General features: G+C 38.9%; 1 protein-coding gene across 2 annotated transcripts; it reads left to right on the top strand.

Annotated features, from left to right (window-relative positions):
- The first annotated feature begins 122,675 nt into the window (after positions 1–122,675).
- Positions 122,676–282,456, top strand: kirrel3a (kirre like nephrin family adhesion molecule 3a). 2 transcript variants are annotated; one of them, XM_036524507.1, is made up of 16 exons: positions 122,676–122,976; positions 225,607–225,756; positions 229,891–230,040; positions 242,496–242,653; positions 252,003–252,153; positions 258,669–258,774; positions 267,026–267,174; positions 267,391–267,518; positions 269,812–269,938; positions 274,725–274,825; positions 275,645–275,855; positions 276,680–276,787; positions 277,049–277,132; positions 277,382–277,491; positions 277,979–278,056; positions 281,656–282,456. In XM_036524507.1, the coding sequence occupies exons 1-16, from the start codon at positions 122,934–122,936 to the stop codon at positions 282,121–282,123; spliced, it is 2,322 nt and encodes a 773-aa protein (XP_036380400.1). In that variant the 5' UTR covers positions 122,676–122,933; the 3' UTR covers positions 282,124–282,456. The 2 variants fall into 2 exon arrangements, with proteins under 2 accessions (XP_036380400.1, XP_036380399.1); XM_036524506.1 differs by having other exon boundaries at positions 242,496–242,665.
- The last annotated feature ends 5,902 nt before the right edge of the window (positions 282,457–288,358 follow it).

Genomic DNA, 288,358 nt, shown 5'->3' with positions numbered 1-288,358 from the left:
GCTCTCACACACTGTTCCCTTCAGAATAAGACTTGGCACTTTCTTTTCTAACCAGATAGCAACAGTAATGTAACGCATCTGTTATAAAATCAATATGCTTTTCATAGGTGCCTAATTTTTAGTTCAGTGATAACATAAGCATCGCAGAGCTGCATTACTGCATGATCAAAGCATTGTAAAGAGTTTACACCTTTTTTGTCTAATTTGTGAGTGGTGTTGAAGACAAACAAAATAAGACACACTAATTTCAGCTTCCCCTAACTGAGCAGTAGGAAGAGGGTAATTACAAGGAGAGGTAATTAAAGAGTTTTGAAAAATTAATTGCAATCAGAATTCATTAGCTGTAAGGGACTTACAGACAGCCAGACACAGATTTTACTCTTTGATGAAGCAGCATCAATAGAAATAAAGATTACATTCCAGCATTGCTTATAAACAAAGCTGTACTGAAACAATAGCATTTACATTCTAAGTCTGGAAAAGTACTTCATTCGCTGAATAATTGGCCCAGTCAGGGTGGGCTTAGGTAAGGGAAAATTAAGCACATCAAACCTGGTTATGCCAAAGCTGTATTGCTTAGCATGATTATCACTGACCTCTGAAAGGCAGTCCAGGTGGATGCTGTGCTTAGAATGGGAAACGGCTTTGAGGATTACCTTTAAATACCAGAAATCCAGTACAACACAGGGCCACATTGAAATAATTTGATGGGAAAAAATTACCAGGTATCTGTATGTCCTTGTGGACAATTTCTTCCCAATGTACAATGAGAATGTATGTATACAATGTATACATACATTATATAAATATATATGTATACATTTGAATACTCCATCCCAATTCATTTGTGTTATCAGGTTCAGATGGCACTTATCACTCTTTTTCTGTAAATATACTTTTTTATTTTCAGATTTGGATAATGGAGGCTTTTTTTAATATGTGATGATTGGTATTCAATGAAATGCACATATTGATGCCAAATAGCCATTAATGTTAATAGAGCTCTATTCAGCCACTTCAGATGTTAAACTGTGTAACTAGCAGCATAATGACTGTGAATCACTGACTGAGTTATCTCTACCTGCACAGAAAGTGTTTTCCAAGGATAGGTTCTGGGCTGAGAAGCCTAAGCTTTTTGCCTATAGAAAATTCTAGGAAGTTCTAAAGCATGCAACAGAATCTTTGGTAAAGATAAAGTGTTGAATGTGTGGGTCAAGATGAATCCACTGGGTTACAAAGATAAGGTTTAAAAAATGCAGGTCAAGATGAGTTCACTGGGTTGCTATAGAAATGATCATATGTGAAATATGTGTTTGATTCAGTATATGCCTCTTTGTGGGAACAGAGATACATTCCTGTCTTGGACATGTGGTATGTGACGATACATGGCAAATGAGAACTATGGGTTGGTTCTGAAATTTCTTAAAGGGGTTCAGGGCAGTAATTGAGTAGTTAATTGCTAAAGATGTAGTATGTTGTCAGAAAATGTGTATGACTATGAGACATGTGATATTAATGAAGCTTGAAATATAGTGCCCATTAAACTTTAAATACAGGTTGGAATAAGAGCTCCTACTGACTATAATAAAATCTGGAACAAGTGTCTACATCCATTTGCCTGTCTGCATGATAAATAGTACTTAAAATGATATGTTAAAACCAAAAATATTCCTCTCCATGGATTTGTGTTGCTTTTTCCCCTCAAATGATATGCAAAAGTAACAATCCTTGGAATCAACTCAGGTCAGCGTCAACATTAGTGCTTGTCTTTATATAATGATAAAAGAAGATGTGATTTGATTACAATAGTTAGTTTTAGGATTTGAAACACTGTTATGTTGTGGGTAGGATGTCACTAAGCCTTATGTTGCGTGGTGTTGTGAAGCTGCTGAATAAAGTGTCAATGAAATTATAACGCTCTGACATTGTGGCAATTGAAAGGTCAATGTCATATTTCTTGTGCTGGCCCTTTTTGCATGAAATGTGAAGAGACGGTACATAGACATAAGAAGATTAGAAGTTATCCTTAGAAATACTCTTTGTGACATCTTCACTATTGAGTGAGACAGTTCAGGAACATAGGGAGTTACTTTATGCCCAGCAGCACTCATAAAAATTCTCTGTCTATATTATGTCTGAGATGGACCGCCCCATTGAAGCATTGCTGAGTTCTGCTGTAAGGTTGTGCATAGATTTGCACAAATAATGAATTACATAGGCGACTTTAGTCCTATCGTACCTAACTTATTTTATGCCATATAGCGCGTGTGTTGCTTTACATGGTTTGTTACGTTTTCATTAGCGTTATTAAGCTTCTTATAGTTTCCACTGCCGCATTTGCTATACTATGTAATGTTAAATCACTGTTTCATCAAAGCTAACATTAGCTAGAGTTTTTCCAATCCAGTGTTCTGATCACACTGGTTTGACCATATGCGCAATAGAGCTAATCACACCGGTGTGACCCTACGTGCGAAAGAGTTAATCCTTCAACAATTTGATAATGAGAATGGAATGCCTGTTGTCAGACCTATGATTGCCAGTTTCCTAAGACCAGTACCAACCAAAAGAGGGATGATTATGTATTGTGATAACCCATTGTTTAGTACTGTAATAATGTACAGAGCTGCGTAGTCTGAGGTAATCAGTGCAGGATAGAAGTGGGCCTGCCTTGTCTTAAAGGATGCAAAAAACATTGTACTGGTCACTGGATATGGGACGTTTCAGGTGTGTGTGTGTCTGCCTGGATGTGTTGGTGGGTTAATTGTTAATGCAGGCTTGTGAGCGTATTGGGGGGCAGGGGGGCAATCTCTGAAATGTCAGAGCTTGGTGAATCATAAAGGATTAGACATCAGAGCAAACAGGAGAAAAAATATGCCTAATATAATTTCTGATCACATCTTTGCTTGCTTGAAATATCAATTGTGAAATCATACAATGCATAAAAATGCATTTGCTTTTTATATTCAGTTCATCGCCCCATTCACACTGGGAAGATGACGCAGGTGATGTAAGTATGGATAAGGGTGTGGATGTTCCAATATGGAAATGTGATTTACATATTGGAGGACATGCCACTTTGGGTGGCTGCATTGTGAATGTACAATACCTAAACTACAAAATCGAAAGAATACTTCAACAAAAGATGGATCTGAAGACATGATACTCAATCCTTGTCACCTGTCTGCATATGGGAGTGTTAGCCTGCATTTGGGAGTGGAACACATGCTATGCAAAAAGCAAATGCATCCAAAACCATGATTAGTGCCATTCAAGTTGTGATCTAGAAACTGCCTTTCCTGCACAACTAAAACATAATCCTTATCTGATGAGTCTCAACACAGTATTTAGGATCATCTTTTTTTCCAATGTTGTTTATCCATTGCAGCAATAATAGTGTCATAAAGACCACTACATAAATGCATATGCTAAGTGAGGTAAACACAAAAATAAATTAACATTGCACAGCAACATATATAAATAACCATGTGCAGCATATAGAAAACATACAGTGGAGAAGGCCTTTTTCATTCATAATGGCCATGCACATACAAAAGGATTGGTTTCCATACCCATTCACAAATAATATGTTTTCTGGTCATCCCCTACCCTTCTCTCGTCCTTAATTCAACATTCCTGTGTTTGTTACTGTTTCTGACTTGGTTAGCACAAAATAATAAACTAAGCAATATTACTTGGAATTCCCTTAATGGAAATGGTATTTCAGCTGTCAAAGATCCTTAAATTTGATTACTGGTGAGTCTACCGTAAAAACATTTCAGCAGACAGGAACTGGGTCACCTGCTCCAAATTAAATCTGCAGTGAAAGATGGCCTGATTAAAAAGAGCCTTTGTGGCAGATCACCTGTGTCCTGTGTTTTTTTTTCTTTGCAGTAACAGCTTGTTTCATGCTTAAGTTCCTCCGAAACAACAGATTGAGGAGACAGAAAAACGGGAAGAATGCAATACTTGCGGCATTTGCAAACTGGCCTTGCATGTATTTGCCTTTCAAAGGCTGATACCAGCTCTCTGAGTGCTTAAATTAGCGTATTTATGATGTCTATGAAAACTCTTCTGATTGCTCTGTTTGAACAGATGTCTATCAGCAGCTTGTGCAGATCAGCCACAGTACCACGATAGTGTCAATCTCAGCATGTTACAAGAGGTCTAATTTAGTACTATTCAACCGTCTCACGTCCCCATCTTCCACATGTCTCCAATTACACTTTACAAGTAAGCCTGGAAAGGTGTCTCCTAGATTACTATACCTATACCAATACCTATACCATTACCACCACATACAGTATAATGTTAAGTCAGCAGGCTCATTAATTTGCAGTTATCTCTTCCTAAATGATGTCAAGTACCAGACTTGGTTAATGCTCGGATAGGAAGTCTCCTTGGATAAGTTAGAAAGTGGCTTTGGTAGGCCTGTAGGAATCACAGAGGTCTTCAATAGTCCAAATTATTACACCTAACCCAAACCAGAACTAAGTATTACTTACCCAGTCTACACCAATAGATGCAACCCAATATATGTTCCTTTTAGGTAGTGCTAATTAGGTAGTGATCTGCAGCACCATTTTGACACCTAGAACTAATCCATATGCTAGGAATGTTAGCTGAGCTAGCTAGATAAATAATTTCTTATAATAATCTGGTATCTTTAATCAATCAACCTATTCATCAAATCAGAAAGAAAGAACATTTATGTGCAGTGATAATGTGTGTGATAAAGTGATAAAAATTGATCAAAAGCAGTAGTCTTCTAATTACAATAACTAAATAAGTTGTGCAACAGAGAAATGGTGTTGTAGTTGTAAGTAATGAAACAATATCCCAGTGCTGGCTGAATGAAAAGCAAACAGGTTTCCACATTAAATAAAATTTTGCAGCAGCAAACTTTTGTTATGTTGCTTGGTTCTGTCAACAATGATTGTAAGGATTAAATTTCACATCCAGACTAACTAGATAAACCTATTACAGTTTTGCACCTGCTCTCTCAGTTTTGCACTTGTTCTCAGGTTCTGCAAATATCTCTGCTCTGGACCAATGAATCCAGGAGATGTCTTTCAGATGAACACTGAAGTCCTGACTCACTGGGATCTTTAGAGACATTTTACGCAAAGAGTGCTTGGGGTTCCACATTGTCCCGGCCAAATTTTCCATCTGGCTCTCTCAGCCTGGCCCTGTAATCAACCCTAAGTTTAACTGATTAAATGAATCCTTCTCCTCTCCATTGCCAGATTACCTGTGTGCTAGATAATCCCAGTAGAATTAATAAAACATCCATAATCTCTTTGAAGTCACTTGGTTTCATGTGTTAAACTTCAGATGAATTACAGTTACACGTTCAGAGCGCAACTGCTTCCATCAATCATTCAGTTACAGGGTTAATATAGCACAGTGTACAGGTAAACCACAAATACTTCAGTCATTCCCTTGTTATTGCGTAGAATGAGGAAAAAATACAAATAAAGACCTGGAGACTTTACAGTTTAGGAAAGATGTTGGCAAACAAGACACAGCAGAAAATTATAGAGAAAAGTCTGCATTTAAGGTTTCATGAGGTAAGCATCATGAATATAAAAAGAGAAAGCTCTTCCCTTGTGTCATTATCACTGCTGTACTTTCCATTACATAAAGCTCAGATAGTACTACAGCCAGTCATCTGAGATTCATCACTATCCTATCCATGCAAAGTCATTCTGAGAGGCCCTGCAGCATTATCCCTGAATGTTATGACCAAGGACTCTTCCCAAAGTGTTTAGAAAGCTATGCAACAAACAGCAATTTACACTATTGAAAGGTTACAGAGTTACTGTTTTTTCAGAAGTGATTCTGTGGCCTTGTTGTTAGGGTCCCTAATCATTAAAAAAGTAGGCTTACAAACTTGTCGGCTTTGTCCTTGGCTAATCAAAACTGAGACAATGCTGAAATAAAATATTTGATGAAGGTACAATGTGAACTAGACCCAAAGCTTTTGTGAGACACTTCTTGATCTTGTGAAGTCTGTTACCTCCGTATATTAGATCTGAAACAAACAGAGCTCTGTCCTCATATGGAATATGGAATATTCATATGGAATGGATTCGGAAGCTTAGGGTGCTCTATCATTTGAACTTGCAACGAACTTGCAACAAAGTCCAGACAGCAGGAAAAAGTCACTGAGGTAGGACAAATAATTTATATAATTATTTATATACAAATAATTTATATATATACAAACAATTCATGTAATTTTAAGGGTGTGCTCTCTCTCACATAATCTCCTAGCTTTGTCCAATCATACATGTGGTTGTTGACAAACTTCTCTTTGCCACAAATCACCATTTGCAAATATGCTTTTGTTCTCAAAACTCAGGCAGGAGTCCAGATAGATGTTTCATCAATCAAAACCTGAGAAAAAAATGTTTTTACACAAAAAGCTGGAGATGCCATTTTGCGGAGGACGCCATTTAGGACATAGATATTTCATACATAGGTATTTCATAAATAAATTTGTATACAAAGGCAATTGGGAAAAAATGGAGCTGCATGATTTAGTGGAGGCTGTAACCTTTCAACTAAGCTCTCATTGGTCAATATGGGCCAAGTGACTGCAGAGTTATATGTCTGACAATCAGTTGACTGCTGACAGGAAGAAGCAGCTGGAGATTTTAAAGGACAGTGCAAATGCTTTATATAGAAAATGCAGAGAAATAAAAAAAGCAAAAAACAAAACCTATTGCATGTGGCAACTGGCTTTTGAATTTATTTTTTTTGAATATGAGAGAGTTTACTACTAGAGTTACTAAACTATAGTTTTACATCTCACTTTTCAAATAAATAAAATAACTTTATGTTCTTTATTTAACAGGTTGGTAATCAGACATCAATTTAACCTCCTAGGTAACTTATTCAATGACAAATTAAACACACTTCTGGTGCTGATTTTCAGGATCAAGTAAATACCATTGCCATTATTTTTATTACTAGTCTGCCAACAAGCAAGATGATGGTTTCTTGCTGAAACTCCTTTAGCTGCTACGGAGGAAATCATTACAAGCCAAGAATGATGGAATTCTGGGGATTATTGGCAAATTTAATTTTTGATAGATTAAAATTTGCTGAGCTGTAATTTTGCTGGCACTGGCAGCAATGCCACTAGGGGGCTGAGTGGAAGAGTCTTAGATAACTACATCCCTAAATTACACAACACATCATTTTTTCACATGGTATAACAGGTTTGATCAACTTAGCAGGAGAAAAAGAGGCAGGGTCACACTGAACAAAGAAAGTGCATACACATGTATGCAGGCACACACTCACACACACGAACAGGCTGTGTGGGGGGAAAGAATATTATCAACCAAGAGGCCACTGTTTCATTTCCCACAGTACCCCAAGGTCTTAATTAGTTTAGGTTATTCATGCACCGCTGTAATTGACTGCTGTTGTTTCTCTGTTTCATCTATCCGTTTACTGCCAGGAACCAACCACAGTGGAGACCTCATTTTAAATAGTAATTACAAGGAAGCCCAATTCCCTGATTTGATTTTTTTCCCATCCCGCCAATGTTGGTGCTATGTGTCAAGACAACTGCAACATCAAACAGTCCGCTGACTTAAATCACAATTTCATTTTCATATTGTTTTCTGACCTGCGATCTACACTGTGGATATGCACAATTATACACAAAGTGTTAGAAGCAGTGAAAAGGTCATTTGTCCAACTTTTAATGGATAGCATTCTTGTTTATGAGATCTGTCCTTACAATATGAATTAGAGTTTTGGATGAGTTACTGTAATTGCTGTAATCAGGCAGAACTTACAGACATTCAGTTCTGAGATGTCTCCTTTAAGCCCTCTTGGCCTTGATGGAGAATGTAGTCTGCTTTAATATGCTCATGTTTAGAACATCTAATCTGCTACGTACTCAACTGCTTAAAATGCTCATTTCATTTACTTTATATATCATACATGTTTGAATGCCAGTTCGTAATGTGCATTTATAGGTAATATTTAGCATAATCTTTGTTGTTTTTGTGATATTGTGGTTATGCAGGTGAGGTATAAACCAATGTGATATTTTAGAATCAGTAGACAAACCAGGGACTCATTTCACTGAAGTTTTGCAGCCATGGAGCTTAATGGCACTTTGGTCAACATTTGATATGTTGTATAAGATGGGTGTATCCAATGGCACAAAAGGAGCACGGGTTTCACTGCTATCCTGGCTAATTTCCTAATCAGGCTCTTTTTACTTGGCCATATAATAATCCCCCAGTTTAATATAAATGTGATATGATAAATAATTCCCTCCCTCTCTACCTAATCTGCTGAGTGGTGAGTGTTCTGGCATAAAATGGCTACCATGCGGTATCCAGATGGGTGCTACATGATAATGGTGGTTGATGTGAATCCCCCCTTCACTGTAAAGCATGTTGAGGTCCTTGAAAGGCACTGTATAAATCTAATCCATCCTTCTTCTTCTTCTTCTTATAATTATTATTATTATTGTTATTATTATTATTATTATTATTATCATCATTATCATCACTTACTTTCTTAACAGTCAATGAATCAAACATGAAACAAGTTATCCCTGCCATGAATCTGTAGCATGCATGATAGAATAGATTTCAGATGTGTGGATGTGAAGGCGAACAACATTCAGTCATGGATTGGCCACCCCATTAACATGAACCAAACAGAGCACCCACTGCATATTCTTTTTAGGCATGGAACCTGATTTCTGAGTGTGTAATGCTGATGCCACATTAGGTGCCAGTATTGCTAGCACAAACTGGAGGAATATAACCCCTTAGTATTTCATTCCCTTTGGTTTTAATAATGATTTATGACTGAATGTGTCTACAGATTATGTGTAGTCCCTTTTTCTGCCAAAAAATATGTATACATTAGATACTACATTCACGCCATAAAACATGCATAAAGCATTGCAAGTAGACAGATAAATAAAGAGAAAATCTTTAAAAACAAATTCAAAACCAGCATATTTCCCAAGTTCAATCACAGCCATAAACAGCCATGGAGACAGAAATGTGTTTGATTATGTAGATTCGCAGGCAAAGTGACTTTCTTAATTACAAGTTTCCACTTCAGTCGCGATTTTATTCACAAGTGAGCATACAGGAGATCACACAATTCCCTGAGTGTTCATGACAAGTCAGTCGGTGTTAATGTTAAGAAACAGACAAACACATAAAAATCATTTCACACTAAAAAAGCATATCAAAATGTATTTGTTTTGTCTCATTTCAGTGCAGTTGTCACCTCAGAGGAAATCCTGCTAGGTGACACATTCTTCTTGATTAAGCACATCCTTTGGTGTGCACGTCTGATATACAGAACTTGCAGGCTGAATCAGCAATTGTGTGCTAGTGAGACAACTTCCTCTTCCTCTTCGGCTCATCTTATTGTAGGCTTCCTGTCCGCTGTCCATATTAGATCACATTTTATCAATTCATTGTAAAGACCCAATCCTGAACTGGGCAAGACTGAGACAATAGTAGACTGAGGACATAGAACACAGTCAATATCCTGCCTGGTTTTTCTTGATGATATTATAGAAATATAGGATCTATGCCTTTGGTACCATGCGAGGAACCATCCTCAATGGTAAACACATCCATTTGTTTCTATTTTTTAAAAAGTAAGGGCCAGGGAATACATTGACAGTCTAGTTTTGTATGTTTCTTTGTAGTATCTGTGTATAATAAATTGTTATTCCTTGTACCTCTGTGTCAGTATCTTTTTTTTGGCATATAAAACAACAGTCTCAGTAAGGAAGAACACTAGAGTCTTGTCTGGGGGTATTATTTTCTATATCTGTAAGATATAGTTAAAATACAGTTCTTCAGTCTCCTGCAAGGAAGCATCACTGGAATATATTGGGACACTGTTAAATCACACTCAGATTGATATTGCATGCATTTGTTCTACATATTATATGGGTCACACTGTGTGCGTACATATTTGTATGTGTGTGTGTAACTCCATAAGTATATAATTCTATATTTAATAAAATAATATACAGTTGTTTACCTAGATCCTGCATAGTTGCTTTTGTATTCATAAGACAGAGAGCTCATTAGGTTTGTAAGGTGGTACCCTCTGCAGAAAATAATCTTTTCCTCTTGTGTTTTGTGTATATTCCCAGGGGAGAAATACAAAGGAACACTCTAGGGGAAGTAATAAAGACTGCTCCCACAGCATACATTTACTTTGAGTGTGTCAGAAAAGCTTTCTGAGTCACATCTTGGTAAGAAAATCACTTTCTGATCGTGTTAAGACAGAAAAAAACACCCTCCTAATTAGAACCTTCCCTAGTCTCTCCCCCTCATATCAGAAACAAAGAAGCATTTGCATGTTGCAGGTAGGCACAAACAAGAATGCAGCACATGTTACAGCATGTGAATTTTGGATCTCAAATTTGCTGGTACAACTGAAAGAATATTTGTCCTGGATATTGCATAATACTCTTAAGCCTAGGACTCTGGCATCCAACAGTCATAGTTATTGTTTTCCTGCTGGTCTCTCTTGCCTCAACACAAAATTACTTTTTTTTCTTTAATTTTAATTTTTTAATGAAAAAAAGACAAAAGCACTAAAATAAGCTGTTATGAATGCTTCAGTAGACTAGGACCAAACTTGAAAAACCCAAACTATCTCTTCATACGCCTGTTCATGGTGCCAATCAGCTCTACATTTTTTGCAATCTGAAATAAGGACTAGATTTGTTGATGACTGACAAGTGACGTTTCACTACACACCCCACAGAAAGATAACCAGTTATATTTCATCCTTAAATTGTGAAATAGAATATGAGGTCTTGTCATCTCTTACTTGATCTTTATATTTTCTGAAGGTTTGTGAGAATTTTCTGTCAAAAATGGTCTGCTTGACAAGTCTGCGTGAGAAACACATCAATCAATCGCTCATGATATACATGGGAGATGCTATGCCTTTCTTCCATTTTTTCCTCAATTCCTTTTGCACGCTCCGACTTGTGAATATGTCCTTATTATGTCACTTTCAATTAACAAAATGTCAAGCACAAATATAAACAACTCTGACAGATCATCGAAGGACGTCTTTAGCAAATGCTGGAGCTTGCATATGGTTTTTGACAGCAGCACACAATGTTTCCTTTCTTCTTGTATCCAGAGCAGAAAAACTGAAGGGAAAAACACTGAGGACAAGTGACTAAGATTAAAAAAAAACAGACACGATGCTCACATGGAGATATTTAAAAAAAGTTCAGTTTCATCATAATGAACACAGACACACACGTATACATGTATACACATATAACATAAGACATCACAATATCAAAAAAGGATATCTTTAAATGAGCTTTACCATATGTAGTGTGAAGGATTGCACTAAAGGGTACGTTGCAGTGTTAATTATTGATTAGCCTCTTTTTGATGGACTGATCTTCAAAATGCAAAATGGACACTTTGTGCTTATTTGCTAGTCCTGGCTACATGAAAAATGTAAAAATGTAGAATTTGATTATCTGCTACATGAAATCGTACAATGCACATATTCACCTTAGACCATATTCACCATATCAGACCTTAGACATTAACTACTGGATAAGTTTTTTTTGTGAGATAAACAACATTGTACTTACACTGGAACCACCACTTTTTCTTTTTCTTTTTTTGTACAATACAGGAGGTGAAACAATGTCCTATCTGACCGGGTAAAGAGTTCCATGTTTTCTCTCCATTAGCATTTCAATCGATTACGAGAAGTGCACATAGTCCACAGTCCCCAGTAGACAATGCGTTGCTTTTCATAGTCGTGGATCACAGAGCATATGTTGGCCTCTTCTGTATATCACAAGTAATTGTCCAGTCCAGAGTAACGTCCAGCATCGTCGTCCTACATGGAGTGACCGCACAGTAAAAACTCACCTGTGGCTTCACTTGCAACCTCAGTATATCACCAACCCCTGTCACACAGCAGTAAACATTTCAGTGGTAGTCATGACTCAGCCTCTGTCCTGAGTGACCTCCAAGCCAGCATGGTTGTGGAAAGACTGATGAGTGACAAGGAGGAGAAGAAGGCCACGAAGGAAGATTGTCAAGCCACTCACTGTGGAGAAGCTGAATGAAAAAGCACAGCATAAGCATGCCTCTGCTCAGGTTGTTTGCAGCTCTGTACATCTTATGGAGAAGACCTCTGCTGTGGCTTTGCCTGGATTCTCACTGTTACACTGAATTTGTTTTCTTTATCTGCCACAACAGTCATAGTCTGGTTCCAGTCTGCTTATGTTATTGTAGGGGATATGGACTGAAGCCATCTGGTAAGGTGGGGAGGGATTAATTGTGCTGTGATTGAATTGTGCTTAATTTAAAGAAACCAAAAACATCCTGTTAGTCAGCAATCAATGTGTAGCACTGAACCTCTGCTGCACCTGCTACCTCAAAAGGGTAACTCCAGCACTGGTTACCAAGAGGTTATTGCAGGATTATCATGTCCTTTGTCACACAACACAAACCGAGGCTTCCACTGTACAATCAGATTGTGTGGCAATTAGAAGCATGTGTTTTCTGCCAGTGACTGAATGGTGGAGTACCTAGCCTTTGATGTTGTGCTACAGAGGTGCAGCAAGAACAACAGAACATTGCTCTAAAAGAGGACTCTCCGTGTCTCTTACACAGGGGTTCCTCCCAAAACAGAGTGCCCACATTTTATTTCAACCAACTCTGAAGAAGAAAACCTTCCCTGATAACAGATGCACTCAGATCTAAATACTGTTCTGGAAAGTGAATCCCTCATCAACAACAGTCATGCCAATGGAGACAAAAGGACCTAATGCAAAGCTGGAAGCTGCTTATAGAAGCAGCTCTTGAAGATTGAATGTGCATATAACTGGATCTTGGATTGTTGCCCTTGATGTTGACTACATTTCTACCTAGCAAGAAAGTCAGAGGATGCAGCTGTAACTAAATGCAACTCTATTTTCACTTGAGCATGAGCACTGGGCTGGAAGCTGTATGGAAACAGAGCCCTTAAAAATTGAATGCAATACGACTGCAAAACGTCAATGACATTTGTGCCTGAAAGGAAAGCCAGAAGGCCTCCAGAGATGGTCTTGGATGGTGTGTCTGTTTCCTTGGACCTACATCCCACACTGTCTGCAACTGAAACTTATTTTCAAATGATGGTCAGGCAATTGATCTGCCTTTCACACCTCTTTCTCCTGAAATGAACCCAGAGGCCTCAGGTGGAGACTGCAACCTTCCCCGGACAACTATTGATGAACTTTAAGCTACATATTCAACATACTTGATACCTTAATAAAGTGGCCCAGCCGCAGCCTATAAATTCATTCCCCATTACTGTTTGATATTATATACCTCCAGTTGATGAACCACCAGATTTCAGTGTGATGGACCTCTTCAGAGCTTCATCTCATGGTACCCCACCTTCATACCAAAGCCCACCTGGGCTTTTTCCCTCTTCATTGGAGAGCTTGCCCATTTGCTTCATGCACCATGGCATCCCTCACGCATTCCCCTACCATACTTCTCCCATCCCAGGGTGCCCCACTCACTAGTGCTTCACCCATCTCTGGGGTCCCTCACACACCGGGGTCAACCAAACCTGGGGGTCCTTCGTACGGCTCACACACTGGGCACACCTCCGATGGCCTCGCAGCCAGAGATCCCACTAATTGCTATTGTGTTTCATATGAAGAAAAAACACAAGAAGAAACTTTTTTGTCATGTATGCACTATGCAGACATGTTCAAGGCCACAGTAGCGGAAAATAAGATGTCCTCAAATCTGTCTTACAGTCATTCTGTGTTAATGACTGCCACTCAAACTTTGCCCCAGGAAGCACAGAGAATCATATATTGTATAAGATGTGACCCCTTCTTGCTGATGGTGAATTTGGTATTGGATAATAGATAAGTAACTTTCCAATTTCCAGTGCACACCTCCCTGCAGAAGCTAAATCTCAACAGGGCAAGCTGTGGCTCTCTAGAATCATTGATGACCCTCAGGAACTTACCTATAGCCTCCAAAGTCAAACTGGCTTGTTTTCTACCCAGAAGCTATGAAGAGCATCCATAAACTTCTTACTAACTAATATAACCTTGTAGGATACTTTATTCCTTTCACCAATCAACTGAAAACCCTTATGCAAGATCTAAAGGAACACAGCAGAGGCTGGGATGAACCTATACATGAAAACAACCTGCTTACGGAATTGCAAACATGGAATATAGAACTCCAAACCTTTTCAGACACATATCTGCCTTGCTGCACACCTTATTTTAATTTGTGGTGTCTGTGAGAGTAAAAGTGGTGGTGTGTGGGGTCCCCTTTTGCTGTGCCTTGGGGACAGAAGTAAGGAAGGAGAGGTGTGTTGCTGTGTGGAAGGTGTCTGTCAGGGGTGGGGTGGGGTAGGTGGGTTCTAAGTGTGGGTTGATCTGAGTTGAGAGTATGAATTGAGAATATATTTATGTGCTTAGCAATACCAGAGTGAGTGTAGGGGGAAAATCCCTGAGATGTGTGCAGTGTGTACAGTTTAGGGTGGGGGCATTGGCATTAACATGTTTGGAGAACTGTTTATTTAAGGCATGCACTACTTGCTTGAAATTCATAGTGCCAGCCACATTCATTCCATTCATTAGGATGCAGCTCCTATTAATGGCATTATCTTTATCTTCATTTTTGCATGTAATGGCTTTGATAACCTTGCTGTATTTAAATTTAGTTTGTATGGAATTATGATTGCTTGGCTGAGTATGCAGAGTTACAATCATTATTTCCATTTCCATGCATTGAATCCTACTTGAAATACGTATGTTCATTATATCATTGCTTTATATCATGGTCATTATAGCATTGCATTATTACTGCATGCTCTGTCATGGTTCCAGAGAATACCGCCTTACCCCAATACAGTAACGAGTCTCAACAGCAACAAATAATTCAGTAGTGGAAACAACCACTTTGATATTGGTTATTTTAGCTGCCTTAGAAGGAATTTGTTATAACATCTTTTAAAGCTTAAGGCATTCACTTGTGTTAATTGCTCTGACGTGAACAGCCACACAAACTGTATTGCCTTCATATTTGATTAACATTAAAATTGTGTGATTTATGAACTTTATTGTAGTTTAAGAAAATTTGCACACATATTGAATAATGATTCAGATACACCCATGATGAACTGTCAATGAGCTCTTTTTGCAGGTTTTTGAAAATGCTTTGTGTGATTGATATTTAGCAAAGAATCATTTTGTAAGCTAGATACAGCTTCTACTTTAGTTTAGTAAAGAACATTCAAAACAGTAGAGTACTTTTGTACTGCATTGTCTTTTTACAAGCACACAGGAGTGCTCGTAAAATTATAGTAAAGCGATTTAACACTCTTCAGTTTAAATTTCAGTTTCAACATAAAGACATTAAACCCCTTCATGCAAGAAGTGTATTCAGATCATATTCTAAAATCCAAATTCAGTTTCAGTAATGAAAAAGTCATAAAATTCAGGAGTGTTTCTTTTTCCTTGCTGTAGAGACTATAGGGTTGAAGAGGCAGTGCTATATTTTACATTTACCGTAACTAATTACACAGTGGAGAGACATCAGCCTAATTCAATGTGTGCAAATCTCACTGGAGGAGAGACGGAAGAGGGAACTCCACATTAATTTATTAGCTATGTGAACACTATGCAACTGTGTGAGCAGAAATATAAAAATGAATATGATTTAACATTTTGATTTTATCTGTGTTCTCAGTGCACATTTTGTATGAAAAGGCAACAATACAACAATTACATAGCTAGAAGCATAATTCAACAGCAGTACCAAAGTCCTCTCTCTGTCATCCTGCTGTAATCCCATTCTGAAAAGCTAAATTAACTACTTTAGAATGCTTTGCCTAAAGGACCTTTAATGAAATTATTGCAATTTATTCTTTTTTGAGAGTGCACACGGTGACACCTCCTACCTATTTATTTGGCATGAAAAGAAAAAAAAGGTGCATGGATTATCAAAGGGCCTTGTGTTGTGCATTAGCAGGCTGCTTGCAATCAAGGTTGAAATCAGAGGAGGTTTTGTTATCATTACTATTATTGCTTAGGGCCATGTGTTTCAAGATGACACATAAGTACAGCCAGTACTAATTCAGAAGCATAGCATTCACAGATGAGCATATGCCTTAAAGCAGTGCAATAGACATAGCTGAGGAAAAAATGAATCAATGGCTCTTTTTGCAGTAAATATTTAATTTTAGTAGTTTTATTTTATTTGGCAGGATATTTTATGATCCAGTTCACTCTACCAAAGCATGTTTAACCATACTGATTCCTAAGATAAATTAGCCAATTTCTTATGCACAACATTCTGTTGTAATGTACACAAAAGGTTAATGCACCCACACATGCACACACACACTCACACACACACATGCACACACACATAAACACATAGTGTCCAGCTTCATAATGCTTTCATAGGTCAATTAAATTGGTTTCCTTTTCCTACCACTTGCACTGAAGCCAAAAAAAAAAAAAAAACTGTGGCATCTGGATATTCACCTGAGAATTTTATGCATTTATCCCAACACTGCACTGCTTGATGGACCCTGGGCCCTGCTACCTGAATCTAGGTAGCCAGAAGACCATCCCTAGAGAGCAGATCAGCATTTATTAAAGTCTAACCCTTCAACAGCGTGAGGATCTCCCATGTGGGATCAATCCATGTCAGAGTTCTTATGTGTCATGAGATATTATGAGACTGTGCATAATATCCATATCCACATTTTTTTCTTCTGTTTGTGTTGTGAATGTGAAAAGTGCCCAAAAAAAACTTAATTTGGAAATGAGACAGGCTGTGTGCTGTTCTGCCAGTTCCTGTGTCTCGGTGTGCATCTGTTTGTTTTCGATTAAATCCATGGCTGACTCCAAACACAGTCAAATTGGGAGAACAGGAAAACATCACTCAGAGAGTGGCAGTGGCTCTGTATTAAAGGGAAGTCCATCTGCTTGATTTTGGCAGGAACTGTTGGGTATTTTCCCCTGCAGCCATAAAAGAAAGGCACGTAAAACAGGGCTAAACACTACCATTCACACAAAGAAATGCAGTTTGTTGAAGTTAACATGAGGCGTATGCACGAAGACATAAATAAGCATGAACCTTTCTTTGTTTTGTTTTAAGAAGAAATGTGGCCTCCCATGTGAACAAAAAACACCAATTTTCCAAAATTTCCATAAACTCAGCCAAACATGATTTTGCAATTAAGAAAAACTGTGGTCTTAATGAATGAATGAATTAAATTAGTGATGTCTCGTGTGTATGGCCTGGAGTTTTTCTCCACCACTTATCCTTGTTACTTGAGTTTCAACCTGTATTTCAGTCGTGATCCTCCAGGCATCCCTGCAGGCACTCCAATCTGAGAAATATTGGCACATACATTGTTATAAAACTATCAATGTCATAATGCTAACAATTAGAAGATCATTTGGTGCAAAAGTTAAAAATTGACACAGCTAACAAAAACACATACACACAGAAAGAAAGCCTGGCATTGATGCGGACAATGGGGAATCCTCTATCAAAAACACTGGGGAAAAAAAAGGAAGCTATTTATGATTTCACAGATAGTGCATGTTCATCTGCACAAGCATTCCCCTGGAAAAAATGGGGAAAAATTAGATGCAGACAAAATGAGATGCATTTCTACACAAGCATGTAATAAACAGGAGGGCAACTCTAGCAACCAGTCGACTTCACAAGGTGTATCTGCCATAGGCTGCTGATTTGCATGCAGTCAAAAACAGGATCTGATCAAAACATCTGACAGCATAAATGTAATAACTGGCAAATCAACAAATGTGAAAGATCATTATGTTTTTTGCATATTTCATTTGCTTTGTAAGGACGATTCATCATGGCTGATTTTAGAGCTATCCTGGCTACACAGTGTATCTAAACTCAGTGAATTATTCCTCAGTGGCAGATGGCATTGTGAAGTGTTTAAATGCATTTGAAGTTGGATTTAAAAAACATGACTGTGTTTGTGTCTAATAGTGCAATTTATAAGTTCAATGTTTACAGATTTCAAGGGTTGTTGCCAAAATGATGTAAGAATCCATGAAACCTTCAACAAACTGACAAATGAATGTTAAACACTGGCACAGCAGATGCATGATATAGACAGAACAACAAATACCAATATGTTGCAACATTCAAAAAGGTTGGCAAATCAATCTAAGAAAACACGTTTAATTAACCAGCTCAATTTCCTAACAATTGCATCTCTTAAAAACTGCAGTTCAGATGCAGAAACTCTCCAATTAGATCTGTTTTTATAAGGACTATAAATCTGAAATCAGATCCAAAATCTGATGTCGTCAGGTGTCATTCCAATTTCGCTTTCCCTGTAATTTGCATTTCAATTGTACAGTAAATAGTTTTTGTTATGTTATTCACATTTACTCATAGTAATTAAAAGCCATGTTTTAAGAGTCTCTTTTTGGAGCTCTCAGCTTCAGTTGGTACCTTCAAAAAGCATCCAACAGGCATTACTTAATGGAATAAATCCAGCCAGCACCAAATGTCTGTCCACATGGGAAAAAATGCAATTATAGATCACAGCTTGTACATGTTTGACCAACCTGTTGAATCAAACTCACAAGCATAAATCTAGACAAATAATTATCATCTATTCAAATGAGAGTTATTCTTACAAAGACATAATCTTCCTTTTTTGTGTTCATACCATTCATAAATATTTCCAGTTCTTCAGGGTTCTAACTTACAGAAATGCAGATTTCTGTATAAGATGTGAGAAAAGTGCCCTAATATTTGAACAAGCAGAGCGGAGGTTTGCATGTAAAACATCACTCATTCTTGCTATACAAGCCAAATGAATATCCTCCTTTGGAACTGCATGCCTGCAGATGGGAATAAAACAGATCATGTGGCTGTCTCCTAGTTGGATACCACAGGGCCTTGGGGTTAAATTTTGGAATCATAGCAGATCATATGTTCAAAACATGTGAGCTGTTGGAAACCTCTAGTATTCTTTCTGCTTTATGGGCTTTCATGTACATCAAATCCCAAGTGACCCACACAGAATGAAAATTACCTCTCCATCAAGCTGAAGGCTTAGGATATGTCTCTTCCGTCATTGTTACCCCCAGGGAAGTCAAAGCTATTGTCCTTGCACAAATGAAGCGGTTAAAGAACCACTTGTGTTTATTAGAGCAAGGAATCTACAGATTTAGAAACAGTTTGTCATCATCACATCAAAAATGCCTGCAGTAGATTCTGTGGCTTTTTCTGCTTTCTTTAATGGTGCCATCTGGTAACATACAGCAACCACTGTATCCTAAAAAAAATATGTGCAGAGGTATAGGCATTAGCAGGTTTTTTTCCACAGGGAATCTTTTGCTGATATGGTAATCCGGATATATTTCTCTATCTTCTGTCATTTTTCCTTAATAATTTGGCTTTTACTCCTTTGGCTTTGCAGGTCTAATCTAGCTTTGATTCCTACTGCATGTTAGACAAGCAGTAGTCTCTCTCCTCTTTGTGTTTCCCTGTAACATTTCCCACTCTCTAATCCAACAGTGCTCACTATTCGACTGTGTGCTCACCCTACCTGCCGTTCCTTGTTATCTAAGAGAGCCACATTGCGCTGGTTCCCAGCCACCCTGCCAATGTTTCCCCCTCGTGATTGCAATCTCCGGCTCCAGCGCCGGCCCGTAGGAAGAGCCGCTCAGCCCGTTTGTACGGGGGTCAGTGTGTCATGTGCTCACAACAGAGGCTCTCATTACCTCACCAATATGAGCTAATAAATCACTGTCTAATCTTTAGAGAAGCATGAGTGGGCCAATACATCTATAAGACTTTTAACGAGGATGATATAAAAAATTGTCATGCTTTATAGCTTTTAATATGCTTGTAAATTGTTGGTGGATGGGAGTAGCTGATGCGCTTTGATACTAAATGAGAGCCACCAAAGGTGTTTTTTTCCCATGGTGGGAAAAGCACATCACAGACCATCCCCAGTACCATTAAAAATGTGAATGCATTGTAAAGATCAGTGTATTCTATTGATCCCTATGGATATTTTAACCTGTGTGAGGAGCATCTGTAAACTAATATTCCTGGTATAATCTTTTAAACACTGTGGCTCCTTTGTTTCTCCTGGAATGTAAGAATTGTCCTGGGCAGTCATGCTGCTTATTTGGAAAAATCCATTTGAATTCAGCATCATTCTCAGGGATGGCTGACCTATGAAAGACAGACACACAATATGAACATTTTCCAGAATACCTCACAGCAGCACCCATTAACGCCTCTATGCTTATGTAGCAGATTAGGTTTTTCTTTTCTCTCTCTGCTCACTTAATTGTCTCCATGCTGGATTTGCTAATTGTCCCCGTGCGGAATGTGCCAATTTACGGGCACCTTAATTACTGGGTGGTCCCCTATTCAGCGTTATATCTAGGCAGGTGACTGTTTCCTGGGTGTGCGTCTGTTCCCACTCCCCTCCTATTTCTGGGAACTTGGCTTCCATGTTGGTGGCGTGTCTACAGTTTGGCTTGGCTGGTCGAGTTGCCGTGTCTCTTTGCGATTTGTTTTTCCAACAGCTTTAAGGTATGCATTCTTACCGTTTTCCTTTCCTGTACGGTGTGTTCATAGCGTGAGACACTGGCGTTACATCTGCCCCTGCGTCTTTGCTTTGTAGCGTAGTTGGCTCGTCTCTGGGCCTGGTATACTGTGCTGTGCTGGGGTAGGGTGGCTGGAAGGCAACGCCGGTGTTCCTCCTGGCTTGAAAAGATAAGTGGCCTCTGTATTAAATAAGGAACTGGCTATTATCCCTCATCCGCTTGCCCCTTACACTGCCTGATTTTGCTAAATGTTGTTCCTTTTGTTGCTTTCTTCTCTCTCTTTCACTGGACAGGAGCTGTTGGGCCTAAGCAGGTGGCAGGCTGTCTTCATAGGTGGTGGAGTCCCTTCACTGGTCCCATCCTGTGGAGCACTCAGGGTGTTATTTGGATTGTGGTGTGTAGCATTAGGACCTTTCTCCTTCAGCTAGTCTCTTCTTCCTCAGTAAGCTCCAGCCTTGCTGCTGGCCTCCTCTGTTTTCATTAATAGGCTACTGGGCCTACAGGGTACTGTGCAATATTGTACGTGCAGCTAACTGGTTGCGGTGTTCCGTTTGTATGTTAATGTTGTCTATGTCTGCCTAAGCTGTTACCAGTGTACCGCCCGATCAATTGTGGGTTGCCTGCTTGTGATATTAAATAGAATTGCTGGGTTTTAAATAGAATTATTAAATTGTTGGGGTTGCCTGTCTGTCGATTTTAAATAGAACTGTTAATAAAATTTTGTACATTATCTGTGAAATCATGTCTCTGGTCTTAAGTGTTTTTTGAACCTGTGTGATCTTTTTGGGCCCAAACTGGGTAAACTTCTTAATTTTCTTGGGGTGAAATTCCCCTAGGTGGTGTAGTTGACACTACAAACCCCCCCTCACCGCTCCTGCCACAATCAGAATGCTTTCCTCTTCATTGAAAGTAAGAAGCAAGTGTTAACAAAATCCATGTTACTTATTTTAATGTATTCTGAATGCAACACAACAAAAAAGAACACCTTTCTTGACACAAAATACATAAGAGAAAGGATGCAATGTAATTAGGTATTCAAGACTTGGTTAAAATGCTCACATGTTCCTTTTGGATGATGACCATCTGTTTATTTTTAATTTTTATTTTTCATTCCATGTAAATCTAGTCAGGTAGATTTTGGAGGATCCAAGGTGCTCAATTATCAGGTCGTTTATGATATTTCATCTGTAGAGTGTCAACAGTAGTATTAATGGGAGTACATGGAGATTAACTCAATTGTGCTAACATAATAGTCAGACAAATGTCCTGTAAGAAAACCTCAATTTTCAGCATGAATTGGTAATTTTATTTCTCTCTCATACTCTCTGGCATATCTGTCAAGGTCAAATTGGTATCCCTGCTTGGATGATGGACTAAATGTTGATTAATATGCTGGTTCAAAGAGCAATTCCACTGTGATTCCATTGGTAAAAAAACAACTTCTAGGTCTGTCGAAATTGTGTAGACCTTTACCACTATGGGCATCTCTGAAGTTTATTTTGTATTTTTTGTCTAGTAATGAATTCTGCAGTAGTTTTTTTTCAAATCGGTGTTGACTATGTATAGTGTATTGAACATATCATGTATTCCAGGACCATGAGGACCACAAGAGAAAAATGGAGGTCGGGCTCCTGATTGTTATGATGGGGACAAGGTCAAACACAGGGTGAATGTTAGATACAGTTTAGGAGAAATCAGAACAAAATAAAGGAAGATATTCCTATGATAGAGGTTTGCCACTATATTTAATAGTGTTCATAAATATCTATCTATCTATGCAGAGGGAAACAGATAGATACATACAGTATGTCCACAGACCATCTCAGGGCTTCTTATTAATGCAGTCATACTGTGACTCCATCAAGTCTCTTTCTTGTCTCAGACAATGTAAACAGGAGAGCCCAAGAAACTCAGAATCTCTTAATTCTCTATTTGTTCAGCAAAATACTTCTCAGTACAAACAAAATGATATGAACTTTTGCATTTATGTACTACATAGACCTCTTTAAAAAAGTCCCTTGCAAAGTGACATTGGTAGTAAGTATGCAACTTTGACTCCTGACATATATTGAACAATGAATTGTTAGAGGTGTTGAAAAAGACTTGATCCGATCCAGTTCATGGATTAAAGGAGAAGTATAAGTCTACAATAGAATATAAATGGAAAATACAAGCCAGCGCTGAGATGCTGTATCTGATATAAGCTTTACAGTCAGGTTTCACCCCAATCTCCAATCACTAATGAGGATGCAGACTGTTCAAATTACCACATTCAGAGTCAATTTACACCAGGGAGGAAAAGATCAAATTTCTTTTTTTTTTCCCCAATCTCTCTGATTGGTTAGAATCACATCATGTGGATGCACTCCTCCTGATGTACATATCCTTGGTTTGTCCTTCTACAATTGTCTGACACATGATAAAAAGAAAATTATTTTTAACAGAGTTATCCCTTACCAATTCAGTGTACCTGTGCTCAGATGAGTCTTGAGGCTGTTTAATGGTTTGTTCACACATGCACTTTGTGGCTGTGCTCATATTCTGTGCATTCTGTATGTTTTTATCTCTATGGTTCATGAGGACAAGCACAACATCAATTGGGATGTAGTCAGGGTGATGTGTGATGATTTCCATACTTTTTGTCACAGTCAAAGTGTTAGTGAACTGGAAGGGAAGCGGAGGCACTTCCAATCAAGGATGTGAAGGCCAGTTTTAAAGTGTAAAGTATTCTGTTTTGTACACATCTTCCAGTAAAATGTCCCTGCATTTCACTGCACATCAATGTATAAAGACAGATGATGAAAGACAAAATAAATCTGTGCTATTGAATATCTTGATTTGTTGAAGTGTATTAAAAACAATAATTAAGTGCAATTCTATAAATGGTAGGTTGTGTGATAGCAGTGTGCAGAGGAATAAAGGACTGACAGGAGTTATGTAAAGTCTTGAAAAGGAACACTGATTATAATTCTGTGGTCTCTCCTTGGTGTTACTCAAGTTGAATTATTTGAGCTGTGGAGACCATGTTCACTCTGACTATACAAAGAAACATTGACCCTGAACTTTAATTTCAAAATCTAAATTGATACACTCTCAATTGCCTTCCTAGACTTTTTTTTTTACAGTCTGTTAACAGAAGAAAAAGCATGCATTAACCACATATTGACACATAGCATATAGGCATGCTGGGTGTGTCCACCAGCTTTAGCTATGTTGGCTTTGCCTGAGCTTTGCATTCTTGTAGACTTCTACCTGTAACAGTCCTTCACATAGATAAGGATGAGAGAAAGGTATGACAGTAAGACAAGACGAGTTATCTGATACTTTGTGTGCTCTGTTTCATTTTTCTTCCCCAGATGGAGACATCTCTCCCTCAATGGTTATTTTTTCTTTGTTGAAATAATGCAGTGAGATAACTGTTGCGCTATCATAGACAAAGGATGGAGGGGTATGTTAAAGAAGACAGAGGGGGCTTCAGAGAGAAATTGAACAACACATTGGCATGCTGACTGAAGTTTACAATAAGAAAAAAAAAGCCCGTAATGCTGGCGAGGTTGATGAATAATGAATAGCAATGTGCTCATGGGTATCAGGTTGCCGTGGAAACCTTATTGACCACAGTGCAGGGACTTGATGTCTGAAAGCATGATTGTGCAAACCACTCAATATGGCTGCATCTCACCTAGCCCTACACAGACCCTTCCAAGGTGCAAAAAAACAACAGAAAGCGGCACTCCTTGACCTTTAAAGACCTTTCGCCGGGTTCATTTGAAGGGAGAGATTGTTGTGACCTCGCATTGAGTCGTTTGTTTCTTCTGCCACCTAATCGATGCCTCTGGCGTTACAGATAAACTGCAAGGCTGTTGCTTAAAAGCCGAATTAAAGACCAGCATAGCTCAGGAAAAAAGCCCATTTTTTCCTCTATATTTGGTGTCTACATAGTGACCTTGCCTTCAAGGACCTCTTTGTTCCAGACACCTACTTTGCAAATATTAAGATGGACACACTAATTGTGCTTAAGAAATGTGACATGCAATCCATTGAATCCTATCAAATTATTTCCCTGGCACAACAGGCTCATGATACAAGATATACCATTTATTAAAATTTAATAAAAGTACTCCGTACTTTTAATAATCCTACAGACAGAAATTAATTTGATTCAGCGCTATAATACCATCGCACGACGTGATTGACCACATTCAATTTGAGAATGTGACTTCCTTAGGGAAGCTGAGAGTGTATAGTTGAGAGAACTATTTTTAAAATACATAATACTGCTTCAAATCATTTTAATATGTTGAAAACAAAACCACAAAGTTTTAATAAAAATGACAGATAAGCACCTTTCATTAAGAGAGGTATCAATCCCTGTTTGTGCATTAAGGCAGTATTTGTTTATGTCTGTACTGAATATATCAATAAAGTTTGTGGGAGACCAAAATCTCATGCAATCCTCCTAATCCCAATCTCATCAATAAGAAATCAATGAGAAATTGATTAAGTGGTAGTTCTGTTGCTCTTGTATTAACCTCCCCCCCCCCCCCATACATAAGTTAGTTAAAGTGACAATAGTGACTGACAAACAAATGAAAAACTGAAACAAAGCTGTACATTACAGGCAGAACCCCTCATATTCAGTTACCCAACATGATGTATCAGATGGTGATTTGGGGATTTTTATTCAGTAAGAGGGGATCAGTAATGTCTGCTGACACTGTAACATTTTTTCCAAACAATTATCTCGTATTATGGAGTACAAAAAAAGAAAGAAAAAAAAGAAAGAAAACTATGAATAAAAATGTATAAAAAACAACCGAGGAGTAAGTGTCACTTACAGTGAAAAATTGAGAACATGTCAGTGCATTAAATTTGGCTATTAACTGTAAAGCATTGTCACATGAACAACCCAGTCTCCTGTCATGAATTTTATAATGCTGCCAAAACCTGCCATACAACCACTTCTCTTAGCATTACAATGGCTTAGCAGACACTCTTAGCCAGAGTGAGTTACATAGTTTACATTTTTTACACATCATGCATTTAAATATTTGGCTGTTTTCTAAGGCAATTTGAGCTACATACTGTATCTTGCCCATAGTATAACTGCAATGCCCCTCCTGGCAATCAAATCAGAATCCTTCTGGGCTATACGCCATGTACCTTACTATTGCACCACACAACTGCCTGCATCAGCCTGCTTCATTGAAATTCATTCAAAGTAATTCCTCTGCCATGTTCCATTGTATAGACTTTGTAGCTGTCTGTTTCTGATTTACAGATCAGCATCAAGTTCTGGAATCAAATATAATGAGAGAGTGTCTCTGTCTTGCCTGTTTCCATAAAGTGTATGAATATTTGTATTGCTTTCAGAACACTGTGAACTGGTTGGAAAAAAAAAAAAAAAAGTTTGTTTATGCCTCGATCAGAATTAGAGTAGAATGCTAGTTTTTTGTGAATGCCCCTCATGTTTAGTTTCTTTACAGTCAATCCTGGCCTCTGCTCTGTAATGTTTTTTTAACCTCCATCTTGTCACTGTTAAACTCATGATTCATGAGATTCATGATTTGTATCATGATTTTTATCCAAAATTATCATTTATTCCCAATTTCCACTCAAAGACCGGAGAAAATATTACATATATGTTGTATCTAGTTGTATAGGCTGCACCAGCAGGATATCACTGCAAGTGGTTGTTCAAGGAAAGATTTTTAAATTGCTTATTTCATTTTCAGAATTCTCTTGTCTAATCACTTCAAAAAATGTATCTCAGCAAACCTGTTATCAATGTTCTCTCTACCTAATCAGTTGTTACTCAGTTTCAGTCAATGGTGTTATGTGATCAACTAGAATAGTTATATTGACACATAATGCATTTTAACAGAATTGCAGGGTACAATACAATAGTCGCCAAAAACTTAGGCATGCATTATATGTATGCATGTATTTTTTTAGTTCAAAACAAGATACAAACCAAAGAAGGTACACCTAAAACACTGTGCAATAAACTATGCCTATAATGTGAAATGTTAGATGTGTTTGCGAAGGATCGGGGATGGCCACACTGTCAGGGCAGACTGTGGTAGAGCTGCCCTGTTTACAGCAATGTCAGCATCATTAATGCAGGTTGGAAAAGGAGCAGCTGAAAAACATCACTCAGGGCCTGTCAGTCCTGGCACTGTCCCCTCTCTCAGTCAGCCGGGGAGAAAATCAGAAAATCAGCCCATCAGTCTCCAGGTTTGAGCAGCAGATCTGAGTTCCAGTCTCTGGATTTACAGCCTATGGTAAGCATTTCTCCAACAGAACTCAGGGATGGGGTCTGAGGAGAGTCTGGGAGAATGACATGTGGAGGGCGAGAGAGATAACAACTAAGAACAACATGAACTTAAAGAAAATGGTTTTACAACTTTTTTTACCAAGCACATTCTATATAGTTGAAAGATGAATGAATTAGAAAGTTGGGGTGAGACAAACAAAATGACTGAATATATATTGAAGCTAGTGAACTAATTAGCTAACTCTCCTAATTTAATTCAATGGCAGGACATGGGCACACATGATGAATTGGCAAAGTCTGACTTTATAGTACTTGCATTTATTGTCCCGAAATGAATTAAAAAAGCTAGATTTGCAATTCATCCGTGTGTTAATGTATTTTAATATGAGCAAACACTGGCAAGCTTCGGCTCTCATTTCTTTCGTCAAGAAATACAAAAACCCATTTTTGTAGACCTGGGGCAAAACACAAACTAATATCATCTGCATCTTGTTTTGCAGGTGCAATAAAGTAGTTTGTGTTTAATCTTACAATTCATATGAGAGTCATCATGCATATGGAATAGGTCTAATTTCTGTGTAAAGTTATAAGAAACAAAAAATATAATACATACACAGCCTTAATGTACATCTTTACCAACTGCATATAGTATCATTATCACTGCAAACCATGAAAGTTCTGTTACATTATTCATACACTGCATGTATAATGACTTAAAGAAACACTTATGGCAATGATAAAAAAAAATATATCTTCATTATTTATAGTAATGGTTTTAGTTTTATCTTCATTATTCATTAATCAGTCTTTACAAAGGAAACAGCCATTAACAATTTTATTGTCTTACAGCATGGAACATTGGACATTGCTAAATGGTTAATGTATGAACTGCATATCCCTGAAGATTCTGAATATTATGATCACAGATCACAATTTTATGGTAAGAAATCAAAATCTTTAATCTTTAACTAGACTTTTGTCATTATAGTTGCACAAATAAACTGAAGTAAACTAAATCTCAGAATATTGAAAAAATGGAGGTCATTTGAGAAAAAAAGTTCTTAGGGAACCAGACTGAGGGTATATGCCCATCCTTCTTAGCTACCTGTTACAGAGTCCAGTTTCAATGATATCTGGTCAAGAACCATCATGATTATGCGTTCCCATGAGAGATTGTCAGAAGGGCACCCCAAACTGGGTTGGTTTCTGCAGGAAATAAGTTTCTTCCCATAGAATTTATGATGAATCTGGCCCTTCCTCACCAACCAGCTCTGTCCAGCTCCTGGTCCAAGCCATGGTCCTCTCCCGTCTGGACTACTGTAACTCCCTGCTTGCTGATTCCCTGGCTGGTCCCTTGCTGCTCAGTTGGTGCACAATTTCCCCCCATTCTCCTTTGTTTCACCCATCCTTATCTTCCTCTGCTGACTACCAGCAACCATTTCAAAGTGCTGGTATTAGCCTACCGTGCAGCCAGGCCAGTGTGCTCAACCTGTTCAGGACCTGTTCAGTCCCCACTTGCAATTGCACATATCGGCCACATCTTCTGTCCATCTTAGCCCCTATGAGGTGGAATGAGCTCTCATTTGGGATCAGAACTGCAGATTCAGCAGCCACATTAGACCCACCCCTCAGACTGCACCTCATTTCCCCTGCCACAGTATGATTTCTTGTTCCCCTTATATGTCATTTGTTCTATGTGGTAGTTTTGCTACTTGGTATATTGTAGTCATTGTGTAAAACGTAAAGCTATATTCATGAAGGTAATAGAGGAGATACTGCATTTCACTTGTTGAACAATGAATGCACATGTTATCTCAGCACTGACACATTTTTGAATATGCACGATTCTGTCCTTGTTTGTACAACACTTCATGCATGTTTTGTTAAATGCACTTTAGAAGAGTTTGGAAGTATGTCTGGATAAGAGAGTCTGCTAAATGGCAAAAGGGAAATATGTATGTACGTATGTGTGTGTGTGTGTGTGTTTGTGTAAGCGATATGCAGTAGGCTTTAGATGGTTAATACTTTTTCAGTTGTCCAAAAATCCCTAGATGTCCATAAGATTCTTGCCACTTTGCTGAGTATGAGGCTTGATACTTAACAGATTTTCACAAATGTGTCTAAATTTGCCATCCTTCAACAAAGATCTTGGACACAGATATGCATTGACATACTCTGAGCCAAATGTACAATTTAAAATGCAACTATTGGAGGACTGACAGCACAATACATTGCACCATGTGCTTTATGTTTTGAAATGATATTGTAGGCTTTTTTTGTCATGCTTCTTGTCAAACTAGCAGCTGAGCTGAACTGTCATGATTCTGTCCCTCTAGCTCTTGCAAATCATCTGTTCTTTCAATTTCTAAAGAATGAACAAAGAACTGAGGAATTTCAGTGAAATAAGAGCAAGGGAAAAACATTACAGATATTCATAAAAATGATCCATTTCACCACTCTTCTTTTAACAATCAACTGCTTATAAGAATCAAATTGTCATGGATAGGTGGAATTCTTATGAGCAGAGTACACTGCTCATACATCCTCATAAGTCCTCATACATCATCATTATTAGCCTATTGAATGGGTGTAAATGGGTGTAAATCATTGTAATGATACTTGTTGTCAAAGCGGTGTGCAGGATGGCTTCCCTCATTGTGAAGTGGATTTGTGACATGCTATTGTGTTTGTTGGAGGAGAAATATGGGATTTTTTTTTTTGTTAACATTGCAGAAGTCCAAAGGGTCATATCCATTTCAGATAACTGGCATTAGATTACCCTGCACATGTATGGTGTATAAAACTGCATCTTGTTTCAAAGCAACATCTTGAATCTCACTGGCATAAACCACCACTGCCTAACGGTTTGAACATTCAGATGATGGATCTGAATTTAGTCAGTGGTGCTCCTTCACTAATAATGATTGTCTCCATAAATGCCCTAGTCAGGGCACACAGAACTGCAATGAATGAGGCCTCTCAGGACATATATTTGAAATCTCGTCAAATCAATTTCTCGCATACATTCTCCGCATTACCTAACACTGTAGTGTTCCTCACATGAAACCTCATTGGAGGTTGCGCCGGTCTCACGTGAGCACATTGCTGTGTCTTAATTAAACCTGCTAATCTCCATGACGAATTTATTTTAAAAGGCATTGTAAAAATTGCAATATAATATGTACATGTCCGCTAGATGATTTTGAGCATGCTGTCTGCTTGCGTGCCCCAGGAGAGTGGAGGCTGGCAGTGACCCCCTAAGAAAATCTATTGTGCTCCAAGCAACAGCTGTAAAATGCGAGGTTCCAGCACATTCAGAGACATGGCCTGAGTTCTGCAGTAAAAAATCTAATCTTGAGATTAGAACGAGCAAGACAAGAATTAGGATTTTTTTTTGGACAGGATTTAGGCAGAGGAAAGATAAGGAACCCCTAACAACTTTATCACAATGCTTCCGTGTTCGGGAGCTGAAACATAGAAAAAAAACAGTAATCCTAGAACAAACATACAGCAGAATTTTAAAACAGAAAGTAAAAATGGTTAAAGCAAATAAACTATCAGCGTTTGCACAGCCTGCTCAATGTTGCCTTCGAACTGATGAGGTCTGAGCTGAGCCGGTCAAAGCCCTTGGCTAAGGGAACTAATGAGTCATTATGGCGGAGGGGCTCTGGTTGGAGAGTGAACGTACTTACATGTGTCGTGGGAGATTAAGACAAGCACAAACCTCCTTCTGTGTTGTAAATAGATTATGCCCCCACCCAAACCAAAGGCATTACATCTGTAACAGAATGAATGTGCATTACATACAGGTGGAAGGGAGATTTCATTGTTGTTCCTCAAGACCTGAAATTGTTTGAAGAGGTAGCAAACAAGGAAAAATTATGAGTGAAAACTGAGAATGAAAACTCCTGCCATTGCATTCAGAATTTGGACAGTTATCTGTGATAACCCATACCCTTAAAGACAGAAACAGTCTGTTTAATACCCACACACAGCCCTCCCAACACACACACTCACCTAAGAGACTTTCAGCTCCCTTTAAACAGACTTACCCACACACAAATCACGTTCCCATTTTAAGGACTGTTTCACTTGTTCTCATCTGGGCAACTTATATCGTGTTCACGTACACAGATTTACTTTTAAGGTGACTCCGATGAGTCTCTTGTCTTAAAACTCAGTGGTGAATGTGAATGACAGCTGTGGTTTGCTTTGAAGAGGAAATAGGATTAATTGCTTTCATTCAAAAAGGTGGTTTACAATTCAAATGCAATCAAGCTAAATCCCCCTCCCCATCCTGTCTGGGTAAAGCATTGATAGCCTGTAGTCCCATGATAAATCAGCTGAGCATGTGAGCTTTGCATTGGTTTGTGTTGTAATGAGAAGAAGGAATTATGCTGGAACTGTATACTTTATTTCCGTCAACCATTGAGAGAGTAAAATATCTTAAGAATCCACTTCATCATATTGAGCATCGTGCTACAGAATATGAGAAGTATATCAAAAACAACGGCTGCAATCATATTTGCTTTCTGTTGTATTTTGTGCACAGGAGAACATTCAAAGGAAAAAAAAATACCTCTAGGAGTTACCTTTGTGTTAGAAGGCAACTTTGAACTGTACATGCGAATACACCCCGAATCATTGCATGAACGAGTATTCAAAGCAGGAGGGTAAACATGTTTCAGAACATCTCACAAGGTTTAATAAAGTCAGCAGAGATTAGTACAGTCAGCAGAAGTGACATAGGAAAGTATTTTTAAGGGGATTTTTTTTTCTGGCAGGATCTTCATAAAAACAAAACGGCACTACCCCATACAACCCTCCCCCAACCCCAGGATATAACTGTATTGGTAGCCACCCATAATTCTGGGGCAGATAACCTGTATTTTGTGCATATTAAGTTTCCTTATTTCTCTTCTCAGCCCTGTGTGCAACAGTGGGGGTCTGCTCAATATCCTTCCAACCTACAGTTTCCCTCAGGGTGTCATGAGTGTAGGCAAAGGTCTGTAGAAGAATGGGACAGCCTGCTCCTATCCCCTGTTGTATCCTTTATAGGAACTGAGGTATATATGGGCACAAGGCTCTGGGGGAACAGAGCTCTTCTGGAGCAATGAAGCAGATACAAGCTTTAGCTGCACAGAAATAGCCATCAAACTTCCACACTCTCTACCATCCAATCCATACTCATATCTCCTGTTCTATTTTAGTTTTTACTTTCATTCTTCAAATCCAAACTAAAAGTTTGTGTTGTTCGTGATGTTTTTATTTTCAGGCCTCTCACAGCCTTGCTGTTCTGCAAGGCACAGTACTGCTATGGTCCTTAGAGGCAACACTTTAATTCATTCAGCCCCACACTAAACGTTTCAGTCATCTGATTGATAAAACTGTTTAGGATGTAGTGGCTTTAACAACAGTATTTCCAGGGCTTAGTGGCTGAGGCAATTGCAAGCTGAGCTCTACAGGTCGGGTTCCATTCCATCCAATCATCAGCAGATGATGACCGGGATCCCACAGTGGCAGAATGGATCGTCTCACCACTCTCAGGGACACGCAATTCATCAGGCACATACTGGGATGATGTGAGCAGAGTAGGGATTATCCTACAATGAGGACCCACTTTGCTGCAGTGTGCTGGGTGAATTGTCATGTATAATAGCCGTTGGCTGCATGAGAGTGTATTGAAGAATTGCATTTATCTCACCTCAGTTCTCATGTGCCAGGCTGTCACAAGTTTACTATCGCATACAATTGGTGATTCCAGAGAAGGGTAAAGTAAGGGGGAAAAAAGGAATTTTAAAAATGAAGTACAGTTTTGCACTACTCAATTTGTCTGGTCAATAAGGGGGAAAATGAGACTACATCAGGTCAAAAGGTCAGTTTTAAAGGGGAAAAAGCATAAAAAACAATAGCATTTCCAGTGCTCATTACAACCATTGAAATGCCTGTGCTATCTTGAGTCAATTGCAAATGATTCAGACCAAAAAGCAATGGCAAACCACTGACAATGTGACAACACAGGGCAGCTCACATCCATCCACCATTTACAGAGGCTAAAGTGATATAGTGTTGGTATAAATTCAAATATTCAGACAGTGTGTAAAGTCTGCCATCCTGCCTAACAAAATGACTGCTGTGCTTTGTTTCTTTATATTGTGCTGATCCTGATGAGCTACCTCTCTGCATCATCCTCATCTGGCCAGGCGTGGGCCTGTTATATGCCTCTGAAGTGGCTTAAGGCTCAGGGCTCAGGGCTACAACACTCTGATTTGAAATATTTAATAGGCTTGACTGAAGAGTTCATTATCCAATGCTGCTTTGTATTTAACTGAGTCAGTCAAATAATTTGGCAAGTACCGCTTGTGTGCTTTTTTAAAGCCAAGGTTTGTGTAGGCTTATTGTCTGTGTCTGTGTGTGTGTGTGTGTGTGTGTGTGTGTGTGTGTGTGTATGTGTCGGGGGGTAGGACTGGGGTGGTGCAACTGATGAAAGTTTCCAGAAATATTATTCATTCTGAAGCTTATAAATAACACATTGGACATGTCTTCGGCCTACACTTATTATTTTGGGATTTAACATGGGTGCAGCCTGTAATCGTCCCCATGGACACTGAGTTCTAATCCACACGGATCAATAGCACGCTCAAACCAGGCTTTTAGCCCCACTCTGCCTCATTCCACACAGTAATGTCAGGCCTGTTGTTTCACTCTTCACGGCTCATATTCTCATTTTTTTGAAAGGAGGTTAATAACTGGGGTAATCAGAGCGCATTAAGGTCAAGCTTTGACCTCAAACAGGGTCAGCACGTGCAAATGGAGATGGTTGCATATGGGCAAATATTGAACTTGAAACCTAATAGTGCTTTCATGGGACTGAGGCATCCAATTATACTTGATGCTTTGAAGTTTTACCATGCTGTCCTCTTTTTATTTATTTAATTATCTATTTTTTCTGCTTTTGCAAAAGCACTGTGTGTGCAAAAGCATGCTTTTAACATGTCACTGCTTTTGGGATGTTCTCCCACAGTGTTTTCAGATTATGATACCTCAGGAATGACACAGAGGACAATGTTGGCAGAGATCTTATGGCTAAAACGAGAGGAAGTGATTGTGATGCTAAAACATGTAAGTCTAAGACTTTTTGCTTTGTAAAAAACAGGTGTCCCAACCTGCATTGCCCGGTTTATAATCACACATTAGGTACACATCTGAAAATCTACAGCACCATCCTTGAGGACCTCACAACCGCTTGGCCCCTTCTGCCTACAATCACACTTTTGCAAGGGCAGTGCAAGTGCACCACATCAGTCTAAAATGAGAAATAAATGTGAAGAAAACAGCTCAGACCTCCCCCCCCCACCAACTCTCTCTCTCTCTCACACACACACACACACACACACACACAAACACGCACCCATCCTTTCATTTCAGCCTGCTCTCTGGCCAGTCCTCACAGGAGATCAGATTAGCTCAGAGTGAGGGATGGGTCTTGAGGATCGTTTATCAGTGGCCAGAAGCAGTGGATGCTGGCACACACCACTGCAGCAGGCATTCATCTCCCACACCGACACGGGATATCAGGACGGCTGCCACCACCAACCCCGTGGATGGATCCACTGGGAAATCCCTTCCTGCCTACGGCTCTGACGATAATGTCACTGCAGCCTGGAAACTTCTCCTTGCCCCAATGGAGCCCATGTCTGTATGACTGTCCTTACAGGCCCAGCAGCACTGGACCATAAAAGGCTACCATCAGTGATATTGTGGTTTACATTTTTGTGCACTACTGACTTCACCTCTGCTGCTTTTTGAATGCTCTAAATCATCTCATCCAGCAAATTGAATATATGTGGGAAATGAAGAAATTATTATATTATTCTGTCAGGTCTGTGCTGAAATGTCATTGCCATTGGCAGTGTTTTGGGTTCAAATATGCCTTAAACCTTAACCCACTGAAATACGTTGGGAGTTAATTTTGAAATTAATGGACAAATCCAAATCAACCTTGGCTCAAAATCCATGCAACGGATTGAGACAGTGATTCAGATGAGTGGCGCTACTAATAGATTCAAGTTTATTAAATTAATATGGGTCCACTAAGACTTTTATTTAAAGAGTTTATTTTCCTCTGCATTTGTTTTGATTTTTAAATCAATCAATCAATTAAAGTGCAAAAACAAAATGCTAGTGGTAGTCAAAAACAAAATGCTAGTGGTAGTCAAATTTTCATAAAGAGCATAATGGTGTTTTATAGCGGTCTCTTTGCATTGGTTAGGCAGCACTGTTATGCACACCAACTATTGATACAATGTTTGTGGAAACTGTTAATTAATTTACTTATATGTAAGTTTATAATATATTTGAATTAGAATTTCAAGCATGTTCTAATAACGGAATTGATGTTATTAAAGCCACTATTCCACCTTGGGTGCTGTATGGTGTAGAGGAGTTACGTTCTTGAAGGTTGGCCTTAACAGTAGGGATAATAACCATTGCACTGCAGGTGAGACCGCTCCCCAAAGACTGTGTTAACGATGCAAATGTATGTGAAGTCGAACTGCATGTTTTCCAGAGGCCAGCTTAGAAGCTAAGAGAAAGTAATTATCCAATGGACAGTGACCTGAAATACACAAAGTTATATAAGGTCTTAAGCATAGGATCACCTCTTAGTCAGGAAGCACTTATAATGCAAAAGCTTTTACTGAGTTCAAGACACCGGTCTGAACAAATCCGTGCGGTATTGACCCCACCCTTCCGGGGAACTGCTAGCATGAAAGAATAATAACCTGCATATTTGCATGGTGGCACTTAAGGGCAGGGGGTCTTTGCTCTACTGGATTACACTTCAAGAGTAACGTTTGTAAGAATGCATTTTCAGAGGTGATGAGTCCTGATTCTGTTGTAGAAGTAGCTGCACACTACTGTCAGAGTCATGTAAATGTCATGTGACTGGAATTGTGTGTAGTTCCATCCAAGCATGAACATCCAAGGTATGCACGGACAGATTTATATAGTGAAAGTTTTCCAGTCCCTGTCAGAGTGTTGAGGGAGGGTTCTGAGTATACCCTTTCTATCAGGCAAAATGAAGGCCCACTCCATGATGTGGCATGCACTAGCCACCATATGTTTGTGTGGTAATTGGAAAAATAATTTCTCATAATGCCGTATCTTTTCACAGCAATATGAAACATCTGCAGAAAACACAAAATGGGAGCATCTGTAGCACCCACTTCTGGCATCTGTTTACTCTGTGCAATACCAGGGGGTGAGGAGGGGATCTGAAGCTGAGCTGGTAATGCATTAGGAGTTGGCTAATGTGTTGAATATATGCCACAAACAAGCATCCTTCTGATGTAGATAAGTCTGGGCTTCTGCCAAAAGAAAGCTGTAGAAGGCAATCGAGTAGAAGTGGTGAGGGAGTAATTGTCATTAAACAAAAGTGGCAGACTTTCCTGGGAAAACCTGAGAAATCGTTGCAGCGAAATGATACAGAATTATTAACATTCACTAAAGCAAGTTTAGAGAAAATCCACTCTCATAATGTAATCCTACATGCTCATCTTCATAACGAAGATGATGGGGGCAACATCGGCATCCCACACCACACCAAACAGAGGCTGCCTAATGGGTCTACTGTTGTGTTTAAATTTCTACAGACTTAGGTAGAAAGATGAAAGAGAAGTGAAAACAGAAAAAAAACATTTAGAAATATTGGGTAGGAATACTTTTGCAAATATGACTGCATTATTATTATTAGGGGTCCAAGCACGTAACCCTATTGCGTTTGTTCTGATTTTTATTATTTTTATTTTTTTTCTTCCCTAAAAGTGTTTGCGCAGCAAAAACTATAGATACTAGAGCTACCAAACTTGGTAGATAGGTTCCTATGGTCACCCACTACTCAGGTAAAAAAAATTACCCCGATTGGCCACATGGTGCATAGGAAGCAACAACGTGTTTTGGCTTGTAACTGTTGAACCGTTTGGCCTAGAGTCAAAAAACCTCTTGGACCAAAATGATGTGCCATATTGGATTTCCGCCATTTTGAATTTTTTGACCTTTAACCTTTAAAATCTATCTCCTCCTAGAGGGTGTGCCCAATTTGCACGAGATTTGGTACACAGCATCTTCAGACCAAGATCTTTAATCCCAGTATAAAGAAAGTTGCTATGTTAAAAGATGTGGACGCAGTGAACCAATGAGGTATGTGGGCATGGCCTGTATTTACATAATGAGTAATAACTCCTGAATGTAATGGCCAATCATCACCAAACTTGAGATCCCTCATCTACAGTCCATTAGACTCAATCCTACCAAATTTGGTGTAAATCTGTCCATAGGTGGTGCTATAGCAAACAAATGGTCATAACTCCTAAAACAATTGTTTGATCAACTTGAAATGTTGATTGCTGTGTCTTGGTCAAAGGTCCTCATAAAGTCTTTAAGTACAAGTTGATAGTGCAAACAAGATGGCCACCATCAGCCAATCAAATTTCAGCAGCACTTAAACTGACTCAACTATGACTATCATCATGGAACTTTGCAGGATTGTTTTGGATTTGTCAAATAGCAATCTGTATGAAAATTACATGGCAAACTCACTTTCCACCACTCCCCCAGTCAAAAACAACACATTGCTACATTCCAGACGGCTACACCTAGATCAACATTTATTGACCCAGACACCTAGACTCAGGTCAACTTTCACTGAACTGACATGGCTTCTTCTAATGGTTTCTTCTTCTTGCATATAATACATATATTTCACAATGGCAAAAATTTACCTATTTAACATTTACTGGCCATACCCCCTAAACCAATTCCCTAATAAAGTTAGAATTTTGTATAATGCATCTTGGTCAAAGGTCCTGATAAAGTCTTCAAGAACAAGTTGATGACTGATGATGAAACAATGGCAGCCATCACCCATTAAAACTTCAACTGATGTGCTTGGACCCTGTAATCACTGCTTGCGGCTATATTTATTATTATTATTATTATTATTATTATTATGCTGTCTACAATAGTGTTATTTACAAACTTGTTTGATGATTATATTTGAAAATGATTTCATTACAAGATGTCTGAAGATGTCTTAAGGGCACAGAACATTTTCCTCAAAATAAACATGGTCACACTGTCCACAACCATATTTTGAAATGTCCTGCTACTTCAAATTAAACATCTGTGTCAATACATGAAACATAGAACTGGCATAGTGAAAACATTATTTAAGTAGCTGCCCAGGAAAAACAAAGACCAAATTCACTGCATATTACTAGTTATTATGAATTACATTTTTTATATTCTTGTACATACAACATGATTATTATTGTGATGCAGAAACAATGTCCATGTAACAATGAAATAAGTGGACAATAATGAATGGGTAATATGTATATTTTGTTGGAGAACAAGATTTTTCATGGACCATAAGCTCCCCACAGTCTGAGGCAATGATGTATTTGCACATCCCTCTGAGACGAATCACTCTAATATCTTCTGACAGGCCTCATTCCGCTGGTGAGAGAGGCCAAACAGGAGGACAGCTTCGCCCAAACACTTGCTGCTGGGCATCTTCCCTACTGACTCAGATTATACAAAAGAGGGGCTGAAGATAATGGAATGGGTAGGTAGAGAACTTCACAGATGAAGTACACAGATAGCGGAAAGGGAGAGGGCCAGTCTAGGTCAGTTCACAATCTACTTCATCAGTCCGCAGTTGTCTTTACACTCCCCTTCATTTCCTCATATTTCCTCTGACTTTGTTTTATATATTTTTATGTCATTTGCAATACATACATAAAATTCAAACTATAAAACATGCTGTACATCAAATCTGTGATCCTCTGAAAAGGGAAGATGTAGGTTTAAAGATGTATAATAAATAAAGCTAAAAATAATCTTCTTTTTTTGGTAAATGTCCCCACATATACAGTATGGATATATAATACGTTAATTAAAATTTAGACATAATTAAAATGTATATTCACAGATTGATTCACAGATGTAGATTGCTATGGTGGTACATACATTGGTATGCATTCATATTGAAATGTGGGGAATTAGTTTCATGGTGGAGAAATCTCCATTTCCTTCCACAATTTTTGGCAACCCGGTAACATCAAAATGTGACATTTCCCTACAAATAATGAATGGATCCTTGGCTTATAACTACCTGCAATTTTGATTTTCTCAAGTCTCCATATGAGCCTTCCAAGCATTTACAGAAGGTTATCCTAAAACATCTAAATCATTTATCTTTTTGTTTAAATGTTGACATTTCTTCAAATTGTAGTTGAAACGAAGTGCTCATCATCAGACAATGCGTTCTCAGCTTCATTAAATATTTGGAGATTTTTGTACACATCGAAAATGGAGCATGGGGCAGAGAGCTTTCATAACTCTAAAGGAAGAGAAATGAAGTTTGCTTGTGTGACAGATATCATGCATACTATGACATGGGAGTGACTTTGGAGCTGCAGGATGTGATGGTGGCGCCAAGACTAAGGCCAACGGCCTCCCAGAGCAAGACACCATGCTTCCTTTATGTGCTTTGTGTTGTGTCTGCATGGTGTCTGTTGTTCTGCCCTTTGTGATAAGTGACTTTATTGAAGAGGGCTTCCCTTGGGATTAGTGCACAGGTAGAGGACCTTTGTGAAATGAACCCTTAAAGTGAGTGTGGAGCACTACAAGTAGGTATGTGTGTGCTGCAACAGTGGGTAATGGACACAAGCCTAAAAAATATAGTGTATTGCATAAAATGTGGATTGGTGTGCCTACTTGTAGTAAGTGCTTAGGGTGGGAGTGGGCCCTGAGGGAGGTGGGGGGGGGGGGGGGGGGGGTTGACAGGACAGGAGTGGTGGCTGCAAGGGGAAGATAACATCTGTGAACTCCAGAGCAACTTTAACACTTGTCATGTACATTTAATGAATAAAGATAAATAATTTGCTGCTTACATCTGTGTCCAGGAACAGTATGACAAGGCTGATAGTCAATTCTTGTAAGGCGTGGACAAGGTCGTTGATGGGGCATCCCACAGCTCCTGACAGGGGCACTGAGTTTACCCTAGTCTGTCTGGGCCTTTCCATTGTGCCAAACCATTAAAAAGTGTAAAATGTAAAACTGGGATATTTAGCCAGATATTTAAACTACTGAGTATAATCAACAGACATTTAGTTAAAACTATATTATGCGTTCATCAGACAACATAAAGTAGAAAGGAAGTCCTGGGACTAGCTCCAGGCAAAACACAAGAAGAACACAGAGGCTCTCGCTAGATGACAGAGAAGAGCAACAAGACTGGCTCTGAGTACCAAATGTTTAGCTACAAAGAAAGACTTGGGACGCTTAATCTCTTTAGTCTCAGGAAAAGGGTCAGGAGGGCTTTGAAGTTTTTAAATTTTAAAGTATTCATGAAGTGGATTATAGAGACGTATCTTAACAGGGACTGTGACTTTTGGAGCATTAAAGAGAAAGCTTTTATTTTAAATTTAAGGTGAAGCCATCCTTTGAGGCAACAACAGTCACTGTAAGATTGCATGGTAATCTCGTTCATTCTCTACCAATAATTTGTAATGGTGTACACTTGACATTTTATAGTCAAACAATCCTATAAATATTTAATTAACTTAGTGTTTGAAATAGATATAAATCCACCTGCTTAACATTTAATCCAATTTTGTTATTTTTAAATGGCGGTCCCTTTTCCCTCTGAGACTTAGGCAGTCAATCTCTTTGTATTTAAAGTCTGAAATAATAGTAGAAACAGATCTACTATAAGGATGAGACTATGCACTTGGCTTTCTGAGGTGTTCAGCAGTATGAAGAGGATCACAATAAAACTTTTCATTGTTTCATGTCTTTATTGTGCTCATAGAAAGCAAGCTGAAAAGTCCAGATGATCACAAACACTGGTTCCAACAAAATATTGTTTAATGGCATCAAAATTATATTTAGGTAACTGGTTTTTAACATTTTATGATGACAAAAAATGTAATTTAGACAAACTAAATCTAATTTATCTTGGTATACTTTATCCTTAGACTAATGATGTATTGATATTGTTATTTTTATCTGACTTACTGTAAAATAAGTTCACAGTTGGTTCCTTTTGAATAGAAAAGGTGAATTTGTGGCATGTATTGCATGAACCTGACAATCTTGTTTTCAATACTGGCACCCTCCATTAGCATCACTGTTTCAATGTTCATGATAAATAGTACCCTTCATACACTTGATATTAGATCACTGTAACTTCTTTTAAATCTTTTAGATCGACAAGGTGATTACATACTAGTGCTAGTCTTACCAGAACTGACTTGTCCTTGCATTTCATTTAATAAACTGAATTTCACTATTTTGAAAATGATTAAGCTGATTACAATTCAAGAGAATTGTAAGGTTGTGTTCTTCTTCCTTTTTGGTGTGGGAAAAGTGAAGCCATGTCCAGAGCTATTCCAGTAAGGGCCCACTGATTCATATCACAAAATTTTAATCTTTGCTCTGTCACTTCCCTTTTGCTTTTGCATTTCCCGACAGTGAATTGTATCTTTTAGATGTGTAAGACATGTTAAGGTTACCTTTGCAGGTACTCATCAGTGGAGTATGACATGTTGAAGCACAGCTGCAGAAAGTTGAGCAAAATGAAAGGAATACCATGGATTAAAGCAATAAAGAGAAAAAAAAACTTCACTTAGTTCCTCAGGTCTACATTACCATTGGCTGAAACATAGCAGATTCTCCTTTGAATGTGCATGACTCAATTCAGTCAAGATATTTGCCTGAAGCCCCACATTACCAAGTCCCTGTATCTTGGTCACAGGCTTTCTCTATCTTTGTGGATCAGTGAGACTTGACTAAGAGATGGGCTAAAAACTCAACTGATTGTAGCTTTGCAGGGATAATTCAATAAAAGTCCCTCATCTTAGCGTCTGTAGTGTCCAGAACTGAGAAAATATGTTAAAATGAATATGATAAAATGATAAAACAGTTGAACTGAAATAAATAAATAAATTCCCCTATCCCACATCATTCAGCCATTTAAGCTAAAAACAGATATACAAGACATGCTCACTGGAATGTGATTAAAAAACTATATAAGGATAAGGAAATTCACTGTATACATAGAAACTGTCCTGAAACAAAAGAATCAAAAAGATCACCGTTCTTAACTGACAAAACCTTTTTAATATTGTGCTTCAAAACTGAATCATGCACAGTACTGTCCTAAGCATCTAGGACCTGGTTGTGTCATGCTGTGTTTTTATTTGTCTTAAAGTTTAAATCGCAGATCAAGCAATTAAGTTTGTGGTCATAGCAAGGTACATTAGTAAGAGCACCCAAACATTCAGAGAAACACATACTTTATACATGCTTCATTTGTGGCCAGTCTTAGGTGTCTTAGTAAGCTTGGTGCAGCACATAATTAAATGGTTTTTATGCCTCTATATCATTTGTAATTTAATTTCACAGTAAAGATGCAGGACAAAGAGAGGTGAAGAGTGTATCTGGAAAACAAGGTCTGACATGAAGCCTGAATGCACCAGTGCACTCCGAATGTTTCTTACAGTTTCCCTGCTGATGTAATATTAATTAAATTAAAGGCTTTGGTCACAACACCGACATTAGATGACTGTCGTTTGGTGTACAAGAGTTTAGGGGGATACTGTATTTAAGCTTCCAACTCAAAGCCATGTGTCTGGGGGGCTGATCCCTCTACTTCTGATTAGGCCAGGAACGGTGTACACCAATTATTATTTACAAAAAAAAATATTATTGTTGTCAAACAAAACAGCAAAAGTGGTAGAAAAACAATACAGTTATAAAATACTATTACCAAAAGGAATGAATCTCCAATGGGATAATGTTTGACCCTTCTTTTGTCACTACTTCAAGGCCATTTCCTGTTTCCATTTAGTACCATCAAATCAACTAAATCTTGCATATGTATGTGTATTTCCTGTCTCACCAGGTAAGTGCTTACATTTTAGAAACTGAAGTGACACATTTGTTCCTTGTAGAATTTTTAATTATTTTGTTATTGTAGTAAGTTTATTGTCGTTCACAGTTTTATCACTTTTAACACCTGCTCCCATTTAATACCAAGTAGTAACACTATAATTCTTCCTTCACTTGTTTGATAGAATCCACGTTGCAGCAGTTGATTAGTTATTACCTGCTGGGGTTCAGGTTTTACTGATAAAATTCAAGATCCAACAGGCTGCCAGCAGCAACTCACTCACAGAAAAGCCCATGCACACTCAGACAAGCATACATTCAGACACACTGTCAGCCGTATGAGAAAATGTTTTTCAAAGTAATAACAATATAACAATATAACAAAAACAATGCTTGTATTGGTATTAATGTGATGACAAAAATAACAAAATCTTAGCTTCACATTTAATCATTCTTTAGTTTAATGATGGTTTAGCTGTTCCTTTAATAAATAAGGCCTACATAGAACATGCTTTGTCTCATCAATTTACATTGAAACAACCCAATCACCCATTACATTACATTTGCATAGGAGACACTCTCTTCCAGAGTAACTCATATAGTTGAGCCCATACCGTTGAGTGAATCACATTGTGTCTTGGTGAAGAGTATACGAGTAGTGTCCATGAAGACACATGCAGTGTTTCAGATAGGGATGTGACTAGTGAGTATTTTGTTGTCATGGTTAATTAATAAAATCAGGAAGTCAAGGGCTATTCAGTGGCTTAGTTGGCACACTGCTTGTCTTGAATGCAGGGTGAGCCCTATGGCCTGGATTTCAATTTGGACTGGGAAATCATCTGCTGCCAATGACTTGAAGCCCATAGTAGAAGAACAAATTGGCTTTGTTACACTGGGGATAGGGGTGGGGAAGTCTACACAGGTTTCCTGATCTCCCCATTGTCAGGTACCTGTAAGTTGCTCAGATGACATCACTAGAGTAGCGCCTATCCTCCAGTGACTGCCTACTTCACTGTGGTTTTCTGTGGGATTTATAGAGCAAGAGTGATGTTGGCTGTGCATGAGTATCAGAGGATTGCATTCTTCTTGCTTTAGCTTGATTCTGCTGAGGTTGTCACAGTGAGACAAGTTTAGTGTGCTGTTGGTGATTCCTAAACAGGCTTGCATAAATCAGTTGGTCATTGATGTTCTTTATTGGGTATTTAATCTTTTCTTTTAATTGTAGACACTTTCAGATTTTTTAAAAAATTTTGGACAGACGCATGACTATATTTGTATAATGTGAAACTCATATAGGTTACCAGGTAAATGTACTCAGAATTTCATCAGATTTACATGGGTTGCATTAATTTGGCACAATAATGGATTTGTGTTTAAAATCAGTTAAATTTCATATTCAATTGAGTGTCTTAATACTGGTATAGCACCCTGTTTATATCTGACATTCCATGACGTTCCATCAAGTGATCTTGTTACCTTGCTTATGCTAATATGTGACTGAAGTCATTGTGGCAGCCGTAGTTTGGAGAATTACACTCATTCCATTTTTATGTTTTGTCCTTTCAGTAATAAATCTCAGAAAAAAATACTTTTTTTTTTTCTTTTTTCTGATACTACATGTTGAGTTTGGCATATACTGAAATATCACAAGACAACACAAGAAATGTTACATCTGCTTACAAGGTGTCACTTAAAATTACTAAAATAACAAAGAATGCTACAGCTAGGTTTAATCTGTCCTTTAGCTCTGTATGTGCTAGTCAAGATGATGTAACTCATTTCCTTCCTGAGGACGATAACTCCTGTGGAGAGAATAGAACATTATGTACAGGTAACATCAGAGTTACCTAATAATTATAAGCTTTAGGCAGATTCCTGGAGGCAAAAAGCTCTTGATTTTCTCTGATTTGTCTGCACTTAATTTCCTCATTTAGAGCTTCGAGATGGTAGATATATCAGCCCCTGGGCTCTCATTATGAGGAAGAATGGTGACGGCAGGAGAGCAAAGCAGACCTTCTGAGCAATGCTGATAAAAGTTTCAGGAAAGTGCAATGGTAACTGCAAATGACAAATAACTGCTCATCACATTACTTTTCATATTCATTCTTTATATAATTCACATTAATGCGGTGATTGGATTGTCTCAGCAGTAGATCGATGACAATATTACTAGGAGTTACGTTTTCCATCTTGCTCAGCATTTTAGTATCTTATAGAAGAAAAAAAATGCATTGCTATAAATAATGTTCCAACAATTCTTCAAAATACACTTTATCAAGTAAATGATAAAGGGAATTTATCGACACTAATCCAGGATACATTTCTTTTATTTTCATCTCTCCTGCCAAGCGCTTTTGCACATGCATTTCCTTCAGTCTTTCAACACTCATTCAACATTCATCTTGGCAGCCTGAGGAAATTCAGACTAATTTATTTCATTTTTTTATTGCTGAATGAGAAAGCATTACCTGGTTATTTTGATTTTGACATCAGTGTGGGGGAAAAAGTATCTGACAACTGGGGTGCATTCATCCTCAAAATGAACTGCACTAAAAGAACTACATAAAATGCATTTTAAGCTGTTTTGCACATCAAAACTCCATGTCACTGAGCTTTTGAGTTACTTTTTTGTCTTGGTCTGGTGTTAAAATTACATGTTCGATCTAATGTAATGAAATATAATCACTCACTAAGCATAATGAAAAGCATAAATGTATATCTCAAGTAAGCAGAAGTGCAGAAAGTTATATTGACAACATACTGATTGTATAATCATAAATGTTCAGCTGAGAGGACTTGACTATAATATGACTATAATATACAGTATAAACATGATACCTCAACAAAAAATGTTTTCAACTTACACTTGCAAAAATAGGTCTGCTTTTAAAATTATTAAATTATCTAATATGTTATACCTGGGTTTCCCGTCGGGGGGTGCGCAGCCTCCAGGGGGTGCACAAGACAAAAATTTTTAGTTTGCATGCACTTAAAAATATCATAAAATTTCAATGTACTGTAGTCTAATCATTAGAGTCTAAAATGTCATAAATGTTAACCGGATATGCACCTGCCAACCTTTGTGTGGAGTTATTCAGCTTTCTAGCCATTGCCTGTCATTACTGGTAGCTAGCCTAGCATGTTGCTAACTAAGTATTAGCGTATGTGCAAACGTACAACTGGTTAAAATTGGGAAAACTGCCGTGCAAAAACGTTGTTCAACTATTGGATTCGGATATCAGTAATGACGGAGGAGATGGAAAGATCGAGTGTGAGAGATTACAAATAGAGATAAATTATTTTTATGTATTATTGAACTTGATGCAAATATTTCATGTCACTGTAAATCTGTCGCTGTGTAGGGCCTAACCCTCTCCTCGCCCTGTGCATGTTCCTTACCCTCAATCACTCTTTAAATGCTCCGGCTGGTACGTAACTTTGTTGCAATCTGTAAGCATTTGAATGTTGATATATTATATATTGTTGATCTCCTCAACACTGTTATGGCAATAATTATCCATTCTTTTGCATATACATTAAACTTGATGCCTTCATGCAGCTGTAAATGTGCTATGTTCCTTCTTTTTTTTTGGGGGGGGGGGGGGGTTAGTGACGGGTGCTTCAACTTGGTCAGGATGTAGAAGGGGGTGCGTGACCTAAAAAGTTTGGGAAACGCTGCGTTATACCAAAGCAATGTTTTCCTGTTGTTCCTGTTTTCAACTTGCATTTGAAGAGAATGCTGTCTTTCAAACTTTATGTGTCACATCAAAGCTTCAAATGCCAAAAAGTGTCAGCCGTAAGCAAATCACTGTTACAGCAGCCGAATTGATGCCGGGCAATGCGTGGAAGTTTTGAGTGCCATTGCATAACAAGTAAACATTCCACCAAAAATGGAAAGATGTGAGAAGGTCCAGGAAAGAACATTAACCAGTCAAGAATGCTAACATTAGCATTCATTCTGGGTAAACCAAATCACAGGGGTTGAGGGGTTGGTATTGCCTTTGAAGGTGTCCTTAAGGCATCTAATTTATAAAATTAATTGTCAGAAAAATTGGAAGCTAGGGAAAGATGATAGAGGGTGACTACACCCTTATTATACTACTAATACTCCAAAGCTTTGGCCACCTATCCTTTGCCTGTTGTATACCAGAGGAGAGTACTGCATGGAGATTGGTTGCTTCTCCAAGAGCAGAGGCAGAAGTCCTCTGCTCTCAAGAGTGTTCTCTTTTGGCATGCTAGCTTCTGCGTCTATGGAGGGGATGTGGCGTGACTGCTGACAGCTGAGCGGCCGTGTAAAGCAACCGGTCTGTGCCATATCCGGTCTCAGCTGAACGGTGTGTGCACTGGACAGGGTTCAGAGCGCTCCTGAGAGGAGGTCTGTGTCCACACCCAGCTCAGAGGGGCAACTGTTGTCAGCAAGGCAAAGCTGTTTGGCTGTGTACAGCAAGCTTGTTTCCAGCTTGTTGCCATGCGTCGAATATATTGTTAAATCGGTAATATCAACACAGGTTCTCTCCATTCAATATCATGGTCTTTTCAGGACCATTATACAAACTAGTTCTGAACAAAATGTTATATGGCATACATCTATATGTATTACTGATCCTGAGCAATCTGCCTAAAACTGAGAAGAGTCCAAGACCTCAAAAAAACACATAAAAAATAAGGCAGTGATCATAGGGTTAATTTAGGAATTTGTTAAAAATATACATTTACCCATTGATATTTACCCAGTGATAAAGTTTTTGTTGCTGTCAGGACTGCGGCTCCTTAGCCGGGTTTGTTTTTATTTTCCCTGTCCATGTGCTTTTGGTTTTCCCTGTGTTCCAGCCCTGCCCTGCTCTCCTCCCTGTCTATGCCCACCTGGTCACCTGACTGGCTCCACCCGCCAACCTGCACACCTGAACCCCATCTTGTCATCTGCCTTGCCCTACATATTCCCCGTTTGTTTCATGTCTCGTTGCTAGTTTGTCTCAGTTCTTCTGTTGCGCTACAAGTCGTTTGTTCTGTTTTGCCCGCTTGCGCTTACCGATTTTGCCTGTTTCTCTGACCTCGTTTTTTGGATCTGTTTTTTGGTAATGTTCACCGGGTTTCTCTGGTTTTGACTTTGCCTGTTTTTGACCTTGCTCTTGGATTTCGTTTCGGATTTATTAAACTACCTTGTGCATCCTGCCTCCCTGTCTGCGCCTGAGTCCCTGCCTGAGCCTTGACAGTTGCATGATGTATGTTTGTATTTAGGTTCAAAGGAACTGTCCAGTTCAAAGTGTAGTGGTCTGTTAAAGCAGGCATCATTTTTTTTTTGAGACAAAATGGATATTTTATTTTCCACACAAAAAAGAATAATAAATAATGAATCCAAACATGAATAGTCATAAGTGCATGCACATAATAGTGCATGTCTTGAAAACAGAATGTTTCTTCAAAAACTTATTTTTACAGAAAGGAAGAATGCATCACAAAATCAACAAACACAAATTATTCTTATGTAGAAAATACAATCCTAACTTAACATCCCTGCCTCCCACTTTCATATTATGTATTAGCATATCTTCCTCAACTTCACATTCCACATCCAGACCTTCTATTGGTTAAATATGTCAGAGCATACAGCATGCATTCAAATTTATATCCTTTTATGGTGCTATGCTTCAGTGCTCTACTAATCTAATCTTCCCAGCCTTCTTATCAGTACATCAAACTTAATTTCAACCACAGACAGTGAAAATATGCACCTGCTTTTATCTCTCCTCCACAGGTGAGGATGGCCTCTGCACAGGTGTCGGTCCAGGGGTGGCCACTTTCACCTTACATTAAAATGAAACAGACAAGATGGGTAGAAATTGATCAGTTCATCAAAAACTAAACAGATGGAAGAAAAGACTGAAATTGTTGTTGTTATCCATTCTAACATTATATTAACAATCTGTCTGGATTGATTACCAGCCACTTGCAGCCAACATGGGCCACAAAACATGGCTAACATGATCTAAGGGTCAGATGTCACTCAATACATCAGCACAGTCACCTACCAAATTAAAAAAGCTTTAGCTTTAGCTGAGGGACCAAGCTGTTGATATAATGTTGATTATTGATCATGGAGGAGGTGGCAGCTCACCGCAAAGCGGGGAAAATCACCACAGCCAGCAGTTTCCTGGATACATCTCTTCAGTGCAACAGCAAATGTAGTTCAATCCAGTAACATTGTCCAAATAAGGTCCAGAAACACCTGCTGGGCCACTCCTGTTTATGTTGTTTCTGTTACATGCTATGCAGCTGCTGCCATCACTGCCACCTGAACACAGAAGGCCATAAAGCCTTGTCCTACTTATAGCAGCTCTCTACATAACTTTCTGCCCCTGGGATGTGCACTACTTCAGCCTCATGCATCACAGCCCCATTCTCTCAATAGTGACCGGCTATCATTCCACACACGCTTCCTTTCACACCGAAACATTCTCCCACTGTTTTTGCGAGCTAACATTTCTAGCCCTTTTCTCTCTATCTCTGACCACTTCCCCTATTCTGACCACTCCCCCTTTTTCCTATGTCTTTCCTTTCTGTCTCTCTCCTCATGTCATTTGAGCATCAAGTGGTTTTGTAGCCAAACCCCCTGCTTCTAAGATGTGACAACTGAGGTCAGCCTGCCTTAATGGGTAAGAAACACAGAAACACATCCCTACCGTTGGATGGAAGGCCTCCACCCATAACCATAACCCGCTAGAGCCCGCTAACAGACACTCCAAAAATAGTCCATGGGTTTATCATTAAACTCATTAATATTTTCTTTTATTAGTCTGTTTCTGTCTCTTGGATAAACAGATACTAGCGGATGCTGGATATTAGTAGCAAACCAATGTTAGCTTCCAACATACACTATGCAAAAAATCAACCTACAAAGCTAATTACCAAAGCACATTGAAAATAAAGAGGAAGATGGCCATACCATTTACAGTTTTCAAATATAATCACAGAAGAATCAAACCAAAATAGATGCAAATTGTCTAGCTAGCTAATGCAGCAAAAACAAGGATGCCAGTAGTTTCCAGTAATTTAATCCAAACCTTACTTCAGCATAGTAACTTAATGCCAGTTGGCATGCTCACAGTGACAGTCTTGTTGTTAAGGTAGACAGTTGGATCCACCCCAACAATATTATTTGTAATATATTCATGAAGGAACTTGAGTCACTGAAGTACACGTGCAGGAGCTCAGATGAAATACAGTTCTTTTTATGAAGTTGACTGACTGTCAAGTTAATATTTTCAGTTCATTACATTTGGAATGCTTTCCAATCATGGTGCATGCGAACATGCCAGCTCAAACAAAACTCACATTAAGCAGTAAGCATGCATTGATATAAAAATAGAAATCTTTATTAATCATGAACATGTTTTCATCCTACTAAACCAATGAGGTATAAAACAATGGGCATAAAACAGCATTTATAGAAGCATGGGAAAAAAAATGGCATCAGTCATTCACACAGCACACCTTACTTCCTCTCCTGCTTTACTAAAACCAAAACCAACACCATGCTCCACCCCTCAGCCCCTGGCCATACCTCCCTACCAACACAGCATTATGTCCACCCAACGTTAAATGATGCTACCAGGGTTTAAACATGACAAAGTACTAATGCTTTGCACATACTTTGACAACCTCCAATTGTTTTAAAAACAGAAGAGACAGTGTTGTCCTTTGCCAAACCAGATTCTGAATTGTGCTGCATAAAGGCCAGAAGCTGTTATGAGCTGGCTCATCTCTTTTATATTTGATTTTGTATTTTTGTTTGTCAAAGACAGTGTGTACTTGAGTGTGCATATAACAAAGTAAATTGAAGGCCTTCAGAATAAATGCACAGCTTTCTGTTGGAATTGAAAGTTGCACATGGTTCTTTAAAAATAAGAAACCATAAGGATTAAGATGTTGGGGAGTTTTTTTTTTCAGTTATTATCAGCTATGACCAAGAAATGCAAGCTATAAGAATTTTCTATCCTTGTCCTTCATCATGGCCTTGCAACTGCTTAACAATGATCTCTAATGAGAACACTTTAGTAGCATTAGTAGCAAATTAGTACTTCAAAAATATGTATATATATATATATATATATATATATATATATATATATATATATATATATATATATATATATATATATATACATATTTCTGAAGTATGAGCAATGTAATAGACTCATGAAGCCGCTTTGTTGTACCCTGCTGCTTTGTCCGTGTATCTCATTTATGCTGCAAAACACTCAAAAAAATAATAAAATGAGCACCTGTATTGCAGAATCTGCAACCAATATTCCACCACTGTTGAGTTTTTCTGTTTATTATTTTTTGAGGTCATCAGAATAACATTAGTTATATGTAAATCCTCTTCCTCTATGAGATGACAAAATGTTTACAACCTTATTGTGAATTTGGTCCAGTACAGTCTGACAACCAATCTTAATAAATACATTAATAATTCTCAGAGCACCAAAGTATGACTTGCAACAGAATGCTAAACAGGCTCTGAAAAATATTTAACCTAACAATGTCAAAAACACTGTTTTATGCCAGAACACATTGTGATTTTCTTAACTTTGAATAACAGGAATGGAGGAAGTTGCTATTTTCAGTTTTAACAGGGGCAGCTAAATGTAGTGAGGATGCGGCTATTTCAAACCGACTTCACGTGAGAGAGAGAGTTCTTTTGATCATTAGAGCCTGCAGGAATAACAGACACTACAGCGACTTTATGAAAAAGTGACTTTATCCTGTAGAACATAAAAGGTTCAAATCTATGGTGACAAATAAAAAGGAAAAACTTAGAGAACATGCACACAGCTGGTCCTGGTAAAATTGGGATATTACACAAAGGTGTGACAAAGGTGCAAAACTAACACAAAGGTGTTAGTTGAGGAGAGGTAAAGGGAAAACAGGATGGTGAAGAAACTATAGGGGATGTAGGGATGAAATGCTATGTGAGATAGCTGGTACACTAGCAAGTTAAACATGTGGAAAAGGACAGCAGCTATGATATACAGCTAGATAGCTGAATAGATTACACATAAAACAACATTTGTAGCTCATGGCTGAATAAAGAAGTGTGTTCATTTGCTGCATAAGGGATCCTCCATGGGGTTGCTCCATGGAATCTGGCGTGTCACTAAATTTTGTGGAATCTCTGCTTCATCAGTCAAGGGACACTCAGCGGTGTGCCTCTCCTTATTGGGGACAGTTGTGGAGTCTGGCACGCAGACAGGGCACTGGGTAGTAGATCAGACTTCAGTGCACTTGGGGGGTCTCTCCTGGGAACATAGGTTTGGAGTTGATAGACTGCTGCATTGGAGACAAAGAGTCGTGTTGCATTATGCTCTCTCAACAGAACAGCAAACAGTATGTTCATTTTCATGTTTTCCCATTTTGTCAGTTGAGTTGTGGGTCTCTCAGTCAACTATAAGTCCAATTTTCCTGCCCAATTTAATGTTACTCATGATGGTAGTGTACCCGATTAATATTGGCAAATTGCAAAGATGTTCTATGCTTATTGTGGCTGTCAGCTTAGTAATAGTTTTGAAATCTAACTGGTAATGCTGTTGGCATAACATGTTCTTATTTAAGATGCTGAGTGCTTTGGCATAGGACATTTGAGAAGCTTTGCCTTGCCCAGTGTGATAACTAGCAACAATCTACACTCTTATCATGGTATATATTATAGGAACGAAGCAACGTGGTGAGTAGCCATGATTTGTACCAAAAAAAGTGAATTAGTGATAGCTGGTTACACTGTTTGGGTCATGGTAATTGTTTACATACAGTTACTCACTCATTATTCATTGAACTGTTCTGCAGGGCTTGATGCATGCGCGTATCATCAGCTTGGTAAACTCATTAAAAATGATACGGAGAAGAGACAGAAATTTGCAGTTAACAATGGAACACAAGCTCAGGCTCGTACTGCAGATGCATAACAGCTTGGACTTGTTGAAGTCAGTGCAAGGGGTGTTTAGCGGGTATGCTAAAACCGGTGCGATTAGAACACTAGAATGGAAAAAATCTAGTTAATTTTAGCTTGGAAGAAATGGCAATTTAACATTAAACATATAGCAAATGCTAACTTGAAACTATGAGAAGCTTAATAACGCTAATAACGAAAACATAACGAACCATGAAACATAACACGTGCACTAGCATAAAAATAAGTTACATGCGAAAGGGATAATTAAACATGCGAAAAACATTCCAAAAACAGTTTTGGAACATTTCAATAAAGACAAATAAAGTACATAAAAATAGGCTATGACTCAAAACCGTAAGTGTTATACACAAGATGGGAAGGTGGTATATATAGCTATCACAATTAAAGTAATTTTAATGATATCGTTGAATGGTTACTTTGAAGAGCATGTGAAACGGTCTTGCTTGCAAGTGAAAAACTTTTGTGAGTCAAAAAGTTTTGCTTGCGGGTCAAAAAGTTTTGTGAGCCAAAAAGTTTTACAAGTCAAGAAATTTTCCTTGCAAGTTGAACTGGACGTAACGGGAGGCATCTACGCTTGGATCGTATTGGAGCGGTCTGGATCCTCTAGTAAACAAATACAATGTGTATTGAGAGATGCAGACTTCTCTACAAAGCTTTTTGACTCGCAAGCAAAACTTTTTAACTTGCAACCAAAGAGGACTGATTCGCAATCAAAACCTACATACCCATATACCCTACATAGTGGATGTCAATACAGGTCACAAAATACTTAATTTAATTACATATGCTCATTAAACTACTAGGGAATGACAATCAATTGTCATCATAAGTAGGTATTGTTTAATTATATACCTCCTGATTCTATTTTTCCACCAGTAACACACAATTATTTAAAAAGGAAAAAAGCAAAAATTAACCAGTAATAAATGACTTGGACTGTAGAAAGCGTTTTGTCTGTGGGTATTGCTGGGATGAGTAGAAAATAACATTGAGGTAATTGACCAACTTTTGACTTTTAATGTGACAGCCTGAGCTCAGAGTAAAAGATGGCATTTCACAGCAATTTCCTCTTCCCTGCAAAGTTCAAACAGCAAATTTTGACCAGTGGCCTCCAGCTAATGGCCTCAGCCAGAGCAATAAGTAATAATGAAAATGTAAAAGTTAGAAAAGGAACAACTATCATGAAATTAAAGTTTCATTCTTTGCTGGTTCAGAAGGAAATTCAGAAAGGGCTGCATAATAACCCAGCAGTCAACAACTCAACTTTGCTGAAGTGAAGCACAGATTTTACAGCATTAATTATTCATAGCAAAGCCAGACAAGGTGAGAAAGAAGGATCAGGGTTATCTTAAACAGCATTAACAATGATAGCGGGAGATGAGGAAATGTCCACGGAGGTGTTCCGCAGACAGAGGAGTGCATGTGGGGTGCCAGTGGTCTCTCAGGGAGCAGCTCCTGAGCTGCGGATGAGGCGTGTGGGAGGCAAACGGGGGCAGGGGTGTATCCCTTGATGATGCCTTTGTAGAGTGAAATCATTTCATAACAAGTACAGCAATGAGACATCTGAGACTTCACTATACATTAAGGCTGGAGGCTTCAGGTTTCCCGGTGGAAAAAAGATTCAGCTAAAAAAGATGTGAAAAACTGAAGGATAAAATGGAGCAGTACAGGGACTCCTGAATATGAGAAATGCATCCAATCCCAAAAAAATGGTTTGCCTTTACCCAAGTCATGCTCAGGAGACAGGAAACCTGGATTCACTTTTAGCACATTAGTTAAGGTATAAATAAAAAAACATCCCTCCATTTAGTATCCTGAGGAAGGACCACACCCTGGATAGGAAAGCACACTTATACTGTTATCTATGAACCCGCAATATAAATTCATTATTACTCAGTCTCATCAGTGCTGATCCAATACTTTGAACATGCCATTCTCTCATTTCTGTAGAAACATTCACTTGTCCCATTGGAGTTTGTATGCAAGACGAGGCAAGGCACCGAGGACACACCTCCACTTCTGCTGCATAGCACATTCAAGCATATTGATTCACAGCAGACATATGCCACAAGATTATAAATTGATTGCTCTTTAAATTTTAACACATCCAACCTCATCTCATGATTCATAAACACCTTGGCACAGGCATGAGAGGCCACATCATGTCATGGGTATAGCGTTTCCTCAAAGACAGGACCCAACATGTCCTGATTGATTCAGTCAGCCTGGCTTATTTAACTATAAACAGAGGACCAAGAAAATGTAACATTGTGCCTCTTGTTTGCAATGGCATGTTTTTGTCAAATGATAGCACCTTTTTGTCATCCGAGTGCTTCATCATTACATATGCAGACAATATGTCACTGGTCAAAAAAAAAAAAAAAAAAAAAACACTGTGGAACTAAAACAACACTGATTTTAGACTGCTGATAGAAATAAAAGATATAATGCAATACAATAAAAATACACATACATTTATACAATAAAAAAGAAATACAAAAATTTGTTGACCAGAGTAAAGATACTGTATTTTCTTCTTAACAAAAGAAAACAACATGACCTATCCTGACCAAATGTCATTAGTACAGAACCTATTTATAAAAATGAGATGTTAAAAATGTTAGATGTCTAAATTATCATTTATAAATTTTGAGCAAGCTTGCTTAGAAAAAAGCTCCAGTGTCTACACAATGTTAAAGAGCCCTGTTCCCAAGCTGAGGGCTGTTGAGATGTTTATCATGGCTAAAACTGTTTTGTCTTACAATTTCAACTGTATTTCTAAAACTGACTCTAAATAAGAGTCCAAAATAATTAAAAATATGAGTGGCTTTATTATAGCTTTGTAGTTTTACAGTTTGTAGATGAAAATTACAGCAATGACAGTGATAACATTTAAGTGTTATAAAAACATGATCTGACTCAACAGTACACATTTTGAAGTGGGAACACATACTGTGGCATTGTTTTTTTATGACATCTCTGATTTTAGCTTTTGAGGCTAAAATGTCTCTGTGCTTTGTTGACTTGGTGTAAGAAGTCAACAATGTCTAGTTAACAGAACCTAAACCAATCTTTTTTTCAGTGTCCACTGGAAGACATTTGCCTGTCATTGTGTGGTCTTTTCAGAATTCTCTCTATCAGTCTAGAGTAGATTGCCCATCTGACCACCCGGGACTTGTAAATGAGTCCCTCCTCACTTTTGGTGATGAGCAGATCTCTTACCTTAGATTGCCTTTTTTATTGCTGTGCACTATAATGGTCCTAAGCATTTTGGCATCTGTGATTACAAGCAGTACATTTCCCTTGGCTCCAGAGAAGGATATTGGTATACTATTGGATGCCTTTTTTTGAACCCTTTTTGGTGCTAGGCTTACCATCTCCCATGGGATACCAGAGGAAATGGTTATAATCGGATCTGAATGATATTATTACCAGACTAAAATCCTCATGTGAATGCTTTATTGGAAATACCATAATCTGTTTATAGGTGAATGAGAGTGGCAGAATTAATATTAAAATGTATACACCTCCTGTAGAAGTGTGGAAGTTTATAACAGGTATGTAAAGGAACAACATGTCCATTGTGACCTGCTGTGAACCACTCTAAATCTTTGCTGGAGTGTTAAGGGACTACACACAGTCCCAGGGAAGGACATGAAAGATTTCTCTTTCTTCTTTTCACTGATTGTCCTATAAGATAATCAAAGTGCACTATTGCACTCCATTAATTAACCAGAAACCAAATTATTTTTAAAAGTGTGTCCCATCTCTCATTTCAACATGAAAGTGCTTGCGTATGGATGTCTCGCCATCAGGTAAATTTTTCATTCTGCTTTTTAATGATGCGAAAAGACATAACAGAATACAGAGTGTACAGGCATGATCAAATTTAGCAGATGGTATATGGTACAGGTATTTTCTACTAGCTATCATTATGGTTCCCCTTCATCTTATCATTGTGGTGTTGGACTACACAAACAATGTAGATGAATAATCATAATTGCAGGAATCTCTAGGAGTTCAGGCTGGAAATTGTTTTCGGACATATCTTGAAGTTGCACATTATCATGATACTTGTAAGAAAATACAAATACCATTTTTTTTCTTGCAGCCAGAATTGAAATAAACTTAAACAAATTACATCAGATTTGCACGTGCATATTTCATTACGCTTGAGAAGAAATTTGGGTCTTGACAAGGACATATTCAAGTGTGAAATATGAACTGATAACAGCTTGTCTTTTGATGGCTTGAAAATACTGAGTTTAATTAAAGCACTGAAACATTTCACAATAGTTCAGAGACAGATGAAATGAGTGCGTGGAGCTGGGGTGAGGGGGTGAGAAGGGGAAGCAGGATGAGAAACTTTACTTGCCCCTCTCTGCAGAAGTTATGATTAATTGAAGAATAAATAGTGGGAATGGAGAGGTAATCTCTAAATCTGTCCCCTGAAATGCTCCCTTAATTTAAGATTCATGTTTTATGAGCAGAACCTAAGAATGATAATTTTCCCTGTGCCAACACTTCTCTCTCCCACACTCTCACTAACTCTCAGCATCTCTCTCCCACTCTTCTCTATATTTGCTCATTGAATTTCTTGCTTATCATATTTTTTAAAGTGTGATCTATGTTCAGTGACAATTTAATGAGAGTTTTCCTACTCTGGAGTCTTTTCGCATCATTAAAAAAAACAGAATGAAAAATTTATCTGATGACGAGACATCCATGGCAAAACATCATGCAGGCGCTCTCATGTTGAAATGAGAGATGAAACACTTGGTTTCTGGTTAATTAACGGAGGGCACTTTGCTTATTTCGCAGGACGACCAGCGAAGAGAGGAAAGAAAAATCTTCCATGTCCTTCCCTACCTAAAAGGATGTCTTCCCTGGGACTGTGTGTTGTCCCTTCACACTCCAGCAGAGATGGAGAGTGTGTCACAGCAGGTCACAATGGACATGTTGTTCCAAGACAACAGCTGGCGCCTCATTTATCAACTGTTCATACAGACAAGATTGTGTGTGAAAGGGTACATACGCTCATTGTCATGGAAAAAATTGATTTATCGAAAACAAAATATGCTAAGATGCCCGTCACCTCGTGATTGAATAACTCTATTACATCAGATTAGATGGAGTGAGGAATGGGAACAATTGACAATCTGTTAAATTCATTTTATCACAAAAATGCTAGCAGCAGCATTTACAACCATTTACTACCATTAAAAAAAAATCTTAAAATAATTTTGCACATTTTCATTTACTCCAGATAGCTAGCACTATATTAAAATAAAGCGAAAGTAAGAAAAAAATAAATGAAGTGAAGGAAGAGCAACTGAATCTTACACAGGTATCATGAACACATCTCAATAGCACATAATCTAATCAGATTTGATTAATGAGGCACGTGCAGTAAATAAATAAATAAATCACACCCATTGGCTTAGTTTATTATTATTATTAATAATAATAATAATAATAACTATAATTTTGTTGTATGTTTCGGTTATTTTTATGTTTTTTTAGAGCACAATCTTATGTTTATGATAGTCACTGTACTTTCCTTCAAGAATAGCCTATTTTCCATGTTTCTGAGCTCACAGAGTTACAGTACCACTTGTTTGATCACTTAATCACAACCTACAAACAAAGAGGAAAGAAAAGTTTGAATGCCACACAGATCACCTTGCTGGTCATTTGTGGACTGACGGAAATGTCACCGCTAATGTAGCCTGGCTTCAATTAAAGTTTTTCTATTTTGGAGAGTTCTGATATCATAAAAGAAAATAGTCTGATTAATAAGAACTGTTGGCAAAACATCCCATTTTGCTGCCATTACAGTGCTTAATGACAATCAACAAACAAAGAAGAAAGGTCAGCAAAATGCCTCACCTGAACATCACACTGCCGGCCCTCCGTGGATTGGCAGCAATGTCACCCCTGACGCAACAGAGGCAAAGTTGCTACCCTGGCTCCACGGCTGAGTCTCTCTGGCACTCGGTAATAAGCCCCATGACTCTGTGCCTCCTGCTCCCCTCTGTGCCCACTCCGTCTGCTCTAATGAGGCCCTGAATACATCATTCTCCAGCAGTCCAGCTCTGTCACCCAGTGCCATAATGAGCTCTGAGAGCGCCTCACACTTCCCAGAGAACTGCGCTCTCTTCGCCTCCTCTGCTTTTTTTTTTTTAATTGTGTTTGTTTGCCTTTGTTTCATTATCCCTTTTTAAAGACATTGGGATGCAGCTCCACTGAAGTGTCACAGCTGCCTGAAGCAGCTCCCGACTGCACGCAAGGAAAGACACAGAGAGGGGTTTGGCTCTACGCAGACATTCATTTTCTCCAGAAAAAGTGTGGCGCGTGTTTTTGTTAATCGTGAAGGGATAAATACTGTATGCCCACTGCAGCACATCTCATTTGTCAGCATATAGTTTGGTTATTATGGAAATCAATGTGGGAGGGGTCCACTACAAATCAGATTGCAAAAAGGGAAAGTCTGTGCCACTCTGCGTGTGTCTACTGCAGGTTCTCAGACACAGACACTACCAGGACTAATAATGTTAGCGACTGAAGAGCACTGCAGATAACTACAGTAATTAGGCTGTATGTTAAACATGTCAGAGACGGGATGTCTCAGGATCACACGGTCATGTGATCACTGCTCATCTCTCTTAACCCCTTTCAAAACAAAAATGTGACTCAATCTCTCAGTTTTCAAATACACATCCTAAACTATAAATAGTGATTGAAATGTTGGTATGCAATGCATGTTGCTATGCAACTGTTTGTTGTTATATGGTTTTTGCTTTTGAATTATGTACTTTTCAAAAATAATTGCCCTCTGAAATAAATTACAGTGACCTTGTGTTACATATTAGTGTTGATAAAAGACGATAAAAATAATAAAAAAGATAAAACCATGCTAATATTCTAATGTACAATAACTCATGTATTGAGTGGAAAGTCATAAATCTTACAAGAAGCATGGAAAGATAAGGATTAAGAGTTTCCAGACTGGATATGCTTAGAGAGAATTATCAGTTTAAAGAAGAGGAAAAATAAGTTATGACTTTTTTCTTTGCTTTTTTCTTTGCACTTTCCTCCAATTTGTCCATAAATATTGGCATTTCTGAATCCAGCATATTTCAGTGAGCACTGAAGGCAAATAGAAAAGCAACCTACTTGTAAAATATGCATCAAGCTAGACTGGGGGAAAAGAGAGTTTGTAGTGTGCCATAGTGGTTAAGGATGTGAAGTTTTAACACATGGCTGTAACCCACTATTGTGAGTTCAGGTCACAGGAGGAGCATTGTTACTGATTCCTTGAGCAAAGTGCTTAACATGAATTGCTTCAGTAAACATCCAGATTTATGAATGAGTAACATGGAACAGAATGTAAGCTACAGTCTGCTACAGGGACACTGAAAAAAGGTTATCATGGTAGCACAGATAGGACTGAATTTTACTGTCTGAGTGCTTCTCTCATACACACCTACGAAGCAGTGATAACTTACAGACCAAATGATTTCAGGGTGTTTTATTTAGACATGAACTGTGACAAACACCTTTGCATTTACATTTGTTAATTTGCTAGACTTTACAACAAAATTTACAAAATGGTTTGCAGCTGGATTTCACTATTCTGACCAATCAAACTAATCTGATATTATATATCTCATGATTTATCTCTGATCATTATATATATCTGGTTATCAAGTGACAATTGTCAATAGTTCGAAATAATCATACCAAACGCTAGCCTTTTTTTGCAATGAACACAGATTTACAAGTGACTGCCCTTGTACATTGTAGATAGCCCATTGAGGATAATTATAAACATTTAAATTGTCATATTGCTAGTATAAAACAGGAACATTAATAGGAGTAGGACTCTTGCTTTAAAGTAATATTTTGTACATTTCCCATATTTATATTTTGCATATACCATTAATTCCTGCAGATTGATTTAATTTTCCCTCCATGCTGTCCTTCAATTTCCACACTGCTTGTAAATAATAGAACAGATCAATGTGGGAGAGGGCACAAGTTTGCTAATATTTGCTAATATTCCAACATTGTCAGATGTCACTGCTTCTGCCATTTCTGCGGTTTCATGTTTTTTTTTTTTTTGGAATTGCTCTTGTTTTGTCATGAGCCACCACTCAGAAATGATGACAACGGAGCCTCAAATGCAATCCCAAGCAACACCCTTCCCCTTCCTCCTCAAGTGTGGACTTATATACTGTCACGTGAAGTAAGGATTCACCCGCTCACTTCCCTCGCTCACTTGCAGATTGGGACGCAGCCTTTGAAGTGTCTCTTTTTATTTATCTCGGACCGCTGTGCTCCAGAGGGGCTGCCGCCACCTCCTTGCCACTTGAAGCTCCCCTCACAGGGAGCACTCATCTTATTCGGAATGCAGTCAAGCAAGGGAAATGAATGGAGATGGGGCAGCTTTACCAGCTTTGTCTACTTATTCTGCATGTTTATGAACTATCCAATAGAGCATTTTCTCTTGATAGAAACAAACCATGAATGAAATGAGGTGCTACAACAGAGGACGTAGCAATGTGTGCATGTTTTGTACTAACATCCTCCCGAAAGTAGTTTGTGGTGGCAGGACTGTTCATTTGAGACAGAAGGATATGGCTAAATGCATTCTGGGGATGATATGAGACTTCATTCTCTCAGGATTTGTTGGCAGAACAAAAAAAAAAAAAACTTTTCAGAAACAAATTACAACTCTTCTGTGTGAAGTCCTTCTCTAATAAAAATGAATTACAACATACATATTTATGAAATTGCTGATGAATTATACTTCAGGCAAGAACATTAGGTGTTCTTGCCTTAAGAATATTCTACCTGCAACACCGATCCGTACAAACAATCAAAGTATGATAAATGGAAAGAAATACCTGGATATCTACACTGAAATACTTGGTGACTTGTGTCCAGGAGTTATGGTAAGTGCTTTACGGTCTTACAGATGTTGCCATCAGTCAATAGTGGGCTGCACCATATGATATCAGAAATTGTTTGGAGTCCTGAGATGATGACACATGCTAAGATTTCCCAATTTTAAAGTTTCAAATCCTGATGTCAACTTCAACTTAAAAAATTCTTCTGTCAACCGCTGAGGGGGGTGGGCAGTACACTCTGATTTTTAAGATTACTAATCTGTCTCCTAAACCTAAGTTAGCGAAGTGTAAAGATAAAGAATTAGCAACATAAATGTCATCTGTGAAATCAAAGCTATTGTTGGCTAGATTGACATATTGGACCAACTAGCTAGGTGGCAAGCTACGCTAAGTAAATGTCTACAAACATCTGGCACAACAAACCTCCTTGTTGTGCTAAATGATGTCCATTTGCTGTGAATGAGCTCGATGTGTTCCTTCATTAACTCATTAATACCTTACTGTATTACTGTGTACATCCCACATGTTTAAAGCTGGAGAGCATTCAGTTAGCTGATGCTTTAGAGTTCAGTGAGTTGGTTTAACTGACTGACATTCACATCACTAGCTACCCAAGGACATCATTTTTATTTATTTTTTTCTGACACATTAGTTCAATGAATGTCACAGATTTTAACTAGCTAGATTAAATAGACAACTCAAATTTACATTTTTAAAAAATATATTATTGAAAAAAAAAATCTCCTAGCATCATTAATTCCATATGATGCTTAGTAGGAATCCCCTCCCACTTCAGGACAGATGTGTCTTCTCACATGGAGTATATTAAATGTGACAGGTATGTGGGGTTTAGTCACAGATCTTTGCAAAAATGTTGTGCATGGGGATACATAAATACATCCTCTGCTGGGGGAGACAATCAAGGAGATGTTTTGCTTCCTTCATATGTCCCCCATTTTCTGCTTGTTTCATGCAACAATCTAACATGGAGAAAAAAAGAGCACCATTGAATATGTACTAGGAATGACATAAAGTTTTTTACCTCAGTTCACATAGTGAATGCACAGGTGCACCTTACAACAAAATACGTCAGTGGCGATATTTGTCGTTTTTCCTCTCATTAACTTTTTTCATGATTGTTACAGCAGTGATTGTGACTGCCTGTTGCTGTGGAATAATTCTTCTAGGCCAGCACACCTGGGCACATATTCATCAAGTACCTCAGAATTAAGCAGAGGAGTTTTTAAAGCTAATTAAAACTCCTCAGAATAAGAAATAATTGCTGCAAACAAATGGCAGTGTTGACATTTTTCACAGTTCATCCCATATGTTAAGAAAATGCCCAATAAATGCAGTCGTTGAAAAAAGTGGTGTTATAATTCTGCAATTTATAAACATGATCAAAATTCTCATAAATATGAATACATTTCAGCAAATTAGCATGAATGGTTTACATTCTTGGACAATTTGGAAGCAACAAATGGTACTGTAATTATCTGAAAAAAAGTAAAAAATAATCACATTAATAAAATGCTTGTCAATAATGGTGACAATATCACTTTATTTATTTGTTTTTTTTATTTTTGTTTTGTTTTTTGTTTTCATTTCGGTTAACATTGCCTTAATTCATGATTCCTCCTGAGGATAAAAGGCTATAAATTCAACATATGCCAGCACGAGTCCACAGCTTGCAGATATTGTTCAGAATTGTGCAAGCTGTTATTATGCACCTGGCTTTTTCCAGGCTGCCAGATTTAGTTGCGGACAATCTGAGATATCCTTTTTACAACTGCCCTATTCCCATCTCTACAGTACTACACATGGTCTTATGCACCCCACAGATAATATAATTGATATGCGAAATATTAAATCATTTATGGGTGTCATACACTGCCACATATTGCCATAAACATTATAATGAAACATAACATCTTGACACATAGCTAGCTGTTGTACTTGAACTGTGCACCTGCATGTGGTCCTGTGATTGGAGTTGTCAGCTATGGTTTTTGGAGCTATCCCAGTTCACAGAGTATGTTGACATTGTTTTTGAACAATAAGAAAGGAGCTATTATTCCTATTATCTAGGGGATGTTACAGCTACAGAACTATTTCCTAAGTCATATCCTCATTATTTTTTATTAATATGGCATTTTGGCTTAATTTTACTATGGGAAAATGAGAAGGGACTTCATGTAGAAAAATACGTTATTAGTAACCTTTGTCAGATGATGACCTTAAAACTATCCCCAATGATAACATCAAAAAAGTCTGTTAGGATGTAAAGACAATAGAGTGTGACTTTAATTTCCTCTCTATTAATGAGTAACACATATCGGAAAACAACCAATTTGAACAGGAGTGCTTGCACATTGGAAGCCTGTGTGGAAATGTCAGCCACTGGCATCAAGTGATCACAGTGCATCCATATTTTATGTTTAGGCAAATCAAAGCTACTGCCTCCATTTCCATTTTAATTTTAGAAAGGAAACAAGCAGTGCAGATTGGACAGTCCTTCTAGACTGCAATATTATGAATAAGAATTGTTAGAGATTCGAAGAAATTACAAATAATTCTTGACATGCTGTATTTATTCATTCTAAAATTAAGGAAAAAGAAGCTGACTAGGCAGAGAGTATATATAAATTATTGTTGTATTACAAGTATTAGTTAAATAACACCTAATAGGGTATCAGCCAGATAATTACATAACAGTATATCATCCTTGGGAAAAACAGGCAGGGCAGGAGGTATAAACAGATACAGAATACAAAGCTATTGTTCACTTCATCTTTGCTTGCTGTCAGGGTTAACTTTATTTTCTCTTGGAGATCCCATTTAAATGCATTCATTTTTAATTTCCCTTGTGAAGTAGGGTGTTTGCCTCTTAGGCAATAAAATAGCTGGACCTGTATGGAGTCTGCTGTTCAGCAGTCTAATGTGCTACACATCAAATTGCCCACAGCCAGGCAATCTGACCCCGCCACAACTTGCCCAACTGCTACAGGCAAATGAGCGTAAACCCTTTGAGCTATGCCATCCATCGATAAGGACTCTCAAACATCAGTGCTGAATTAAGGCTGATCTAGAGTTTCCACACTCCATTCAGAAGATGAGTTATTTAGAGGCGCAAAGTAAAAGGATTCCGCACTTTAGAATTTAGCTTCCATAACTGATGTGGAATTTAATTAAATCTATATACAGCAACTAAGCCGTGACGAGGAGAGAATAAGCAGGATCCGAGCAGAAGTCTGGCTTCTGCACCCACGGCTCGCTCCAAATGAAGAGACAAAATTAACCTCCTGACTGTTGAGATTGCAGTTTTGTGGTCCCTTGTAATTTTTCAAATTAATCCCCTAAAAATTATGTAAGTGAAAATAAGACTGAGCAAAAGCTAGAACGACAGGAAATTAAAACGGAGAGATACTGCTCATCAACACACTGACCTTCCCTTTGCTGAATCCATTTTGTTTGAAGTGAACCCACCCACATACAATACATACAAGCAGTGTGTGCAAAGAAGCCTTGTTGGAAATGTAGGAAAGAAATGACAGGATATGAAGCTAAGCAAAGGGCACAAAATAATACATACTGCATTAGTTAGAAATGAAATGTTTAGATCCCTCCACAAACAGTTGTACTGTTCAATGGAAAAATGCCCGCACGTGGTGGTGAGACACTGCTCCATGACAATGACACAGTGCAAAGTCATCTGACAGACAGAATTCATTTTTTTCTTAATGTTTGACAATCAGATCATTTGATAGTTGACAAATAATATAATGTACAATAGCATATTATATTAGTATGTATAAGCAGGTAGCTGGGTGTATGAATGGATGAAAGCTGATTTCTTTAAAAGTAAATTAAAAGGTGTTCAGATACATCAATAAATGAATGAATGAATGAATAAATGGGATGAATAAAAGAAAAATAAACAAATATGGATCATGTATTTATTTATTTCTGTACTTCTCTCTTTGATATCATAATGAGGTAAGCTGGTCTTTCAGACCATTATTGTAGACTAGAGAGTATTCTCTATTACTCTTAAGTTGCTTTGGAATGATAGTTAACTAAGATGCACATTCTGCAAACAACCACTAGAGACTTGTGCTTGTTAGCGAATGAAGCACACAACAATATATCCAGCAACTATGTTCTAGTTCATGTGGAGGGCTTCATGGAAGATTTAGGACAGTCTTCTGTTAAAATACACTACCACAAAAAAGCTAGCTTTATAAGCATCTAATTTTATTCCATGTCCACACAATAAACTAATCTTTAGCTGGCTAGCTTATGACATGGCTAGACAGGACTCATTCATTTGCTTAAGAATCTACCACTCCGTGGGTTTCTGGGCAAATATTTTTGGAAAATATTATAATTGATCCATTCCGCATCTCTAAAGGCTAAGTCACTGAAGATTGAAATCTTTCACATCTCTTTCACAAAACCATCAACTAAACACTACTGTGTAGTGTTAGTAGTCAATGAAATGAACAAAGCTATCTCAAAAGCCAGATTGTTTACTAACTTATTTACTGGATAAATAATGAATCCAGCCACACCATTCAGACAATGTTAGGAAGGTTACTATAAGTATAGTAACAAGCTAGGAACAACTTTTATTACCAGATTCATGTATCGATCCAATTTGTTTATTTCAGTTTCTCTTCTTACCTCATGTACACAGTAGTTATGTTGAGTTCAGACAATGATGGAGTTCAGACAATGAATTATTAAAGGAATATGGCATTCAATCTCATGGTGCATCATGAATATTAGCAGGGGTTTAATATTTGATTTTGTTTTCTTTGTCATTAGCAATGTTTGTCAGGGGAGTATTATTTTGAGATATTTTTGTATATGAACTCCATTTTGTGAAATGTTTTGTATCATGAGCTGACTAGATACAATATGACTAATAATCATTGTTCCACCACAAACTTTTTGAACATTTTAAAATACTGTCAGTTTATTGTTCTGTCTATGTGGTAACTCAGTTATTGGTGCTTAATGTCTGCATAAGGTTTCCATCTCCTTCATTCTTCACTAGAGAAATGTTTTTCATTGACAGTAAGCAACATACTTCTTTCTACTGTGGTGATAAGCATCCAAACACTTGCTATGTTACACAACTTTTAAAATATTGTACACTCTACATTTATGGTATTTGATTCTAGATGCTACACTCAAATTTTAAGTTCTTACCAGTTTTTTTTTTTTTTTTGCTTAGTTGTGCCATTACACAAAACTAATGATCACATTACATGTGAGATAGCCTACAATTATTCTTGTAAGTGGACTGTTTGATTCTCATGAACTATTTAAACAGTGTGAGTATAGGAATGGTTCTGATTGCAGTGCATTTGCTCAGTAGATGCTTTTATTCAGAGACTTGCATAGCATACAGTTTTTTTCATATTATCCATGTGTACAGCTTGAGGCAGGTTCTGGGTATGGGGTTAATCACCTTGCCCAAAGGTACAACATCGGGAGAATTGAACATACAACATTTAGGTTATGAGCTCTGTTCTGCTAATGTTTGTTATAACAGTCTCTTTATTTAGTTTCTCTCAGCTTACTTCTGGATTAACCCCACTAAGGTCTCTGTGTTCTGAAGGTAATCATTTTTTTATGAACTAACACTGCAGAATTTATACTGCTAGTTATTTTCAGTGGTGTTCCTGTGAATTAAAAGTCTTACGCCTACCACCAGTTTTTCCATGGCAAAAGGCCTTGGCGTTGGGGCCCAAAAAGTCCATTACACCTGTTCTTGGTAGTATTAAATATAGCCCATTAAAAGTACACTCTCTTGAGACATCTAAGCTTGTTTGTGAAGCAATCTACTGGCACACAAAGACTGAAATGCTAGAATCAACACATCTGGGCTAGCAGTCATACATAAATACATAAATAAGTTAAATGACAAAACACAAGTTTTATACTTATAAGAGTAATAATGTTTTCATTTCAAATGTTAGATCTCCTATACTATATAGCAGGGCAGGGAAAGTTAAAACATGTGTATTGTAAAAAGGTGTCATAATGTGAGCTATAAAACAAATATGCACTGTATATTGACATTCTCAGCCAAGGAGACAGGTATAAAAATAGACTCATTTTTATGTTATTGCAGTGAGAGCGGACTTTTAAAGGAAAGGATGGTGAAATTGTTTTGTTTAATTGTCAAAAACAACTTAATAAATAAAATCATATAGTCATAATTTTGTGGGTGCCAGTGTCAGCACCATTAGGGAGACAACACAGTGAAGATAACACCTTGCAAAGCAGTCTGACTTATAATTAAGGCTCTGTGATTTTGGTGGAAATGCTTTATGGTTCTTGTTTCCTTTCAGGATATTACCTAACCCTTGATTTGGAATGATCATTAAACCAATAACCTGTCATTTCCATTGAATTACACTGCATTTCCATGTGTTTTCCTTGCCATGGTTATACCTAATAACCAGTTAATATGGTTAATAGGGTTATACCTGCATTTCAGTTTGAAAGTGCAGGTATAACCCTACTATACCTGCACTTACAAACAGAAATGCATCATACATTTAATTTTGAGATGTGAGGCAAATCAGATGCTTTGTGATAAGTGACAAGTTTGCTCTAAAAATTTGATCTAATGACAAAATATGATGTCTTGTACTAATTAAAAAGGGGCAACTGATTTTCTGCTGTGTTATGCTCTGGTCTGCGTCTTGATACTAAGGCTAGGTATATTATTACTGATTAATTAATACCAGAAGACAGATGGAAACCCAAAAGTATGACATAGATAACAATATGCTAGTTATTTACCCCGATGCTAATACAGTACATCAATGAGACACAATTATGATTTCATTTAATCATTTTACTTAATTGCTGGTCAGTAAGGTGATGATACATTATGCTAATGTACATTTCCAGTTTGCTCTGGAAGGTAAATAGCTTGGTATTTTAGACTTAAAAATGAAGACTTTGCCCAAAAGGCTTTATAGGACATATCCATACACTAAAAAAAGAAATCTACCAATATGTTTTCACTAAATTGCAGTTCTTTGTGACACTTTAAATCTATGTCAAGTTTAAGAGAAAACTGAAATGGAATTGAAGTATTTTATATTCACAAACAGCTTTTGTGTTTTATTGCTTGTTTGTATTATGAGAGAAAATATCAAAAAGATTTTGTTGAAACATGCCCCCTGATAGTATATCAAGTATACTTTGATCTAGACCAGTGTTCAAAAATCTAGACCAATGTGCAAAAGAACAGATGCCCCTGAAAATAAAGTTAATCAGTCTGTTTGTGCTTAGTTTGTGCCACTATATGGTGCATAAGTACACATTGATTTATTTGCATATTTTACTCCTTTCAATATAATACCATAAACACAAATGTTTTTCATAACCTTATTTCTGAAATGTAATGTCTAACATATCAGTAATTTATGATACTCGAATAGACAACACTGATTGCTATTTATTATTAAGAAGGATGACTCAAACATTCCAACTTCCAAGGTTGAGACATCTTTATCTGACACCTTGGATCCAGGGGGACCCTTTAAACAGTGATTAACATCTCTGCGCTTAATTAAAGTCCCTCTACAGAAATATCTTGGGGATTAGGCTGCACATGTATACTACCTCCAGAATTTTTAGTGCACTCCATTCCTTTTATGATGATTTGTTTTGTGTATGACAGCACTCTGACATTTGAATACTTTAAATGTGGTAGTAAATCACTATATATCTGTTCTGAATCACTAGAATAATCATATAAAACTAAATAAGTCCAGTGCCATGCTGTGTGCATCCAACAGGTCTATTACAGGCTTACTACAGCCTAACAGATGTAGATACAAATTAGCACATAACTTTATTTCAAAGTCACATAACTTTATTTCAAAGACACAGATGAATGAATGACATTAAACCATATAGTCTTGTTCACTTCATTTACAATAATTTGCAATAATGAAATATCCCTTTTGTAAAGAATTACGAGAATTTTCACTGAAATAATGAATAAATATTTTGTCATTTTTTTTTCTTTGTAAAGTTTTTTATGCCTTAAATAGATGTTCTTAGTTCCATGAAGTTTTTAAAGACCATCTTATATGTCTACCCCTTATACCAGCCTACACCATGGTGTACATCACAATACTACATTAACATCAAATACTAGAGGTAGCAGGTGTTAAGGGGCAGTGATTAAGGTGGACCGAGATGCAGTCTGAAGAGATGGGTCTTCAGTCTGCGTTGGAAGATGGCCAGTTATTCTGCTGTCCTAACCTCTGTGGGGGTTCATTCATTAAATAAACTCAAACCACACTCAATAAATCAACAACCCAGGTCTAATTAAGAGACTGAAAGCATGGTGGAAGGTAAGGAAGAATCAAAGACTTAATGAGCATTTATTGCCTGATGAAACGGATGAAAAGGATGTCACCTTTATTATTAAATCTTATCAAAATACAACCTCTGTCATGCCATTTTTTGTCAAGTATAAACACACACACACACACATACATACCATATATATGGAATTTCTTGTGGAAAAATGCTGTAGCATCAATCCAACAGAGTTCCAGGCACATGCAAAATTGATGCCAAGGTCTTCTGGGAGCTTGTGGTGGACCTTTTAAGACACATAACGTTGGTGTTTCCTTTATTTTGGCAGCTAGCTGTACAGGAGCACAAAGGGGAAAAGTTTTCTTTGATATTTTTAAAATATTACAACAAAATAATCCTGCCATTCACCCAAAAGTAAAGTCAAAATGGAAAAAGGAATTAGATTTGAGCATCACACAAATTTAATGGAAAGAGATTTGCCATACAGCCAGAAGGTCACACTGGTTGCATGGAAGATCCTTTTCTTTTTATTACCAAAAATCATTCACCCCGGTTGCCAGAGGCAATTTGGTTAAAGTTAGGGAAACCATGCACATATATTTTCATCTTGAAGAATTTTAAAACACTACTGGGGTAATCCGCATCATAAATGTAAGTGCAGGGCCATAACTAGTCATGTTGGAATAAACAGAAGGCATCAGCAAACAGGATTGCCAAGACACAGAATAGCAAGGCATTTTAAGGCTCCATATAGAACTTTTGCCCTGGTTTGAAATTTTCACATCTTGCAATGCTTCAAGGGTTTGCTGAACATGTCCATCCTACACCAGCTGTATTGAGTGACATGGTGTTAGATTGGTGTTTGATTTGTATGTTTCACTGGCTGACCTTCTACCTATGAATTTATTTGGTCATTCCATATCTCTGATTTTGTGTGAAAAATTCACACTTTTATATTTTTTACCACCCAATTCTCATTCATCCGTCCTTTTCCTTTGAGCTGCCAAGATTTAAAAAAAAAAAAAAAACCTTTACTACACTGATGTTTTCTTTGGGATTTTAAGGAAAAGTGCATTTAGAAATAAATAAATAAAGACCCTGCTTTTTTTGGGATTGCATCAGAGTACAAAATAGTGTTTTTAGACCACATTAAATCCTAAGGGGGGACATGGATATTAAAAAAAAATGTTGTAGGCATATTGTTCAAATAAGTTAGTTATTTTAAAAACATCACACTCTTCAGGTCTCAGGGCCAGTTATAACTCCACTTTCATATTTTCATGGTCTTAGTTCTCCATTCAAACAGATCTGCTATATGGTATCTGTAAGATCTTCTCTGCACAGTCTTGGCTTATCATGTCACGTGTGTGTGTGTGTGTGTGACAATACTGAATAATTTGAATACTTCCCATATAAGTGATATTATTGTCCATATATTACTATATTATCCAGCCTTTATTGAGAAAACTTACATTTCTTGGCTCTATTGGAAAACAGAATTCAATTGCAAATAATATGATTTACAATAGGTCTTCTACATTACATTATTGTCATTTAGCAGACACTGTTATCCAGAGCGACTTACATAGGTTATAATTTTTACACTTTTTCCTAGAGCTGAATATTCACTGAGGCAATTCTGGGTTAAGACTGCCCAAGGGTACAAGAGCAGTGCCCCAGTGGGGAATCTAGCCAGGAACCAAGAAATCAAGCCCTGCTCCTTGCCAATATGCCTTGCTACACTGCTGCTTCTAGGAACCTATTGTGTCATAAATGTAGGGTTCACCTGTATTGTGATTTGCTGGGTCAACCAGGTTGAAAGGCCATTATTTTTTAAAAACTTTCACTTAATAAAATAAAAGTCCCTTAGCCACAGGGAGTATCTGGGGAGAAGAGATGATTTCACATGAGAATTTTGTAAATCACAGGTAATGGATATATAAGTTGAATTTTATCTAATTTTGTAACTCCTGCTTTATGACTAACCACTATATCTAACCAATGAGTATGTTGTAATAAACTACTAAATATTTTACACTGTAAGAATAGGAAATTTGAGTATTGGAAAATATTTAGGGGCCCCTGATGTAGATCATCTCTGTCAAGGAAGACTTCTGTGTTCATTTTGGGAGATTTTCCCTTCCATGGAAATGTACTGATTAGGGAGTTCATATTTGTAAACCAATGTTTCTAAAAGATGAGTGAAATGGCAATAATTAGTGAGTGATTCATTGTAGGATGTTAATCTTAATTGCATCTATTTTTCCCTAGAGAGAAGGGTGAAAACCTCCCTGTTTCCATATCTTCTGAAATTGTTTTGAGCAGTGCAGTCATTTTCTTGAAGACAGGTTTCTTCATTTTGGGTTTTCTAAATTACTCAGTGATATTGGATTCCTTCCAGGGACCACTTTAAATTGACTGAGGCTATTATTGCTATGTGGCAGTAAACCTTAGTGATATAAATTCTGATCTTAGCACATTTTTCAGCCCTTGTTGTATTGAAGCCCTGGGTACCTCAGACTGCAGACACACTTGTCTTCGTTATGGAGTTGGGTGCACAATTTCTGCTGATATTTAAATACACTTTTATCTGGCAAGCCAGTGGCTGAGGAGATAACATGCAAGTATATAGAGTGGAGAGTAAACCTCATGCATCTTTCAGTGTAGTGAGATACCAGATTGTTTATGTAGATCATTCTCCGATATCTTAATAACAAAATTATATAGCAAATTGTAAATGAAGGGTGTGATCCAGATGCTAGCAATGCTGTGAACACATCTATCGAGTATGGTCAAATGTTTCCTAAACATCATCACTTCACACCCCTCCTCACCTCACTTCACTGGGAAAACTGACTGTCCTCTTCTGGTGGGGTTGCTATTGTGAACCATGATGCCAGTCTGTAGCGCGTTAGTAGTAGAATTAACTTCCCACAAGGGGTCAGGCCCTCGGAATTGCTGGCCATATTCTGGCCCACATTGAAGACCCACCTTTATAGACTACATCTTGAGTCCCCACCCCCTCTATTCCCACCCACTTACACCTGCTACTTGTGCTTCTTCTTGTACTTGCTTCATGACTACTTGTATTATTCCCAGTTTTGCATATTATGTTATTTATTGGCCCCCTGGATACTGTAACCAGGTAGGTCAAGCTTTGCTGAATTTGGTCTTAAATCTGACTAATTACAGACTTCAATATAATGTTGATAGGTAAATTCCTGATGTTAGGTGAAAAGGTGAGACAAAAGGTAAAAAACAGAGACAAGTTCCTATCATTCACAGTATAAAGGACAAAAACTTCATCAGCTACCAGTTGAGACAGAAGACGAGTTTGTCATTCAGCAATGCTGTTTTTGCACTGCTGGGTAAGTTAATGTGGCTAGCTAACCAGATAGTTTATGCCATGAGCTAGTGAGAGTAAGTATAGACAAAGTAGCTTTATTTTATTACTTTGCTAATAATTTAAAAGCGGAAATTCGTTCGCAAATTTAAAAGTCAGACATTGCAGTTTTTCCACAGCATGTGCATGTACACCCACACAGTACACCCCTCATGATTAAGATCCACTCAGCAACGCAGCAGTCACTGGTACCCCTACGGCTATCACCTCCAGGGCTAACACCCCTCCCCAGAGGAGGAGCACCTGCCCCTGCTTTGCTGGATCACAGAGTGTACAGAAACATGGGGGCACTCCACACACAACAATAAAAACATGCAATATATGAATGGTGCTTTAGCCCCCCACATACCTGGGGGTAAAGCCACCATTAAAACAAAAACAGAAACCAAAAAAAAAACGGGCTTAATGAAGGTTATGGTGGTTAGTTATGGTTGTTAGCACTAGCTGGAGGATCATTACATCTGGGCAGTGCTTTGTGAAAGGTTGAAGCAGATAGTATTCCAGCATAGTTCATGTAACTCATCAGTTTATTCACATTGTGATTTCCAGTGATTGTGTAGGTTTTGTAATTCAATATGTATATTGGATTCAGTAGAATAATGTACAGGCTTATAAACTCATGACAGGTGATTTGTAGCAGAGGCTGAACATATGAGCCCATAGCTCTAGTATTCATAGCAGTCAAATCTGCTGTCTGTCCTGGTACTGTTGTTTTAAATGTATTTATTTGAGTTTTATAGAAATGCATCCATTACTTTGGTTTTGCTCTTTGCCATTACCAGTGAAGAGTGTATGATTGCTTGGTATTCTTTTGTCATTCTATGTTTATTTTTGGAAGAAACCATGTCTTAAGAAATTATGAACCTCTGATGAGGTATGATTAATGTCTCTGTTGTTGAAGTTAGTTTAAAATTATTTTAATCATGCTTTGATGTCCTGAAGGGTTTTAGGATTGTAAACCTGGTATAATGCAAGAAGCTCTCTGAAGCTTATGTGTGGTACAGTTTGTAAGCCTCATCACTAACTTCAAAGTATTTGTTCCACTATCAAAATAGTGCTCGCCCAGTGTTTCAATTTTGTAATTATTTAAGTACTTTAAGGGAATTATAACCCAATTTATCATCTGACGTGAACTTTATGCTGATTTAAGATGCTATCTTCTAACATTTTCACAAATTGATCTTTTTCAAATCCTTTTTTTCTGGTGTGCAGCAAAACTAATTGCCCACCCTTGCATGTTTTATTGGCATCTGATATTGTTTATGTGGTGAATGCATTTATGACAAAATTGGCAAAATACAAGCTGTCGTTGATGTGGCTTTTCAGTAAAGAGTGAATGGAATTGAGTTGTAATCTCAGAACATATTTTCAGTCCAGGAAATTACACACAATATTGTAAAAAGGCTCATGAAATTTAGAACAGGAAGTAGTTTTCAGGGAAATTAGTCTCTAAGTGCCTGATAGTATTGCGCTGCTGCACTATTAAGAAATCCAATATTTTTAAACTGAAAATTATATCTTGTGGAATCATTCTGTGCTCTCTTAAGAAACAGAGTTAAGATATTCCCTCAATGGTATTTAACCTAAATAACTGAATAAACAAAGAAAAGGATGATCTAAGGGTGATCTTGTCCTTTTTAGATACATGGTCATTCAACAAAATCATAGATGGACTTCCAACAAGGGAAATTACCCTTCACTGTCTATCACTGTTTTTTATTTATTTATTTTTTAAATATAACATTGTTTACCTATAAGAGCAGGAGATGAGTATTTGTCTAACCCACTTCTGCTTTAGTTACTGATCAATTGTTTGAATTATATGAAACATGGATTTAGCTTTTAAATACATTAAAAATAATTTAATTTGCGATTTATTACCAGGAACCTGAATTACCTGTACGTTTACATTCCATGATGTAAGATCTGTTTATTTTAATTGTATGTTTTAATGAGCATTTCTCTAGAACGTGGACCCTCAAAAACAACAACAAAAGTATTCCAAGTCCACCCCTCTCCACTTGGCTGGCTTGGGTACCATTAGCAGTGTCATGGAAGCCGTCTCTGATCTGAAATATAACTTTCAGATTGAATCTTGCTTCATTGTTCACTCTCTTCAGTGATGTGCCACTTCTTATTTTTTTTTTAATTTCTTTTTCATACAAAAGAAAGACAGTTCATTTGCTGTTCATCAGTGATATTAACCACCATGCATAATTGTTTATAAATGAAAACATTTATATATGGAAGTCAGTCTAGCAATTTACAGCCAGACAATGGCAAAATAATAGGCCTAATATGATTATATTGTGTGATGTCTGTGTAATACTTTACTAGTTGGCAAGCAATAAGGATTTGTTCCACCTGGCCAAAATATGAAATTGCAAATCATACATTTGGGAATAAATTTGAATCTCTAAGAAAAAAGTCTACTCCAATGAATATCAATACAATGGAGTCTCAAAATTTTTTTCAGTAACTAATAGAATATTTTAATTAGCCTTGGGCTGCATCAGGTGAGCTTTATCCTTAGAGGTTTTTTATCACTACAACTGTGGACAGGACACTAACGTGTCATGCAACAGAATTTCTGATCACAATCACAGCCTCAACTAGTGAGTTACTAAGAACATCAGAGAAGGTTTTAGCAAAAATTAAGCTGAGCGGCCAGAACACCGTGGGGGGATGGATCTGTTTCATCAGGTTATGCAGAAGATGAGACTGACATTTTTGTTCTTTTTAATCTCTGGGCAGGAGCTCAAATCAAAATACTCCACTTGAAGGAAACTGCGGCTTTCTCACGCATTGATGAGATGGTGGCCAATGCTGCTGGTCTGATGTAGTATATTTTGTTTGGCCTTTCACCTAAACGACCAGTAACTCCAGTCTTCAGGTGGGAGTTCCGTGAATAGTTAAACAAACTGTGTTATTATTTAAGCATAAATTCATGAAGTGATGAAGAGAATTCATGTCTCTGCATAGAAACTGCCAGCATTATTCAATGTTATTCTAAGTGGAGAGTTACATCCTGAACTATGGGCATGAGTTCTGATGAGATTTTTTTCCTTAGGGAAATACATAAGCAGGATTATGTTGTGTTATAAAATAACTGCCACCAAAACCTTTAAATGTGAGGTTGATGTAAACCTTGTTTGGGGAAACACTGTTTTGAAGTGTTTTAAAAGTACACTTGGCAAGCAAATAACATTGTCAGTTGTTTAAAAGTAGTTTAACTAGACATGCATTTTTTATTTGACATTTCATATATATGCTGCCTTTTCTTTCTACTTATTAATGTATGATCTACTGAAGTAAAATGTCATATATATGCTGATTTGTTATTACTTACATATAAATGACATATGCACGTACCAATAAATGATACAAATACAAAAATTATTCTCTCAAAATTCACACAGGACACATGCACATCTTTTCCATGTTTAATTTATCAACAATGCATGATGATATTCTTATGTATGAAATCAAAATGCTAAATAAGTGGAAAGATTGATGGGTGAAGTCAAAGCAGTAAACAAATATAACTCTATTCAGATTCAGCGCAGACTGAATATTGTTTACAGTCGACGAACCAACAGTGACATGATGTCGTCAACAGTGCCATGCCATGACATTTGTGCCTGGAGGCCCAGAGAATTGCTCGACATGCTGTTGTTGTCACAGGCGTCTCTGACCATGTTGACTGTGTCACCTGGAATGTGGAAGGAAAGGTACAAAAACTCTCTGCTGCAGCTGATTTGTGTCCTGTGTCTGACCCACGGATGCTCTCACTAATTTATTATGTCCTTCACTAAGGCTGTCAGTTCCCTATGTGCAAGTACATTAGATTGTGCTCATCATTTGCTCAACAGTTTGCTGAACGCTGCAGACACACTTGCTAATTCACCGACATCGCCCACTGTTCAGAGGTTGAGAGATGACATGTATGTCCTGTTTTATTATTTATCCAATTTGCTGACCACTAAGCCAAAAACTGGAAATAATAAAATCTGGAATAATTGAAGGGCTCAAGATACAAAGGATTTCAAAATGTAAATACTCTGGTGAGTCCATTCCGCTCCTCTGTGAAATGTCACTTTCAAAGCTAGAGCGCAATCACATTTGTCCAGACTTTTTCTGTGCCTTTCCTGCAATGCATTCATGTCAATGAGACATTTAACAACGCTGCTTGTTTGCATCAGTTTCGATTGAACAGCTCACCTTAATTTCCTCTCTCTGACAAACTTATGTGCTTCAACAGGCAAAGACGTTGACTAGAAGCATTTCTCTAATAAGATTTCCGAAATCAATTTGCCTGCAATTTTCATGTATTATTGTATAATCGTCTTTCTATTTATCTGGGAAATATCGCTTGACATTTAGATTGCCACTATTCCTAAAATAGAGCTGATTGATATCTGCCTGCATACACATTAATATCTGGTCTGCTGCACCCACATATTTAGCTTGTCAAACACAAGCAAAATGTATGATGCATTTTAAATGACAAGCCTGAAATGCTCACATTCTAATGTCAAGAATCAGCAACTCATTATTCAAAGGCATCCATTACTCTGGGCACTTTTCTTTCTGAGTTTCTGAAAGCAAATACCACATAATTACAAAATTATAATTTGTAAACTCTTGGGACCCTCCTGAAAATGTGTTGCTTTTAGTTGTTTTTTTGGTGCAGCCATTTGGAGAACCTCCCTCTGTTTCTTCAGCAGATGTAACTGACAGTAGTTTATGAGCACTGGGTTCGGGCCTCGTTTGTGGTTTATTGCAAATTATTCCATCAAGTTTACCTTTATATTGTACCCTTGGTTAGAATACACACAGATGTAAATCTTTGTCTGCCTATTTCCTTAGAACCAGCAAATGTACGGCAACATCGCTTTATAAGATTGTATATTTGTCAACATTTGATTAAACTGTGCAATTGTGCGCATACTTTGTATGAATAATGCACAGTTTATACCATGCCATACATGCAGAATTATCTTAACACTGACATCGGTATTTTCATATTGCAGTCGAAGTGATTGTTTGCCAATATTTTTCAAATGCTATGAAAAGAAACAAAAAGGCAGCCTATTACAGCCAATTGATTTCCTACAGTAAAAATTTGGGGATTTAGAGAATAACTTGTTACTGTTGAATCAAGTATTAGTTTGTGCACACAGTTGGTTGCATGACTAAAGTCTGAAATCTATTCTTGAGCATGAAACAGCTCTTATTACAGCGTTTCCAACCACTCTGATGGCCACTCTGTCATCCAATAACCTTGGTCAATGACACCACCCATAAGTTCTTACATACGGGCTTAAAAATGACAGCCTTTACCATCATTATGGATAGAGATTATCTAACGGGGTTGACCTGGCCCTGGATGTTTTTCTTATAGATTATTTGTAGTCTTGAGCACATGTACAAATTGCCTACATTATGTTTGGAAATTGACCTCCCATGGATCATGCAAGGATTGAAAGAGGTCTGAAAGCATGGCAATAGAAAAAACCAGTCCCACATTCCACTAACACAAATCATTCCTACAGTTGCCAACAGTTGAGGTTCAACTGTAAAAAAAGGTGTATGCCATATCATGTAACAGGGTAGACTACAAAATAACCAAGACATACTACATCAAAAGTCCACAGCTCAAACTTCATTCAGTCTGAATGCCGTCATGAAAGCAATTGTTACTTTGGCATTATTTTATCAAACATTAGCATATCAAAGAAGATGTAATTATATTTTATCAATGCTAAGTATATGTCACTGTAAAATTGCTTTTACAGTAACAAAAGTTGTTTTTATTATTTTAAATGCAACAGGGAAAGCAATGGCTGTACACAGACTCTGTCCTTAAAAGGTTAGAATTTCAAGTATAGCACAGTACAGAATCAAAACAATGCAAATACAGAGGGCTCAATCACTGGCAACAATAACAACAATAACCTCAGGCAGCAATCATATCATACACAAATACATACTAGTGTAACTATATTTTCACTCCACATGCATACAATGCAACCCATTTCATTAGCAGAAGCTAGCTAGGTTGCCTCTGTGAGTGCATACTTGGAACACAGTTTCCAAGTTTTCAGATCAGTATTTTCTGAACTTTCTGAGGTTATGACCTTCTTAATCAGTGAATATATTCTGTGAGCTTTCCCTTCACCAAAAGAGATATTTTCAATATTCAGATTTAACACTCATTTGTAAATGTCTACTGAGAAGTTATAACGTGTGCTCAACATATTTATCATCACTCACCCGATCCCCTCCCATAGCCCAGAACAGCACTGATTTAAAACTGTACACGCGAGCATACAAACACCCCAGGTGGTATTCGAGTGAGAGTCCCCGGTGTCATCAGCCTCTTTCTCCTTTTCAGACATGTCATTGTCAGAATCACTCGTGTCCTCATTTAAGTGATAATTAGGTGTACATGAGAAGCAAGACCTTCATTTATTGTTTGAGCCATTCCACAGTGAGTTCTGACAATATTATCAGGTAGAGAAGCTGGCAAGGGACAAGGATGATTGAGACCCCAAGGACACTGAAAGCCAGACAGTACAAGGTGAAAATTACACTGAAAGAGAATGATATAATAAAGAAATTAAAAGAAAAGCATGGAACACACCAATGGCAATTCATTGTGAAATAAAGTAAAAATACAAACATCCAAATACAACATGCCGTTCACCTTAATATGAACTGCACTAGTAACATTATCATATCAATGTGCAAAATATTTGCACTTTTCACAGATATTCACAGAGTTCTTTTCCGTTATTCAGGATACTTGTGTTTGTTTTGAAAAAGTGGTAAACAAACTTACTTCCTAGCTGGCAAGGAAAGAGGCCACTTGACCAGGTTTCTCCAAAAAAAGGCTTTTATAATGAATTAAGGTAACCAAAATACACTTTTAATCAAAAAAGTGTGATGCTTCGCTTTGTCTCTTTGCTATATGCTATAAGTTTACATTGTTGAATCCATTTTTAGAGCATAATCAACAGTACAGTATTTGCATTGCAGTTGCTCACTGAACTTAGCAGTGGCTGCCATGTTTAATACAACATCTGTTTTGGCATGTATTAAAAATATCCATCCTTTTATTTCAGCAATCATAACATCCTACCGAGAACTCCACTGAGCTTGGCTTTAACCCAGCAGGTATATTAAAAATGTATATTTTATTTTTTATTGATTTTTTAAAAATATAAATCACCTTTTTGATAGAAATGTTGTAATGCAAGGTGCTCTCTACTCCCAGCATATGTGCAGCCATTACAAGGAACTAGGTCTCCTCTTTCCCTCCTTGAAATAAATGCACCATAAGGTCTTTTATGCAAAAGAATGGGAACTTCACATTAAGTGCCTGAGGAACAGGTTTTGCCTTTTTTTTAAGGAGAACATGGAACTACAGGTAATTAACCCTTACAGAATGCTTGCAGGAAGATGATATCAGCATGAAAAGCTGAACATGTTTATCAGATCGCAGCAGCTTTCAGTTTTGAAGGATGGTCATGAATAGTAAGCAGCTCTCCTTTGTATCCTTTTATGAGCACATCCTTTAAGATTTATTCCAATATCACGGTAATTTTCCAGTGCCTATGCTCTGCAGAGCACACCTCTCATAATAGTGGTATCTGTAACCAACCACCAATTCATTTAATTTCAACAGGAATCCTGTCTGAGAGCTGCCGTGATTGTCATTAGATTTGAAAAGTGTCTGAATCATTTGTGGTTCTGCTACATGCACCAAGGCACCCCTCTGTCTTTGGGCCTCTTTGCAAGAAAGGGACTTTGCCTCTGCTATTGTGTCCTGCCTTCTTTTTGATTTGACACATGCTGTGCCATTATTACAGAGAAAATAACACATAAATAATGCCCTGTCACTCATCTAAATGACTACCCATGAACTCCTCTGATGTTAATGAAAAAATTCTTGAAGTTATGGAGTTTCATTTAAAAAAAAAAAAAAGAAACTTCTGATATAAACTATCAGTGAAGTGGGGTAGGAGCTTATTAATTTTGAGCATGCAGGATTGTGAACCTCACAATGGCCTCTTGCTATTCATTTTAATTTTGATATTGATTGCAGAGGAAATTTAAAAATTTAAAAAAAAAAAAAACAAAAAAACTTTTCTGGGGCTTCCGAGTGGCTCAGTTTATTAAGGTGCTTGATCTGAGCATCGTCTGAGCCCTTCTGCCCAAGACCTCACAAGTTCAAGGCTAGTCTGTCATTCGCTGTCAGTGACAGGGTTTTCAGAAGACACACAATTGGCTTAGCTGTGCCTGGGGTGGTGTGATCAATGTTGGCCAGGGTTCACGTGTCCTACCACTCTTTAGGAAACTATCAATTTGCCAGGTGCCTGTGAATGACTTGGCTGATATTAGCGATCAGCCTGCCCTCCGCTGAGTATTTGCTCTGCAGGAATGAAGGAATGAATAAATACATAAATACGTGAACATTTGAAAGACATCCCAGAAAAGAAGAAAACACAACCACTTCTATGCAATTTTCAGATATAAGAGGTAAAACTAATGGCTTTCTTAACACAATGAGTGCAAGCTCCAGCATTTTGAATATGCTAGACAGCAGCTAGTATGCAGTTTAGGCTGTCTAAAAGTTGAACATACAAAACCTCCATTGTGCTGTGAATATTTTTTTCTTCATCTTCAGTGTTAAGTGTCCAGTTTTACCCAGAGTTTTTAAGTCACACAGTTTAAAAGCATGATTCATGTTTGTTTCAAAAGAATTAGAATTATTTACTCTAAAACCTTTAATTACTACATTAGGGGTGGCAGAAGCACAACATTTGATATAATCTAGTTCTTTATGTCAGTTGGGAACTCCTTTACCTTGGTTACTAGCATGAATTCATTAAGTTTCTTTTACACATTGAACTCTCATGTCCTTGGCAATGAACATGTATTCCCTATATCTATTAATAATGCCTACAAACAGAGAACAGAGTCTAGTGGAACATCACATTTAACCAGGTGAAGGACTCCTCTATGATTTTGTTAAATTGATGCCTATCTGATAAGTGAGACCTAAATCAAGCTGTTAAAGGAAGTTCAACAATGTTTTCAAATTATTCCATTAATATTTGAGTTTTGTCAAAGAACATTGTGTACACAAAGCAGAATATTTTAGTGGGATCACATATACAATATTTATTTGTGTTGGGGTGATTGTAGCAAATGTGATGGAAAGGCTTACTTCCATATCGGTATTGCAACGGCAACTGATTCTTTGGGAAAAACCAGTGCATCTTTTGCAGGAAGGATGTTACTATGAGTAAGATTGTCTCACTGACAGGGAGCTGGAGGAGGAAAAGCCATCATTCATTATCACAGCTCAACACACCTACTCTGATGGAGCAAAGTGTTAGCAGCAAACATAATAATTTGTTCTATGGACAGCTTTCTGTCACTTCTAAAATGAAGAGGAGCCAGTTAGGAAAAGATGCCCTGACACCTAAGAAGAGCTCTACAAAGGTAATGATGTTTATCTTTTTTCCATGAACGCCCAGCCATTTGATTCTAACTGAAATATGTGAGCCATCTGAGACTAAATCTCGATGGAAAAAGTATCCCACCTAATATAGATACAGTATGGATAGAAAGGTAATTGTATTGTATTTAAATTCATATTGATAGTGTGGAAAAGCAGAGAGGCTGGAAGGGGGTCTTTTTTGAGAAACCTGTGGAACGGAGAGTTGGAAATGAAGACACCCCCCCCACCAAACACACGCCCACATACCGTTCCATAAAAGCCCTTAGGAAGCAATCGGATGCGTCTGTTTCCATGAGATAAAGACCTGCTCACCGTGTCCCCAGAGCTGGGAAGTTGGCGCAGCACAATCTGGCAGTCTGTTCATGTAACACGCCCTGTCACCGACACTGAGAAAGAGAGCTCAGGGGAGAGAGGAGGGAGGAGCAGAAAGAGGGAAGCTATAATTAATGGCTTCTTGCAAGCTAGGCTCCCTCACTACGTGTTTGCAAAGTACAGGAGAAACAAAGAGTGGGAAGAAAGAATCTAAATAAAGTAGCCAACAAAGCCCTTAACTTCCCACAGGGATCAATAAGCCTTTGTCATTGATCTGTATGAAATAAACAGGCAGCTGATCTAAAAGGGGTGTGCAACCTTACTATATAATGTGGAATTGAGTCTTACATTTAGTTTGTCCAGCTGGACATACTAAATGTAAAACATATTACTTCCAAAATTTAAGGTAATTGTATCTCAAAGGTGTTTTTTTGGGGGGGGGGGGGGCTAAATAAAAGCTAAGAGTTTCTAGACCTCAGCTCTCTCCAAACCCTTTTGAATACTTGTTTCTGGACCAATTTAGGTTTTGTAACAGATAGTGAAACGCTTGCTAAAAAAGTCATTCTATAGCACTGCATTGATGACACCCCCTTATCCAGTTGGAAAATCACTTTTTGGTTTTTTATCTCCGTGCCATTTTTTGTCATATCACTCTAGATGTCTTGGTAACTTGGGGAGAGGTAACTCACACTAAGACAACAAAAGCAATGTAGTAGAAGCTTACAGTTCAAATCAACTTTGATTACTATTGTAGCACTTCTGGGCATGTGATATATTTGCAAATGAAACCAATTTTTTTTTGTCTGGAATTAATTCCTGGAGCACTCAGGGGGGCATGCCCCCTCATCCTGACCAGGCCATAAAACACTGTGCCATCTGAAAACAAACTTTGTTTGCCTACATTTAATTTAAAAAAAGCACAGGCATCCTAGTGCAACCATCCATGTCCAGCACTTAACACCTCTGAGGTTCCTGGTACTTCAAAGGTGAGCTCCAGCAATGGTCACCCTGAGGTTATGTGGAGATTCTCAGGTTCTTTGTCAAGTAATATCTATGGGCTTTGATAGTGTGCTATGATAGTGGATCCCTGAAGCTCTGACAGGGGACCCTACCTGCCTTTGAAAGCAGGCCCTCCTTCAGGTGCCCCCCCCCCCCCCCCAAACAGGTGCCACCACCCGATGCAAAACAGATGCTGTAACTCACCACCGGCTCTGGGAAGTGAAGCTCTGACTGGTAACAGATGCTCCAGCATTATGACTTCATGGTCATGGCTTTACAACTGCTGGTCCTCCACTGAATGTGTAACCCCCTTGCTTGATCACAAATAAGTCATTGTACTTAAATGAACCACAAACTACTGTAGCTGCCAGGCTACAGTGGAATAAGAAAAAAACAAGTTTGGAGGAGACTTAACTTCCCTTGCCTCTTCTGAGCAGCTGCCATTGGTCCATAGATTGCTAAATGAAAATTTAAGCTTTTTTTCCTATCACAATATTTTTTTTCACAGCCATTACAGTAATTTGTCCATGTTGGAAAAGAATGGAAAGTGCAATGCATCACAGCAGGCTGATTGGTGTAGAAGTGCGTCATGGTAAATATTGATGTAGCTACATTCTAAGGCCAATTCAGATTTATAATGAATTCACCACTGGCCATATCAGTGGGTTGATGAGCATTTCAGGGCTCCACTTGGACCACTTCAATGTTAAACTAAGTGACTTCACTCATACACTGGCAAGTAACTGCAGAACTGGACAAAACATTCAGTTCCACAAAATTTTGGCTCCTTTTTCATAAATAAACGCACACGTCAAAAACATTACTAATTTTCCAGTTTGAAACACTAATCTGGTCTTGTCCACGAGTCACACTTCACACCAGACACTGACACTGCCAAAATATAGGTAAATAATTGATGTGGTATAATTTTCATTGCAGCTGAGAAAGATACCTTCACCCTTCTTGCATGTCATGTACTGTAGAGAGACTGGCCGACACTCCCATAAATGAGCCGAAAAAAGAAACAATAATTTATTTTTAAAACCAAACAACAAAGACAAAGAAACCAGCCTTCCCTCCTCCCCAGCCACACCTGTATTTAATCCACCTTCAATTAGTCAGGTTTGGTTTCTTAGCCAATAGGCTGGTCCTCATACAAATTAACACAGGTGAACACAATTAACACTTGAGTGACAATTAACATTTAGTCTCTCGGGGGAGGTGGTGAGGGCTCTCCTTCACAGTATGGATAAAAAAAATGAATAAAACATTAAAAATCTCATAACTTTTGTTTTTCTGTCATTGCTGTTTTAAACCATTGCAAGCATTATTTTATGTTTTGTGTTTAAAGTACCTCTGTCAACTCTTCAGACAGCCTGTTTATTGTGATAACATGAGCCTTTTCCTGCTGTGCTTTGCAGAAACAGTTCCAGAAAATGTTAACACATGGAATAAACAAATATACATTACATTATCACCTTTGCTAACACAGGAATCCATGTGACAAACAATAAAACATGCAAGTGTTACAAGGATTAGTAGAAGGATCACTAATTAGAAGGATCACTGTCAATTTCAATTGTAATTTAATGAAATAATATCCCAGCAGATATAAATGGAATAATTGATCCACACATTTTGATGAGCTACATACTGCACTGTGTTTAAAATTGCTATGACTTCTGCCAAACCCCCTCTGTCTAAATTGTATTTATTTATTTCTAATATTAAACTCTGGTTCACTATGTGGTGAGCTACTGCACACCAAATATTAGTTGGCCATGACTTGAGGGAACAGATAAATCAGCTTTTATGAAATAAAGAAATGATACAAAACCTCCAGGGCAATATGTTATGTTGTTTAGACTGTGTTTCAGGGGAGCAGAATGAAAGTCAACTAACCAAAAAAAGACTTTCTTCACGACCATTTGATTGTGCAAGGTACAATGGCAGTTGTTGAAAAAAGTGAAAATTGAAGGCATTATAGAATGTATTTATGCAGGTATGTTGACCTGGGGACTGTTACATGTCTTTCCTTACAATGTTTAATAAAACAGATTGATCAGCTGTGCTCTGAAAGGAAAATTTTTATCACATTGCCCATACAGATTTATTGAAGGTTTAATTGATTTCTGTACTTACAAAGCCGGCGTTGTTAGGAGATTTGAACTCTAGCTGTCATTTTATGCATGGGCTCGCAACTGTCGTGTTAGAGATCAGGCTTGCTGAATGGCTATCATGGTGTATTCATTCACAAAATGATTGGAAACATGTTTTTACCAATAGTGACCCACCTTCACTAAAGGGGTACTGAACTCGGGGGCAATCACTCTCACAGATAGACAAGGCCGCCGTAAGCCCCTGAGGCCAAGCTCAATATTTCAAAGTGCCCAGCGTTCCCAATCAAATGGGCCTGCTTACATTTTCCAACAAGCAGGGTGACCCATAAGTCATGCGCCATTGGGGATATCAATAACTTACTTTGGTATTCGCAAAATCAATACAGCGGATTGAGCGGAATATATTAGCACAAACCTTCTCCCCTGACTGTTGGGGCCCTTTGATGTGCAGTCACAGTGACACACATACATGTCTCAGAGATCCAGTAATGATATGCACCATGAGCTTGTAAGCCAAATGATTCTGTGACCTAGATAGCAACTAAATAACTGAAGAAAATTGTCCACAAGATTTTAAGTGAGAGTGAAACTATAGAGCTCTGAAGAGACTGAAAAATGTTTCCACGACAGATGAGGTTATTTCCTCTAATTGTCTTAATACTTCATGTGAGCAGGTTAATGAGATGTTATATTTGAACCTTGTAGTACTTTAGGTGTGTCTAAACGGTTATACATTCTTGAGAAGTCATTACAGTAAAAAGAATACCAATTTACATCACGTAAATGGCTTCATCCAATCTTACATAGATGCCTACATTTTAACAACAAAAATGTATTTCCATATGCATGCAAATAAGACAAACCTTGAATCATGTTCGTTAAAACAATATAATGCTCTTATACTTCAAAATTCACACGCAATATGTACAGCATCACAGTGAAAAAAGTTTGCCTACACAAGGTGGAGACTTGAGTTTCCAGGAAGCGCTGGCCAGGGAAAGTGTAAGAGATAATCACTGCCAAATGATTTTTTTTTTCACCAGAATTCTATCAGCTTGAGTGGCGATGGGCAGGATAAATAGCTGAGCTGGGGAACAGAGGGAGAATTAAGCTGGTGCAGTACAAGGGGACAACGAGTGAGAGAGGGCTTCTTTTTAATATGCCCACACATTGGGCAGCATTTCTCTTTTATTGTTATTATTATTATTATTATTATTGTTGTTGTTGTTGTTGAGATTTGTGTTGGTGTATCATAAAATTTGATGGAACCTTGTGGCATCTGTAGAGATACGTAGGGTGGGAAAAGCTGTGTGAATGTAGACAGCAGAGTTACTCCTTTCAATGGGGAGAATCATATGATTCAGGCCGGCTGAAGAGGCTGAGTGCAATTTTGGGGGAACATCACTGTACAGGTAAGGAGTGGCCCCAGTCCATCAATTTGGGGTGTGTGTGTGTATGTGTGTGTGTGTCACAGGGAAGAGCGTTTGCTTGCCTGAATCCCTTACCTGCTGGCAGGAATCAGAGAGGGTGTCAATGGCAGGAAGAGACGTGCGGTCCTAGTGAAGCCGACTCTGATAGAATATTTTTCTGGTGTCTTTGGAAGAACAATAAGGTTGTCCCAAATCACCATCTTTTTCTTGTCTTGTGTGTGTCCTGTCTCTGTGAGTTTGAAGGGGGACTGGTCCACCTTTGCCTAAAATAAGAATGTGTAGGGTGTGAGTTTTGGAGGGTAGGAGTATGGCTCTTGGGACACGTTTATCATTGGTAGAAGTTTTACGCTGTTGTAACTTACTGTTGAAGTTGCTTTGTGTGTGAAATACCTTAGTTGGAAGGGGGTGCGTTGACTTCACTGATGTGAGTGCCTGCAGTGTATCGCTGGTGTGTGTGTGTGTGTGTGTGTGTGTGTGTGTGTGTGAGTGTTTGCCTGTGTGGGCACGTTTACCTGTGGGAGGTCACTCTTGTCCATGGTGCAGAATCCTTTGCTGTAGGAGTAGAATATAGGAAAGAGCTTTAGTACCCAGTGTATCACAAATAATGAGCTGTTTGTGAAGTTTCTTGTAAAAATAAAGCTTTTTATCATTATATGTGTCCTTGTGATTTGGTGGGCTGAGAGTAAGGTGATCCTATGTAAGGCAATGGATAGCGAGGTGTAGTGAGTGTTGTAGAATAGCCGAGAGGCAATGAAAAAAACCCTGATGAGGCCAAAGGTTTGGTGATGCCGTGATGGTGTTTTATTCACCCAAACGCGTGACAGGTGAAAGCAACAAAAATAATTCAAAACTAACTTAATGGAAAAAAAAGAATACTAGTGCAAACAAACAAAATAAAAACAATAATTGCCCAACGCAAGCAAAAAGAATAAAAATAAGAAAAAAAAAAGAATATGTCAATTATGCAGCTGCTCTAGACACCACTGCACTCTAAGCTGCAAGACCACTGCACACCACTGCACTCTCCAGCTCTTCCCCTATAGCTGCTTCTATCAAGAAGCATCAAATAAATCAATTAACTGAACAAAGGCAATAAACAAATATATATTGTCACACAGGCATCTCTCTACCATATTTAAAATGTTTTATATGCATTTTGCCTCTTTAAAACACAATATAAATCAATTATGAATGATTTAAAGCAAACACAGGAAACTCCCCCACAGTGCCCTCCCAACACTACACTACACCCTCGGGTCCTTGGAATGATGGAGTCTGTCCTGCTGATGCCATTGAATGAATAGGTAAGCCATGTGTGTGTATGGAACGGACATGCACCCTGTTACACAAGGTCTGGGTCCAACTGGGTCTTGTGACATGAACCCCAAATATGATTATGGGAACTGCTGTTTCTTACAATGATACCCTCATGTTTAGTTGAAACTAGTCTTATACAACCAAAATTATGCATATTGACCAAAGGGATAATTAAAATCAGTGGGTTAAATAATTGAGTCACAAGTAAACCATCCTGGAGAGTAGATTTGCACAGCTGAATCTGGATAGCCCTGTCAAATGTCAGAACTTTTAAGTTCCCTTTGAGATCTTTACCATATAGTTAGTGGAAACATGTCATGCCACAATTGAAAGACACTTCAAGGGATTTCAGAGAAAGAGATGATGCTCATCAGTCTGGGTTATAAAAGCATTTCTAAACATCTGGTACTCCATCCATCCACTGTCAGACAGTCTTAAAAAATGGGGGAAAAAAATCCAGATTTTGATGACTCTTCCCAGGAGTGGTGTCCTACTAAGATCTCCCCAAGAACACCCAGAAAATCAACCAGGAAGTCACAAAGAACCCTGCAGAAACATGTATGATTTGCACGCCTCTCTCACCCTTGTTGATGTCAGAGTTCATACCTCAAGTATCAGAAAAAAAACATGAACAGAAATAGTGTTCATGGGAGGATAACCAGGAAGAAACAACTATTCCCTAAAAAAATAATATTTTTCATCAAAAGAGCACTTGGATTATCCACAAGATGGGGGTCTTCCCTGGAGGGATGTGTCAAAAGTTGAAGTTTTTGATCACAGCAAGAAACATTTTGTTTGGCAAAACCAAACACTGCCTTCCAACAGGACAATCTCATCCTGACCATCAAGCATGGTGGTTTGGGGCTTCTTCGCTGCATTAGGACTTAGGGATTTTAGAGGAGAATTTCTGGCTATCTATCTGTGAGCTTAAGATGGGTCAAAAATGGATCTTGCAGACACATAATGATCCACAACAGAAAGGCTGTACAAAAGAATATGTAATAAATAGCTAATTGCTTACCTTATTCCTAGTGTGCTGTGCTTGAGAATCTGCTTAAAAGAAAAAAAAAAGCTATCTGTCTTTCATTAGGACTTTGAGATCTAAGATCTAGATATTTAAATTGATGCATGTCTAAACTGTTCAGCAATACAGACCACCCTAAGGGGTTTGCAAACTTTTCCTTAGCACTGTATTTACCCTTGGATTCAATAAACATTTGCCCATAACTCTGATGTACAAATGAATGAATAAATTTTTACTGATCTATGAACTTGGTAAACTCATAGTTAAGGGCACATATCAGTTAAATCCTGACATAATTCAGTTTGAGGATTTTAGTCTGCTGTGGTAACATAGTTGGAATGAGGCAGACACAAATGAGCTACACTGGGTATTAAAGAGGAAAAGGCTCCCTGCTTTCCTGTCCTTCTTCACATGCACTCCACAGCTGTTGTAGGTTGTGTAACTGGTACGCTCTGCTGTTTGGTGTTCACAGTAACGAGCACTGAACCAGAGATCTCTTTATCTCACCTACCGATCATGTCCGAATAGAAAGCCATACATTTTATGTTAAATGCAGTGTATATAACTAAGTAACTGTCTCTTGACATAGAGAATCTCTTAATCTTTTGGTAGGGATGGTCTGACACTCATAGAGATGTGCAAGAAGCAAGGCTGCAGATGAATTAAACATAACAAGGGAATTAAAGAGCTAAAAAGAATATTATTCTCACCATGTGCCATCCTATCTCGGCACACTCAGACCTCTTAACCAATACATGCGTATACATGTAACAACACCTTCCTGTCCCCCAATAAACACACACCTAACACATTGTGGTGTCATTGCACATCCTCCTACATATCACGTAAGAATAAACTAAGATGTAAAAAATTTACTCAGAATTGATCTGCTAATTTTACTCATCCTCGAAAATGTCAAAACATACATATCCAAATGCATATTCAAGGAATTAAAATTCTAAGGAACAACATATTAAATCTTAATATTTTAATATGACAAATGGCAATCCTAGAAAAGAATCAAAATACAAAGAAAATGGCCATGCATGTATAACATCAAAGTATATTTAGCCATTTTACTCAAAATGATTTGAGATAGTAATGATCATCTACGGATTGATCATCCAGGCCAAATTTATACTGTTGAAAAAGAATCAATAATAACTAATATTAACATATTATTTGAGTATTACTGATTTTTATTAGTCAGTAGTCAACAGAAAATGTACAGAGTGAATGACTCCAGTTTACTCGTGTAAATGCATATAGAATTCATATTTTAAAACTTGTACTTTGCTTTATTCAGTTTAATTCCTGTTGCTTTATTCAGTTTAATTCCTGTTTTTTATCATTAATTGAAAGTAGTCTTAAATACTTATTTGGCAACCTACAGACGGATGCTTATAACAGACAGACATTTATAGCTTCCTAACACTGGTGATCACTATCACTATATTTGCATTTAAGATAAGTGTAAGACTGAAATGATCTTATTAAATTATTAAATCATTAAACCATTTAACACTGCTAAACAGCCACCCCAATAAAAGCCAGAAAATGCATTTGCAGTTTTCAGGGTTTTTGCAAAATATATTCAAATATATCTGAGTTTATAAAAAGACTTCTGAATACACAAACTCCCTGTCTTAAAAATGTTCTGTGCATTGATGGTTTGGTTGGATCTGGTAAGATCTTATTATGGGCCTGTCTCACTCTTGCTGTAACCTTGTGCATGGGCATCTACAGGCCATTCTGCCACCGTAAACCCTTCCTGAAAAACCATTTATGAGGAGAAAGGGATAGGTTCCAATACATGCGGAAACAAATGGAGGGGCAGAGGGCTACCCCCCCAAGCCAGCGGCTGGTTGACTTGCCCAGCCCGCTAATCGGATGAAATGCAACGTTACAGCAGACCTGGCCTAATTGGCACAGCATTGAGTCCCACGCTGGGACCGAAGCCGAGCACAACACAGCCATTGTCCTGTGCCAGATCTCTGGGCTTGTTAGTATTCTGTTGGCTGCTGCTAGTCAAGCAATACACCCTCATTAACTGTTAAACCCCCAGGCTTTTCAGCAGAATTTCCACCTGCTTTGCATGGTTTTAAATAGCCCCTATTATCTGTAAAACTATAGACAGTACAGGCGTGATTAAAGGCTTGTAAACAACCTCTAGAGCAATATAACCAAAGCATTGTTTATGAAGAGATAGCCAGAGAAACTGTGTGATTATATGTGTCTATACTGCAAACACACACTCTACAGACAAACTCACATTCTGACAAATTCAACTTATTCTGAAGGCAGAAGGGGGAGCGACTCACAGTTAGGTAAGTGTACTGATATATATATATATATATAAATATATATATATAGATTATCTGCCCATATTCCTCCCCAGTACCCAGTGGTAACCAGTATTCCATTTCAAATGTAGCCCTTTAGTGACCGAAAGTCTCCCCATAACTGAATTTTTAATTCACATTGCAAAACTTGTGAATATTCTCTACATTACAAGTGAGTTATGTCAGAATGATGAAAGTTGAGTTTTGATCCCGTGGAATCCTGCAGTTTGTCTAACCTGAGGACTGCAACAATTTCAGAGCCATATAGTGCATAAATGCTAATTATACCTTTTTATGAATGCTTGAACAGTATAAAGTAGTCCAAGATGAAAAACAATTGTATTGTATATAATAATTTGTTCAATTATTATATAAGCCCCAGTATCTGTATGCTGAGTGCAAACCATGGTGCATTCAAATACTGATGGTATGTGTGAAAGGCCCTTCAAACAGTCAGGCACAGGCAAAGTCTATGAAAGTTTCTACACATTTTTCTACATACACACAGAGGTCAAAAGTTCAAACAATCCCACGACTGAAATGCACATGCAGTGCAAAGGGCAATGATTCCGGGGGATCCTCATTAGGGCTGATACGAAATGTTGTCGCAGGGATTTCAAAGCAACAAAGTGCTGTGATATCACTGCAATTTCATGTATTGTTTTAATGAGAATCTGGGACTATGCTAGCAACACTGAAACTCAAAGTTTTTAGATGTGAAAATAGTCACAAAACAATAAAATTATTTATTTGGACATTGGAATATCAATGTATGATGATTCATTAAGGATTAAGTCTATGTCATGATTTCTAGATGTGTTGAACATATATGGTTGTCAGCGCAAAACATCTACATAAAGCCTCAGGACTGTATTGAGACATTTCATCTGGAATGGAGAATGTACAGAAATGAACATTCTATTGAAGAAAAATGTTACAGAGATTCAACCATGGCCTCCCCATAATCCTCTCATTGCACAGCTGGTCATTGGCTCAATATGAGAAATTTGCAAAATGGAAACACTTATGCAACAGCTCAAGCTATCTACCACCTACTTGTGTTGTTTACAGTTTTTCCTATTCACGTTTTGTATTTGCTTATTTGGATTTATGGATTTTTTTGTATTTGTGTTTTGTACATTTGTTTGCACATCGTGTTTTCTTTGTGTTTTCCTCTTTTTTTTGTTCCTGTGAATGTTTGGTTGAGCACTCTTGTCTGCGCTTCAACTTGTTGTATTTGTATTTCATTTTGTTTTTATGTTTTGCACTTCAGGGACACTGTATTTCTCATTACTGTGTGTCCTTGTAACCTTATCCACTGTCTTCACCATTGATCATGACAAAGTGCCAGCCAATTCTCAACCCGCCTTATACTTGCAAAGTCTTACAAAGGAATTTCACAGGGAAGCGTGAAGTCCAGCAGACAGCATGTCTGCCAAATACAGTAACGCTGCCTTTTGTTATACGCACCCAAAAACAAAACTTACCTCACAGTGAGGTATTTTATATTCCATGGTAGTTAAAAATTCTGAATCAGCTTTGTGACAACTGTGGGATATGCATCTAGACATGCATGGAGATTTTGCAATTAACAAGTAATTCAGTTGGTGTTGAAGAACATGATGGTGATTTCGCACTGTAAAATTTCAAATAAGCCCTGAAATTCATATATTCTACTGTGATACAGATTTAAATTCAGATAAAATGTTATTTGATAAAGGTCATTTTGTGATACTTGCACTTTGTGTCTCCAGTTGTGGAGGAAGATTTAATGGTTATTCATGGTCCCATTTTCGCTAAGAGTTGTAACCCAGGAAGTATGGTAGGAAAGGTTATAAATTAATATAAAAATCTCAACTAATTTTATTAATTATACAGTAATAAATAAGAAAATAATAAATCACCCATGACATAGTTTTGTATATTATTCATATAAGATGGTAAGGCTGCGGTTTGCTTGATGCAAGTGTGGCACAAATAAATCCCCATTTTTACTAATTCTGCAGTTATACATCCATGATCTTTATTTCCCAGGTGCTGTAAAGGTGTGAATTTTCTACACCAGCCAGTCTCCTTAAAATATCTCCCAGGTCTTTCTGTCTTGCATGTGAATCAAGATCATATATTTTGAATGACTTACCCTGGAAATCTTTGACATTTGCATCCATATGAGTGCTATCAGTGGTAAACAATTTTCTGTGGTATGCATTTAAGCAGTTGAAAGTAGGGAAGACATGACAAAGGCTAACCTCTATCGCCCTGAAGTGAAATAAATATGCCGTGTTATTCACATTGATGAATTCATCGACATTCTATCAGGTTGTTCAGGGACAGTGATGAAAAATGATGGCTATGATGCCAGGAAATTTATGTATTCCTAGTTATGTATTTCAGTGTAGCTCTCTGTAGCCTTTCTCTTCTTTTAAACTCCTTCACATTTTTGTGCCTGGTACTGAAGATACCTTTTCAAATGCTTTGCAATAATGAAATACATGCTCTCTCATTTGCAGTCGAAAAGCTGTTCAGATTTTTTGAGGACAAAGACATTGTTTTTTGAATTTTTAGACCCCATCCCCTGGAAAGGGTAATTATAAAAATTGTAATGTTAATGTTGAAAACCAGGTAGTGCTGAAAACCACCATGTCATCTAGGTAGGGGGCACAGAACTAGCACCCTGCAGGATTTATTCCATTAGTCTGATAGTGTATGAAAGGGGGAATATTGTCTGGACACTAGCTAAAGGTACATCCCAGTACCCCTTGCAAAGATCAGTGATGTACTGCATTACACTGTCTTACTGTAGTGATGTACTGCATTACACTGTCTTACTGTATTGCTATTCCAGCAAGTCATTAGGGTAGACATTGAAACTGGAGACTGCAGTGAATTTTCTGAAGTACATACAAATCCAGACTGACCAATCCTTTTTGGGCACAACAAGTAAAGGTTGGAGGTACTTACTTTTTGAAGCACTCCTAGCCCCTTCACTGTCTGGACCTCCTTCTTCAATGCCTCAACCAATCTCTCTGGAATCTTGTAGACTCCCTGATGGGAGTTCAGTCTTTTGGGTGGATACTGTTGCTTAGTGATGTGTGTTGTTGTCCAAACAGCTGTGGGTACTTGCCATACAGATGAGTCAGCTCGCCAGCTTGGCTTGCTGGTAATTGACTGACATCTGGCTGTTGTAGTGTTGTCAGTGTTCAAGACCGGACACTAAAACGTTCCCTACCAGCCAAGAGGTACCCTCTAGGTGGTACTGTCACTTACTTTTCCTGGGTCCCTTGGTTACACACAAAGCTCACACACTGGCTTTTTCATTGCCATGTGCATGTTCTTTATGTGCATACCAATGCACATAATCCAACATTTACCACATTTTAACAATAATTATGTATTGTTCCCCCAGTAAGTCTATATCTGCCTCCTTATGTTTTGTAACTGCTGTTGATTTTGCTATATTTTCTTTGTACTGTTTGTTTCATAAAGAACCCCATTCAAAAATGAGATACTACATCTCAATGGGGTTGTCCTGTAAATGAAATTTCTAATGATAATAATAAAATATTTTTTTTTTACATTTTTACTGTTAACACCCACCACAAAATCAGGATGGCAAAATATTTCTTTACTTCAGATTGATGTCACCTAGGATTTATTGATAAAACAGTTGTCAATTACACAGCAAAGCAATATGAGTAATTTTGACTTATGAATGCAATGTCCTGTCAATGGGGACATCATGATTGATACTGGGGAATAACACGGTGATCAAGTGTTCATTTGAAGTGGGGGAGTGGCACAACTATTGGAGGGGATCTGTGATGATGTTAACAGCTGGCTCTGGAGGGCAGAGAACAGGGACATGGTGCCATGATGATGGATGGCAAGGTGTGGGCTTCAAATAAAGTGTGCTAACCATGCTGGCACTCAGTGTTCCGTGCCTAAGCCACCTGAGAGGATGTGAGCGCAGGGCTTCCTAGAGAACAACTTTAAACACACAAGTAATTAAATCCAGCGGGCGGCTGGGCCCCAGACGAAGACAATTTACTGGTTTCATTTTTGATGGAGTACCTTGAAAAGGCGGCAGCACAGGGCTTAAAAGCCCTCCTCTGCTCCTTGCAGCGTGTGAATGTGATGGGTTTGGTTCCACCTCTCCATTCATCAAACAACAGGCAATCCCCTAGCTGAAGGTAATGTTAACTTTCCCCTCTTCCTCCTCTACCTGCCTGGCACCGGAACAATTATAATACACACTGCGGGCTAATTCCTTTAATTTCTAATCTCTGAATTCTAATGGCACACACACTGCTGGTATATTGCACGAACATGTAGGGCCAGAGGCTGTACAACAGTGCAGTTTGTGTTGCATAAAATGTATGGTGCTCAACAGAAAATGGGTGGAAATGGGCTTGACACTAAAAACTAAAAAAAATAAATAAATAAAAAAATAGCATGACTAAGAAGCGGCCATGATGGCTACAGCTACATCAGATTTAATAACAACAATAAACAACATTAAATTTGCCAAACATCAGATGAACAAATTTTGTTCCTGATGCATTTTGTCAAACACCAAACATGTGAAGATGGTGAATTGTGGCATTATGAGAAAAAAAAAATGATTTATGTGTGTCTGTGATGTGTGTGTGGTGTATGTATATACTGAATATATATAGAGAGAGAGACAGAGAGAGAGGAGTGAAACTCAAAAATTGCACTGGATCACCTGTTGTTTCCATGAATCAGAACAACAGTAGTGCTTACAGTTTTCTGTAAATTACATTTGAAAGCGTCACAATCATCATCATTGGCTGCACGTACAATGATATGTAACAAGCTGCCATAGTCTGAGAATAAACATTTTATGCATAGAAAACTCTCACAAAGAAATGCACATTAATTAGACTAAAATGGCTAAAAAATGAATAATACATGGGATCACTGGTTCAACACAGTAGAGTGATCATCATTTCATTTTCATATTGCATTCAAACAGTAATGTACAACCAAATATGTAACAAGCTGCCAGAATCTTAGAATAAACATTTTATTCATAGAAAAATCTCACAAAGAAATGCACATTAATTAGACAAAAATGGCTAAAGAGTGAATAATGCATGGGATCATTAGTTCAACACAGTAGAATGATCATCATGTCATTTTCATATTGAATTCAAACAGTAACCTGCACTGCACAGCCTCTTAAAACTGTAGCTGCAGTAGTGTTGCTACACTGTGGTCCATGGTCAGAAATGTGCTTCCACTCTTAAAAAATATCAAAGCAATATCATTTTCACCTCATCTAATTTCACTTCCTATCCGTAATGATGTACTGTCTTTGACAAATGTATGGCAGTAAGGTATTAATGTGTATGGACTACATATCAGGATATGGGTAACACCAATGTATGTGGTCTGCAAGCTTTCTTTTGTCACAGAAATACTGAGTTCTGAGTTTAGGTATGATCACTGAGCATATTTTGTGCTGTTACTTCAGTATATTGCTGTGCTGAATATGAGATGGTTCCACATTATAAATCTAATCCTGTTCATTTTTGTGGTTCTGCATCACCACTAAATCTCTTACTCTGTCATGACACAATTGGTGACATAACACAGAGTCCTTGCATAAATTTAGTGTAACCCCACCTAAAGGTAGCCTACTAATATTATTGCAGGCATTGAAGATTGCAGCTGGGTGTTAATGGCATTTCATTACATTCACCCTGAATTGTTTCCGCTGAAAATCACACAAATTACACAGTTTCTTGATGTTAATGTTCTCAAATATATCAATATGCACAATTTCACTAATCATGACATTAAATGCAGTATATGGTTTATACATACCTGAGGCCAAGAAAAGACCAGCATCCAACCTTTCAATCCTGATATGTGTTCCCATTTAAGGGTCTCAAACAAGGCCATAGATCAGGGCTAATCAGTCTGTGGTTTTGGGGGACAAATTCAGTCAACTGTGCATTTCCCATTGGTCCGTTAATCATTGAGAAATAAAATAATAATAAAAAATACCTTAAAAATAAAAAATCACAACTACTCGAAATTCCAGTATAAATCTATTCAGTACGTCCCAAGATAATGCACTCACTGATAAATTGGCACGGTCTTGTGGTAACAAACCCAATAAAGTATCAACGGATGTCTGCTTGTTGTGTCCTTATCTGGTCAGATGAAAGCTTCTTCAATCATCTGAAAGGCAAAGCAATACAATTAATTTGATGGAAAAAGTTTATTCAGCATCTCTAAATACGAACACAATTTTATCCATGACAAATCAAGTGAAAAAGAGAATATGGCCTCACAAAAGTCTGACTGAAGAAGACTTTTACTCTTTGCAAGATAAAGATGTCATCCTGTGCTCTCATTTTTGCTGCCCTCTGTTTTTCTCTGTGACTACCCCATCTGGGAGCTCCTCTGAAATTCAAACTACATTCCATGAGCTCTATCCTCCAAACAAGACAATAATAGATTAAGTTTGTTATTTGCCTCTAAAATGTCCTACATTGATTATGTCTACCTCTTTGTTGCTCCCTGAATCAATGAATATATTCTGTGTCCAGAATAAATTAATCCAAATACAAAGGGGATCTGAGATTATGAAATCATTTACTTTGAAATCTATATATCAATTGTCTATATTGTAAGCAATAATCCACAAGGATATCAATTCCAGACATGGCTAAAACTTGGTCAGCTCGTGTATCACATATATTTAGAGAACAGCCAAGAATGGACAGCCTCATAGGCATCAGAACTTTGAAGACATTTAAAATTTTAATAGTGATGTTTTGCCAAATTACCCCCACTGCCGTTCTCGTGTTATATTCATCTAGTTCAGGTCAGTTAATTATATAGTTGGCAAACTCTTATGAAGTGAATAATTTTCAAAATCAAGACACAGATCATTAATTACAGATAGCAATGAGCCTAATGAAGCAGGCTGTCATTAGTGGATTACTATTTGGTTGTAAAATGTTTCACAGTATTGTGGCATCACAGTGGGTGTGGACATGAAAATGGCCTACTTTACCAGATCTCCTAACAGTCCTAGACAAAATAAGGATGACTGACATAGAAGTGTAGATTTAACGGAAACCAGTGGCAACCAAACTGGACCACACTGGAGCCAGTGGGAGTGAACATTGTTGATAAAATGTTTCCAAAATATTTACACTACAGAGACTGTGGTACATCACAATACAGCTTACTCAATATACCTTTGTTTGAGTGGGGCCATTGATTAAAAACAGTAATAGTAATAGTATTTGGCAGAATGCATTGTTTTCCCAGTGTCTACCTAAATATTTTCCCTACCATTGCCGTGATGAACAGTCTAAAATTAGCTACAGTATTTTCATGGGACACTCCTGCTTGGGCAAGGTACTTAACCCACAGTTGCCTCAGTAAATATCCAGCTGTATAAATGGATAACATTGTAAAGAACTGTAACCTATGTAAGTCGCTTTGGATATGATTATCTGAATGCTATTGAATAGGATGTCCACTTAATGTCTTTGTCAATACATGCAGGAAACACATAGTAAGATTCCCCCACAGATTTGTAGATACAAAAGATACTGAGATTTACTGGGGCATCAAAAATCTGGGTAAAATAACAATGTATTTTATATGTAACAGAGATATGAATATGGAGAAGTAAGAAAGACTATTCATTTAGTGGCATGTGGTGATTGTACTCATTGTATATGATCTGGCTAGCCTGCAAATTTACCGCATTACCACTAACCACCCTCCAACTGTTTGTGTTATGATAACATCATATATATATATAGGTCTATTACACAACTAATTATACAGGGAGAGGTTTGTACTTTCTGGAAATGTTCCCCTCACAACTAACAACACAATTACAGATACAATTACACAATTACAATTACAGATGCTGCAACACACAAAACAGATAATATTAAAAGGCAGACACACCATACAAGCATGGCGTGAATGAAGCCCACAAAGTATTCTTTTAAATTTAAAAAAAGCGTGCAATAAACTGAAGCCTCATATTTGCATAGCAATTTTAGAAGATTATCCACTGGACAGGATGCATTCATTGTTTTTCATCAAAATGTTTTCAGTAAACTCTACCACAGCAACCTCACATTGTTTTCTTAATTATTTCAAAGATGTTGCAAAAGTTGCAAATAATTTTCACTTTTCAATCCCAGTCAGTGGTTTTTCATAATGTATGTAGGTGTTGAATTAGTTTTACCATTACATGCTCCACTGGCTTCTCCATTCTTCAGTTTAGCAATACTGATGTCAACAATTCACACCTGTTTTCATGTGACAGCATCAAAGGTACTGGAATCTTAATGTAATGTATATGTTCTCTTTTTTTCCGCATCGAAAACGCCAATCAGGTTATGATAAACTCACAAAATTAAGCAAACAAGTAGAGGCTTGAGCAAATACCCACCACTTAAACAGGTTGGACACTTGGTACTGCTATAAAGGATTATTCAAATTTCAATACAAAGAGAAAACAAATCTGTTGTAGAGGATTAAAATGTGCTACATGGGTTCTTTTCTTCACCAAGAAAAATTTTGCTTCAACAATCCATTAGATCCACTATATTGAATTTTCTTTTTTTGTAAAGTACTTGAGCACGTATCTTCCAAGGCCATTTGATTTATCGAAATGGAAGTTTTACTAATTTGTTCTGTAGATGCTACTCGTTTATACATATATCACTGACACAGGCCTTTGAATTTTACTCATTTTGATTAAAACATTTGTGATGTAATTCTTAGCACATAAACAACTCCTATCGAACCATCCTTGCAGCTGCAGTGTCCTTTTATTTGGTAAGCAACATCCTGGTAAAAGATTTATTCAAAAGCTCAGACTCAAAACAATATTGTTATAACGAGACAATCAAATTTGAATAATTTTCATAATTAAGGACAGCCAAAATTCATAGACTCTGGAAGAGGAAAGTGTCAAATCTGAATGTTCTGAATATGTGGACAATACACTTGACGAAAACGTGAAATTGGTGAATGGTGAATTCCATTTGCAAACTGTCTTAATTGTTTTCCATTTTAATTTCACACTAATTACTCACACATTATGATGATATTCCCTATCTTATTACTTCTTTATAGGGGGTACAAGATACCAGTGATGTAAATTTAGAATGCACAGAGATCTAGGAAAACACTCATAGCATTCTCATGACTTTAGAGAAGGGAAGGGAAGTTAAGCCTTGTTATTACTTCACCAGAATGGTGTTGCTCATACAAAGGTAACCAATTAAATTCCACTGCACCTGGAAGTAAAGGATGAGATCAGCTATTGAATTCAATTCTGTAGAATTTCATCTTCATAATCTCCTCATTACCTCTCTTTCAGGTAACATACTTCTCCTTTCTAAAGATCAATAATGATAGACACCAAAACCATCATCTGTACGAATGGACACAATGTTATTTAAATATGACTTCGGTGCAGTATCATCTCATTAAATTTATGAGCTTTTTCTATTCCACATTTAATTTACATCACATTGAGAGGGTTTCTCATTCGTGTCCATGCAATTTCCTTCACATTTTTCTTCATATGAAAACACATTCAGCACTCATGAGGGTCGCTTTTCAGACAACAACATTAAAATATAGTGTTATAATGAATTGTTTTCTTTGTGTTTGCTTGCGTTGGCAGTTATAGTAGTACAGTAGTTATCAGTAACATAAGAACATTTGGTGTACCTGACACCTGATGATACATTCTTATAGAACACCATATGATAGGACATCATTTGTGGTTATATTGACAGAAGTTTAGTTAATTAACATTTATTAATCAATGGAATGTAGTCTGCCTTCACCTTTAAGACCTCATAGATAACTTCATGTCGTGTTATACAAGGTAAATGTTCATCACTTCATTGACAATTGTGCGAGGTTGTAAAATACCTTTTAAATGCTTGCAGCCTGTCTAATTACAAACATATGTGTGTCCAACTGACTAGTGGGGGTCACTGGTGAGCAATGAGACGGACAAGCCCCTGGCTGACCTACCCATCCTTATATCCCTGTCAGGATGACCAGAATTTGTTCTGCTCTTGTGGGGTCCCGGTGATTATTGGCTGATGACACAACTGGAATCAAACCTAGGCCATAGGCTGTTAATGAGACATACCCTAATATTGAGCAAAGTATCCTCAATTTGGGCAAACTCCACCCCAAATGTGTATCTCTCACATAGAAACTTACAAGACCCATACCTGAATTCGCTTAATGTTAGTAGAGGCACCCCAGTCCCTACAAAAGCACTTAAGCAGGGTTTATGTGCCCGTATCTAACATCTGAATCAGCCTCATAAAGAATAAATCAAATAACATCCACTACAAATGGAAAGTATTATTTACCATTTTATTTAACAGATATTCTGCTAACAACACTTGCCCTTATTGTGGCCTCACTTTTGTTCATGGTTTTGACATTGGAGACACTTCACTGATGCTGGGGTCCCCCCCACAAGTGAGCCTAGCACCAAGCACATTTTTTTTTCTACAGATGCAGGTGTTTTTAAATGGTAACTTCTGTCTCACCACTGGAATTCCTCTTAAAAACCTGAAAAAATAAAACTCAGCATGCAGGTTTATATGCAGTTCAGTATGATACTGTGTTCAAGACAAAGATTGACTCAACTGCCAAATCAGTAATTAAATCTTTTTTAGAACAAATCATCTTGAACAACACAGCAATGTTTCTAGCCTGTGAAGATGGTCTGCTCTAAATTTAATATATGAGAGATACCATGGGGAAACATGAAAATTGAATAACAAAGAATGGAAGGTTAATCTTCAAAAGGATGCCAGTTCTTGCATCCTTTGTGAGCTTGGCTGGAATCATTGGTGAGGACAAGGAAGGATGGCCAATGGGAAACATGAAGGTTTCCTCTGGCAACCTTTGGAGATTAACTATGCCAGAGGAAACCTTTATGTGGGATTTAGACTCATAAGAGTTTGTTAGCGCTGGTGGTCGGGACACAAACGCGGACCGCAGGATGTTCCGGTTGCAGGCGAGAATAGAAAGGGACAGGCAGTTCGTAAATCCAGGGACAGGCAGGGTTCGAAGCACAGAGAAGCAATCCAGGGGCAAATCCAAAATCGGGAGTCAGGGAGAACAGGGTCAGGAATCAGGCAGGTGAGAGGCAGCGATCAGATCCAAAACGGCAGGCAGGAATCGAGGTCAGGAAACAGGCAGGATCGGAAATGTAACAAACAACTCTCAAGTAAATGAAGCGCGGGGACGAGACAGGTGAAACACACTGAAACGAACTAGCAACAAGACAGAGACACGCAGGGAAGATATAGGGCTGGGGTAACGAGGAGATGGGAGGCAGGTGAGCAGGCAGGCAGGTGCAGGCAATCAGGTGGGCGGAGACAGGGCGGAGAGCGGGGCAGGGCTAGAACACAAGGAAAACAAAGGCACAAGGACAAGGAAAACAAAAACACTGCGGCTTAAGGGGGCGGAGCCCTGACAGAGTTAGAGTAATTTTGTTTTAATTAAAAAAAGGTGAGCTCCAATTACATCACCCTTCAGTATATTACAGCAGAAGTTAACTGATCCACACTAATTGTTTTATATTTGTGTTGTCACATGTAATAGAGAGAAAAAAAAAACTGTGCTTTAGAAACTGTGCTTTTTGACTTATCTGTCAACTGTGTTTCACTTTTACATTTAAAAAATATTATCTCAAAAGAAAGTTTTTAATGATGTTAATGTTGTTCTACATGGCATTGTCAATCAGTAATAGGAACTGATCACTGTATAGGATATTTCCCTCAGGCACACACACACACACACACACACACACACACACACACTCACACAAACACTTTAAATACACCAAACAGTACAATATATTCAGTGATATAAAGAACATGTGTATCTTACACCCTTCATAAAGTATGCTCCTCAATCTTTGCTAATATGAGCTTCACCATTCTATAAAAAATTATGTCACTTACCCTCTCACCTGCACCACACCCTTGATGGCTGTCTTTTCACACTCTTGTCCCATCAGACTCGTTATCAAGTTCATCTAGTTAATTAAAAGGGAACAGCAATACAGCAGGGGTGTAGGGGCAATAACATTATATTATGGTGATTCCTTTAATTATTAATCAAGATAAAATATATTTATCCTGGAGAATGAATAAAACATTTTCCTAAAGGACTCAGATAGTGATGATTGGGAACTGGAATGGGTTATGTAGCTTTAAATATTAGCTGGCTCCCCAATGGCACCTGGTCACTTCTAACCTTAAGTGTAGTCACATCTGCCTGTAGTTTTGGAGCCATAACAGGAAGAATACCCTAAAGACTGGATCATGGACCTTAACCTGAGGGTTGTATACTGAGTAAGCTATACAAGTGCTCCCCTTGGTGTCAATTTCAATTGCAATCTAGCCACACATTAGTTAATAGCTAGTGGCCACTTTACCTCATGCAATCAGCCAAACAGTATGTGTCTAGCTGCTGTCTGCTTACCAGGTCAATAGGGTTCAGTTGACATTCCTTTGCTGTTTTCACAGTTTAATAGAGCTTCTTAATAAAAGAATGTCTCAATTGTCTTAACATGTGACTCAGACTTATGTGTCTTGTCTGACATAAAGTCGGGGCTGTAATAATGTAAATAAATATGGATTAATTAAGCACCCCCAAAGTTAAGTTTCTGGGTATCTCTCACAATGATGGCGTATGGCGTGCAGATCAGATCTATTGAAATCATTCATACATTCAGTGAAAAGAATTTTGTCAAAAGCAAGTCGTTCCTCACGCTACTGAAATTGAGAACCTGGCTGAAATTATTGTGCCAATGGAAATGGCTGAGCCTACAAGCTCTTGCATATTCATGTGAGTTTGATATTCCCAGGGCTGACACATCTGATAATAATCTAATATGCACCCAAGGTCTATTGGCAAGCTGTGCATTTCAAACACACTACTAATATGTATACAGCATGCCAACACTGTAAGTGTTTTAAAACATCATTACAATGAAAAAGTACATTATGTAAATACAAACAGTGAACCTGGGTATCCAAGCATTCAGTGGTGACACTTTGTTTTCAGCAACAGACAGGGTTTTCATCTTCTGTTATTTCCTACTGATCTGAATGGAAGGATTGAGGAGAACGCATCTTGTTTATTTCTGTGTTTTTATGTTAATGTTAAAAGTGTTTCCATTGGCAGGGCTGTCTGCTAATGTCTCCAGATCAAATCAAGTGCTGAGCAGTAGCAGATGGCCAAGAAACTCTCAATAGACAGGGATTTATTATTCTGCTCACCTCACTCCACCTATCTCAGTGTAGATGCATGTTCAAGGCTTGTCAAACGTACCCTTTCCGCTGGTGCTGATGTGTTTGTTGTTATTGTTGCATTTCCCTCTCTCACTGCTGTTTAAACGATTTTTAAAGAAAGAAAGTGTTTATTCAAGGGCAAGTCTGAGGTTTTACTAATCCCATACCATATGACCTTTTGATTATCATTTTATGCAGGATATATTTTTCTTTTTTCTCACATGGGACATAATTTTGGAATCTTCAGAGTTAAAACAGTTACTTAGAGTAACAGCTTACTATGGCTATGAATCATGATCAGTTACTGAACAATTAAGTGTCACAAACACACTCTAAATATCACTCTATATCTAAATATTGTACTACATTTGCAAATATCCCCATGATCCACTTCCGTCACTATATTTACCATATCTGAAAAGAACTGACGTGATCGTAGACAGAGGTATTCTTCTGCACAGAAATAGTAATGCATAGCTTACCAGGCTTTTTAATGGAAGCAGGAATGGGATTTTTAATGGAGACTCTTAGATTGTTAGCGGACCAGGCTTGACACACTGCTAGCTGACCTAGACTGTGGGAGGAATGGTAAGCCTTAAGCTGAGTGGCCTATTCGTGTCATTAAACTTTCTATCTTCTCGTATTTGAAATGTCTACTTCCTTCAACCAGCACATCAAGAGAGCGAAGCAAATATCATCTGCGATACAATCTTGCCATCATTAGAGCACACATTCACCTCTCTGTCACTGAATTGTCAGCAGCATGACAGACACATCCGTACATTCATTTGGTTCATTGCTGCTAAATCTGTAATACTTTTTTATGAGCTGAAAGTCAGGTCCCTCTTCAAATAGCAACCACATATTAAAGAGCAAAATGAAAAATGTACTTTTACTTTGTAATTATTACTTTCACTATTTCAATTTTCTTATGACTTCACAAGGCTCCATTCCTTCTGTAGTTAGCTATACTAATGACAAGTGAACAAAGTGATAGGGTGGCTCAATGCAATTAACAACTACCTGGAAGGAGGTACTGAGGAATATGCAAAGTGTTATGGAAATGTGTATAGAACAATATTCCCTTTAAAATCAAATAATGCTTTCATGCTGTGTTTACAAATTCTTGGCAGTAATCTGGCAGGCAATCTTAATGCAGTTGAGCGTAAAACTGGGGAATGCAAAACTTGATTAACGGAGAGACAGCTCCCTGTTACTTTCCTGCTTGTGTGTCAAGTCTTCCCTCACATACAGACTGTAAAAAGAGATGGAAACTCAGAACTGCATGCTGTGCAAAAACAGAAAGTTGAAGAGCTGGATATTAATTCAAGGACAAGGTCATTCATCAATACAAGACTTTGTTGTCAGTTTAATTAGTCCTGTTTTCCCTCTTATTGTTGTACCTTGACTCACACCAACACCTCAGATGGATCTCAGAGTCGTACAATGAGAATCTAATTTCCCACCATGCATTGTAGCTGATGAGGCCAAAGAGACAGGTCAGGATCAGCTTTGAAACTGGACTGAATTACAGCAAGGAGATGTCTCAGCTGGTGAAGGGTACTGTTTTTATACAATGCTATTATGTTCCACATGCTAAACTGCAATTTATTGGTGGTTCCATCAACAGTATTCGGACACCATTGCAAAGCCCCAGTTACCCTGACCATTTTACCCACATTGCTGGTTTAGCCATTAGGTTGATCAATCCACCCTAATGTTACAAATTCATTCCAGGACTTCCCCAGAATGAACAAAAACAGACTTATATATTATTTCTTCCGTATGAAGCTGTGAAAACTGCATGGGCTCTGACCTGTGTGTAGAAATACAAAGTGATGGACCTGCAGGGGAGACTCTATTAGGGCTCAAAGGTCAGTTTGGACAGAGCTCCATTTGTTAGCTCCATTTGTGAGCTAGTACAGCTCTGTGGGGTCATGCATGGGGAGGTGAACATGCACACAATATTAACTTTGACTGAGGTGAAACAGGAGGTGCACAGAGATTGTTTCTCAAAACAGTGGGACCTAGAGGAATTGAAGCAGTGAAACACTAAATGAAGTTGGTGTGCTGAGCAAATGCACAGTAAATTTGATATATCTCAGTTTAAATGCAGAGCTCAGCCTGATCAGACTTATGCTAAAGGGATTGTTTTCATGTTATTGAATGAATTTATGAAAAGGAGCGATAGAAAACATTACAGAGCATGAAAGCAACAGAAGCATATGCACAGAATCATCATCAAGGTACATGATGCACTGTATCTCATATAAAGATACATACTTGGAAAATCTTACCAGAGACATCCTGTACCTTACAGCTAACATCCTCTATATATCCTCTACATCATACTATGTATATCCTTTGTGCCCTATATATCACTTCAACACATGATAAAATAACTCTAGTGGGCAAAAATACATGTACAGTAATACATTCAAGGGATTATTGGAGGTCATTCATTTACTAGCCACACCATGAGCCTGAATGTCCTCGCTATGCCCCATACATCATTTTACAGGAAATAAACAACTCTAGTCTGAGAAAACACACACACATAAAGTAATACATTCAGGGGAGTATTGGAAGTCATTAGGTTACCAGCCCCACCGAGAGACTGAATGTCTTCACTATGCTCCATACATCACTTTAACACAAAATAAAACAACTCTAGTGCGGGAAGACACACACACATAAATTAACACATTCAAAGACAGACTGGGAGTCATTAGGTTACCAGCCACACCATAAGCTCAGAATAAATATGAGAGAGCTTGAATCTCTGCCTTGTGCTGCTTACTTTGAGATGAGAACATACCATTTCCTGGTTCTGCCACCCATGCCCTGCCTGAACAGCAACTAAAAGCAGCCATCTTACCCAGTGAATTGTCTCTGTCAGATAAGTCCACAGGACAGAGAGATGTGACATCGAAGGCTTTGCCTTTGTTCAACTATTTTGTCCAAGTACGCTTGAGAAAACAGGTCAGGTCCAGGTTGGGGGTATGTGGTGAGCTTAGACTAATCAATCATGCCAAAGAGCTGGAAGGTGCATAAGACCAAGAAAAACTAAAAATAAATCCAGGATATGGAGCTGTTGTGTATTAGACAGCTTTTGGGTTTCCATGCATTTCATTCCACAAAATATATTATGGTGCAGATTAATTTGGAACTGTGTCTAGAGCAGTGCTGGTGTAAGCTGTGGGCACAAAAGCCATAAGCTTTGTCTTTGGACACTGAGTTGAGTTGCACTGCTCCATGGCAGAGAGAGTTTTTTGCATTTACATAGTTCAAAAGCAATGAAATTGCTTATGGTGTGCATTCAGTTATTCAGCAACTGACTGAAAGAATATGGCAATCATGCAAGATCCTGCAAATAGGTTTTTTGTTACATCTTTCAAAAAAAGTGAAAACCTTTCCTTGAACATCATTCATGTAAGTGGAATGTAATAAAAAATCATTAACACATAAATGATAAAATAAAATTATATATAAAAAAAACAAAAATGGTGCTGTTGTGCAGCACACAAACCATATTATGAAGGGAAAGAAGCCACTATGTTTCATGAAATTATCCAATGTGAGGAGAAAAAAAGTCTAAATGTAATTCTGTGTCGTTTGGTTTGTCCTGTACAAACCAATGGCTCCATGGACATGCACTAGCCATGCCAGCACTCAAGATACTGTTACCATATGCTATTTTACCATATTGTTTCATTCTGCTCTTTACATTACATTACATCAGTAATTACATTATTAGCTGGCTAAATTCCAAAATAACAGAATATTTTTAGCTTTATTTTACAAATATAGCAGTTACCATAGCTAATCATAGATCACTTTGCCAAAGTGAAACTGGTGCACTTACATAATATCCAAATCATTAAACCAAGAGAAAAGAGAGAAAAAAAAATGACCAGACATCATTCTCTACAGTCTCTTATGCAACATAATATCTCACAACTGTGTTCGCAACAAAGCCCAGCAAACGATCTCATGAAGTCATTTTTCAAATTGACTCACTGTCATACTCTTTATCTGTCAGTTGGTGACTTTGTGTGTCCTGGAGTTATGGTACACTCCCTAAAACCTTTACCAGGAGGAGGCAGCATCAGTGCCACCAGTGGGTGGCTCTAACATTAATGTGATCCTGAGATAGTACCATGCAGTAAAATTGCTCCAAACTTTAAAGGAACTCAAATTTCACATTGTATGTATGGAAATACATACCCTTACCTCTGCCTAAAATTAGATTTACACAATTTTTGGAGTGGAGGCTGTTCAGCAGCCAGGTCCACTGAGGGTGTTATGAATGCTGGCCCTGGTGTCTTATTGTCCTGATGGATTTGCACTGGGATAATACCACAGAATAGAATGCCAGACTCAGAAGATATAACACAATAAAGAATAATAGTGAGGATTTGTTAGGGTGTACAATACCAATCTGTTACAAAAAGGCTCTGCTATTGCAATACAGAATGGGTGCATTTTATGGTCCTACAGATTTTCAGATATGATGTTTATTCACTCAGGGTACATTGTGTTATCAAGAGCTCCCGGCTATCAGCACAGAACATCACCTCACCTACACAATCGTGAAATAAAACACCCCTGATCTATGATATCTCCAACAGACTCCCTACTGCTTTTAAAGCAGAAACAAGTCAGAACATCAAATGTGAAGAAAGCAGAGAGCAGAGCTTGTGATGAAAATACCAGATCAGCGTGGCTTTCTGAATGCACTGCAGAAAGCAGTGACATGTGCTTTAAATGATTTTGCAATGCAGCATAGGAGTGTTGTGTAAAGGAGAGAGCAGTCAAGCATGTGTGAGCAAGAACTTGAAATCCATTGAAATCCATCTATACTGTAGGCAGAACACCACGAGCAGTAGTGCACTGTAGACGTAAGGAGCTGGGCTCATGCTCCAAAGGTTGCTGGTTCAATTCCAAGTTCGTGCACTGCTCTTTTTCCCTTGGACAGGTTGCATTCTCCCAACAGCCTGAATTCTGAATTCTGAATTCTCCCAATAATTTTAGAATTGTATAATGGATGGAATGTAAAGTATGTAAGTCACTCTGTATAGGAGTATCTGCTAAGCAACTGGAATGAAAGTGCTCTGATTCTTTTTATACATTGCATCCATTTTACTTTCAATAATATTACTGCACTTACTTTTATTTCACAGGCAGAGTCAAACAGATCCACAGGCCTCATTCATCAAATGCTTGCAGAAATGACAATATGTGAGCATGCGAGGAACTAACCTCATGGTTTCTATACTGGAATGTGTAGTGTGATGCAGAAGAGGTACAGTATGTACAGTATGACCCCTGTAATTGAACCTTGAACTTGAAAACCAGAAAAATTCTCTAAAAAGCCTGTTGCGGTGGTTTTAATTGTGATCTGTTGTTGTGATATTGCCACCATGAAACTCAATGTTCCATGATGAAGACAAAGGAAAACTAGGTAGTGGGGTAACAAGTAAGACTAAAAACCATTATTTGGCAGAACACTTCATGAGCTTTTATTTCAGCTAATTGTGGAACACTTGACAGCACTCATTAAAGAAACTATTTTTTAGAGCATTATCAGTCTGTCTCACATTCTGGCATGCAAACTGACAGCATAGTTCACCTTTTGCCCTGTCTTCTAATTGATGTTGGGTTTCTTGCATCCAACTTCAGATTGAACTATTCCTTTTCAGATTGTCAGTGTCCAACACTCCAAAACAAAAGCGTATGTAATTTTCTGCCAAACAGTAGCTTTAATCTCATCACTCCACTGCCATTGACAATCAAACGATGCAATGCTTCATCTGACACCTTAGACCCCATTACTTTAATCTCAGATTCAGAGACGTCATTTCTTTGAACTGTTTCACTGTTCACTGCTTGGCCATTGCATTTCAAGGTGGTGATAACACATGAATAGAATAAAACATTGCACAAGTAGAGGCATATTTTCACTATAGGTTAAAAAGGCATTTGAACATGCACACACATATAGAGTTAACTCAATGTATCAAAAGACACTTGCATGTGCATTTTACACTTTTATGAATCATACTTGATATGTACAAACTCAAATTATAAGTCGTGTTTGTATACATATATTTAACTACTGCAAGTGATTGTGGAATGAGGCCCGAGGAGCAGGCAAACTAGGTCGGAAATAATTGTAAAGGTGAGAGCATTTTCATGCCATGGTCAGCTTTGAGAAATTACACATTTTGGGTGGCCATATACACACAAAGTTAGGGATAAAATTTGTCCATAAGCATGGCTGATAAGTGAGGCCACAGGTTCTCTATGTGATGATCCTTAATCTCCAGCCCTGAATAAATCGGCTGGGTTTTGAAGATGTTTTAATGGCCTGCCTTGTCTGCACACCTCTCGCCATCTGATTATTAGTACTGGGGAGGATGGGTGACTAATTGAAGTGTCATTCAGTGAAGAGTTGTATTTGTGCTCTTTCTGCTGGAAGAGAAAGTAATCTGTTTGAATAAAGAATTGTAGGGCTGTTTAGTGCTAACATTTCGAAGGTTGTTGTTGATTTTGTACAGCAGGTGTTCAGTCATTATTCTGAAACATACATAAAAAGAATATGGTGGCCATGGAAGACAGAAAAAAATATTGAAGAACATAAAGAGAGGTATTCAAGAGCATGAAAAAATGTAAATGTGTAAACATAGGTATAAATAAAGGTTTAGAATCATAACATGTTTTGAGCTGAATACTAACATAGTAATGTTCAATATTCCAAAGGTGTTATCTTTCATTACCGCAAAATATATATTAGTTTGGCTATTGCACATGTATTGCAATTGCACTTAGGCTTTTGAAAATAACACATTTAAATTAACTTTAAAATAACAGGAAGAGCTTACACCATTGGCTCTGCAAGCTCTCCTGTGCAACAGGTGGATATTAGGATAACATGTTTTAGACACTATCAACTTTTTACATCATGTTTGAAAAAATGATTGGTAGACTTCCTAACCTTCTTTGAAAATTCAAATAATAACGAGACTCATTATAATTAAATTAAAAGGACTGATTTCCTTTGCTGGTGATATTTGTGTTTTTCTCCTCCGTGGATTTGAAATCTATGTAGCATTTTGTCCTGTGTATGAGATTAGTGGAAGTATTTGTATATTCACTTGACCAACAATGGCAAGGCATTGGCTTTCAGCCACCCTCCCCTCACCCCAATCCCCAACCCCTGCTTTCCTTCATCCACATGTGCACATGAGGATCTTCAGTGTTGGGGCAAGTTTGCTCTTCCTACCATTAATCAACCCTAGACTTTCAGAAGACAACATCAGCTGACCTCTATAATGCTTCCATTGGTCCAACAAGTCATCGGGGACTAGTGCCCTCTAAAAGTAACTGATATATTTCCAAACTAAAGCTGCTTACGTGTGGCCATGCAAAAAGTCATGGAGGGGAGTGATGCACCTGTCAACATTCTGAACTTGTCAGAGCCCCTGCTATCTATGATCATCTTTCCAATGCAGTTTTCTATGCTTGTATATTTTATTTTCTTTTTGATGGCTTGCTTCCAGCTTCTCATCCCATTTCAATCTTATTTCTGTGATATTTTATTTATTTGATCAGGATGAGATGTGGACAAGCTCCTGACAAGGGTGGGAGATTTGCTCATCAGCTAAGAAACACTGAGGATGACACCTGTCAAATTGCTTATCTGTCATATTATTTTTCTGCCTCATATACTGTTGGTATGCCAATCCACATTTCCTTCCTTTTGCACAAACTACAAAACAGTCAAATTTTGTCCATTGCCAAATATTTCAGACATATTGTCAGCAAAAAGAAATATTCAAAAATAAATTATTGTAACCTTACAAGAATAAATGGTCATACTATAATGTCAATCAGTATGCCTCAATCAGTCACATAGACATATAATCTTATGTTACAACATGTATAGTTAAGAGACAGACACTACAACAACAAGCTTCTATTCATGTGTTCTACCCAATATAAGACTGAACAATACAGTTACAGAAAATAACTCCTGCAGAAATTTGACTGAAAATAGGCAGGGATTTTTGAAAATGTATTTATTTGGCAGACACTCTCATCCAGAATGGGATTAGATGGAACGCACACAAAATTCCTGAAAGGACTGTTCACTTGTGTCTCAAATCGCAGAAACTGTGATTAACATAAGTGCAGTTTGAGGTTATTAGCTCAAACCACTGCCAATGCACAGTCAAGTTTTTTTATAGATGTTTTGTTGCCAGAAGTCTGTGTTAGCACGTGATAGATGATGCTGGCACATTTTTCCCACTCCCAACAATGATAGTATGGGCCACTTAAAAATTCCACACAAAAACTCCACTAAAAATACAAGGTTGGTTCCCAGGAATGAGGGCAAATAAATATTACCTTCATGCATGCCGTGATGTGCTGCCTTTTAAAGAAACAGAATTTGCTTAACCCATCAATATTTTATGTGTTCTCTTCACTGTTTTATGCCTTCATTGGAGTATTGCTCAAAGGAAAGCTGTTGTATTTGGTTTTTGCTGGAATACATTCTAATGGCTGGAAAAGTAAAATTACAACAAAACTGTGGAGAAGCCTGGTGAACATACAGTGCTCCTGTAGTATAAGCATCTGCAGAGAAACTCTTTTCATTTATAGAAACCTTATCTCAGACTTGATCTTGGCACATTTGTGCAGTGTCCGTGAAAACTGCAGATTTTCCCAAAGATTCACAGGTGGCACTAAAAAGTAATACTATCTGTCCAAATACAGGTTTTTTGACAGGATCATTTGTCTCATTTTTGCACCTCAACTGAGAATGCTGTTGGCAATGTCTTAATGACTGATTCACTAAAGTAACTATACAAATTAGATAACCTTTAGCGCTTATAGTAATTAGCAATGATATAAACACATACAGCGGTGGTACACAGGAAGAAGAATTTTTTCTCACAATGTTTAGATTTTTTCAGGGATATATATATTTGCAGTCTTAATTTTCAGCTTTCTTCCAGGGACATTTTATATCCTATTTTGCAATACATAATCACTGTTTTAAGTAAAATGAAACAGTCATGGTTTAATTTGTGTCATCTGTGTTTCATGGATTGATGCTTTTAGAAATAAATGGATTGGATTTCATGGATTGGTGTTTTTAGAAATAAAAACACCTGCAAGTGCTGAAAAAAACCTGCTTCAAGCCTAAATGCCAGTCTAATCCAGCAATTTGGCCAACTCCATTGTTGTCATCTTGCAAGGCAGTGATAACAGAGCTGGTCAATGTACTGACCCCTACTAACCCCTAGGCCAAACTGCTGCTATGGTTGGCTATAATCAGCCAATTTAATTTACCGCCTGTAATCAATGAGCCTTACTCAGAGTTGCTCGTTATCTCCCAGTGACTGATCAGTTCTTGAAAGGCTTTTCTTGCTCAGTACCAGCTGTGGTTTATGTTGACCAAGGCTAGTGAATACCAAGCTAGAGACAACCTTTACTGGGGACAAATGTGGCCTGTCACAAATGAAGGAATTTGTTTGAAAGTATCACAAAGCATGGTGCACAAAAAATTATTAAAAATATGTCTACAATCAAACCACTGAGCCACAAATGAATGGTGAACAAATAAATTTACAATAATTATTCCATCAAAAATCCAACCACTGAAAAAAGAAATTTCTTCCATAGCTGAAAATTGTAGATAGTTTTGAAATAATGCTTTTATTAAAGTAACAAGGGCAAATAAATGTATCGAAAAAAAGACCAAATAATTGGAAAATTACATTAACGGAACAAGAAAGTTGCAGCGAACAATTAACTGAAATACCATTGAATGATGTCCTCGCAGATATGCCCTCCCTTTTCTGCTCAAAAAGGAGAAAATGGGGCTGCATGTGGATTTTCCAGGTCATCTGCCTCATAGTCTCCAATTTTCTCAACCTGCAGATCAGTTCTTAGGGCTGTGTTATGGAGCATGAGCCACACTTACACAATGTCACATACTTTTCTAGGGCTGTAGAGGCACCTACATCAGCTCTCAAAAGGTCTTCTTGATCACAGCGTGTATGTGGTCATGTGTCTAATGGTATCCTTCCTTCCTTCATCATTTGATGGGGTTAGACACAGGCATTATTACGCATGATTAGAGGGGCAAGCCACTGTTATTTGGGAATAAACAAGCGTTCATGATTTTACGCCATCGTGTTACACCGCAACAATTCTCTCACCACATTTTGGATAATTACCCAACAACCAGAAATTGTCATAATCCATATTATATAACAGTCTGTACAGTTTCAGAATATAAATCTATTGTGCACCAGTCCAGGGTACTTGGCAACCACATTAGTAAAAATTTGTTTAGCATTGCACAGAGAGATGTAGTTCTAATATAAAAAGTAAAACAAGGAAAAATATTGTGGGATCTCCCCACAGAATTTTTTTTAAAATAGATTTTAGGTGGGTAATGTTTCCTTTTGGAGATCATTCCTTCCACTGCACTTCAGTCACACTAGACTAGAAATGACAGAATGGTATCTGTTCACTCTGTAATATGGGGAGTTTTTGTTTGATTGTAATACTGATGCCACTATTGGTAATTATAAGACACATATAATAACAACAGCATGTGATTAAATTAATTTAAGCATTATTGATATGTTGCTATAATTGTTTAATGAGTGCTAATGGAGTGCTAATCTAAAGAAGTTTCAGAGATTAGCTTTGCCACCACGGTGTTAGAATTAAAACTTTAAAGGAAGCCTTCAGATGGTTGCTCGCATTGCAGGTGCCTCATTCACTGAAACAGCAAAATTTTTGAACGTGTCAAGGGGAAAAATGTCAAAAATCATGACGGCAAATGCCAGACAAGGAAAAACTGCATCATGAAAGAGGAAACATGGTCACAAGTTAAAGCTCACTGACAGGGACATACAGACACTCAACAGGATAGTCGCTAAAAACTACAAAGAAACAGCCTCAAAAATGACCACAGAATTGAATCTACACCTCCATATCCCACTCTCAACAAAAACTGTACATCATCAGCTTCACAAAGCTGATATTTATGGTAGGGCTGCCATTCACAAACTGCTAAAGGCCAATACACAACAAAACATAACCTGGTGTAATGAACACAAAACCTGAACCTCTGAACAGTAGAAGAAAGTAATATGGTCTGATGAGTCGTCTTATACTGTTTTTCCTGCATCTGGACTGTTTTATGTTCAGAGAAAGCGAAATTAAGCCTTCAACCCACATCGCCTGTTCCTATCTGGTAGACATGGCAGTGGATCTGATATGGTATGAACTTGAATCTCATGGGAGTAATTGGGCCCAATTATTACTCTGGATAGTAGAATTATGACCAAGGACTACAAAGCAATTTTACATGACCAGGTACATCATGTGGTGCAAACATTGTTTCCTCAAGATGTTCCCATACTTCAACACGACCCCTTACATACTGCTAAACACATTCAAGAGTGGCTTCACAAACACAAGGATGGAATCAAATATCTCCCCTGCTCTCCCCAATCTCCAGATTTAAACATCATTGAATCTCTGTGGGAAGTTCTGAAACATACAGTGCAGGTGGGATTCCACCTCCTTCATTTTTCAAAGAACTGGACGCTTCCTGTTGAATGCTCAATACCTTCTATATTCTTTGTGCAGCCTTCCTCTTCTGCCCTGGGTGTATTGACCAGTTAGACTGACTTTAAAGGTACATGTCACCACATATTATAATGTAATGTGGATTACAGTTTACTGTGCACTAAAATTCATCTTGGTTATAAAAAGATGGTAATTCATGCTAAATGAAAAGGAGGGGGGGGGGCACTCCCCAGAAAACTCCCCACCCCCTTCCCCTTGTACACCCCTGGTTGCCCATGACCTAGACATTAAGCAAATACATGATTCCTATGCCTGAAGACATTTTGGTGGTATTACTGGAATGTGTGCAGTTGATCTACCCAAACACAGGGAAGGCAGTGATGTTAAAAACTTCACCCTGTTAATTCCCTGTCTGCTGCTTGGGAATTGGATGTGCCTCCCTTTTCTCAGAACAATGGCTTTCAAAATGTCTGACACTGCCCTGCTTATAGATGATTGAGAGGCACCAAATGCAGAAGGCACAGTTGTTTGGAAGAAAAACTAGACACAAGAACCTTGAGCGTTGAAAGCAATTTAATGATTAGAGTTATTGAGTGTAATATTTGGTTGGTAGGCTCAACATAATCTTTAATAATCTCCTCAAGCAATTCATTGATTGACTTCAGTCTATAACGACAGATAATTTTTGCCTCCCTTTACTGAAAATGGGATACGCTTGTAGTAAGGCAATGCTGTAAAGTCTGGCATTCTCAACAGAGAGTTAGGTAGCAAAACTTTATAGTTACATAATTGTTTTGATGCAAAGGAGGAAAGAAAGGCACCGCTAGTGTAGTAGCTCATTAGCAATATCCATGTGTTGCTCAGTCTGCTAACATACATAACAACTTTTCTGCCTTCAGCCTTTAGTGTATGGTGCTAATATTTGTTTTTCATGTTATCAATATGTACATGGAACTTCTACTCCAAGTGTGGGTCCTCATTCTTCAGTGATGGAATCCATCTCATGTTTTTTGATGTTGTTGTTTAATGTAGCCTGTGGAAATAAACCAAATTTATAGCAAGCCATTCTCCATTTCTACAGGGCATTCACATTCCTGAGAAACAGAGCAATTGCCACACATGTGTAGATCTAGAGGCAAGTTTAAAGTGAAAAATACACTGTTTTAGGGAGTGTCCCAAATGTTTCCCAGTAGTGTAAAAAGTGGCACTGATACTGATGGATCATTAGTGTAAAAGTGTTTAATTTTTTCTTTAAATAACAGTGCCCAATTTTGCAATATTCCTTCATTTAAGCATATCGTATGTTAATTGTAAGAACATATGTCATTTGGTAACACTTTATAATATCAGCTCACAAGTGCTCAATAAAACATTCATAAGCACTTTAATGCTGTCAACATTTTGGTCCTGTGTTCCTTTGGAAACCTTTAGTCCATTTATTCATAATTAATTAATATTCATATATGGCATTTGTGCACTTAACAAATATTGCATGTACTAGACATGACAGCACTGTGTTAGGTTGTCTCGTGTATGTGCTGCTTATCAAGCAACTCAGTTAATGTTCATGATTGTTGCTCTGGATAAGACCATGCACCTGGAAATTCTCTACACATTCAATACTCGGTGCATCCTGACCATTTATAGCCTGAGGAATTTGTTGTGAAATATTTTTGCAAATGCCTAAAATGGTTTATGTAACAGTGCAACTGTTCTACCTTCCAGTGTGCCAGTGATAAACTATGCAAAAATATCATGAAATACGTATTTAGAATTTCTTATATGTATTTAGAATTTAATAACAGATGATGGAATCAATGTGTTTTTTCTCAATCACAATCCTAAAGCATGTCAAACATCCAGAAATGTTGTAGAGTTTTTGCCTCCAGGTGATGCAAACTTATGCAATGAGAAGCATTAAAATGATTACGTAAAAATGATTGCCGTTTCTGTGAGAAAAGGTCTACAGGCAATTCGCATAAATTGTTGATCTACAAATGTGATCAAGATAGGAAACAGTTCCTGCTTTGCCAGTTTAAGCATTTTAACTTGAAAAACTTTACTTGTTTTCTCGGATTCCTTATTCTCTGATGAATCTATTCAGTTGTTCATTGATTTCAGAATTTTAAAGAAACATGAGGATGGCCCTGGAGATACAAGTAGTTCAGTCAATAGATATTTGTTTGATAGCGTGCCAGGCATAAACAGAACAAAATCTTGTAAATGGGGCATAAGAAATACATATTCATGATAGTGCAGAAAAAAACACACTAAAAATGGAACAAAAATAGTATTTGGTTCTTCATGTATTTGCTTCTTGTACAGTAGTGTTTAACCTATTTGAGACACAAAGAATACTTGAAGAAAATTTTGTGATAGATGAAATCCAACCTTAAAGATCTGAATGAGCCACAGACAATTATTAGTGTAATCTTCTGGCAGACTACTGCCTGAAGTGGGAGCATGCCCACCAAATGAGCATACTGTACTTACTCTGCGGGATGCAAAGGGTTAAAATCACTATCTTACAGCAATACATAGAGAAGGTGCCATGTTTACCAGTTACTATGCAGTTTGGAACAAAATGAAAAATCAACTATGCGGCAGTACTTCTCAGATGTGGATGAGTGTCTAAAAATCTTGCCTGTTGCATATGCAAAAACCAACAAAAGTTTCATAAAACGATGTAACAGATGTGGAAGCACGCTTTATTTGTAATAAAGTATATCTTAATTGTAATAATTGCATATTCATATTAAAATTATGTTTACATGGGCTTATATAATTCATACATAAAAATGTATGTTTTTGTATAATAAACTTTTTGGTGTATTCTATTTTAATACGTTTTTTGAAATCTGGAAATCTCCACCATCAAAAACTGATCTGCAGACGTTTCTGGAAGTTTTGGAATCACTCGTCTCTACAAATGTGTTCTGATTGTGAGCAGGAAGGAATAGGTCAGAGGTGGATGACTGCGGGGGGGGGGTGTGAGTGTGTTTGAGACAGAGGGATTTAGAGGATGAAAGAGTAGAAGGAGGGAGCAGGTCTGGGCCAGAGAGGTGAGGACAAAGCGGGTGGGTGTCCTCTACATTTTGTTCAAAATTCATAGCATTCACAAACACATACTTTCCCAAATAATCACACTTAAGTTCTACATGAGTGCCGTTTTAATGAACATTTATGAACACATTTTAATGTTTACATTGAGCTTCTGCTTTATGGAACGTTAAGCTGGTATTTAGAGCACTAACAGATATATGCACATATGCAAATTCACACAAATTACTGACAATATTATTATACAAACAATTTTAATGGTCCTTGAAAGTCAGTTATGAAATGTAACTACATTTTAGATATATCAAAGCAAACCTGATGCATTCCACTTTTTATTTCTATTTTATCATGCTACTCACAACAAGGGTAAAATAAGAAAATGATAATAGCTTGAAGAGCAAAAATCAAATAACACATAGCATCATTAAATATTGATTATTGCCTTTTGTTCCCCTGAGTAAACTGAGTGATACATCAGAGCAATCTGCTTTTTGAATCTACACAAAAGAAAAATGGTTTTCAGAAGCAGTGCAAACCTCAGGCTAAAATTACAATGATGTTGTCTCTCCTTGAAATTCAAATATCCTTCTTTTCCCTAGATCTGTCTGCACAACATGTAGACCGATTTCTTAGTGATCTCACTTCTGAGGGTTTTTCCCATCCATTTTTCACACTTCTTGTTCACTGTTCACAATAATCCATACATAACACACTGACATGACTTATGAAAAGGCTACTTTTGAAATAAACAAAAGAAGGAAGTCATAAAATAATAAAAACCTAATAAGCTATGCTCATTCTGAGTGCACACCTGCCTCGCACAGTAAATAACCCTATAGCTGTTTTATGTTGGCTGTTTTCAGTGGATGAAGGCATGGATGAATTGTTAATATGGCCCATAAATTCAAATGTAAAAAAAAAAGTGTTTGTAGTATAGTGTAAAATTAATTCTTAAGGTGACAAAGATAAAAAAGAAAGATTTGAAAACAAATTATGTGATTTTTTGAATTAATAAATAAATCATTAACAGTTTTAAGTACATTTTCCCTGTATAATTTTTTTCTTTAAATATCATTAAATTTGTTGTGCTGTTCTTTGCCCTTTGGGCTTGGAGCCTAAGCAAAGGACAATTCTCATGAGACATATGAGACGGATGGAAATATGTATCAATCAGAGCAATTCAGCATTCATAATCGATTCATGATCTGCATATTCCTGCCTCAGTTAAAATGCTGGAGTACAAAAAGCTGACTTGCAGATGCATGTTACATATGTTGACTTTTTTGGAGGATCTGATAGTACAACACTTGCACTACAGTCATGCAAAGATGATATCGCTTGAGTTGACATCCTTAAGAGCAGTCTCTCCATTACATTTGTTCTGTTTTCAAAACCCTTTACATATGGTTGAACATCTCTTAAGTCAACGGAATGCGTTATATCACTTGGCCCATCATTTTATTCTGAGACCTATTTGCTCATGCTGGATAATACTCCTGGGCTGACACAGTACCCATTACAGTCAGTGATGTCTTGCTCCAGCATAGCGTCTGCACTAGGAAGTGCTCACAGGAGATACTGATACATTTGTTTTTGTTTTTACTGATACATTTGTTTTCGTTTTTTACATCTTTTGCAGAGGACATGCATGACAATGCGGTGGGTTTACAGAAATAAAAATGTCAGATTCTTTTGAAAAATATGGGACATATGACACAAAAAAGAAATATGGTACAGCCCTGTTGGATATGGTATTAGCGGCTGTCCTGTCCCACGGCAGCCTTAGTTACTAGACATTAGGAATGAATCTCCCAGGGTCTTGATGTGGCACAGTCACTGAGGCAGGCAGGCAGCAGGCTGGAGGGAGGAGCGAAGCTGTCGAGCACTCTCTACTGTACGCTGCTTCATCGCTGACTGTGAGTGTGAGAGAGAGAGAAAGCATGCGGGGGGGGGGGGGGGGGGGGGGGGAGGAGATGCTGATGCTCCGAGACTGAGAATGGTTCGGCAGTGTGTGAGAGAGAGAGAGAGAGAGAGAGGGAGCGAGCAGAGAGAGACGCTGAGAGCTCACACTAACAGGGAGTAGAGCAAAGCCCAGCACAGGGCAACTGGGAAGAGTGATTGAGAGAGGAAACGAGAAAGAAAGAAGACACAACCCTGACAGCAGATCAAAGAGGAAGCTATCAGACACCCAGAACTGTGCTGAGAGCACAGTAGTTTTTTTGTGTGCTAAGTTAATTTCCGTACTAGCTTGCTGTTTTTTAGATTCGACTCCATCCATTACTTATCTTCAGCAATGATGCTTTGGTTCCCTCTGCTTTCCTGGCTCGTGGGACATGGTAAGTAAACCGGGTTCTATCTTCCCTCTGTATGTGTTGTGCTGATTTATGTCGAGAGGAATGTAACTGGGGCCACGAACTGCATGTGTGCATTTTGCTCTGACTCTGAGTTTTGCTGAGGTTCAGAGTTTACGTTCTCAGCTTCAGTTTAGGTTTCCTGACAAGCCTGTGTGCTCCGTCAGTATGCAACATGAGAAATAGGACTGGTAGGTAAGTGGCTTGGAAGGCAGCTATGAATGATTTTAGATAGAAGCAGCCTGCCTTAGTACTTGGAAGTCAATTTTACCCTGTTTGTAGCCTTTCCTTTATTGCTGGAACTTTCCCCTTGTTCAGCCTATACTTCACTTGCTCAGATACACTTAGATCGCATTCATAGTCAGCCTCCTTATTTGAAAGTGTGCCAGGTTTTACAGATATCTCTCAGATAGCTGGAAAAAGCCTAAACTAAAATAGACATGTGGACCAGGATCATGCCTGGGGACTCTCTCCCAGTTTCCCTAGAAATTTTGGATGTTAGAGGGGAGAGTAGATGTGCGTCCCTCTGGCTATGAGCTAGTTGTTTTTTAAGGATACTTAGAATCTGGTAAACAGTGTTTTCCATTCTAAAGCATATGAATGAGGGATTTGTGCTTTTTCACACTTTTGTAACAAGTGCCTTAGAGAGGGGTTTCCACTCACAAATGAATAGCGGTCATTAATGTCTGGAAAGCTGTTTTTCAAAGTTTGCACCCTACAATCTGTGACCCAACCAGGTGTGCTGTGCAAGCCTGATATGTATGCTTTTTATACGTTTTCCTCTGTGTGTGGGTGTGTGTGCATGTGTGTTTGTGTGTGTGTCTAAAGTGGCATTGGCAGGAAAGTGTGGAAGTCACTTTTTTACCTATGAGTCATATTTCAGGCAACATGTTTAGTTCTGTGAAACAGAATGTATTTTACACTTCAACCCCTTTGTAATTGCTCTTAAAGCTCGTTTACTCTCCTCTGCATGGTAACATTTGTTCTATTCTCTCATAGTATGAGGGTATTGCTTATATTTCCAGATGCCCTATCTATCCAAATTACTGTTTCAAATTTCAATGAGCATAATTTTAGTACTAAACCTCCTGTCTCAACAATGGCATCCCTGGAAAACAACACACACAACACACGTAACACAGCACACACTGCTAATTTGAAAATGACAGAGACAGTAAAGCTTGTAATATTGCTCTTAGCAGCATTCTTTCAGGAACTGCTCAGGATCAAGTCTCACAAGGCTGCTAGTTTTATTATCTCTTTTTTGGGTGTGTGCGTGTGTGCTGTGATAGTGGAGCGAAGAGATTTTTAGCAGCAGGTGAGGAGTCTGAAAGGACCCGTCCTCAATGGTTCCCAGATGACTGCTTCATTCCGTAGGTCATATTTTATGAACCATTAATTGCAGTTTGTTGTGGTGCACAACACTCTAGAGTCTAGACACAGCCATAGTCATTCAATGCACCCCCCCCTCCTCTTCATCCGCAGTTGCAAGTATGACATATAAACTGGCGGAGAGGTTCATCGCTGGTAATTGCCAGAACCAAGGGATCTTTGCACTGGAGATAAGAGCTTAGCTGCAAATTCCAATGCTGATGATGTCAGGTACCCTGGAATAGAAAAGGTGGAGTTCTCACTTCCCCTTTTTTACTTAGCAAAGAAATAGTAAGTAAAACACTGTAGAGTATAATTCTCAAGGTGCTTTTTGTTTTCCATTTCATTCCATCATTGGGTTATACCCATAAGACTGCTCTATTACATTTCCAGGTTTTTTTGTACAAAATACATTTATGATTCAGCAGGGTTTGTTTTACTAGGAAAAAAAACTGGAAAAGTTGGATTGACAGAACATGCAGTTAAATTGTGAGATGTGGATTGACAGGGTATGAGGGGAAACCAAGGGAAAGGTATATTAATGGAGAGATAGGAAATATCTGTCATATTACTGGGCATAAATACATATTTTCCCCCTTCAGTGCAGATGCTGTCAAACTAGGGATGGCCACTTAAAATCAGCACAAAGCTGCATATTGCCAGCAGTAACTGGCTTATGTTGCAATTCAGTGAAGCTGGTTATTACTGAAATATGAAATAATATAAGCACTGGCAGGTAACAACCTGCTCCTGTTCCTTTTTCTGTCCTCTGGGGAGCATGTGTTCTCTTGCAGCTAATTCTTGTTTTACATATTATTGCTCTGTTTATGTCATAGCTCCAGACAGTAGGAATATGGAATATAATGGTAAAAACAACAACAAAAAGCAATATTATATAATACATTATTAATATCTGACAACTCCCTAAGAGAAAATCATCCTCTTGCCACCAATGCCCTGTCTCTCTGCAGACTAGGGAGCTCACTCTGTTGAGGCTAGGTGCCTGGTCTCCAACAGAAAGAGCTGTTGTTTCTGATAAGTATATACCTGTGATTTTTCACCAGTTGCATTATTTAAAACATGTGTTCATTCACATTACTCCTGCTATGAATAAAATGGTTTCATATATACGTATACTCCCTTTGTAGAGGATGTAAAAATGAAAACATTGCATGGAAATATTCCCTAAAATAACATCAAGGTGTGCCATGTTCTCACAAGTGTCTGCCAGCATTGGGGCCTTTTGAAATTGGTACGTAAGCTGCTTAGCTGTCGGTGTGTCCTCTTTAAGCACGCTGCCTTGGCGCTGTTGACCCTGGCTTCCCACAGAGGGGGCAGTGCTGCACAGCAATTTTCTGCCGCACTCTCTCCCTCTCCCACACAGCCCACAGTTAAATCCAGATCTCATACGGCTCCGTCACTCACCTCCCACAGCACTAATCTGCTCCTTAACCCTAGAAAGCATGTCGTACTACACCACAAGCACCAGCTTTAATTACGGCTGCGGGCGGGATCTAAATCTCACTCTTCTGATGATGGAAGTCGGGGGGGGGGGGGGGGGGGGGTATTAACGATGTTTTGCAATTAAAACTGTAAGCACTGTGTCATGGTTACATGGAGGTTTTGTTTTCACAAACAAAATGAAGCAGTGCCATGAAAATATCAAAAAGGCATTTTGTGCTCATCTTCAGTGACGGCGATACGCCGCCACTCCTCTGGTTGTCACATGGCTCAGCACTGATTATTGTGTGGCTCTTAAAAGTCGTTCTTGATTTTCACTGTTGACATTACTGTAATGTTATTACCCAGACGGGCGCCGTGACCAGTATTTTTACTGTGATATTCCCATGGATCGCATTGCGAGAGGCTTCACCCTGTGAGCCCATTGTTTAAGCACACTTTGTAAACACTGTAGATCAATATTGATGTTCCCCAATGAAGTGTGACTCACTGGGCCGGCCTTCCTGGGCTTATTTGTGCTTCATCTGTTTTCACGGACAGCCTCATAAGTCAGTCACTCAACCATTGACCCCTGCTCCCCTCTATACGGTGGTACCTTAAATCTAATCCACCCCATTCTGGGAACGCTGAGAGGCTAACCAATTGGCTATGCCTTGAGATGTCAGTAGTAAGTCAATACATGATCAGAGAATCTCCACAGGAGATCTCCTGAGGACTGTGCTCTTTTAAATTCAGTAGTTTTATACACATATTATTTTTTGTATAATGACATTGACATTGTTCAGGTTTTTTTTAGTATGAACAGGTTTGTTCATTTCTAAGCTTTTTAGTTGGATGTGATAATATGAGCTGAAATGAAGTTAACTCTTAATTGGTGCCAATTTGGCAATTGAAGGCAAACCCTTGAAAGGCATTACTGATCTCAATGATGTCACTTTGTGTGTATGTGTGTGTATATGTTTTACTCACACACTTGCATTAGTGGTTGCACAGTGTGCTATGTGGCTGCAATTTGAATCTGGTATAGCAGCGATTCTGCTGTTTGCCAGTAGGTGTGTTATGTTTTGCAGTGTACATTTTCATATCCTAGGTGTGAAAGGTTCCCTTCGATGCTCACTTTCATTGAAATTAGCCCTTACAAATGCTTTCTCTCTTCTGCCAGCTGTGTCAGACTATTAGAAACAGAAAATTATTTGAAAGTGGTCCTTTTTGGCAGTGCCCATAAAAAAACAAATTAAAAAAGAATATCACATGGGTGTTTCATCTTTCATTCAGCTTTATGATTAAGCTAAAAGTTGGAAATGGACATTTTGTCACACTCTTAAACATGAGGATCTTGTGCATTATCCTCAGCATTTTGATTGGTATACTCATTTACATTTTAAAGCTAATTAAATCAAAATCAATGCAGAGTTTGTTCTTCACAAGCAGTCCTGAGCTTCTGGAGCAAAATTCATAAATATCACTTTTGATCTTTAAAGACACGCAACACACACTACTCAGGATGCTGTGTTCAAACACACCCAGTAATTGTAGTTAATAATATATCTATCATGGTGGTCTATAGGTTGACCCAATGGAGAGGAGCCCATACCCTGTTCTTCCCCCTCACACCCCCCTCCTGCTGCCACTCCAACAGTCTCTTCCTGGATTTCATTCCCAGGGGATGAATATATCCAGTCTGGAGTACTGTCAGCGAAAGGGAATTATCCTGGATTACACGTTGTCGGGTGCAATGTGAAGTAATTCAACCAGATGCTGTTTTGATCCCAGGGTCACCTGTGAAGTGGGCTGGGGGGGAGGGGTCAAAGCTTTTCTGGGCTCCCCTCCCAGTGTTTTTCTTTATCCTGAGATCTTGCGAGGATTGTAGTGCAGATGACTCTGTAAATCAGTGAATCCGAGATAACAATTGCAGTGAGATGCAGAGCCATTGCATGAAATCCGTGATCCTCTGCATACATCGCCAGTGCTGGGAAGGGTCTGTGTCAGAGTGCTTTTTGACAGATTGCAGGAGGGATTAATGGGTTCTCAATTGCTGTCTAATGCACATGAAACAACAGCAGTGTTTTTCTCTAGATAGACGTGCTTTAGAGAGGGACAGCTGAGGAGGTGAATCCTCACTGCAGCAGTGATGGCAGCACATGGCTGTGAGGCTTGTAGCTCTAAGTGAATGGGGGATTAGTCTCAAGGTACGGGATCACATCAGAAGCAATAAACAACATGTGAATAACACCAGCATATTGCTGCAGTGGTTCTTTGAGGACAGCTGTGTTGAAATCAGTATTGGTAATCTTCCCATTCAGCATCTTTTTTTTTGTTTTAAAAATGTTGACAAAAGCCATGGAATTGTCCTCTCTAAGGAAATTTTACATGAGTAGGTCTGCCTACATTATTTGTCTCAGCACTGTCTGTCAAGTTTAGATTTTTGTTAATTATTTCCCCGATGCTACGGAAATTATTTCTTATGGTGTACAAGCTCAGGAGATTTGTGCACATTGTCTGTGTGTATGTGTGTGCGTGTGTGTGTGCCTGTGTGTGTGTGTGTGTGTGTGTGTGTGTGGGTGTGAGAGAGGGGGAGGGAGAGAGAGAGGGAAAGAGAGAGCTAGGGTGTTTTATGCTTCGTCCTTGAACAGTTTGTTGTTTCTCTGGCTCTTTTTACTGGATAGAGATGGGGAAGCAACAACATCATTGAATAATCCTCTCTTAGTTTCTGCTGTTGTTACTCTTATATTACCCCTATTAATCACACTGCCGCACTACATACATGTACGTGTCTAGCTTTGAAGACGTTGCTCATTGTTCATTCTGGAAGCAGCTGGAACACTCTGAGTAAACCAGCCAGTAAATGTATTGACAGGACAGTTAAATCCTGCATCGGTGGCAGTGTGGAAGATGTATTTTCTGTTGTGGGACAGGAGGCACTTTGAACAATTGCGTTCCTGATCTGATAACGGCTCCAGAATGTCTGTCAGAAGTTTCTGGCGTGGCACAATATTACACCTGGATAAACTCAGCTGTCTCGCTCCCAGTGAAGCGCAGACAGTCTGGCACTCCAAAACTGCAGCATGGCTTTGTGCGGGGGAATTGCTCTGCAACACCAGTTAACGTCTGAAGGCTTCGCTCTGCAATATAAATGTAAATCAGCCTTTTAACTCATACACAGTAAGAGAATCAAGAGGGAAAGTGCCTCACCTTTGGATAATTATGTATATGTCTCTGCCATTCTAACAGCAGTGCTTCAATCACAAAGCATCCAGGCAATGAATAGCAGAGCTTACCTTTTGGTGCTTGTCACTAGCTTTGTTGTTCCTTTGGTGGCAGATGGTTAATGTGAGGCTCTGGGACGACCTGTTCCCGTGTGCAGGAAGTCCTGTTGAGGAGTACTACAAGAGATGAATAGCATTTTTTGTTTAGTGCGATAAGGCACCTGCAGTATCCAACTTATTTGAGAATGCTCACCTTTACCAGCCTTGATATTTTCGTCTTGTGTATACCATAGCTTTTTGATACAGAGAAGCAAAGGTAAACATAGGAGCTTTAAAAACATTCTAATGCTGTTTTTGACTCTGCTATTTTACCCAGAGCTGATCTTAAAGATTATGTTTACCATTTCTCACTTTTTAATGCTTTTTCCCATTTGTACATTCCATTTTGGAATTGCCAATTCCATATTAGACTTCTCTCAGCACGAATATGTCCACAGTCGATTGGCTGCAGAAGTTGTACACAATGAAATTAATGTATTCGTTGATATGCTTGAACACTTACAAGGACTAATATTTCCACTATATGTACCACAGTGTGGTGGGCACCAATTGGTGCGTAGGTGCTATTCAACTGATGCTATCCAAGCAACTCACAGATATCTGATAAACCATAGGGTGTCTAAGAGCGGTGAGATGAGGAAATCCTGGCCAACCTAACCACGGTTATATCTGTTGAACAAAGCTAATTTGCAACGTGTGCTCCTGGTCATTGTTGTTAAATTATGGCCACTTTTGAATGTGGACCATAAGGGTAATTTCTCACTTTTTAATCAATGGACGAAATGCATGCAAGTGGTCTGTATATACTCCAGTTCCCATGTCTATTCCAGAAATTTCCAGTGGAAAGAGGGACAGTGGGATACAGAGATGGACATTGCACAGACACCCAGTTATTAGGGCAGAAGGAGGTTTAACATGCCATTGTCCATATGATACCCTGGTTCAGCTTCACAGTAATCAATCTCATGTACCTAATTAGGGAGCTTCTTACAGGAAATAGACTATTGTTTGTCTCACGGCTAAGAAGACTTAGCAAGTGGAGTTTACAGAGAATTCATTGGCTACTCCCACACTCTGGGTAAGCCTGTGGCTTTGTAAAATAATGGAGCTATTTACTACTCTGTTTACTACTCTGTGTACTACTCTGAGTGGCACCTCTGCCACTCAGTCCAGCTACAGCCAATGTCAGCAACCAAAGCCATCAAACTTGCTCTGTCTCTGCAGCCGTAACGGATGGGTTCAGAGCTATGAGGCAGCTCTGCCCACGCTTTAGAAACAGATGGGCACAGTTAATTGTTTAGGTCTCAGTTTGTGATCCATCTTCAAATTATTATCTTACAATTATGTGCTGGTTCTATGGAAACATGAAGCGTATTTTTACACAAAACAATAAGACCCTGTATAAATACACATTTCTGCCTCCTAAGGGCACATCTGGTTGTTGATAAGGTTTACACTTCTAAAATTTATAAATTTTACAAATGGTTTCTAAATTTCTACTCGTACAAAAACAGAAACATTTTATTTCTTAGTACAACATTATCCATCAAATCATGTTTGGATGACTGCCTTTTTTTTCTCTATTATTGCACTAAAGTAGAGGTGAGAAACAAACTGAATAGTAGTTTGAAAATTAATTACTGTAACTATTTGATTCCATTGAATTGTGCCAGTTCATTTCTTTACTTTTAAAATGAGTTGAAGTATCTCAGGTTATTTTCATGTTGCAGCCATGGTCATTTCATTCATGAATTCAAGAGTAATTTAATATTATGGACAGGGAATTTAAATGATTTGTTGTCCCTTGAAATATGCTGGAAGAGGTCCAGTCTGGCCAGGCTCCTGAGTGAATTAACTGTGGCCCTTTCTAAAACCCAGGGGGACACAACAAGCACACAACTTCAGTGGAGCCATTATTGGTTGTCATTTTTTGGCCACAAACCAAAAATAAATGGCACTATGCACATTCATAAAACATTTTCTTACCGTGTTGGATTGGATTAAAACTTGAACTTAACACCAAAAAAGAACCTGTGGTGGCTCTGTCAGAAACTCTTTCCAAGGGAAAGTGTTTGGTTGCAAGCTGTGATAAATTGGCAAAACAAAGCCCACTGTGTTTGCTTGATATGGTTCAACAAATCTGTCTCTCTTTGTCTTTCTTTGTTTTCAAAAGTTTACTCACCAACAGCAAAATGGCAAAATCTGAAGGGATTTAAATGATAACTCTGAGGTAAACTACTGATCATTTTTTGAAAACGGCCCCGGGCACCCTTCAGCACTTCCTGTAAGTGAAGAATGGAGACAGAGAGGTTGCTGGAATGGAAATGCCGGGAGGAAGCTGATAAACTGGCAACCTAAAAAGTGGAATGCGGTTGACTGTTGCCTTATCTAAAGCGATAATGTTACCACAGAGGGCTTTGTAATGAGGAATGAGTGGCTCGTAACCATACAAAAGGCATAATGTCAGATTAGATCGCTGGCAGATACAGTAGCCAAGGAGTGTGCCATCAACATTTTTCAGGGGCACCAGAGCCACAGGAATTGAAAGCGATTGCCGGGGGGTAAAGCGATCTTTTAATGTGCACTGCAAAATTCGTCATCCATCAGTTGGTTGTGCTTGCAGAGGGTTCAGCAGAACAGGTGGTACAGAGTAAATGCTATTTGCAGCTGCAAGCCAGGGCCCATTATTCCTCCACCTTCACTCAGATCCTGATAGCTTACTGCACAAGACTCAGCTAATGCAGTAATGCGAGGAGCATTGTTTTTTCCATCTAATGCTATCATGAAGGGTGAATTTGACAGCAGTTGGTCTGTTCAGTTTTCTCAGGGAAGGTATGGAATGCACCCTGCTTTTGTATGTACGTGCACATGCTCATCATGCGTGTGTGTTTGTGTGTGTGTGGGTGCTCAGTAAACAGCATTTTTAGGTATTTAGGTAAGCCAACTGTTCCCGTTTTTGAAGGAGGCATCAGGGGACTACATAATTTCCACAGGCCATGTTATGTAATAGTTTGATTAGGCAGATCAAAATATAATGGTTTTTATTTCACAAAGTTCACCGCAAGGTGTTTATTCCCTGAGAATTCCAGAGGCTGATATCATCCTCTTATGTAATTTTCTGTGGTAATTTTCTGGCATTTACCTGGGTATGTTTGACATTGACGTTTGAAAGGAGACAGTGCAATCAAAACAATCTTATCACCCCCCCCCCCCCCCCCCCCAAACTGCATGGTGCTCTGTTACATAAAACAACAACACAGTGGTGAAAGGTACAGCATATCCAATACCAGCCTAGTCGTGTTAAGTTCATTGTAATGATGATGTCTAGTGCGTCAGAAAAAACGAAACATTTATTTATTAAACATTTATTACACTAAGGGAAAATGTGTGGAAAGAATAATTACTTATTTTTCCATCAACACTTCATCAGGTATGCAAACGTTTGTTTCGATTTCCCTGCATTTTAAATCTTGTAATTAGTATTTGTGCTGAAACATATTTGCACAGAGTGAGCAGTAAATAATACATTCTGCTTACCTCAAACAGGATGAATAATTCACATTCACATTCTTATGTGTGGTGTTTATAGAATGTGGCAGGTACAGGTAGGTAGATCTGAACAGGATTCATTCTTCATGTGCTGGTGTTAAACCAGTCATCTTATAGTATGGAGTCCATGTCTTGAACTACAGACACAGTGACATGACTGACACTACGTCATACATGAGCAATAATGCTGACCTTACAATATTTTAAATCACTTGAACAAACCTCCACCTGATGAAGCACTATATGACTTCTAAATAACTAATAGAAGTCAATCCAGTTCACACAGTAGCCAACAATCTATGTCTTGAGCATATCAAGCATATGGCACGGATGGCAAATGTATTTATGATCTGCAGATCTTGTAGGACAAGAACAGATATGTGAGATGTCAGGTTTGGGGGTGACACATATAATTTTTTTATTTAAAATATGTACCTCGATCCTTTAAATCAATCAGGTATTGAAAACGATCACTCAATTTAGCATCTCTGAAATTTTTAACATGTAGATAATTTGTGAGTACTACATGCTACATGCTACATGCATGATGTGGGCCTCAGATCCATCTTTTGCATAGGTATTGTACAAAATTAAAAAATGCAGAGGCTACATAAAGTTGCAGCTATGCTTTTCACACCCACGCTGTCTGCTATGGTATGTTAATTAAGCCCCGGCAGGCTATATATATATAATACATGTATAAATAAATATGTGTGTGTGTGTGTGTGTGTGCTTGTGCATGATGCTACGTTTATTAGTCTGCCTCAAGGTATAGCCAGTACCTCTTTAGATGTGGCCCTTACTGATCTACTGATTTGCATTGGCAACTCTTTGTATGTCATTTTCAGTATGGAACTGATGACACTGATTATTCGTTATGATTCGTGTTCAAACACTAAATGGTAGAAATAGATAAGGAGTTGATCCCATCTACTGGCAATGCATTTATTCTGCTATGTTTATGTCCGGACAGTCTGATAACATTTTTCCCAATGCAAGAGGGCAATCTCTCACTACCGTACTATTTAGGCCAGGGCATATTCACGGTATTTTGGCCACAATGTGGAAGCAATTTTTGCCATATCCAACAGCTGGCACAAAGCCCTCCACAGTGTCGTTGCTAAACATTCGATGAAGTGCTTAATTCACAATCAAATATAAACTCATCTCCTGATGGACACCAAAATTTAATTAAGAATGTGATCATGTCAATGAGAGAATCGGTTGTTAAAATGCAAACTAACTGAACAAAACTTTATGAAAATGAAAAATCTCTGTCTTGCAGGGTTTGTCACTTTGTTTAATTGATTCTGCTTTCTGTATGAACAAAATAATCAATCTAGCAAACTGTCATCATCGGTCAATTACTAAGACACTGACATCCAAGAACAATCTAAATATAGATTGGACAGACCTCCTGCAACCACAAGAGAGATAGAGAGAGCGGAACAGAGAGGAAAATAAAATCTAAAAAAACAAAGCTTAGCCAGTCTCTAAGCCTGTCTGTGATATCCTGTCTATGATAGACAAACAAGTAAGAGAAAGGTGTGACTTACAATTTGGCAGAAGAGCTGTGGTAAGATGGCAGCAGATGTTCAAACCTACTATGATTGTCCAGCAAAGTGACAGCAACCTTGTCCTTCTATGCCACCAGGTCATTCCAGCACACTGTGAGGTCAGTTGCTAGTACTTCCCTAAATGCCTGTCAGTTCTTTACAACATAAGGTCAAATCAGCCTTAGTCCAGCACACAAAGGAACATGCTTGCTTCCCTTTGTGCACTGAAATCCAAGAACAGAGGTATTTGAAATGTATGTCTATGTATGTCCCCTCTATCGCCAGTGGTGTCATCAACTACACCTAAGTCCTTAATGACAGTTATCAGAGAATGCATGTACAATAACCGAATACAATCATTGTTCTATGCAAAAGTTGTTCCTAGCCAGCTGTTGCTTGCATTATGACTTGCATCAGGTTGTATTTATCATCAAAATACCACAGCTGCATTGGTCCCACTACTTCCAACTTTACTTTGACAATTGTGTTTGTAATAGATATCTGCTTTTAAAGTAATATACACTGTGTATAACTATTTCCAGGAAAGCATTAAAACCGTCTCCAACAGTATGAGGGAGATGAACTGCAGCTGCTTTACACTGACACTTTTCAGCATTTTGCACTCTGATGCAAATAATCTGAAAGACCACATGCTTTACAGACAGTCAACCATAAAGAACCATGTTATTGAGGAATTTAGGGAGAACTGGCTAGCAGTGCTTTGGAATAGTGTTTATTTCATTTGCATGAGATAATTTGGCCCAAATAATTAGTTTTAATTTAATTCTGACATAAGTAACTTTGTATTTTATGTTGTTTTTTTTTGAAATAGCAATACTTTCTTAGGATAGGCAAGCATTTTCTTCCAAGACTCCTGGACCTTAATGCATTTTAAAGTGTATCAGATGGGAAAAAAAAAACAATTACAAAATACTATTAATTCACTACAATGGGCTACTTAATATCAGCAAAAAATATTGATGTGTCATTTATGCGTCACAGCAATGTACTAATTACCAAAGTAATACTAGCACCTTCCTCCTTGTAAAATTACTGTCACTAACTAACTGGCAAATGGCAGAATCACAGCAAGAAATATTTGACTGACACATCTTCTCCGTAATCAGTCTGCCAATAAAACCTGCCCATCTATGGCATTCTACTCAATAATTGATTTGAGCATTTCTTTGAAATCAATTTATGGCACGAATCACAAAAGAGATCTGAAAACATCATTACTTCCAATTAAATTAGGTTCTTAAAACATGAAAATTCCAATTTAATTGCTCCTGATTTCAGCGTGTGCACTTACGCTCATTCATTCTGGCCAAGCAGAGTGATTCCTGAGATAACAGAACAACATTGATGGAAAGCCGCCTACAGTAAAAGCGTGGGATGACTTTATTTTTGTATGTGGCTTTAATTTCTGAAGTGTCCTTGAGAAATGGCCCCCACCTCATAATCCTTTTATAAACAAATTTAGACGTTTTTCTGTTTTCAATGGAGAGAAAATGGATCAGCTGGACCTCATCTAAACATGCTCATCAAAATAAAAGCCTTTTTCTGAGTGGCTGCTGACTCAAGGGAAGGTATTGTGATGCTTGTCGTTTTAACAATACTGCCAGGCTCTGATTGTTTTATGGTTTTCACTTTTAATTTTCAAATTTCTCCACATACAGGAAGTGTACACAATTGTCCCTGTCTCCCCTAAATAGGTCTATTAACTACCATTACTGCTGTGGCAGCATTTTGGATCTCAAAATTGCTGAAAATAAATAGGCTACATTTCAATACGTTTAAGTCCTTTCAAATCCTGACATTCAAGTGCTCCAGCTATAAAGAGAAATGAACAAAAATAATACATTTGTGGAAGAACAAAATTTGCCATGACAGATAATACAAGAGCAGAAAGAAGATGCAGAAGGGCTTATAGTATGTGCACTGTATATGGGCAATGAGTAATAGTCATAGTCTAATATATCTACATCTATGTTTACTTTCACTGCTAAATCGTTCATGTCACTGAATTTATTCATATATGATGACTTTCCACATTGCATGTGTGTAAAAATCTAAATATAAGTATTATTTCAACCATAATTTATTTGCAATAATAAAAAAGTAGATTTTACTCATTTTATTTTATTATGGTGCTTTGTGATCAACCTGTATCATACAATTATCATGGTGGTAAATTATAGTGCTTCAAAGGATGTATGAATATTTTCACCCAGTTTAATGGTTGACAGCTATACATTTAAGCTAATCACCATTTCAATGACCACTGCTAAACCCACTCAGGAGCACGGGACAAGGCGACTGCAATTATCCAATATACATGAAAGTCCTACCACAGAACTTTTACACACTACAAGTCTCACAGTATATGAGGAGGCAAATGCTGTCAGAGGATAGGCACATCCTACTGATGTCATTAAGCAACTGGTGACCAAGCAAGTTCCAGCATGTTAAGCAATGTAGTGAATAGGGGACCCTGGCCAACCTACCTAGCCCTATTCCCAGCAGAATGAAGGCAATTTGTTCTGCTCACAAGAATCCTGGTGATTGCTGGCAAATTACACAGCTGGCTTTGATCCTAGGCCATAGGGCTAAGCCCTGAACAAATTCTTTTACCTGGTAGCCCAATGCTTTTTTTATTATTATCATTTTTTATGGCATAAATTGAACTGATCTTTAAGAATCACAAAAAATAAATGTTTTTTTTATTATTATTTTAGTGTTATTTTCTTTGTCATCTTTGTATCACTGCATTTTAAGAAGGGCGTGCTTCTCAGGAGATGGGGTGTCCCTCCTTAACTGCATGATGTGGTTAAGCGGATGACCTGGTTGAGGAAGTTTCTCATTCCAGAATTGCAGTTGCACCAGGAACTTTGGCTCCCTCCAGAGATACAGTATGAATCAGATTTCCTCAAGATGAGCTGCATGCTTCAGCTGTTGGGGTCATGGGGCTCACCCATGAATTGTCCAAACTCCAGCCAGAACGGGAATAGTTCCCTAATAGAAGTAGGGCGGTTGCTGGTGTAAGTGGCAGGGGAGCCTGTCACATCATTAAGAACAACATTTTTCAGAAAATAAGGTGAACAGCAACCATGCAATAAGAGCCTACTTAAAATTAAGTGGAAATCATTGTTACCAAACAAAAACCAAAAGAAAAGACATAAGCTAAAAGAGAGCAGCTGAGGAAATGGTATAATGATGGTAAATGTCCCCTTTGGAAATGGAAAGTATGTCATCAACCCCTGTCCCTTTCTCAGAGGAAGCCACGCTTCGTTTGGCCAGAGAAAAACCACGAGTACGCTATGCCTACGCGTGTGGAAGACAGAGTGTAGAGATTGAGGACGACAGAAAACAGGATGTCTGGGGAGAGTTTGTCAGGTGCAATCAGCGTAAGCCCCACTTTGAGATTGTGGCCAAAGACAAAGTTCAGTAAGAATAAAATGTGATGAAGAAGGTCACTTCTGAGAGCATGGGTCGCTGTCCTAAATGCTTACAAGGGGGCAGAGCTAGCATCCTTAATATGTTTTTAAATGGCCTGGTTCTCTCCAAAAAGCCTGACTGCAAGTGGCAAGTTTCTGCTCAGTAAAGATGAACATTCATATCACATAATTTTGTAATTTATTAGGCTGTTTCAGTGTTTCTGAGGCTACCCAGAAGCCGCTAACGCATACTACCATCACTGTAGTGTGAGTGCCTTTGCAAAGAGGTTGCAGCAGTCCTGAAGTTCTGGCTTTCACTGGGTGGGAGAGCTTTTTGTGCTTGACAGCAGGGTAGTAAGGAATTACAAATATGATAAAGGATAATTCTTTGTGAAAATACTTAGTGCTCGTCTGTGTGCACATGTGCACTCAAGTGCAAGAGTGGGTACGCTAGAAGGGTGGATTTGTGCAGGAAAGAGACAAGAGGAGAGGGTCCAGTGGAACCACTGCACTGCAAAGGTGCCAGAATGAGTTTGTCATTGAGAGTGCAGACCTATGGAGGAAGGGGACTGGAGAAAGAGAGTTTCCTGAGGCAGAGACAGACTGTCAGACTGATTAAGTCACATGGGAGAGTGAGAGGCTGGGAACTGGTATCCATGTGGTTTGGGAGCTGCCTCCTCTGAGATCTGGTTAAGTGCAAGTGCATAAAAAAAGTAACAAATTAACAAAAAACATGAAATAGCAAAATGTCAGATACGCATTTGTACAGTTTTAGAGTTTTCTGACGGCGAGCAGTATGTCATGCTTTCTCCCTCGGGCAGTATGAAGCCTGTCATGCCATTTAAAGTTCAATCAATGGGATATGACAGCGGGTTTGACATACAGATCCTCTGAACTCATTGACAAAAGATGCCTAAGACTGTCACGCTTCATTTGAGCCAGCCTCTTGTTTTGCGAGTTGGCAAATGGAGGACGTTCCAAAACTCCAGCGAGGAGCATAGGAGATAGGATGGAGGCAGCAGAGGAATTATAAATACTGAGAATCCTCAATGGAAACAACGACAATACAGTAATTCTAGCTGCCTCAGACTATTGGCCTCTGTTTGGACATTAACCCACACCTCATTACTGGACTGCCCTTTCTTCCCTTGCCAGAACTCAAATCTCCATTCCCCTTTTCTCACTGGATCCGTGTGGACATTGCTGAATTCCAGTGCAGAGAGATTGTCTTTGGTAGCACAGATCACAGAGACAGAAGGTTAGGACATGTTGCTCTAAGCAAACCTAGATTAAGAGCATGGTAAACAGTTATGAGAGTAGTCTAATGGGTTTCATGCTTTCATGCAGTCAGGAGCTGGCACTAGCCAGGTTAATAGCTTTGTGAATGTGCATCATTAAAACAGGCAACTGACTCTAACTTACTCTTTGCTCTGTGTCTGTGACGTGCAACGACATGAGCACACACATGCTCCATGTAGCAGATTGACACCTGCTCTTGGCACTTGGGCAGGGGGCTGTGTTACGTCGTCCCCTGGTCTTGGTCAGTGAACACACCCCAGGCACAAAATGCCCTGACCCTCCCTCAATTTAATTAAAAGTCACTTAGCTGAAAATAGAGCTCTCAACAGCAGAAGGATGTCACAGCGAGTTTATTATCCTCAGTATCCTGGCCTCACCCTGTGACTGAAACATCCCATAGGGCTGTACATGATGGGCTATGAACAAATTGCTTCAGTCTTAGCTGAGAAGCCTAAAACACTTTTCCTTGTCTTTATAGTACACCTTTGTATTTAGTGAGAATGAAATGTTGCATTCCAGCACTCCAGACCCTGACCTTCAGTGACATTGAAATCCATTTTCAGAACACAAAAAGGTCCCATTCGTGTTCCATCGGTTTATACAAATGCAGTATGAAACACTGCAAAACACCCGTAACAAGAAAAAAATCTATTTACAGATGTTTTCACCATATTCGTAGGCAGGTAAGGATTTATGAAGAGAATTGTGCACTACTGCATTCCTCTTCTTGGCGTGTGAGAGTGAGAGGACCAACCTTGTGCTACAGCAGATTAACGATATGTGAAAGGTGGAAAGCGTGCTTCATAAATAGACACATAGCTGGGCATGTGTGACGAGGAGTTGTCAGCCTATATCATCGTCACCTTGTCATGCTCTTACACAACACTGCAATATAGAAGAAGATGCTTTATGTCACATTTGGTTTACACATACACAATTTAACACACACGTTCAAAACAATTATGTATTCAGAACAATTATTATACAAGAGAACATTAAACTAACTGTGTCTTACAGATTTTCTTTTGCATTACACATATATATGTTGAATGGATAAGACCTGACAAAAACTCCTTATTAATGCATTTAATAGCAGCGTCCCTTCCTGTGATGTTTAATGTTCCTTCTGTAATGCTACATTCGGACTGTGGCAAATGCAGTTAGCTCTATCAGTCAGGTGTCTGCCTCAGGAAAAGCACTCTCAGCAAAACTTATAAAGCACTGCCGGAACATTTCATATTGAAAGCTCAGCGGTCAAAATTATTGTATGAGAATATTTTCTCAACTGATCTTTACTGCATACTTTACAATTTCACTGTGATTTTCTAAAGTGTAACTGGAGGCAATAATGCAGATGTTTCTGTGGGGTTTTTAAATAGTATAAAGATTCAGAGTTTTTTAAGACATATTCTTGATTATTAATTTGAATATTGCATAAAAAGAAGGCTTTAGTATACTGTCTGTATCAAGCTGTATATTTTAAATTTAATGATTCAATCAGAATGAACAGCAAATAGACTTTATTTTGAAGTAATTAATTTTTGTTGATTTCCTCTTGATGAAGAGCTTTTACAGCTTCTCTCAAAGTATGCACAGTAACTGTCTGTGCTCTTTATTCATTGGACAGCAGCAATCTCCCCTGTGGTGAAGGAAATCTCTCTCTTTACCTTGGATAAAGTATAAAATGTGCATGTTCCTATTTGTCCCGATATTCCTATCAGCATCAAGACTGTATTGTCAGGGTGTGTGGATGAGCAGAGATCCAGTGGTGACACTGTGAGACAGCCTTGCTTATCCAACAAAGAGGTGAATTTCAGAAGGATCACACGCTCCTGATTTATCTCTCCCACTTACCCCAGTGGTGAAATTCCAGCCTTCACAGCTTTGTGCTATCCATGGCATAATTTCTATTCCCTTATTACCTGGGAGGAAAACCCATATGTAGGGTTGGGGACAGTGGTTTTATGCAAATCGCAATATACTGTAGGGTTTTGAAAAGTAATTGATTTTGAAGATTCTGTTCAAAATGATATCATTCATGACAAGCCACTCACATTGATTCTTACTTTTTATCATGTCTAACTGCACAGAGTAGGCCTAATCTGTCTGGAAGACTGTACAGCCTATATTCTTTATTTAAGATACAGGAACTGAATATTAAAACTCAGGGGTAACTCAGGTAAGCAGAAGACTAATGACTGAAGATGGATAATGCATATGTGGAGCAACATATGAAGTCTGACATCATTTACAAAGCAAAAAGTCAATAAAATTGATGAGAAATGGATTACATCCATAGTGTAGTCTAGTATTTAATTTTCTCGATATTTGCATAGAACATGCCATAAAGCCAGCTTGAGGAAGCGCATAAATTCTGCTCGTAAAACCTTCCTCATGCATTATAAAGGCTCTGATAAGTTTTCGAAGAATGTGCCCAGTTTTATACCTGGCAGTGTGACAGTGACAGTCTTCCACTGTTTGTTTTGTTGTTCATTGTCTTAGTGCAATTGAGTTGTATAAAAATGTATTTTCTTTTTTTAAGCTTTGCTATCATGGTTGGATGGTTAGAAACAAATAAAGTTCTGAGTCTTCCTTAGGACACTCTGGATTCTGAGCACAGAGCCACCGCATACAGAACTGCAAGGCACCTGACTCTGACTCAGGATTCAGATCTACTGATTGTGAAGGTGATTACAGTATTGCAGGGATTATAACAGCAATACAGGGACACACAGATAAGACTGGTCACACTAAATGAGTGTTCAGACATGTTTAATAAAAATGTGTCATGTTGTAATATTGTATCTAATATACCTTAAACAATGTCAGGGTATGTATGGCAGATGGCATTTGTGAAAACTCTGACTCTGACTGGGTGGGTTGGGTTTTTTTTTTTGAACGAGCCACCTCTAAGCCTTAGGGTTACCGTTGCTCATATTTGAAATGAAGTGCTTGGATTAAAGCGCTACCTTGAAGGCACATGCAGACAGTGGATTAAACTGGTTGTAGCACTGTGTTAAAGATAACCTGAACTTTGCCTAACAGGGTGTTGAGACTGCTGGATAAGTACAGAGCCAGTATGCTGATTCTGGGCAGGTTCGAGGTTCGCTAGAAAGTCCGCACTCATATGTGAACAACTTTCTGTACATTTTGTCGCCCAGTATTTGCTCTTGCCAAATTGATAAGAGAGTTACATGCAGATCAAAGTTAAATGGAAAAAAGCTCTGCAGCGTAATGATTCTGAGGACTGGCATGAGTTCCTAATGTTCATTCTCTGGCTCATTAATGATGTATCTGCAATGGAATTCCTCTGCGTAATGAATGGTGGCATTCAGTAGGTGACAGAGGGCTCTACATCTCCCCTAATCCTTAATAACGCAGTAGCATCATGAAATCATTCCAAGGCTTTTCATGGGGGGGAGGTATGTTGCCCTACTTTGGCACAAGAAACATCATTCAAGAATTCAACATGTATATTTACAAAACACATTTACTTCAAAGATGGACAATGATGTAATTGTTCTTCATATAGTATATAAACTTTTTCTCAACAACAAAAATAATTTCATCTCATATATATGAGAATATCAATTTCCGCATGATATGGTCAGGATTACCAGTGGAATTTTCCATTTTATAGATTAGTTTTGAACAAAACAATATATGGAATGTGTGGATAGCTATTACAGATCCCATTCATGTAACTATGTAGAAGCTGCCGTTATAGTAATCTGAGGGCAGTCCTTTTTTGTTTTACAAAAAAGTAATTCTGAAAAGGATATAAAATTTTCAAATTGTGCATGATAATTTGGATAACACTTTTTGTTGCATTTTCTTTTCCAATTTGCTAATTACCAGACACAAGTGGTACTGAGTAGGCAAAACAATTTGTGGTACTGATACTTTAAAAAGAATTTTAAAAGTAACTGTTACGTAAATACCTACATAAATTATTCATGTCATAATCAAGCTCTTCATGATCACTTTTAAAATATCTACATTTATAATCACATTGCATTACTGAAACCAAGTACCAGCTTAGTCATTTTCATTAAATGTATTCTGTTCTATAACAGAATATCTGTTTGTCTGTTTTGGGCTGTACAGGTACACTATATGGCCAAAAGTATGTGGACCATGGGCATTAATATGGCACCCCCCCCCCCCCCCCCGCCCCTTTGCAGCTATAACAGCCTCCACTCTTCTTCCACAAGATTTTGGAGTGTGTCTGTGGGAATTTGTGCCCATTCAGCCAAAAGAGCATTTGTGAGGTCAGGCACTGATGTTGGACCAGAAGGCCTGGCTCACAATCGGTGTTCTAATTCATCCCAAAGATGTTCAATGGGGTTGAAGTCAGGGCTCTGTGCAGGCCACTGGAGCTGGTCCACAACAAACTTGTCAAACCATGTCTTTATGGACATTGCTTTGTGCACAGGGGCACAGTCATGCTGGAAAGGGCCTTCCCCAAACTGTTGCCACAAAGTTGGAAGCATACAATTGTCTAAAATGTCTTGGTATGCTGTAGCATTAATGTTACCCTTCACTGGAACTAAGGGGCCTAGCCCAAACCCTTTACAGTAGACACTGTGCATTCCAGTAGGTAGAGCTCTCCTGGCATCCGCCAAATCCAGATTCGTCCATCAGACTGCCAGATAGTGAGGCGTGATTCATCACTCCAGAGAATGCGTTTCCACTGCTCCAGAGTCCAGTGGCGGTGTGCTTTGCACCACTCCAGCCGTTGCTCCCGACGCACAGTTCTTGTGCTGATGTTGCAGCCAGAGACAGAACTCTGTAGTGAGCGATTCAACAGAGGATAGGTGGTTTTTATGTGCTACGTGCTTCAGCACTCGGCGGCCCACTCTGTAAGTTTGTGTGGTCTACCACAGCGGCCCCCAACCTTTTTTGCACCATGAACTGGTTTCATATAGACAATATTTTCCCGGACCGGCTGTTGGGGGGGGGGGGTCACAACAGGACCGGAATATCGATTAGGCCTGTAAGTTTAGCTGCTTTTAGTTTGAAACGTGATGATATTATAAAAACATAAAGTGCATATTTTTCTCGAATGACCATATAATAAGAACATTGCAACTCACCATGTCACTGAGTCAGTAGTAGCCCTGACCGTGTTTCCATATACAAGACAGTCCCATCTAGGGGTGATGGGAGACAGTGACACCCAAAGTGTGTTCCTTATGTCCAGTCTACTCTGTAATTTCATTTTTGTTGCTGTCATTGCGGAAAACCCCACTTCGCAGAGATAGGATGTTGGAAATGGAAGCAACGTTTTCAGTGCTTTTGTGGATATCTCAGGATATTCAGCCTCGATTTAATTTTTGTTTTTTAATTCATGTCAGCTAGCTAGTACAAAGTTTGCGGGCAGCACAGCTCACACAGACCGTAGTAAGTGATGAAGCGTGCACGTTACTCAAATTCAAAATCTGTAAACTGTTGTGGGTGCGTGACAGAGATATTAGAGTGGTGAGAAAAGGACCAACAGACTGCACCAAGTTCAATGTAATTACTGCACAAATAGCCTATAATTGTACATATTTATTATGTTATCATTATGTTAATATTATTAGGCTATCATATTATTTTATCGATTTAGAAAAATAAAATATTTTAATAAAATATTTATCTTTTCCGTGCAGCCCGGTAGCGACTGTACCATGGCCTGGTATCGGTCCGTGGCCCAGAGGTTGGGGACCGCTGGTCTACCGCTTTGTGGTTGAGCTGTTGTTGCTTCTAGATTCTTCTGCTTGACAATAATTGCACTTACAGTTGACCGGGGCAGATCTAGCAGGGCAGAAATTTCACGATATCAAGGTTTCAATCCATGAGTGTGTTAGAATGCCTTGTCAGTGCACAGCTCAAGTTAATAGCTGAGGTGGTTATGTGAATTTCTTGTCTTTTTCTCAACTTTTTTTTAAACTATGTTTTAAAACACAGTTTTTTGGTTTAGAATTCTAAACGAGCCAGGAAAGAGAAATGTGAATATAATATAAAAATGGACAGTTAAAGAGCTTGTACTTTTGTGATAGAGAGAACAAGAAAGATTGGTAGGGTGAAATATGGAGAGAGAGAGAGAGAGAGGGAGAGAGAGGTGGGGGGGGGGGGTGGAAGACATGGGGAGATGGACACCTTAATTCTTCCCCATTAACTGACTCCATCTCTGATTTAGCCACTGTGATGAGCTGTACTTCCAAGGAAAATGAAACAGGATGATGGAGATCAGTGACAGTGCAGAGGGATAACTGTGTAAAAATCACAGCCATCTGGTCCCAGTCTCCACCCATATCCCAACATATAGCTGCCAAACCATCCTACAAAATCCCTATATTTTTACAATTTAAACCACTCATCTATCTGTCTGCATATTTGCCTTCTCTTCACACACTGACCTGAGGAGTACAAGGAGAGCTCGGAAAAATAGAAAAGGGACATGATGTATTTTGTGTTAACAAACTGCCTCTTCAATGAGAGAGGAAAAAAAATGTAATAAATGAAATCCAACTTTGTGCTGAGACAGTGAAGTGGAAAAAAGTGGCAGAAATGAAAGACCTTACTGATTGTCAGGGAACACTTGCTGGGTAATCTGATGTGAAATCAATCTTAAAAAGAACAAAGGAGGCAGAGAACAGCTGGAATTGGATTGCATTGTTTCGACCTATTAAAACTGGATGTCTAGTATCGCGCTCATACCTTGCAATATTTTTATGATGTTTTGATAATTTTGACTTCACAGACAGGTTTGTGTGTACATGCCTCACTTGAGATCAAGTTGACCATGCAATTTGGAACTTTACCAGTTAGTTGAATACACTGCCTATTCTCTTCACAGACCACTTCAAGCACCATATGAACAAAAACGTTTCTCAATCAATTGAACAAAAAGCAAATTCACTGATTCCCTGTGATGCACATTCCTTGTTGATTTATTTTTGTACTTTTTTTTTAACTTTATTTGCAAACCCATAACTGTACAAATTTAGCTACCTAAATGGTTTCCCATTCATTGTTAAACCTGCTCCATGTGCTCTGGCACGTTAATCCCCTGTGAGTTTAGGAATTTCCATCAACATGCAACTGTTCAAAAGAGCAACCATGTGTAAAATGAACACACAGTTCATTAAACACACAAACTTATAATATCAAAACTAATTATCAATCGCCAATTCAAATGTAGAATAATAACACCTTAAATATCTCATAAACATAGATGTTATGTGTTTTGAGATATACATAAAAATACAATTTGACAGGAATTCAGTTACTGCACATTTTGATGTCTCTTTCAATTTAATGTGAGTATAATGTTGTGTTCATGAAGAAGCTTCACCAACAGATTTTCCCCTTTACCTCTGTCTCATTACTTTCTATGCCCTAACAGGTGTCCATCTCCATGGGGGCTATCAATGCACCTTTAATGTTTGTTTATGAGCTGTCATGAAACACAACAAAAGATCAAATGCCAAACTGTGTCTGTGTCAGAGCACCTGCCAACTTGCAAGGGAGTTAAGGGTCATTTACACCTTTTGTTGATTAAACGTTTGATAGAAGTTAAAATGAAGACCACCTTAAAAGTTGGAGTGAGTGCTTTAATCCAATTCTCCATGGCTCTTGCTGCTGAAGTTTTCTTTGCTGCCCATAGATCAGTGAGTCTCACATCGTAAGGCAAAATGTCTTTTAGAACAAATTCTGAATAGACTGTGGTTGGAACTGCCCTGTGGTGGTGAAACGCTTACAAATGAATGAGTTAGGGAGTTCTTGACTATGAGAGTGGGAGTCAATGAAGAATACCTGTTTCTTCCAATTTTAGCCAAATCATGCTATTTTACAGACTGATGTCATTCTAGCTCCATGGAGAGCAGACAGGGAGGAACAGAGGCATATTTTCTGTAGAGGGTTCTGAGGAAAATATGGATTCCCAGAGGTTTGGTGAGTGACATAAGGCTGACGGAGGCTGGCGGAGGCTGCCTGACTCATGTTTCAGTGAGTGATACAACCAGGGCTGTGTGCCGTCTGCCTGGGCTGCTGGGCTGCTGCAATGCCAAGGGAGCTCTGTGCTGTGTGCTCAACAACAGCAGCTGGGGTCTGCCTCTTCACACTGGCTGCCCCTGAGCTCCGTGAAGACAGAAAACAAGCCTCTACCTACTCCCACGAAGTCATATTGTTAAGAGAGAAAGAAATATTTGAGCGAGGTAATTGTTAAGAGAGAAAAAAAAGATTCAACCTAGGTAAATTCTATGAGTCTTACTGATGGTGCCCACAATTCCAGAGGCTGCCGTTTCAGAACGACCCGGCATGCAACCTCATTACCACAAATGATCATATTATTTGATTGTTCTGCCAGATGGGCTATTGATAAAAACTTCCTGCTGTAGCCTTTATGAGGGCATAGCTGAAAAAGGAAGCTCTTCTAATGCCTTTGGAAAAATGATGGAGAAAGCCATTTCTCTACACGCCAAACCTCCTAATAAGAGCAACAAATGATCTATGATCCAGATCTGAGATTGGAGCAATATTATTGTTCCCCTTTGACAATACAAATTAAGAATTATTCTTCCTCATCTTGAAAGAGGCATCAATAATTATGTGGCTCTGATTCCAACACTTCCACAGAATCCATTATAAGACATCCTCTGGCATGAAGAATCAGTCTTTAAAACTTAAAAAAAAAAACTTTTAAGTTCTTGTAAAACTCCTTCATCCAAATGCCCTCCTACCTCAGCCTATAAGGTATCAGGCTCATAAGGTATAAGGTAATTGTATTCATACAGCATCATCTTAAATGGACTCATCTAATACGGTCTTGTCTGAAAGTGTTGTCTGAAACTCTTACATTCATGCCCCATTCTCATAAATGAATTAATTCATAACACCCTAAGCTAACTAATAATTTTGGTTAACTGGCTAACACATGCAATGATACATGACAACACATGCATTGTTGCTTGATAGTATACTATATGTCATCGCTAAATAATTTGGCTTTCCTGGCTAGCTGCTCAGCTTTGATAACAAGATACATTTCAAGCAAGAAATAACTATTATGTGGCCTATATCTTGATAGCAATTAAGTAGAAAATATAAAAACGTAACGTAAAAGTAATGTAAATAAAAATGACCCATACCGTCAAAACCAAACTTCAAGTAAGGGAGATCTGGAGTTTAGGATGAGACTGAATTGGATGGATGCCTTTTCAGTTGATGTATTAATAATGAGGTATAACTGAATGGCAAAATGTGTACTCGTGTATTTTTGACTGAGGTATGACAATGTTTGGGATGATTTGGATGCGGCCGTTATGGACGAGGGATGCAGCCAAATTGAATGACAGCACAGTCCATTTTTGCTCCCCTGGGACCTTGTTGCATACTGGGTGGTTGGATTTATGCCTTTGGGCTGGTGCTGTGGCAGGGTTGCCAACTCTCACACGTTTACCCTGACACACTTTCATGAAGCTTGGCTGTCATGAATAACTTGTTTATTCATTTCATTGTTTTCAGTCCATTTATTTGCTTGTCAGCGCTTACATTTTATGTTTCATTGTTTAATTACCTCATGACCCTTCCTTGAGCTTTCTGGTCACATTCTGTTGGTTGTCCTCATTATACAACTGCCTTCCATCAACACAGGGGACACAGGACATTTCAGCAACTCATTGATATCTTGCAAGTGGCATTTTCTTGTGATGGAAAAGATAAAAGCAAGAAGAAATGTTAATTATTCATCTGTCTCAAATGTATGACACTCTAAGGAGAAATGTCCTAGTTCATTTTAAAACCAACTTTTCATCTCTGTCTTGGATTCATGTGATATTATTTATTGATATGTTTATTTCCCCCAGTCCACTGAATCTGACAAATTGCACTGAAGTGGACATCCAGAAAATCAGAACAGATGTCTGTTTACCAGGTCCTCTATGTATGGAATATAGAAAAGGGTGATTTTACTCAAACCATTGATTCAATTATTCCATTTTAAATAAGTATACATGGGCATTACTTAAATAACAAATATTTTCACACACATTTGCTGAAAAATTCATGAGGCAAGTGTTTTTTTTTCTGTGAAAACACAGAAATGGAAAACTTTCTCATTCTTTGGGTAAACAACATCAAAATCAAATTCTGAATCAGTCTTCAAAACGTATTCTTGTGGAACAAAATAATTGACCTTAATTGTGTTTATATTCTATGTTTATTACACAAATGATTGTAGAGCCAGGCTCAACAACAAGGTTTTCAAATCAAGGGCATTGGACTATAGGGGTATTATACTACAAAAGACAGTGTAGGCATAGTTGTATTGGTTAAAGTTGGGCTCAAAGGAGATAGACTCTAAAGTTCCAAGTTCCAAATATGTTAACAATATATCAATAAAATGTGTCTTTTCTAAACACCAGCTGCTTCATCTTTAACTGAAGTAAATGCAATACATTTCAAAAGTGAAAAGGTTAATATTAAGGTCAAATAAGGACACTAAGAACTAAAATTAAGAGGTAAGAAATAGGCTATAGAATCCTTCCCTGCTGAGGTAGTTTGATGAGCCAATTTAATATTCATATCAAGCAAGCATGGGGATGAGTCAAAATATGAAAAGGCTAATGTTCAAAAAAGTGCACCAAAATGATTTCACTCATTTTTATAATTCCTTACAATTTGACGTGAAGATAAAATAATATCTTAAAATTTCTAAATAATGAATCAAATGAATGAAGGATAATGGTCTTTAAATACTGCTACAATTAGCAGTGTTAGTAGTAATAATAACAACATTTAAAAATCTCCTTGCTGTTTCCAGTTACTCTCAGTTGTTTTATGCATGCTAACTGAATGTTTTGATTTGGAAAAGGGTCATTTTGGCCCTGCCCTAACTGAGCATTTCATTTTATCCCAAAGATGGTCTGCCTGGTTTAGGTTGGCGCTCTGTGTTGGCCACTGCGGTGTTCCGATGGTATTCTTTTCTTCTCACACTAATTTTCCTAATCAACTGGGGTGTCCCATGACACTAAATACAATTATTGCTATTTTGTCATCAAAAAAGGCAAAAATGTCAAAATTCACCACAAAATTTCAAAATCTCACAAAAGCACACAGGCTTATCAATGCCTGAAAGGTATGAAAAGAATACCTTTCACTTGATATATATCATAATCCTACTTTTGAGAAGTTTAGAAGGGAGGCTAGATGTACCGAGATTTATATAAACTCTTGTTTTTCTTGTTCCCTTCAGACTTTAACATTTATTAATGACATATCACAGTAGAATAAAAGTAACTGTAGCGTAATAAATGGCATTTAAGAAATATTTGTTTTTTATTCATTTTAATGCATGACATCTATGAGGTTCCACATGAATTGAAAAATTCATTTGGTATTTGAATTCTTTATGTACCATGTAGAATTCTGTGAGATTCTTGCTTTCACAGTAAAATGCTGCAAATTTGCTGTCGTGATTCTGTTGTGAATTCTAGTCAACATGTAAAAATGCCAATCAGAATCATGTAATTCCAAAGAGTGGTCAACTAATTGAAGGCAAATCAGTTATTTTTAATTTTTTTATCCTGGGACCATCAAGCCCCCCAGAGAGGACTTGCAAATACAACATGCTTTTTGCTTGGTTTTTTCTTCATATGTGTTTGCCATTTGCAGGTGTGATCCTGCAGCGTCACATTAACTCTGCACACAACCAATTTTAAATGTTAGGACATTCTAATCTAGTTTAATAGTGTGCAATGACCTTGTGGCTTTTTTTAATTATTCATTGAATGGCATAAAAATAATCCACTGGAAGCACGTGTATAAGGGGCTTAGGGGGCTTGAGCCCCTGCCATTTTGATCCTAAAGTCAAAAGTGCCCTTTCCTGCCAGATCAACCATTGCTAAGCTATGGCCTTTTTTTGAAAATCTAAGCTCCTGCCCTCCAGAAAGTCTGTGTACAGCTCTGATCCACTGTATCTTAGCAAAGAGTTTTGTACATACCTATTTGTTCTGACACTGAACTTTATTTTTTCTAAGTTTTAAACTTTAAATTTGTACAGTAACACATCAGCCTTGGGGAAAGTGGAACATGGGACTGTGTTCTATCTCCTTATCTTCTTCTTCTTTTTTTTTTCTTCAACACCTTCGTTGAAGGATCTCAGTATAACTGGCCAGCTACCTTAAGGAGTGTGGGCTATAATACTTCCTGTCCAGAATATGTTTGCTGCAGTATTTGTTTGCCCATCTACCCCTCCAGAGGACAAAAACAGTTCAAATGCTCAGGTTTCATTTTAGCCCCAGCAACACGAAATGGAGGCACATTCAGTACTGATGGCATATGGAAGAGGCCACTGTGAGTAGGTCAGATTTCGATTTGACTCCTCCTTAATTCCACTATTGTTTTGGTTTATATAATACCAAAACCTTGCATACAATTGATGTTTGTATTTATTTATTGATGATTTTATTTAGAGGAAGTAGAAAATTGGCAAGCAATATATAAAAATAGTTTATCAATGTGAGACATCAGGACACATAAGGCAATCTTATTCACCAATGAAAGGAGGGGAAATTTCAGTTGATCTGCTTATTTTAACAGTATTCACACATGTTTAAGCAATGATCATTCCTTTCTAGTACAGTATTTCACAGTAGTATATTGCCAACAATACATATGTAATTATAAACATATTATTCAGGTGATGGTAGAAATTAGCTTTGGTTTGTGAGTAAAACAGCTACCTTTTTTGCTCTTCACATTTCACATGCTATTTTAAAAACAAAACAATTAGCAATGGTAGCTCACCTAATTTACCTCACCCAATATAAATGATACCAACCATGACACAGTTTCTAAATAAATGGATATAATGGAATCCAAACTTTAATATTGTAAATATAGAAAGTGATCCAATTACATTTAATGATGTGCCCTGGGAATTCATCATGAACTGATATTAAACTGTATTGCTCCCATTGATATGTTTCTCCCACGAATGGTAAATGTGCTACTTGAGTTCAGTGCAGTCTGGGCACCTGCTTGGCACTGTAGAGGAGTGGTTGAGCAAGGTCAGCATTAGCCTTCTGCGACAGTGCAAGTTGCCATGTGGCATACAGGTGGGTCTGAACATTTGGAAATTAATTGATGAATCTATTCTAATTGGATTAGCATTCACATGCTTGCTAATTGTCAAAAAAGAAGTTTTTTATTATTTTTTTTCTCATGAATATTAATTAAGGTGAAACTCAGATAGGATTCATTGTGATCCTTGGTATTCATTATTTCCCCTCCTGAATGTGAAAGTGTGAGTGAATGCAAATCTTGTTGCAGGGAGTCACTGTTTACACAGAACTGAAATTTTAAACAATGCTTAGAGAAAGAGTGAGGTTCAATTATCTGATCTTGGGAGCCATAGGATATTCAAACATGAAATTGAATAGAGTGCACATCCTTTTGAATTGGAAGGTTTTAGTATGGCAACAGGTTTTAAGGGTAACTACATGGCTAAGGCATTTACTTTGAGCGCATGCGGAGCTACACAATCTGGGTTCAATCCTAGCCATGTCGTCAGCTGATGATGAGCAGGAGCTCATAGCACAGAATAAACTGGCTTCATTCTACCATGGGTATAGGGGTGAGGATGTTGGCAGGAATTGCTCGTCTCAACGCTCTCAGGCAACCCTGTGACTCAGTCACTGAAGCTGCACCCCTCCTCCAGTTGGCACTTGGCTCACTATAATGTGCTGGGCGACTTGCAGCATGAAAAATAGTTGTGATTGGTGTGTGAGTGTATCAGAGGATTTGACGCACTTCCGAAATCCCTGCGTGAGGACAGTGGTAAAAAACACATGGTGAGACAAGCGCAACCCAACCCAAAACCCCTGCACGAGTACACTTATGATTCATGGTGAGATGAGCATAACATATTCCACAACTTTTGCGTGGGTGCAGGGGTTGAGTACTCATGGTATGAAGTTCATTCACTCATTGGTTACTGAAAGCATGTTGTTTACAAATCTTCAGACTTTGTCCTTGTCCTTGTTTGAAGAGTCATCCCTTTATCATCAGAGATAGTCATCAGAGAGATGAAGACAATTTAAAATGAGAGATAATGGTGAGATTCTGATTCCAGAAATGCAAATAAGGTGACATATACATAAATGTGTTCTGTGTCTTCAGATAATGGAGGTAATTAGCAAAATATCAGTGATTACTAAATAAACAACCTCAAAGCTGCTTAAATTCGAAATATGTTTTCTTGAAAAAAGAGAGATGTGAGACAGGATGTTTGTTGAAAAGGATAAATTTGCCTTCCCCTTAGATAATGTACCTTCTTTGTCCTGTTTGAATGTCTGGAGAATGTTACACTAACCACCACCCTCCCCATCAACATACTGAGAGAGTGAAAAGTATACTGATTGGTATAAACTGCTTATGCATACAGTTTGGACAAACAGCATGGATAATCTGTAAACCAAATAATTGAGTGTGTATGCGTATGCAGATTTTGCATAGTGCATTGTTTCTGAATGTTCTGTGTGTGTGTGTGTGTGTGTGTGTGTGTGTGTGTGTGTGTGTGTGTGTGTGTGTGTGTTTGTTTGCTTTCACAGGAAATAAAGGATCATCTTGTCAGATGCTGGGGGAAGATAATATGTGTCTTTGTGTTTTTGGTAAAGTGGTATTTGTAGAAATGTGATTGTATCTCTCTAGAACAGGACTGTGCACTTTCAGGTAATGATCATTACAGAGAGGGAATGAGAAAGCAAAGCATTACTCCAGAAGCCCCTGTCACAGATCTGTAATTGCCCTCTTCTCTGCCTAATAAATGTGTGCAAAGCTTACCGTATTTTCAACAAAGGACATAGTCCATGCTCTTCTGCCAGAGGAGTGATAAAGCCTCTCTCTAACTCCCATAGTCACACAGTAAAGGCACTGATAAAACAAAGAAAAGTATCATGGCTACAGATTATTTTTATTTATGTCCATAACTGGTAACAGACTTAATATCTGATTAGAAGTTCTGAGGATACAAATTGCATAATCAATGTACAAAATGATACAACTCACATAAAGATTTAATAAGGATTTCTTTTGTGCTTGCTCTAGTTCACGATATTTCTATTGCTATTTTCTATAGTTTCCAACTAAGCTTGCAAAATATTTAATTCAGTGTTTTGTCCTAGTTTTCCCTCTTTCTGAGACTGTGATTAATTCCTTTTGTACTCAATGCATCAGCTATAGGAAACCACCCTAAAGCCAACAGGATTGGCTGTGAATTAAAATATTCTCATTTATGCACTCCATCCGTTGTAGCAGTTCAACTTGTATTTGTCACTGGGTTGCCTACAGCATTAATGGGAAACGCAATCTGAAAGACCTATTTTGACTGGCAACTCATGTCTACAGTAATATGGCTGTTCACAGGAAAAGCCTGGCTCAAATTGAAGTTAAAGTCCACACAATATATCTGATGTAGATGCTTTATTAACATTACATTTGACTGAGAAATTTTCCCACTTTCAATAGTAAAACATATAATCAATCTGCGTGTCATGAATGTGTATGTATTTATTCAATAATTCGGTTCAGTTAGTTCAGTTCAGTTCGGTTCAGCATGCCTTTGGACTTTGGGAGCTGAGTGTTTCACATACTTTTTTTCAATTGTTTTAATATAATTCAGGAAGTGGTGTGCTCTCCTCCCTCATTCATCTAGTCTTAAATTTTAATCAGACAACTGACAGACCAGTGCTTTTGATGCTAATCGTTTGCTTTGATCATACTCCATCAAGAAAGGTGTGTAAGTATCTAACTACTGGGTTACTGAGATATCCCTATGTATTTGTGGCCTAATTAGCAATGTAAGATTAAATTTAGCATGTCTGTCCGTCCATCCCCCAGAATACCATGGTTCACATGGAAGAAAAGAGAGTGTCACTTAAGTCATATTTAGCACCTCAACTGTTTGGCTGTAAAAGGAGATGGAATACATATGCCTTTTAAACAAATAAATATTCCTGCAAACTACTGAACAGAAGCATTGAAGCTCTGATGAGCTGCCCAAACTCTCCCACACCAAGCTGCGGTCAATTAAGATTTTAAATGTATTTATTGATTGAATCATATTTTCATGGGATTGAGGTGGATGATAAGTGTATCCTCACTTTTTGTGTAGATGAGATGCCCTTATGAAGGTCAGGCAGGAATTAAATCAGATTTGATGAAATCCTCCAGTCACTGCCGGTGAGAACACATCACACTTTTCTCCCCTCAAAAGTTCTCATTGCCTTGCCTTGTGAATGTAATCAATTCTGGAGTTTCAGACAAGTATCTTTCAATGCAAATGAAATAACACTTTGCCTTTGTGCTGTGGCAGTCATTCCAAAAGGAGTTACACATTGTATATCGCTAAAAAAGATATGTCTCACCCATATGCTGTGCCTCTGCACCATTTCACTGAATTAAAAGAGAAACACACACAGGGCCAATGTGTTGTATAGAGTATCTCCCTTCATAATTACCAGTACTAACACTTCAGGATACTGCTTATCTAAATAAACTTTGATAGTAATGTGTTGTTTTTATTTAAGTTGGTTTTCCTCTGGAACAGACCATAAAGCCAAAACAAGTATTTATTTTCATATCTCTTGTTTTTGATTTCTGGTATTCCTCAGTGATACAGTGGGCAAATGGAGGCAGGCAGTTAAGACAAGGTGCTGGAGAATATATTGGATGTCTCAGTCCCCCATACCTATGAAATTTCTGTGCTTATGGCTACCTTTTTCTTATCTGCATTGTTGCAGCTGATGAAGGGAAACATGTATTGAGTTTCAGCCCAATTATAATATACATGAAATCTTGGTTTCTTTGATCCCTTTCTCTTCTATAACCTGTTTTCAAAGAGAATATTTTAGTGAGGAATCAGATTTAAGTTATAAGTATGCATCAAAGAGGCCATCAGAGCAGAGGCAAATCGTAACAGCTTGTAACCTGCATTGACTTTATAGTGAAACCGCTCCTGATGCACCTATAATGGTCTGTGTATTCCCATAAAAAAAAAATATATATATCTATATTAAAAATACATTTTAGAGAATATATATGTAATATGTAAGTAAATTATTGCTGTTTTAGAATTGCAATATATTTCTGCCTTGCATGAATGTATTTTAAATGTATTTGCAACATATTCTTTAGCTCCCTTGACCATACTGTGCACAAGACTTTGTTCTACATCACACTGATTATACATGTTGCTTTGAAAGGAAAACTAGCTTTTGGCCTTTATTGGGCTTCTCATCTAGGCAGACCTCATGTTTACAGCATTTCTCACATTTTAATGTCACTATATCCTATATACCTAGGAGTGAGATTTCTATGAGCCTGAATGCACACAGTTATCATAGGCTTCAAATTAGAAAACAAATGAATATATACCTCTGATGCCTCAAGCTGAATCTACAGCCTCAGTCACTGATAGCCCTATTTTCCATTTCTCCCCATAACAGCACATCATATGCTATCGAGCAGACACACATGTTGTTTGGGGAGCGATTTATACTAATTTATTTACAAAAGCACACACAAAGTAGGTGGATGTAGGTGGTACCAGAAAAGTTCAACTCTAATGATATTCTGGGGTCTGTGGCACTTGAGCAGGAGGTGAGAACAAATAAATTGAAAAGTAAGCCCCCATATTTGCTTGCATTAGAGTGGTGCACATACAGCTAAGGAGGGTCAGTGGAAAGCTGGTTTCTCTCACTTTCATGCACACACATCCACCAACCCACGCGCTGTTATCCCAACCACACAATGCCTTTGTCCAGTCTGGGACTACTAGTATTCACATGCCGAGAGAATTCTCATAATCTCTGCCTTAGGCTTATTTGAAAATCCACTCTTACAGCAAAGGTTTTTTTTTAAAATATACTTTCTCTGCGACTAAAATGACAGTTCTTCCTAATGTTTAGAATGTTTCATACTGACTATCGGTATTGATCATGTATACATCACAACAACAATCAAAAGTGTCAAATATTAATCTCCAGATTTAGTTCGTTCTAAAATGATAATTTATAAAAATTCAAAACATACCAAGAGTTCATGTATATTAACAATTATGGAGGAAATCATAAATGTGTATACATATATATATATAAGTCTAGTCTTAGTCTTAATCACAGCATAGAAATCACATCTTATCAGTCCTTCTGATATGAGTAGGCAGTGTAGCTTACTGGTTACATGGTTGCTAAGCAAATTGTAGAGCTAGTCTAGATTGCTGACACGGTCAACAATGGAATTTGATGACCTTTGGCTCTGTAATTTTCACTGAGCTTGCAAAAGGTGAAAGAGCATGTCGTGGAAGTTCTCAATTAAGTCTACCTGACAGAAAGCATGCAGAGGACAAAGGCCCTTGCCTCCAAGCAGCAAAGCATTACCAAAGTGAGGAAAAATAAGGCAGTTCTGAAAGCTTTGACAAATGCAACCTCCCTTCTGGGGGCAACAGGAATTTGATTTTAGAGGGTGCGATGAGGGCAAAGAATCTGACAATAAGGGAAACTACAAGGGGTTAATAATTGCCTGGTATGAAGCTCAAGCTGGGAAATTTGAATCATCAGCTATGTTTTCTGATATGTCAAAAGCAACCTAGAATGATCTGAAGGACATAGGTAAATTCTGCTGAATTCTGTATTAGTCTACTTTCATCCTCAGTGAAAGTGTGTTTTTCCTTGCCACTGTCACCAATGGTGAGCGTTAAGCATTCCACCATGTATGGGAAAATGTTTATACAAAGTAATAAAATTTGATTTGACTTGTTAGTAATGAGCTTGTATTATATGGCATCTCTAGCTTATTTGATTGTAGAGTTAAGTAATATTCCTACAGAAATCACAGAGTCTAGCCATTTGAGGGATTTGGTCAAAAATGTTCTTTTTGTAAATAGTTAAGCCCCTCTGCTGTATATATTGCATTGCACTTACATGTTGATCCAGGCATACACTTACACTTACAATGTTTGCCACTGACACTAATTGGTATGTGATTAGTGGTATCCTGTTTGTGCCGCTTTTCATGACACTTCATTAAATAAGTCTCTGCTAAATGACAATAAAGTAATGTAAAAATCTGCAGTTCTCAAAGTGCTGGTACTGTCAAATTTTGGTATCGTACTATTGCAACTCTAGAGTACAATCCAAGCTGTAGATGGATGTTTCACATGGAAGCTAAGGCCTGAGGCTTCAATATTAAATGAGCTATTCCTGGAGAAGAAGTAGGAAGTACTAAATTAAAAGAAAGCATATGCATTTAGTAAGGTTTTCAACAAGTTGTACTTCCAAAAATAGATATTAAATAGACTAAAATCCAATTAGCCCAGCATCAAATACATATTCCCACATAGTAATCCAGGTATAAAACTAATGGGCTTCCTTATGGTGGCACTCAAGTGAATGTGAAATTTTTAAAAAAGCGCCATTAATTCAAAAAAGTTGCAGATGTTTGAAAAAGTTATTTCTTTATTTTGGAAAGAGACTTTACCAGGAGTAGATTTCTTCTCTAGAGAGAATTCCTGTGCAACTGATTACTATATAGCAGCTGTATTTCAGGGCTGCCATAGTTTTTTGCCCTCACAGCTTCCTATGCTTTGAAAATTTCCCATAATAAATCCACCACTGCTCTTTAAATTTTTTGTCAGGAACCTATGAATTTGTCAGAGTCTTCTAACATTTTATAGAAAGATTGTGAGTGTTTGCCAGTGGAAAAACAACAATCTAATCTCTAACTGTCAAAGCACATTTAAAATCATCTCAGTATTTTATATGTTCATTTTTGTAGTTCTTTTTTATAGCACATGACCGAAAACCCACTACAGTGTTTTGATGGGTATTCATCAGAGATGTTAGGGATACTGACTGGGTGGTTAGTTACGTCAGACTGTTTTGATTTTCTGAAGCCACAGCTAGTAACCAATGTATCCCAGTCCTGCATTAGCATTCTACAGTGCACCCACACAATTTGAAGGTGAGGTGGAGACACAAAAAACATTTAGCATGACATGTATCACAACCATAGGACATATGACCAAAGACCTGGGAAGAGTAATTACATATAAACATGACAACACAGACCCATAGATACCTTGCATCATCATATACTTGCAACTGTACAGCACATTTCCCTGCATTAGATGTTTTGCGGTAATACCCCAAATACCGTGTCTGCACATCAACACAGGGAGCACCATAGTATTGCATGAGAAAACAGGAACTAAATACTGTTGTCGCTTGATTTTGTCTTGTGAGAAGATGGTTGCTGTCTTGCAGAAAGGAAAACTGAGAAATAGAATTGTGAAATGGGGACATAGGCCTCCCGTTTCAGACAGTCTACAAATTGAGGTGTGGAAACAGTTACTGGTTTTCATTGGTTTTTGGTTGTAGAGTTATATATCCTTAGCAGGAGAAATGTGCACCTACAATGTCCATCTGTGGTTAATGTGTGATGTGTGCCATTCATCAACTCCATCCTCAGTCTTGGACCAAAGTCTACTGCCTCATAGTGCAGACACAAGCAAGCCAAGATGTGTTTTTGAATTTTATGATATGGCATGCTGGTGGGAAATGGGTACAGGTTTACCAGCTGTGGGGTGGTGGATGGGGAGAGTACGGTATGGGTGATTAGGTGTGATTACAATAATTAATTCTTGCTTTCACAGTGAGTGCCTCTGATTAATCTGTTGAGAAAACAAAGAGTGAACTATAGGAAAAACCCTTTTCATCACAATGATGCTAAAATAGTCAACATGTATACAGGAAACTGAAACCAGAAGGAATTAGAGGAGGAAGAAAAGTTGAAGAACATTTCATTTAGTGTTTGTGTGGCAGAGGGTTTCGTGGCAGTCACCTGGAGGAATTTCTTCACATTAGCATTTAAGACTCACATTTAATCCCAACAACATAGATGAGTGATACTAAAGGAAAATTTCTTGTTTCTTTGGTGCAGAACAGAATAATTTGTATTTTTAGCTAGAAACAGTTTGCACTCTCAGCACTGTGACCTAAAGAACACACAGTTAAATTCCTTGCAGGACAGGTTTATGCTTGATCGCCTGTTAGTATATATTTGTTTTCTGCATTTTAGCTGTGGGTTGTGATTGATTACTGTGTCTATGGACACCCTCACTGAAGACTACATTATAAGACCACTCTATTTGTTTATCTGTTGTATTGGCTTTAAACAGCTCAAGCCTCTCAATTATTCCGAAACCAGGATTGCACCCAATATTGCAGTCAATTGTGTTTTAAGGAAAAGCCAATTGCCAAATTTCATGCAAGTCTAAGGGAAGCATCCAAATTGCACCAACACAGGCTTTCAAAACGTCAAGGACAACTACTAATCTTTGCTGGTATTTACAATTCCCTTGCCTCATAATTCCACTTGGGGCAAATGCATAAGCACATTAAAAGGATATCTGAAACATTTAAGAACAGGTGAAAGAACTCTGTCATCCTCTTCGTGGAGTCAGGGACAATCATTACCTTAAGATGTGAGATGTATATTGGTTTATGTAAATTCAGCTCACCTGCTGCTGCTTCATTTTAAGATCCCTTGATTTCAACATAGCTGGATTCCTATTCATAAAATGCCCAGTGGAGCACATGGATATGTTCATGTCATGAAAACATCCAATAGATGGTATTCAGACATGATTCATGTCTACCCACAGATGGCAGCCAAGATTGATTATGTGGGGCCTCATCTTTTTTTTAAGATTAATCAACCTTTTATAGGCATTTTCTCAAATACACTACACAGCGGGGAATTTTAACTGATGCCTTTAAGGGGCTTGGATTTGGCTAATTACATTACATCACTGTTAATCATACAAGGACACGTTTAACCTCCTGCTCAGAGCAATGTTTATTTCAAGAGATGCATGAAAACCGCTTCCTTGCTCTAATTGCTCTTATCATAGTCATAAGCAAGTGTGTCTTTTCAAATGTTTGTGCTTTGGTGTCAGTACAAAGGCTACAATTTCATTTGATTGCATATGGTCTTCACTTAAGTCACATTACATGATTTGTTTCTGAAAACACATGCAGCTAATAGTCACAAAACCTAACATTTAATCTCCAAGCCAATCACAGTAAAATGAATGCATTCCATTTGATTCATTTTTCTGTAGAATTTCTGCTTGGTGTATAAGACTTTTTGTAATCCCTTTTCAGTTTTATTTATCTTGTCCCCAGCAGTCCCCATCTGTCACAGATGGCCTGATATTTTGGCATAAATCTTCAAATTGCACAAAGCTTGGACCAAGTCATTTTGAAATATTAATAACCTTGTGTTTATTTGTTTGAGTCTATCCGCTTTTGTATGAGGGGCTGCGCAATGTCCGATTTCCATTCCCTCCCATAAATTAGCCACCAACAAACATCCCATGAGAATCCAACTAATGCTAAGGGGATGCTTTCTCTGGATCAGTGTACTAGTCTAACTAGAGCCCTGAGCACTAACTACTGTTTTGTTCAGCCATCTCTAAGTGCTGCCTTTCATCAAATTCTGGCTCTTTTGCCTTCCAAATGGTTGCTGGTTTCTGTTCCTTCATTGAGATAAAGCAGATGAGAGCTGTAGAAAAATGGCTGAGTGTGATGACCATGGGCAAGCTCAGAAAGAAGGGGAATGTTACTGACCTGGTGAAGATGGTGGGGTGGTGTATAGCCATCGATGTACATAAGTGAGGGGGGGTGAACATCTGCAGGAAGCTTGCAGACCTTTACTGTCCCGCATGAACTGTGTGGGTCAACGATGTTCTATCGAGAAGAGCATGTGTCAAAATACAAGACAACATTATGCAAGTAATTCAAAAGTCAGATTTGTTTTCATTACCTAAATGTGAAATTCCCTCAGCACCACGTTGATGTACCTGGAGAACTCTGATTCCAACCACCACTCCGCCAGAGCCTATGTACCTTTAACTGGTGATATTTTCTCACTTTCCTGCAGGAGTTACATTCATTTATGCATGTGTAATGCTAAGGCAAGATCCTGAACACATTATTCTATTTTAGAAAAAAAGATATGGTAGTCTCAACAACACAAATGGTTAAGCCAGCTAGGAGATGTGAGGAAACAAACTGATTTTGTTCTCTCTCATCTGAGAACATTTGTTTGTTTCTTTCTTATTCAATCCCGGGAGGAAGAGTGCTAATCAATACTGTGAACAAGGGGAAGACACTGTAGTGATTTGTTTGTTTTTGCTTTCCATACCATTGTACCCCTTGCAACCTGCTGGGCCAATCACTGCTTCTATTTCTGCTTCTAAAAAGACTGGTTATTTTTTCATGCCAGAGTGCAGCAGATATCAACCAGCAGGATGAATGCTGGTATAGGGGCTCTTAGCAGAAACACGCTCATGCTGTTGTTGCTTCAACACAGTATTTGCAGCTCTGTTTAGATTAATAATTGAACAAGTGGGATCATGTCTGCCACTAACATATCTGCCATACTGAAGTTTCATGGACAGGTTGACAGGCATGATGTTTCTGCATTGGCATGGGGCCTGTTATTATGGACACGTTAACAATAAATAAATAAATAATGTATTGTAATGTATTGTTTTCACTGTCTTCCATTGCAAGCCATCAGATTTAATCTGTCAGTTATGTTTTGTGTCAACTAATTAATCAGTTTTCATCGGGATTTGGAAGAAAAGAGTTAAGCAGAAACTGACTTCACCATTTGAAATGATTTGATTGTGGTCATGTGACTCTGTGCCAGGAAGCTGACAGAAGACTAGGTTGATAGGTCAATTATCTGATATTTATTCTGGGACAAACAGACACACCAAAAGGCAGGAATGATCTACAGTGACCTGATGTAACTCACATCACATCCACAGCTTGCAATTTCAGCTTTGCTCTACAGTTTGTACTGCATTAATACTGGGATTATACTAATTGTATAGTAGTATAGGTATTACAAATTAGAGTAGATTAAAGAGTAGAAGAGTAGAGTGAATTGAGTAGAAATCGCAGTCCTTATTGAATGCCTCACTATGTAAGCAGAAGGCAGACATTGCGGGATATTTCTTCTTAATAAATGTTTGACAGTGAATTTAAAAATAAAAATCAACAACAACAACAATAGCTGGGAAGCCTTTTGATTTGCTTTTCTGTATTCATATTATATGATGAATAGCAGTTTCAGTGAAATTTAATTAACACAATGTTGACATAAATGAGGTGAATCTTTGAAGCATGTTTCCTACAATAAGCAGCATGTTGCTTTCGTTCTTACTCAAACAAATAGATGACCTTGCATTTGACAGGGCATTGGAGGTACACAATATTACAAAATGAAATTTGCAATGACAACTGACACATTTAATTTTATTATGTGAGGGTATACATTTAATCCATTTGGTTGTACTGCTTTTTACCCATATTCAAGATTCAAGTTGATTACATTCTGTCATTGAGGCATGGTTTTGGTACTCGTATTCCTAACTCAGCTAAATGGATCCTTTTTGACATTTTAAAGCCATTCAAAATGTCAAAAGCAATTGATTTCATTCAAAAGCTATGCCCTTGATCCATTTATCTCATATCAGAGACTTCTCCATTTACAAGACAGAGACTAAAGGAGTAAATAAAACTAAGAGTGTGAAATCCACATGATCTGCAGTGCATTGTGGTATCACAAGACTGTAAGAAGGAATACAAAATAACAAAATGCCTCTGAAGCTTTTTTTTTTATCCTTTAAAGCTTTCTGGCTCTTCTTTTTGTATATTATTTAAACAACACAAAGAGAATTTGAAAAGAGCAAAAGAATACAGAGATTTCATGGGAAAAGACTGAATTTGCCTGTCTAAAATGTTACCATATTATACATTCAACAGCACAGTAGAAACGTGCTTCCCTCACTCCATCAACAGCCCATTTGTTTGCCGCATCAAATTCAAGTGCTCAGAATCATCCATCGGAATGCTTATGATTGATAGGTCCTGGCAGTATCTTACTGTATGTGTTGAAGTACCTCTACTCTAATCGAATGAAACACCCAATGCAATCATAAAAGAGTTCTGGAGCCAAATGGCTTCTTAGACGTGTAACCCAATGTAAATAAGAGGACATAGTACCAAAAATAAATACAAATGAAAAAATCATCACATTCATCACAACTACTGTATATTAGAAAATAAAGTGTACTAGATTTCACACACAGCAATACTATACAATTGTACAACATAATGTTAGAGCCTAAGGAGTAGTCCTGAACTCTTTTAATATCACTACACTGAATATACTGATATTATTTAAATTAGCTTTTGTTTTGCATGTTATCCATTTATACAGCTCTGCTCTTACAGTAGCATTATGTATTGGTCAACTGTACATCAGTGACACAGCCTATGAGTTCAGTGCTCACACAATGGCCCTACACTACAGCAAACCAGACCCATTCCTTAGGTTTCAGAATATACATCTGCTTTATTCATGCATATGATTTATAGTTTCTGACATTTTCTGAGACCTTCTAACTCTGACTGAAAATCCACAAATATGGCTTCTTATCAGTGCAAATCGAAATGAGCTGATTTAAACATTTAAATAATGATAAAATAATCTCCAGTTAAGTCAGCTAAAAGATATCAAATTGCACTAAAACTGAAAAAGGAATGCATCACACTGAAGTATAAAGGAGTTAAAACAGGGGCATGATTATATCAGACAGAATACATGTAGATTTGGCTTGCAAGTGACTTGAATCACACTGCTTTTCAGATGGACTCCATTATGCTTAAAAATTCTGCTGGAGACCAGACAGTAAAATGTGAGCTGCAGTCAAAACAATTCATCTTGAATAGAGGTACAGTATCTGCTATAGACAAAATATCAGAATTACCAAACAACATACGAATATAATAACTGTAGAATCTAATAAGGAGTTTGGCCACCCTTTGCCTTCAGAACAACTTCAGTCCTTCTTGGAATGCTGTTATACAAGTTTTGAAGTGTTAATTGAGGGACATTGAACCATTCATCAAGAAGGAAAGCCTTGATTAATTTAATGACGGAAGTGGAAATCTGCACTCCAGAATGTCCCATAAAGGTTCGATAATGTTTAGATCTGGTAATTGGGGAGGCCATGAAACTGCTCTTGAATCCATTCAGTAGTGCATATAAGGGTGTTGTCATCTTGGAATATGGGAATATCTTGAGGGATGCTTGCACCACAGCATGCAACTGGCCACTAAAAATGGCTTCATGTTGTTTGGCCACTATATTTAACAGTTTAGAACAGGCGATGTAGGTTGAAGATTTCCCTTGGCTTTCTCCAAACATACACCCATCCAGGTATTGTGCTCATTACACCAGGTGAATTGTAGCTGTGCATTGGCCTTGGTTATAAGCGATTTCCCAAAGGCAGGCCCACCACAAATATCAGCACAGAGGTGTAGATTCAGTTCTGTGGTCATACCTGAGGCTGCTGTTTTATTGTTTTTTTTTTTTTAATATTATTTTGGTTTATGGCAAGTCACATTCCAGTGCTGAAAAGACAAAGACGTAAATAAAGTGCAAACAAAAGTAATGTAAAAAAGAAATTCAAAAAATATATATTTATACTGCCATCCATTGTTTTACACACACACGCACACACACATATGTACTGTTTTGTGGTGGTAGTTACACAACCAGGCCACAGAAGAACCCAAGGTATTGGATAAAATGTGAACTGCATGTGTCACTTGAAGAACTTTGCAATCACAGTGTGCTTGGCCATTCTTGTAACTTGCAAGAAGTCAAATTAGTCCTTCGGCAATCATCTGAAAAACTCTGAAGTGGCTGGTACTCTGCCACATAGGCCATCAATGCACTTGCTTAAGCTCACATTATGAACAAAAGCACTTTGGCAACACTCTGGCATAGATACATTGAAAAGGTAACGAATTTCAGCTGTAAAAGGCAAAGTTCATAAATGCACTGTCTCAGACATCTCATGCATCATCTGTGGCCATTTAGCTGTGCATCTTCATCTAATTTGCACGCACATAAGTGTCAGATTTATTTGCCTACACACACTGCTGTTGAGACTCACTAGGCTAAATATGCAGCATTATACTGCATTGCTAAATGTGTGCTCCATTCTGTGTGTTCACATCCCACCATGAGTCAGTGAGCATTTAAGTGCAAATGTTTCAGTGTGATTCTTCCATTGATGGACATAATAATTTTTGACTCAAAAAAGTTGAGTCAAATAATGATAAATCATTATTTACAATTACAAACTATACACAGACAAGGAAAAATAACACAATGAAGTGCTATGCAGTACAAGCTCATTGCTGAGAGTATGCAGTTGTGGATGGAACTCTCTATTTTATTTGTCTGTGACAACTTTAAAGCATTACATTAGTATTTAGTAACTTTATTTCTTGTTTTGGTTGTTTGAGTTATATTTCATTACCACACCTACCATTACTCTCAGGATATGTAATTATTTATTGTGGTAATCCAGCCAAAATGAACAGAAATTGTGTAGGTGAATTTAATGATGAATATGTCCCTCAGTTTAAAAGGGTGTGTACTGTTTACTGTGGCAAAATTACCTTAAAATGTCCCAAAATAATGTTTGATCCTACAAAACTCTCTCTAATGCTGTCTCCCTTGAAGGAATACAGAACATGCCTGAGATCTTCCCTCACTTTGCAAGCCCTACCTGGTGCTTGCAGGTTTATGGAGAAAAATATGCTAGCTTGCAGAATTGAGATTGTTGGGTGTAACACAACTAGCGCTCAAAATGTGATTTGCCACTGCAAATCCTCACAAATCCCCTTAGTGAAACGAGCCCCTGGGCTCCATCCAACCCTACAAAATGGACTTCTTGGCTGCAGTCAGTGCCGCAACAAACAAACAGCTTTTTTGTAGGTTGAGAGTAATATGAGAGTTCTCCCCAAGTAAGAGCAGACAAGGACACAGAGGTAACTCAGCATCTAAAAAGTTACAATGCATGGCAAGCACATAGATACAGTTTAGAATTTTTTCCACTGACAACCATTAAATCTCCAGACAATGAAGTACACATTTTCTTCAGAGCATTCCTTTTAAGTAATAAACTTTGTAGGACCCGGTTAACCAGCTGTTAGTTAATTGACTGCAGGAATGGGAGATGATGAAGGTGAAGTGATAATTGATAAAGAGTAGCACATGCTGATTTAATTAGCTTCTGTGTTTCTCTTAATTCCTGCAGGTATCAAAATCTGTGCTGCCAGAAGTAAAATTCTGGGAGCTAATTAATTGTGCAGAAAGTCCAGTGTTTGGCTGAAAACCAGATTTACTGTATTTAATGGCTGGTAATTGATTCATATCCTCTGAAGTGCTATGGGACAGAATATTTCCTTGGGGTGAAATTCCACTGCTGCTAGATTTTGTAAAAAAAAAAGGGGGTGGATTATGATGATTTGAATGCCAAAATACAGCATATTGTTTAACATTTTGGACATTTATACATTCTTAACCTGTGAGGTCCATTACATGTGTTGAGTGAACTTCTTGTCCATGAACTCGCTCTTATCGAGATACACTCTTATCTACATACAGTCTAAAGAGGTGAGTCTTCTGTCTTCAGCAACTCTGCTGTCTTGGCCACTACAGGAGTCTTTTTCCACTATATTAAGGTTAGAACAGACAGAGGACGTGACTGGAATGTGAGGCTACAAACAGTAGGAACAGCCAAAGCATCATGAAGTTGTTGAATGGAATGACCTGGCTGACATGTAAGGTCTGAGGATGGGTTGAGGATGGGAGGGAGCCATTCCTCTCATCACTAGCCTATTGCCAACTTTTTGAAACAGATGTGAGTAGAGGGAGATCAGGAGGGGTGAGACAATTACAACCCTTACAATTACACACAAACCATTGACTGACAGCTGTTGTTTGCCTGTGCACTGGTAAAAATCACTGTGGCCTATGTGACTCATCCTCACTGACCTCTAACTCTCTGACATTGAGGCCTCAGGGAGTCAGTGACAACCCATCTTGGCTGACCCTTGAGTTCCTCCCTCAGTGTCTCCTTCAGGGGCTCTCACTCACACTCATACAAGCCCCATCTTCTATCTATATGAGGTGTAGCTGGGTTTCAACTCTAACTTTTCTGGCCTTGTTTCTGTGTTACATGAACACTGGGGAGATGACCTGTGAAGTGAGCTGAGATATATTTAGCTGCGCTTCAATCTACCTTAAAAGTATTCAAGCTGCGCCTCACCTGACTCCTTTATCTCAGCCACTTAGACTCCCCTTCAAAGGTGGGAATGCGACCTTTCTGCAAGGGCTGCTCTGTTTGTCCTTTGCAAGAAAGGCTGACCTTTTTCAGTCATTTAGTCTCAGCAGGTTATCAGTTAGCACTGCTCCAGCCACTCACAGGAAAAGGTGAGTAAAAGGTGGGAGGGGAAATAGGAAAATGTCTGCTTTTAATGATTAAGCTTGATACCTTGACTGCCACTGAAGAGAGAAGCAAATGGCAGGTAATCAGGAGAGATGGACATACCTTTTTGAGGAATGTGAAATCTTGATGTGCAAGTCTCCAGTCTTTCAGATTGTTAGGAGTACCAAGTGCCACGTTCTTGCACCAGCATCCTGCTAGGGGAAGACAGCAGTCACATTGCACAGGCCTTTGTTAACTAAGAGCGCCATCACATTGTGATTTTTCAGCCTGTCACTGCAAAGCTGCGAAGGCCATTTCTGCTTTGGCGGCGGAGGACTCCATCAGAGAGGAAGTGCTGTTTAAGGTTGCGTGACGAGACTTGTTGAACACTGCAGCCTCGCGTTGCTCTTTTCTGCCCTCTGTCAGATGAAATTGCTTCCATTTGGAAACAAATAAAGAGGACAGAAGAAACAAAGGGGACCATTTTCCTTCTCATGCTCCTTTCAGAATTAGGAGCAACTTCATTCATGAGAGTGGGAGCCCTCCATTGTCACCTTATGCTTTTTATCTGTGTCTCTGGCCATTGGCCTTTGACAGAGGGACAGATTCTGCTGAAATTGGTCCAAATATACCCTTTTAAAGATAGCAAGTGGAATCAGTCAATGAAACAAAGGGCAACATTTGATAGAATCAGCCATGTCAGATTCCATCAGTGGACATCAAATGGACTGAATAGGAATTTTTGTGGTGTTTCAAAACAAAAACAAAACAAAAAATAGCATGCACAAAATTAGTACAAAGAAGATTGAAGACTCTTCTCTTTACAACTATCCTTTCCCAAACACCACCAGACAGCTGCAGGCATTTGCAAGATTCCTATTTTTTAAATAGAAAATTTTAAAATTTGTATGTGAAAATGATTTTTAATAATCTTACAATCTTACAATATTTACCCTGTTCCTTTGAGCTACATTTATAGCAATTGGCATCTGTACTTCTATATTTCAATCTGAGAGGTATTCTCCAGAGAGGTTTTGTTTACCCAGGTGTGGTGGGTTGTTTTGCCTTCACATGAGAGACATGGCACGCTTTACCAACCCAATAATCTTTACTCTGCATTAGCATCCATCTCCTATCAGCAAAAATAAGATTGATTTGTAGTGAAGATATAGATTTACAAATCTGTATAAAGTTGCTTGTAATGAGCTAGTGCCATATTGGCTGTGTCCTGTTTTTACCCTACACTCAATTTTTATTTTTATACTCTACCAATACACACTGGTATTGATTGACTGTTCATCTAAACTGATGCATTTGAGATATTAATAAATTTATGTGTGTGTGTGTGTGGACAAAGGTGTAAAGAATTAGCTCTACCTCTGCAGGAGCAATTTATACAAATACTCCTCCTGCTTTCTCTCACACACCTGGACAAAAATGCCTACTACATTTTTTGTCTTCTTTTGTTTGCCATGAGCTTTTGTATGGGCAATGGATTCGGAAATGGGATGATTGTTATCTGCATTGTGAAACCCACATTTTAAAATTCTCCTTCATGGTTTCTAAGAGTGGACTGATGTCAATGGTGTTAAAAATACAACATGTTCCACAAAAATCCATTTGCAGCATGAGCACATAATTCTTTTGAAATCACATTAGTCTAATTTTGCAATATGTGCCAGTGTGTTCAGGCAATAGTGAGATTGTTAAAATTAGTACATTTATGTGAAAATGTATCAATACACTGAAACACACACACAACATGCCTGTATTTGTCCTTTTTGTCATTTTTTTTCCACATATATCTCTTTCCTGTGCAGGTGGGTTATCACACAGTGTTTGCATGCCAGTGAACTCAAGGGAGACATGGGTATAAGGGATAAATGTTGCACCCCTTCCTTGTTGGATCTTTTTACCCCTCCCTCCTGCCCCCTGCTGCAGCATTAACACAGAGTAACCTCTCCTGATGCATATCCCCTTTAGTGAGTGATGTCTCACTCTCAGGTACATGGCAGAATATCAGACTCAGAGCATTAACAGCCGTCCAACTACCTTTAAGAGGCAAGACTGACTAACATGCAGTAGTTGTAGTCTTCTTAGTTGCAAACTGAATGAATATTACAGAATGTTAAAGGTGGAGAATGTCACAGAATGTTTAACGTTGGGAGGTGTACTGAGAAAGGCTTGTGCTATAAAAGTAGTCCTTCACACCTGCACTGCTGTTGCCGTTTTTGTTTTCTGAGATGACATGGCTGCCGGGGAAATGTGTTTATTATGCATGTGACAAAGTGTTGCTTTTGACATGCATCAAGGCACATGCTGCCTGACTGTTAGGACAGGAAGACAGTGGAACAGAAAGGCATTTTACACATGAGCAGAGATATTGAGGGTGTCTGCATCTCAGTCTTCTCTGCGCCTTCTGGAAATTAAAGGAGAGAGGTCCAAGCTTTTCATCAGGGACTCTAGATTATGCATAAAAAACTGAAGGCTTGAGGTGGATGTTGTGGTAAAAGATTTTGCCTGAAATTGCAAGTGACAAGGCCTCTGAAGGAGACAGGTGTGTACAGTTCAATCCCGCTGGTTGCATTAGCCATCATTAATGAACACAGACCCTCTGGGAGCTGTGGATGGAGTACTGGGGTGTGTGTGTGTGTGTGTGGGGGGGGGGGGGTTGTCTGTGGAGTTGAATGTAGTAATAGTGAGGGACTTGCACAAATGAATAAGACCCCACATTTTCCAGCCCCAGGTTAACCTAACAGACACAGTGCATGAACAACACTCCCAACACGTCATTAAGGAGGACGTTGGTGGCACAGATATACTGGTACTCAGCCATACAAATTCCACAATTCCTAAGTGGTTTCAAGCACATCTTAACTAATTACTCAACTTGAGTACAGCTATGAAGCAATTGTTTTATTTGGAGAAATCGTAAAAAAAACTGAATTTCCAGAGGAACTGATGATGAGTGCAAAAATAAAGACATTGACAATAAACTGAATCAACACTTCGAATCCTGATAGGCATCTAAATTGCTGTACCTAATTTAACACATAAAAGGCACATCCATGTAATTAATTTACAGACACATGATGGAAGTGAAATAATGTGAAAGTAAATATGAAATAAATAACTTATATGCTCAAATACTGAAAATTTTGTTTGGATGTTTGCATCCTGTTCCCATGTCTCATGGGAATCACTCCCAAACATCATGGCCAAGTTGCGTTTTGCTGCTAAAAACTGGAAAATTAATTGCTAACCAGTTCAGCAATATGGTGACCTTATAAGTTCAAAGACTTTTTTCCTTATTTTGTTTGCCTTTTAGATATACATTTTTAATCAGCACATGAAAGGAGGCTTCCAGATAAAAGCCCAAATCACATCTTGCTCTTGGTTTGTTTAACATTAGCAGAAAGGGAGTGCTCTATACATGCATAGCCATGGTAACCGGTCTATGAATCCTCTATCATCTAGTTTTAGATGAACAAAAGACATACTTTTTGTACTAGCAGTTCAATTTATAATGGGCACGGGAGGTGTCACATTTCTTTAATAGAAAATCACTTTTTTCTGATTGCATGTTTTTTTGACACATCTAGCAGTAACCTTTGTATCTGGAGTGCTCACGCATGTATTGTAAACAATGCATGGTATTCCAGACACCTTTAGATTCAATCAACATTTTTTCCTTAACTTTGACTTTGAAATAAATGAAAGTATGTGTTTTTCAATACAAGCACGACCTTTTTTTATTCATTTTAATGATTGCTGGACACCCACAAAAGCATGTCTGTGAAGAAAAATGCAGTCTTAATGCAAGTGCAAGGATACATGTTGATTGAATCAAGTGGGCATTTTCATTTTTCCTCTATCTTTGTTGTATGAAGCTTATTTAATTTCCAGTTTCTTTCAGTTGCATGGACAAAGCAGTCAGTTTATTTGTTAACAGATGGCAAATGTGGGTCCCCACCGATCTATATAAGGTTTTGTATATGACTTTGTCCCTTTTTTCCATGCAATTAAATGGGAACACACGATTTCTGAAAACATTTGACTTCTGAGATTCAAGTTGTAAGAGCTGCTATAGTAAGTGTTTATGTTTGTTGCCGATACACGTGTGTGCATGCATGTGTGCACATCCTTTTGGGGTTCATCGGGTATGAGTGCTAATCATAAAACTTGAAATGTGTTCCACTAAGTTCAAAATATGAGCCGGGGGGGGGGGGGGGGGGGGTGTGGTCAGAGTGGAAGCTGCAGACGCCGCAACATAAGCTGACTGGGCGGCTGCCAGTGAGAGAGCCACTGCGGTCCAGACGAGTCGGACAGGCTGTCCTCGTGTTGCAGCACTCTCCATGGTGCTGAACAGACAACGTGCCAAACATCACAATCTGGGCCTGTATCACATTACCGCTGCAGGCGCATTGACATTCACAGGCAGCCTCCGCTTCTTTTAATTTTCAGAAAGTTTGTCATTTCAGAGGAACACTGCATTCCCTTGCAGCTAGCCGTGAGTGCTGTTGGGGGGGGGGGGGGGGCGTCGGGAAATGACAGTGATTTGTAACCTTTAGGTGCTGGATTAACATTGATTTGAGTGGCCCCCTAGTGAACCATCTGTGGAGGTAATTGTTTGGCTGATGTTATTGCCTCTCCCCTAGGAGCCCCCCTCATTTAACTTGAGAACCTGTGCAAAAACAAGACACCTTATTTTTAGGAAACAGCACTGTGCACAGCTGCAGCAAGGGAAAAAAAACTCTTGTGTTTGAATAAGTCATTAACTTTTCCACTTTTATGTTAACACATTGGATGTGTATATGTTTATCCACTGTTCTGACAAATGATAACTGAAAGAAAAAAATACTGTTGGCAATGCAAACCATCTTTAAATGAAAATCAAGCAATCCTGTAAAGTAAAATACATCTACTTTCATTAAATACAAAATTGTGAATAATTGGACTGCAGATTATAAATGATGATTAATGACCAAACTGTTTTTAAAACAGCAACATGTACTTTAAAAAGCACAGCTGTTACTGTATATAAGCGGTACACTTAAGCAGCTCATAAAGGCAGAAACACTGTGCACACACACTTATGCAAGCAGGTATGTACACACACACACAGTTGTCAGTACATTTGGTCTGATGGTCCTGCGTAGTATCCATGCAGAAGGTGATTCTAACAATGAACAGAAGAATCATGGCAAGAATAGACCAGTCTGCCCATTTTAGCCCATCAGCGGACAATAATCAAGGGCAATCTATACCTGTGTCCAATTAGCTCTTGGAGGATCCCAAAGCCCTGGAAATCCCAGCAAGTTGGTCCACGTATTTATATCTCTTGAGGTGAAGCATGATTTTCCTGCATGAGTGTGAAGAGAAAGTAGTGGAGATGCTGTGCTTGAGATCCTTGTCGGAGAAGGAGTTGTCAGGTTTGATTTATGAAGCGGAGCCGTTTCCCTGAAGGCGGGAAACTCGTCAACTCCTAGCAAATGGATGGAGCTCACAACTCACTGCTTCATGATGGGCCTTTTCCTGGATGCAGAATAAGGTTCCCCTTCTCAGTCAGTATCTCTTTTTCATTAATCTCATATTAATACTTGCTCTGTGCCCCCAGGAACCTTGCTTTCTCTAACCTTTTATATTTCTTCGTTTTTCCACTGCTGTTTTTACTTCTGCCACTGACAGCAGCAAAATTGTCTTCTCACAAACACCATCACTCCTCATAATGTTTCCTGTGTGATAGCTAATGTAAGGAATCAGACCGTTACTACCAATTCTGATTGTTTCATACTCTCCCTCCTCTTCCTTGATGTTTTCACACATAATTGAATGAATTATTGCCAATGCATTAACATTTTGCATATAATCTGCTACGACGTATGAACAACAAACCTGCTTTGAACATATTTGCATGGTCTGTGTTGGCACATACCGTGCATTAAAGACAAAAAACGCTTGCAAAGTGTATGACTAGGGGACATATTGACTGCTAAAATTACACCGTGTCAAAGGCAGAGGTGCAAGAATGGTAGGTATATTTTCATTTTCATTTATATTTTCAAGTAAATGTAAATGTAAACATGATACATTAAGACAGCTCAATGTTAACGTTTGACTTGACAGTCTATGATATCACAAAAAACAGAGAAGAAAAATGAAAGACAAATGTAACAGCAACAAGCAAAAAAGGACACTATCATGAATAGCTCCCCATTCCTCTCCCTGTTTCTGGCTACATCTTCTGAGTATGATGACACAGTGTAACTGCCTTCTTGTGAACTCACAATATACTGAATGTACAGTGATTTTATGTCACGTATTTTATTTATTAAATTCAATTTTATATGTGTAGTATAGCCCCAAGGGGTGGTTGTTTCCACATTCGTTGGTCACTGTTGGTCCTGTTAGCTGTTTCCTGTGACCTGCCAAGCTTGAGCTGATTGCTAATCAGTCCAGGTGTGCCTTGCCGGCTTTGTCATACCTATTATGAAGGAGTCTTATAAGTCTGATAGTTGGAGTTTTGGTGTGTGTATCTCCCAGTGTGAGAAGAACTACTAAGCCTACTGTGGGTATTATTGGTTTGCTTTATCCCCCACATTTATTTTTTGTATTTTGGGTATTCTTCATAACCTTGTCTGAGCACAAATTTTATTGAGACTGAACAACTGAAAAATTTTGAAAGATTCGAAAAGGTCTGAAAGATCCACTCAGTGGTGTATGAGCAACAGCTGTAATTGCACCAAAGGAAGCGGCCAAAGGACACAAAGAATTACAGTAATCAGTTTAAGGCTGGACGTTGCTTACACCTCCAAATGAGGCAGGGTCCTAGCCCCAACGTGACGAGGGAGAGATATATAGCACATGACAGAGTGCCGGACGGCCGGGGAGGCGCGCTGGAAAGCGGTCACCGGTGCCTGCGGATTATAACCTGTGATATTCTCACAATGAAGTGGCTCCTGGGGGAATGATGAATACCCCAGCAATGGCGCAGCGCTGAGGCAACCCCTGGCCCCTGCGTCCTTGACGATCCCTCATCCTGACGTCGTGAGGGATTACTTTTGTTTTCATCCAAATAGGAAGCAACTGGCTGTGGAAAAAAAAAAAAAAAAATTAGCCTGCAGTCATCACTCTGAGCCACCATGTCAGAATGGTTGCATCTCCAAACTCGCACGCTGAGTAAAATGAAGATTTCCACTGCTCATTTAATTTTTTTAATTTTCAATTGTTTGCAAATTTGTTCTGGTATTTTACAAAGCCATTTTGTCCGTACTTTTGCACCCAGGTTTTGAGAATACCAATGATGCGGCTTGTCTTTAAAGTTGCAGTGAATTGATATTAGTTTATAAATGTGAATGCCCTCTCTCGTTCTTCACTATGCCACACTGATGAATTCACAGCTAATGTAAATGTGTTAATGTATTAAGTGGAAACACAGAGTTATATCACTATAAAGACCCATATTATAAAGACTGTTGTTCTCTTCTGTTTTTCATGTACTGTACCAGACACAAACTCATAATTGGCAAAATTATTCAATCTCACGGCTTTTAGATTCACCTCAACATAATTCAGATCTACATTCTTTCATTAACCAGAAATGCACTGCATGTTTATCAGCCCCCAGACACTTCATAAGCAACAGTAATTAAATTGCAAATCTGCTGCTAAACAATTGTTTCACTGAAGTCCTTGGGAGTCCACATCACATGTCAGCCTTATTATTTCTGATTGGAACTCCTCCAGGTCACCTGTGTCTTATTGGTGGCAGTGGAAAACTGCACTCTTCCCACTGCTCGAAACATGAATTATGTACACAGATGTGGATGGATATATGGACTTTTGATGAGCACATGCCAGCACACACACGCATGCATGCATGCATACATACATATATACATAAATGCATAAAATCATATGTACATCCAATCCCCCAGACCACTTGGCAGAGACACTCTGTTCCAGACATGATCAGATCAGAGCAGATTAATGATTGCATGATATGCTTTTTTTGTGCTGCAGTTTGACAGTGCCAGTTGGATGCGGCTGTTTGAATAAATCAAAGTTCAGAATAAAGCTGTCATTTTCAGTCAAGGCCCTCCTCACGGGGCTTTCCAGTGAGCTGCTTATCGATTTGAATAACCCTACCCTGCAGCTAATGGGTTGTGTCGTTTTGTTTCCCTTGGAGCGGCTGCAATCTATTTCAGATCTGTCATATACGCCATCAGTTGTCTGCCATTGTTTTGGTGGCTTATAAAGAGTTTTGTCAAAGGAGAGACATTCAGATGTGTTTGGGGGCAATGTCTTGATAGCTATTGAGTCCAAAAAGGATTCTTGTCAAAAGGCAAGACATTAAGAATGAAGGTGGGAAACAAAAACAAGGACTATTGTACATAAAGGCTGTCTTGGAATAACTATCGAAAATCATTTAAAGTTGAACCACAGCTTGGGATATGACTCAAGCTGTATAAGTCTACTCCCAACCCACAGTAAATACACTTTCTAAAGAAAAGTGTGTACATGCCAAAATGCTTTGCTTTCTACTTTTGAGAAGGTAATAAAAATGTGTGTCCACAGCATCTTCATTTCTGATTGGTTCAGAAGCTGGTTTCTGAAGATCAAAACTCTGCAAAGGAAGGAGGCTGAGAGTCATTACTAATGCTGTTGTTTTCTGCTTACTTCTCATGCTGATGTGTCTCAACACTCCACATTTGCCTTGTTGTACTATCTCCAGGTTGTGGATATGCCTGTAAATGAAAGACAAACATGTGCTCGGGTGACTTATTATGACTCTGTTTAAAATTTACTCTACTCTCCCCATTCATATCAAGAAAGCTGAACTGAGCAGCACTTCAAAATCATTTCCAATTGAACCTTTCTTGAGTGTTATGAACCTTGACAAATCAACTAATGGTGGCATGACAATGTCCATGTGGGTTATGATTTAAGTCTTTCAAAAAAGTGGGCAGTGAAGATGTAAGGTTGTTGTTGGTTGTAACAGGTAGTTACACTGGAGGCACTTGTGGTCATTGCAGGTGCCCTCAAGACATAATGGGCTTCAGTGTTGTATCAAGCACCACAAAAATGGCTCAATTACTTTGTACCGAAGCACATGTGGCCTCCCCATCTACAACTTTGATTGAATGCAAAGGTGATACATGTATTAGCGACCTTCATGTTGCCCTCTTAGCATTATCAGACACCACCTTCAAGTGTCCTCCTGTGGGCAAACTCAAAGCCTTTTCAATATCCAAAGACATTACTGGGGCTGGTATTTTACCAATACCTGTAAATAGCACTTCAAGCATCTTAAAAGGTACATCTTAAAAGGTACATATTTGGTAAATGCAGAAGCTATACTGCTGAGTGATGATAAGGTCTCTCTTTTTTCATGAATAAAATTGCACAGTCAATAAAGTGAACAATTGCTTTTGAACTGTGACAAGGAACCATATTAATTTTTATGATCTACTGTACGATTACATTTGGAATCACAAAACACTTTTTAGACCTTCTTCTTAATAAAACATACAGGGGAGAGAAAATCAAGTGCCTGAACAAACAGAATATTATCTAAAGAAACGTATTTCCCTTCTCAGAGAATTATCCTATCCTTTCAAAGCCATGCTTCTTGTAGTATCTAAGAAATGCCAAAACCGCAATAGTTAGTAACATCTTAATCTAGCAGTCACCTCTCGTACAAAAGAACTCACAGTTCCTGTCCTTGAATGCAATCATTCTAAAGCACATCATGCATGGCATTTGCAATATTACATTATTTCAAAGCATACGGTGATAAAATGTGTATTGTTTCAGATGTATTGTTTGCCTGGCCTTCTCATCAGCTTTGCCTGTGCGTCATCCCCAGAGACAGGCTCCCACTCACAATGGCATTTTGGGACCAAAACTCAGACACGATATCACTTGATTCCCTTCTCAGAACGAAGGGTCATGACAAGGGCACAGGCAAGAGACCTTAATCTTTTCCTTCATGCCACTTGTCAGGGTGAATATAAACCGCTGTCTTTGGGCAAAGTCAGTAAGGACTCTGAGATGAACAAATATGTTTCTGCAACACTCTTAAACTGTTCCAAACTCTTCCAACCTTGCTCCACGGTGGAGCTGTGCAGGGCTGTGATATGCTGCTGCAGGATCAAATAATGCAGTTTTGTGAGTATTGACAGTTTGGCATACTTGCTTGTGGAGTTTTTCTGACTGGACATTGCAGATGCAGTTGAGTTCAGCAGTTTAAATGCCCTAATTCATGCAGCAGTACAGTTCACTCCACTGGGTACTGTTTTACTGGGGAAAAGAAGTCGATATCAGCAAAGATTCTGCCCATTTGCCGTTTATCTAGAATAGTTTTAAAAGAGCAATTATAATTCATGGCTCACTTTCTCCCGAGGCAAAGAAAACAATTGCCAGCAACAGGGGAAAAAAATCCTAGAGAAGAAATACAAATGCATAGTGTATTTTGAAAATGGCAAAGTATTTCCTGTTGGAAAGTTTGTTAGATAGATATGCTTACTTTCTGAATAGATATATAATATACAGACATTAAAATATTTAAGGAAATGTGATGCTTTTTACTTAAAATTATTTTTGCTTGACTACATAACTTTTCCCTCTCCTTCAGTTCCAAACTATGTAGTTATCCACAGCAATTTACTTAATATAAGCCAGTGGAGTAATTCCTCTGCAAATGAACTATCCTAGATGGACATAGAACTTAGAACAGGACTGGGTCATACAGGGCACATTAGTCTTGAAAGGTAGGGCCTTTGTACGTTTCCATGCAAAGCTTCACTTCATACTGACTGTTTTTAGTCTGTCTGTGTTAGGTCACTGAAGTCCCTCAACTGTGGATGGCCTAGGTTGGCGAGGGATGTGTGATTTTCCCTCTGTCCTCCAGGTTTATTACTGTAACATCTAAACCTTGCTCATCCATAATAACCAACAAGCCTCCCTCGCTTCCTCTATGAGATTGCTTATTTTTCTGATAACGCTGCAGACACTCCAACAAGTTCTTGAATTTTTTTTATTAATCAGGGGTATAAAAGACAGCTCTGTTATTAGTGTTTCAGTCCTTGAGTGGACTCCCTTTCTCAACAAGTTTTTTTCTTTAATCTGCCCACATTTTTTAAATCAAGGTAATCCACTGATGTTGCTCTCTTCTGCTACCTTCCCCACCCCTCCAAGAGCCTCTGATCTCCCCCTGTTCTGAATATCCAGCCTTAACTAGAGCGACCTCAGAAGTCAAGCACAAACGGCATCCGACGTAAAAGACATGAATCCTTACACAATCAAGAACACCACCACCCACACACAAACAAGAGAGTGTCAAACACACAAGGTTGGGACAACAAATGCGCACTTGGCCCAACAAATAAGCACAACGCAATGCACCTAACAGGAGTGTATTCCAGCACAATACCAATCCATGCCCAGGGCTTCCCCTGGTGGCCTCCCTCAATGTACCCCTGTATATAGACTCCCTTGTCTTTGTGCAACAGACTCTTCATACAATGGGGCTGAAACATGAGGCTGCCGCTTCAGCACAGACACATCCAATAAATGCTACTGTATGTTCAGCTAAGGAGTGAATGAGCTGCTAGCTGAGAGGAGGAAGCCTAAATTATTGAACAATTAAGGTAGTTAAAATTTAAAAGTAAGAAACAATAGCAATCACATGATATATGTGAATCATGGCAGTGCGAAGCAACTGTTTTAAAATACAGCACAGTTTCACACAAATTGTAAAAATTGTAAATAAATAAATAAATTACATGACCAAGCGCAAGTATATAGAGCAGGATTCTCCATGACTTGATGTGACACGGTCCCTTGGTTGCATATTGCATATGTTTACATTTTCTAAGCTAACCTGTCTCCGCCTATCATACCATACTCTTCCACCTACTCTACCTTGCTATATTATGTAGATGGATTGATAAACTACATATTGTCACCATTAAGTTGTCTTAATTGTTCCGGGACATGTATGCCAACCAAATCTGTCATCCACCTTTGCATCCACCTCCATAGGTGGAGGGAGATACACAAGGGCTAGCCCAGAAATGAGATAAAGAAGGAGGACACCAGCCAAGCCTCCCTTTGATTATGCTGAAAGTAGCACCATGGCAGGAGGGAGTCTTCTGAGCTCATTTGCATGGGGTGCACTTGATAAGAGTCTCTCTCTGGCATGCTGAAGAGTAAGTACTGCAGGCAGGGGGGGATGAGTCTCGGTCGGCTTATCCAGATCAACCAACATCTCCCTCTTCTCTCCGTCCTCGCTCCCACCTCCGTCATCTCGTCTCTGACAGTACACGTCCCTCCCTCTCCCCCCCTCACTTTCTCGCTCACTCCCTCCCGACAGGACTGGGGGGAAGCGGCGGAAAGCGAGCCGCCAGATCCAATGATAGCGGCTAATTATTCACAGCCGCCGGTGGGATCGCTGCGCGTTGGCTTTCAGAGACTGCTTGACAAAATTGTTATCAAACCCAATTAAACAGGCAGGCAGCTTTGGTAGGATAAGGCATGCAGGCAGGAGGACAGAGGAGAAGAGGAAGTTTGTGGGGGTAGAGGCTCGAGTGTAGGAGTGGAAGGTTGGCAGCGTGGCTGAGTATGTTGTTATTCCTTATTTTTTGTGGTTGCGTTGATGGCAGCTTGTACCTGAGGGAGTGGGAAGCAGGTGAGCTGGTTCTAAATGTGTAAATGAGGCCACTGCCTGTATAAGGAGCATCTGTTTGCTTCCAACTATAACACGTAGGTCATCATATTTCACTTGGGTGGAATGTAGCACTTGTGCACAGCTTCCACTTGTTATTGTTACACCTAGTATAGGTGGGTGAATGTGTTTGTGTGTGTGTGTGTGTTTGTGGTTGTCAGTATGTGCATGATTATGTATTTGCTTTCTGTCCTGATCAACTGAGATCTTCAGGATGGCTAGCAGAATAGGGAAGCTGGCATTCAATAATTTAGCCAGGCAGACACCTTTCAAATTTCATTAAAAATGCACCGATTTCTTCAACTCTCTCAAACCAAAGACTGCCGCAGCTCTAATGAACAATCAGGAAGGGAGGCCATGGCTGGTGCACAGCCAACCCACAGTCCAAGGCGACTTTGTGAAGAAGAACATGACCTCCCACGGTAGGCGGCCTGCGCACACAGTGTGATCACATCACATTGATGGACCCCTGACTGACAGCAGAGCTCCACTTATGCCACTCCGCCATGTTTCTCTTCTCCCTCATTAAAATAGAAATGAGTGGGAGAGATCACTGTCACTCAGGCTCCAGCGCCACATGAGGGGAAGAAAAAAACTGTGAAAAACAAATCTCTGCGTAAAATTGGAATGCCACACGGACTGCGAGCCAGATTGCATCCATTTCAAATTCTGTTTTCTGGAGTAAGGGACAAGGTTAGTGGAAAACTACTGTGGCTGGCAATGGGGAAGGCACTTTGTTCTGGGAGTTGTGTGTGAGGCAATACATGTGCAAGTACATGTGTTTCCTATGGGTCTCATTGTATGTGGGTTGAGTACATTTATGTATATGTGTGTCTGTTCCTCGTCATATGTGCATTAATGTTGGTGTTCATGAACTACACCCAAAAGTCAGCATCTTTGTTTTTTGGACTGATGTGTCCTGGTTATCTTTTTCAAAAGAATGTTCATTTTATTCAGTTAGGATATTAAAAGAATGGTTTAAGGTATGCAAAATTCATACCTTCCCTGTCATGGAAATTACCACATTCATTTGGACATTACATCCATGCAAATCATGTCTGATGCATATCTAACACATTTTTGTTTTATATTATTACAGGTGTGTGCTTCATTTCTGTCTTTCCACCACAAAGAAATGAATACACAGGAAGTGAAAATTAAATAAAAAAATAGAGAGAGGATCCACAGAAACAAAAGCCTAATCACTGACAGACTGGGCATCACAGCAAAAAAGTTGTTTTTTCATATTTATTTTTGTTACCTTAGAGCACCGTAGGCAGTGACTGGTAACGGGCAGACAATCTTCAGACAAATCGATAGCATATAGGTGTTGTCTTCTGGCTGGTTTCTTGTGTTCTCTTTTGATATTCACCCAACTTGGCACTGGCTTCAGGTTAAGTTACCTTATAACCTGTGTCAAAACACTTCTCTAATGAGGTAAGGTAATGCAATAAAATTACTAAAATGTATCATAATCAGTCACAAATGATGCAGTGTACCAAACTGACACCAGGAATGTTGAAACAATAATCGAATTTGACTGACTCAAGCTATCTGCAGACATTATTTGTGCAACCGCACGCTTGTCTCACCCACGGCACTGCAGCTGTCCTGTGTGAACAGTGCCGCGAATGCTCGTCACACAGACCATGCTGCAGTTCACAGAGCTAACCTGTCCCTGTGTCCAACATCGCCCTCGCTGTTCACATGAACCTTCTGAAATGAGTCACTGCGTGCTCCTGCAGACGCCTTTCCTACTGAAAGCATGTGCAATAAGTCAGGTCACTTCCTTGACTTCGCACACCCACCGGTTCACAGTGGGTCACTGGCTTCATAATGTGGTTTGGTGTTTTGTATCTGGAAAAGAGCCAGAGGGACTATTGTGTGTGATGTAACGACTCGGACCTCTGAACTGTGAATATTCCCATATAATACAAATATATGAATCTTATTTTAGTCTTCTTTGTTATGACTAAATCTAAATATGTCATATCTCAAAGCTGAAGAGTTAAGGTGAATGATGGGTTGATGCAATATCCACCCCCCTTTGATTTGCACACGTTATAGACTAAAAGCCTCTTTAATAATTTTTTTCCCTCTATATAGAAGAATGACAGATGAATGCAAGTCTAGATTTGTACTTACAACTGCACATACAAAACAAGTTCTCTTGTGGATCTCCTTAGAATGAAACCAAATTAAGGGAATCATTCAATCCCCAGGATTAATCAATCTCCTAGAGAGGCCAGGCAAGATTTCATGCATATTAGTGTCGCTTGTGTCATGTCAATATTAACATAAACCATTGTCCAGAGACAATTAAGTAAAGTAAGATTGGAGACATGTTATCATCCTCACAGCAGGTGCTGACAGCTCTCTGACATGCAGGTCAATATCAATGTGGACACAGTGGCAGGGGTGGGGGAGGGGGACAAGGGGGCAAGGGGGCACAGCAGGAGTTGCCAATGAAAGACTGCTGCAATCATGTTAAAATTCCTCCCCTTTCTAAATCCCAGACAGACAGTTCAAATATTTCACGCTCGTGTTTCCAGAATACTAATATGAAAGTCAGAATCCATTCAAAACCTCGGCTCAAAGACGTTTATGGTAGACGCATAAACAGAGAGAGAGGGGGAGATGGTGAAGTTATTTTCACTCTCTTGCTACCTGTTCATTAATAAAAACACAAACATATATTCAGGACAGTTCTGAGTTTTGATGAAACAAAGGGTTTTTTTTTGTTTTACTTTGTTTGCTTTGTTTCTAACTATGTATGAAGAATTGTTGTTTTTGCTATGGTAATATTCAATACATGCTGTTGTACAACTTGGAATTTTCAGTGTGACTGTGAAAGGCATAGTAATGAGTGTTTGTGTAAAGACTATTAAAAAAATAAAATGTATATAAAAAATCCTCTTTGCTTTATACACTTACGCAGCTAGTGTAGAAACATTTTAATTGAAAGTTGAAACAGGACATTTGATCTAGATTGAGGCCACTGGAGCAAGGGATGTTTTGATTCTGTTGGCCCATGCAGAAAGCACTGCTGCTCCTTATTTGTAATGAGATTCTTGCAGCTTAATTATGAGAAAAACACAATATGTTTGTGAAGCACTCTGCATGACCAGCACTAAACCAGTACTAAACAGCCATTGACAGCCTACCGCAAGAAAACCACATCCTGTGTAAAGGAGAAATCTGGCCATCAAAACCAGCATTGTTTGCAGACATAAAATCTTAATAGGATAACAACACGAGAGCAGAGGATGCATTTAAGCATCAGAGAGGAAGCCCCACACTGGCTGTACCCCCTCTCCCTCCTTTAATTCATTTTCCCAGCATGCTACTCCTCCTTACTCCTGATATCTCACTGACTTCCAGTTCTGTCTGGAAAAATAACAAGAAAAACCCCAAGCTCTCTTTGCAGCTGAATGAATTCCATGGCACTGTCTTCGCAGCTCTTCAGCAATATTTCTGCATAAAGGACCGTTGGTCACTTTTTATCCCTGTAGCTTTTCTACAGCTCAGCATTTACTGCATAGTGATAACTGCGCCTAAATTAGCGAACAACATGGAGTGTTTTCCAATTGAATCAGAATGGAACCTCTTAAGTGCAATGATGGGCTGGATTTACACAGAGCTGCTACGTGCTATTGTTAGGGGTCTTTCAAATTCAGTGCAATTCGCTCATTGAAATATGTTCACAATAAGGAGATCTAATAATCAGGGAAAGACTCTTGCTTTTAGCATTGCAATATTGTCAGCTGAGTGAGGCATACTTCAGAGCATAATGAAAACTGAAGGAGGGAGAGCCAGAGTTCTTCAACAGCAAAGGCTGCCGTCAAACAATGTGGCCCTGTAATTGAAAATTTCTCCTTTGTACAGAAAATGGCTCCCTTTGATAGGTTTCATACGAAGGGGTAATTTTGAGTTCATTAAAAAGTCGTTAGCAGTGGCCTTAATGAGACGCCTGTGTTGAGGGGAGAGCAACTCTGCATCCAACACAACCTTGTACAGAGACCTTATTAGAGGAAAGATAGAAGTCATTAAGAAGTGCAGTGCCCATCACTTTCTGTATATCCTAATGTAGCACAGTGTTATTCTACACTCTGATCTGTCTTTATTGTATATAATAACGATAAGCATGAACTCACCCAAGTGTAAAATGATTACCCAAGTATGAACCCAGAACTATTAAATCAAATAGCTGTCATATTTTAAGAAACCGAAGAAATTGATGTTTAATATTCGATTACATACATGTCTTCAAATTGATTATTGAGTTCTTTACTTCTGATAAGTCATTTAAATGTCCAGTCTGTTTTCTTCAGCTATGAGTGCTGAACTGAACCAGACTGGCACATATCTCTCAGTGTTATCAACAATGGCACGTCCTATAAATGTCAGCCATTAAAATAAAGAAAGCAAAAAAAACACAAGCCAGAATTTCCAAGCCAAAATCTTAACTTCTCCAAACTAAAAGGCCTCCTTTAAAAACATTTTACATTTTATGTCAAACTGTATTATCAAGCATGGTATGAAGACTTTAAAACCATGCATATATGGCAGCATAATACGACCAGGAAAATCAACAGAGAGGCAAGGCGCCCACAAAAAAAAAAAAAGATAGAGAACAATTATATCACCTCTGTGAAATTACACACCTTTCTGAACTGACGTGGGAATCGCTGCTCCCGGGCTGGTAGTTGGACGTTGACTAAAAAGAAGGCAATAGGACTTTGCTCTGGCTGCCAGCAATCTGTTAATTAACCACACTAATGACTCTAATTGCTGCCATTCATGGACCCAGCTGCTGAGGTAATGCTAGGTTTGCCAGCGTTGCCAGGGTTCAACTGTCTCTGAGGCGAGAGCACTTGACTGCTCCACAGGAGGGGGGATGCGCTTGACTCCTGCTCCAGGCAGTTAGCAGCTGCTCTTAGCAAGTTACACAGCTGTTCATGTGTACCTTCACCTTTCCTAGAAGCTGGGAGTGGGCAGGAATAGCGTGAGAGCTTGCCCGCAGATCCAGTAAGCTGACAGTTTCCAGCTACAACATAGGGAGCCTCTCTATGGAGCAGATGTGAAAAAAAAAAAAAAAACACCTCAGCATACTGATATGGGTTGACGTCTGACTCACTCTCTGAATAGGACTGCACACAAGACCCAGTTTGTTATAAACATTGACAAAATGCAAATCATTTTTTTTTTTCAAATATAAGCTCTGCAGCTTCCACATTGCTTTAGGTTACAGATTCAGTAAATCATTCCCAGTTGTGGGGTAATCAGCAGGATTTAAAAGTCCAGCCACTTCTAGCAAATTCTAAACAGTTCTGGCTTTGTGACTGTGAAAGCTATCCTTGCAGTTTATGGCCTTTGGATGTTATAAGTTACTTCAAATTTCAATGGTGTGCCTGGCAATTTATTTATGTTTCTGTGACAGAGTGTATTGAATAATGTATGAATAGCTGGGGCTGTTGTTGTTGGAGTATTTCTGACAAGGATGAAACAATTCTGTAGGAACCGTTTTGTGGATTGTTCCCTGAAAACAAAAAAAGAAATGGGCACAATGAATCCTGTCACTTTGAACCACAAATGTAATAGAAACATCCATTTAATGTAATATTCATGGAAAATTCTCACTGCCATAGGACTACTAAATGGAGGAGAGAAAACACAATAATAAATGTATGAAGTGTGCTTTTTTTATATATGTAAAAACCTCTGATCTGTGTTTCACAAGGATTCAACAAAGCAATACTCTGGATGAAACACTATCACTGCAGCTCTGCCTCCTTATTGAACCCATTTGAAAGGCTGTGATTTTGAACCTCTAATGGTCTAAAAGTCTTATGTTTAACAAGGCTTTTAAGTTAGTCTGTATTTATGCTTCCTGTATTCACTGTGCTCAGTTTTATCCTCTTCTAGTTACAATTCCATATTAATTTATAATGTTTGCTGTGCAAGAAAGGATGTTTAAAGAACAGAGAGACTAGAAGATGTTATAGCCTATAAAATAAGTCTAAAGGATGATGTTGTCTGACTAACAGAAGTGCCATTCTGTTTAATTTCATTACAAAACTCTCGGTTGGTGAGTAGACCCTGGGATGCTTGAATTAGTGTTCTGTTGTGCTAGATTTGGTTGTTGACGTTCAGGGTGGGGTATGGAAATCAAGACGTGGTAAAGGCTTGGATAAAGGTACTGGTCATACATGTCCATAATGCCTCTCAAACCATCAAGCAGAAAAAATGGATCCACTCATGCAATTTTAGACCCTGTGGTGATTTCTCATTTACTTTTTTGCACATGAAAAACACTCAGAATGAACACATTGCAACCACAGGTACTCCTTGCTCGAGTGTATCCAACCCCACCAAGTGTTGAGGGCCACTTCAGAATGTTGATCAGCTGAAAGCAGGACTCTGTGTAACATGTAGGGGGGAATGTAGGGTGTGATGATATTGATTGGTGGGGAAACACACAGCTACACTTCTCACTATTCTAAAAGCCTAAGTTGTTGTTACATCCATACATCCAGGGTGCCCTTCGTCATCTTGTGGTCGCTGCTGTTTTAACAGAGCTGAGGGGCATGGATTACAAGGAGGATGAAATGAGAGGTAATCTCCTCCCCCTCAACTCTGAAACCGCAGCCACACTATCCTTCGGCACCACAATACTAATCATCCCACCTTGTTTTATATGTGGATCTGTCTCTGTGGAGCCGGGAAAGCCATTACCGGGATTTGGGCTGGAACAAATGCATCGACCCATCAATGCATCAAATTAAGAAACGTATTGGGAAACATGAGAATATTGGGGAAAATGAGATTGTTTCCAATTGCCTCAAAAATAAAATTGGTTGATACATTATTTTGTAAGAATGAGCTTTATTGATGATTTGAAAGCTATCTAGCCCTTAGAAGAACCTGTAATGCAGAATTAAATATGAAATTGTAGTTGTCCAGAGATGTGGTATTAGAAAGTACCCTTGAAAGCTTTCCTTATGAAGCCATTTCATGTAATCTGACAGTATTACATGCAGCCATGAGAAAAATAGTGATGTATTTATGTAATTATTTCTGTACTGATCACTTCAGCCATTTCATTATATTTTTCACAACAAATAATAAATAGGATATCTTCTACAATGTGGAATAATAATAGAGCAGGGCTAATATTTGTATTACTGCATCCAGTGGACCAAAGGTTTCTATGACTGCTCTCAGATCACATTAGCTGCAGCCATATTTTGATTACACTTCAGAATTACACAGAACAACAAGGACTACTTGAAGCTTGAAAGTAATTACACAAAGACAATAGCAACCAGCAAAAATGCAGACAGAAGATAAACATTGTGTTTTTGTCGCAATAACCTTGCAGTGGAGCATAACTTGTCCCGTGTGGCGTGCCTGCCCTAAGGGGATTGGCCATCAACATTACAAATAACCTCCCAGTTAAAGTCAATAAGTAATTTCACGTCACCCCCTCTGTTGAGTGCAGTAATCACGGGGAAGAAAGATTGCAGAAGAAAGGAAATCATGGCTGAGGCAATGGCGTGGTAATGAGGTAGCTGGACAGAGAGAGGTAGAGTGGGGGAGAAGGGACAGAGTGACCCCCAAACATCCTAAGGCCTGCACAGAGCATAATCCCCCCTCCACACCACCACAAATCATGTTCTCACAGGTGAACACAGCACTGATGAAGATGTCAGATGTTGCTGATTAGCTGCATGTTACCTTGGCTCCTTGGAGACAGGGTTCCGACAGCAGACCAGAGGGACAGGGGCTCATTATGACTGTCAGGTCCCCGTGTTATCTCTCCTGTACGGCAGCAGAGTTCCACCCCAGTTACTTCCCTACAACAAAGGGGATCACTGTCCTCACAGTGAGATACTGTACTGCATGTAAAGATCAGCTGCCAATGACATTCGCTGGCTCTGTGTTTACCTGAATACAGGTAAGTGTGTGATGAAATAAAAGGCACCTGTTCTGTTACAGGCTTCTGTGCTAAGGTACAAAACAGGGGTATGAAGTGAAAGTAAGATGTTTAAAGACCTGTCTTTAGTCTTGTGGATATTTAATGAGTTTTTCTATTGAATTTGAAATTGTTTTTTTTTTTTTTTTAATTTTCTCTGCAGGTTTAGGAGACGTTTTGAGGTAGAGAAGCCCCTTGCAATGAATAATTATGCCTTTGGCTCAAAAACTATTTACAGTTCCCAATTCAATCCAATGCCATTGTACAATGCCCAACTTTTTTTCCCATTTGCTCAACATCTTAAGTGTGGCAGTTAGTGGAATTAGTGAGAAATCTTCACAAATCAGACAGAAAAAATGTATGACTTGATAAAATTAGTCACAAAAAGCAATACCGTACCAAAAAATACCAAATTTATGAAATATTTTCCCTTGAATACAGTTTATAAGTTTCTGATTCTAAATTTAAATAAAGATATCTACAATCTTGAATTTCTCCTCTTGCACTTGGGTGTCAAAATCAGCCTTTATGGTGACTCTCAATCCAAATATATCTCAGCAGTCATCACCTTTTTGCAAGATTAATCCCTTACAAATTGGTATTAGTGTGGAGTAACAGAGAGCATGTTTCATTTTTAATGTATACGTGTAACAACCTCAGGCTGCACTAGTAAAACTCTATCATGTATTCTTTTGCAAAAGGTCACAAGTCCAAATTTTCAAGTAGATGGATAGCTCTGCTGAATAATACAGGCCCTTTTCCTCCATGCTTGAGATTTCCTCTTGAATATACACAAATATTTGTTGTTATTCTCAGAATAACAGTACTACTACTAGTACTACTAGTTTAGCTTTACCTGATAGCTTTACCTGACAGTTTGTACCTTGCCTGGCCAGCCTTTGGAACTTTGTCATGCAGTGCTTCTAATATTGTTGACTCTGTATGGTTTTTCACTTGTGTTGTATTGTACCTCAGTACAATCTGCCAAATGAATAAATGTAAATGTACTACTACTAGTAGTACTAGTACTACTATTACTACTACTACTACAACTAATTATAATAATAATAATAATAATAATAATAATAATGATAATAAGAGACATAAGACATAAGAGACATAAGAGAGCTTTATTGTCATTGTTCAGGACAACAAAATTACATTAGTGCTACTACTACTACTACTATTAATAATAACAATAATAATAATAATAATAATAATAATGAACACAGTACTGATAATTGTGGAGTTTAGCTTTAAGGACAAAGCTCATTGCAGTAATTTGAATCGGGGCCACCCTATTTTGTTTGATTTTTAGAAATCAGTCCTGCTCAGACCTTACTGCGTGGGTTCAGTGTGCTGTGTGTCCCTGCCGTGGTACTATCTATCTTTCAGAGAGAGGGGCCAAAAAATGTTTCAGATGCCCCTCAGAACAGGATCCCTCTGGGTTCCATTGACACCTGAAACATGATCACATGCTGAAATCCATTTCGTCTGTGTAAGTCATATACAGAAGTCATAGCGGGTGCTCTGAGGGACTGAATGATTGAATGGATTTTTGCAGACTGATGTAGGATGAAGCATTTCCTTTAAGCCAGTTCCTGTAAGGCATGAATGATTGAGTCATCATGATGGGGGAAATAGGGTGGGTGATGCTCATTCGCAAGCTTTGGATCTGGCCAGACCTGCACTCTGGTGAAAGCTCTCGCCGCAGGGCCCAACCAAGCTCAGGAAAACACGGGGATGGAGATCAATTAATCAACCGGCCCTCCCCACTCCTGATGCTGGCAGCCACCCCGGGACGGTTTGGAAATTGGCGCCAAACAGATGGAAGAAGACCCCACATGTTCTGTTTGATAGAAGTCACAGAACTGCATGCGTCTGTCAACAAGAGGGAGAGACACCAGGGCCTTTCAGCGGAATGGCATGTGAACAATATTCTTCCTGCCATCATCTTTAGTAACTGTATTCTGTACCACACACACATAGTCCTGCTGGGAAGTGTGTAAAAGCCAGGTAGAAACAGTGCACTACATCAAGTCTGATGGAAGAGGATGATGATGCATGCAGGAAAGACAACATGAGCTTGCAAGGATAGAGCGAGGTGTCCTATTTTTTTGTCCCATCCATTGCCACTTGGCTTTAATGAACACGCCCTTCAGCTACTGCGTGGCTCAGCCGCTAAGGTTCTTCTTAGGTGCAGGCTGAGCCCTACAGCCCAGGTTTTTAATTTTATCTGTTATCTGTTATCTGCCAAAAATGACCAGGTTCCCACACTTCTGGAACATACTGGCTTCATTCCCCCAGAAAAAGCAGTGGCCAGGTTGGCCAGGGTTTCCGCATCTTATCACTCTGAGGCAATTTCTCAGGCGCATGGGAGTTATTTGAATGATGTCAAAGGAGAAGCACCTATTGTTCTATTGGTTTTCACTTCACTGTGGTGCACATTGCAGAAACTAGCTGTTGACTGCATGAGAATGTATTGAAGGATTGCATTGGTTTCACTTCAGCACTTTGGCATGAGTACAGAGCTTTGCACAGTGAGATGAGCCTGACATACAATTGCTGATTTCAAACAGGGTTGCATAAAGACAAAAAGCATAAAAATGGACGTAGCCTTCAGTAATGATCTTCCCCATCTCCAGTGGTCCTCACAATCCTTTGACTGAGCACAACATAAGTGTTTGAGTGGGAAATGAGTGCAAGCCCATTACAGCACAACAAGGGTAGGGTAGAGTATTGCATACGAGGGGTGAGATATGGAAGAATTGTAGGATCATGAAAGTACAGACATAAAGGTTTGAAGCTTATTGCTAACAAGGTTATATAGCTCATGCTTTCAGGGAAAGAAACATCTCTAGAAGTTGACTGGTTGATACTATTACTCACCTGTACAGTGGACTGTGAAGCTAACAAAATGTGATTGCCTTAAAGGAAAGGGAGTTAAACAACAGGAGCAAGAACAACAAATGTTCTCTTTGATATTCCACCAACGGCTGTGTTTTTTTTTTTTTTTTTGTGCTTTTCCACTTTTGTCCTGAAAAAGACTGACTAGCCACGCTTGTACCATTCTGCTCCCGTAGCAGATCATTTGTTGAGGGAATACTTGCAAATTAAATGTGTCAGCCTTTTGTTTTTATTCCACTGCCACTGTGTAAGAGGGAGGAGAATTTAGTTGTTGTTGGAAGTACCGTGCACATCTAAATATCCATTCACTCAATTTATTTCTCAGGATGAGTTGAGCCTGTCTGGACTATATACAGTCCTGCAGAATGTGTGTGTGTGTGTGTGTGTGTGTGTGGGTGGGTGTTACCTGTTTTATTATTCATCCATTTTATGTGGTCCTGTTCTCTTGGGGGAGCGCTGATGACCCTAGAGTGCAGAACAGCTGAGAATTTTGCTTCACACTTTCCAGTTCAACGGCAATAGTACCTGAACTTCTGAAGCTGAACCAGAAGCTGACTGAGGAGACACAAAGCACTATCTGAACTGGACAGACCACACTTCTGCTGTTAGCCCTCTGAAATAATGACAATATTTTTTAATAGATAGAGTGCAATAATGGGGTAGGGGCTGGAGCAGCACTTTAACTTTCCCATTATGACTTCACAGTGAAATTTTCTAAAAGAGATGCAGGTTGAGGGGGAAGGGGAATTTGCCTGTTATAGTTTTCCAGACAGTTGATTTTGTGGGAGTTAAGAGAAGAGGAGAAAGATTTTGAGACTGTGGCCTTGGCATTACATGGCAGCAGTTGTGTAAAAGTGTAGAAATACACCAGAATAATATAGTATATGCCCCAAATCTTCCAATTGCTCAATGAACCCTGAGTTTAGATTGTAATTAGGTTCAGTCATTACATGTTTTATAAGGGTAATTTCTGTGGGCTCCCCAATTAAAAGAGAAAGGAGGTCTTAGTCATTTTTTTCTTAGCTTTGATTTTGGGGTTCAAAGCAATTTAATTTAATCTACTGTATATAAGAAGCAAAAAGAAATAGACCTAGAAGAACTCAAATGTTGGTTGATGGAGGCCAGCAAAAACTTTCCTTTTAACTCATTTATTTTCCAGTAAAAACTGTCTTTACTTTTAATTCATTTCTTTCCTTTGTAATACACATAATCATGCCCTTAATCTATATCACTCTCTGCTGTCCAACTTTCTCTCAGCATGAGCACTCATTATCAGGTCATTGTGCTTACCGGATATTAACCCTAGGCAACACCTCATCTTCCTCCTCCCTGTTTAGATAAACTGCCAGGTGAGAGGACAACAGGGAGATGGCTATAATATGTCTGTAATAACCAAGATACCCAAAAGAAATGTGTTTATGTACTTTTTTCTTTCAAAATTATTTGTCAGAATGTCACCATTTTACACTCAGAATCAAACACACTTCTGGAAATACTTACCAGTCCGTAGTCTGATCAGTCATTTTTCGTTGGTTGAGTAATAACTAATAACTAATAATATGGATGCCCTGAACAAGGCAATATATGTACTGTATTATGTTCTATAATACTTTCACTAGAAAACTGTTATGATTGAAATGTATAAAAAAGTTCTAACAGCCTCAGATTGCTGAGAGTGCCTCAGAAAATGCCTCAGGTCATTTGATGTAGGAAAGTAATCTTATTTTTAATGAGTACAACTATGTAATGAATGTAAACCTAAGGGACAGGTACAGGCACATTGCTTACCTGCCCACTAACAGCAACACAGTTTTAATGAAAGCTGTAACTGGACGTGTCATATGCTGACAGCAGCAGAACAGCAGCAGAACATTTCATTCCATCAAAAGGGGATATGTAGGTTGGCCAGGGTTTCCTTGTCTTAGCACTCTCAGAAATTCTGTGATTCGTCAGGCACCTATGAGTTGCTCAAATGACATTGGTGGACTGCTGCCTACCCTCCAGTTAGAGTCCCCTTCACTGCCGTGCATTGTGTAACTGATAAGAAAAATACCCAGTTTGCATTCATCTCATCATCAGTAACCCTGCACAGATGCACAGAGGTCATTCTGAGACAAGCCTAACGTAGAATTGGTTATTCCAATACCAGGTTACATAAAGGGTAAAGAGTATAAAAAATAGTGCAGTGCATTTGGCTGTATTAGCAAGTTTCTACTTCAATCCATTGTTGATGAGTAGGAGGCTTTTCTGAAAAAGCATAAAAAATACCTGTGTTTCTTAGCAACATAAGACTAGACATTTGACAAGCTTAATTGTAATAAGATTGAGTTGCTGTTAAAAATAATACATTTTCAAGCCTATTTCTGCACACACTTTATTGAAGGCATGTACACTCAGCCCAGGGTTGTGTTTGGTTGCATTTATAAATTGCACTTTTGGTTGTAGTCAGTCTTCAAAGTTTGTTCAGACAAATTGGGCTTTCATGTTTTGTTTGTTTTGAAATTCTAATTTATGAAATCAAAAGATGTTCAAGGTTCTCCGTTGTGGATTGTTCTTTTCAGATTCTAAGTTTTTAAAAGGATTTGCAACAAAACAAAAAAAAAATGGATTAGCACGAAGTGAATGCATACTTTCCTCTCCTCGTTCGTGCATACCATGTTTCTCATTTCATCTGAAAGCCAAACACTCCTCGTCACTTCAGTGCATGCTGTCTTAATTGAACCTAGACTTTTAATGACACTTTGCCTCTTTGTGATTTTTTTTCCTTATTGAAGGTGACTGACACGATTGTTTTAACTCTTTCTACCGCATTTTATTACACAGTTCATTACTCTCAGCTAATCGTCGTTTTAAAAGATTTTGTGCTTCATTAAGGTCTTGTTAAAACAAGAGTGAAGTGTTTGATGAAGAGTGGCAGGGCATACAGTATTTCAGTTGGATTACCTGTCTGTAGGGGCAGAATGACTGCAGGTGTGGTCTGTCACTTTCAGGCTGTCATCACAGAGCTTGTTACGCTGGCCTGGACGGATGCGTCATGGCCCCGCACTAACCTTGTGCTTGAGAGTCGATATGATTCTTGTGAAATGTCACTCAGAACAGTCACATGTTCTGCCAAGCTTGATGAAGGAGGTCATCCCCAAGGCTGACACTCAGCTTAATTACTGCTGTTGTGGTTAAAATCCAAGGTGCCATATAAGGGATGAACGCAGACAGCAGCACACCAGGACCCATATCTTAAACTGTCTCCAGTGGAAGTCTACAACAACCCCTTCCTCTGCAATCATTGTGATAAGCGTACACAGCTCTTCAGGAATGCAGCCATTTGTTTCTAAATGCTCCCATCTATGGACCACTTATCCTTGTTGAAGTTATAAAAAAACAGCTTTTACTAAAATAACCATTGTTCCACAACAATGGCCCTACCCACCTTTCTGTAAAGTTTTCAGGTGTATAATTTAGAGCCTGAACACTGCTGTAAAGGCTAGCCCGATGTTTTCCAAAGAGCCACCGCCAAATCACTATCCCACTTGTTCACACCTCCAAACAACTTGCAGCTTCTTTTGTGGCACTCCTTGGTATTATTCTTGCAACAATATGTATTGTGCTTAAAAATACCCAGTAAGAGACACTATGAATCAAACAAGAGCCCAACTGATTTTCACTCTCAGGAATACAGTACTCATTGTAGTTAAGAAACAGCACCAAGTAATCAAGACATCTGTGAGCATGCTATTCCATAAATTAACCACATGTATATGGCCATGGACTCCAAAGGCTCACTCAGGAAAGTGCTCATCTCAAGTGCAAACAGCCCTCTGGCCTGGATTTGATCAGCTGAAAATGAGCGGGAGCCCATAGCAACAGAGCAAATTGGCTCCATTCCACCTAGATAGGGCTGAGAATATCAGTATAGGGTCTCCATGTCTAACCGTTCTGAGGCAACCTGCCAAACATTCTGGCACCTGTGAGTTGTTTGGATGATGTCAGAGGGGTAGTGCCTAGCTTCCGTTTGTTACCAACTTTGCTGTGCTGCACTGTGGGTTGTGAAGCATGGAAAATAGCCATGGGCTGCATGCGAGTGTATCAGAGGATTGTTTTGGTCTCATTTCTGTGTTCCTGTATGACTGCAGAGATTGTAACAGTGAGACAAGACTGATGCATTTCTGGGAAATTTGGTTTGCTCACATATGATTTCTACTTGCATGTACAGGTATGCATTAGAAGGAATTTCTATGAAAAAAAAAAAAAACTTATAATGTCTGAGAGTCTCCCATGCAGTAATCTATCCTCTCACACTGTGCTTTTGTGATTTAGGTCCCCAAATTCGAATTCAGAAACAATCAAAACAAGATTTCCTCTCAAAGGTGCACAAACAATTCATGATCACCAAATAACCCAAACCTTTTCAGTAATTAATACCGTATAGGTCTCCAGGCTCTGTGGAGATGACAGCGCTCCTTTAAAGTCAGATTTCACTCCTCTAACTGTCGAAGTACGAACAAATAAGCATCCATGCTGGCTTTTTCTAAGTGCACAGGCCTCAACCATTTCTCCTATGTTTATTTCACATCACATTTTTTTATTGTGCATTTTACAGAATTTTAGGTATTTTCCAAAATATATGATTCATTACCTTTCTATACTATCTATACCAATCCTTTCCATGATATATTTTCGAGACTTTTATTCATTTCTGAACAGTCTTTTCAGATTTTTTTTTTTTTTCTGGGAAACATACAAATATAGACAACACATCTCAAATCTAGTCACTTTATTTTTTTTCTTAGTCAGACATTAGTCAGACACTTATCAGTGACTTGGTGATGGCGGTGTTCAATAAGTTGTTTTCTCTGTGATGTTCAGTGACCTCCTTGAACAGGAGCCTCAAAGATATGAGCTCAAAGTCAAAAAGTGTCTTTGTCACCCTGGCATTATCAGCAAGAGGCACAGAGTTTGCAGAGTACTGCAAAAGGGGTGGCGGATTTATGTGATACTAATGAGTTAAGGCTTCTTAATTTCCTCTCCCCCATACGTCTGGTGTGGATAAGGCATTTAAGCCTCCCCTCCACCCACTGATTAGAAAATTAGGATGGGATTAGAAAGTTTATTGGGAGACAAGTTTGATTAATCATGAGGTAGCAGAACTCACCTCCCTGCATTTGAAATTGTTACCTATAGGAAAAAGAAAAGTCGTTGTTTTCCTTTGTGATTAGTATTGCTTGAGAACACCACTGATCCATACCCTCTTTCTCCACTTGCATTACAGTGTCTAGTTGTGAAGTATCTCACAACAGACAGAGCCTTTTGCACTGCCCTTGTGCCACTTATTTTGAGCTGAGTTTTCAGTCCATACCTGTGCAGTGCTGAGTGGACCATAGCGAGAGAGGACTTGGATAGCTCCTGAATGATTACCAATAGCATATGCAGTGTTGCAGTCATTAGAAGTCAGAGTGACAATGCTACTCAGCACAGTGCCTGGCCTACCTCTTCGCCAGTCATGTGGATGAAGCCTCCCTCTCTGGCAGACTCTCTGCGGCCGAAAGCCAGAACTCATCTTGACATCCGGATCTGCTCCCAGACACCCCTGCGTGAGCAGCACTGCAGGAGGCTGTAGAAGACCGGACCAAGACTGTCAATTAGGGTTAAAAAGCCCAGAGCATGGCAGAGGTTAGCCAAGCACGGAGCCTGTAGCCGACATGACACCTGATGCCTAATGCATAATGGAAAGTGACGTGGCTCCTCTTAATTGTCCGGCACTGGCCAACCCTCAGCTCAGCACAGCACAGCCTGAGGCTGGACACCCATACCTCCAGGCTCCGTCTCCCATTAAACACTAAACACACCCCACTGCCGCCTCTGTGCTCCTGCACCAACATGGTGATGAAACAGAGGCTCTGCGACTTTATCCATCAGCGATATCCTATGGTCCGCTTCGGCAGCTGAGAGGTAAAGAAAAGCAACTTAATGAAATTATTTTAAAAATCCTGCTCTAGCCGGAGAACATAGCCTTTCTTTCTGTCGCATTACTCAAGTGAGGAAATAATTATAGGAAAATGAGCTGTGAAAAGGATTTTTTTCTTGCATAAATTTTCAGTGCCATGTATTTTAATTGGACATTTTGCATTCTACAGTGTGGGTAACTAAAGAATTTAAGCTATATTCTGAATGTGTTTCATTGAAAACACTTTATTTGCATAACTGGGAATGGAAACTGAATAAAGCAATAGAAGAGAGAGAATAAAGAGAGAGAAAGAGGAAGAGGAAGCAAAGAGAAAGAAAGAGGCATAGTTTCAGCATTTAAAACTGGGGCGCTGCATCATTCCAGTGCTGACCACTGTCTCCGCAGTAGTACAGAGAACAGACCCAGGGCAGAGAGACCCAGTTTCTTTCTCGCTCTAGGTCCTCTTGGAGACAAACTTACTGCAGAAACCACAGCTCAGGCAGAGAGCCAGGAAGGGCTCAGATAAACCTCCACTTTGTCATCTCTGTGTGCTACCCAGAACCAGTCAAGGAGAGGAAGAAAACAAGCTGACAAAAAAGCACCAAAACTCCACATTGTTTTGTGAGGCATTTCCCTCCAATGAAGGTTTTGACCGTTTCTTCTTTCTTTCTCGCACCTAGTTACAGGTTGCCAAAGATTTGTATGAGACAAACAGTTATCACAGTTGTCACAAACAATCATCTACAGTTCTTTCTTTCATAAGGATATTATATTTAGATGTCAAATGTGTTTATATGATACTGTGATGTGATTCAACTCTTACGTTTTTTCATTTCTCCTCATTAGACAAGAAAAGAAATGTCTACAGTGAAACAAAAAAAGAATAAGTCTGATTTGGAAACAATTCATATATAAATCTCTTTGCAGTGCAATCCCGTTGGACACAGATTGCAGTCACTCAAAATGCTCTAGGACCCTGCAAAGTCACTCAAAGGGCAAAGCCTTGTTGTTTTGGGAGGAACCAAGGAAACATGACACAGCAGCAACAGTTTGATGCTGGTATACCAGATAAGTTCTAAAACAATAGCACTGAAGGAGAGCAAGATGTGGGTGTTGCCTACAGGACACATTAAGGCCCCTCACGTAGCCTGCCACGGATAAGTGGATAATTATGCCTTAGTGATTATGGTAATTAAACCATGCATCACTGTTCCACTCTGTATGGAGCTGTACAGTATTCCAACTTGAAGAGACACTCTCAGCTAAGGTGGTTCTGGCAAAGCAACGCTTCATTCATACGCAAAAATAATATAGAATACAGTGTGGAGATTCACTGGGTGTCCAAAGGTGACTCAGCCACCAGGAAATATTACAAATTGTATGTCTTCATAGTTTGTACCGTCTATTTACAGTTTAAGAACAAAAAAATTGATAAACTGAATCAAATCACGTCCCCAATCAAGCGAGTGGTGACAGTTACATTAGTACTTACACTAAATATAGACAGAATATCCTGCAAATATATAAAGAGTTTCCCTGAGACACAAGATTCTGTTGTCTGTAAACCATTTTATTTTCAAAAAAACATTTAAGGACACTTAGCAAATCATTATTCCTTACAGAGTTGTCTACTCATTATATGGGAGAGCTGTTATGTAATGCGGCTCATCTACAGTACAATCATCTTCAAATCATCACGTATTATATAATGATTGCATGGCAATCAAATTTATGATAATCAGACATCCATTTATGATGATTACTTCTATTAAAGGAAGAAACAAATATTTATCATAAATCCTCTTGCAGTTTGAATTTGTAAACATTCCATACCTTAATCTACAATAGCCCTTCATTGTCCTGTGCATTTTAGCTCAGACTGCTTGATTCCACAGAAGGGAAGGGGTGTGAAATGGCACATGTGACTTTGTATGTCTTTTAAACTGGCATCACAGATCTATTCTTGAAGCTTGGCCCTCTGAAATGAATGTGAAGTGACTGGTAGTCATCATTATTTCTTTTTGTTTATTCATTTTGTAAATAATGCCTGGTGAATTGCATGATACAATTATTAAAATTATTAATATTGCTGTTGCACAAAACATTATTATTATTATTATTATTATTATTATTGCAATATACAGCATGTGTTTGTAACTTCAGGTGCTGTGAGATTTCAGAAAATGTGTTTTCAAGACTTCGTGAAGAATAGTAAGAACTTTAAAAAGAAAGAAACAGGGTATGTGAAAAGCTGTCACCGTGTAGGCGCCAGGCCAGTCTCCTTTTACCAGACTTCATGAGCAGTTATGAAATTGATTTGACCTGAAGGCATTTTCTGGTGCAGAACATGGAATTTTCTGACGGACTTTGGACTGTTGAGACTTTGCCCTCCGCTTGTTGTGCAGTAATGCAAAAGGTGTCCAGCAGCCTGCCTCCACCACCATCCCTGCCTCGCAGTGTAATATCCCTGATCGTTCCCCCTTTGCGAGTTTTCTCCCTACCCTTCTGGCTACCTTCTTGAGCTTAATATCGTGTGGCAGTGCTGGCACTCCACTGTCCGAACACATCCATCATGTCATGTCACATTGACACAGGAAACCGCCAGCTCTAACCTCCACTGCGCCATCTAGTCACACACGAACGCACAAACACACACAAACACACAAACACACAAACACACACACACACACACACTTGCATAAGGGGTGGGGGATACACCTACCACACCCATAATATTCCAGTTGGGGATTGGAATAATATGCTTCTTTTCTTGTTATGTTGTTTGTTTAACAGAATTCCTAGTATAGAAGGCACAACCCCTACTTTGTTCTACCTCAGGCATATGAAGATGCTGTAATTGTATCCCCCATAGAGTGCTTCAGTGATATAAGACCAAAAATAAGTAGAACCTGTGTGAAATGTTGCTTTGAAGTCTTGTTGTGCTGGGATTGTTCATGCCATCTGCTACTCAATTTCACTTGAAAAGCTAAAAAAAGACGATCAGGTGAAGATGAAAAATCTTCCTGAAAGAATGGAGGAGAACACATGAGCACTTTTCCTGTTTGTTCTCGGCTCACCTCTGCAGTCCAGGGAACAAATTACGATGAATGAATTCTCAGAATAATTAAAAACAACTCTGTGAATGCACTGATTAATAGAAAAATGTGGAACTCAAAATGATCAGATGGCAACAAAAGGATGAGGATGTAAAATCTCACATTTTTTTTTTCCCAGATGATAGGTCTGACAAACAATCAGGGAACAAATCAGAATGAACAGCTGAACATTTCATTTCAGTTTTGCACACAAATGAGAAAAACCTTCTTGATTCATTTCAGTTGTTTTCTCACTTCAACAATTTCCCACAGCAAGAACCTTATCATGGAGCACTTAAGTGGCTGTTTCCTTCAACTATATTTGAATGCAACATTTGCACCTTCCAAACTGATTCTGAGTGGATATTTATGTATGTTAGACAGTAGACTATGCAGTTCACCGTGGCTCTGTAATTGGAGTTCAAACATGATTTGGGCAGTATTTGTTTACCTTCGGAAGTGAAGAAAGAAAATAATCTGGATACACCTTTTTATCATCTGCTTTTATCACTCCGTAGCATTTAACATGGCTGCCTGACCCGAGTGTCAGCCACAGAATGTATTTTAGCCAAAGCAGCTGCTCCCAGGCCTCCACACACCACGGAAAAAGAGTGTGACACAAGCTGGCAAGCGCTGATGTGTCAAAGCTGGAAATGCATTAGCAAAAGAGGAGATGATGGGATGCAAAGAGCATGATAATGTTTTCACAAACGTGACATGTACATAGAAATAGCAACAGTACGCACTTGATCAATTTTTTATTTTCAAAATGCTCTTTTTTCACTCCACATTCAATAAATGTCAACATACTAATGCTTAAACAGGTTATTGATCAGCCTGTGCAGAGATGGAAATATTGCAAGATCATTATCAAACCTAGGGAGTCCATTACTTGTGAAACCACAAGATCGATGCAGACCAGTGGTACAGCAAACCAATTGTGGAATGTGTTGAAAAGGTTCAATTAATCACATATTTTAAAATTATTTTTATTTATTTTTTATCTAATGGGACAGAGGCAATGGAAAAGAAGCATGGAGAAGGAACAAGAAAAAAAAATCTCTTGAGGTCTGTCTAATTGAGTAGAGAATTTAAATGCAACTGAGTACAGAATTTTATATGTATAGTGATTGACTCATCAGAGTCTAATTGGTTTTGTGTCAGAGTGAAATCCTCAGCAAAAACAAAAGCTACCACCTGTGGTTCAAATCATTTGTGGCCATATCCCCATTGCCTCTAGAACAAATGTGCTTGTTTAAAACAAACCAAAAGAAAACAGGAAAACAACAATTAACCAGTGCATGAAAAACCAGCCTTGTGCTAAACTAGTGACTCCCAGAGGTGTTGAGTGTGTGCTTTCATGCCAGTGATGGGCAGTAAATGAGCCATCTTGTCTTCATAAGGCAAAGGTTCTTAATGTTACTCCTCAGACCACATAAAACTGTTCTGATGAAATCCTGGTCAGCTTTAGGCACTGGCATATTTCACTTATTAATTATAGATGAGGAAACTTTCTTGTTCTAAGTGTTGGGTGGCACATAATGCTGCTAAAATAGTTTCGCCCAGAATTAATTGAGTCCGCCCTTTTGTTGCAATTTATAGACCCGAGGAAGCAGGTGCCATCTCATGGCAGACTCTTGTTCATAAGGCAATAAAAGAAAGGTTTCAAAGATGGCTCATCTTATCAGTCTCCATGCTCTCTTCCCCTCTGTCATTTTTAAGGACATCCCAGTGTCTACAGTTTATTTTTGTACAGATCCGCTGTGTTCATTAGCAGTGCCAGTCCTATATCCTCTCCTCTGTGCAGCTGTGGGAGGGGCTGGATCACACACTCACTTTTCTATGTCTATGAAGCCCATTATAAATGGAACCAACATCATCGCCAAGCAGTGCACAGTGATTGTGGTAGGTATATTTCTCTTATTACTGTGACAAATCTGATTCTTCTACTGTTAAATGGCTGCTGCTCTTGGCACAAGCATGAGATTTGGTGGTTGGAACATTGGACTGTGGCTCTGTGTTTCCATCTCAGTTGCGACACTGCTGTTGAGTGAGGTATTTAACTGCAAACAGAGTCCCTCTGTAGAATTGGGTTTTGGAATGCATACGATGTAAGACAAGTATCTGTAAATTAACAAAAAATACAATGCAATACACTTTACAAGACCGATGTTTGTTTTCAAGTAGCCTTATTAACACAAGGGATAAAGTGGTCCCTGTGCATGAACACAAGCTGACAAATGCAGATGGCCAATTAGACACTATATATTGAAAAGTGTGAATGTGAAAGGCTTTGTTGGCAAAGCAGAAATTGTACAATAATCACCCCCAATTTTATTTATACAATGAAAGAAGGGCTTTTATACACAGCATAGTCTGTTTGTTCTCTTTGATTGTTACCCCATAGTCCTGAGCTAAAACATTAAATGCATTGTTAGATATCAGTGTCAATCCTTCCTTTGTTTCCAGGATATTTGTGCCATTCTCCTGCTCTACAGTCCACTGTTGTCCCTCCCTATGCCCAGATAGCTGGAAAACCGCTATAGCAGCTGGAGTTCATTCAAACATATCTGTTGCTGTACATTAAGGCACTCAGCAGATACCGCCCGGGTTTTTGTTCAGGAGCTGGAGTTCCACAAGCCCCAGTATGTCTCCAAGTCATTCTGTAAAAGCCAACCCCCACACAGTTGAACTTGAGCTTTCGGAAAAGACAGCAGTTATTAAACGACCACTTCCGACAATCTTCAATGACCTGAAAATGAATATTAAAAATCCATCATCGTCAAGCAACAAGCTCGTACACGGCAGTGCTATTATTTTCATATGGCAGTACAATAACCCCTGCTCTCCATTATCATTAGAACCAGAGTGTGATAAAGAAAGTGACTCAGTGAATTATGTCTTTGCTTCCACTCCCAAAACGCAATTAGGGGTATTTGACCTACTGGTGTAATGTTCTATCATGGCTTTAGTGCTTTATGTGCATAACAATCATCTCCATTAGAAAAGTCACTCTACAGGCCACTCACTGGGGTGAAGCAGAGGTAGTGGGAGAGCCTTAGAACGTCTGGCTGAGAGCAAAAAAGCAAAGGTGATACATATAAAAGGTTTCGTAGAAATCGTGACCTCTTCAAGCACACTTGGGTTTGAAAGCAACCGTGTCATAGTTCCATTAAAATCCACACTTACATTTTTTTTTTTAATCATCATCATGAATATTAGATGACTGCTGAGGACTGGGGCTCTTGTGAGGCACGGCCCTGTAAACTCTGTGTGTGAATGCCCACGGGGGGTTGGGGGGATGTGAGGAATGGGGGAGGGGAATTTGTTATGGTTCCCCACACAAAGTATTCGGGGCCAGGAGAGAGACTCATTTGTTGGCAGCACATATTGCTTTAGCTATTGCACCAGGGAGGACTGCACAGCAGCAACGGGATATGGGTTTGAGTGTCGTTGGGTTGGTGGGGCCTGCCATATGAAACCACTGCTGTTGCTGGCCATGCTGAGCCAGCCAGTACACAGCGTAGATCAGTGCTTTCCCTGCATATGTCTGGAATCAGTTTCTCTCCTTTATCACTGTCGGTGAGACTAAACTGTAGGGACAAGCAGCTCCCCCAAGCTGATGCCAATGTGTTGTGGCAGCTCACAGACCATCTCTCTCAAAGGCTGCATCAAAGCTGGAGCAAAAGGAAAATAATTGGTTTTATTTTATTTTTATTATTGTTACGTTACTTTACTTTATGTTATGTGATCAATATCAACCCAATAAAAAAATGGGCACACCTAGAAATGATTAAATCAGAAGGACTGTGCAATGAAAATGTCTGATTGAATCATTTTCTGAGTTAGATTTAATTGCATGTGTTGTCTGTATCTTTGTAGCTCAGTATGAAAACAAATAAAAATACTAATAATAAGATTTTTAGATTGAGTGCATCCCATTGATTTTATGATTTTTTAAATATCAACAATGACTATCAGCCTAATTGCATTATCTGAAGCCACATCGCGTGGCCACAAATACTTGGTGTTTTCCTCAGTAATCTGCAAATTCTAGAGCCACCATATTGCCCTGGACATGTTCCTACATTCAGTTCTCTTGTCTGCACTGGTGTGCAGGTCACAACTATTTGGGTGGTGCCATTTGATCATTTCATCAATGATTACCATATGAACCAGTAACCATTACAGTGGAGGAGCCACTGCAGGTGCTTAAGTCCCACTGAGTTCACTTTTCAATACTGGATTCAACTAACAATTTCTCATGGTATGGGGAGGCATAATTAGAGTTCCAAGGCCATCTACAGTTCTGGAGAGGTCTTCCGTGGCAACCATCAAAGACATAACCAAAATCAGACCGACAGAGGTTTTGCTTTCAGGCACATGCTTGCACACAAACCTTTATGACGTGCTGCAACATCATTTGAATGTTTGATAGAAGCAACTGCATGTTCAGCACTCAGTTAGTGTGTCATTCCTGATAACAACATCTGCTAAGTGACAAAATGTAATGTAAATATGGAGAATATTAATTTGGGATATTAAAGAATGCATGTTTAAAATGAATATATTTATCTTGCCAATGCAAATACTATAATGAGCAGATGGGCAGATTCCCTTGTCATAGGGTATATAGTAATGCAATGGTTTATTCAGGGGAGACTTATCATCCAATAGCCATCGATAAACAGAAAGTCACCGAGTTACTGCCACAATGTGTTGTACCATTGGTCTGCTGAAACATGTATTTGTTCACTTATCGGTAGTTTTCCATCACCTTACAAAGCTTCCCCACTCATCAGTATGATGTGTAGGCAGTGATTAAACCCCATCTCCACCACCAGACAGAAACACACACATGTGCACACACACACACACACACACACACACACACACACACACACACACACACACACACACACACACACACACACACACACACACACAGCCATTGGTTGGGCATGTGGTGGATCTTCAGGACATCAGGGCCTTGTGAGGTGGAGATTGTCACATCCCAGCTCCCAAAACAGTCACAGGTTAAATCCACCTCACTGCTCTGCTTACTCAGCTGGGCTACACAAGAATTATAGCCATGCAGAGTGACTTTATCCCCCCAATTGTGGGACCCAATAGGTCTTCAAATAGAGACCTTCACTGGGAACATGGTTTTTGTATGCCATGGTTGTCATAGGCGTCTCCTGTTTTTTTTAATCAGCCTGCCATGCGTAGCTCTTCGCTGTCTCTCTCTGATGTCAGCCGCCTTCAGCAAGGAAGTGCTTGTCTCCCGTCTGTCCCAATCTCTCCACTGCACTCACAATCGTCTCAGCCTTCTCTTTTTAAATGGGAAATGTCTATCAAACCAGTGCATTCAAATGCAGAGTCACAGAATGGCTCATTTTCCCCTCTCTTACCTCCTGAAATCTGCCTGCCACAATGCAGTCTGACAATTACAGGAGCTGATAAATAAAGAACGAATTCCTGTATATATGAAAGCAGCCAAACATGCAGAAAGAGAAACATGTCATTCCCAAGATGGACCTCATTTCTGACTTGGAGCCATCTTGCTTGCTGAATGAAACAAAACACAGACTTATTGTAGCACAGGGTATTGTGTGCTGTGATTTCTTCAAGTGTTAGCAGTTTAGCAAGTTTCATTGTTGTAACTTTCTGATGTAGAAGAAATGGTGGCACACCAATTAATTTATGATAAACAGACACATTTGTATTATCACAAATTCTATACTTTTTCAAAAGAAAAAATCCAAAAAGAGATGTTACAGAGATGTAAGAGATGTAATGTGAGAAATTTTTATTTTCTTCCATAAATGAAGTGTTGTGATAGAGGTTGTTCCACCCGCCCACAGCCATATGCAAAATTCAGGAGATTTATTGTAGTTCTCTTTTGTCAGAACATAGTTCGGACAGTTCATACCGAGCACTCAACCCTTCCTGTATGCCCACAATCTCTATTCACTGCTAGAGTGAATCTCTCATTTTGAAGACACGTGCATGCAGGGACCACTTATGCTGTAGCTTCACAGTTGCTGGAGAGATAGTCAGACAGTGCAGGAGAGCTTAATGTCAGGTTGCATTGAGCTCCTTTCTGTCTGTCAAACCACAGACCACCTAAAACCATGAGACCCAAGGACCTACTGTATCCTCTTACACTTGGACTAATTTAAGCCCTCACACATGGCTTTTACTCTGATTTTACTGTGGTGTTATGATGTTTACAGAAAATTTTGGCATCTAGTATACTCAGAGATTAGTCAAATGGGGGGCGGTGGGAATAACAAAATCTGAAGAGCTCCCTTCTGATCTGGTATAAGAAAACTGGATTATTCAGGGAGGGGCTGGTTTGGATTTATGCCTCCCCCCAAGGGACTGGCATTTTACTGTCCTTGGAAGAGAAAGACCTTGAATTCTTGAAGAGTGATACTGATTTCTTGGACTTCTGTTTGCTGCTGGAAGCAAACGAAAACCAGACAAAGTACAACACAATATCTTTGACTAATGGCAGCAGGTTAACACACATATAGAACGTCATAGAACAAGGACAGACAGCTCTCATAACATGGATGATTAGAGGAAGTGGCACCACTGTGTTGTGATTCCGCCTCCTTTTCATGCATGATGAGAATCCCATCTTGTGCCCCGAGGGAGGAGTGGGAAAAAGACAGGGATACAGTAAATTTCTGTTCTTACATTACTGAGCCTGACTCAGGACTTTCGATAAGATTTCATCTGGGGGGCATGTTTAATGCAGGCATCAAAGGCTGAGCTCTCTCTCTCTCTCTCTCTCTCTCTATCTCTCTCTTTCTCTCTCCCTCTCTCTCTCTCTCTCTCTCTCTCTATCTCTCTCTCTCTCTCTCTCTCTCTCTATCTCTCTCTTTCACTCTCCCTCTCTCCCTCTCTCTCTCTCTCTCTCTCTCTCTCTCTCTCTCTCTCTCTCGTGTCCACGAGTAAGTGCAGCATTGTGTCCAAAGTCAAAGCTGGCATCTCCTGTCTCTGCTGGTCAACCACAATAAATGTCTCTGTTTTAAACTACACGACTCAATGGAGTTGGCCAGTTAGAGACTGAGATCCCCCTGACATTAGGGATGGTGGAGAGGGGGGTGACAAGCATGATGTCCTGTTGAGCTCCAGATAATTGCTGTCATTCAGCTAATTACTGATAACACAGCTCTAATGCCATCCAAGTTCAGAGTCAAGGACTGGGCTCAAGTGCAACTTCTCTGTCTTCCTCTTCCTCTTCCTTGTCCTCATATTTTATTGGTCAAAGGTACTTCTCCAGGCTGACTTGCATAAATTACATGTTTACATTTTATCCATTGCAGAGCTGGATATGAATGGCAGCAATTCAGGTTAAGTGCCATGCTCAAGGATACAACAGCAGTACCCCTGCTTCTTGAACTATGTAACTCAAAGGCACACAAATTACACAATGTGAGGACTATTCCTTTATTTCTTCTCCCCCAATGGAACTGTAATTTCATTTCATGCTTTGAGATAGCATGCAATTGAAGTCTAAGTGAGAAAGTGTAAAACTGAAGCAGTGCATTGCAACTCAAATGTAAGAAACATCTTGTTTGATAGCTCTATAAATGTCACTGAGTAGTATTTTTTTTTATTCATAGGTGCTTAATTTAGCTTTTATGTGTATGCACATGTAAATGTAATGTTACTTTATGTCAGCTTCCATACATTTAAAACTGCTCCATAAGATCAAGACAATTTCTAAAAAATGGAATTGTCTGGAATGACATATGAAGGTCCGTTACAGTTAAACTGTGATATAATTGTGCTTTATGATTTCACTTGCAGGTTTTACACGCTAATCACATTAAGCCAACGTGAAGGACAGAACTGATGTAGGGAGCCTCCACTCTCTCTCATGTCTCTGTTACAGTATGATGAGTTTGTCCCACTACATACTGTCAAGGTTCACTGCCCGAGAGGCAGAAAGGACCACTGAACAATTCCCGTCTCTGTCTTAGTGCAAATACACAAACCAGGCCTGACACTAATGGCTCTCCAACTGAAAGCCTATACTAAGCTACTTGTCTGTTGTCCTGTAGTACAACAAAAAGTAAATGATCACAAACACTGTAAAATAAACGAGAAGAACCCTTGGTCATTTCTATATCCACTTGTTTGCATAGGTTTCCTTTTTACTTAAATGCAGACTTTATTTTATGTGTTTCCTTAAGTGCCCACTGTTGAATAAGCACACACTGTGTACTGTTAATCAACAAACATGACCTCAATTAGACCCTTATAAACCAAAATTATTTACAGTGTGAAGTATACAAGCTATTCTATATTTGTCTTTAATTTTATTTCATGGCTCTAAATCTCTTTTAAAAGAAATCTTATGGATTTCAGGAATGAAAAGCTACGTTGCCCACATTACAGAGGGCTGGGGGGGTGGGATAGAAGACGGGGTGGGGGCGTACAGGCCGTCAACAACGAGCATACTTTTTAAATTGGAGGATTGTGAGACATGGGGAGATAATCCTTCAGTTCTAATTCTATTAATTTTATCCTGAGTTGCTTCTGAGTAAAATGTCCTGGCTTGATCGAATCCAGGAATGAAAAATTCTTCCATCTCTAAAGGAAAGGCATGCTTTAAAAAAATCCCTAATACCCTTATTGTGTGGGAGAAAAGGCATTAGGCAGAAGAGAATCACAAAGTCCACACAGAGACATCCGCAGGCTGCATGATGTTCCTCCTCCTTTAGATCCTCTCTTGGCTGTACTGATAATTTACCTGCCTCAAGCAATCTGCTTTTTTCTTGCGTTTTTCTTCCTCAAGCCTATGTCTGCATAGGCTCCATAAAGAGCCAGCTCTTTTGTTGTTGTGGTATGAGCTGTTCCCTTTGTAGTTATAGGGTTCCAATGGTGTATTCACTTTGCATAATTCAATTCTTCGTGTATGGTGTGTGTTGAAATTGACCTGACAATGCATTCATGGATTTCAGTGTTCATTACGGTTTCTCCTTGGGTTTGAAATAAATAACATATGGACTCTAGATGTCCTTTGAAGCTCTGAAGTTTTCTTTGGTCACAGTGCTCCATTATTCTTGATGGCCGTGACAGTTTGATATAACACTGTGGTATCATTGTGCCGTACCATTAGAGAGCTGAATGGGTGAAGTCTTGTGAAGTTGTACATTGTAAATCATTGCATCTGTGGATACTTAAAGACCTTTTCCTTGACAGATACAGGCAAAGCACAGTTTTACTGGATGAAAAAAATATTCTTTTATTCTAATATTTATTAAAATATCTATCCATGGGGCACAGATAAATAACGTAGAATAAGTACATTTGAAATTATACTGAATGAGTCTTCAGAAATCAAACACAATGAAACATATGTGTACCTATTGTTTGCTGTCCATGACAAAACTTCACATCATTCAAGGTCTCTTGACCCAGGGCCCAGAAAAATGTTACAGTTCAAGATGTTGTGTTGCAAGCGCCAGAAGGTTTTTCTCTGTGCATTAACATATTTGTTTAATGCAGATTACTTTGATGAAGCATTGGCCAAAACAGGACTAAAAAAATCTCCCTCCCACTTAGCAGAGCTTCAAAGCAAGACATGCAATTCAAACAGCAAGGCTCTAGATCTGTAGGGTGCTCACCATTGTATACCGATAAGAGCTCTTTATATTTGCTTCATGTGTTTGTGCTTGGTCTCTCTCTCTCTCTCTCGCTCTCTCTCTCTCTCTCCCTCTCTCTCTCTCTCTCCCTTATTTGGTTACCTCGCTGGCTGTTAGGACCTTCCTTTAATTTTCAGTCTGGCCCTTCCATGCTAATCAAATTCTGTATACCCCCCTCCTTCTGTTGACTAGTAAAGCTTGGCTCATTGGCTCAACTTAGACAGCTATAAAAGCAGCTGGTCATATCCCACTCCTTCAAACCTGCTGCCGAAAGACTCCAGGAAGGGGGGCAGACTCAGGATGAGAGGAACTGGAATGAAAGAGCCATAGATGACCACACTGTTGAATAGGCAATTCGCACAGCTGACTTTGTGGAGTGAGATGGGAGATCAGGGAATCCTGAGGACAATATTTTCTGACCGCTGTACATAAGCTGGCTGATTTTTGCACAAAATTCTAAACATTGCTACTCAGACACTGAGAGACACTTTGAAATAAGTATAACTGCAATGTGCACATCTATAATGGTTATTTATTATGGACAGTTGGCTGTATAGAGCAATATGAATACAATTTGAGTAAAATATAAAATACATGAGTGACCACATTTAAAAAAAAAATGTTATTGCTGTTCTCAGCTTTAGGTTTCCCCATGATTTGTTTTGCTTCCGATTTCTTTTTCATGCTTTTAGTCAGAGTAAATTACCTCCACACAAACCTGTTATTAAGCATATGTTCTTTCCTCAAAGAAAAGCTCTATCATATGAAAAGGTTTAGTGGCAAGAAAAGGCAGAAAAAAATGAAAGAGTTATTAATACAATCACAATCAAAATACAATGAAAATCCTCAGAAAGAGAAGAAAAAGCTCAATAAACCACTCCATGTGCAGCTCATTTAAAAGAAAATAGCAGATTCATTGTCATGTAACATACTTTCAGAAGGGCGAGCAGAGCATCCAACACTATATTGCTCTACACACAGCTCTCACCTCCACTTTTCTGCATGAGCACTCCATTTATGCAAAGAAGGGAGGAGGCTGGCAACAACAATAAATAAAAGGCACACCTGCAAAACACCAAAGCCATCCTGTCTGATGTTTCAATGCCGTACTCAATCTGAAGACACTTATAACCAGCCATTGTAACAGACATGATTTAATGCCCAACTGTTCACATTAATTTTGAAGGTTAAAAAGCACCCTGAATACGGCATTGCAGATATCTGAGATTACAAGAAATATGTGTTTACAACAATGCCAAACCACCCTATCTTGCACAAATTACTGTAAGTTATGCAGGTGAGTGAAGTAACAATTAACTCATTTTGTTGACTGTCCAAAGTTACCCAGGAGGTATACATCAAACCTATGGGGCACATGAGGAGATGTAGCTTTGCCAGTCGCACTGTGGTCAGGATACAGCAGGCTGGCCTGACTATCAAAACAACTGTCTCAAACAGCTGAGAGAATTTATTGACAGTCATAGAAACACATACATATCAATACTAATCATACATATCAGTGCATACATAATCAATACATATCTCCTGCTGAGGTGGGATTTTCCCTTCTGGAAATATTTTTGCACATGACAATTGCATTTAATGCAATTTAAAAACAGTGATTTCGAGTGAACTGTGTACTGCATTGTAGGCTGTTGTTTGTCAATGGTAACTGTTGGGAAAGTTCTGCTTTAAGTCTTATCAAACTTACTTTGTCCCCAGGATGCTATCTGTATGGCCGCAGTCACCTCTGACTTTCCCCTGACTTCTGTGCTTGGGCTGCAGCTTCCTGCAGTTCAGACTGGAAGAGAAATGACAAGAACGTGAAAACTGTTTGGACAGAGGGGGCCAAGCAAAGAGTAAAGGAAGACCAGTGCACAAGCCCCCTACCTCGCAGCAACAGCAGGAGCCTGCTGTTTCTGTGTGTTCTCCCGCATAGCCGGGGCTTGTTTACTGAAGCTAAGCAGGAAAACTGACATGCCCTGTTAAAAAAGAGCTGATGAATGCTGTTGTGACCCTGCCTGTCGTGTCCGCCAAGCCTATGGTGATCATACCGCAGCAGGAGGGTAGGGATTGGGGGGGGGGGGTTGAGTAGCCCTGACATTTTGATTACAGAGGATCCTCCTCTGCTTTTACCAGGTGTGTGAAGGAATGTCAGGCAACACACAGAGACAGAGAGACCTCTGGTTTCACTCCCCCATTAGGCCACACTAATCTGCTTCAGTGGCCCCAGAGCCTTGTGTGCTGACAGGGCTGTTGAAAGCCTAGGAGCTTCATGTCTCTCTGAGAACTGGGGCCCATGTATTGCATGTGGAAGCTTGCATATACTGTGTCCAGTGTTGCATATACTGTATTAGGACATTAGTTATTTTAAATTATATTATGTTAGCCAGGTAGCTAACACCTTAGTTGGCAGTTTTCTAGCTAGCTTTCTGTTGTTAATAGATAGTAAGTTGTTTTAAATGGAAAATGTAGTTCAACAGCTAGCTGAATCACCAGATAGATCACTATAATAGCTAGTGCTTATATACTTTGTAGTCACCAAGCTAGTCCAGCCAAGTAACTACTTTATTTCCATTAGAAGACATATTTTTGCAATAAATAAATAAATAAAAAGGTTATTAATACAATCACAATCAAAATACAATGAAAGTCCTCAGAAAGATACAAACAAATGTCAACCATGAAAAGGAAGTGTTTGCCCACATGCTTAAAGACACACAGCCTAGAAACTATCATTTTTGATTGATTGATATGTATATATATTCTGGCTGTGTACAGGACAGTAACAGTAAGCACAATGAGTGACAGTTTAGTGTACTGTAAAAAAAAAAAAAAATGGATCAACTACAACGTGACAACGCAGAGTCTGTGAAGGTTTGAAGGAGGAATGAGAGTTTCTATAGTGGATGACAGATCCCATGCGGAACCCTTGTATCTCATTTAGAATGGGCTGCTGTAGGGTTGCAACAGTTATCATCTTAAAGAAACTCAAGTCCCTAAAGAGAGCAGCTGCCCTCAGTGGAGAGAGAAGAGAGGCCTGAAAATGGTTTGCTTCAGAAGTTCCCCCAAGGGGACCTGTTCAGTGTGGATACACATTCTTTGGCACACCTTGGCTGTCAGAAGGGGCCATCGCCCCAGCTGTCAGGACTGAGGAGTGTTAAGGCAGGCCACAGGGTGACGGTGCACAGGTCCTTCTCACGGGGATTAGTAGTGATAAGGTCAGGCTGTCAGTGCGGGCGTGTGCTCTAATCCTCCCTGACTTGACCTTTACACTGTACATTAGCTCCTTTAGTGTAGCAGAAAGAGCCTTGCTGGTGCAGGACTTTCCACACAGCCCGTCAGTGGTAATGTGCCCATTCAGGGAAATCATATCTTGTCTAATGACTAACAAGCAGAAGCAGTCCTAAAGGCCAGGGCTACGGCAAGCAGAGGTAAGGCAGTCAGACTGGATCTGTGTAAACTGTGAGGCAGCAGGTGCAGCAGACATGGTCAAGCTTGAGTCACATGTCCCCATGGGTATGTGTGTTTTCTGGAGCCCTATAATAGCATCAGAAGGGTCTGAAATGCAACTGAGAATAAATCACACTGTGCACAGAGTTATCGCAGTGACTCAGAGAGGTGTTGGAATTACATGGGGGTGGGGGTGTGGTTGAGCAGCACAGGATATCCTTGTAAAGGGTAACCTGTGGCCTCTCAGGAGCAAAGCACCACACTGTTCAACAGAGCAATATCGCAGGATCACTGCATTCTACCCAGTGTCCAATGGTATCCCAGTGTACTCTCATTAAAGCCCAGCTGTCCAGGATACCTTGCACGGTAAACACTTAGCTGAGCTAAAGTGTGGCTCTGCACCACCTGCCAGTCCCCCAGCCCCTCTCTAATTAACTCCAGTGGAGTGTGATGTATTTAGGCTGCATGGGGGATCTGCCTCCTCACCAGTGCTAATGAGATTGGAACATTGTGTAGCTTCAGTTGTGTGTGCTACAGATTATTGTTATAGCTGTAATTATCACTTGTTAAGCCAGCGCGAGACAGTTGGCAATCTCTCCTGGCGCACGGGGGTAAACTATGGCTGAACCCTCTGTGAGCCTCACATCTATGGCATTAGTTCCCCATTATCACCAGTGATCATTAAGTCATCCTGGTATGGAATGCAGCCACAGGTGAAGAACAGCAGTGGAAATTCTTCATGTTAGCGGATATGGGCTGTGTAATTTCAGAAAGAAAACTGATTCAATAGGGAAAACTATATAACAGATTAAGACGGACAGCTATAACTTAGATGTCTGCTTTTAAAAAGGATGGGGTGAGCAAGGTGGCAGAAATGGAGGATGGCCCATGAAGCATTTCGACTACTGGGAGCAAGATTGTTGCCCCAGGCACTGCCAGGGGCAAGATACACTTCAGGGAGCAGGGAAAAAAGCAGGAGGAGGAGGTCCAAGTGGTTAGCTGCAGCCTTAGGCTTCGGCAGCTTGGAGGATCACATCGAATGCGATGCTGTTTCTGCTGTGCCTGGTGAAGCTCGGCAGAGCTGCAGGTCCATCGTACCCCCAGCAGGTCAGCTGTATGTGTGATGCATAATGTCATGTAGTGCTCCAGCAACATGAAGTCAAAGCTGACAATGTGTCGATTGGGGAGTAGGTCTTAGGCCCTGTTTTGCTGACCTGCTCAGTCGTGCTTCACTGATCAAAGATGATGCAAGGCAAGGTTAGAAGCTCTGGGTCTCTGCTGAGCAGGTATTAAACACCCCGGCAATGGGCTGGAGGTCTCTGCTGGTGAAAGTTTTAGTGGGAGACTCTAAATTTATTTGTAAAAACGGTCTTTGAAAAGCCTTTAATTTGTATTGTTTAGAACTCTTCCTTTAAGTAAACCATGGTGTTCAGTTCATCCAGACAGAGAAAATTTAGAGCCAAGCATTTAGCTGGGTTTTGTATTTTTAAGACATTTAGTGATTAATTGCAATTAATAACAATAGCTTTTCTTGGCCTTTTAACTTTTCTGATGTGGGAGTGAATTTATTACTTAATCTTCAGAGCAGCAATCTGAAATGTCAATAGGTTTGAATTTAATTGAATTTAATTAATTTTGACCACATAAAACAGCAGTATATATCAATACCAACACGTGTGCTTTTTGCCTTAGTGGCTAGTGACAAAACTGTACCAGAGAGTCTCCAGTTTGATATTCCTCCAATAGATGCCGTTTATGTGAGTAGAAAATTGTCAAATACCAAAGTCATAACAACAGTGATGAAAAACATTGACCCCTCATACCACATCATCCATATTCTATTGATAAAGCTTGCCAGCATTGCAAGGATCAATGCCTGAGTTCATAACTTCTGGGACACATCCTAATCCTGTTTTGGTGGTAATGGGATTTTTGTGTCTAGCCAAAAATAGCATTTTTTAATCTTAAAACAAGAGTCCGTATGCATAGAATGGTGATGTGAAGGCTAGCAGCAGCCACTTGCACAATTGCAAAAGATAATAGCTTTTCCATCTAATTCCCCCCCCCCCCCCCCCCATTGCAATAGTTTATCCAAATGGCATAATACCTTTTAGCAGATTTTAGCTTCTATCTATCCATATCCTTTTAAGCACACATACTGATAATGCCTCTCTCTTTACCGGCACAGTTCTTGGAGCGCTCTCGCCTTTGACAAGGACCCTGCTGAAAGCTTGCCATTCATTCCACCCACACATGCAAAGGCTCTCTTCTCTAATGCTGCAGAAGTGTTAGAGAGATGGATACATTTCTCAGCTCAGAAAGCATATAACACCCTATCAACACGTGCGATTATGTGGCATTACTAAGACTCTGGTCCATTTTACTGTTGCCCGATGGAGTACATAAAATAAATCATAACACCACCATCACTGGTACGGAAGCAAGCCTGCATCTGTCCTTGCCCTCCAGGAAAGAGTAACTTAAACTTGGGCTGAGAAGGAAAAGAGAGTGGTTGATAGTATGCTGTGGATAGACTGCACTGCAAATGCGCTTAAACTCTTTACTGTCTTTACTGACATTGGACACAAGTTAATATGCTAAATGGATACAGCTGACACATTGAAATATGATCTATCATTTGATAGCTGTAAAAAAGGTGCATTTGACAACAAAATGATTTCAGGTGAGGCTATATGCATGCTGCTATAAGTCAGAGAAAAATATTGGAGACATGTTTAATAAACATTACATGTCATTGAAATACTATTAAGATGGAAAAGGGCCAGCAAATGTGGGGTCAAATTTTATGATACCATGACTACTGAAAATGGCACTATAATGTCACTATAATGGTGGAGTTCTGATCCAGTCATCAGAACTTGATGGATGAATCAGAACACCTTCAATCAAGGTGTCCTGAACTAGAGCACTCATTTGTTTATGACACACCAATATGAAGTTACTTTTGTGTCTTTTTAACGCAAGCATAAAAGACAGTTTTGAGAGGAAATTTCTCGCACTGCAATCAAAAATCAGTCGGGGGTCCGCCCTACCCATAGCTGCCAACATTTAGGTTTCAAAATATGGGAGGTTTTTTCGGGGGCGGGTGGATAGTAGCTAAATAAATAAGTAAATAAATAATTGTATGTAGAGTGTGGATTGTGTGTGCACTAGATTGTGTTTCATAGACGACCTGGCAACCTGGGTAACGAGAAACAACAAAACGGGAGGGCGCTGGGAGATGGCCTTGAAATACGGGAGAAACCCGGGAAAACGCATTGGATGAAAGTTTGCTTTATTTTATGAAAACCTGTGCACGTCTTTTGACCACAACTTTTGAAGCATTGCAATGAAAAGCAAATATATTACTTGTGTTTATTCTTCATACAAAGTGGGATGTAATGTCAGCCCTATGTTGGAGACAATGCAGAAATTTGCTGTGATGTCAAAACTGGATTACACAGAGAAACAACTACTATCATTGGAAAGGGTATGTTCTGCTGTTTATTTTGATAGGTTGACTTCGGGACTTTGTGACTTATTCAACCAGGAAGCAGGAGTGTGAAAATGGGTGAAGAAATTATTAAAGATATTACTTTGCAGAAGTTTGATCTGTCATCATAACGTGATTACTTCGGTATGTACAAATATGTGACTAGCATCATTACAAAGCTCCGGTTCCGCTCTTTCTTGTGATATGTGTTACATATCTATGCAATGACGAGTTCATGAGTAATTCAGACAAGAGTAATGGGTGTGGAGGTGGACGCAGAGCTGTATGAAGATTGTAACTATGATTCAGTTTTATGTAAATTCAAAATTATTGTTCTTGCCCACACTTAGTCGCATAGACAAGAAACTAGCATTGTTAGCAATGAGTACTTCGTGAGCAATTCAACCGAGAATAAGGGATGTGAATTTGGACGCAGGCTGCGTCTGTTGGGCTTTAAGGGTTTAAATACATTTTTAGTGACAATTACATTGTGTAATATGCTCAGTAACACACATATACTCTTTTCCCTCCATCATACTGTATGTTGAGAGATTTTTCAGGTTGTTTATGTTAAAAAGCCAGTCATAACTTGTATGTGGAGGTGGATTATAATTGCTGTGCAACATTGTTTTACAAAGATAATTGGAAATCACAACAGTGATAGACATTTGGACTGCTTCTGGCCAATGCATTTCCTCAGAGGGGTGTAATTGGCTCTACTCCTATGTTCCAGATGTCCTCCATGTTCTCTGAATATAGAATTGGTCAACTATTTCTGTGCTTTGTTTTTTGATGCTACAAGGAGACCAAGATTTTAATCCCATTACTCCATGTAAGCACCAGAACGCTCACAGCCTGTTCCCTAGTCAAACATTTTCAAAGTGTTTCTCACACATTCAGGTTCTTAAAGAGCCTCAAAAGCATTTTTTTTTTTCAGCCAACGGCCAGTGAACCAAAAATAAGGGAGATGGGGAACTTACCTTTAAACATGAATGCACTGTTAATTGGTGCCATTTATTTAAATTGGCATATATATGAAAACAGCAAAAATCAGACCTAAGGACACCAGTCATCTAAAGTTAAATCCTTTCCCTCTTATTTGTGGGTCGCTGGCTGTAACTGTTCTTAGAATGTGTTCAGCTGCACCTGAGCTCAGAAAACAATGTGAGTCATTCTTAGACCATTGAAAATAAAAAATAAACATATTTTGATAAAAAAGATATATTTTCTCATATTGTTTTGATTCTTGCTGGTAGCCTAGGGCTGTTTGTAAGTCCTTTGAACAACAAATGCAGCAGGATAATCAACCATCCCTACCCATGGCACAGAAGACTAGGATTTACACAGCTCCTACTGTCTGATCTTTAAAGCTATCATACAGAGAATAGCAAGTGGGTATAACTGTCCACAATTGTGTTTTTATCTCCTCCTCTGTTTCTAATATCCAGGCATTCCTCTTGAAGTTTTCCTTTGCAAACCCAGCAGTCTAAAGTTACATCTTCATGTGCTGTAATTGAGGTTAACTGGACAGTTCTTTGCATTTTAATTTATTTATACATTTTATTCTTTGTTTGTTTGCTGTGATGGTGTTAATTTTGTTCCTTTTAATGAAGATTTAGTTAGAATTAAACTGATTTTGTCCATCATGAGTTCTGTTGCAAGGTCTGATTAACTTAGCCTAGTCTAGTCGACAATGTAACATTATTTTTGAATTGCTTTTGGCTGAAATATCCCTTATTGTAAATCCTTACCGTTTCATTGTTCAGTGTTTTAAAAGTAAATGAAAGGAAAAAAAAAAAAAAAAACAGTTGAAACTCTGTTTAAGTTTTAGCTATATATGATTCTGGCAACAGCAGACAGCAGTTTTATTCTGTTGCCCCAGGAAAGAAATCACTTTGTATACTGTAATTTTGGACTTGCCCATGCTGCAAAGTAATTTCAGTGGAGTGCTTATAATTTAAAATGTAACAAGGGTATTTTATTTCATATTTTATTAATATGGAGAATTAATCTATATTGCTGTGTATTGCTAGCTACCTCATAACTGTAGCAAGAGTAGGTAATCTATACAGCATTAACCTCTCTTGGAAATAACTTCACAGAAAATTGAGCAAAATTGTAATTCATAACACTTTTCTCTCCAAAAGAGTATAGATAAATTTTTTTGCTGCCTTGTCAGACTTCCACTGGTTCTCTTTCTCACATTTTTGCTTTCTTGTTATTATCGTTGATGCTTATATTTGTTTGTCTACTCTAGCTGTGAACTACGTCCTCAGGACTCTCACCTACTTGCCATTTCAAGAACTCGACTTGACTTATGAAATGTCCTTCTTGGTTGGGATACAGCAGCTGTTTTGTTTCCTAATGTAGAGATACAGCTAATAGGGAGTCCAAGTTTCCAAAGCCTTAGACCCTTATCATCTCTGCACCATGTGAAACTTGTGGATTTAAAAACAAATCCATATTACAACAACAGATCTCACACTGATGCTAGGCCAGCAGATAACTGAACTGATAAATAATGCAAGCCAGCAGAACTATCTGTATTTCCACAAAGACTGAAATACATTTTTATCGGTTACTGTTTTATTCACTTTTAAAAAAGCAAATGTCTCTCTGCAGCCTTCTTGACTGTTAATTTTTGACATTTTTTCACATTTACCTTACAATTATCTTTAATTAATGAATACACATTTTGTTTGTTTGCTCTTTTATTATTTTTTAATGCCCTTGCCTTATCCAAATATTTTGAAATTCTTTGCAGATACAGTATCAGAATGGTTGTTTTCATTGAAATACATATTTATGCTGAAATACCATACTCCATTGATGTATGGGGCATTGAGGTATGGGACAGCCAGTAAATTGTTTGAGGCAGTCAATAAATTATGAGAACTGGTGAGCGAAATTAGTGTTCAGGATGATAAGCTTGTGGATGAGTGAGGGAGAAACATGTTGATACAGATCTATTGGCAGAAAGACAGAGAGCAGAGATTGATGGAGAGATCAGGTCATCTGGTTTGGCAGAATTCAATTAGACAGAGATGAGATTAGATAGAGCAATCTATATTACCGGGGTTCATGTTTACTTTGGTCCCCGCAGGGGCTGGATTAACTGAACTGCTTGAGTAGCAGACCCATTATTATTCTCAAATAACTCACACTGTTTATATGCAGGTACAATCTGAGCTTTATGCTGGGCTCAGATAATTTTCTAACTGTCTACAATTGGGAGCTTTTCATCTTTGCGTAAGCCGACTGGAACAGTCAGAGCTCAATTACAGGATTTATTTGTTTCGGCTAGGTAGAGGCTGAAAATAAAACAATGATGAGATTTATTCATTCATTTCACATTCTCATTAGAGCCAGTACAGGTCCTCAGGGTCCCTGTGGTAAAGAGGAGATGGATTGAACATTGGTCCTGCCATCCATGGCAAATGAACCTGCTAGCTCCATCTACTGTAGAGAGGGAAACCATGCCCAAATCTGTCTGATCGTGGTAAGGTTCAACGTTATGCAATTAATTCTAAGTTATGGCCCAATGTAAATGCTGAATGCAGGAATCATGGGTTCCTATTATAAAACTGTAATGCAGTCACTACAGTATACAAAAATGCTTATTTATAGACATGATAACTGAAGAGGAAGTGTATGGTTTCAAGTGTAGCCTCAAGCTTGAGGGTCAGAGTCCTCAGAAATGATTAATGTACCACCATAATGACAACAAGACATCTGACATTGCATTTGAATGTCTTAAGTGGACTGAAATGGGGGTTTCATTGAACGGTACATACATAAAGTAAAATGGAAATTATGAGAAAGGCAGCAGGTTATCTTCATATCATTTTAGGTATTGTGATGTTGATCTATCACTATGAATTTCACCTTCACCCCACTTGCACACACAAACCTGCTTCAACTTGATCTTGTATATCTACAGAGTCTCTGTGATGCTGTTTATCACAGTCCAAGTGGTGGGGGTTAAGGGCCTGGTCAGCTGCATAGCCAGGGTGGTCAGAGGCTGAACTGTGTATCTGAAGGCTAAGGGCTAAGAGGGATGCATGGAGGTTAAGGACGTGATGGACCCCAGTTGCTGTGAAAAACATAATCACATTACTTGGCCAATTCAACATTAAGAAGCCAGTAGTAAACACTAGCATACATCTCCATTTGGAAGAATGGACGACACAGAGAGTGATTATACCTTTACACAATGTGACAGTGGTACAAGAACCTTGTGGACTTGGCTTGGCTGTGAATCCAGTATTTTCATTTTGGAAAGAGACTGCTCTGTCTAGTGCTTACAAGAAAATGTGTGGAGCCTCCTGGTTAGGGAGTACATACTGATACAGATTTGTACACCAGAGACACTGTGCTTCTATACACCAGTCACAAAACCAAAGCAAAACAGGTTTGACTATGCTGTCACCATCAGTGGTGAATATAATGATGTGCAATACTTTTGCATGACATCCACTTGGAACTTTCATTGCCCTATTTTCAACAGCAGAGCACTGCCTTGGGCGTGAGTAAACATGGCAGCTGCACATTATTCCAGTCAGACAACACAGGCTCTGCACATATATTTAGAGTAACGAGAAACCAATAGATAGGGTGAGGGTGATCCTTGTAGCAAATACTGTGCAGCACCTTCCCAAAACAGGGGTTACTAGAGTATTTCCATAGTGTTGCATGGAACATGTAGTCACTCCGCCTTCCACACCATGTATTGGGGACTGCATTTACAAGCTGTGTGTTTAACATGTTATGTAGCCAATGTAAGACTAACCTCACAACTTTATGAGGGAGATCAAGCTATGTGTCATTTGTTATTCAGTAGTATGATTTGAGTGTTGTTTGATGCGCTAATTAGTAATGTCAACTACATAACTTCAAAGATGCTGCAATTAGCTAATGTAAGCATGAGCAGAATGCTTGTTACCAACAAGAGGCTGAAGGGTGGGTGCTCAAGGGATGGAGATGCTGAATAGTAAACACAATGGCAAAATGTTGGTCCTGTTATTTATACTGTTGGGATTTGTGAAATGGGTGGAGCTAAATCGTATCCATTTCATTTATAACTCCATTTGCATTAGGCTACTTTAGTCAGACTTTCAGCTAAGCAACTTGGCAAATACACACACACACACACACACACACACATGCACAACAGGCTGTGTGAGCCAATCAAAAATATGCAATTAAAATAAAAAAAAACTGTGCTCAACTGCTTACATATACAGATACAACCCCACTGCACAACTGCACTGCACGACATCTTAACATTTTTTTCAAGGATCATTCTCGGGTAGCACAATTGTGCTGTTAATAAACTGTTATTAAAAGCGATTGCTGAATGCCAATCTTCCGTCACCTGAGTCACAATGCAATCAGCAATCACCCGCCCATGGAGGCTCTCAAAGAAAATGTTTTGTTATCGCTATCAAACCGCAGGGCCCGCGGTTCTTGCTTTCATTTATTAATTTTTTTTGGTCTCCTTGACATCTTGATCATCTGGTGTTATCAGCTCTCATTCTTTGGAAAAAAAAGAAAGGAATGTGTTTTTTTTTTTTTCACTTGGGTGAACGTCATGCTTAGTTGGCTGGAGGCTGGAGGATGTAAACGAGGAGCCGCTGCCATCGATTCAGGCCCAGTGGAGCGGAAAGCAGGCAGATGTGACCGGTCGGGTGCATGGAGGGCCCCCCCTTTCGCTGGTCTAGGCGACTTCTCCATGTCGCCCACCCTCTCCCTTGACCCCATGCAATTTCCTCTCCGGGTGACCTACATAAGTAGCCTGCCGTCGAAGTTAATGGAATCAACATGCCCTAGGTTTACTGGTCAAGTAGCCACACTAGGTGGTGTTTGCCACCCATCTGGCTTTAGGAGGGAGGCAGTCGGCAGGCAACCTGTATAAGAAAAGATATTAACAGTCCTTGCAAGCCAGAGAAGATGATGCCTTCTGTGCCTGGTTCCTTTTCGTTGAGGTATAACATGAATATATTTGCATTCATCAAAATACTGGTAATGCAGCTCTCTTTGATCATTCTTAGAATGCAGAGGGCTGAGTTAGGAACAGACGTGGTTGTGGGAAAAGTCTGTGGCTTTGTTCAGATGGACACTATCAAAAAAGCACTGGGCAGGGCGAAAGTGGGTAGGTCAGACATAGAGCTGATGTTCAGTGTGGGTGGAGAAAGAGAGAAACAGAATCTCAGACTGATCCTGCATCAGCTGGCTTGAAGAAAAGGGAGTCTCTTTCCACTCACAGTGCAAACAGAAGTTCTGATATATGTCTCGCTAACCACTGAACAGTTGCTTCAACTGCTGTCCCCCTGGGGACAGTCTCTGTGTAACATGCAAATCCCTCTGGGTGTTTGTATTTAGGAGAGGGAGGGATGTGGATGTCTGTATAACAACATTGTTATTGCTGCTGGTCTCATATTCTTCTTATATTTCTTTAGAGCAGAAAGTTGTTCAGGTAATATAGCGATGGCACATTGTGAAGTGATTGCGCCGTAGAACTTGCTTGGAGAGAACTCTGCTGGGGAAAAAACGGCCTACAACCTGAGATATGTGTTTAAAGATCCTTGAACATATTTCAGAATGTTGATTAATAATGGGCCAATGGATATGATGTAGTTTCTATGAGAGAAAACAACATAAATCAGTCAGAGGATTCCATGTTCAACTTTTAACAAACCATCAGTTCTCAATAGACTGGAAACACTGGGTGACTGATGTGTTGGCTAATGCAATACTTCAATGGAAGGAAAACGATTTTGACTGTAGGTAATAGAGTAATTTGTTGTACCTTTTTTTCAAGTCATGTTAGTAACTAGATATCCTTAGTGATGGATTTGTTTGTAGTTTGTCATTAAAGTTCAGCAATTACCTTCATAAAACGTGTAAAGGGCAAGAAAACAAGAAAACAAAGCATGCAGGGAAATGCATTAAAGTGAGTAATCACATAAATCACAGTGTTAGAACATATTTAAAAACAGCAAGATGATACACTTTGGCATACATTGTTATCACATTTGTTTGCAGTTTTCTCCTGTTTTGCGACATCAATGCCCCATGGGGATTTCTCTAAATCAATTCCTGTCTATTACTGTCTTCTGCATGTATGTTCCACACAATGTGAAAATAATTTAAGTAACAGAATGAGAGAGAGACAAAAAAGACGCACATTCAAGGCTAGGCCTATCAAGCTAAAGGGAGAACATCCAGAGATGCTGCTCACAAATCAGGGTGACACTTCCAAATCTCAGGATGCATCCTATGTCCTCTTGGTTTATGAAAAACGAAGGAGATTCGCCATGCCTTCAGCTAAACATAATCTGCTGAAAATGTTAACATCTCGGTGAGACCCTTTAGATGCAGTTGCGTGTATGACACACAGGGCTTTGAAAGCATTTATTTTTTTCTCTCTTTTCATTCCTGGGACATTCCCATTATCCTACGTGGTCATTGTGCAAAAGAATGACTGTTTATGCCACTCTGTGCAGGGGTGTAAAAAAAAAAAGCTTTCACCAACTGCGGCTCATGCGTCAGACACATCTCACTGCATTTTAATAGAATCCTCCTGTTTCCTACAACTGAATGGGGTCTGCAGCTGTCAGCAGCCCTCCACTACACCACACTCACTGTCTAAACACAGTCAAGTCACCCCATTAGGCCCGTGCTACACATCTCTGCAATGCACGTGCTTGTGACAAGGTGTCGACAGACCTGAGAGCCGAGGCTCTCGACGAAATGGATTGGTTGAATAATAAAAAATTAAAAAAAAAAACTCCTTATCTTATGGTACGTGCAGGTGCTTTTGATCTACAAAGCTGTATGCTGATGGGTTTCGTTCAGGGCCTGTTACGAGGCCACAGCGCTGTAGGCTACCTTGCTGAAAGGAAGTAGTGAAAGGGGGCCTCTGTGGAGCTGTGAATGCAATTGTGGGTGTGCTGCTGTGTGATTATTGTGTTTTTTACGTACGCGCTGCTGTCTTTCTTTCTCCAGGGGTGTGCGCCATGTTCACTCAACAGCCCCAGGACCTGGTGGTGGTGGCTGGCCAGCCTGTCACCTTGCCCTGCTCCATTCCCGGTTACCACGGCATCGTGCTCTGGGTCAAGGATGGTCTAGCTCTGGGTGTGAACCGAGATCTCTCTGGTATGGTCACAGAGATAAATTTTTACTTTCTATCTTTGCTGTACTGTTGTTATTTCTTTTTTATTTCTTTGTTTTTTTTTGTTCTCCTGCTTTATTGTTGTCTCTGTTTATATTTCACTTCATTGTTTTTCTTGTTTACCATTTTTCCTTGACTAACTTTTGTTACTCTGCATCCTAGGTTTGTCTACCTGAGGGTGTCTGTCAGTAGGTACAAAATACAGAATGCAATAGAATGGTTTATTTGATTTTGATCTAAAAAAACACTTCACCCTGGAGAGACTGAGTCTTTTTTTTTCAAAATATCAGTGATTACTGCACTTTTGTTCACAGTGTGATTTCCAACCACTAAAATACACCAAAAAGTGAAACAGCCAGCCTTGTTTCAAGAGCTTTTTCATCATTAAACTGCCATTAGGGAGACAAAATTGCTTTTCAAAATTACTTTTTTTATTTAAATCATGGATGTAAACATTGTCATGGTTTATCACAACCTCTGCTGCAAATTAAATAGCACAACCCTGCAACAACTGTGTCTTGTCAGTGATGGCGGTCAAAAAATATATCTGTAAGTTCTAGGATGTGCCACTGTATCAATTTAATTCCCCTACCACTCTTTATCAGTCTCCAGGGAGGTTGGCAATGGTGCTGAACAGTGGCAGAGTGGCCTGGCCATGGGGAACTAACTGCACATCAGTGGCAGTTAAATAGCCATAGTTGAAAGCTGTGGACTGACCTCAGTGTGCCTCCACCATGAAATAAGTGGCACTTCATTCTTTATAGCAGATCAATGGCAGGCAGTGGAGAATCAGAGTGATGTGGTGTATGCAGCACTGTTTGCATAGAAAATGCCAAGAGGTGATGGCGCAGAGGATATGACCCTTGTAAAATGAACTGCAGTTTGAACTGAGTTGATTATTATACAGTATCAAGACTGATACCTTTCCACACCTGTTCTGAATAACACTGCCTTTTTCAAGAAATCATGCAGTTCATGGTAAAGAATAACACCACTTTGTGCATAGGAACTGGACTGCAACCTATGGATGGAGCCTTGTCCGTAACTGCTTTTTGCTGCATTCGGAGAAAAAGGGGATTACAATGAGAAGACATGGCTCCTGTTCTCTACTGGCAAAAGACATCAGACAAAAAGGGGATGGTGGAATTCTATTGTCCATTTCCCTTTGTTTTGCTCTCATTATCTTAGATTAGACAGAGGTGCTAAACCTACTGCAATACCATAAATATTCATCCCCCATGGTGGTGATCTGAGCAGTCTGTAAATCAGATCGTAAAATCAAAAATATCTGTGGCCAGTGTGTCAGGAGAGCATGCTAATTCAGCTAATGAGCACACTATGCTGGTGTCCTGTAAAGCTGCATCCACTGCCTAATGTAATACAAAAGCTCACTGGCTCCCTCTACCACTGCTATCCCATATCATACTTATCCCTCTAAGGGATCTGCTTTGCATGACGTTCTCTTACCAATGAGAAGTTAGTATAGTATAATGCCACCTGTTCACCACCAGTGACAAGCCTCAATGTCCCACCCTCCCCTTCACTAATGTTTGACCGCTCTTGAGCTACTGTGAAGAATAATTGGTAACACTTTACAATAATGACACATGAATTCACATTAACTAATGCAGTAGTCACCATGGGTTAATGACTTTCAAACTACATAACAATGCATCAGCTAAAGATATTTCTGGTTAGTTAATAGCTGACAAATACGTTCCCTTATGATCTGTAATGACAATAAGGGTTTGGTTTCTTCAGGTGAGTTCTTCAGGTATTCATTAATATCCATAGGGGCTATATTTATTTCCTTTATTTGTGTAGCATGTCACAATTTTTAGAGGGCCCCCTCTTTTGAAGGTGGTGAGGCAAAAAAATGATGTGATACTTTCTCTAGCTTTCTTTGAAGTCAACAGTAATAAATAAATAAATATGTAAATACATCACTGACATTTCTTGTGGGTAGAAGACCCACATTACAATTCTTCCTTTCACACTGAAAACTAAGACTTTGCAAAAAAATCTGTGTGGGGCTACCCACCACAAGTTTGTAAGTAATCTTATTTAAATCTTCCACACAATATATTTAAGGCTTGAAACAGAGTCTACTTCTCATGGCGTTGCATGCGTATAACAGACCACATGTTACAGCATTTTATCATTTGGGGGGCATGGTGAGGCATTCTGAATTACTTCAGGCTCTCTCTGATTAATTCTGTTGTGGTTATTGACAATCCGCTGCCAATTTTGAGATTCACATTACAGTAGGTGAGGCTGGGTGGCTGAAGACAGTGCATGCGCATATGACTATACTAACAGCCACGTGTGCTGCAAGTTAATGAGAAATGCAAGCTCTCTGGAATCAGAGGATTTGTTCTCATCTCCAGCTGGGTATAAAATGCCACTAGATGATTGCGCAGTGGCATTGATCCCGTGACAGCAAAATAAACGTCAGTATTTTATACTGAATCAATGGCCATTAATGTTATTTACCGCGCCAAGTTAAGTTTGATCCTTCCTCTGTTAAACCAAAGCCTGAGCTTTTATTACCCATCTTACAGTGTTCTCCAACTCCGTTAGCGCTGGCATCTCTTTCTGCCCTCAGAATGATCCATATATAGGAAATGCAACACGGGCAAAAGTCTGAGGAAAGATGGTCTTCGTCTGGCTTTCCCAAAGCACCCTGCCCTCCATTAAACATCCTGCCGGAGCTTTCAGATCCTCTCCTTTCTGCTTGTGTTGTTCTTTATTTTTATGAGCACTTGTATCCCTCTATTACCTTAGAGGGATATTAAAAGTGCCATACTGGAAGATGGGAAGCACTGTGCAGTAATAGGCAGTAACTCTTCCCTCAATGGCGAGATGACGGCTCCTCTATGCCATATTAAAATTGAATGAGGTCTAATGAAGCAATGGACGGTAATTGGAGTGTTGCAGTACAATGGGCTGGTAGTTTGATTCAATAACTTAATTGCTATTGTGGCCCAGTAAAGTCCACTTTCACAGACGTAGTCTTAACATACTAAGATGATACTTAAAAGGTGTGACACCAAAGTCAAAAGTAGAAAAGAAGCTTTGGAGAGAGTGAGAGACGTGCTGATGTAGGCAAACCAGTACAGTACATGATTTTTTTCTTGGGGAAACTATACCCAAAATGGATATAAAAGAGGGTAAAATGTTCTAATATATCTCCCACTCTCAGCTTTACTTAATTGTCAAATAATTTAGACAAGACTTTAGCAATCTCTTCAATAATATACCTGACTCACTGAGATTGCTCAGCAAAGGGCAAAACAGTTCTTGAATCAGACCATGTCTAATACTGTAACTGGAGAGAATTTTGTCTGATGCCGTTGTACTTTCGATTCCAAGCTCTTCATGTTAAAAGTCTGAAAATTGCTCTATAAGACCCAGTGATCACAGGTGTCTTTTTTGTTTTCCATTGGGAAGAGGTACTGTACTACACGGCATGCTCACAATGCAAATGTTATAAACGGTAATCTGAAATGCCACCCAGTCAGCAGGATTTTTTCTTGAGTAGTAAAACAGTCAGGTCTACGGAAAACACCTTTCCCTTTGTGTTATTAAGCCATAAATCTCCCAACCATTGTGCGGCGAGTTTCAATCTCTCTCGTCCGTCACCACTGTTTACAGCTTCAAATCATCACTTTTATTATTTCATCCAAAAATAAATAATGAAATAAACCCAGGGAAAAAAGAAGGAGTGTGTCCTGCTGTGTGTTATGTCTCCCAGCAGTTTGCCCACCGGGGTCTGAAACTTGTATTAAATTGAAATGACAGCCCATCCTTCTTTTGGGGAAACACGGGTGTGGCTGAGTGCAGTCTCACCAGAGTGAGGCTTTGCTCCACTGGATGTAAATCATAAAAACAGAGTGAGGTGTCTGATTGCCTTGCATCACCACTTTGACATACACAACACAGCTCTGTGTTTTGGTCTTTGCAAGTAGGCAACCTAGGCAAGTGTGCATTCTTGATGGTGGTTCAAATTTTTTAGGTTTCCAGCAGGGTACACCTGAAAGAGTGCCAATGAATTCACTCAGTAAGTCTTCTGATGCTTGTCCAGGTAGACCGTTAATGACAGGTGTCGTGTATTCTAGGATACCCTCGGTATTCCGTGGTGGGGGACCACAGTGAGGGGGAGTATCATCTTCGGATTGGTCGCGTGGATCTGACGGACGATGCCCTCTTTGAGTGCCAAGCCATCCAGGCTGCCATCAGATCACGACCCGCCCGCCTGACTGTGCTGGGTGAGTCAAAGCTGTGCAACAACAGGCACGAATGTTGTCTCTCGCAGACACGAGTGTACATCAGCACAGGTCTACATACACTACTGTCCATTTCCACACAATCATATTTCACCATAAAGTACTCCTTTGAAGTGGGCATAGTTGCTGAAGCAGTGGTATTGTTCTTCCATCACGTCCCTTCCAGGAGAAAGATAGTAATATCAAAATGGATATCACTGGGCTCCCGTGTGGCTCAGTTGGTTACGTTGCTTATTCTAATAGCAAGCTGAGCCCTGCATCCCAAGTTCAAGTCTGGGCTCCATCTTTAGTTGACAATGACAGGGGTACTCCATCAGCAAAACATAATTGCCCCCATTACACCTGGGAAGGGTGGGTTACATTGATCAGAGTGTCCCTGTCACAGTGCTCAATAGAGTTGCTCAAATGATGTCAGTGGAGGTGCATCTATCCTCTGTTTGCCCATCTGTAGGGCACTGTAGGACTTGTAGTACAAAACATAGCAGAGTGACAGGGAAGAGAGGAGTCAGAGAGAGAAAAAGGGGCAAGGGAAGTTTGCAGTATCTTCATCCTGAGAGGCTGGATAGATCTATTGATTTCCATTAATAAAAAGTTAAACTAATGCTCTATAACAGAGAAGGCAGAGAGACAAAAATTACCACTGACAGCTCTCATTTTGGTGCACCCTCTGCAAATGCAAACTAATTGGTCATTTTGAAAGCAGGTATTAATTTTACAGGAATGGATAACCCACATTTTTTCCACCACTTTGTATTCTCATGGGTGGATTTTCACTCATGATTTCACATGAGTGATCTCATGCACATTCCCATTATTTCTTTATGTGTTGGGTGGAAGATCAGCAATGCAAATAAAATTTAAGGCTCACCCATTGTTTTAGCCCCAGCTTTACTCTTTACTTCAGAATTCACTTACTGCCAACACAGCAGCTATATCAGTCTTGCTATTCATCAGATCAGTGAAAAGCGTTTTCATGGTATTAATACAAAGGGAAAAGCAGAGTACTGTCCTGTAATGCTAATGCTTATGGGCCTCAGTGATGCCAAAATTCAACTCCAAATAATACAAGTGCCAGACCTGCCAAATGAATGCTCTGGAATATTACAAATAGTGCTACACTTCGTGTGCTCACACCAACACAATTCAAAGTATTATTATACAGTCACTGAAAATGACAGTGCTCTGTTTTAGCCCTGATTGCTATCAGTGGAAAATAGCAAAGCCCCTGCATTTATGTTTTGCGCCCATGTCAAAAATCAGGCCTTCAATAGTTATTTTTTCCTCTTCTGCTAAATTTAACATTGGTGTCCAAAGACCATGTTTTTGCATGAGAAATGAAAAGATTATTTACTGAGACCTGCAGTACTTCATCATGCATGGAGTGGTATTTGCCTCAAACAAATGTGTGATTTATTCCCAGATCATGGCTAATCAGTTTCTTTGAAATACCTGCAATACATTTTTTATCATCCTTCTGATTTGAACTGGATCAATCTTGTCCTTATGGAAATGCACTGAATCAAATCAGCCTCCAGGCATCTAAAGGAATGCTGATTATCATCATCGATTTGCACCTCACAATTAAAGTACAATATTTTTCCAGAGGTTTCAGTTCGTTATCTATTCCTCCACTAACAACATTTGGTTGACAGATCTAAAGTTGGGCACTTAGAGGGAAGTGAAGATGTTAGTGATTTAATGTCAATTAAAATGATCAATTGTCAATAAGCAGGACACCATTTGGCTTTGTTTTTCTTCAGAGGTCGGACGTGGGAAACAAATTATCTTTAATTCCTGGCCCCATCATTAGTCTATCATTTAATCTCCCACTAACAGGTTTACTCTTGAAAGGTTACAGACAAAGCCAGTGAGCAGCCTCGCCGCTGAAGTAATGAAGGTAATGTATGCACAATGTCACAATCAATCCCCATGCTGCTGCTTCCCCCCTGAGGAGATGGCTGCCTGTGGGCCTATTGACTGGTGTGACAGAGTCACCAGCCGTAATCTTCTTTCTCACCCCTGACAGCTAGAGGAAGCTTTTTTTTTTTCTCATAACCCAGTTGGATGTCTGGATGAGAAGTTTGTCTCGTATCTGTTTGCTTGAGTGAAGCACAGTTGGAGTGTTATTTTACAAGTGCTCTCAGGGTTTTGATGCTGTGCAGTTGGATGTAGGTGCTCTCTCCCCTCTTCAGTGCCCTCATAGCTCACTGTGGCACCACAATATCTTTTCCCCCATGGTGATTTTGTTCACAGGCAGATTTCCTACTGGTGTCATTGATGCCCTATGTTTTTGAAAGTGTTAACGTTCTCAAAGCCTTAACACAGCTGCTTCCATTACCCTTTTCCCTCTCTAAATGGTACTTCTGGAGAAAACTTATGAAAAGTCCTTGAGAAACTTATCTGCCCCGTGAACAAAAAATAAATCTATCTGCTTGGTAATACAAAATGAGCTTGTGCAGTTTGAGTAATAACCTGACCTTACATTCCTTTTTCAATGAACGCTCACTTTTCTGAACACTGAAAGTGATTAAATAAATAAAATGTAGTACTTTCAATTATTTTTATGACCAGCGTTGAGCAGGCAGCAGCAAGCAGCAGTGTTGTCTCTGATGTACTGGAGAGGGGCCTTCGTTTAAAACCTCAAATTTGCCTTCCCCTTTCAAAGTAGCCATGGGATAAAATCGCCCTCTCTGAATGACATTTGAACTTTGAACTCCTTCTGAGAGCACCAGAGTGACCCACGTCCCCTCCTGGTGGCCAGGCTGCTGAATTAAGCATGAGGTGCAGGAGAGATGGGATACACAGGAGAGGCCCATGAGGCTAATTATATCCTAGGAAAGTCCCTCCAGCAAGACAGTGAACCTGTGAGCATGAGTTCAAGTTCGGTCTGTGGCCTGAAAGTACGGGAGTCTTTGCCACAAAAGGTCACCCCTTGATTTAAATGGGCCCAAGAGACAAGCTGAGGGATATCTTTCTTCAGCAGTCCAATATTACTACCGTTTATTATGAACACAGGGATGGATTTTACAGTGCAGTTGTCTGTGTCTCTGCAGATCCAGCCTCCATTGATCCCTCTTGTTTGACATTTTGAGATCTCTTAAAACACGTGCTCTGATGCCTCTCTGAGAGAAGCCCTCCGTTCATGGCACAGCCTCTACTCATCCGATGCTTTTCAAGATGAAAGGCAACATGAAAGGGCTGCAGAATGATGTGATTTGTGGCAACATACACCTTAGCATCCTCCCATGATGGCAGCTTCAAAATTGCCCATAAAGAAATGTTTACTTTGCTGCTAAGCAAGCAAAAGGATCACATCTATTTCTGTTTTCATTCTCTGACAACAAAGGAATCCATTAGACTGACACAGAAATAGGAAGATTGAGTCTCTGAAATCAACTCTACTTCAACAGGGTGCCCCTGATTTCCTGAAGACCTTTTAACAGTCCTGTGTATCCATGTATTGAGCACCAATGCATCTTCATATTATATTTTATTTACATTTCATTTAATGTTTACTTGAGCTGAATGAGACATGAGACCAAACATTAGTACAAAACATTTCTAGTCCAGTGATCTGTGAACAATCAGCGTAGGTATGCTATATTAGCAGAAGCATAACAGGACAGTGACTTGTTCATTGTATTTGGTCTTGTTTCTCACCTTTTCTAATTCCAGTGGCCCTTTAATATCATGAAGTGCAGAGAAAAGGGAAGCTGAGGGAAGGAAACTAAAACTCTCATGTGTTAAGTACTCTCAAACGAGAGTGTCTGTTTCATTTCAATTGATCTTGGCTTTTTAATGTTCAAGCATTGCACTGACACAGGATGCTTTTAGTATTTTATCACTCACTCAAACAAGCCCTCGCTATGGCTGTCCTTCTCATTTAATTTTTAAACTGCAGCCATTACAGACTGTTGCAGAAAAACAGCAGTTTTGCAGAGAATATTATTATAAAATTCTTATGGATAATAGAAATACAGTAGCTCCTGTTGCTGTCAGTTCAGTTTGAGAAACTAGCAGTATCATTTCTACATTTTACAGCAAAAAAAACAAAAAAACAATGACAGTGTAAAAATGGAGCATGACTTATTTAAATTGCATTGAGCAAGTGGAATGGAAAAAAACTACTTGTTTAGAATTAGGACTGAAAAAAAGTACAAAATTATAAAACAGACACAGAAAACACAATACATCCCCAGCTCCCATGAACTGAAAACATCACACCAAATAGGAGGCAACTCAAAGAGTAGGGGCTGTGACCCTTGTATACATTTAAACTAACAACAAAACCAGTTGCTGCAGCATGATATCAAATGCAAACAGGTGTATCTTGACAGCACTGAAGGGTTCTGTGGCTACTGATCCATGTCTCTCTTTTACTGTGACATACTTTTTTGAGATCTTAACTCCTTGACCTACAGAGCTACCATCTATGCCACTTTTACTTTTTGTCATTGGAGCAAACAGAGCTCCAATGACAAACAATGGTAGAGTGATGCCACCTATGTTGGCAGGAGCAAAGTACTTGAATGCTTTTACTCCCACCCATCCTTCTGGGGTTTTTGTCTAGGACAGTTGAGACTCTTTAACCCCTGATATGCCCCTATTCATTTTACCCTGAGATTTTCTTTTTCTCTTAGTCTGGCTCAGCTTGTGCCAAATATAATTTAATAGCATCACTACACTTATCAAAAGCCATCCTCTCCATCTGTTTAGAGTTCTCTTTTCATCGACAACAAAGGACAACATACCAACTCCATCAAACCGAATATGCAATAGAAGCAGAAGTGAAGGCTTATTTTGAAGTTAACATGGCTCATGATTAGGTAATTTCAGCACAGTGAAAACCATACAGAACATACAGCACATAACAAGTACATCCGATTAATCTTCCCAATTACCTCAAGTCTGAGACTGGGCAGCAAAGCAGAATGTTCAATGCATCTGATGATTTTAATTTTATCTTTACCATTGATCCACACTGGCCCCATGGGCTGTTTAGTATTGTACATAATGTGGTTAGCTGCACATTACTCAGTTAGTCCTTTTTTCTGGGCTTTTACAATTAACACCACAAATATACCTTCTCACCTGAAGTAGAAAGAAACTGGATAAATCCTGTTTTCCCTATAAAAAAAGTTTATAGGGAAATATGCCCCTGAGGTTTGGCCAGCCAGAGACGTGAAACAAATTGCACCTTATCTTGCACTCTGAGGGCCGTTACATTTCCATTAAATTTAAGCGTGGTTTAATTAACTCCAGTGGCATCTCCTGTCTAGAGAGGGAAGATGAGCTAATGCAGCTGGTGATTGACAGACCCTCCCCAATTTAAGTCACTGACAGGGTAACTTGTGCAGATTTGCAGCCTCACCTGCAGGGTGCTGTTGCCGAGTCTCTGATGGGCACAAACATGCTGTGTATGCTTATCAAGAGGATATGATTATTTCCAGGCATGTGCCTTCAGAATGTCTGAAGCCCTGCTAAGCTAATCCACTTGAAAGGGGGTAATCGCCGAGGTTTTTCCGTTGTGGTGCGGCGCAGTGAATGAACCCATTATGAAAGTGATTAATCCGCTTAATTAATCCAAGACAAATTCTCGTGAGGAATATATCAGGAGATCAGAGACAGAATTCAGATACATTGCTGTATAAGACAGGTCACATTTCCCCCATGTCCCATTCCTTCTGTTTTCTAAAATGAAATTGCATTAGCTCTCCCTCCTTTTTCTGTCCAAGGACTAAATGACTTTGTGTTTTCCATTGTGAGAACAGAGGAAAAGGCAGGGTTCAGACCACTATGAAGAGAAAATAAAAACAATCCAGTGACAAATGGTCAAGCTACAGTGTGAAGGGATTCTGGCTAGCCAGTCTGTAATTAAAGGGGAGCAATCAATCAGCAGCTGTGACATGCTCATAAGAAACCTATTGAGTGGCTGTGGTATGCCGTTAATTTGGAACCATTAAGGTCATTGCGTTTACAAACATAGCAGTAGGTTAAATGCTAAACCCTTGAGCCTCTCTCAGATGCTCGTTGGAGGGCTGGTATAAGGGGGATATATCTCACTGGCCTCAAATTATAGCCAATGGGCTCATCTTTTTCTTAGTGACAGCATGGCATGACTGGCATCCCAGCTTTTATCATCCGCTATGAATTCCGTGACACTAGCACAGAAATTGCTACTTGCCTTCTGATCTATATAGCATCTGTCCAGTGTAAGGAAGGGATGGCAGGGGATTCAATATTTCAAGCTACAGTGGCGTAAACCTCGATTTTCAAAATGTAGCACATATAGTGCCGTTATCCATCACATTACATTATTGTCATTTAGCAGGCACCCTTACCCAGAGCGATTTACAAAGTGAATCTAGTACAGTGGCATGAACAGGTGTACAAACAGGACAATACTAGTCATATTCTAACATGTGTTAGTGCCAAACACAGCGCTGGGATCACGCAATCGTCAGGTGCCTACCTAATTCAGGTGCAGTGCAGTATACCCTGCCACAATACTACTCCAGACAGAAAGTTACGACATATACTGCCGTAAAACTACCACGCACTGTATAAAATTAAACAAAAGGGAAATGAAAGGTCACATTTTGGCTGAAGAGGTGGATCTGCAGTCTGTGACATTCATTCACATTACATTGCCATAGGAAATTGAATATAAAAATCTTTCAGAATGATGTATTGATGTAAATTGAGTGTGAAATATGACTAGTGCACCACATCAATATAATCAATTATGATGAGCTATTCTGACTATTTAGAACATTCATTGGTTAATTGTTCTATTTAATTAACACAAGATGTAGACTAATTGATACAAATGAAATCAAATTATCTGAGACTGTACACACAACTTTACATTTCATTCAGCAAGAATAACTCATTTACCCCTACTCTTAACTACAGTGAATGACATACATTTGAATAATATGACAGTGCAGAAACACTGCAATACACAGTAAATGCAGTCTGACACCCTGTTTTATCTGTGAATTATACATAAGTTAATAAAAATTCCCCTGTTCTTCTCCAAACTACAATATATAGGAAAAACTCAAAGAGGATTTAATCCATTGTAAAAGAATGCAAGGGGTGGGGTAGGCATGAAACTTAACTGGGACAAACTCAGATGAGGCAAGTAAACAAAAGTAAACAAAAATTTGAAAGTAGGATTTCAGTATGTATAAAATAGTTATAAAACACAGCGTATTGTTTTGATTATCATTGTGTTGCTTATTATTAATAGCAGAAGTACTATTGGTTCATTGTTTTATTCAATGAGAATGCAGTAGTAATAATAATTATTGTCACTGAATAACCAGTATTTTTGGCAAAAAATGGGAAAATGTGGATTCTTTAAGAATCACTAAAGTAGTGACTAGTGGGTCAAACAATGGTAAATATAATTAATAGACTGTACATCAAAGATGTAAACTTGCAGATTGAGCAGAGTGCACTTTATTTGCAGAGTAGCTTAACCTCCCAAATAATATAACTAGTCTGGTAAGACATGCATGCACTGCAGTTTGGCCTGCAAAATTTCAAAGCTGATGAGATGAACAGCTGAGTCATGGAAAGAGCACCCTTTTCAGTGCAATGCAAAATATGTATTGAAAAAAGTGCCAATTGTACATACTGCAGTAATACTAGCTGGCTGATTTTACTAACTTACTGTATCCACCAAGCTGGGTTGCCAAGCAACTGTTATAGGTTATTTATGTTTCTTTAAGTCAGTCACATTATGTACAAGCTATCAAACGTTAACTAGCAATATAGCTTACTTGACTAGTCATTACAAAAGCATTTCTTGGCACAGCTAGAGTTAGCTTGGTGCCCATTTAAAAACTTCTAGCTAAGTTAGTTAACTTGTGTGATAATACTGGTGGCATAGCTAGGTAAAAGTATGCAGTTCATGAGGTAGCTCGCTAGTTATATAACTTGAATAAGTGCTATTTGCATCATTTTGTACAACATCGCCATCACTCAAAGAAATTCCATATGAAACCTAAACAATAGTTTTCATGCATAAAATGTAGTGGAAAAAACACAATGAGCATGTTTGGTCAGGCAGCGGGTGGTGGGGAAAAACCAAAATTTTTGTCATTGTAAAAAAAAAATCAAATTAATATTGACTACAATGCCTCTGCCTCTCCTGCTGGTATCTGGTAAGGAAATACTTTTATTAGCGAGCTTTAAATGGAAAAGTACGTTGCCCCACTTGTCCCCCTCCTACAGTGCATGCATGCCTAAAGCCAAGGCCTGTTTATCTAGACAGTCAATTGTGATTTTTGTCATACTTTCTTCGTGGTTTTAATAGAAGTCTAGACTTTCCCTACATCCACTGCAATGCCTCTCTGTCTTGAAAATGTTCGATTTTGCGTGTAAAGAGCCAGCTGTACAATTTGCTTGCTGATGTATATGTAATTATTAATCAACAACAAAACACCTGGAAAATAAATACAAAGTACCAGTAGAGTATTAGTATGACATTGCCATAACAGGACTACAGCTGCGTTCATCGGTTAATGAATATTAATAATTCTTTAATTAATATTACTGAGTGACAATCCATGTGGACAAAAATTAATGTGAGCAGAAACCTGTTCCTATGTTGAAGTGGGATGTTTCGGCAAGTAAGCAGCGCCCTAGATCACAGTTGTCCAAACTCATTCACGGTCTTAGGATGGCCTGACAGAGGATGCGAAAAGAGTTTCTTCACCCACAGCCTTGTTCCCTGGGCGGTACGGCCATGTTTTAATCTGAATGCATAATGTGAAAGTTTTCATTCCCAGTCAAATATTCTGACAGGAAATCAGATTGTAAGAAGGTACCTAGATGGTAAGGAGAAGGCCGGAAACTAAGCAAAGGAAAATAAATAAAGAAATAGAAATTAAAAAATAAAAAACAAACTTTCACAGCATTTTTAGATGTATTATCAGTAACAGCTGGACTGTTTCCCGGAAGCTTCAGAGACACAGATATTGAAATTGTATGACTGGTATCGTCCTGCCCCTTACACAGAGAGATGAGGGTATTATGAATGATGCAAAGCACTAAAAACATGCAAAGTAAACAATATCAAGCTTGTCAGCCTGCCTTCATTTCAATCTCTTGTAGCCTGCTGTGTGTTTTTTTATCATTGACAGATGGAGAGATCACAGAGAGGTATGCTTCTCATTGCAGTGGATTTGTCTTCGCAGCAAGTTATCTACAGTAGTCTCAGCTGATATATTAAAATTAAAGTAACAATGACATGTTTTTATCTCCCTTGTAGATGGATGCCTTCCATGATGATAATACCAAGTATAAAATTACTTTGTTGTAAATAAGGTTTTCTAATGTAAACTACAGGGGGTACTGGAGAGATTCTTGTTCCGTCAATGCCAGGGTCATGTATAACAATTAATTAGTATAGTAAATAAGAAAAAGTGTGAATAGGCAAGTTGTAAATTGGTATTAAAAGTGAATAGGAGTACCACAAACTCTATGAAAGTATTTATCATGTCACACTTTCAAAATCTAAAGAAACTATTTTGAAACAAATAATTCCAATACACTTTTAAAGAGATGGAAAGATGGAGAATCCAACTTTAGCAAGTATGTTCGCCGTATGACTGTAGTTGCTGAAATGGCCATTGGCTGACATTTAGTAAATGTAGTCCTGCAGATAAAATCAAGCTGTGACATGGCTGTAGACCCATTTATGCTTCCTGCAGTGCCTCCATACCATCAGCTATTAAACAGAGCTTCTGTGCAAGCTGTCCATGAGGGAGATGTGCTTGTTACTCTGACTCTTTGACTGTTTTCTTTGACTCACAGTCAGTTTTATGATACATGTTTTGTTAAATTTTGGATAAATGTATCATAAATAAGGTTAATATTATCATAAATGTATTTATGTATTTTGCTTTTAATAATTGCTTGTTTAAAAGATTTCCTATCTGTTATAGAGGTAACCTACCTGAGCACAAGCAATAAGATTAATGAAATTTAACAAAGTGGAGAGCTCCTGCATGCTTACAATGAATTAGACATGCCTCAAAGAGCCCTAAAGTAGGATGTGTTTTTTTGTCCTGTACTTATTAGAAGAGTGAATGGGAAACATTTTAACAAACATTGATTTTTCAGCATAGCAAAGTCTTTAGTTAATTAAGGTGGATTTCACCAACTTGCTGTGAACAAGTGCAATACTAGTTAGATAAAATGTAGTTACATATGATCTATGCTATTTAATCTGACTTTGCCTCAAATCAAAACAGTCCAAATAATGAATGTATTAGATGCCACAACTCTGTAGTCCTGTTCTCCTCCCAACACAAGCATGTAGGTGAGTTGTCATTGTTATCCCTGAGTTTTTGGTGTGGGAAAAAGGAAAGCGAGAGTGATAATCATGCCAGTAAATAAATTCAAACTTTTGTGAACATGTCATTTTCTGGTTGAAATTCATTAGGTTTAATATTAGGTTCAATACTCAACATATGCACATGTGGGGCCAACAGAGTACCCTGATAAAGCCCCTTGTGTCTGTCCAGAATTGTCAGAAGTTATCAATCATTAGAAATCATTGGAAATTATATATTTTTCATTTTAAGAATATAACTAGCTATCTAGCTACCTAACTAGCAACACAGGTTTGACGATATAGTCATATCGCCACTATATATACTGTAGGTAACTTAGCAAGCTTGTTACCTTGCTACCTCTGTGTAATGGTTTTATATTGCAGCAGCACCTATGAAAACATAAAACTGGATCTGCATTGATAGTTTTCTTTACTGAAAATTAATAACATCAGCTAACTTGCTAATAATATTCTAGGAACATTGCAAACAGCAGCACTGAGAATACAAAATCAAATAAATAGCTGAACAGTATTTCTCAAAAACAAAGGAGGACTGTCTTTTGTAATGTCTCAATTAGCTAATGTGATTTAAAAAATAATCTTGTAATGATTAATCAACAATGAAAAAAATGAATCTGTTTTATATGTACTGAGAGCCCTATTGTATGTGTGTATGTGTGTGTGTGTAGATGCCCTGCCGATCACCATATGATGTTGCCCAGAATTGATTTTGATTTTATTTTGTTTGATTTTGTGTCACTTGGCATTTTCTACTGTACTAGGATACTCATGGGCACTCACCCTAAATTCATTTGAGCTGCACAATAATAATTGCAACTGTCTGAGGCAAACTTTGGTTTGGGTGCCGAAAGGGTTTAGTACCTGAAAAAGAGCATTGTGAAACCTCTATAGCCAGTAGGTGATTTGTTCATTTTTAACAGGGGGGGTGGCAGATGCACACGCAGCACTCTCTCTGCTACTAACTAGGGAATGGAGAGGGGGGATGGCAGGTTAACAAGGGGGATACATTTTGGTCATTTTGCTAACAAGGGGGATAGCATCCCCCCTCAAATCGCCTACTGTCTATAGCTTCCTCACTGCATAGTGTTACTCTTTGCCACACTTTGTTATTAATGCCACATTTCAATTTGTTTGTTTTCTTTTTCTGGGGAGAGTGTTGGTGGGATTTGGAGTGGGTCTTCAAATTCAATAATATTACTGGTTGTGAATGAATAACTAAGTTAAGGTCAGGACAAATACCACCTCACATTGCATATATCCCACTGCATGTACTGTAGAAAAGAACTGGAAACACTTAAGACATGGAAGAGCTTGTGAATGTGAACAAAACCGCCCACCCTGGTTACAGACCATTGCACACTCACTCAACCAAAAACAAAGAACTTACTTTGACAACTGAATGATATTTTCTAGAACCTTGAAAAGCCCAAGCTGTTCGTGCAGCGTATTAAAAATTTAGCAGACAAATGCACTACCTGCCAAAACCTAATCAGTAATCACCCAGCTGTGGGAAATGAATAATGAGAGCTTAGTCTGCTACCTAATAAAGTCTCTAACTCCATCTCTCTTGGTGTCCATATCTTTTCTTACATCCCCTCTCTCTTTTTCCCCCTCTACCTCTCCCTCTTTCTCTTTCTCCCTCTCCCTGTCTCTGTCTTCCTCTCATGAGCCAGCTGCTTGCTGCCTTTGATTCTGACTTGCCCCAGCTCTGTTGAGAGCCCAATGAATAATTTACTGGAGTTTGAATAAAACTAGGGTGATCAGAGCTTGTTTAAGAGAAGTATGTAATCAGCGCTATTCAGGAACATGTATCCTGCAATCCCCTGGCCTTCCCCATCCTTCCCATCCGCCAGATCCCATTCACTCTCCATGTTCCACATTCATGTGGCTGTCATTGCCTCCTAACGCAGTACTTTCATAGTTCATTACTTTGTACACACTTTTCTGTTCGGTGGCCTGGTTCTGTTCACCAATATGAATTGTGACAACGCTGACTTCCAGGTCTGTCATTGGTATGAGTTTTCCCTCTGATACAGATCTGAGTACAGTCCTTTTCCTCCCATAGTTCCTCCTGACAACCCTGTCATCATCGGGGCCCCGGTAGTGAGTCTGCGGGCAGGCGACCCCCTCAACCTGACCTGTCATGCTGATAATGCTAAGCCAGCAGCTTCAATCATCTGGATCCGTGACGGGGAAGTCCTCAATGGAGCCACATATTCCAAGGTGGGGACCCAGGTGTGTGTCACCATATGTGTGTGTGTGTGTGTGCATGTGTGCATGTGTGCATGTGTGCATGTGTGTGTTTCTATAGTATTTTTCTGACACTTTTGTATTCTTAATTAAACAAACTGCTAGTTATTAGTTGATATAGTTTTTATTTTACTTATTTTATGATTCATTTATTTCATTATTCTTTTAGCAGATGCTATTATACAGGTCAACCTACAGAGAAGCATGAAATACAGTACAAATGACTAATAAACAATTCCAATCCATTACACCACCATTTCAAGGCAATGTAGCACCATCCTATCCAGTTGGAACACAAAATCTTAAATATAACAAATAAATTATTATATTCACTCATTGACTGCACGCACAACCGTAAAACAGCAGGCTGTGCTTTGTGCTTTGCTCCAGCCGACAGATCAGGGCAGATGATTCTTTTAGTTGCAGACGGCTTAAATCCAGTTAGCATGAAAATAATTTTAAATTGATAGTTTATCATGCCCATGTACAACAAATGTACAGAAATGCTTGAAAGTGTAAGCCTAGGTGATTCATAAGTATAGTATAAATTATATTTGCTGCACTCATAAACCTCTTCCCCTCTCAGGAAATCCTTTATTCTACAGTTTTTTGCTTATTCTTTTATACTACCTGGTAAGCTTCAAGTTATATTTTAGCCAGAGGTGACATTTTTACTGTAGTAACCATATAGCAAGCACTCACTTTAAAATGAGTGTTGCATGAAATTCAATGCACATGACCTGCATACTGCCTATGGTTGGGTGATATGGACCAAAAATCATATCTCTATATTTTTAGGCTGAATGGCGATACACAATATATATCTTGTGAGATGTCACAAGCACCTTTATTAAAACAGACTGTGATCAAAGACAGGGTTTCCCTTCCCCGTTTGATAATATACAGCTGCAAAACATGTAAATGAAAAATTATATAAAATAAATGGCCTATATTAAATAAAAATAGGCCTATCTCTGAGAATGCTCCTTCAGTTGTTTTCAACAACAATAATAGACTGATTAAAATAGAGTACAATTACAGGTTTTTCTCTCCTGCTTAACAAAACACACGGCTGTGCAAATAATAATAAAAATGTAGACAGAACAAAAATAACAACAGGTCTGCCCTGTTTAAAAATATACAGCTGCACAATATATCAACATGTAAATGAAAAAAAAATGAAATAAATAGCCTATAATGAATAAAAATAGGTTTATGTTGCTAGCACTTTCTGAAAAGGTATTTCAGACTATCAGAACATTCTATAGTTATATCCTGGTAGTCTTTTCTGATAAGGCTTAGATTATCAAAATATTCTACTTAAAGTGTTACGTTGGTATTGATTAGAGTGTGTTGATGGACAAACTAGACTACAGATTTACATGTCAGCATGTAAACTAGACTGTCGAAATACATATACTGTAGTTTATGTGATGGATAAATTGTAAGTAGGCTATGCCTATTATTAAAATTTACTTGACAGCATTTTCAAAATTGATGTTGGATGAATTAATGAAAACAATAATGTAATTAGCTTAGAACCTTTTTCGGCTTCTAAGGTAGCACAACCTACTTGCGGTAGTATTTCCCGATAGGATAGCAAAGATCGATAGATATGACTATCAATCTACGCTACAGTAGGACATTTCGATAAGGTCGGAGAAATCGACAGAACACCGGGTTTGCGCCCAGGGGCAGCAGTGGCGCCCCCAAAAAATGTTCAGTGGGGTGGCCCGGTGGGGCCAGTGAAAATCTTGGGGTGGCACTAGCATGGTAACCGCCGGGGGTGGGGGATGTAATGACAGCAATTCACTTTCACGAAAACAGACTCAGATATTTCGCTTTTAATGGCCAAATGCAATCGAACAAACTGGATTTTTGGATTTAAACAAACTGAATTTATAGATGTAAGTCTTAGGAGTTAAAACTTATGGATCCTGAATGCAATATTTTTCTCCTCATTATGAAACGATTCTGGATCATACGGGACGCTTGGCAACCCTAAGTGGCACAAGAAGGCTGTGGCATCTGGCATGAGTGATTTTTGTGATGTTAGCTAGCTACATACAATGCAATTGTGGGTAAAAGCTATGTAGATAATTTGATTCTCTAAGCCTAAACACGATTAATGGCAATGACAAAATATATCTGGATTGAAACAACAAAAACATGGTTACGTTTTAAATGGCAGTGTATCACTAAATGATGTGATGTAACCAACTGGCTAATAGGCTATCCGCAATCAACATATCCAGCTAATTTATTTATAGTGATTTATATAGACTGGACTTCCCTCTTATAAGCGGAACAAACAACAAACATCTGAAATCTGCAATAAAAACAATAAAATACGCACTTTTCCAGTTCAAACTTGGACAAGTCCTATCATTACTGATATAGCGTAGTGGTCAGTGTCTGATAATTCTGCAGAGCGGAGGTTGAAATTGCGAAATTGAGACACAGAGGGAGATTGGGGGCAGGGTTGCATGGAGAGTGCGAGAGAGGACAGATGCAAACCCTGGCACGGCTTTACAGAAGAAATGGGTTATGTAATGCAACATCAAACTATATCAGTATAAACGGTATTGTCTCATCCTATATCGCATTTGAAAATATATCGTTATACCTTAAAAAGTTGATATACTGCCCAGCCCTAATACTTCCCCTCCATCAATCAGTTGTCATGTGAACCATTCCAGTTAAGTTGTTTCATAAACTATGTTTTAAAGGTCAAAATATCCAGTGTTCTCAAAGGCAGTTCTTAAAAGGTTGTGTTTTGACATAGTACTTCTAACACACTAACCTCAATCAGACCTTGTGCAGTGTGGCTTATATATACTATATATTGGATGGCTCCTGTGTGGTTTCAAACAGCTTTTTGTCCATTTCTTATCACTGTGCAGTAGGTAAAACAACTGTCCTGATCATGGTTCAGTACACCACTGCCGGACCAAGCAGGTCCCATATCACATTTAGGAAAACATCAGGAAAATATAAGCTGTACCCTTAAAAACAGATGGGACATATAATTGATATGCAGGGATTCAAAACCTAATCAGTAATGTGGGGATCTTCATTTTAAGTAGGTTGGTTTTGGCATCTGATCCAAAAAACATCTAATATACTGTATAGAATTATGTTATCAGTTGGGTAAATTTCATCAGTGTTCATCCTTGTGTGGCTGCTTTTGTATCCCTCTGTCTGCCAGTGAGGAATACTTGCCTTCTTTCAGCCAACGAACAGAATACTCCCATGTTCCCCGCTTTGCCCTTCACACTGTTCCAAGAACAGTTTGCGAGGTTAGTTTAATGACAACCCGGATATGTAATTTCAACTTTAATGCAAAGGGCAAGACAGAGCCTTCGCTTTGCACTTCAAGACGTGGCAGAAAAAAATGCATTCCACCCATTTCAATTATGAATATGTTCTTAGACCTTTATTCATGTTGTCCATCAGAGGGTTTTTTTTGAAAAGCGCTCTCCTGATGCTCTTGAGTGTGAGGTCCACTCTCTTTGGTTGTGCTGCACCCACCACATGGCAACTCTCAGTGGGACAGGGTCCACTTGTTGTGCCCCCCCTCAGCCAGATGCAGGCTGTGCACTCCGAACACAAAGCCTCACCCGACCTGAGTGCTGCAACTTTGATGCCGTTAACCTTCCGCTTGAATGTATAATCAACAATGTAGTGTGAATTTCCATATAAATGAACAGAGGATATGAGTCCTTTTGGGCACTGATAAAAGTTGCGCTGTCTGATCCCATTACGGCCCTTTCAGCGTTTTCTGAAGGAGATAAATAACATTGATTGAGGTAAAATACGGCGGTGTGTCGCTTGAAAAACGAGAGATGGAGGTGCTGCAGGATGTAGGTGGAATGCACACTTTTTTTCTTGTTCCATGATTTATACATATAATTATATAATCCCCATCCTTCAAAGCTGCGTCTTTATCTGTTTCTCAGTTTCATTATTTTTTCACAGCTTTCATCTAAGTACAGCTGTCTGTGTAATTAGAGATTTCTTTTAAATTGTTATGCTTGGGATAGTGGTAAGGGAGGGGGCACTTCCAGAAAGAGTTATCAATTGAGACTTTAAAATTTATTATATATCACAGTTTTCATGTTCTGAAGACAGGTAGAGTGCCTAATAGTGGAGCAGAATATTTATTATACAAATTGTAATCTGCATGACTTGCTGCATGATTTTAAATATCCTTCTTGCTTTCTCTAATTTTCCCCTCCCTCATCAAGCTAATTAACCTCTCTGGCTTTGTGCAAAAGAAATTGAATGTGGGAGTTGGGAGAAATGAAAAAAGCCTTTTAATTGGAAAACAAAATGGCAGAAATTATGAGATAAGTAAATGATTAGATGAGTAAATGTCTCTTTAACCCCTGAACTGGCATGCATGCCTAATTTTAGAAACAGGTGTAAAAAGATGTGACAATTCATTTATTTCTGTCATAAAGAATTGAAATTTGAGACACGATTGTCAGCAATTAAAAAATAAAAATACTGCTTTGATTTGATATGGTGCCATTCATTTTTAAGGTGAATATAAGGTTTCAAAACCTTATTAATATTACATTCCAATACTTACAAGTTCCAGTTTATAAAATTATGTAAGGGTGTGTTGACATATGTATCTGAAATGCATATTGAATGGCAAATGCTATGCCATCTGCAGATTTTGCATCAAGATGATTGAATGCGGATGGAAGTGCAGAAGGCAGGTTCCGTTGAGAAGGTTTTTTCACACTGATGGCAGAGATGGGGATAAGACTCATCTACCAGGGCATAGGATCACTGTAAATGAACCGATTAGTCGTATAATATATACTGATAGCCCTGTGGCTCAGGTTGCCCAGTAGTGTTCTTTGGCTGACCATATGCTCCTCTGTCCTGTTGAAGCAATTCATTACTGTCCCTTGCCATATGTAAACGAGAACTAATTAATGTGTTTATTGATGCACACCCTTATCCAGCATTCATAGCTAAACAGATTAGCTAGCTAGCCAACACATCTCTGAGCAAAGATCTGCAAACAACAAACAAAGCACCAACAAAGACTTGCCGTGAAAAAGACTATTGCAGACAAATTGACAACCGGCCCTTCATGCAAACCTGCTGGCCACACCAATGAGGAGGAAGGCCTTGTTATTTGCATTCGTAAAGTTGATCATCCATTTTGCCGATTATCAGGACGTATAAGCAGTAGATTGCCATCATAGCACTAAAATAGGTTAGTAAACAACTGCATGAATTATTATTACATGGTTTACATCCACATAAAGATTATGTGGCATGCATCATATAAGCCACAATCAATTAAAACAATGATATGATAAATGTGCACTTAAACAGACTTAAGAACCTGAGAGGAACCACATATTTTTACACTCAATCATTCTAACTTATTTGTGAACATGACCTAAATGAACTGACAGCAGGAGCCCGATTAAAATCATTGGTTAATCTGGAGAAATGGAGTTTTACTCTTACAAGATTCCATGTGTAGTTTTACTCTTACAAATGGCATAGGTACTGCAGGGGTTTTTAAAAAGTGGTGTTTGAGGTGTAAACACATCGCCACAAGCCATGACAGTGACAAATATGACACAATGAATCTATTATTTATCGTGAAGCCAGGATGTGCCATGGCCAGTACAACAGGATGTTTTAGTGATGTTCTAGTGTTATCTGGGCTGGACCCCACTCAGGGTACCATCATATACAACAAATGCCTTTTTGTGTTTAATTCAGACAAATCCTCACGCGTGATGTTCCCATGATATCCAGTTAGGAAAATTGCTTTCCTCAGCTATGAGATGTATTTATGCCTCAAAGCAAGTACACTGATTCCAGAAAGTGGTAATCATGGTACTGATAGAGATAAATTATGGCATGAAGTTCTGAAGGAAATAGGTTATAATATAATGCATTTTACAAAATAGCACATTATTTCTTTTTTACAGCCCATAAGGCAGGAGGAAGGCTAAGTCCATCTGAAGGACCTTTTATTTGTTTCCGGTTATCTCTTAATCAATAAAGTCAAATGTATGTGTGCTGAAAGAAGAGCGAGGCTAATGAATCATAAGTACATTTTATACGCAGTCCTCTGGAGTGTGTTCAAAGGACTGATCATGTACAAATAAGACATATATCAAAGGTGAATTTCTCATAAAACAATATGCCATGCCATGTACTTGAATTCAACATGACTATATTTCAGCCAGGCTTTTTGTGTAATGTCAATGGCAAATGAATTTGTGCACCTTGCCACCTTGCTCTGTGTGTGCTATTCAACTGTACAGTAACTCTAGATGCTGAACCACAAATCACAGTCAATATGGTGGAGCCTATCCCACCAGGGTCTGCTTATTTTCTCCAAGTCTCCCTTCCAGTGAGATGTAATGTCTTATTCTTTTCCTCCATCTGGCTGCCTTGGATAAACAGGGACAATGTTTTTTGTTGTTTTATTTTTATCCTCAGGGGTTGATATTGGGTATTCTCCTCACACATTAGAAGCAGTGATTGCCAGTATCACTTTTTGTTATCTGCTGTTCTGAGGCAGATATACACTGAATGTGTGTGAGGTCCACACAGCAGTGGGCCAATACAAGATTAATGACATCAGACAAGTCCAGAGCGATGAATAAAACAGGCCTGATTGTGTCAGGAAAAATATTACATTTACACATCCCTCACTTGACTGCTAATATGTCCTTCTTTTAATCAAGGTCACTGAGGCTTTAAAATTAACATAGCCAGCTGAGCATTCCAATACACAATGACAGCTTCCTCAAACAATGCTGTATGTAACTGAATGGTAAATAAAATCAATTTTACTAAAATGTATTTTTTTTTGTTTTTTGTTTTTTTTTTAAGTAAAATGAGCCCATGGAGTAAAATAAAATCATGACTATCTGTTTTGATTATATTTAAAGATCTCAGATGCAGAAGGTTACTCTGCAGTATAAAACAGTGTCACTGCTGTGCATTGATTGGTTTACTCAACCACCTACAGTATTTTGTCTCTCAATTTGTATAAAATCTTGCCTCAGGCTTTAGAAGAGCATGTATTTGATGCATGAATTATTTTTATCTCAGTTCCTACAATTGTGAACTCACATGTAGTATTGTAACACACCTTTTGGTCAATATGACCAATGTATTATTGGAATACTTTTCCATCCTGTGTAGAGACCATAGAACAAGCAGAGCTATGTTAATGTCACACTGTTTCTTTATATTTAAACGAAAAGTCATTGGCCATCCATTATTCAGGTGATTTAGGTTGGGTGGCAATACATATCAGTCATCACATAATCACAATTTAACATATAAATGAAAGGATAAACATTTAGAGTTAAATGCTGATACTATTGAATGTAATGTCAGTGTACTGGAACTATATGAGACTAAAAAGATTTCTGCTGCAAGAAAGGGTCTATGAAGAGTTACAGTATACTTTGTAACTGACTTTGAGTTACAACATTAAGCAAGTGATTTATTTGACTTTACATAACCATGTGACTTTGTAAGGTAAAAGTCAGAAAAAAAGCAAGACTTGTTTTTGTATGTTACTCAGAATTAAGGACAAAACACATTGGAGTTAGACAGAATCAAGACTTACAGTGTGTGAAGAAGAGATCTCTCAACTAGCCTCCAAACCAAATCAGAGCTGCTTTTAACTAAGGGGAAAGAGTCCTACCTGTGCATGGCTGAGGTGTTTTTGATTTACAAACGTATGCATTCTTATCTATTACCAAATGGTTTTACTGTCTAAAGTCTGATTAAATAAAAGCGGTAATTCAAAACTAATTATCTAAAAAGTGTTTCCTTGAGCGGATATCTGATATGAAATTTAATCAATGCCTTACAGCACAAAGGAAGTCTAAATTACTGAAAAAGACTTCACAGTTGATTAGACTTAACAGTCCTTTTTATAATGGTTTTCTTTTCAACCACACAGAATTGCAGTTAAATATAACCCACATGGACACGACAGTTAGATGAGCATTAACACCCACAATTTTTATATATACTGTATATCAGCCTTGGTTTTGCATTGGAGCTAGTCTGAGAATGTTGTTGTGGATTATTTAACTTAGCCTTACATGAAGAAGCTGCTCACCCAATTCACAACCGACCAAAATACTCTCGTCTCACACCTCTCCTCATCCCTCTACAATGGCCAACTGTTATGGCTTGCGTAACATTTCAAGCTGTAACAAAAACTGCACCGCCATGCTTACCATGTTTCATCACACCTTACTCTCCTACCCGACTACTGCACTCTGCTTCCTCAAGACACCCTGTAGTGCCTTCCTGAAATGGTCACTCATCCCATTCATGTCCCTCTCTACCTTTGCCCCAAGTGGTGGAATGAGCTACTCACAACTGTCAGAACAGCAGGAACACTGTCCATTTTCCCTCCTTTTCAGAATACACCTCCTTACTCTGGCATTTCCTTTTCCTTTCCCTCTGGCTGTACAATGGGTTGTAATTTAAGCATAAAAGATAAAAGCCTGGTGGAACTGCAAGCTTTTGTGGCAGCTTCAGCTCCATTGTAAACACATCGTGATTATATAAACCTGTAGCTTTTAAGGTTGCACAGCAATAGTTCGCACTTGTACACCCTTTGACAGCACTTAATCCCATCGTGCCATTTCAAGGGTGGCACATATGTTTTAGTATCTGTGTAGCTAATTACCTAATCAAATTGAATGCACTTTTGTAATGCGCTCTAAATATAAGCATCTGCCAAATGACAAAATGTAAATGTAAGAAGGGCTTTGTGGAGGTGTTGATAGATCTGTGGGCATGATGTCAAAGGTTTTCGCTAATATACTTCAGTCCACAGACTGAGGAATTACACTGTGTCTCACTGCGATTCTCTTAGGCTCAACAAATACAGGGTGGGTACTTTCTGAGACATGGGGGTAGGCAATCTCCTCAGAGTTCCGTCAGCACGGTGAAACACAGTGTTCCGAGAGCTGCCAGATGGTGCTCACCACACATGCGGGGCTTTGCAACACGAAATGCGAGGACTGATTGAAAAGATTGATCTCCCTCAAAACAAATCCTTCCAGCAGAGTTACTGAGATCTCTGAAGAAAATGTTGAAGAGATTTTGGGATCAATCAGCCCTGGAGCAAAACGATAGAGTGGGCGGCCATTTATTTCTTCTAATTCCCATCGGCAGCGTTACGGACTGGTAGGCTGTATGAGCTGATGCCCATGATCCATACATCACTTGCATGTAGGATGCAAAGTGATGACTCTGTCCTCACCATCAGGGACTTTGTGTGATCTCAATCCCACAGACACTGCTTCGAGATGGGCGCAGAGAGACCACGGTCAGCACCCTCTACATCTCTGCCTCCAACATTGAGACCGGCCAGAAGATCATCTGTCGTGCCTCCAACAAGGCCGTGCCCAATGGCAAAGAGGCCAGCGTGACCATTGACATTCAGCGTGAGTATGACCCACCAACAGCTAGTTTTTTGTAGAATTAAAATTTTGTTGAATTAAAATTGAAATTATCAAAAAAAAAATCCCTTATGGACACCATCAGAATACATCCGATGCATAACTCAAGATCCTCTAACCTAAATGGATTCCTATAGTAAATGAAATGCAAGCAATGATGAAATGTGTATTTCTGTTTGATTTTTAACGTTAAGAAATAAACTGTCAATGCATGAAACTCAAGCACTTTTCATACTCTCTGAAATAAGTGAGTATTTTTGTCAACCTGTCTCTGCGTTTCATTTAGTGCACATCCTCCTCCTGTCATCTTTACCTTCTCTACTATGCCATCCATATTTTGCATGCAAGTATGATTATATAACTCTTCCAAAATAGAGAAAATAAGGCCACTGTGCAAAGTACAATTGTCAGATAATCTTCTTCGATCACGAACAATCCTGTACAATTTATGAATTTTGAACAAAGGGATTTGGCATCACTCTCAGCCCCCTCAAAGCTATTAAGTATGACTAATAAAGCAGAACATGCTATTCAGAGATCCATTACTCCTGACAGCTCCATTCTTTTTATTGTGCATTCCTTTTATTATCCACAAGAAACGCTTTCCACATAACGCAACAGAAAAATAGAAATGAGAGCATCAAATGATTAACAGCTGTTGGTGTCTCCACCATCGGAATGGCTCTAATCATTTTGTTATGCAAAACAATGGAGAAGTCTGCCTTTTGTGAAATAGCTGTGTGTCACAAAGACTGTAATGAAGAGGCATGGCTCTGACAGCAACGTTTGCTTCGTGCTCAGCCTCGATCAGGATTTCACTGTTAGTGAAACATTGGGGAGAAGTCAGCAAGGAGCTGTTCCGCTTCTTTTACCTCTCTTAAACAAAATCAGGATCAGCGGGGCTTAATTGTAATACATCGGCCTACATTTTGTTTTTCCTCATCTTTGCACTGACTTGTACCGGTGTTCATGAGAGCTGCCCAGGATACAGCTACCCGTGATGCGCTTTAGTTAGAATCTACAAAGAGTGAAGCTTGATTCACTTGCGCTTTGATAATTTGATAACTGCCGGTGCTTTATAATTTGATTCCAGGGTGCCTGCATCTATGACTAGCAGTCGTAAAGTGATAAACACTGAAGATGGATCTTCCTGTTGGAGTATCTAATTTCAAAGTTCAAAGCTGTGTGAATCAGTGTTCTTTGGTAAAGTAAAAAGAGGCAATGTGCGATCAGATTCCTGCAAGAGTAATGGGTGTTTAAATGCTGCTACCGCCTTTGGGTGCCATTATTGGACACGATTCCAGAGAGGGGTTGGTTGAAATAAATGTGTATACATTAGGAAAGGGAAAAGAAAACATGAGGAAGCAATTTGGTTGAGTGGATACCCAGCTTTCAGAGAGAGGCTTTGTTGTTTACAGTGAAAACAGGTGCTGTATGAATAAGTTATGCAGCGAGAGGCAAGGTGGGGAGGCCGACCCCCCCCCCCCCCAGACTTCAGAGCTCCATAGGGAACACCTGCAGCAGCCACAGGGGGGTGCTGTCCTGGTATGCACCAGCATTAATATTGATGAGGGACAGATGTCAGCTCAGGTTGAGCAAATCCAGAGCAAAAGAGAGAGTGAGTAGCACACTGTTTCCAACATACATGAGAGGAATTTGACCCCCCTCCCCACCACCTCGGCTGCTGTGTGAATATGTGTGTGTACCTTCATGCACACGTGCAAATGTGTGTGCTTCCCACCTAAGCTAAGTTGTATTCTTTAATGGTGTAATATGAATGCCATGAATGACCCTGCCACTCCTATATGATTATGTTTCCGGAATTAAAAACAATTAAAGGTTCTTAGATTTAGCTCCAGCGCTAGCATTCCTGATTTGGTCACCTTGCAGTTTAAAACTACCCTCTTGCTTTCCATTGAACTCCCAGGCTTGAATAAAAGCTTCCGGATTTATGCCCTTAACAGATTAGCCCATACACTCCAACTGAAACAGTTATGAACTATTGTGTGTGTTCCACTGTACAGTGTAATTGCTGAAATGCCTTTTGACCAAAACTGTGAGCAATCTGACATATATACGCACTATATAAATAGCTTCCAAATACATGTAAAAGACATACTACATATGTAAAGGAGTGAGATGTGTGCTTTAGCTATTTTAATTGGCTTTACTGTTGATAACTAAGGCACATAAGTGTACATGACCTCTGACCTCTCTGGTGGTAGCAGTCATCATTCTATGTGGGCATGTTATTCTGTAAACACAGCGTTGCAAAAAAAAATATATATATATATATATGTAAATAAATAAAAAGAAAAAAAAAACAGGACTTTCTGCAAAGGCTCATCCCAGGGCACTGCCCATCTCCTCTACCTCAGTGCCCCTTCCCATACCCCTCCCAGCACAGAGACAGAAGTGCTGCTTTCAGCTACAGTGAGCTGCAGGGATGAAGGAACACGAGAGGAGAAATGGAGAAAGACTCTTGGAATAAATGCATTGTAAATAAGAGGAGAACAAAAAAAATAATGCCATTTGTGGAGACTAATTAATGGATAAATGCAGATGTGCTGTGCAAGCAGGGAGGGTGGTTTTGGGGTGGGGGGTGTTCAGCTCCTCAGTCTCCTCCTCTCAGCTGTGAACGTGACCATCATGTCAAGCTGAACAGTGGTGCAAAGAGCAGCGGAGCAGCAGTGTGACAAGGTTTTGTCAGGCTCAGATGCTCTCGCTGCTCTTTTGCAGTCCAGCCTCTTAAACAGTGTCCACATTTACATTATAGCCCGAGGAGGATTTGGCCTTCACTTCATTGTAGCCAGAACACATAAGCCCACTTCATACGTGCTGGCAGACACGTGTGTTGGGCCAACAAACGTCCGTACCGAAATGCTACAGGGAGTGTTTGCTGTGCTGTGTAGAGAGGTCATAAAATTGTGTAGGTGCGCGAATCAAGGTGAACTGCATCAAGTAGAAAGTGCATTCACCTGAGAAATAAACATTAAGAAATGTAAGCTATTCCTCAGATATAATGGAAACACATTTAAAGTGACGCAAATCACTCTTTTACCCCAGTGAGATTTAGATACAGTCAGCAGGTCAAAATGCCCTTGAAGATAAACAGATCATTAAAAGCAGACCCACAAGTCAAGAGAAACACTTTCCAGCTCTTTCTGTGTGAGCAGAAAGGATGGGTCCCTTTTGCTTCCAAATTATTATTATTATTATTATTATTGTTATTATTATTGCAAGAATAAGGGGAAAGGCATAGAAAATAAAACATCGTGTTAAAACACAGTACTAGGATAAGAAAGCATATCTGCAGTGTTTCAAATGATCACAAAGATGCAAAGAGGACCTTACAAAAAGTCACAAGAGCAATCATAGGAGCAGCACAAGAGCAATCAGAAGAGCATCATAGCTTATTATACACGCATTGTTTCACAATGATCAGTAACAGATCAGCTGTACTTGCATGTGTGCCTATACCTGCTGTGCCCTCATTCTTTGCTGGGTGCACAGCCTTTACTGTGTGTGAGGGCTGTTTCAGACATTTTTCATACATTTCATTTTTTCAATGTTGGTTTTGAGCTACACTGAATGCAGAACATGTCCCTGTTTGTTTTGATAAAGCCTGAACCCTGAAGGCATGTTTAAAATGTAAAAATCACCAGCATAAGGCACTGTGAATGAAACATCTGTCCTATTTCCAAATAAATTAAATGTAACTGCTTTTAATGCTAATCTTAAATCAGACAGGAATCTGCTTTTCTTTATGTGCCTTGACAAGTATGCCAACCAATATAATCCATGGAGAGATGAAGGCTTTACAACAATGTCCAGTGTTGGCCACTCACTCTGGGAAAAAATAGATGCTTGTGAATGGCAATTTTTTAACTAGACAGAATGTGAAAATATGTCCTAAAAAATTTATGAAGTAACTATGCAGTCAGAGCTCAGGAGTTCCTGAAGAATTCAACAATTGTTGAGAATTCCATATGGTCTTTACTGTGCTCCTCCAGTCAAATGCAGTCAGCACACGACCAGACTTTTTTTTTCCTGTCTTCCAGATCTGCCTCTTTCCCCATCCTTTGTTCAAACCCAGACTGAGTGCTCACAATACTTACATATGTGAGAAATGAATGATCTCCTTCATTCACAGTATCACAAAACCTCATTAAAAATGTTCTCGGAGAATCAGAAAAATCTGAACAGAATTCACCCACTCATGTCTTACCAATCAAAGAAAAGAAAGCTGTACATCTAATTTCATGAGAGATGTAGCTCAATGTGATTTTCAGCAAGTGTCATTCGGTATTATATTCATCAAAAACAGAACAAGCTTCGAGAAAAGATCTCAAAAGTATCCCTGGGAACTAAATTAGTGAATGACACAAAGGGAGTATCCACAATGGCTCATATGCACCTGTTAAAAATATTGAACTCCTACACATTTGTTTCTCTTCCTGTCTGTCTATCTCTTAGCTCACCTCTTTTCATATATCTAATTAACGGAAGATGTGGCTTAAATACCCGCCCATCTGTCAACATGAGGTTAGAGCATTCTGCGCAGTCTGGATGTGGTGCTGCTATGCTCCATGCCCTGAAGCCTGGCTTGTGAGGCACTGAGGCAGCAGATGAGCAAGGAGGCAGGCACCTGGACCTTCCCTTTCTGCGAGAACAGCAGCAGCTGAGCCACCCCACCCAGCTGAGCCCCCGCAAGACTGCCCCCAATCCCCATGCTGTGGCACTCTTTTCACCTCGGGACAGCCCAGCTGTGCCCCAATAGCAGCCAGCGTGCAGCCCTCTGTGGCCCTTTCCACCCCTCCTACATCATACCTGCACAGGGGTCAGAGGATATGAGGCAAACATGGATACATGAACACCTCCTGTACTAGACTTGAGAGATCCTCATAGCCTCAAGTAAATTTGCCCTGTTTCTACTGAACCTACCCATTTTATCATAGAAACTGTTGCAACTGGGATGTTCAGGCATGTTGTCTGCAGTATGTTGAATGTTTAGGGCTTAGGAAATTAGGCCAGGTACATGAAAGATCAGTGTGAAGGGGCATATGAAGTGTTTTTTCCTGGTGGAAAGGAATGGGGGCTGGTCCATGCATTTGAAGAAGTAGACAGAACTCTACAGTCACACTGTAGGACATTAACCCGGGCTTGTTTGCTCAGGATGTGAACATTCTACATCCTTCAACCATAAAGACATCATATGACAATAACAACCTGCCCTGCAGTAATAGCACCCCTGTCTGCCCTTCATGTTTGGATGTTGCTGCTTATTAATGTGTACAGGCTCAAGAGATGCTTGGTCTGTGGTCAGTAGTATTGGTGGAGCAGGGAATATGTACTTTTGTACTGTTTTTTTTTTTAGTCTGAATATCATTTTTTTTCTTTTTCTTTTTTCATTTAATTCCATGTAAACTTGCAAAGTTAATGCAGTAGCAATTGGACATTCTGAAAGGTAATCATTATGTTATGCCTTGGGCCGGGAGCAAATCAAAACCTTGGACCTATCTGCTCATTTCAAAGTATAACTCAGTATTTGTATAGCAATATTAATTTTCCCCCTAACTGATGAATACTATGAAATGGAGCTTTGCGATTACTAGTGCGTTTGTTGGATTCATGAAATTAAAAAAAAAATAATAAAATTGATGCAGAAACAAGTTTCACAAATTGAATTTTTAGTCTGCAGCTGAAAGGACAGATGGAATATTTGGTCGCTGCAGAATGTGCTTCATGTAAAAAGTAAGCCTTTTTTAAAACGATTCAAATACAATAAAGCAGACATGTCCTCGGAAGCTGAGTTCTATTAGTGAAATCAGGGATGCTCAAGAAAGCTTTTGAAGACAAACACAATGCAGGCTGGGAAGGTGTACAGAAGGGCCATCACTGCATCTCAGTGACAGTAACTCAGAGAACAGACGTTTTGATGACCTTCTCTCTCTTCAGCTCAAAAGGTGCCTCCTCTCTTCACTCCTCTGCTAATTGAAATGTGACTCACTTTATTTAAATGAAAAGCACTTGGAACTGACGAGAGTCTCAAAAAAAATGATTTTTGTCCTCAAACACAGGAATTACAATAAGGTCCTCAGAAGAGAAGCATGTCTGCTGCTGACAGTGAATTTAATCATTATTTATGTGACGATTGTAATTAATATGGCTGCATTTATTAATATTTTATCATTGTTTTCATATATAAATACATGTGTTTTTAGTGTAGTGGTTAATTCAATGTTCCTTTTAATTCAGTGAATAGCAAGCAAATCAATCATCAACAAAGCAACAAATTAGCATTTTCTCTTTGGTTTATGTTTTTGTCTGATGTCTCAAATGAAAATCAGTGATGAATGTTTAACAGCCAAGTTTCTGAAAATGTAAAGACAGACAAGGCTATGGAGTTGCCATTGTTTCAGCCACATTTGGAGGGATTGCTCGCTACTGGTATACTGGTGTATTGCATGGTGACTGATGGGTTCCTCTGTCCTATACAGACCTGCCTCTGGTCAACCTTACTGTGGATCCCCAACCCATCCTGGAGGGTAACCTGGTGAAGTTCCATTGTTCGGCCAAAGCCAACCCACCCGTCACTCAGTACAGGTGAACCCTCCATCCCCTCACACACATGCAGGCACATACACACAAACACACAACAGCTCATTTTCCAAACTCACCTGCATGGAGAAGGGAACAGCGATTGGGACATGGAGCAAGCCATCTGTTTTCTACTGATTTTAGTCATTAATTGGAAGTAATTATCATACAATTGCTGTTCCTCGACAACTTCTAATGTGTATTTAACCAAGGGGGGTTAGTTTTGACAATACATGTGACAGAGCACAAATTCAAGAAAAACGAAAAAAATGAAAATGGAAAATACATGAATATATGAAAAATGAATATGGTGGCCAGTCCATAAAACTCATACTGTCCCATCTTCTGACAAATGTGTGCAACATGTTGCCATGGTTTGTGATGTGTAACTGACATTATTTTGTTTTCAGATTCATTGTATGTCTAGTCTATAGTGTTGGTCAGTCAAGAAGCCATCAATAAGATGTGAGGTCCATCCATTAATACATTGTATACCGCCACTCCTGAATTTGTCCACTGGAGCAATGCAGTGTGGACATCACCTCCCTCTATAGTCACTACACTTTTCTCAGTCGCTGAACACAAGCCAATTTGCCTTGGGCCAGTTTCTGTCGGAACAGCACTGTGCCCAGGTACAGAGTGTTTCCCCGTGTTGATTATTCAGCACCAAGCTGACATGTGGAAGAAGGGTCCGTCGCCTTCTTACTGGAGCTACCATTTTACACAGCAGTGTCCAGGTGTTTCTACAGTAGGCAAGGTACATTGTAACGAATACACCTTCCCACCTTTTTTTTACATGAAGAAATAATAAGCATGTAACCCAGCTGTGGAACTCATTAATACTGAGCAAATCTACTCTAAATGGTGATGCATGTAGCTAGCTCCCTACCTAGTTAACTTGGTGGTATATAGCTTTCTAGCTCCTTTACTACCAAAATGCAAGCCCGGCTTCAGAGACCACAGGGAATGTTATGCTTGTATGGATTATCTGTTGCTTTGGGAGTTCAGTCTGTGATCTGATATCTACCAGTCTGCTTACTAATTAATCAGCTAACAACAAATAAAATCAGTTAGTCATTACCAGGAGGTATTTGATAAGTGGCTCTCTGGTCAAAGCTTACCAGTTAAAAACTTGGATATGTTTTTGAATGTCCTTAATCTTTGGACATCAGCTCCTCACTGGACTAACTGTTTTCAAAGTCCTACAATTGATGGGAATGTGTAGTTTTTATTAGTAGGTCATTCAGTGCTATGTAGTGAATGGCTAATGATTATCTTACTAATTGGCTTGCCTGAACATGTTCTGTCCAAGTGTGAAGATGTGCAACTGCACCATGTGTTTCATAAGATAGCTGGTAGAAAATTACAAAACAAATTTACAGACCAAAGAAGAGTCCATGTTTTGAGATGTCTTCGTGCTGATATCAGTGGGGCAAGCTAGCTATCAGCATCTTGGCTGAACCTGTACACCAAATCCCACCATCCTTTCGTGCATACTTTCAAACAACACACACATACACACACACACGCAGGCACGCACGCACGCACACACACGCGCACGCACACACACACACACACGCACACACTCCCCTGCTTAATTTGTTTTGTAGACAGTTATCTCTGACAAAAACTGAACCTTATATGCCAGGTTTTATATCAGTTGCACATATCATAGTCTCTGCAATAACGTTTTTTCTAACATTGAAAAACAATGACAGAGAACCTTATTGTTAAAACTGCTTCACAAAGGCAGAGGAAGTCTTTCTTTTGTCTCTCCCCCCTGCCATGCAGCATTAACTTTCATTGCAATTACATTTCTGTCATATGCTGACATTCAAAGAGGTTTTAGCCATCCACTTCCGTTTGCTTTTAAAATGGTTAACATTGAAATGCAATGTCTGCTCATGCGACAGTTCTGAAAAGCTCTGCTGTGCTTTCAAAGAGGTGATCACCTGAGTTTCACAGCCTTGTAGATATTCATAATGGGAAGACATGCCACAGCAATGAAATACTGGTACCCCTTTCCATTATCTGTACCCCACAACCCAGCCACTACAGAGGGACAAAATCCAATGTGTTAATGCATTCACTCTACCGAATCCATCATGTGAATGGGAATCCAAGAGCTTCTCACATATTAATTTTAGATGTACGGGTGCGTATACCATTTCATGAGTGTGTGAATTGTGCTGTGGGACATGTGAGTGTAGGACATAAATTTAACAGAGAAGGTCTCTGTTGCAGAGCTGTCTCAGACACTGTCACAGATATTGTCTCTGATATTGTCTTAGACACTGTCTCAGATACCGTTTCTGTCTCAGGCAGTGTCTCAGATGCTGTCTCTGATACTGTCACAGATGCTGTCTCAGAGGTTGTCTCGGACATTTATAGGAATAAATGGGCCACGTACCCAAGCCCTGGGACATTGGAGACCACAGATGTGCAACCTTCTCAGGGGGAGGTTGAACTTCTGTCTTGAGATATGGGTGTCCACAGAATGCCTTCAGGCCTATGCCTTCCATAGTTTATGTTCCTAGAACTACAGAGTGCTCCCTGAAACGGTTATAATTTCCCTCCAAGGAATATTTTCTTTTCTCTTGTCATTAATTAGAATGAAAACATGTTATCTATTTATACAGCCTGGCCCCCTCCTGGGAATTGCAGAGGTGTGCTGGAGTGATTAGAAAGGGTTTTCCATTTGATGTAAAAAACAAAAAGAATAATAAGTGAAACAAGTCAATATCAAACACAAATTAACACGATTCAGATGAACTAAAATTTCAGTAAACTGAAATCTTTGAAAATTAGACAGCAGGCAAAATTGCAACAAGCCTTTGATGGACACTGCTGTGGGAGCAAAGACTTCCAATTAAACCTTGTTTACAATTTTGTTCTTCCTGATGAAATGTGAGGCTGCTGTTACTGTAAATGTAGAAGGTAAGGCAATGTTGTCTGAGAGTGTTACAGGACTGTCATGACCATGAGATAGCCCATTATCAGTCTCACATTAGCTAAATATTGGATAGGATAAGAAATAAATTGGAAGCTGACCCAGGATCAGACACTTTACTCAGCAGCTACTGTATGTAGTCATGTTCATATCCTTTTCTACCAGTAAGTATTATAGATGGACCATTCCATATTACCAGTATGGAAACAACTCATACCAGATTTTGTATAAAATATTAAATACTTGTATTACTGCTTCCAACATATCTTATTGTAGGGCTGTGGGTGTGAGACATTAATTCATCAGAGTTGTACACACACACATAGCAGTTATATGGGAAAGTGGCTTTTTACTGCTCCTTTGTTAATAATGAAATGTTGGTTCCTTTCTTCTTAAGCACACAACAAAGTATAAAACCGAGCAAACAGCTCACTGAAAAATAAACATAACAGTGGGAATGGAGTGTGATCATACTATTAGTCTCCATCCCTTTCTCCCCACTTCCTAATCTACAGAATCACTTCCAAGTACCAGGGTTGATGTTAAACCACAACACATTTAATTGTACATGCTGCATAGCTAACTGTAGCAGCTAAACTGAGTTGAATTAATTGTAGAATATGCTTTGAGGACTGTTGCAAATTTTACCATTTTAGTACTGTTGCCCAAAATGTATATTTAAGATATATCCCTGTTATTCTCCATAGGATTAAAACTGTCTTGCACTCCTATTAAGATGGTGTTAAAGACATAAAGTTGTGTGCAAACTACCGTGTAATGAAACGCATTGTGTCCATTTTAAATCAAAGGGGGATGTATCCATGCAGCAACACTGTGTTTCAGTGCTCAGTCTCACCTTCTTGTTGTGAAAGCTATCAAGACATGCTGCAGCCCAAAGTTTTACCAGTGAAAAGATGAAGCTACTGTAGGCATAAGGCTTTGATTGGGGTGGCGGGGTTGAGAGGCCCCACTGCTTTGCTGTCTTGTATTGGAACGGATTGAGGTTGTGACTCTGTACAAGTTGCCACAGACACAGTGAAGTGTGCAACCAGAGGATCCTCATCACAGCCCCTCACTAACAAGGGAGAGGCGCAGGCGTCTGCGAACTCTTCCGTAATGATGAAGAAACTCCTGCCGGGCTGCAGTGCTCAGTAAGAAAGGGACTGCAGCCCCATTTATCAGCAGATGTTTGCATCCTGCCTTCCTGCGACGTGGGGAAGCAGATCTGAGATGGAGAGTGTCACGCAAGATCGCACCCGTCTCGCTCTGTGGTGCACAAATAAAGCGTGTCTCCAGTCCTTGGAGGAGTCTGGCATCGAGGTTGTTTTTGGATGGCTTTGTTTTGTTTTAAATGTTGACGTCTCTCGCTTTCTCGCGTGTGTCTCTGAAGAGGCTGGCAAAGTGGTTTGATTGTGCTGCTTAATGACTGCCCATAAAGCTTCTGATGTGCACATCTAGATACTAACTGCGCTGTCTGTGGGCATTGCTGCATGCTCACTAACTCACTGATTATTTAGTTTCGCTGCTCAATCCTCTGTGAGGCTGTGTACCACCCACTGTTCTGATTTAATTGCAAAAGATCACTAGTGTGGTCCAAGCTGAGACCAAACTCGCAAACTTTGCAGATCCAATCTACCCTCTCCGACTTCACTTGGCTGTTTACAGTCCTGATGGGGGCCTGGGGTTGCTGACCACTAATTAACACAGAATAACTGTGAACTGTGTGGCAAACTAGTAAATCTTCTGCCTTGACCCAAGGGGGTGACGTCACTGTCCATAGTGAACTCAAGACAAACAAACAGAATCAATATCTCAAGAAAACCAATTAATTCCTTTAAATTAGCAGTTTTTTTCTTCTTTTTGAAAATGTGTCAGATCTTTCCATGTCTTTTGGCAGAATATTTAAACTACAGGGTAGAACACTCAATGATCTTTTTCAGCCCTTTTTATCACCCTTAATTATATTTTTTAGGGTCATCAGTTTCATACAAAATTCCTTCAAGAGACATTTGCTGTTGTAACTGAGCAAAACTGAGGGCAAGCAGAACTACAGTTGATCGACTACATTTTAACACCAATTAAACCCTTATAAAGGCATCTGTCACCATATGCATGCTCCAAATGTTAGGATGTGTTCCACACTTTGCAATTACAATATTGCACGTTAGAACTGTGCAGAAACGCTGTTGCTACCTGCTGTCTAATGATTTATTATGTACCAACTGAATCGGGGACAAGAGGTGCAGATACATCCTACATTTCATTTTTATAAAGCTTTCAAAAACACTGTCATGAAACTCTTTTTGAAAAGCGCAATATGACAGAAGAAGCTTGATTAGATGTCAGACACTTCAGTTTTAAAGTGGGGTTTTACTTTGGCAAGTATATTAATGACACACACATTTGTAATACACCTACAGTAGGTGCGCCTCAACAAACGCTCTAAACATCCTATTATTAAAATATTTCACAAAACAAATGTCTCAAAACTGTTTACGCCAGATAGTATGCAAATTGAACAATAATTATCATATCATACAACTACCATGTGCTGTGTAACATGCAAATACAGTTGGATTTGCCATAGAGTGTTTTGAAATGCTGCTTTGTTTCAGATTAAATTTTGCATTGGCATTACGGCACAAGCATTGCAACAATAGTAATTGTATTTAACCTAAACAAAACAATTTTTGCATGTTAAACAAGAGGACAATAACATGGCATCCTATAGATATGATTTGTATACAGTATACAGTTCTATTTAAATACTATTTAATTCCACATTTATGTTTTATTTATGCAAAAAGAATATTTTTCATGCATCTTATCTTTCACACTTATTTTTGACTTCTGACATCCACATTTTGGCATTTCAGAACACTGATGTGCTGAACTGCAACATTTTTTCTTTTATAGTGCACAGATTAGATTCAACCAAGACATCAAAATTCTAAATCTGCACATTGTTTATTTGCTGAATACAACTAAAACTGATAATAATAGTAAGTAAGTGTTATCTTGGGATTTTATTGATAACAATCTTTGATTCATTTCCTTTCCATAGTCTGATGCCCTCATGTTTATCTTAGCAGGTTGAAACACTGAAAATGTGTACATGTTAATTTTACTGTTCCATCAATCATGAGAGTCATAGGGATTGCATTCTAATTTCAGGGCTTATTGGACAGGTTGATTGTGGCACCTTAATAAATTGGTTGCATTTTAAAAAATGCGTAATGGTATATTTAAGAACGTGGGTGATGTTTCTAGGATTCAGTTTACTATATGAGTATTATTCTGTTTGGTTAATGTAATTTGATTGCCCTGTCTTTTTTCAATGCATCTGAATTGCAATATCTGTTATGTAATTTAATAGCAGCAAGTTGTTCATATTTACAAAGTTTATTGCTTTTTGTAATTGCCATCAAGCATATGGCACATCAGGTTATTCAGATGTACTACTTCAAACTCCAAGTAGCTGTAAAACGTAGACAATAACATTGGTGGAACTGCAGCAGTGCTCATAACAGATAAATGTGTCTGTATGACTGACAACCATCAGATCAAGGCACATGAAAATACAGTCTCCCTATGTTTCTTAGCATCAGGAATCCTGTGGTGAGTGGAAATGTACATTATAATGGTCATACCCCTTTTATATACAATATACTGTACGAAGACCTAAAAAAACATTGCTGTGCTTGTTGTTGTATACTGTGCCCCATAAAATACGGAATCCTTTTCTTCTTCTCTTAAATCAATCACGTTCCCAAAAAAAAAAAAAACCTACAATACACATTAATTAAGCATTTATGCTCATATTTGAGTGGTCCTCACACATTGCAGTATGTTTTAGCAGGTAAATGCCAGAACATATTTTAGGAATATGTTTGATATATTTAACATTGATAAAATATGCTCTCGCATTTGACAAACCCCGCTAAAAACATATTGCAATGTAGGAGGACTGCTCAAATTTGAGCGTAAATGCTTAATTAATGTGTATTTAAGGTGGCTTTTTGTTTATTTTGGGCACTTCTGGACTTCCTGGATTGACCCTGAGCGTGGACCCAATCCCTTTCAGAAAATTCATGCTTCCCACTGGTAAAGACACACTGTCATAGTACATTATGATGCCTGTCCCTAGCTCTTTCAACCATTAAAAATTGATATTTGACAATTTCATACTAGTTCATCAAGCCACCACCTCTGCTCACCAATATAAACTTGCCTTCAAAGCAAATTGTTTTTTTTTTTTTTTTTCTGTGACCCTATCAAAAGTTGTTACAAAGGTATGGAATGTAAAAACTGAAATGACTAAATGTATGAAGTTTGTTAATGAATCGCTTCTCTTGTGGAGTCAGTCAAGTGGCATGGCAGAGGCAGCAAGTACCGTATCTGCTGTAATTGGTTTTGAAAGCAGATTTGTCACTGAGCACCTTTTTGTTGTTGTTTTTCAATTTTTCTGTCACCAACCAAAATCACTCAGTGCATCCTCTCTTTAAAGACTGGAGACCTCAGATAAAAACATGGAATGCTGGGAGCAGTTCTACCATAGTTGCCTGATGCATTGTCACATTACACCACAGTACATTAGATATTATGTTATCTATATCTAAGACCTGTCAGCTGTATCAGTTTGCCTCATCAGTCCCCCTGAAAGCAGCCACAGGGCTGATGGCTGTGTGTGTTGTCCTTGTTCATTTTCTCAGTATTTCCTCCATCAGACATCTTCTGCATTGTGCAAGATGCTGAAATTAGGAAGCATTTACTTCACCAAGATATACATAAATCTACAGATTTTGCATTTGCTTTATTCTGGCAAAAACAACTACTCACCAGGATGTCCCCATTTTGTCTTGTCAAAACCTGACATGTGTTTGTATTTTGCTCCTGTGGGTTTGGGTGTTTTTTTTTCCTGTCTCATATTAATGGCAGAATACTGAGTTTAGTACTGGAGCTGCTTGCCTGATGAAAACGTGTCACTGAAGTGTGCTGAAACAGGGAGCTTTCAATCATTTAGATTTAGTTTCTGTATATTACAATAATGTGACTACTTCCTTAAAGGTGATGAACAAATCCTGTCTCTTTTTTTCTTTGGTCGATCTTCAATCTTTGTCAGTGGCAGTAATTAAATATTTTTAAATCAAGCACTATATTCATATTTTACATGACACACGGCAGGGACCTGATGATTCATGTATGAATGTGGAAGTCTTTCCAGGGGTTTTGAGTAGTATGTCTAAAAACTGGCAAACTATTTGAATTCTGATCACTTGTATTTTGGTTTCTGTTATCTATGCATAGGTGGGCCAAAGGTGGCAACATTATCAAGGAGGTGTCAGGTGACACATATGAAGCCATTGTGGACTACACCTTTTTCACCGAGCCAGTGTCGTGTGAAGTCACCAATCCCTTGGGCAGCACCAATATCAGCCGTAATGTGGATGTCTACTGTAAGTATGAGCGCCTGTAATCGCTCCTGTTGGCCTGTCATGGTACCCTGTCCAAAAAATCAATGAGGAGTAGAACTAACCTTTAAATGAGTGATTGTGCTGTAACTTTGTGGAAGTTTTTCTTTTTTAATTAGCAAGCTTTTGTTTTTTTGACTGCTTGTGGTTTTACACTTAAAACCTGATTACATTTGCAGTTGTCTGGTTGTGTTCTTACAGTTGGGCCCCGCATGGCAGCAGAACCACAGTCTTTGCAGGTGGATTTGGGTTCTGATGCTGTATTCAACTGTGCCTGGACCGGCAATCCCTCACTCACCATTGTATGGATGAAACGAGGTTCCGGGGTGGTATGTACCATATGCAGACCTGCCTCAAATACCCGTTTAGTTCTGTCCCACTTATTTGGAGTTGATTTTAGGCAGATTTACATTTCCTATTATGCTTACTGGAAGTGTGAGCAGATATTGTCATATTAACTGTGTTGAATAGACCTAGATACAAAAAAGGGTAGCATATTACAGTGTTGCATATATTCTAGTGTAGTTGCACTGTAACAAAGTGTAACTGTAGCTATAACAACAGTGTAACTACTCCCCATTACACAATAACTACAGTGTAATTGCTATTTATAAGGTTCACAAGTTAGCTACGTACTGTGAATAATTATTTGATAAGAGCCCTCCTTATTATACAGTGCTGTCAGAGTTTACACTGTCAACAGTTGCTTTGACGTAAGTTAAATAACTGAATAATCAAGGCAGAAATACCCTTCCGCAGCAAAAATGTACACTAAAAGAAAGACATTTCATGATACATTTCACCAATTTTCAGCAAAGTTATTTAAGCGCTGAAGAGAGTAAATTGTTCTCTTCATATGCAACATTAGGATATCTGCATCTAATGAGAAGTTGTCAGCTATTAAATTCTTGCTCCGATAAGATGTGACATACACACAACAGAAGAGCTTGTATTTTGCTGTGAACGTGACGTGGTTTGTTGAGAGAGTGATGTGAACGAGAACATGGAATGAACAAAATCTGAACAAATCAAGATGGTATATTAGCATATAGGGTTGCAGATAGTATATAGTGTGGCGTAGTGGGCTCATTAAAGCTTGATTCCCTGCTGGGGCACTGCTGTTGTACCTTTGGGCAAGGTACTTAACTCAAATTTGTCTCAGTAAATATCCACCTGTATAAATGTATAATATGTAAACATTGTAACCTATGTAAGTCAATCTGGATAAGAATGTCTACTAAATGGTAAATGGCTGTTTGCTTCAATGAAACTTGGTCCATTTTTGTGTTTTTCCCAATGAGTCTCTTTAATGATGAATGAGTTAATGTGTTACTGATGACAGCAATGGTGTAAATTTGACTTGCCACTGGAACACAGCCATCACAGCCAATGGTTGAGGTCTTCCAGTGCAACCACAAAGACAGATGGCTTGCACAATGTATTCCTCTCAAGGTCAACATGACACTCTTTTGGCCTTGGGGATAGAGAGGTTTTTGTCCTCCCCAAAAAACTCACACACAAGCAAAGGCTGGTTAAACTTGTTTCACTAATTAACAGAAAAATCATAACTTGGTATTAAACAGATATGATTTCCACACTAGTTACTCATGTGCCACTTTTGCCAGTAAGAAACTAATTAGTTGTAAATAACAACGTTATAATGTCACATTAATTTAATTGAAATTTATTTAATGAATTTATTTTTGAATTTAATTAATTGAAAACAACAAACATGAATGTAAAAGAAGTACTTTTTTCAAACAAGTGTTCATGAACAGGTTCACACTTGGAAACAATATGTATAAGCTCAATCTATTGTATTTTGAAAAAAAATTATTTATCTATTTATTTAAAAAGCTATCTAATTAATAAGTTGCAAGGACTTTTTGTTTCTTGTTTTTATCAGTAACCATTAAACAAAATGTGACCTAAGGAGTTTGCAAAATAGAACATCAGGGAACAGTAAATTGTTATTTTTGTACCTTAAAACCTTGTAACTTATTTTGGAAGAGTCACATTCCTTACAAAGTGTTAGCATATGTCTGTTTTGTCATTTTTAAACAAAATTCCTAGTAAGGTGGATGAAACAGTGAGTATGTGTTATGTTGTGCCCTATTTTCACAACCTTATTGCATTTATTTATTTATTTGGCAGATACTCTTATCCAGAGTGACTTATAAGGCAAGGTGCAGTAAACATGTCACTGAAGCAACAAGGAAAGCATGTGTGTTCACATTCTGAATGTTGTAGGAAACCTTTCATCTGTGTGTCGAGACAGGATCATAGTTGGATTGTTCTCTTCTTCAATGTCATCCATACCAGTGTAACAATTGTTGCAGCTTTCCGTGCATACCAACAGGAACAGAGCAGTTTTGGACAGATATTAGTCCCTCTAAGTAAAGAGGAAGTTTGCTGGTTACTAGCTCTTAAGCCTTAATCATTTAACAGTTAGTCCTTGCTAAAGCTATTCCACTCCACAACACAATGTATTTTAATAGTTGATATTGAGTCTCTAATGTCATAAGTACAGGAAGCTGGAGTTTTTGTGCCTGTGGTAAACAACTAGTGCTTCTACACTCATCTCAAAAAGTGATCCTTGTCCTATCCTTTGGTATTCTGCAGGTACTGAGCAATGAGAACATCCTGACACTGAAGACAGTGAGACAAGAGGATGCTGGGAAGTATGTGTGCCGGGCAGTGGTCCCCCGGGTGGGGGCAGGGGAGAAGGAAGTAACCCTCACTGTAAATGGTGAGTGCTTTGAGCCGCAGGCATTAGCATTCAGTCAGCTGTCCAACTGTGGGAGACCGGTCCATTATTTTGACTTGCACACAGTTGTTTGACCTTGATGCCACACAAAGGAATGCCAGTCCTTCAAACTGTAGACACTCAAATAGCCTCAAACCTCAGCACTTTTTTTTCTTTTAACCTGTTTGTATACCAAATTCAAAAAAATATTTTAATGCTGATTAAATTACAGAAATCACAGAATGTTGGAAACACGGGCAGTGACTGCCTAATGAACATGTGGGAATGGAAGAAGACCCAGAGACTTTCAGACAAATTGCTTCATTACTGTTGCTTGATATTCAGGCAGCATGCATTAACATCGCAGTAGCTTTCAGTCAGAAAATTTACACATCTTGAAAGGCTTTCTCTCTGTCCATTTACAGCGAGCCAGAGCAGGGTGTTTTTTATGTAAATTATTGCGGGCGCCATTAAGAAGGAATATATTTAATGTTAAGCCATGTGACTGACTATACTTCAGCAATCTGTAATATCTGAATGTGGATCTTGAAGATGTGCCCTTATGTGAATAGAAAATGTAAGGTACATTGAAGTGCTCCTTGACTTATGCGTTCAAGAGTCTTTATTACTAGAGTATATTTGCAAACTGATTGTAACCTCTGTGTTGTGAAAGGAGACAAAGGTTTTCTTTGTAAATGTTTTTTACAAACATTACAAACATACTATGTTTTTCAGACTTCTGCTGTCTTCCATTACATGACTGAGTCAGAGGTCATTTCCATCAAATTTTTATTTAATTTTCTATATTACCTGAAACAGTTCAGCTGCTAAGGAACAATGTCAAATTGGCATCATGCAGTACCAGTGTAATCACTGTGCAATGTGTTTATTTAGTTCTGTGGAGCTGCAAATATGTTCTATGTAGGAGTAAATTGATATAATTTATTCACATAAAAGGTTAGGGTTGGGATTAGGGGATAGCCTTAGGGTTAGTGTTGGGATTGGATTTATTAGATATAATGTTTTCCATTTTTGCAGCCCATGTGGTGTGGAGATGTTCGGGTTGAACAAAACGAGAGTTAAAAAACTAAAGGGAGTTGCAGCCACTGTAAATATTTTGCTAGAGCTAGCTAACGTAGAGGGAGAGCAAGCGTCACCAGTTACATGGGGTCAAGACATGCCCCCCTCAGTGCTGCAGATGTGATAGCTGTCTCCCTTGGTGCTTTTTCATTGCAGTTTTATGAGGAGACCAGCAAGCCTAAATATCTTTATACACGTATGTGAAATAAGTTACCTAGACTATGGAAGGTGAGGACATGTAATGAAGGGGTCTACAAACAATACATTGGTGACATACAAAGAGATGGTAACAGGCACGCGCTTATTGCCCGCACTCCACCCAGTTTCTGAGGGGTTGCACAATCAGGTGGGAGGCTGAGCTCATCGCTGCCACACCTCTCGTCTCTCCCTGTATTTGCAGCTGAGCTCCACAAATTTGGCGATTTTTGACTGTAGAAAATGATTGGAATCATACAGAAATTACATTTACAACACAGATCAGTGGAAAAATCTGAATATTTGTTTATTTATTTATTTTTTTACTTTTCGTAACTGCTATTTTCATTGGAATATGACAGGTGAGGCTCTGCCTTGCCTGCCCGCACGTCCCCGGTGTACTGTGTAATTAAAGGCCAATTCAATTGTAATCACTCTTGGTTACCCTCTATAGAATTAATGATGCCAACCAGGTAGTAAACAAATTATAAGGTATTTTTTGGTTACTAAGATAGATATTCAAAGTGTACCAGTTTAGTCAGGAATTGACCAGACAGTATTGACTACTGTAAATCAACTACAAATGTTGACTACAAATGTTAACATTTGAAAAAGTACATTTTTAAGGAATGTATATAATTTGTCACTATTAAGCTGGTACATTTTTATGTATTTACTACCTTCTCAATATGTGCTGACATTTGCAATGTAATTATTATGTGCTTTCCAAAAGTACAAACAGACCCCGGAAATGATGTTGCTATTTTTTCTTCCTTTCTTTTTTCCTTTTTATTTATGTGTACCATCTCTACCTCTTGTATCATGCCCTGGATCTGTCTCTGATTTTAAAAAAACAGCTTCCTCTTCTACCATTTGAATAATTGAAGTTCAGAAGATTTGATACCCTGAAGAAATATTCAAGCTTTATAAATTCTTCCTAACAAATTTTTTGATTGCCAGACTGAAAGTGCAAATGTTCACTTAGATCTTTCCTGCCTGTCAACATACTCTCCTGACACAGGAGCTGATTGTTTAAGGTGATGTTTACTTTGTAATTGTGCTATATACTCATCACCTCCAGTCAACTTGGTTTCTTTAATGTGAACAGGAACCCTGTGTGGAATTAGATTTACTCAAGCAATGTAAGAAAGGTATGATGTATATGACGTGTGCTTTGAGAGGCTGCTTCGACATGTCAGGCAGTGAAGCCCAGGCACACAGACAAAAAAAAGAATCTTTGGTGTACATGCATGTCATGTGTATGCGTGTGCGTGTGTGTGCAAGTATCCCCATGTGTATGTGTGTGTGTGTGTCTCCACAGTATTGACAGAATATGTGTATTGTGTGATTTCTGGTTATAACCTAATAACAGGGAAATTACATGTATAATATAAGCAGATTTTTTGCATCCTTTGGGAGCTTAAGCAGCACTCCCTGGTCCATGCATGTGTGACAGTACATCAGCCCAGGTAGGTTATGTTCTTTTCTGTGTCCCATAGTGCGGGTGGTTCAGCTACTAGCTACACAGGAGTCCTTAGTACCACTACAGCAGTACCACTCAATAAAAGGCACAGAGGGCATGCTAAGGCACAGCAAGTGCTAATAATAAGACTTCATCAAGAATGGTAGTTACTATAGCAGGACACCTCCACAGTTGCACATAACAAAACAACTGTCACAATCAATATGTTGTATAACAATAATTACATAACAAGCTGAAAGACTAATATTTAAGAACTGAGCAATGCTATGTGGGATGCTTTCCGTGACCTCTTTCCATTTCTCCAATACCGTTGTCTCTGGAAGTTCAGGGCACACCGGGTCAATATTTCCCTTTCTTTTTTTATTGTGAAATCCTTTTGTTATCTTGTAGGACTTCTGTTCTTTACTAAGTCTAATGACGTAATCAAATCAATGTCTAAAATCTCAAAAATTGTTCATTTTTCATTAAGAAAATGAATAAGAAGTTGTGGCTTATTTTAAAACAAGAATTTGTAAAAAAAAATGTAAATTTGTGTTGTTATAACAATATATTAGACTATTGATTGTTTGCTGCTGATTTTATTCTTATCCATGGACATAATTGGCAGAAGTAGGTTTTAATCCCAGATGGATCGTTGATGTTTCCTCAGTGTAACTCTACTGTCATTTATCACAAATGGTATGTGTTGCTGTGGTATGGTGTCATGCTCACTGATGCTGCTTTTGTGGAATTGTGCACCTTCATGTCAGGGGAAGTCACAGGTACAAATAAATGATACCGCACTCTGTTATGTGCATGTATATGGTATTTTGGCAGTGCTTCACAAAGCTTGCTAACAGGAGATGAAGATAATATTGTAGTATGATTTGTAAAACAGAGCTCAGCTACTTTTAAATGAACTATCCTGGGTCAGTGAAGTGGAAATGGGCAATCAGATTGATGAGAAAATGTTGTTTCCTAAAATTTATAATTTTGTACCATTAAACTAAGTCAGCCATGCCACACCCACTCCTGTATCCTCCTTGCAGACTTCCACAGCCCTCCCTTGCCTGTACCTCATCAGCTGCCTGAAGCCTGAAGCTCAGAGATAAAGACATCTAATAATATTCCTCATTTAGTGCCCTGATCCACCGCCAGATTTGTTTGGCAGCCCAGGAGGGACTGATCTGAATATATTCATTGTGGAAACCCCTTGGAATGTCATTACACCCCCCCCCCCCCCCCCCCCTCCGCTATTTCAGGTTGTGTAGCCTAACATAATTGAGTAGGAGGAATTGGTTACATTGTCTCGAAGTTTCCAATACAGCCCAATTGGTATGCAGCGAGCTCTGCACCAAACTAGCCCTGGTTTTAATAGACACGCCAGTATTCGCACGCTGTGACTGTCAGAATCTCATTAAAATGCAAATTTATTTTAATTAGAGGCCGTTAATAAACTACAATTATGGTTGGTTAGAAAGCGGTCAGAGGGTAGCATGAAATCATCCCTTCTTTTTCTTGATTCCGATTACGGCTTTTTATTAAATAGCTCTCGGGATCTGACCCTTGGACTTCCTTTGGAAATGTGGTTGGCTTGAGCAAGCAATCTGTTCCATGTCCCAGGGTCAGTGGTTCCAGTGTCTGTAAGGGGAATTGAGCGGTTAGGTTGACAGACAGCGTTGCCAGAGGTCAAAGTTCCAAGCTGTTCTTTCATACGGCAAACTCAATAAATTGTATTGACAGAATGACTCTGAGAGTGGCATACGCTTTTTTCACCTGCCTCCTGTGTTTCAATAGTTTCGTCCATACTGATTGCAGTAACCGAAAGGGCCTCCCCTGGTGCAACCTTTAATCCCCCCCCCTCAAGCAATCAGCGCTGCAGTAAATCATTCCCATCACTTTGGATGTCGTCTGTCTGAAACCCAGCTCTGTGATTACGCCCTTCGCTGTCCTTCCTGCGCTGTAACCGCCCGTGATGTGGGAGGTTACGGCGCGGCAGTGCGCGCTCCACGTGTTTGTCCGTGCGCTGACGAGCTGTCCGTCTCGCAACAGGTCCTCCCACCATCTCCAGCACTCAGACGCAGCAGGCTCTGCATGGCGAGAAGGGCCAGATAAAGTGCTTCATCCGCAGCACGCCTCCGCCGGACCGCATAGTGAGTAAACCCCCCCCCCGTCCGCCCCGTCCCCCGTCACTCCTCCACGCCTTCCTGGCTACAGCTACATTCATCCATAGCGTGCTCACTCATATCCACCTTGTTGTATTCAAAGGTCTCTGGAAGCTGCTCTCAGAAAGCTAAGCAAAGAAGTAGTGTTAGGCTTGTGCCATATTGTCTCAGTAAAATTAAAAGGGATATAATAAAATTAGTTTGAGTTTTGTTTGAGTCTATACCTGTGTATCTCTACGTATCTGTAAACAAGCAGGGAGGGGGTGTGCAGTATGTTTAGTGTCATATAGTGTAGAAATTCGATTAACATTATAATTTTTTTATAAATTAAATATTTTGTCTATTCAGGTAGATGCTGTACATGTTCCTCAAAAACTGTATGGTGGTCACTGGGAAGTAGAAGATGTAAGGGTAGAAGTGTACTGAAACCTTAACTTGGGAAGTGAACTGAATCAACTCATGAAAGCTGTATTTTGGTTAGATTGAATCAGGACCTAGGCAATGCTTTATAGTGTATAAAGGTTGCATGTCTTAATAACCTCCTAATAACAAATGCAAGGACTTTAAGTTATTAAAGGCACCCAGTGAATATTTTTTTTCAGATATTAATGCTTTATTATACCATAATGGGGCTGTTATCTCTTTGTTTTCAAACTTTTTATTTAGAGGTGTAATTAGCAAGAATATTTAAATTACAAATGTCCTGGGGAAAAAAGAAGAATATAATAGAAAGGTTATCAAGTAGTGTTAAAGCTTTAGTTGCTAGAAGGTTTAGTTCTGAACCTCATTCTTTCCCTTGCGTGACAGGCATGGTCCTGGAAGGAGACGGTGCTGGAGTCTGGAACATCCGGGCGGTACACTGTGGAGACAGTCAGCACGGAGGAGGGTGTCATCTCCACCTTGACCATGAGCAACATCGTCCCTGCCGACTTCCAGACCATCTACAACTGCACCGCCTGGAACAGCTTCGGCTCCGACACGGAGATCATCCGCCTCAAGGAGCAAGGTGGGAGCCAAGGTTCGAGAGCTCTCCTCCTATTCCACACAGCTGAGCCATATCGTAGCGCATTTTAGTTCATGTGCATGTATCCTTGTGCACGAATTTATGCAAGAGAAGGTCATTCGATAGGCTTGGGTTTTAAATCTGAGGTACAATGATATTAAGAACATTCTTTAATTCCATTCAAGATAAAAGGCTGTGATATGAAACTGCCACTTTAACGATTTCAAGCAATGACATTTAATTTCAGCCTTATGGGCATTCAGATGCAGAAGGTCATTCTTTTGTGCTTACCAAACTAATGATAACAATAACAAGGTTTGTTTCCATGCAGTTTCTCTGAAATGTTTTAAGATGTTTTGTTCAGCATTGTGCTAGAGAATGATACATTTCCTTCTTCTTGAACAGACAGCTATGACCTCAATTCAGTTTACACAAATTGAGCCATAAAGCTGACTTATTGCAGTGGGACATGATTAATGAAGACATTAAATACACATTATGCTTTTGAAACTGTATTGTTGTGTTCAGTTTACTAAAACTTAAGAGCATAAAGTGTCATGGCCAAAGTGTCATGTCAGCTCAACAGTCAGTGAATCTGAACATGAATATTTCAAGCATGGTGTTTTATCTGTATGCTGACAAACATCCTCAATACTGAAAAATTCTGAAAGTAACTACACCTCAGGAAGTAGTGATAGAGTGTAGGTTTCTATGATGCAGAGTGGTGTGCATGGTGGTGTGTGTGTGCATGTGTGTGTGTGTGTGTGTGTGCGCGTATGTGTGTGTGTGCGCGTGTATGTGTGTGTGTGTATGCATGTGTGTGAATGTGCCCTTTGCAGAGTCCCTCCATTTGGCTGTCATCATTGGGGTGGCTGTGGGAGCCTTTGTGGCCTTCATTGTCCTCATGGGGACCATTGGAGCTTTCTGCTGTACTCGTCTTCAGAGAAGTAAGTGTCATTACTGCTGTCTGTATGAGCTGCAGTACAGAAGTGCTTAGAGTTCAGGATAAGAGAAGTTGTGATAGCTTATGCCACTTTTTTGCCTTCTGTGATTTCCTTTTGTTTATTTCCAGAAGCGTAGTTTCTCCCATACAGTTTACGCAGTCCTGCAGACAAGGGTAGCTAGCTGGTGATGTCAGTTGCCAAGATTTCCTGCCTCCAAAGCAGGATTCCTGCTACTGCTCAGCATGTTGTTGTTGTATACCACAGAAGACGCGCACCTGGTTATGTCCTCACTGCCTGTCTCCATCTCTGCTCACCAGACAGACCTTTCAAGCAAAATTAAGGCAGAAAGTAAGATTTTGTTATATGATAGTCATATATACTGTAATTTCAAATGAGCAACTAGGGCTGTGGAAATGTATGTAAATATGCCTGCTCTGTACAGAGGAAGAAATGGGGAATTTGCTCTTTCTTGTACCTAGGAAGCTCATAAGCCCTCAGCAGGGGATTTGAAGACCACTGCTTTGAAACTGCATGGTGGAAGTGTGATATCTCGTTAGTGGCTTTAATGTTGACTTAATCAGCGCCCCTCTCTCCCAGATCTCAAAGGGGTTGTATCCGCCAAGAACGACATCCAAGTGGAAATCGTTCACAAGGATCACAACGCAGCCCGGGAGACAGAGGAGCATGCCACCATCAAGCAGCTGATGGTGAGTGACCGCCGTGCATCCCTTCCTCCCGTCTCTGTACATTTCTGTAATGAGGATACAAGATCATTCATATCAGCCTAATATCAAAATTAATTGGGCCTTATTACCATAGCTGACTGTTCTATGATTATAGAGGATTATTAACTTCAAATCTGACAGTATTATTATTATTATTATTATTATTATTATTATTATTATTATTATTATTATTATTGACTTTAAAATGAGAGACTGTTGATGTGGTATTTCTATTTGCGCATTTTTATAAGCATATTTGACAGGGACAGGTACTGAAGTTACTGAAATATCATACGGCACATGTCCAAATGCATCATATATTGCAGTGTTTTCAGCCTAGCCTGCTTTCCAACTCCTTTTTTAAGGTTTTTAAAGTTCACAGTAAGGAAAAAAAAACAGAGAGAGAGAGAAAATTAAAAGCTCACCTCTTAAAGAACTTCCTGTTGACTTACTGTGATGCCCTCTCCAGATTGAGCGGGGTGAATTCCAGCAGGAATCTGTGCTGAAACAGCTGGAGGTGCTGCAGGAGGAGGAGAAGCACATTAAGGTGGGTGGAGAGAGACAGAGGCCTGGGGCATCTATTGTTCACCATACAGACTGTTCAGCTTCATAATTCAAGAAGAGGAGAAATAAATATAATGTGTGGTTCCAATCAAACAATTGATTTAAGTAGGTAATATAGGATAATATTTGGTGCGAAATAATCAAGCATTTAAGAGCCACACCATTTTCAGGGGGGGGGGTATGTTGGCTCCTTCAGCTTCATTTATATATTTTAAGGTCCGTAACAGAAGCAGGGCTATATTAAGACAGGCCCTGATGTTGCATTATGATTCAGTTTCCAGCTAATCAGGCAGATTTTGGATTTCAAATGTAAATACACTGAATAGAAATGTGTTTTGTGGAAAAAAGAAAACAAAACAACTATTGATGAGTCATTGCAATCTGGTAAAGTATGTATTTTCATACGGAGTCAAGAAGTATAATTTATTGTGTTTTCCATTATTTACACTTTGTTTAAAAAGTTTTTGTTGCTCCTTTTTAATGAGTGTTCAAAATGTATGCGATTAAATTGCTGGAAAATGGAAATTTAAATATATGCAGTCAGTCTATTCAACCAAACCCAACGAGTTCTCAATCAGAGCCATAATTGCCTTTCCCATACTTGTGGTGATTACTGCAATGAAAAAGCATTTAAACTGACTAAAATTGAAGTGAAAATGGACCACATTTTAACAAGCATTTCTGCAGCATAGTCAACAATGCTTATGGGGCTGCATTCTAAATATGTATTCCTGGGGCTTTGTAGAATTTATTTTACAATGTTTAATTTTATATTACATTCTACACCATAGGCCTTTTTTTCTGACACTGCACTGGATGAAAGCAGACACAGCCAAGATGTTTAGTACTTTCAACACCAATACACCAACAACAAGTTACTGCAAATTATTGCAAGTTATTGATGTTATCCGTTTGCAGTTGTCAATACCTCTTTTTACATATATGTCAGGATGGAAGATTTACCACCTTTTGAGTTGTGATCTCATTGACATTTATTTGAACTGGTATTCAACACTATGTCCACTGTTGCGTAACTGTTATGTTTCAAATCCAATATAAAGTACATGCACAGTGGCTTCCAAATGTATCCATACCCTTTAACGATTGTCATAAAAATATGATTTAAGAAAATAAAGTACACAAACATTTTTACTGATCAAAACTGCAACAGAATGATTATTATTACTTTTAAGTTTTTAAGTTTTGTTTGTTCATTTATTTTGTTACAACTCCAAGGGCATGGAGAAATGCAGAGACCGCTGAACATGGCAGAGTATGTTTCTTTTACAAAAAGCCTTCCTGATCTGCAAGTAACCATAATAACATTGCATGGCAAAACCAAATATGATTTCAGTCATCAATTTTAAGGGAAGGTAAGGGACAAAAATGGAGCATATGTAATATTTTCCACTTTCTGATATTCATGGCAGCCATGACAACAGTTTTAGTCATGCAATTGATGTGCATGTCAGCGGGAGATCATTGTGTAAATCAATAATGCAGACTCAGTATGAAGCTTCTTTAACAAGATAACCCCTGGTACCCAGGTATGCAATTCGTTGTTATTTAAATAAGGGCTGAACTGCACACCCCTCTGCATTATGAAATGGCATTTTTGAGTTCTCCATTCAGGAAAGTTAAAAGCTCATATGCATATATCTGTTCCACAAAGCACATAAACAGGTTTTATGCTATGATGTTGTAGCATTGTATTACATTGCTCTATTAACAGAATTACTCTACTGTAACTTTTTAAATTTGATTTGAATCATAGTCCATCTCTGGATACCTTTGTGGGCTACTCAGTTCTCACCCACCTTTGAGATGCCTGATAACAATGCAAGTCAGGATGTAGTCTCTGAGGTTTTCATAGTTATGTCATCAGCAACCAATTAAGATCCCGCCCCTAAGATTCAGACACTTGGAATGACATCCACATCTCCCTGGCTTTTCCTGATAGACGTCTTAGCAACAGCACTGAGCCAGGAGTACAGACAAAGGCTTTGGCAGCCTTGACAGAGAATGTAGTGTTTTCCCACCAAACGTGCGTGGGCAGCGGAAAGCTTTCTGCCTCCTTTTGGAATCCCAAACTCTGTTTGTTCCTTTGCGCAATGAAATAGGTCAGCCAGTGAATCTATCGTACAAAAAAAAAGATCTGCTAATACCGTGACTAAAAATAAAATATTAGTGAACTTTCCGGAGATTACAGCACATCTATGGTGCCAAATTGTGAATCATCAAGGCTGTTTTAATTACCAGATAACAGGATTTGTGTGTTTACGAGGAGGATGACTATTTCACACCACTAAACCATTTAATCCCTTTTTCACATGGTTCACATATCAGCCTGTTTCTTTATTTGCTTGTCACTCTAGCTCTAATTAATGCCATTTTGACCTTGACGTGGCTTTGGTTTTTGAGGAACGTAAACGCAGAAGGAGTGTTTGTTTATAACACTGTGCTTCCCCCACAAAACTATGGTCACAAATGCACTTTATAGAACAGATAGTTCCAACCTCGCAATCTGATTGGTCAACGTGACGCTCCAGCTGTGTTGTTATTCTCGATAACAGCACGGCTGGAATTTTCCAGCCATCTGGCATTGAAAATTGCCTGATAACTTAACATATTAATCCACAATCTATAACAAACCGTCATTCCTTGAGATACAAAGAAAGGGTGCCTGGTGTAGTTGGCTAGTAGCACCTGAAACAGAGCACATTTGAAAATACCATCAAAGTATCATAACTGTACTAACTGCAGTTAGCATTCACTGTAGGACTGGACATGTGTTGATCACAGCTAGCTAGCCATACATTTTGCCTTCAGCGATCACAGATAACTGCATTTCTGAATTTCAAACTGCAACACTAACTTAGGGTTTTGTGTTGTTGCTAACCATTTCCGTCAAGCTCACATTTTCCACATGGTGGAATAAATAATAAATAAATAAATCACCTTCTGCATTTCTACAGTTTCCCAAGCAGAGATTTACAAGTCACTCCTTTGGGTCTGCTAAAACTGTGTTGCTCTTAGCTAGCTATGCAAGTTATTGTTTCAGTGTTTTATGAATGTCGGTTAGGTTAAGACTACTATGTACATAAAGAAGTGGGGATGTTTATGGTCTCCATAACCATGCAAGCATTCTCTGTCGCTGAATACAAGCCAGGGAGATCATGTCAGTGAGTGGCCACAAGACAGAGAGCTCTCTTCAGAACTATGACGTCCCATGAGAATAGATGATCGCGGAGCAATTCGGCCAAGAAATGGAGTCATGTTTCAAATATTAGTGAGCAAATCAATTTATATAAAAATTATAAGACTCATAGGTAGATAAATAGATAAGTTAGCTGCACCGCTGGCTAGCTAATATAAATGAAAGGTGTGTCATGTTTGCCAAGCAATAGGACCTAATTGATTCAACAGGTTAACTGATTAGCTAGTTTGGTAGCGTGATGTTGGCATATCCAGTTTTTAGGAATTTTTCATAACAGAATAGTGATTTTAATTTTTTTATGTATTTGTGAGAGCTAAAATATTTTTTGTCCCCTTCTGTCATGTCCCTTCCTGTCTTCTGAAAAGGACCCGACCAATGGTTACTACAGTGTAAACACATTCAAGGAGCATCATTCCACCCCTACCATGTCTATGGCAGGCAACCAGACGAACGAGATCCGCAATCCCACCACTGGCACCATGGGCAAGCAAAGGGTACCCACAGGAATGTCCTTCACCAACATCTACTCCACACTGGGCGCCGGCCCCAACCGCCTGTACGACTACAGCCAGCGCTTTGTGCTGGGCATGGGCAGCAGCTCCATCGAGCTCTGCGAGCGCGAGTTCCAGCGCGGCTCCCTCAGCGACTCCAGCTCCTTCCTGGACACGCAGTGCGACAGCAGCGTCAGCAGCTACAGCAAGCAGGACGGCTACGTGCAGTTCGACAAGGCCAGCAAGGCCTCTGCGTCCTCCTCCTCCCACTACTCCCAGTCCTCCTCCCAGAACTCTGACCTCACGCGTCCCCTGCAGAAGCGCATGCAGACCCACGTGTGAGACGCGGAGGTGCTGGAAGAGGGGTAGAGCAGCCCGACGTGGAAGAATTCCCAAACAGTGGTCACCAGGAATCTTTGCAACACACTCTCTGTACTTGTGTGTGTTTGCGGGGAGGTAATTGATTTGCCGGGTTGTCTTTTCTTTGTTTTTTTGAGATTTTTCACAGACCTATCCAAGATAATGCAGGAGTGTTTAAAATGTCCATGCTCCATTTGGACTCTACGTTCTTGAATTCCCCTGTGGGTACATCACAATCACTACCCATCTGACATAGGCCATGAAATGTCCTGCAGTAAGAAACTTATACTTGTGCTTGCCATCAAAGATCCGGTTCTAGAGTATTTTATAGTTCACTGAGTTTAAAAATTTTGCTCTGCTTCTCACTGGTTATACTTCTGTGAAAAAAAAAAAGTTGCTGCCCCAGGTAGGAGCTATTTACCCTCATTGGATTCTAAGATATGAGGATCAAGAGCATATCCACAAACCATACAGTGTCTAGCAAGTTGAAAGCACTCTGTCCTGCCTGCTGGTATTTTGTAATGTATCTCAATCTATAGACTGCTTGTAATTATCAAGCAGTTGGCACTTTCACTTTGACTGGAAAGGAGCAACTCCAGAATTCTAGATAAAAAGCAAAAAGTACATTACAAGGTAATATTCAGCTGCTCTCTCATAGTTTGAAGCACAAATGAACCTGTGAATTGCTCACATCATCTCTTAACCGAAAAAGACTCATGATCTTGATAACTCGACCTTTGCAGAGAGTGGGTGGCAACAAGCTGTGAAGGATCAGCTTGAACAGTTTTGTCTACAGAGCAAATGACTTTGGCTCCCCAGACATCCTCAGATGAATGGACCTTATATTTTAAATGGAAAAAGAAACAAAACTGTATTAATAATCCAGCAAAAGTTGCCATATGGGAATGTTTCACAAGGACATGTGGTACATTTTCGTGTTTTACTTCTCTTAATTTTACCTTACTTGATTTTGGGTGGGAAGACGCAGTTTGACTTACAGATTTCACTTTTAATTTTACTCTGAGGAAAGACATATTCTTGCTGTGTTTTGCTCTATGGCACTATTTTTTGGAACATGGAAAATATATTGTTCACACACTGGAAAGAAGATCGTGGATGTCCGATGTTGGTACTTTCCCATGTAATGTGAAGTCTTGCTAAAAACTTGTTGATCATCGTATATATCTACAGGATCCCTGTGGAACCAAATGATACATCACTAACAGGCCTGTTGTTATATGGCTTTTCCATCAATCCTTGTAATTCATGTTTTTACGAAGCTCTGTACATCCAGCATTTGCCTACTGTGATCTGACAGTTGAATGAAGGGATGGGTGATTTTTTTTCTGCTGTATTGCCTATTGCTTGTGGGGTTGTCATATGAGTGTGTTCACTGTTTTAAGTGAGCCACAGACATTTGTATGACTGAAAAGCACAGTGCACATGACCAATATGAAGTGTGATGGTAAGTTATTAGTGGTGTTCAGCTCATATCACAGAAGATAGTGCTGATATAAGTAAAATGGATGAGGATCATGCATGAAGTCATGATCCATTTTATCTCTCCATTGTATTCAGCCAGGGTGCATAGTAGAAATCCATGAGTTTATCCATTTGGTTGCCGTTTTGCACACTGCAGTCTAGTAAATATGACAAGGGACTGACTACATCCTGCAGTACTGTGGAGTGCTGATGGAGTGTGGATTAACATTACTGTCCATCACTGCGAGTGCCTGAACGAAGTCCACTTAATTACCCTTAATGTGAGGCTGGGTTGCACCACCAGTGGTCAGGGGCCACAATCTGCACATCTGTTCCCACTGCAGCTATCCCATCACAACTCCCTCCCCACTAACAAGCAAGACATAAGCAATTCCCAACTCTATCTAGTTCCATAGCCAGTATCCAGCTCCCACAGGGACACCCCTGTACTTCTATGTAGAACACCAGAGCCCTCAAGACTACATATTAGATAACATTTTAATTCAGATCCTCCACTTTGTCACTGGTTTTCTTTCAATTTAGCACTTACTTGCTTCTCCTGTCTTTTGAAAACCTGTAGATGTAAAAAAAAATAATAATTTAGCGAAACAAACCAGTCATATCCTATGTATAACTTGACTCTTTTAAGTCAAGTTTAAAACTTGACTATGTTAATCATCCAAACCCGCCACACCATGCTGGCTTCATTCAAAACCGTTTTTTTTTTGGAAATTCAATGACCCAGGTTGCTTTAGTCATTAAAATACCCTACCTCTTTGGATGAATACAGTAGCTGTTCATGTTTTGCAGATGATGTGGGGTTAGCTTGTGGTTGCTTCAAGAGAATAAGTGGTCACTTTTAAGAGTTTTGACCACTGTCTGGCAATGACAGTATGTTCTCAAAATAATTTAGTGGGCTTTACACATGATAAACCATGCTGGGCTGTAAGCAGCATAATGGGTTCCAGTCATTTAGTACAGCAAAACTCAAGGATCTGTTCCAATGCTGATAATTCAGCTGTAGGCTTGGTTGGCTGTATATAAACATGTAATGCTTTTTTGTTTATAATAAAATTTATAATGTATTGTTTTTCACCATTTTTAGCCATCACCATTGTACAGACAATCAAAATAATATTTTTGTATTGATTTACTCTTCTCCGTCACAGTATGCTTGTGTTTGCTACGATTGTTGTTTGAAGTTTGGAAAGCTGGTGAACTGTTGCCTTCCTATCTCCTGTCAGAAGCATCCTCTCCATATGGATTAAAGAATGTTCTAACATTCTTTTCTCCTTAAATTGGATTAGTATTTTTATTATTGGTCTCTGTTAGAAGTGCGAATCTCACAAATTAGGCAGATTCTCATAAGTTCTTATATTTTCTTTAGTACATGTTAGTATTTATGGATTCATAGCACATGCTACATGCACACAAACACACATTTTCTGGCTGTATTACTATGTTCAATTATTTTTTTTCTTGTTTAATGTCATGAATTATAAAGACGAAGATAAATAACCAACGGAGACGTCTCCAGACGCAGAGACATGATTTGTTCTTGAGGCATAGATACTCTGGGTATCTTTGATAACGTTTATTGCACAGTCCATAAGAGCAGATTTAAATGTAAGTAACTGAGAAATTACGTAATCTGCTGCCTCATTTTAGTATGGTTTAGTATTTCATTTAGTCTTTGTAATTTAATTGTCTATCAAGGCCAGCACACCAGATTATAGTGAGAAGCCAGAGACCAGTGGTTTAAAAATGTAGTTTTATTATTGCCTTAAAGTACATAGTGATATGATTGACTGACAGTTAACTGCCATTGACTATAGCCATTAACAACAACAAAAACAATAATAACAATAACAGGAAGAAGAATTAGCATTTTTGGTGTGTCATTCTCTAAGGTGACAGCATGCAGAGCATTAGAAGATGACAGATTAGCATCTAAAAAGGATTAAGCAATACAAATACAAGCAGCAGTTTTAATTCCCAGCTAAATAAACTACCCAACTATATATTCAATACAGAAATGCACAACAGGGAACCCCCCCCCCCGAAAAAAAAAGAAATCATATGGTAGAGCAAAGCCAGCGTGAATCGCTTAAATCACATTCATAGACACATTTTGGAGTTCATGGTTCTGTTCTGGCTTTGTTAATATGTATTTTATGCATTTACCCTACATTAACATTTCTATTATTATGTCCATCCAAGTATAATGAAATAATCGCTTTGCATATTTTGGGGAAATAACACTTTTTTATGATTTCAAAGAAAACAGAAATGCATTCAGTGTTTTTTTTTTTTATTTTTTGTGTTGAACATCATTTTCCTAACAGAGAATCCATCTACCATTTTGTTGTCTGAAGCGTCATTTATTGTAATTCAGCACTTTTGCTCTCGTGTACAGATAATGTGTTCATCTATGCTGGGTTCTGCTGCCTCTGTAGCAAACAGAAACCATTAATAATGTATACCTGCTGTTTGCTGGCCTTCTACAGCTGGTATCGTAAAGTCCTGCTGGAGAAACGAAAGCAAGCAACGAAAACTGCATTGAGGGCAGTTTGTTCAAAGTGACCTGCCTGTATGTGCCATTCCACTGGTGGCAGTAAAAAAGAGACAGAACATGTGCCACACTTCAGCAACAGTTCACAGCACATCTCAGACCGGGAGCATGTAATGTTACCTTGCATTCCAGCTCTAGAGCCACTACATTGGGTGCAGACAATATAACTGTTATAAATGAATTAAGCGTTACACACAGGCTTCAAATTAAAAGAGGGACACTATTCTTATTCTTCTTCTTATTATTATTATTATTGTTGTTGTTTTTGTTGTTAACATTATTAAGTATGAGTATACATTATTAAGTATAATAGAAATATTTTTCTGTTTATCCTCCTTAAAAGTGTGACTGTATACAAATCCTCCATTTGAGAGCCTCTCTCATTGGTAAAGACTGATGGAATAAGTAACATCTTCAAGGTTCAAGTTATTCTAACTAAAGAGAACCTCTTCTGTGGCTAAATTAAGATGCCTCACTGTTGGGATAGATTGTACAATGTGTCAGTATGAATCGCTGTAGGAAATTACACTTTTCAGCATTAAATTATTTAATTCATGCATTATCTAAAGATCAAGCATGAATTATCTAAAGATTATCAAGAATTATCTAAAGCTAAAATGTTGCATTTTGTTCAATATAACAGTTTAATTGCCATGGATGAAATTTTGAAGATTACAGATACCAGATTATAATATATCAATGAAGTATTAACTAAGCATTTATTGCCAGGTATAAGAATGGTGATGGATATGTGTGCATGTGTGTGCGTGTATGTGTCTATGCACTACTGCTAGCTACTCACTGATTTTTGCAAGTTAGTTATTACTATTATTTTTCATTTATTTTCTTCCTGACCCTCATTTACATGCCAACCCCAGCTCAGCAGTTTCATCCATGAATTCCACAAAAGAGAGGCTGTTTCTCACAGGGGTGCTCATGGAACAAAGAGTTCATATTGGCTTGAAAAGTTGTCTTTTTGTAATACCTGCTGTGAACCAGTTGCTGAATTGTGTCAGTGCATTGTGCTCCTCAAGCTAGAGCTTGGTTTGAAATATTCATGCTGAACACCTGCACTTTATCTACGTGTAGCGATGAAAAATGTGGTTTATGGAGCCTAGGGGCCAAAGGCTTCAGTAAATTCTGCCACCATAGGAGGGCTCTGAGATTACGTGATTGTGTTATTGTGCCGTCTGATTTTTGCACGTGGAACAGATCACAAAACCATAAATCACAGTGTAAATTTGCTGACATCTCACAAGCATTCTCTCTTTCTTTCTCTCTCTCTCTCTCTCTCAAATCTGCCAGTAACATACTGCATTAAATAAAAGGTACACACAAAGTGTTTCAAACATATTTCTTTACAAAGTATAAACTTGAAATAATATTGGATAAACCACACAGTATAAGAAAACATTTCTTTTTCTTTTTTTTTCTGTAAGAAAAACAGTATGATTAAAAAATCGTGTTACTTGTGCTGGACTGTAAAACTATGTTGCTTTTGCTCTGTATATTTGAGGAAGAAAAAAAAAACAAGCTAAACAAAACTTATCTTTGTTGTTGCTTTTCACATTTGTCTGTCTGTGTACAGTGGATATGGAATCTCTTCAGCATAATGGCTCAGAAATAGACTAGGTAACAGCGGGTGAGTGAGTGCAAGTAAATAAGTAAATGAGTGCCTGACAAAAATAGACATACAACATGGATGTCTCCAGAGTGATCTTTAAAAATAAATCGAATCCTCAGAAAATTTACATTAAGTTTCTTTACAGACATTGCAAGACAGAAGATACTTTTGTCACATAAAATACACTAACTAACAGAAATTGCAGACTTCTTTCTGTGTTTTTATTAGTTTTTTTTCTTTTCTAAAAGATAACTTTTGGCAGAATCATTACTATAGATTAGTCTGTCTTTGGTCTTTGGCGAGACGTGAATTGTGTAATCTTGTATACAGCTCCTATGGTTTTAACAATAGGCAAAACTCACCCATATCACAACTGATGTACCACATGTGGGGAAGAGAAACTGCAACCCAACTAGAATTTTATGAAATGTGTTTCTTTCTTTAATGTGTTAACCATTCCTATAGCTGTGAAATCGTTTTAAATTGAATCACAAATTACTGTCTCTTCCTCCCAGAGGAATGATTGGAATAGTTTATTG

This window comes from Megalops cyprinoides, chromosome 3 (genome assembly GCF_013368585.1).
Source record: "Megalops cyprinoides isolate fMegCyp1 chromosome 3, fMegCyp1.pri, whole genome shotgun sequence".
In the NCBI taxonomy this organism is placed as follows: domain Eukaryota; kingdom Metazoa; phylum Chordata; class Actinopteri; order Elopiformes; family Megalopidae; genus Megalops; species Megalops cyprinoides.
Note: the sequence above shows the minus strand (reverse complement) of the source record. Positions and strands in the feature narration are given on the sequence as shown.

Bases quoted from the DNA above. Each gene is read 5' to 3' on its own strand.
- kirrel3a (XM_036524506.1), top strand. From the start codon at position 122,934: ATGATGCTTTGGTTCCCTCTGCTTTCCTGGCTCGTGGGACATG. The intron at 225,757-229,890 runs GTATGGTCACAG...CGTGTATTCTAG, and splicing joins TGTGAACCGAGATCTCTCTG to GATACCCTCGGTATTCCGTG. The intron at 278,057-281,655 runs GTGGGTGGAGAG...TCTTCTGAAAAG, and splicing joins AGGAGGAGAAGCACATTAAG to GACCCGACCAATGGTTACTA.